This window comes from Rhinoderma darwinii, chromosome 5, assembly GCF_050947455.1.
Source record: "Rhinoderma darwinii isolate aRhiDar2 chromosome 5, aRhiDar2.hap1, whole genome shotgun sequence".
In the NCBI taxonomy this organism is placed as follows: domain Eukaryota; kingdom Metazoa; phylum Chordata; class Amphibia; order Anura; family Rhinodermatidae; genus Rhinoderma; species Rhinoderma darwinii.
In genome coordinates, this window is record NC_134691.1 from 110,591,657 (window position 1) to 110,846,798 (window position 255,142).

The 255,142-nt window shown below is 41.4% G+C and overlaps 1 protein-coding gene across 5 annotated transcripts; it reads left to right on the forward strand.

The window, feature by feature from the left end:
* The first annotated feature begins 104,516 nt into the window (after positions 1–104,516).
* On the forward strand, positions 104,517–243,089 carry ARHGAP28 (Rho GTPase activating protein 28). 5 transcript variants are annotated; one of them, XM_075828362.1, is made up of 16 exons: positions 171,163–171,291; positions 174,139–174,233; positions 186,879–187,075; positions 188,456–188,673; positions 202,045–202,132; positions 202,316–202,458; positions 203,867–204,032; positions 204,118–204,209; positions 206,958–207,035; positions 211,198–211,360; positions 212,785–212,867; positions 213,574–213,771; positions 219,520–219,663; positions 229,016–229,143; positions 236,177–236,235; positions 242,136–243,089. In XM_075828362.1, exons 3-16 carry the CDS (start codon positions 186,907–186,909, stop codon positions 242,225–242,227), a joined length of 1,821 nt encoding a protein of 606 aa, XP_075684477.1. In that variant the 5' UTR covers positions 171,163–171,291; positions 174,139–174,233; positions 186,879–186,906; the 3' UTR covers positions 242,228–243,089. The 5 variants fall into 5 exon arrangements, with proteins under 5 accessions (XP_075684476.1, XP_075684477.1, XP_075684479.1 ...); XM_075828363.1 differs by lacking the exon at positions 171,163–171,291 and adding an exon at positions 171,584–171,666; XM_075828361.1 differs by lacking the exons at positions 171,163–171,291; positions 174,139–174,233 and adding an exon at positions 104,517–104,791.
* Positions 243,090–255,142: the final 12,053 nt, after the last annotated feature.

Here is a 255,142-nt window from a genome sequence, read left to right on the forward strand (position 1 = left end):
GACCCTTATGGAGACTGTCTTTAATATAATCTTTCATGGCCTGTCTTTCCGGAGCAGAAAGATTATACATCCTCCCGTTGGGTAGCTTGACACTAGGGAGAAGTATGATAGGACAGTCGTACGGCCTATGAGGAGGGAGAGATTCCCAACCGATTTCAGAAAATACATCCTCAAAATCTTGAATACACTCAGGCAACGATGGTGCGTTGCAAGATACATTAGTAGTAGACAAAGACATGCAAGAATCGTAACATTTAGAATTCCACTTAATCAAATCTGCTTTCATCCTATCGATAACAGGATTATGTGTCTGTAACCATGGGATACCCAATATTATTTCTAAAATAAAGAAAAATAATTGTTCAGTATGCAAAGCAGCCACTTTCAATGTAACAGGTGGAATAGAGAACTTGACTGACCCCTGAGCGAGAGGGTTAATATCAATAGCAGAGATTTTGACTGGGGTACTCAACTGAACAAGAAGGATAGCCAATTTTTTAGCAACCTGAAAATCTAAAAAATTTGCTGCAGAACCACAATCTACAAAAGCTTGTCCACAAACACAAACATTATCAAAACACTTATCAATTGGCAAAAGGATTTTTTTTAGAAAATGTGGGAAAAACCTGACTGTCCAGATGGCATTCCCGGGGACCATCTGGGCTCTGTAGTTTTTCCAGAGCTGGACGTTCTGGGCATTTGTAACAGTTCTTGAGTCTATGACCAGCCTCCTCACAATAAAAACACAGCCCTTTGCATCTTAGAAAAAGTCTCTGTACCTGAGAAGACATAGTGGCGCCCAACCGCATAGGCTCTTGTGCATCAGAAGAAGGACTCTATGTGCAGGGAAGGGGAGCAGCCATAACAGTTTTTTAATTTGTGCACTCACGTAGTCGTCGATCCAGACGTACTACAAGGGTCATAGTATCCTCTAGAGTAAAAGGTGGAGGATAATTATTTAAGAGATATTTTAAGTTTTCTGAAAGGCCTCGGCGGAATTGACTACGGAGTGCAGCATCATTCCACTGAGAAGAAATAGACCATCGTCTGAACTCCGAACAATATTCCTCGACAGGACGTAGTCCTTACTGGAGAGATAAAATCTTGGCCACCGCTACTGCAGTGAAATCTGGTTTTCCATAAATTAAACCCAGAGCCGCAAAAAAGGTTTCCACAGAAAAAGTTCAGGGGCATCAGGTCCCAATGAAAAGGCCCAGGTTTGAGGATCACCTGCAAGAGTGAAATGACAACACCCACTTGCTGTTGCTCAGCCCCTGAGGAGAAAGGTCTCAGATGAAAATATAATTCACAACTGTCCTGAAAATTAACAAACGACTTTTGATCACCAGAGAAACGATCAGGTAAGTTCACTTTAGGTTCCACAAGAGATGCCGCTGCAGCGACTGCCTGGGCCTGCGCAGTTTCATGCTGTTGAACCTTTACTGCCAAACCTTGTACTATCTGAGTCAGATCTTGCATTTGTCCAACCAGGGCTTTCATAGATTCCATCGTGGAAACAATAATATAGATGGGCTAGTGAATATGTTGTGGAATTGCAATTTGAGCGGTTCTCCAAAGGCTGCTAGAGAGTGCCGGGAGAGAGTGTGCACATAAAACTGCAACCTCAAATCCATCACAACTCTGATCGACAGTATCTAAGGCGACCCTAAGGTGTCTGCCAGAGCCGACCGCAAGGTGGGATGGTCTTTGCTGCTTAGGACCCAAGTTATCTTCAGCATTGGATAAGAGGCGCAATGCAGATTAACCTGAGCAGGAAACCAGACAGACAGAAGTTAACAGAAAGTTCAAATTAGAAGGCAAGTTGATATCAGGAAAAGCAAAATGTCAAAACTGTCCAGGAACGGCTAATTCAAATCAGCAAACAAGGGGTTAACGAGAGACAAGCTGCGGTCAGTTTCCAAAAGGTCCAGAAGTCAGAAGTACAGAGTGTCAGAAGCTTGATCAAGATACTAGAAGACAGGAGCATTCACAAGCAAAGACAGGTGGGAAAAGACAGGTATAAATACAACCTCACAGCTGATTGGCAGAAGGACAGAGAAGAGAGACAGGTTCAAGGAAAAAGAGGAACCGCCCAGAAGCTAGACAAGTTGACATAGCAACCTTAAGGGAACAGGTGTTTTCCTAACACTATCTTGAAGCTTATTGGGACCAAACATTACTTGTCAATCTTTTGTTATGTCAAATAAAGGTTCCAGTTGTGTGCACTTACATAGGATTTCCTTATATAGGCTGCAACCACATGACAGCGTCTATGTTAGGCAAAACCTTATTAGTAGGCCGCAGTGCGTGTATGAGGTGATTTCACGTTTACACATCAAGTCCTACAGTCCAGACCATAACTATTGTCATTGTGCCAGCATTGTTGATGCAGTTTCCATGACTCATGCACAAAGATGTAGCCGTTTTTATCTTGACTTTTAACACATTAAATACACTGTGGCAAGATCCTTTATCTTGACTTTTTCAATGACTTTTCAATGGCTGTTGTTGTGATATCACGGTGCAGCAAGTTATCAGAGTCAAGATAAAGATGACTATATCGGTACATCATGATTAATTCACTTCCGTTAATGACCAGGAAAAAAATTGTTTACCAATTACTGTTGGTTATAACCAGTCATAAAAAAAAAAAATGACTTTTATTAACTAGTGTCATTATCATTATCAGTGTCAAAATCACCACATCTATAACCCCCTAAATACAGTGAGTGGATATAGAAATAAAGCCGGAAAGAAGCTTTTAAAACACCTCAAGTGTTGTCGCTAGTCTTTCAGTCACCTAGGGCAAATAATAAGTTTGCTCCCCTAGCCCTGTATCTAAATACTCTGTCAAAGTCAAAATGGCTTGTATCAGCCCTGGTACCTAGAACCAACAGTACATGCCCCCCTGATCTACACAGTGCTACCCTTGCGCCAGTTCTAACTGCTACCTCTGCACTTGTCACAAGCAAGTGACAACAGTGGCAGCAGAGATGGTCCTCCCACGTGCCTTTACTACTGTATAATCGCTGTACAAACCTTGATTTCTCTCTACAACAAATACCTTTCATGCAATATATTTTTATTGAATTTTAACAAGTAAGTCAGGTAACAAAAGAAAGAATTTTTAGAAGTCATAGTAAATAATATACTCTCCATAAACGGCATAGAATAAAAGGAAAACTCAGTCTGCATGGCAACGCTTAAAATGTTATGTTAAAAAAAAAGGAAAATAACATGAAACAGGGAGTGGAGACAAAGTTCAGGGAAATGGATGATAGAGAGGTGATAATGAAGGTTGTGGATAGTCAAGCAGGAAGCTGAGGAAACAAAGTATATAGATATTAATTATGGAGAAGACTTAGGTGGAAATCTGGGTGGACCCAATGCTTGGATATTTGGAGTGTATATTCTAAAGGACTGTGTATTTTCATGTCTCATGGTGCATATTCTTCTCTTGACTTCTTAAAAGCCTGAGGCAGCACCACAGTTCCTTCTTGCCTCTGTGTTCCCCCGCTTACTTTACCTTTTCTGTCCACCCCCTCTATGTTAGTTCTCTGCTTCCTGTCCAGTTCAACACTAAACAACATCCCTCACAAATCCAAACAGGAAACAGACAGAATGAGAAAAAAGTCGCTCAAGACTTCAAACACAAGAACAGCAAACATACTGTATGCTATAAAAATGCCACATATACGATTAAATGAACACTAAATATAGAAAATGCAAAAAGAAATGTTTAAATCTCAATAATTCCTCCCTTAATATTCTCCTTTCATTTAATCCTATTATGCCACAAATTGCAAGGAAACCTGTAAATGATTCTATGCGGGTTTCAGGCTATCATCTAACCATACCTCTTTCTGCTAAACCTGTGCCTGGCTGTAAGGACTCCTTGACACACATTTATTTTTCTGCTTTTTAAACCGCCTGAGGCTTTTTTTTTTTTTTATATATACTTTTTAGTGGCTTTTATAATTTTGTATCATTTTGTATATGTGATTTTCCAGGCGTTTTTTAAGTCCTATAGTGAAGCCTATGATAAAAACGCCAGAAAAAGAATGCCACTGACGCCAAAAAAAAGTTACAAAAATGCTGGACATGTACAGTAGGCGTTCTCATATTTCACTATAGACTTTAAAGTAACACCTGGCCGCAGCTTTTTTGGACAAAAAAAACACTCAAAAAACACCACTGAAAACCTGAGTAAACGCTATGTACGAATTCAACCCTTGCAATAAGAGAACAGGAACCCTAAAATCTAACCCATCGCAAAACCCCCCAGGAGGAAATCAAAACCTGTGTTTTCTGCAAGATTTCTACATTTCAAAAACATACAGAAAATCCAGGAGATTGACCTACACTGTGGTAGAAAGAGAAAGGGGAAATTTTGAATTTGATCCATCCATGGTACCTAATTATATATATATAGAATCAAAAAATCAGGCAGCACTCCAAGGTATAAGCAAAATAGAAAAAGGTGCTTTATTGGTCCATATACACACAACGTTTCAGCTCAACACAGGAGCCTTTCTCAAGTGAAAACTCTATGCCTGTCCGGCACTAACTATACAGTCAGGTATCCTAACTAACACAGTGCAGGCCTAATGCCTGGCACCATAAACCATGCAGACCATACAGAGAGAGTGTGACTGAACTGCAGCCTTTTTAAAGGGCTATCACACCTGACCCCTGATTAATAGCTAGACAGCTCAAGACCAGGACTGTGAGGATGGAGTGGGGACCCACCCATCTCTCCCCACTCCAACAACCAGGCCCTTTTCAAGGTTTTAGATAAAACCTATTGCAGAGGGAGAACCACATTCTCTGCTGAATTTACTCACTGGTTGTTTTCAGAAAGCAGAAGACATAAATCTTGGGGAAATATAGACCCCCATCCACAACCTCTCCACATGGTCTATCACAATATATATATATATACACACACGTCGCGGTTTTGACTGACTGCATGAAAATATCGGCTTACATAATTAATGATGCAAAGCACATGTATTTTTTTTTTATTAAACGCAGCAGCCACATGGGGTTGTTAGCTAAGGGCCAGTTCACTTCAGCGTTGGCTTTCCGTTCCGGGGTTCCGTCGGAGGTTTGCGTCAGGTGAACCCCGCAACGGAAAGTCAAACTGAAACCACAGCTTCCGTTTCAGTCACCATTGATATCAATGGTGACGGAAACATTGCTAATGGTTTCCGTTCGTCACCATTTTGGCACGTTTCCATTTTAACGATGGAATCAATAGCGGAGTCGACTACGCTATTGATTCCGTCGTAAAACCCAAAACCTGACGGAATAGTGACGAACGGAAACCATTAGCGATGTTTCCGTCACAATTGATATCAATGGTGACTGAAACGGAAACTGTGGTTTCACTTTCACTTTCCGTTGCGGGGTTCATCCGACGGAAACCTCAGACGGAACCCCGGAACGGAAAGCGAACGGTGATGTGAACAGGCCCTTACTAAACTCTAGAACTGACTGCACCACCGTGCAGTATAAAAACACCCCTTTCCTTTGTTTAGAGACAGTCTATTAAGAAAGCTCAGTATGAATCACTTCTCCGGTCACAAGAGGAAAAAAAAAAAGAACTGTCCTTCCTCTCGCCAAATGTAAACACTTTGGAATCACATCCAGCTTAACCTTGTGACTCTATTTTTATCATGTTCATTTTGCCGCTCTGTTTTCAGAATTCCTATCGGAGGCCTTGACACATTTAGGCTAATTACTGTATACTCCGCCTGGTAAATTGTAGCACTGTTATATTATTATTATTATTTAATATCTATTCATTTGAGGCTTTTTAAAAATGATATATTCTAGCTGGGTATCATTTATATTTGACATTTACGGTAATTATATTTAGATATTTATCAGAATATTTCTAAAATGCATGCTACAAGTATGTACACTTCTCGATCTCCCCTTAGCAAGCATCATATCACATAAAGCAGCGTCTTTGTCTCATGCGGTTTGTGTTGTCCCAAGTCTGGCGTACAGTATTTAGAGAGAATGATTCATCCATCTCACCGGCTCTATTGTTTTTACTGAAAACAGATTCTGGTTTGTAGCAACAACATTTCGAGTTTCCTCTATAACCTTCAGGGACTTGACATATCATTCTGTGTTCTTTCATCCAATAAAACAATGTGTTGAAACCAATTAGTTCAATATATATTAATGAAACTGGTGTAATCGAAACAATCTTGCAGTGTTTGTACGGTTTGCCAATGAGTTAGTGTTGAGGTCATCTTGCCAGCAAAATATGAGATGAATGTTTGACCAGAAGAACCTGTAATTTCTACAAAAACCGGTTTGAACTAATTATAGCTGACACCGATGCTGTGAAGACAGGAGATTCTTCTTCCAAGGTACAATATCATTTAAAACTTTCCTTGTGAAAAGAAACATGAAAACCCTACTGCAGACCAAAGCCAAAGGCTTTTCTACAGTACCAATAGAGTGAAGTATTGGACATTTTTAATCACATCTTATGTAATACTGCTCAATTAATCTAGAACCTTTTCCATAAATCTATTGTCTCTTTCTGCCCACTGTGCATTGCTGGCTACATCTTGGCAACAGCTTACCTTAGTGCTGGAAAATTAGATACAGGTATAATATTTTTTTTCTCACATGTTCAGCTTCTAGTTGCCAAAATGAATGACATTTGGTTTCGTGCAGCTTTATAAATTTGTTTAGCAACATCTGAGCACAAAATTCCTTAAAGTGAATACACTACCGTTCAAAAGTTTAGTGTCACTTAGAAATTTCCTTATTTTTGAAAGAAAAGCACAGTTTTTTTCAATGAAGATAACATTAAATTAATCAGAAATACACTCTATACATTGTTAATTTGCTAAATTACTATTCTAGCTGCAAACATCTGGTTTTTAATGCAATATCTATAGGGGTATAGAGGCCCATTTCCAGCAACCATCACTCCAGTGTTCTAATGGTACATTGTGTTTGCTAACTGTGTTAGAAGGCTAATGGATGAATAGAAAACACTTGAAAACCCTTGTGCAATTATGTTAGCACCGCTTTAAACAGTTTTGCTATTTAGAGGAGCTATAAAACTGACCTTCCTTTGAGCTAGTTGAGAATCTGGAGCATTACATTTGTGGGTTCGATTAAACTCTCCAAATGGCTAGAAAAAGAGAGCTTTCATGTGAAACTCGACAGTCTATTCTTGTTCTTAGAAATTAAGGCTATTCCATGCGAGAAATTGCCAAGAAACTGAAGATTTCCTACAACGGTGTGTACTACTCCCTTCAGAGGACAGCACACACAGGATCTAACCAGAGTAGAAAGAGAAGTGGGAGGCCCCGCTGCACAACTGAGCAACAAGACAAGTACATTAGAGTCTCTAGTTTGAGAAATAGACGCCTCACAGGTCCTCAACTGGCAGCTTCATTAAATAGTACCCGCAAAACGCCAGTGTCAACGTCTACAGTGAAGAGGCGACTCCGGGATGCTGGCCTTCAGGGCAGAATGGAAAAGAAAAAGCCATATCTGAGACTGGCTAATAAAAGGAAAAGATTAATATGGGCAAAAGCACACAGACATTGGACAGAGGAAGATTGGAAAAAAGTGTTATGGACAGACGAATCGAAGTTTGAGGTGTTTGGATCACACAGAAGAACATTTGTGAGATGCAGGACAACTGAAAAGATGCTGGAAGAGTGCCTGACACCATCTGTCAAGCATGGTGGAGGTAATGTGATGGTCTGGGGTTGCTTTGGTGCTGGTCAAGTGGGAGATTTGTACAAGGTAAAAGGGATTTTGAATAAGGAAGGCTATCACTCCATTTTGCAACGCCATGCCATACCCTGTGGACAGCGCTTGATTGGAGCCAATTTCATCCTACAACAGGACAATGACTTAAAGCACACCTCCAAATTATGCAAGAACTATTTAGGGAAGAAGCAGGCAGCTGGTATTCTATCTGTAATGGAGTGGCCAGCGCAGTCACCAGATCTCAACCCCATAGAGCTGTTGTGGGAGCAGCTTGACCGTAAGGTACGCAAGAAGTGCCCATCAAGCCAATCCAACTTGTGGGAGGGCCTTCTGCAAGCATGGGGTGAAATTTCTCCAGATTACCTCAGCAAATTAACAGCTAGAATGCCAAAGGTCTGCAATGCTGTAATTGCTGCAAATGGAGCATTCTTTGACGAAAGCAAAGTTTGAAGGAGAAAATTATTATTTCAAATAAAAATCATTATTTCTAACCTTGTCAATGTCTTGACTATATTTTCTAGTCATTTTGCAACTCATTTGATAAATATAAGTGTGAGTTTTCATGGAAAACACAAAATTGTCTGGGTGACCCCAAACTTTTGAACGGTAGTGTATATCTTTATAGCGGCCAGCTCCAAACACTTTCCGTAGACAGAGCTAAATGCTAAAATTCTATCGGCCTGCAGCCTCCTCTAGGGGGAGCTTCAGAACTTGCTGCATATTGTTTTTCAGTTTAAAGTATAACAGTATGCAGTAAGATCCTGGCAGCAGATACCTAGAATTTTATCGTTGAATGATTTATCTCTGTGGCTATGTGGGGGATTTAAAGCTCTTTTTCAGAAAAATGGAACATCAACCACTATAAAAACAAAAACGAATCAGTATGGAATTTTGGACCTATTTGGATCAGAACATTCACTTCAAAGTCCTTTGGAAAATCTACTTATATATATTAGAGAATTATATAAAGGAAAATTCTTTAAAATGTTAGCAGAAATGCTCCTTTTCGTAGTTAGGTCATCGGAAATATCTAGGTCCTAATACAGTCAAAGCGGCAGGGGCCCCCAATTACCGGGGAGGGGAGGTGGCAATGAAAATTGGAGTCAGTGGTCTGGGGTCAGACGCAAATTGGCAGTGGCACTGTGGAAGGGCAGGGTGGACACAGTAGGTGGGCAGGGCTCTGTCTGTGGACAAGGGGGAGAGCCTAGGTGGCAGGGGATTTGTGGGGGAGAGGTGGCTTAGAGAGCAGAAAGTGACTGGAACGGGAGTGGAGCCAGGGGGGATATGCATCCTGACAGGGGCTCTTTGGAGGAGCAAAGGGGAGACAGATGGGCAGGGGCTCTTTGGGATGCCAAGAGGGCCACAGTAGGTGTGCATGAGGGCAACATAAATAAAATGATTGCACTGAAGCTGCTGCTTTTACACAGCAGAGTCACTCACCAAGTTGCAGTGCGGGCTGATGCTTCTGGCTCCTGCAGACTCTACAATCTCCCACCACGGCACACATGTCACCTGCAAAGACACCAGACACAGAAAGAATTAATATCCCTGACCAGACCCTTGAATTAATTCAGATGCCTAGCAAGATTCCTGAACTGATTCAGACCCCTAAACTAATTTACACCCCCAATCAGACCCACATATTGATTCAGTCTCCCGACCAGACTCCTAGATTAATTCAGACCACATACCAGGCCCCTAAATTAATTCAGATCCTAGAAAAGAACCCTCAATTAATTCAGCCCTGACCAGACCCCTAAATTAATATATACCCCCAATCAGACCCCTACATTAATTGAGACCCCTAATTTAATTTACACCCCCAATTAGACCCCTAAATTTACACCCCAGACCCTCCCCAAAAATTCAGACCCCAATGTACTTACCATTCCCGTGTCCTCTTTCCTCCACTTCAATCTGGGCGCCTCCCCTTCTATTCTGGCGCCTTTACTCTTTTTTGGAATTGGGGCCCTGCTTCACAAGACAGGCTAGCCCACAGGTTAGCCGGCGGACAGGCAGCCCCGCAAGCTCCCTGACCCCTGACGGAAGTACAAGTAGTAGTGCCCTGATGGTGGCGCTGAATAAATGGGTGCTGCTTCCATCTCTTTCAATGACTGTAAATCAGTCAGTATTCCCCGACCTCAGCCCTTGGCTGTGCTGACAGGCAGTGTTTGCATGTCCTGCTGCAGAATGTGAGTGTTTTTAGCTTGCTGCTGCTTTGCCCGCTGCAATCTTACACTGGTACCAATTCCACACTTCACCTAGTCCTAATGCTGCTGACATTGCAAGGTGCCGAGCGCACCTGGTAAACGGAAATTATCTAATACAAATAGGAATGAATCAGACTGCAAAGGCACTGTGTTATTATAAAACTAAGTAGCGGTATTTGCTTATGCCAGTAAAAAAAAATAATACCGCCACCAAACTCGCAGTGTTAAAAGGGTTATATGGGTTCCTAATTTTCTTACCTAATGACTGCAATTGATGTCCTCCTGTCTGCATCTGTCAGTCATATGACATCACTCACTGTCTCAGTGACCATAAAGCCTAATTTACTAACAGATTAAAGTGTTGTGGTCACAGACAATAATACAAGTAGGAGTCTGGGAATGAACAGGGTAGGCCCATTCATTGAAGCAGAAGTAGTGTGGAGATGGCTCCCAGTCCTGGAGGACATATGCTTGAACTAGGGGATGGTATGTAGGTTAGTATATTGGTAAAGGGTAGCTTTTGTGGTTGAATTAGGCTTTAAGAACAAAGATACATCAAACATTTAAAATGTGACAGTACAGCATACATTTTGTTTTATGCAAAGTTGATTTTGGTGACATAAATATGCTATAAGTTTGACATAAGCTTCACATCATTACTCTGAGCTGTTGAAGGCCCCTCCTTCTTACACTACTTTGTTATCCTGTATTTTCCCCGTGGATCCCCACTGTGCAACTTAAATGGCGCATTACCTACATTAACACCAACATTGTACAGATCACTGCTTTCCTAAACTATCACATTCATCTTCTAAGAATTCAGTGACATAAAACCCATACCTGACAGCACATTGTAATGCTATGGCACTATATACAATTGGGAGCTGTGTGGCACTGTATGCAAGGGAGGGGGGCTATGTGGCACTATATACAAGGGGGAGCTGTGTGACACTGAATACAAGGGAGGGGGGCTGTGTGGCACTATATACAAGGGTGGGGGATGTATGACACTATATACAAGGGGGAGCTGTGTGGCACTGTATACAAGGGAGGGGGCTGTGTGGCACTATATGCAAGGGGAGGGCTGTGTGGCACTACAAGTAATGCTGTGTGGCACTATATGCAAAGGGGAAAAGATGGGGACGTATGGGCACCACTATGTAAGAAAGAAATCTATATGGGGTGCTGCAGTAACATGCATAAAATATGCATACTAGGAGGGAGGAAAAGGCACATGTACAAAATTACGCACACCCAAAATAATAAACGTATAATGAACATTCCCGTTTTTTCATATCCCTTTCCAATTATTTTGGGTGTGCGCAATTTTGTACATGTGCCTTTTCCTCTCTCCTGTGGCACTATACACACACGAGTGCCGTATGGCACTATATACAAGGGGGGGGCTGTGTGGCACTTTATATAGGGGGGCTGTGTGGCACTTTTTACAAGAGGGGGAAGGCTGTGTGTGGCACTATCTACAGGGGTTGTGTCTGTTATGCAATTTACAGGTGGGTGTGTGTGATGCTATCAGCGGGGTGTGTGTTGCTATCTACTAGTGGGCGTGACGCTATCTACAGGAGGGGCGTGATGGAATCTACAGGGGGGTCTGTGTGATGCTATCTACAGAGGCGTTGTCATGCTATCTACAGGGCAAGAGTGTGTGATGCTCAGGGGCGGATTAAGGGTACCATGGGCCCCGGGCACTTTTTCAGGTCTGGGCCCCTCCCCCCCCCCCCCGCGAACTCCGAAGACGCTGTACCGTATATATTTGCGTATTTCTGTTTAGGCGGCCACAGACCTGGCACGGTTTTAAATTAGCTGTAAAAGCAGGATGAGCCATATGGAAGAAAGAAAGCAGAATACTTTGAGACACTGAAGTGGTCAGGAGCTTTATAACTTTTTGATTTTTACGTCAATGGAGTGGTGTGTGAAGGATTATTTTTTTTGTGAGAGGAGTTATAGTTTTTATTGGCACCATGTAAAGTACCATATAATGGGTGAATTGGAAATAACTGAGATTCCTCCATGGTTTTTGGATTTAGTTTTTACTGTATATATTTACCTTCTCTTAAGGTAAAAGTAGATTTAACATATAATTTTACCTTAAGAGAAGGTAAATATATACAGACCCAGAACCAAGCTCAGCACATATATACAGCCCCAGGACCAAGCTCAGTACATATATACAACACCAGAACCAAGCTCAGTACATATACAGTGAAGGAAATAAGTATTTGATCCCTTGCTGATTTTGTAAGTTTGCCCACTGTCAAAGACATGAACAGTCTAGAATTTTTAGGCTAGGTTAATTTTACCAGTGAGAGGTAGTGTAAAGGATCTGCCAGGCACAGCTTCGGGGTTAACTCCCTTAATTAATCAGTCAGCACCTGAATCTACATCCCTGAGACTGACTCCAGCTTCCACCACTCAGGCTGGCAGGCTTAGGAGTGGGAGAGCCTATCGCAGCCTGGCCAGACTCAGCTAGCTCCCGCCCTCTGTCTATTTATACCTGCATTTCCTGTTCCTCCTTGCTTGTTATTCTTTTTCGTGTGGTTTCCTGGCCCAGCTACAGCTCCTTCTATTTTGTTCCTGCTCCATACAGACCCTGGCTTACTGACTACTCTTCTGCTCTTCGTTTGGTACCTCGCACACTCCTGGCTTGACTCGGCTCGTTCACCACTCTGGTTGCTCACGGTGTTGCCGTGGGCAACTGCCCCTTTCCCTTGCTTGTATTCCCTTGTATGTTTGTCGTGTTTGTCGTGCACTTACTGAGTGCAGGGACCGCCGCCCAGTTGTACCCCGTCGCCTAGGGCGGGTCGTTGCAAGTAGGCAGGGACAGAGTGGCGGGTAGATTAGGGCTCACTTGTCCGTTTCCCTACCCCCCGGTCATTACATAATAACAAGCCCATACCTAGTCTACCCTGGTCCCTGACACCACTATGGACCCCCGTGAGACCCTGGCTCAGCAAATGCAGGGTCTCTCCCTACAGGTCCAGGCCCTGGCTCAGAGGGTCAACCAGCCTGATGCTACCTTGGTAGTTCCCCTCACCGCACCTCTTGAACCCCACCTCAAGTTGCCCGACCGGTTCTCAGGGGACCGGAGGGCTTTTCTCTCCTTTCGGGAGAGTTGTAGGCTTTACTTTCGTTTAAAGCCTCATTCCTCAGGTTCTGAGAGCCAGCGGGTGGGTATTATCGTACGATTTGGTTCTAAGCCTTCCCTGGTTGCAGTTGCATAATCCTACGTTTGACTGGAATACTGGGGAGCTAACCAAATGGGGTAATGAATGTTGTACGTCATGCTTTTCTGTTAATTCTATTTCTCCCCCTGAGGAGGCGAATACGCTACCCGAGTTTGTTCAGGACTTCGCTGATGTTTTCTCTAGGGAGGCCTCCGAAGTGTTACCTCCTCATAGAGAATTCGATTGCGCTATCGAATTGGTACCAGGAGCAAAGCTTCCTAAGGGTAGGATATTTAATCTTTCTTGTCCCGAACGTGAAGCCATGAGAGAGTATATCCAGGAATCCCTGGCCAAGGGTTACATTCGTCCCTCTTCTTCTCCGGTAGGTGCTGGCTTCTTCTTCGTGGGGAAGAAGGATGGTGGTCTTAGGCCATGCATTGACTACCGTAGCCTGAATAAGGTCACGGTAAGGAACCAGTATCCCCTTCCTTTGATTCCTGATCTCTTTAATCAGGTTCAGGGGGCCCAATGGTTCTCTAAATTGGATCTACGGGGGGCGTATAACCTTATTCGCATCAAAGAGGGGGATGAGTGGAAGACTGCGTTTAACACGCCCGAAGGCCATTTCGAATACCTCGTCATGCCCTTTGGGTTGTGTAATGCCCCTGCGGTCTTCCAGAATTTCATAAATGAGATTTTGAGAAATTACCTGGGGATATTTCTTGTAGTGTACCTTGATGACATACTGGTGTTTTCCAAGGACTGGTCCTCCCACATTGAGCATGTCAGGAAGGTGCTCCAGGTCCTTCGGGAAAACAAACTGTTTGCCAAAACCGAAAAATGTGTGTTTGGGGTACAGGAGATACCATTTTTGGGTCAAATCCTCACTCCTCATGAATTCCGCATGGACCCCGCCAAGGTTCAGGCTGTGGCGGAATGGGTCCAACCTGCCTCCCTGAAGGCGTTACAGTGTTTTTTGGGGTTCGCTAATTATTACAGGAGATTTATTGCTAACTTCTCGGTCATCGCTAAGCCTCTTACGGACCTCACTCGCAAAGGTGCTGATCTCCTCCACTGGCCTCCTGAGGCTGTCCAGGCTTTTGAGGTCCTTAAGAAGTGCTTTATCTCGGCCCCGGTGCTGGTTCAGCCCAACCAAATGGAGCCATTTATCGTGGAAGTTGACGCATCTGAGGTGGGAGTGGGGGCTGTCTTGTCCCAGGGTACCAGGTCCCTCACCCATCTCCGCCCCTGTGCCTACTTCTCCAGGAAGTTTTCGCCAACTGAGAGTAACTATGATATTGGCAACCGCGAACTCTTAGCCATTAAATGGGCATTTGAAGAGTGGCGCCACTTCCTGGAGGGGGCTAGACACCAGGTAACGGTCCTTACCGACCACAAGAATCTGGTTTTCCTAGAATCTGCTCGGAGGCTAAACCCGAGACAAGCTCGATGGGCGTTATTTTTTACCAGATTAAATTTTTTGGTTACCTATAGGGCTGGGTCTAAAAATATTAAGGCTGATGCACTGTCGCGTAGCTTCATGGCCAGCCCTCCTTCGGAGGAAGATCCTGCTTGTATTTTGCCTCCAGGTATAATCATTTCCTCGATCGATTCTGATTTAGTCTCTGAAATTGCTGCTGATCAAGGTTCAGCTCCCGGGAAACTTCCTGAGAACAAGCTGTTTGTTCCCCTGCAATTCCGGCTAAGGGTACTTAGGGAAAATCATGACTCCGCACTATCTGGTCATCCAGGCATCCTGGGTACCAAACACCTCATTACCAGAAATTATTGGTGGCCTGGGTTGCCTAAAGACGTTAAGGCCTACGTCGCCGCTTGTGAGGTTTGTGCAAGGTCCAAGACTCCCAGGTCCCGACCAGCGGGCTTACTGCGTTCGTTGCCCATTCCCCAGAGACCTTGGACACATATCTCCGTGGATTTTATCACCGATTTGCCTCCATCCCAAGGCAAGTCGGTGGTGTGGGTGGTGGTAGACCGCTTCAGTAAGATGTGCCACTTTGTGCCCCTCAAGAAACTACCCAATGCCAAGACGTTGGCTACCTTGTTTGTCAAACACATCCTGCGTCTCCATGGGGTCCCTGTCAATATTGTTTCGGACAGAGGGGTACAATTTGTTTCATTGTTTTGGAGAGCCTTCTATATGAAGTTGGGGATTGATCTGTCCTTCTCCTCTGCCTTCCATCCTGAAACCAATGGTCAAACGGAGAGGACTAATCAATCTCTAGAACAATACTTAAGGTGTTTTGTCTCTGACTGTCAATATGATTGGGTCTCATTCATTCCCCTCGCCGAATTTTCCCTTAATAACCGGGTCAGTAACTCGTCAGGGGTCTCTCCCTTTTTCTGTAATTTTGGGTTTAATCCACGGTTCTCCTCCGTTTCACCTGGTAGTTCCAACAATCCCGAGGTAGAGGTCATTCATCGGGAACTGTGCACAGTCTGGGCCCAGGTTCAGAAGAACCTAGAGGCGTCCCAGAGCGTACAAAAAACTCAGGCTGATAGAAAACGTTCTGCTAACCCCCTGTTTATGGTCGGGGATCTGGTGTGGTTGTCATCTAGGAACTTGCGTCTCAAGGTTCCGTCCAAGAAATTTGCTCCCCGGTTTATTGGGCCGTATAAGGTCATTGAGGTCCTCAATCCTGTCTCCTTCCGGCTGGAGTTACCCCCGTCTTTTCGTATACACGACGTGTTCCATGCCTCCCTCCTTAAACGCTGCTCCCCATCCTTGGCTCCCTCGAGGAGACCTCCTGTTCCCGTCCTCACCCCTGAGGGGGTGGAATTCGAGGTGGCCAGGATTGTGGACAGCAAGATGGTCCAAGGCTCCCTCCAGTACCTGGTCCATTGGAGAGGTTACGGGCCCGAGGAGAGGACTTGGGTACCCGCCCGGGATGTTCACGCTGGGGTATTGGTCAGGAGGTTCCACCTGCGTTTCCCCAGTAAGCCAAGTACACTTAGAAAGGGTCCGGTGGCTCCTCATAAAAGGGGGGTACTGTAAAGGATCTGCCAGGCACAGCTTCGGGGTTAACTCCCTTAATTAATCAGTCAGCACCTGAATCTACATCCCTGAGACTGACTCCAGCTTCCACCACTCAGGCTGGCAGGCTTAGGAGTGGGAGAGCCTATCGCAGCCTGGCCAGACTCAGCTAGCTCCCGCCCTCTGTCTATTTATACCTGCATTTCCTGTTCCTCCTTGCTTGTTATTCTTTTTCGTGTGGTTTCCTGGCCCAGCTACAGCTCCTTCTATTTTGTTCCTGCTCCATACAGACCCTGGCTTACTGACTACTCTTCTGCTCTTCGTTTGGTACCTCGCACACTCCTGGCTTGACTCGGCTCGTTCACCACTCTGGTTGCTCACGGTGTTGCCGTGGGCAACTGCCCCTTTCCCTTGCTTGTATTCCCTTGTATGTTTGTCGTGTTTGTCGTGCACTTACTGAGTGCAGGGACCGCCGCCCAGTTGTACCCCGTCGCCTAGGGCGGGTCGTTGCAAGTAGGCAGGGACAGAGTGGCGGGTAGATTAGGGCTCACTTGTCCGTTTCCCTACCCCCCGGTCATTACAGGTAGATTATATAAAAAAACAACTGAAAATCACATTGTCAAAATTATATATATTTATTTGCATTGTGCACAGAGAAATATATATTTGATTCCTTTGGCAAACAAGACTTAATACTTGGTGGCAAAACCCTTGTTGGCAAGCACAGCAGTCAGAAGTTTTTTGTAGTTGATGATGAGGTTTGCACACATGTTAGATGGAATTTTGGCCCACTCCTCTTTGCAGATCATCTGTAAATCATTAAGATTTCGAGGCTGTCGCTTGGCAACTCGGATCTTCAGCTCCCTCCATAAGTTTTCGATGGGATTAAGGTCTGGAGACTGGCTAGGTCACTCCATGACCTTAATGTGCTTCTTTTTAAGCCACTCCTTTGTTGCCTTGGCTGTATGTTTCGGGTTATTGTCGTGCTGGAAGACCCAGCCACGAGCCATTTTTAATGTCCTGGTGGAGGGAAGGAGGTTGTCACTCAGGATTTGACGGTACATGGCTCCATCCATTCTCCCATTGATGCGGTGAAGTAGTCGTGTGCCCTTAGCAGAGAAACACCCCCAAAACATAATGTTTCCACCTCCATGCTTGACAGTGGGGACGGTGTTCTTTGGGTCATAGGCAGCATTTCTCTTCCTCCAAACACGGCGAGTTGAGTTAATGCCAAAGAGCTCAATTTTAGTCTCACCTGACCACAGCACCTTCTCCCAATCACTCTCAGAATCATCCAGATGTTCATTTGCAAACTCCAGATGGGCCTGTACATGTGCCTTCTTGAGCAGGGGGACCTTGCGGGCACTGCAGGATTTTAATCCATTACGGCGTAATGTGTTACCAATGGTTTTCTTGGTGACTGTGGTCCTAGCTGCCTTGAGATCATTTACAAGTTCCCCCCGTGTAGTTTTCGGCTGAGCTCTCACCTTCCTCAGGATCAAGGATACCCCACGAGGTGAGATTTTGCATGAAGCCCCAGATCGATGTCGATTGACAGTCATTTTGTATGTCTTCCATTTTCTTACTATTGCACCAACAGTTGTCTCCTTCTCACCCAGCGTCTTACTTATGGTTTTGTAGCCCATCCAAGCCTTGTGCAGGTCTATGATCTTGTCCCTGACATCCTTAGAAAGCTCTTTGGTCTTGCCCATGTTGTAGAGGTTAGAGTCAGACTGATTAATTGAGTCTGTGGACAGGAGTCTTTAATACAGGTGACCATTTAAGACAGCTGTCTTTAATGCAGGCACCAAGTTGATTTGGAGCGTGTAACTGGTCTGGAGGAGGCTGAACTCTTAATGGTTGGTAGGGGATCAAATACTTATTTCTCTGTGCACAATGCAAATAAATATATATAATTTTGACTATGTGATTTTCTTTTTTTTTTAAATATAATCTATCTCTCACTGTTAAAATTAACCTAGCCTAAAAATTCTAGACTGTTCATGTCTTTGACAGTGGGCAAACTTACAAAATCAGCAAGGGATCAAATACTTATTTCCTTCACTGTATACAGCACCAGAACAAATACAGTTCAGTACAGAGATCATTTCCAAATTCAGTTAAACCCCTGCCATATAAATTTGTACATCATAAAACGACAGCTCACAGTATAGCCTGAACAATGGTTAGGATATGCTGGGAGTTGCTGTTTAACAAAAAGAATGCTACCATCCGTCATCTTGCTGTAGATCATACAGTGACTACAGTACTGATCAGTCACAGGTAAAATAAACATTTATATTGAGTGACTCACCGGTGACGCCTCAGATTCTTTTTCATTCTTTTTCTCTTTTCTTCTCCATCCGGTCCAGACCTCTATGATGACTTCTCCCGGGCACGACCCATTTCTGCAATTTGCAGCTCAGATGTCTGCGGCTCCTCACTTTTCCAACATTTCCGCACCTGTAAACGAAGATAAAATTCTCATGATGCCACACTCTATGCTTCTAACTATAATAGTATCATACAATGAATATTATAGTACTATACACTGTACTCCTGAATGTAATAGTACTATACACTGCGCCCCTGAATATAATAGTACTATACACTGTGCTCCTGAATATAATACTATACACTGTACTACTGAATATAATAGTACTATACACTGTACTCCTGAATATAATATTACTATACACTACGCTCCTGAATATAATAGTACTATATACTGCGCCCCTGAATATAATAGTATTATACACTGTACTCCTGAATATAATAGCACTACACACTATGCCCCTGAATGTGTGTGAGTATGTGTGTGTGTGTGTGTGTGTGTGTGTGTAGGAGACAGCATATCTGTAGCTCTACGACCCTACAAACTATGGATAGGATTAGATACAGTGGCTCAGCACAGTATCACACATGATAGGATTAGATAGAGTAGCTCAACAGACAGTATCACACATGATGGGATTAGATATAGGGACCAGCTCGTTGACATTGCGGTTCCAGCGCTGGATGCAGAAAAGGTAAGTATAAGAATTGTTTTGCTTTTTTATGTGTTACTAATTATTTTTGTGTGTTTGTGTCATTTTACAGGTTCGGTTGTTGGACTACGTCAGATTCGAGGACTACTTTAATGACAGCATTTTTTTTATTCTCAATAAAATGGTTAATGAGGGTTGTGTTTGTTTTTTTATTTCAATAAAATATTTTTTCTATGTCCTTGTATTTTTTTAAACTTTACTTTTACCGCCTTATTAATAGCTGCTGGCTGATTGACAACATCCATTACTAAGGTGAGGCTTAATGTTAGCAGGCAGAGAGGCTAACACTAACCCCCATTACCCCGGTACCCACCGCCACCAGTGGTACTGGGAAGAGCCGGTTACGAACCAGTACCCGACCATCTGTAGTGATGGTCGGGTACCGGTTCAGCCACAGGCTGGTAATATCAGCCTGGGAAAGGCCAAAAACAGTGACCCTTCCCCCCCTGGTAATGCTAGGCTGCTGCTGTTGTATCTGGCGTGGTCCCCCCCCATTTTTCATAACCAGCCAGCAGCAGGTTAACATTACCAGGCGGGAAGGGCCACAGTTTTTGGCCTCTCCAAGCCTAATAATACCAGCTTGCGGCCGCCCCATTGCCCGACCATCACTACAGATGGTCAGGTACTGGATCGTACCCGGCTCTTTCCAGCACAGTGGCGTAACTACCACTATAGCAGCCGTAGCAGCTGCTACGGGGCCCGCGGCATGAGGGGATCTGTGTCACCCGCCGGCACGGGCCCCCACCATGGCCGGAGGCTCCGCTAGCATCCGCTATGGCTGCTACAGCGGGACGCCACTGAACACTACGGCAGAGCAGGGAGGTATCTCCCCGCTCTGCCATTAAACAAAAGACATGTATCCCCTATCCACAGGAAATCCACAGAATAAGGGATACATGTGTGATCGCTGGCATTGATAGGGAGAACAGGGGACTGAAAGTCCCCTGAAGTTCTCCATCACAAACCTCGGACTTCCGGGGTCTGTGTCGGCAGCTCCGTAGAAATGAATGGAGCGCCGGTCGCGCTTGTGCGCATGCGTGACCAGCACTCCTTTCATTTTTATTGAGCTGCGCAGACGCCGGAAGTCAGAAGTTAGTCATGGAGAACTTGGGGGACTTTCGGTCCCCCGTTCTCCCTATTGCTGCCAGCAATCACACATGTATCCCCTATCCTGTGGATAGGGGATAAATGTCTTCTGTCTTTTCACACTGTAGGTCTCATTTTTTTTGGGGGTTGGGGACGCTGTATGGCGTTCCCTACAGGGGGGGCTGTATAGCGTTCCCTACAGGGGGCTGTATGGTGTTCCCTACAGGGGGGGGCTGTATAGCGTTCCCTACAGGGGGGGCTGTATGGCATTCCCTACAGGGAGGGCTGTATGGTGTTCCCTACAGGGGGGGCTGTATGGCGTTCCCTACAGGGGGGGCTGTATGGTGTTCCCTACAGGGGGGGCTGTATGGCGTTCCCTACAGACCCCCCCCTGTAGGGAACGCCATACAGACCCCCCTGTAAGGAACGCCATACAGACCCCCCTGTAGGGAACGCCATACAGTCCCCCCAGTAGATACGCCATACAGACCCCCTGTAGATAACGCCATACAGACCCCCCTGTAGATAATGCCATACAGCCCCCTCTGTAGAGAACGCCATACAGCCCCCCTGTAGATAGCGCCATACAGCCCCCTCTAGATAGCGCCATACAGCTCCCTCTGTAGATAGCGCCATACAGCCCCCTCTGTAGATAGCGCCATACAGCCCCCCCTGTAGATAACACCATACAGCCCCCTTTGTAGATATCTACAAAGGGGGCTGTATAGCATTATCTACAGGGGGGGGCTGTATGGCGCCATCCACAGGGGGGGCTGTATGGCGTTATCTACAGATGGGGCTGTATGGCGTTATCTACAGATGGGGCTGTATGGCGTTATCTACAGAGGGGGCTGTATGGCGTTATCTACAGGGGGGGGCTGTAAAAAAGGCTCTATCTACAAGGGGGGGTTGTGTGACACCCAGGGGAGGGGGAGCCCCAGTCAAAAGTTTGCTATGGGGTCCAGTCTTTCCTAGTTACGCCCCTGTCCCAGCACCCCTGGTGGCGGTGGGTACCGGGGTAATAATGGGGGTTAGTGTTAGCCTCTGTACCGGCTAACACTAAGCCTCGCCTTAGTAATGGACGCTGTCAATCAGCCGGCGTCCATTACTAAGGCGGTAGTAATAAAGTTTAAAAAACAAACAAAGGCATAGAAAAAATATTTTATTGAAATAAAAACCACCCACCCACCTCATTAACCATTTTATTGACAATAAAAACGCCGTCATCGAAGTAGTCCTGGAATCCGACGTAGTCCAACGACCGAACCTGTAAGAAAACGCACAAAAAACGATTAGTAACACGTGTGGTAGGCTAATATACAGGGCCCATCAGACAGGATCACAAATGGGCCATGTATCTAAGCCTACCATGTGCTTATGTAAGATGCTTAGATACAGGGCCCAGCAGACAGGATCACACATGGGCCTTGTATCTAAGCCTACCATGTGATTGGCTTAGATACAGGGCCCAGCAGACAGCATCACACAATCTGTGATCCTTTCTCATGGGCCCTCTAAGCCTGCAACATCGTAGGCTTAAAGGGATTGTCCAGTCCCTAAACATTGATGGCCTATCCTCGGGATAGGCCATCAATAGCTGATGGCTTGGGGTCCGTCTCCCGGGACCCCCCAATCACCTGTTTTGAAGGGGCCGCTGCACTCGTACGAGAGCTGCTTCCCCTTCATTTCACTTACTCGCTCACACTGTGAATCGCCCACACGGATTCAGTGTGAGCAAGTGACCCGAATGAAGGGGAAGCACCAGCTCTCGTACGAGTGCTGAGTCCTCTTCAAAACAGGTGATTGGCGGGGGTCCTGGGAGTCGGACCCCAAGCCATCAGCTTCAAGCAGAAGGGGTATCTAACTTACCCTGCTCTTCAGCCGCGGCGGATGTCCTGACTCAGGATGGTGGTGACGTCATGCGCTGCGCACCGGAAACAGGAAGGTAAGTACTGTAGTTACTATAGTAACGGGCCGCGGCTCCCGTTACTATAGTAACTTTTTTATTGTGTAGTGTAGTGTATAGCCACTGGTTGGGTGAGCGGTCCCGCTTCACTCCGGTTCTCTGAACCGGCTGTAATTTTAACAGCCGGTAAGGGAGAACCGGGGCGAACTGGACCCCCTTCCAGCCTCGGGCCCCGGGCACTTGCCCATATTGCCCTCATTGTAATCCGCCCCTGGTGATGCTACATACAAGGGCGGTGTGTATAATGCTATCTACAGGGGCTGTGTATGGCACTATGTACAGGGGGCACTGTTTATGTGGTGCTTTACTTTACAGTGTTTGACCCAATTTTATTCAGGGGCACAGCTATTATATTTAGGGGCACGGTGTATGGCACCATGATAATTTTATCTTCGTTTATTGGTGTGGAAATGTTGGAAAAGTGAGGAGCTGAAGACATCTGGGTAGCAATTTCTGCAGAAATAGGTCATGGCCGTCATGAAGTCTGGACCGGATGGAGAAGAAAAGAGGAAAAAAATACTAGAATCTGAGATGTTGTCACCTGTGAAACACTGGATTTATAGAGAATCTGTCACCTCTCCTGACATGTTTATTAAAAACTTTGTGCAGTCCAGGACTGATAGACAAATGGGTGTTACCATTCTCCTTGTCAGGAGGATGTGTCCTTGCAAAGTCTGATACTGTCAGTATGTAGGGACACAGCCCTTTTACAAGGAGAATCGTAACAGCCATTCGTTAATGCTTGCACAAAAAGGTTATTGTTAACAATAGTTACAGCGGTGGAGAAGGGGGGCCCAAGTTTGGGTAACAGCCCAGGGCCTATGTTGCTACTTGATCCGCCACTGCCTCATATATATAAAGCCATGTAAATCTTCGCTACCAATTTATTTATGATATACTAGAAGTACATGCTACTAGCTTCCACACTAGTAAGTAACCTCTATTGGCACTCCTTTACTGGGGAGTATTATGCATGTGAGTTTATACACTATCAAAGCGTTGTTCATTTCATTATTCATCTCAGTGAGAAAAGCTTTCCTAAAGAGTCTCTTGGGGTGCTTCCAATTAAAGCTGTTTTCAGAACTAGACCTCTGTCTAGAAAATGTGTTCTCAATAAAAAGCAACTCTACATGATCTTCCATGATATCTAGAGAAAGAATAAAACCAAATTGCACTTTTCACCAGTTTGGTTCTTAGCACTCTTAAGCTGGCCCCAAGACTTTGGTGCTTGTTGGTTATTCAGTAGCTAATACTGGGGGAACTGAAGCAGAAAAAAGAGTGGATCAAGTACTAGCCGGTAGCAACAACTTATAATCATCAAGTGCTGAGACAAAGGATAAAAAAAATGTTTGTCTAACACTAGCCAGGTCGGTACAAGGAAGTATGGTAGCAAGACCACAATACCAGAGGACAACAACTATTTACAAAGTTAAACTAGCTGAGATAAAAAAAACTGAGATGGTCAGCAATATAAACAATGTACAAGCTGTAGTGAAAGAACAGTATATGGGTTTCTTGATTTCAAACTGTTAATTTGTTGGTATACTAGTATATGGTATATCTATCCCTGAATTTACCTGACCGAAGCTAGTTGTGATGGCACATGAGCTTATTCGATAAAAAGAAACACAGTTGTGATGCTAACAATAGATTACCTGATGAAAATATTTGATGTCACAGCAGTTACCTGAGAGAAAGGAAATTGTGAGGTCACAGCATCTATGGGCTCCTTGATTTCCAACTGTTAATTTGTTGGTATATATTGTACATCCATCCCTGATTACTTAAATAAAAATAGTTGTGATGTTACAGCAGTTTTCCTGACTGAAACTCACTTGCAGGGCCAATTCTAGCTGTTCTGCTGAAAGAGGGGAAAATTTAACTGGCGCCCCCCATATTTTGATTTACACCCCCCTGGCTGTTCTACATCAATACCAGCCTCCTCAAACTCTTGCGGATGCGCCATTGCCTTGTTCTCACCTGGCTTGCGCAGTGCAGCGATGAAGCCGGGCAGAGTACACCTCGCTGCACGGTGCGTTCCCAAGTAGTACAAGGCAATGGCACATCTGAGAAAGTTGTATCACCCAAGGGGATGTCAATCAAATATGGGAAGGTGGAGGCAGGACTATGTGACTCTTCAGGTACACCACCCCATAACCATTTCATGAGTAATTAGCATATAGTGTGCACCGTTTTAAAAGTTGATTTTATAGATTTTCCTGCATCTAAAAAAAACTTACATTTGGAAATATTGTCAAGTCATGTATTACCGCATGGTGGCGGTTTAAGGGGTTAAAATTACCTAACAAGTTCCAATTAAATATACAATGAATTAAAAACAACTCTATCTGCCCTGCAATTTTGTTATTATAAATATATCCTATATAATAAACAGCATCAGAACCAAGCTCAGTATATAAATACAGGAGCATAACCAAGTTCATACATATATACAACACCAGAACAAAGCTCAGTACATAAGTACAACACCAGAACAAAGCTCAGTACATATATACAGCACCAAAACAAAGCTCAATACATATATACAGCACCAGAACAAAGCGCAGTACATATATACAGCACCAGAACAAAGTTCAGTACATACTAGCATATACAGCACCAAAATCAAGCTTAGTACATATATAGAGCACCAGAACAAAGCTCAGTACATACATACAGGTCCAGAACAAAGCCCAGTACATAAATACAACATAAGAACCAAGCGCAGTTCATATATAGAGCACCAGAACCAAGCTCAGTATATATATATATATATATATATATATATATATATATATATATATACTGTAATGGCGGGGTAGGGAGACAGACAGGTGAGCCCTAATCTACCCGCCACTCAGTCCCTGCCTACTTGCAATGGCCCGTCCTAAGCGACGGCGTACAACTGGGCGACGGTCCCTACGCTCACTAAGTGCACGACAGACAAACAGACAAGGGTACACAGAAGCTAAGGGAAATGGGGCTGTTGCCCACGGCAACCCTGTGAGCAACAAGGATAGTGAACGAGCCGAGTCAAACCAGGAGTGGACGAGGTACAAAACGCAGAGCAGGAGAATAGTGAACGAGTCGAGTCAAACCAGGAGTGGACGAGGTACAAAACGCAGAGCAGGAGAATAGTCAGTCAAGCCAGGGTCAATATGAAGCAGAAGACAAGTAGTAAGTAGCAGCAGCAGAGCCAGGAAACAGACTGAAACAATCACAGGCAAAGGAGGAGCAGGAAGTGAAGGTATAAATAGACAGAGGGCGGGAGCTAGCTCCATCTGGCCAGGCTGTGATAGGCTCTCCCACTCCTCAGCCTCCCAGGCTGATTGGTGGAAGAAGGGGTCACTCGACCAGACTTAAGGGCAGGTGAAGAGTGAGTAACCACGGGCGTCGACACAGAAGCTGTGTCAGGCAAATCCTTTAGATATACAGAACCAGAACAAAGCTCAGTACATATATACAGCACTAGAATACAGCTCACAACATATATACAGCACCAGAACAAAACTCAGTACAGAAATACAGCACCACAACAAGCTCAGTATATAAATACAGCCCCAGAATAGAGCTCAGTATATATATATATATATATATATATATCACAAGCAGAAATACAGCTCAATTTAGTGCAGCCCCTGCCATATAGGTTTGTACGGCGTGAAACTACAGCTCTTAGAATGGCCCGAACAATCGTAAAGATATGCTGGGAGATAGTGTTTGACAAAAAAAAATCATATCATAATCAAACCACCCATCATCTCGCTGCAGATCATATAGTGACTACATTACTGATTAGAGGCAGAATAAACATTTACATTAAGTTACACACCGATGACGATCTCAGATTCTAGTTGTTCTTTTTCTTCTCATTCCGGGCCAGACCTCTATGATGACCTCTCTCGGACACAGCCCATTTCTGCTGCTCTCTTCTGAGCAGGTCTGCTGGGGCTGAACGACGTAAGCGGCGAACTGCCCTGCCAATCAGCGCCTATCAACAATGGAAGTGTCATTGCGCCGCTAGAGTCATAGTAAGGCGCTGAATGGTCGGGCACATTACATGGCCGACCATTTAGCGCTTATGCATGTAATTGTATCTGCGTCCTATAGACGCAGGTACAATTAGTGCAGGAGGGGTCGAGAGCGCCTGACGAGAGATTCTGCCTTGCCAATCAGCGCCTTTCAACAACGCTAGCGGCGCGATGAAGTCATTGCTTGCGTGTTTGAAAGGCACTGATTGGCAGGGCAGAAAGGACTTGCCCCGTCAATCAGCGCCTTTCAACAATCGAAGCGGCGCGATGACTTAATCATGCCGCTAACGTCGTTGAAAGAAGCTGATTGGCAGGGCAGAATGACTTGCCCCACCAATCAGAGCCTTTCAACAACAGAAGCATCATCGCGCCGCTAGTCTCATTGAAAGGGGCTGATTGGCGAGGCAAGTCATTTTGCCCTGCCAATCAGCGTAATTCTAACGCGCTGAATGGTCGGGCACGTTACCATTTAGCGCTTATGCATGTAATTGTATTTTCCTCCTATAGATGATATAGTGCAATTAATGCAAAAGGGGGTGGCTCATCTCGCCTCATGGAGTAGCCGTCCACAATTTTGTGCGCGCCCATAGACTTCTGTGGGCGAGTCTGTGCTGCAATTGCGGACAAGAATAGGACATGTTCTATATTTTGCGGATCATTTCTATTTCTATGGCCCGGAAAATATCCATAAATATATGGAAAGGTTTCCATGGCCTATAGAAATGAATGGGTGCGCATATTATCCATAATTACGGATCCGTAATTATGGATAAAAACTACAGTCATGTGCATGGGGCGTAAAACCCACTTTTGATGTCACAATAGCTTAACTGACTTAAACAGTTGTGATATCACAGCATCTTACATGATGTAAACAAAGTTGTGATGTCACAGCAACTCACCTTTCGTAAATCCACTTGTGATCTCACAACAGCGTATCTGAGTGAATTTCACGTGTAATGTCATAGCATTTTATCTGGCAGAAACACATTTTGTCATGTCACAGCAGCTCACCTGACTGAAACTCATTTGTCATGACACATCAACGTATCTGATTGAAACCCACTTGCGATGTTATACACCGCATTCCAAATTATTATGCAAATGTTATTTTTCGGTGATTTTCCTATATTGTCGATGCAAATGACAGTCAGTATAATCTTCAAGCCATCAACCGTTGGAGTATAATGCAAATTTTATTGAACAAATCTCCTAATGATAACAGATTTTTTTTTAGAAGTAAAAAAACTCAAAATGCACTGTTTCAAATTATTATGCACAACAGAGATCAAAACATTTTAAAGGTTGTAAAGAGAACTAAAATGGTAATTTGTTGAATTTGCAGCATCAGGAGGTCATATTTACAGAAATCAAAAGCTCTTTCAATCAAAAAAAACTTAACAGGCCAAGTTACATGTTAACATAGGACCCCTTCTTTGATATCACCTTCACAATTCTTGCATCCATTGAATTTGTGAGTATTTGGACAGTTTCTGCTTGAATATCTTTGCAGGATGTCAGAATAGCCTCCCAGAGCTTCTGTTTTGATGTGAACTGCCTCCCACCCTCATAGATATTTTGCTTGAGGATGCTCCAAAGGTTCTCAATAGGGTTGAGGTAAGGGCGTACTTTGCAGAGGTCATTTTCACACCGTCAGGGACACAAAAGGGGCCTACCAGCTCTCTCCCCATGATTCCAGCCCAAAACATGATTCCGCCACCTCCTTGCTGACGTCGCAGCATTGTTGGGACATGGTGGCCATTCACCAACCATCCACTACTCCATCCATCTGGACCATCCAGGGTTGCACGGCACTCATCAGTAAACAACACGGTTTGAAAATTAGTCTTCATGTATTTCTGAGCCCACTGCAACATTTTCTGCTTGTGAGCATTGTTTAGGGGTGTCCGAATAATAGCTTTATGCACACTTGCAAACCTTTGGAGGATCCTACACCTTGAGGATCGCGGGACTCCATAGGCACCAGAGGCTTCAAATACCTGTTTGCTGCTTTGCAATGGCATTTTATCAGCTGCTCTCCTAATCCTATTAATTTGTCTGGCAGAAACCTTCCTCATTATGCCTTTATCTGAACGAACCCGTCTGTGCTCTGAATCAGCTACAAATCTTTTCACAGTACGATGATCACGCTTAAGTTTTCTTGAAATATCCAATGTTTTCATACCTTGTCCAAGGTATTGAACTATTTCACGCTTTTCGGCATCAGAGAGATCCTTTTTCTTTGCCATATTGCTTGAAACTTGTGGCCTGCTTAATAAAGTGGAACGTCCTTCTTAAGTAGTTTTCCTTTGATTGGGCACACCTGGCAAACTAATTATCACAGGTGTCTGAGATTGATTACAATGATCCAAAGAGCCCTAAGACACAATGGGTTTAATTGAAAAACTAATAATTAAATTCTTTTTTTTTCTTTATCCAGATTTTTATTTTGAAAAAAGCATTTTAACATCATATAAAACATTGTACAATTTCGTCAAGAAATTTTCACGCAGTACAAAATATAAATTTTTCACAGTATGAACAGTATATGAGATGCATGAACATCAATGGGAGATAACCTCCCAGCCCTCTAAAGCAATTATGAATCGAAATACAGTGGTACTAACTGTACCATGTTCACATAAAGATAGTGCAATAAACATGGGGACCAAGCCCCAATGAAGTAAAATTTGGTACGTATAAGTGCCACACATATAATATAACACCAACACAAGACACCAGACAACAAAGGGAAATACAAACAGACATAGCGCATGGAATAAGAACATATATGCTGCTCAGAACCTTCCATCCAGCCAGAGAGGCAGATCAGTACCACCCCGGAATCCAGACCACACTGCCCAAGTTTGGACGAAGAGCACAGACTTGCCCCTGTCCGAAGACAGCAATTCCTCCATCCTCATAATCCCGTTCACCTCAGTTACCCATTCCGTCAAAGAAGGGACAGTGTGAGACTTCTAATGCCTAGGTATCACCGTTCTCGCCGCAGTCAGGAAATGCCTAAAGACACCCCTTTTGAGGTGTGGGAGTGATCCAGGAACCATGGAGAGTAATCCAATAGAAGCCGAGGTCGGAACCTCAGTGTGACAGAGCTTATTATCCAAGTCAAAAATCTTTCCCCAAAAGGGACGTATCCTCGGACAATCCCACCAAATATGCAACATGGTTCCAGGAGCCTCCCCACACCTCCAACAATCAGCAGACACCTCAGGAAATATCCTATGCAACAAAGCAGGACAACAATACCAACGGGTGAGTATTTTGTAGTTTTTTTCTTGAGCAAAACAAGACATTGGCAGTTTGTGAGCTAAAAGGAATGAAGTACCCCATTCCTCTTCCGAATGTTGAACCCCCATTTCCTCGTCCCATGCAATAGTGAAAGACAGTTGAGAGAAAGAGAATTTAGGTAAAAGAATCCCATGTAAATAGGACAAGACATGAGAGGGAGCAGTAGATAAAGATAAATAATGTTCCAAAGGAGTCTTGTCCTGTAAACACACCAGACAGTCTCCCAGGGAAGAAAGATAGGAACGTAACTGTAGGTATGACCACCAGGTTGATCGTCTCCCCGGGCAGGCCTCAGAGACAGCATTCATTGATAAGATGCCACCGTCAGGAGCAAGGGTCTTAGCCAGATATCCACCCTCTCCTCTCTCCCAACAGAGGAATGTATCAACACCCACCGCCGGAGGGAAGGAGGGGTTGTCAAAGAGAGGAGTCAGAGGACCCGGGCGATGAACAAGGCCCGCAGCACCAAAGACTCGCTCCCAGACTGCAAGAAACTGACGTGTGAGAAAGGGCAAAGATAGCATGTGGCGCTGCTGGACAGTCAACCACGGCAGAGAAGTTAATGCAAGAGGAGACATATCTCTTTCAATGCACACCCATTGCTTACCTGTTTCCGAGCGGAACCAATCCACTACCCTCATGATCAATGCAGCTTGATGGTAACGTTTAAAGTCTGGAAGACCCGTGCCCCCCTCTACTTTTGGACGACTAAGGACAGCAAAACGAATACGAGGCCTAGAAGAGCCCCATACAAATTTAGTTATGGCCCTGTGTAGGGTCTTAAAAAAACCAGATGGTACTACAATAGGGACGGTCTGGAATAGGTATAAAAATTTGGGCAAAATATCCATTTTGACCGCGTTGATACGCCCAAACCATGACATACGATTCCCACCATACTCTGCCAATTCCTTCAGAGTACGTTGCAGAATAGGCGTGTAATTCAAGGCGAACAGATCTGCCTGTTGCGTGGGAACATGCACCCCTAGATATTTTATGGACGTAGTTTGCCATTTGAATGGGAAAACCTGAGCGAGATGGGCAGCCAGAGGAGCATCAAGAGATATATTCAAGGCCTCAGATTTAGAGTAATTAACTTTAAAATTACTTAGATGACCAAACCGCTCAAATTCCTCAGTCAAAGATGGCAAAGAAATCATGGGAGTTGTAATGTACACAAGGAGATCGTCTGCATAAAGCGCCAATTTATGATGTTGTGATCCAACACGCACACCTTGAACATTAGGATTGCTCCGCAGTGCCACGGCCAGGTGTTCCATGACCAGAACATAAAGCAGCGGCGAGAGTGGACACCCCTGTCTCGTGCCATTAGCAATAGGTAAGGAATCAGATAGAAGTCCATTAACACGGACCCGAGCCGTAGGTCTATGGTATAACGCCATTGTCCTATCTACCATAGTAGTGCCAAGGCCAACCTGCGCCAGGACACTGCGGAGGAACACCCAGTGCACCCTGTCAAAAGCCTTTTCGGCATCCACCGAGAGTAAGCACATCGGTATCTTGCGGGATTTGCAGTATGAAGTTAAAAGGAGAGTTTTGTTAGTGTTATCCCGCGCTTCCCAGCTGCGTACGAACCCCACCTGATCATCCAATACCAAACCCGGCAACAACGGCGACAAACGAGAGGCAAGCAGCTTCGCAAAGCGTTTTACATCTACATTAATTAGTGAAATGGGTCTGAAGTTAGCGCAAGATGTTGGATCCTTGCCTGGCTTTGGTAAGAGGGTAATGTGAGCCTCGAGGGACTGGGGCGCAAAGGGACACAAGGAAGACACAGAGTTAAAGACTTTCGTCAAGAAGGGAGCCAGTTGAGTCTTAAAAGTTTTATAGAATTTATTGTTAAATCCATCGGGCCCTGGACTCTTGCCCAAGGGTGAGTCTCCAATGGCATGCTCCACTTCTGATTCTACAAAATCTTCCTCGAGCCCCGAGGCCTCCCCAACTTCCAAAGATGGCAACGCAGTATTGTGCACATAATGATCAATTTTATCCCGCAACGCCTCAGCCTGCATATCATGAAATTGACCTTTGATATTATATAAGGCCGAGTAATAATGCCTAAAGCAATCAGTAATACCCGCCGGGTCATGAACCTCACTGCCCGAGGGAGATAGAATTTTAGGGATGTAGGACGCTTGTGTACGGGGATGTAATATACGCGCCAAAGACCTACCACACTTGTCCGCAAATTCGTAGGAGTGCTTCCTCAGCCGATCCCTGAACCGAGCGTGGGACTGATCTATGAGGGAGCGTAAGGATTCTCTCGCTGTAGTAAAATCTGCAAAAACCTGTGAAGATGGAATCCGTTTATGACATAATTCCAAGTCCCGAATCTGATTCAGGAGACGAGTAATAGTTACCCCTTTCTCTCGCTTCAAACGTGCCCCATGTTGTATCAGGACTCCTCTAATGACACATTTCAGTGCCTCCCACTGGAGTGGCAAGGGGGTAGGGTCATACTCATGGACCTCGAAAAAACCGGAAAGCGAGTCCTTAAGGGCCGACACACACACTGTATCCCGTAATAAATTATCATTAAGTTTCCAAGACTGAAAATTCGGGACCGAATCAGGAAACGTCAGCGTCAGAAACACCTGGGCATGATCTGACCAGATCATGGGACCCACATTAGTAGTAGGATGCCAAATGGTGACTAATCAAAAAAGCGTCTATCCGACTATACATGTTATGCAATGAGAAGAAGTAAGTATACTCTCTTACCTGGGGGTGCAGAATCCTCCACACGTCAATCAATTGCATGGAATGCATCACAGTCTTTAGTGCCCCCAAGTGTGATTTAGGAACAGTAGACCTGCCCGAGGAGGTATCAAGCCTGGAATCAAATGTCAGATTAAGGTCTCCTCCCACAATTAAAACACCCTCGGTGAACTCTTTTAATTTCTTCAAAAACAAACACCCCATTCTGGCCTGGTCCTGATTGTGGAGGTATAAGTTTGCCAGGGTAAAAATCTTATTACGTATGGACAATTTGAGAAACACATATAGACCCCCTGGGTCAACCAAAACATCAATGAGTTTATGAGAAAGTGATTTGTGGAGACATATACTAGCCCCTTTGGACTTGGATTCCGGGTTGGCACTGTGAAACCAAGTCGGAAAATATCGGTTTGTAAATTGTGGCGTATGGCCCACCTGGAAGTGAGTCTCCTGTAGGAGCAAAATATGTACTCGCTCTTTGTGCATGTTATATAGAATTTGCGAGCGTTTTTCTGGGACATTAAGCCCCCTAGCATTAAAGGTACAGATTTTCAATTGCGCCATCACTACCTCCCACCAGAGGAGCACACAAATAAAATGCGCTAAAGTAGCAGTGGATAGAACAAGACAGACAAGAAGGGGAGACACGACAACACAGACAAACGACCTGGTGAAATAATCACCAACTCCTTGAGCTACTCAAGGAGAAACAATTAAATAGACACCGGAGTCAACCAGTGAGTCCCTAAAAGGAGAAGTGTCAGGACATGGACTAGCCAGTGCCCCACACCCCCCACCCGGCAATATTGCAATACATCAAATAATAATATAACATAAAAGAAAAGAAAGGAAAACCAAGGCACTTAGTATGCTATCCCATAGTAGTGAGACAAAGGTCTGCAGCAGTAGTAATGACCTAAGGAAACCTCAATAGAGAACACTCCTGGATACATTTACCGTCATCATAAGTGCATACACAGGTTAGCAACACATGAAATATATAGAAATTATTAAACATTCACATTTGTAGAGCAGAAATCAACCTACACCAATGAACTATCAGATCTCCAGCAGCAATCACTTATAATGAGAAGCAGACCCCGACAGCAAAGACTATAAGAGACACAGAATGCAATTGCTTCAAATGAGGAACACAAGAGACGTTGCATCAGACTCCGGCAACAGCCCGCAAGGAGACATTAGAAGGATATCATATCGGTACGGCGGGGCGACCCTCGTTACGCCGCCTAGGAGAAGCAGGAGAACGACCTCGCCTACGCGACCACGGCGTTGGAACGGGAACATACGGCCAATCAGGTATGGAGACTCGAGGCAAACGAAGAGCAGCGCAGAAGTCCGGAACATCCCCTGGGTCCCGAACAATCAGAAGTGTCCCGTCCCTCCGAAATTGCAGCTGGAAGGGGTGATCCCAGGAATAGGAGATCTCGTGTTCTCTCAAGACGTCCAGCAAAGGACGAGAGATACAGGAGGAAAAAACGGGATACACGGCGCTGCCTAATGTAATTGATTTAATAATGATAAATGCTACGCGTTTCGATACCGGACCAGCATCTTCATCAGGCATATCAAGGGGATAGTACAGAAGAACACATATATATACACAAATGTACAAGATTGAAAGCAAGTTCATTGGGCCAGTTCAGACCAGCCTCCTGGCCAGAAAAACCGCCAAAACCAGCAGGTCAAAGTTCAGCAAATGTCAGAACATAAAAAACATAATAAAAAGTGAAAAAATGGGGTGAATAGAATAACAAATGGGTTGCTAACAGATAATAATTGATATTAGATGTCACATTTTAGTACAGTTAGCAAAGGACGAAGCACTCTGCGCTTATCCAGAGTCATCCTGGATAAATCAGACAGCAGCTGGATCTTGACCCCCTGTAATAAAACCTCGCCTTTATCTCGGGCCTTCCTCATTATCTGCTCCTTGAGAGAAAAGAAATGGACCCGGCATAGCACATCTCTGGGCCTATCAGGATCGGGGTTCCTAGGGCCCAGAGTCCTGTGGGCTCTATCCAGCTCCAGAGGGTCATCAGCAGGGCGCCCCAATAAGGTGTTGAAAAGAGACTGTAATGCAGGGATGAGCTGACCCGGGGAGATATCCTCAGGAATGCCCCGAAGCTGAATATTATTGCGGCGATTCCGATTCTCGTGATCCTCTGCAAGGTTAAATAACGCATGAATCTGATGAGAGTGTTGATCCAATCAGTCGGCATGAGAAACTTGCTGTTGTGAGATAACGGAAACATCGCTTTCCATACGCTGTACTTGATCGGACAGTTGGGATACATTGGTGGTTAGAGACTGTATTTCCGACTTGTACGTTGTCTCAAGACGGTTAACATAATGCTCCATGTCCTGCTTAGTAGATAATGCTGATAACTGTCATCTCAGACTCAATAAATCATCCCCTAGGACAGTAGGAGAGGTAGAAGGCAGCAATGCAGGCCCCAGCACATGAGGGGAGGAAGATGGAGAGGCCATGACAGGCGCCACGTGGCGAGCCGTCCCGCGCAGGCAGCGCCATCACAGACCCAGAAGAGCTATGTTTCCCCATCAATCCGGGAGGGAATCTGCCCATTTGAACCAGATCGCGAGGAGAAGGTACTAACGGTACCTGATGCAGCAGCAGCAGCGCCAGATGCAGATGATATCCCCTCTGGAAGCAAGGTCCAGGTGCCATCTCGTCTCTCCTCCATCGGCGCCATCTTAGAAGATGTTCCCGCAGCAACGTCGGTCAAAAATCGCTGGATGGAGCCGGCTGCAGACATCTGCCGGGTGCAATAAGGAGTCTCCGTGGAGGCCTTGGATTTCCTGACCATTAGACAAGTAGATAAGTGCTTTTTAATGAGCTTATGATCGGGTTAGAGGAGTGCAGGAGCGGAGCTCTCAAGCAGCACGTCTGGTCAGCGCCATGTCCAAGCCACGCCCCCCAATAATTAAATTCTAATGACACTTACACTACCGTTCAAAAGTTTAGCGTCACCCAGACAATTTTGTGTTTTCCATGAAAACTCACACTTATATTTATCAAATGAGTTGCAAAATGACTAGAAAATATAGTCAAGACATTGACAAGGTTAGAAATAATGATTTTTATTTGAAATAATAATTTTCTCCTTCAAACTTTGCTTTAGTGAAAGAATGCTCCATTTGCAGCAATTACAGCATTGCAGACCTTTGGCATTCTAGCTGTTAATTTGCTGAGGTAATCGGGAGAAATTTCACCCCATGCTTCCAGAAGCCCCTCCCACAAGTTGGATTGGCTTGATGGGCACTTCTTGCGTACCATACGGTCAAGCTGCTCCCACAACAGCTCTATGGGGTTGAGATCTGGTGACTGCGCTGGCCACTCCATTACAGATTGAATACCAGCTGCCTGCTTCTTCCCTAAATAGTTGTTGCATCATTTGGAGGTGTGCTTTGGGTCATTGTCCTGTTGTAGGATGAAATTGGCTCCAATCAAGCGCTGTCCACAGGGTATGGCATGGTGTTGCAAAATGGAATGATAGCCTTCCTTATTCAAAATCCCTTTTACCTTGTACAAATCTCCCACTTTACCAGCACCAAAGCAACCCCAGACCATCACATTACCTCCACCATGCTTGACAGATGACGTCAGGCACTCTTCCAGCATCTTTTCAGTTATTCTGCGTCTCACAAATGTTCTTCTGTGTGATCCAAACACTTCAAACTTCGATTCGTCTGTCCATAACACTTTTTTCCAATCTTCCTCTGTCCAATGTCTGTGTGCTTTTGCCCATATTAATCTTTTCCTTTTATTAGCCAGTCTCAGATATGGCTTTTTCTTTGCCACTCTGCCCTGAAGGCCAGCATCCCGGAGTCGCCTCTTCACTGTAGACATTGACACTGGCGTTTTGCGGGTACTATTTAATGAAGCTGCCAGTTGAGGACCTGTGAGGCGTCTATTTCTCAAACTAGAGACTCTAATGTACTTGTCTTGTTGCTCAGTTGTGCAGCGGGGCCTCCCACTTCTCTTTCTACTCTGGTTAGAGCCTGTTTGTGCTGTCCTCTGAAGGGAGTAGTACACACCGTTGTAGGAAATCTGCAGTTTCTTGGCAATTTCTCGCATGGAATAGCCTTCATTTCTAAGAACAAGAATAGACTGTCGAGTTTCACATGAAAGCTCTATTTTTCTAGCCATTTGGAGAGTTTAATCGAACCCACAAATGTAATGCTCCAGATTCTCAACTAGCTCAAAGGAAGGTCAGTTTTATGACTCCTCTAAACAGCAAAACTGTTTACAGCGGTGCTAACATAATTGCACAAGGGTTTTCAAGTGTTTTCTAATCATCCATTAGCCTTCTAACACAGTTAGCAAACACAATGTACTATTAGAACACTGGAGTGATGGTTGCTGGAAATGGGCCTCTATACACCTATGTAGATATTGCATTAAAAACCAGACGTTTACAGCTAGAATAGTCATTTACCACATTAACAATGGATAGAGTGCATTTCTGATTAATTTAATGTTATCTTCATTGAAAAAAACTGTACTTTTCTTTCAAAAATAAGGAAATTTCTAAGTGACCCTAAACTTTTGAACGGTAGTGTAAATCCAATGTGCATTATAATTTGGAACACGGTGTAGCAGCTTACCTGAGAAAACCCCCCTTGGGATGTCACAGCAGGATACCTAAGTGAAACCCACTTGTGATGTCATAGCAGCTTACCTGATCAAAACACGCTTTTTATGTCATAGCAGCTTAAAGAGGCTCTGTCACCAGATTTTGCAACCCCTATCTGCCATTGCAGCAGATAGGCGCTGCAATGTAGATTACAGTAAAGTTTTTAGTTTTAAAAAACGAGCATTTTTGGCCAAGTTATGACCATTTTTGTATTTATGCAAATGAGGCTTGCAAAAGTACAACTGGGCGTGTTGAAAAGTAAAAGTACAACTGGGCGTGTATTATGTGCGTACATCGGGGCGTTTTTACTTCTTTTACTAGCTGGGCGTTCTGACGAGAAGTATCATCCACTTCTCTTCAGAACGCCCAGCTTCTGGCAGTGCAGACAGCGTGTTCTCGAGAGATCACGCTGTGACGTCACTCACAGGTCCTGCATCATGTCGGACGAGCGAGGACACATCGACACCAGAGGCTACAGATGATTCTGTAGCAGCATCGGCGTTTGCAGGTAAGTCGATGTAGCTACTTACCTGCAAACGCCGATGCTGCTGCAGAATCAACTGTAGCCTCTGGTGCCGATGTGTCCTCGCTCATCTGACACGATGCAGGACCTGGGGAAGTGACGTCACAGCGTGATCTGCCAGAAGCTGGGCGTTCTGAAGAGAAGTGGATGATACTTCTCGTCAGAACGCCCAGCTAGTAAAAGAAGTAAAAACGCCCCGATGTACGCACATAATACACGCCCAGTTGTACTTTTACTTTTCAACACGCCCAGTTTTACTTTTGCAAGCCTCATTTGCATAAATACAAAAATGGTCATAACTTGGCCAAAAATGCTCGTTTTTTAAAAATAAAAATGTTACTGTTATCTACATTGCAGTGCCTATCTGCTGCAATAGCAGATAGGGGTTGCAAAATCTGGTGACAGAGCCTCTTTAATTGACTGAAACCCATTTGTGATGTCACAGCCGCGTACCCGACTGAAATGCATATGATCAATTGACCGTAGGAATAAATATTTTTTCTAATGGCAGCTGTGGCCCCCTATGCGTGCAGGTCCCCTGTGCAGCTGCTACATAACAACAGACAAAATCAATGTCTACTTCTATTCGCTCAGTCACCATGGGTATAAGGCATCCATCTCTCTAGGGTCTTACTTTCAATAGCTTATACTATGCTATCCCTGTCACTGAGTATGCCACCCAGTCCAATCTTAGCCAGGACTGCACTTACTAGGTCACATTTCGCTGCGACTGGATCCCTGCACATGCCAGTTTGATGATGTCACTGGATCGCGCCAGCCTACGCAAGGCTCCTGTACCGGCGTCCCATAAGCTGCAGGACTGAGGAGACTGTGGAGCTCCGTTCTTCACGGGAAGGAACTAGGTGAGTATAAGGGCTTTTTCTTTGTTTGGGGGGCACCTGGATGCTATCTATAGAGGGGCTTTATGGCACTTTCTACAAAGAGTGGAGTGTGTCACTCTCTATAATGGGGGGGAGTGTGTGGTATTATCTAAAAAGAGGGAGTGTGTGGCACTATGTATAAAGGGGGAGTGTGTGGCACTATCTGCCATGGGGGGAGTGTGTGGCACTATCTATAAAGGAGGGAGTGCGTGGCACTATCTATAAAGGAGGGAGTGTATGGCACTATCTAAAAAGGACGGAGTGTATGGCACTATCTATAAAGGGAGAGTGTGTGGCACTATCTATAAAGGGGGAGTGTGTGGCACTATCTGCCATGGGGGGAGTGTGTGGCACTATCTATAAAGGAGGGAGTGTGTGGCACTATCTATAAAGGAGGGAGTGTATGGCACTATCTATAAAGGGAGAGTGTGTGGCACTATCTATAAAGAGAGAGTGTGTGGTACTATTTATAAAGGGGGGCTGTGGCACTATCTACAAGGGGGTGTGTGGCACTACCAACATGGGTGTGTGTGGCACTATCTACAGCAGGGCCATATTTTCCACTAGGCACTGGGAGTGCAGTGCTTAGTGCGTACAGCAGGAGGGGGGGCGGCTGAAGGATGCTCTTTTTTTAAATTTTTTTTAATTAAAAACTTATCTTGTTACCTGACCGGCCAGTGGTCAGGTCACTAGCAGGGCAGGGGGGGGGTGCATGTGTGCGTTTCTTAGGCTTAAGACACGCTCTTTGTAAATGGATTGGCCAGAACTGCTGACATGAGCAGCTGTGGCCAATCCGCGAAAAGTGGGCATGTCTTAGAGTCGGACAGCAGAGCAGGACAGGACGGCACTGCCGCAGGTCAGGTAAGTAATTGTTTAACAATGTAGGGTTGAATACCGTTACTTCATGGTTTTCAATACTAAGCTGTGCAGTCGCACAGCTTAGTATTGAAAGACATTAATGTAGTGAGTGGGGCTGCAGCTGTGTAATACAGCCATTGCCCGCTCCTGACAAGTGGGCACGCGCGGTCAGCATGTGGTGATGCGGCCGGCGCTGCAGTAATGAGCGGCGGACTGAGGACTGAGAACATGGTGGACGCACTGCAAAACACCACCATGTTCTGTCTTCAGTGCCATTGCCGCCGCTCATTAGTGCAGCGCCAGCTGCATCACCTCATGCTGACTGCGCTTGCACACACACTTGTTGGTCAGGAGCGGGACAATGTCTGTATTACGCAGCTCTGCTCTAACGGCGGAGATCAAAGAAACCTCTAATCTCTGCCATTATTCCCCTGAATGCTGCGATTAAAACTGACCACAGCATTCAAAGGGAAAATGCAAAGGGAGATGCCCCTTGGATAGCATCACAGGGATTTCCTGTGACACGATTGAGGGACATACCATATATGGGCAGACAGCCCAGGGTCCATTGAAGGACCCCATGGCTGTCTGGCCATATTTCCTGTTGTTACCACAACATTTTAACCATATTTGCTGTTAAAGCAAACAAAAGCCCTACGGCTAGCTGCATTAGTGTAGGCTAAAATATAACTTTTATTAATTATTCCTAAAAGGACAATGCAAAGAAAAACACACACACTTTAAAGTTTCGCCAATGTTCACTGACAGTGAGAGGACTGATTGACACATTGCTATAAAGCACTCGCTCAGTGCGGTCTAAGTGTCAGAGTGAGGACAGCGCCTGCAGGAATGCTGTACTGTTATAGTTAAACTAAAGGTATAACTGACTGCCGGTTGAAGATTGAATTAAAAATTGATGAGAAGCCCCCCCGACATGTTTCGCTACGAACGTAGCGTCCTCAGGGGTTCAAATGTGGTCAAATGTGGTTTTATTTAACAAAGTGCAGAGAAGTGGTCAGGATTCTGAATACACATCCCGTCCTGGCAGGAGGTAATGTATATTCATTGTCAGGACATTGCAGTAACGTTATAGTGTGTTTATGTGGCAGCACATAGCGATATAGCTATATCGCTATGTGCTGTATAAATGAATGAAGAGAAGTGTATGATGCTGATTGGTCAATGTCATACACTTCTCTCCACAACGCCCACTTGGCCATATAGTAAAACACGCACAGTTGTCCATTGCGTAACTCATTAGCATAAAGCTAATATAGGTCATAACTCCGTCAAAAATGATCGTTTTTCTAAATAAAAAACACTGCTATAATCTACATTACACCGCCGATCACATCATGTACAATATAGGCCACTTATAATATGGTGACAGAGCCTCTTTAAGCAGTCTCTCAGTAAAACTTTGCAGTCCTCTTAATGTGACTATTCACAAAATAATAAATGAGCAGTCCATAGGCTGTGGGTACTCAAAACACCCTCCTTACATCAGCACTAAACACCCTACATTGCTTCGGCTGTGCTGTTCTGAGGAGCGGAGAAGGAATAGACTGTCCATGTAGTAAGCAAACCAGTGAGGAAGCTAGAAATGCTGATGTTGCAGGTGTGCCTAGTACAACTTTAATAAGAGCAGTATGGATAAAACTGCCCTGATCCCAAGTAGCTGAGGTATTGTCTTTGCCACACAGTCATGGGATGTGCATATACAGTATGTATATAATTACAAATGCTATAGTAATGTTAGTTTTTTTTTTAATTTATTTCTAAATGCCAATTTCTGAGGCTGCAGATTCAGTAAGTAGGGGGGTAAAGAAATCGTAGCTCATACCTAGGCCAATGTTGTGAAAGTAAAAGAAAACAAAAACTTTTTCTTTTTTTTAGCCAGAAAAAATTTGCCTCAGAGTTCCTTCAGGAATTTTGCGGCAGAATTTGTTCTGCCTGCACACAATTTTTCGCGTTTCTTCGCTGCGTTTTTCTCCCGCGACCATTGAAGCTAATACAAGGTCCATGGGCACAAAACACTGCAAAAAAACGCTCAGAAACGAGCCCCGCAGTTTTTTTCTACCTCCCATTGATATCAATGGGAGGTCAGAGGCGGAAACCGCGACAGGAAAGGACATGCTGCTTTTTTTTTCCATAAGCAGCCAAAAGCCCCTTCCAAAAAAAACGCCTCTGCCTCCCATGGAAATCAGTGGGGGCTATTTCAGACATTTTTTGGCACTGATTCCGACACAGTTTCTGCGTCAAAATCAGCGCCAAATACTCAGTGCGAACTGACTATATAATTATTAAAAACACAAATCATAATATAAGAAAAATAAATCATTTGAAAAATGAAACAAGTGCTTTTCATTAGTTTAATTCATTTTAATTGTTTGGGTTTGCAACGAATGTACATTCCCACACAAAAATTAAAGGGCAGAGAAATTATTCCAGTTTTTTTGTTTTATTATGTCAAAACACAATTTAAAAAGTAACTGGCATACTTAAGTAAAATCTGCCAAAAGCAACAGAAAATATAAACCTAAGAGCTGATTTAAAGCAGTAAGTTCTATAGAAACACATTCCAAACAGTACAATGTCTGTATTCTCCCTGATAATAAGAATGTGTGTATCACGTTGTCAATATACAGTCATTGTTCTACAGAATATGATATGGTATTTACGTTTTTAATAACAATATTTCTTATTTAATATTATATTGCTACATACATAATTTACCAGACTGATATCTATAGTCTGTTTCTCCGAATTGAATAAGGTTTTCTCATAGTACACTTTAATTACTACTCAGTCTGACATGTCTGTAGAGTCATATCTGTGGCCTCCTGCAGCTGTGGCCCCCACCGATGTCTAAACAAGCAAGTTCCAATGTTGTGGCATTTGTGTCCATTTCTCTGATGAAAATAATGGAAGGTACTGCATCGTGTGAATACACGCTCAGGCCGAGTTCCCATGTAGTGTAAACACTGCGGAATTTCTGCGTCAAAATTATGTGCGGAAATTCGTAAACGTTAATAAATTTACCTGCGGTGCGGAATTTAATTCTTCAGCATGTCAATTTATGCTACGTTTTTGTTGATTTTCTGTTGCGGGTGAATTCAATGGGGATGCAAAACCTGCAACAGAAAGCCAAGTGTTGCGACTTTTGCAGCGTAATCGTAACGATTACGACGTCAAAATTGCAACTCCGGAAAAAAATATATCATAAACAGAATGCTCTCCTTCTTCCTGCAGTCCGGCCTCCTGGGATGACATTTCATCCCATGTGACCGCTGCAGCCAATCGGAGGCTGCAGCGTCACATGGCCTGCAACATCATCATAGGAGGCCGGACTACGTGCAGAGAAGTGGTAGGGGATAAGTATCGAGGTCGGATACGCTGCGCAGTTTTTACACAGCATATCCGCCCCGTGGAAACCCGACCTTACAGATACCTGCCAGTAAAGCCAGGGCTACACTGAAACATATTGCAGTACTTCTGATTAGTTTTAACTTTGAGCTACAGCTGAAGTCCAAATGAAAACATTGAATTGCATGCAATCTTGTGAATAGCAGCTGTCACTCAAAAGTTAAAATCAATCAATAGTACTACAAAAAGTCTAGGTGTAGCCTGTCACGTAGCGGGTTTTTGGACCCACTAGGCCGTACCGCCGTAGCGGGGAGGCAGCTGGCCAAACAACAGGGAACCCCAGCAATACAATGTCCCGCACAAGTGTACCTGGATAGTCCAGACAGTGGCCGCAGCTCTGGTACAGATGGAGATGGGTGCAGCAGGTAACGCCAAACGTGGCGGATGACACAGGTGGCGCAGGTTGCGCCAGACGTGGTGAATTCCAGCGGACGTGGCGGGTGACACAGGTCGTGGCAGATGACACAGAACGTGGCGGATGGCACAGAAGCCACATGTTGCACCAGACGTGGTGAATTCCTCCAGACATGGCGGATGACACAGGACGTGACACGACTCTGACACTAATAGGCACAGGAACAAGAACAGCACGGGATACAGGAACAGGTAACAAGGCACGGGTAACAACCGGAATGGGAAACACTAAAGGACCATTTGAAAGACAGACTGGGAAAAATAACAACGCTCAGGCAAGGATCAGAAGGGCTGGGACCTTCTTATAGACCAGGAAATCATGGGCAGTTGATGATGATGATTCTCACCTGTGCGCGTGCTGGCCGGACACGAGCGTGCGCGCGCACCCTATGGTACACAGCAGGCTGGAGCGGGCGCTGGCATCTCCTAGGAAGGAGATGGGAACCAGCGCTCACGGATCCATGGCTGCGGGTGTCGGGAGGTGAGTAAACCCGATGGCGAGTGGCCATGGACGCTACATAGCCCTAGTTTTACTGCCAGGTATCTGTAAGGCTAGCTTCATGTGATTGGCTGCAGCAGTCAAATTGGATGAAACATCATCCCAGGAGGCCGGTGTCACGCTCTCGGGGTATGTGGACCCACTAGGCCGCTCTGCCGTAGCGGAGAGGCAGTCTATACAAGTTCATAGCACAAGGGTCTCTGAAATAGTCCAGATGGTGGCAGGGGCTCTGGCACGGATGTTAGTAGGTGCAGCAGGTTTCGCCAGACGTGGCGGATGACAGCAGGTGCAGTAGGTTGCGCCAGATGTGGCGGATGACAATGGGTGCAGTATATTGCGCCAGACGTGGCAGATGACAATGGGTGCAGTAGGTTGCGCCAGATGTGGCGGAGGGCAATGGGTGTAGTAGGACACGACTCCAGTCACTATACAGGCTCAGGAATAATAACACAGCACGAGATACAGGATACAGGGCACGGGAACACTGGAAACGGGACAACACTAAGGAACCATTTGAAAGACTAACATGGGGATTACAAACAACGCTCAGGCAAGGATCAGAAAAGCAGGGCCCTTTTTATAGTTCAGGGTGATCTGGGAGTAATGAATGAATTAATTACATATGCGCGCTGACCCTTTAAGGCCGGAAACCAGCACGCGCGCGCCCTCTAGTGAGCACTATGGGACAGAACGGACGCATGTGCTGGCGTCTCCAGGGAGGGAGACACCGGCCGGAAGAGGAAGATCTGCGGGAGGCAGGTAAGTGGAGGTCGCGGTCCGTGACCGCGGCCATAACAGCTGGTCAGGATGAAGAAACACAAAATTCTGTTCTTTTTTCCTGAGTTGCGTTTTTTTTGCGGCAGAATCGCTGCTTTTCCGCTGCAAAAAAACTCAACATCTGTTATTTGTTGCGAGTTTTACCTCCCATTGAATTCAATTGGGAAAACCTGCAACAAACAAGCAGCGTTTACATTAATACAATTGACATGCGGACTAAAAAAACGCACCGCAGGTCAATTTTGGAGCATTTTTTATGCTCAGCATTTATGCAGCATGTGGATGAGATTTGTTCATATCTCATCCACTTTGCCACTACTGTATTATGCTGCAGATTTTCTGCAACAAAATCCGTTGCAGAAAATTTGCAGTATTTACACTACGTGTTAACCCTTACATCTAGGTTCTAAATGATTTAGAAAAAGCCATTTTAGGGAACTGTGTGAGAAATAATCGGATTACAAAATATAGAAACACATTGGTCCTGTGAGAAGGGATTACACGTGCTTACATGACAGAAGGTCTCTTGCTACTTGTCTGTTCAATCTGGCAGTTAACTGGGAATTGTGCATTGTTTTTTCCATTAACTATATTTACCCCTTCCCGCTGCAGCCACTTTTGACCTTCCTGACAGAGCTTCATTTTTCAAATCTGATGTGTCACTGTATATGACTTTGGAATGCTTTTACCTATCCAAGCGATTCTAAGATTGTTTTCTCGTGACACATTGGACTTTATTTTACTAGTAAAATTTGGTAGATACATTCGTATTTAATTGTAAAAAACACCAAATTTTGGCGAAAAATTTCCAAAATTTGTATTTTTAAAAATTTAAATATATCTGCTTGAAAGACAGGTAGTTATACCATACAAAATCTTTGCTAATTAACATTTCCCATATGTCTACTGGCATTGTTTTTTTAATAACCTTTTATTTTTCAAGGACATTACAAAGCTTACCCTTTTGAAATTTTCTTGAAAAGGCGAGAAATTTCTGCACAAGTTCTATTTTTACAGGGACCAGTTCAGTTGTGACGTGACTTTGAAGGGCCCATACAATACAAACTGCCATAAATCACCAGATTTTCAAAACTGCACCTCTAAAAGTATTCAAAACAGCATTTAGAAAGTTTCTTAACCCTTTAGGCATTTTACAAGAATTAAAGAAATGTAGGGGGGAAATTTTAAAAATGCCAATTTTTTTTGCACAAATTCATTTTTAATCCTTTTTTTTCCTGTAACACAGAAGGTTTTACCAGACAAACATAACTCAATATTTATTGCGCCTAGATTCTGCAGTTTTTAGAAATATCCCACATGTTGCACAGGCTGCAAAAGCAAAGGAGTACCTAGAGGATTTTGGGGCCTTCTTTTTATTAGATTATATTTTAGGCACCATGTCAGGTTTGAAGAGGTCTTGTGATGCCAAAACAAAGGAAACACCCCAAAAAAACACAATTTTGGAAACTAAACCCCACAAGGAATTCATCTAGGGGTGTAGTGAGCATTTTGATAACAGATGTTTTATAGATTTTATTAAAATTTGGACGTAAAAATGAAAAATGAAGTTTTTTTTCTAATAAGATGTCGTTTTAGCTTAAAAAAAAAGATTTCCACAAGGAATAAAGAAGAAAAAGCCACCCAACATTTGTAAAACAACTTCTCCGGAGTACAGAAATACCCAATATGTGGTCATAAACTGCTATCTTGGTACACGTCAGGGCTAAGAAAGGAAGGAGCTCCATTTGGCTGTTGGAGCGCAGATTTTGCTAGATTGGTTTTTCAGCACCACGTCGCATTTGCAGAGCCCCTAAGGTACCAGTACAGTGGAAACTCCCAAAAAGTGACTCCATTTAGGAAACTACTCCCCTTGAGGAATTCATCTAGGGTGTAGTGAGTATTTTGACCCCACAGGTGTTTCATAGTTTTTATTAAAATTGGGCAGTAAAGTAAGAAAAATCTTTTTTTCCAATATGACGTAGCTTTAGATCAAAATGTTTCATTTTCGCAACAAATAAAAGGAGAAAAAGAACCCAAATATTTGTAACGCAACATCTCCAGAATACGGAAATACCCCATATGTGGTCAGAAACTGCTGTTTGGGCACACGGCAGGGTGAAGAAGGGAAGGTGTGCCATTTGGCTGTTGAAGCACGGATTTTGATGGATTGGTTTCTTGGCACCATGTCACATTTCCAAAGCCCCTTTGGGACCAAAACAGTGGAAAATCCCCAAAAGTGACTCCATTTGGGAAACTATACCCCTTGAGGAATTCATCTAGGGGTGTAGTGAGCATTTTGACCCCACAAATGTTTCATAGATTTTATTCGAATTGGGCAGTGAAAATAAAAATACATTTTCTTTTTAATAAGTCGTAGATTTAGCGCAAATTTTTTTGTTGGGCAATTTCTCCCAAGTACAGCAATACCCCATATGTGATCATAAACTGCTGTTTGGGCACACGCTAGGGCTCAGAAGGGAAGAAGCGCCATTTGGCGTCCAGATTTTGCTGGATTGGTTTCTGGGCGTAATGTCACATTTGCAAAGCCCCTGTGGGACCAAAACAGTGAAAACCCCCCAGAAGTGACCTCATTTTGGAAACTACACCCTGAAGGTATTCACATAGGAGTTTAATGAGTATGTTAAGCCCGCAGGTGTTTTCCAGAAATTAATATAAACTCGATGTTGCAGAGTGAAAATGGCAATTTTTCCATAGGTATGCCAATATGTGGTGCCCAGCTTGTGTCACTATGAAAAGACAGCTCTCTAATTATTATGCTGTGTTTCCCGGTTTTAGAAACACCCTACATGTGGCCCTAATCCTTTGCCTGGACATTCGATAGGGCTCAAGAGTGAAAGCGTACCATGCCAAATTGAGGTCTAATTTGGTGACTTACAAAGTATTGGTTCACAATTAATTGTGAAATAATAAAAAGAAACCCCTGAGAAGTGACCCTAATTTGGTTATTAAGGAGTGTAGTGAGAATTGTCACCCCACAGGTCTTTTCCATAAAAGATTGCACTGCGGATCTAGCTGTATTTTTAATTGCCACCATTTTAGGGTACAAGTGACTTTTTGATCACTTTTTATCCTATTTTTTGGGAGGCAAGGTGACCAAAAAACAGCAATTCTGGCATTGTTTTTTAGTTTTTTTTTATACAGCTGTCACCTCGCGTTATAAATTACATGTTAACTTTATTCTGCGGATCAGTACGATTCTTGATTCTCGGTTATGGATGCGGCAATACCAAATATGTATGGTTTATTTATTTTTTTCAATAAGAAAGGACTTAATAAGGGAAAAAGGGTGATTGTGTTTTATTTTATTACTTGAAAATTTGATTTTATACAACTTTTTTTTACACATTTTTTTTACACCTTCTTTTTTTAGTCCCACTAGGGGACTTTAAGTCCAACTGTCTGATTTATGTTCTAATACATTGCACTACCTATGTAGTGCAATGTATTAGAACTTTCAGTCATTCACTGACAACAAACCAATTAGGATCCGCTTCTGGACGGGGCCTAATCGGCTTCCGTAATCTGCAGAGCAGGAGGCCATTGTTAGGCCTCCTGTTGCCATAGTAGCCTTCAGCAGCCCTGCAATCGTATCGCAGGGGTGATGAATTGGCTACAAACCACTAAGATGCAGCGACCGCTTTCGATCGATGCATCTAAGGGGTTAATGACAGGGATCGGAGCTAGCTCTAGTCCCTGCTGTTACAGCAGGGTGTCGGCTATAACATACAGCTGACACCCGCCGCTGATGACTCGGGCTCAGCTTTAGTTGCTAAGTTTCAGATTGGCTGCAAACACCTTCAATGCAGTGGTCGCTTTTGACCCCTGCATTTAAGGCGTTAATGGCGGGGATCAGAGTTAATTTAGATCCCCGTCATTACAGCAGGGTTTCAGCTGTAACATACATCTGACACCCAGGGATGATGGCATGGACTCAGCTTCTGAGCCCGTGCCATCCATTTGTCGTATGGATACGGCAAATTGCGGGAAGCACTAGCTTTACATGACATATCCATACGACAAATGTCCGGAAGGGGTTAACTGAGTAGCAGAATACCTGCCTCCATTTACAGAGTGTTCTTGTCAATTGATCTGTTAAACCTATAAATAACTTGCGTAAAGCAGACATTGTTAGGATATATGGATAGGCAATTTAATCAGAATTAGTACAGCCACACAATGGTTGATTATTATGTGCTAATGTCGCTACTAATCATTGTAGTAGCGATTTGTACAATACATCTTTAAGAAATCCTAAAATAAAATGCTAAATAAAAAAAATAACACAGCATTCACAGGATATGTCATAAATGTCAGATAGATGCGGGTCCCACCTCTGGAACCCGCACCTATCTCTAGAAAGGGGCAGACTGAACCCCATTCTATCTCTTTGTGTTGCGGCTGAATCGTGTGATATCCGACCATGAAAAAGAAAACAGCGTAGCTCACTGAGTTACGCTGTTTCCATAAGTCCCTAAGAACTGAATGTTAGTTACGGAAACAGCGTAGCTCGCATGCTATGCTGCTTCCGTAACTGCCATTCACTACTATGGGAGTTACGGAAACAGCGTAGTTCAGCGAGCTATGCCGTTTTCGTAACTCCCGACCATATAGTCAGGAAGTGGCTGGGAGGCAGAGGGAGCAGAAAAAGGTAGTACGGGGTTTAGGAGGCCCCGTTCTAAAGATAGATGTGGGTCCCAGAGGTGGGACCCGCATCTATCTGACATTTATGACACATCCTGTGGATGTCGCCTCAGGCGGTGGCCTGCTGCCTCTCGGAGGGGTCGGCGGCACCACTGAAACCAGCTGCCAATGTGTGAGGGGCTATATGTGGAGCACTATCTACGGGAGGGGCAATATGTGGAGCACTATCTACAGGGGGGCTATATGTGGAGCACTATCTACAGGAGACTATATGTGGGCACTATTTACAGAGGGACCTCTGGGGCCACTATCTAAAGGGGGCTCTATGGAGGATACTATGTATGTTGGGCACTGTCTACAGGGGCTCTTTTAGGGGCACGATCTACATGGGGCACAGTGTGTGTGTGGGGGGGACGACAGTATATGGTGCTGAAACAAAGGGAGATATTCTCCAGCTCACCTGACACAGGGATTGGGTGTCGCTGTCAGCGCCAGGATCAATTTCGTGTCGGCACACGATGCAGGAAGAGAAGTAGCAGAGAGAGTATGGTCCAGCGCTTGGGTTAGAGGTAAAATGGAAAAATATTTTCCAAGTTTAATTAGGTAGCGTTTAAAAAGTCCATTGTAGTATGGTCTCGGTGTGTTGGTAGAAGGAAAGGGTGATCCTATTAGCCTACGCGTTTCGGACGAGGCACCGTCCTTAGTCTTGGCTGTAGTGTAGTTTGAATTTGGCGCCCTGGCGAATTTATGCTATGTCCGGGATTGCAGGTGGGTTCTAATTGCGTTTCACGTCTCTTCGTCATTTGGACCGCAACCCGGAAGTGGAGTAATGCCGGTGTTTGGTATGTCCCTGCTAATGTTACAAGCCTGATGAATTTATATGCACATCTAATCCCTTAGATGGTATGTATTTCTTAGTTAGGCTATGTTATGGGTTGTGCACAATATGTAGCGTTGAAGTATTAAAATATTTAGAATTTTTGTGGTATGGGTCTTGTAACATGGTCATGTGTGCGTTCCAGATCACGTGACTGAATGGAACGCAAACATGCAGAATGGATCGATGGCATGAAATTTAGGAAGAGCGTGTGTCATCCCAAATCAACTAAATAAGGTGTGTAAATATTAAGTATTGAATATTTAATTATTTGTACGGTTAACAGAAATTATGTTGAGAAAGTATCGTTGAGAAATGTCACTGTTGATGTCTGTACATATGCTCGTGGCTGATTGCCATTCAGATCAGAGTATCTTATGTGTTAGAATGACAGGGACCGACCAGGTTGGAACATTTTGCGCTTCTAAAGTTCGATTTTTTCAAGTTAGGGATAATTGGATCATAAGTGTGCTGGTGAAGAAATTAAAATGAAAGAAACATAAACTAGTGAAAAAGTAATGCATGACAAACAGCATATATTATGCATGCACCACGGGGAGTGATTGGTTAAAATTGGGATTATATGGAGAGAGTCCTGTGGAGACAAGATGTCAATGTATATTGAGTTACATCATGTATTCATAGGACTTTGTATGGAGAGGGTGTACAATATTGAATCCCTCTATTTGACATTTTAATATTTTAATATTGAAACATGAGTTCTTTTTTCAAATTTAAGCCGTCAGGAAATCTAGTTTTCAATCTGTAGATCCAAAAGGCTTCTCTTAGGTGAGTTTTGTTTTTTATGTCACCTCCTCTTTTTGGCATGTGAATTTTTTCGATAGCGTAGCAGCGGAAAGTTTTGATTGTCCTATTGTGTTTATGTATGAAGTGTTTTGATGCGTTGGAGATGTTCACTATGTTTGGATTTCTGACATAACTTAGATGTTCCAATATTCTGGTTTTTAATTTTCGGTTGGTGCAACCCACATATTTCAGAAGGCATTCTGTGCATTCAATAATGTAGACAACAGATTCCGTGTTGCAATTTATATAATTTTGAATGGTAAATGTGTCTGATTGGGAGGAATCACAAAAATTTTTTGTGGGATATGCATAGGAGCAAACTTTACAGGGGTGTTGACCACACCTGTAAAAGCCTTTAGTTTCTAACCATGTGGTATTCGTTTTTTCATGTGAACTGAAATAGGACGGGGATAGGACGCTACCTAAGGAAGGTGCTTTGCGAGCTACTATCCTGATACCTCCTGCCAAAATGGTGCGCAAGCTGTCGTCCTCCATAAGAATTGGTAAGTATCGATTAACTAGATTTTTAATTTGAGAGAATTGATTACTCTGTTGTAGAATTAATGTGGGCTGACTGTTAGTATTTGGCTTGATAATGGTCTTGTTGTGATATTCAAGTAATTGTGTTCTGGGTTTTTTGGACATGATATCACTTGCTCTATTCAGTGTCCATTGTGGATATCCTCTTTTGGAGAGTCTTGATTTTATTTGCTCTTCTTCTAGTAAAAACCGATTATGTGAGCTGCAATTCCGTTTTGCTCGGTGCATCTCCCCTACTGGAATGGCCCGCATGGTTTGTTTGGAGTGATTACTTCTGGCATGAAGTATGTTGTTAGATGCTGTTGGTTTGCGGTGTGTTTCGGTACATATTGTTTGATCCACTTTACCGCTTAATTTTAGGTCCAAGAAGATAATCTCGGTGGTGTTATAGTTGTAGGTGAATTTAAGGTTACAGTGATTACGGTTTAGACTCTCAACAAAAACTGGGATGATGTTAATGTCTCCCTTCCAGATAAGTAGAATGTCATCAATGTAGCGACCGTACCATTCAATACAATTGCCATGTATGTTATTACTGGAAAAAATGTGGGATTGCTCCCACCACGACATGACCAGATTTGCCACTGAGGGGGAAAATTTAGCCCCCATGGATACACCACTTAATTGAAGATAATATTTTCCATCGAATAGGAAATAATTGTTTGTCATTAGAAACACCAAAACTTCCAGTATGTAGACTTGGAATTTTTTGTCGTAACTGCTGTGTGTAGATATGTGTTCTTCTAAAGCAGTGTAGGCTATTTGGTGGGGAATTGAGGTGTATAGTGAGACCACGTCACAAGTGAGCCATGTATAATTTTCTTTCCACTCTACATTGCTTAATGAGTTTAGGACATGTTTAGTGTCACTGAGAAAACCAGGAGTTTTTTGTACTAAAGGTTGCAGCAAAGTGTCAAGCCATTCCGATAGTCTCTCGAGTATTGAACCTATACCTGAGACTATAGGTCTCATCGGTGGAGGGAAAATTTCTTTGTGTATTTTGGGAAGTGCATGAATTATTGGAGTGATGGGTTGATCAATGTATATAAACTCCAACTGTTTTTGAGTGATGAAACCTTGTTGTAGGCCATCAGTGAGTAATTTTTTCATGTTGGTTTTGATATTATCCAAAGGGTTTTTGTCTAGAATTTTATAGGTTGTTTCGTCTGACAGCATAGTTAGAATAGATGATTTATAGTCTTGTTTATTCAGAACTGTGACGTTGCCACCTTTATCCGACATTTTAATAATGAGATTTTTGTTGTCTTGTAACGATTTTGCAGCTTTTTTCTGGCCAGCTGTCATATTGTTGTGTGGTTGCTGAGATTTTGTTGTATCAGCCAGATGTTGTAATTCCTTTTCTAGCACCATCTGGAATTGGTCCATGGAGTCTGTGCGTGAGCCTATAGGATAAAACTTGGGGTTTGATGTTTCGAAATTTCTGGCCGTCATAACTGTTTGGTTTGGTTTTTCAGTGCACAGATGGTCCAGGCACACAATAGTCGTTAATTCTTGAAACGAGAAATTGGTTGGAATATGAGATATGTCTCCTGATAAATCTTCGGTATCGTTGGTTATATTTGATGGAGGTATCATTATATCCGTGGCAATTTCTGGTGCTGAGAAATGTTTTTTGACCGTCAAGTTGCGGATGAATTTGTTGATATCGAGTATGGTGTTAAACAAGTTGAAATTGTTGTTCGGGGCAAAATTCAGGCCCAATGAAAGAACTTGGTTTTGTTCCTTGGTTAACATGGTGGAAGATAAGTTGGTGACATTGGTTTCTAGTAATGCTGGAATTTTCGGGGACGGAGGCGGCGATTTGGATCTTGGTTTGCTCTGTTCGTGCTTCCTACCGCCCCTCCTTCCTCGTTTTTTGACTGATGGCTTGGGGTATCGTGTCTGAGGTTGGAGTATGACCGTGTTCTCATATTCTCATCTTCTGAAAAACCCTCTGCGGAGTCTGGCTCAGTGGAGCTGAAGCTTACTCTGTTAGGTAGATCTTTGTACTGTTTATGTTGGTAATTCCGTTTTTTGAGAGTGGGTCTCGGTCTGTTGTAATTTCTTTCTCTTTTGTTCCAGGTATAAATTTCATTAAGTGCATAATCCTTGGTATCTCGCTTGAATTTACTTTTTTTCGTTTCTGCAATAGATCGATCAAGTTTGTCGATCGCTGATGATGTGCGCAGATGGAGAGAAGAAAAGGAAGGTGAGCTGGAGAATGATTCTATCTGTTTCCTACTGTCCAAAATTTGTGAGTCCAGTTCCAATAATTTCAATTCTTCCTGTTTTGTGATCAATTTCATCAGTTTGATAGAGCAATCAGATAGTGTTTCGTTCCATTCTTTGAGAAAATCTTCGGTGTAGATAAAAGTTGGTATTTTTTTCAGTCTCAGGCCTCTTGGTATCATGTCCTTTGAGATGTAATTTTTGAGTGTGGTGAGGTCCCACCATATTTTTGCTTGTTGTGCTAGTTGTTTTTCTAAACCATGGAAAAGCTCCTCCATGTTAGATTCATTTTCAGTAAGATTGTTGTAGTCACCAAAAACTTTCTCAGCTAATTGTGTTCTTGTTAGCTGGTTTTCATTCGCCATATGGAAGTAGAAATAGATTGTATGAATAGTCCTGTGTGTCCAACAAGGGTCTCCAAATGTTGGCAATGTAGCCGCAGTGAGTTAAAATCAAAAGTAGCAGATATAGCCAATATATACAAATGTTATGCTGCAGATGTTATAAGCTGAAATCCAACGTGAACGTAGTGTCACGTATGCATTTAGGGTATGCTTGTTCCTTAGTTCGAGCAGACTTCTATCTGGACCTCTACCACACACTGTTAGGTATAGTGAGAAATGACAACAGTATGCACATGTATTGGAGCTTACTGTTGTTCAATGGTGGACATAATTTGACAGATGGGAGCACATGAGAAATGCCGATATCACAATAGTAGGAAACAAAGGGAGATATTCTCCAGCTCACCTGACACAGGGATTGGGTGTCGCTGTCAGCGCCAGGATCAATTTCGTGTCGGCACACGATGCAGGAAGAGAAGTAGCAGAGAGAGTATGGTCCAGCGCTTGGGTTAGAGGTAAAATGGAAAAATATTTTCCAAGTTTAATTAGGTAGCGTTTAAAAAGTCCATTGTAGTATGGTCTCGGTGTGTTGGTAGAAGGAAAGGGTGATCCTATTAGCCTACGCGTTTCGGACGAGGCACCGTCCTTAGTCTTGGCTGTAGTGTAGTTTGAATTTGGCGCCCTGGCGAATTTATGCTATGTCCGGGATTGCAGGTGGGTTCTAATTGCGTTTCACGTCTCTTCGTCATTTGGACCGCAACCCGGAAGTGGAGTAATGCCGGTGTTTGGTATGTCCCTGCTAATGTTACAAGCCTGATGAATTTATATGCACATCTAATCCCTTAGATGGTATGTATTTCTTAGTTAGGCTATGTTATGGGTTGTGCACAATATGTAGCGTTGAAGTATTAAAATATTTAGAATTTTTGTGGTATGGGTCTTGTAACATGGTCATGTGTGCGTTCCAGATCACGTGACTGAATGGAACGCAAACATGCAGAATGGATCGATGGCATGAAATTTAGGAAGAGCGTGTGTCATCCCAAATCAACTAAATAAGGTGTGTAAATATTAAGTATTGAATATTTAATTATTTGTACGGTTAACAGAAATTATGTTGAGAAAGTATCGTTGAGAAATGTCACTGTTGATGTCTGTACATATGCTCGTGGCTGATTGCCATTCAGATCAGAGTATCTTATGTGTTAGAATGACAGGGACCGACCAGGTTGGAACATTTTGCGCTTCTAAAGTTCGATTTTTTCAAGTTAGGGATAATTGGATCATAAGTGTGCTGGTGAAGAAATTAAAATGAAAGAAACATAAACTAGTGAAAAAGTAATGCATGACAAACAGCATATATTATGCATGCACCACGGGGAGTGATTGGTTAAAATTGGGATTATATGGAGAGAGTCCTGTGGAGACAAGATGTCAATGTATATTGAGTTACATCATGTATTCATAGGACTTTGTATGGAGAGGGTGTACAATATTGAATCCCTCTATTTGACATTTTAATATTTTAATATTGAAACATGAGTTCTTTTTTCAAATTTAAGCCGTCAGGAAATCTAGTTTTCAATCTGTAGATCCAAAAGGCTTCTCTTAGGTGAGTTTTGTTTTTTATGTCACCTCCTCTTTTTGGCATGTGAATTTTTTCGATAGCGTAGCAGCGGAAAGTTTTGATTGTCCTATTGTGTTTATGTATGAAGTGTTTTGATGCGTTGGAGATGTTCACTATGTTTGGATTTCTGACATAACTTAGATGTTCCAATATTCTGGTTTTTAATTTTCGGTTGGTGCAACCCACATATTTCAGAAGGCATTCTGTGCATTCAATAATGTAGACAACAGATTCCGTGTTGCAATTTATATAATTTTGAATGGTAAATGTGTCTGATTGGGAGGAATCACAAAAATTTTTTGTGGGATATGCATAGGAGCAAACTTTACAGGGGTGTTGACCACACCTGTAAAAGCCTTTAGTTTCTAACCATGTGGTATTCGTTTTTTCATGTGAACTGAAATAGGACGGGGATAGGACGCTACCTAAGGAAGGTGCTTTGCGAGCTACTATCCTGATACCTCCTGCCAAAATGGTGCGCAAGCTGTCGTCCTCCATAAGAATTGGTAAGTATCGATTAACTAGATTTTTAATTTGAGAGAATTGATTACTCTGTTGTAGAATTAATGTGGGCTGACTGTTAGTATTTGGCTTGATAATGGTCTTGTTGTGATATTCAAGTAATTGTGTTCTGGGTTTTTTGGACATGATATCACTTGCTCTATTCAGTGTCCATTGTGGATATCCTCTTTTGGAGAGTCTTGATTTTATTTGCTCTTCTTCTAGTAAAAACCGATTATGTGAGCTGCAATTCCGTTTTGCTCGGTGCATCTCCCCTACTGGAATGGCCCGCATGGTTTGTTTGGAGTGATTACTTCTGGCATGAAGTATGTTGTTAGATGCTGTTGGTTTGCGGTGTGTTTCGGTACATATTGTTTGATCCACTTTACCGCTTAATTTTAGGTCCAAGAAGATAATCTCGGTGGTGTTATAGTTGTAGGTGAATTTAAGGTTACAGTGATTACGGTTTAGACTCTCAACAAAAACTGGGATGATGTTAATGTCTCCCTTCCAGATAAGTAGAATGTCATCAATGTAGCGACCGTACCATTCAATACAATTGCCATGTATGTTATTACTGGAAAAAATGTGGGATTGCTCCCACCACGACATGACCAGATTTGCCACTGAGGGGGAAAATTTAGCCCCCATGGATACACCACTTAATTGAAGATAATATTTTCCATCGAATAGGAAATAATTGTTTGTCATTAGAAACACCAAAACTTCCAGTATGTAGACTTGGAATTTTTTGTCGTAACTGCTGTGTGTAGATATGTGTTCTTCTAAAGCAGTGTAGGCTATTTGGTGGGGAATTGAGGTGTATAGTGAGACCACGTCACAAGTGAGCCATGTATAATTTTCTTTCCACTCTACATTGCTTAATGAGTTTAGGACATGTTTAGTGTCACTGAGAAAACCAGGAGTTTTTTGTACTAAAGGTTGCAGCAAAGTGTCAAGCCATTCCGATAGTCTCTCGAGTATTGAACCTATACCTGAGACTATAGGTCTCATCGGTGGAGGGAAAATTTCTTTGTGTATTTTGGGAAGTGCATGAATTATTGGAGTGATGGGTTGATCAATGTATATAAACTCCAACTGTTTTTGAGTGATGAAACCTTGTTGTAGGCCATCAGTGAGTAATTTTTTCATGTTGGTTTTGATATTATCCAAAGGGTTTTTGTCTAGAATTTTATAGGTTGTTTCGTCTGACAGCATAGTTAGAATAGATGATTTATAGTCTTGTTTATTCAGAACTGTGACGTTGCCACCTTTATCCGACATTTTAATAATGAGATTTTTGTTGTCTTGTAACGATTTTGCAGCTTTTTTCTGGCCAGCTGTCATATTGTTGTGTGGTTGCTGAGATTTTGTTGTATCAGCCAGATGTTGTAATTCCTTTTCTAGCACCATCTGGAATTGGTCCATGGAGTCTGTGCGTGAGCCTATAGGATAAAACTTGGGGTTTGATGTTTCGAAATTTCTGGCCGTCATAACTGTTTGGTTTGGTTTTTCAGTGCACAGATGGTCCAGGCACACAATAGTCGTTAATTCTTGAAACGAGAAATTGGTTGGAATATGAGATATGTCTCCTGATAAATCTTCGGTATCGTTGGTTATATTTGATGGAGGTATCATTATATCCGTGGCAATTTCTGGTGCTGAGAAATGTTTTTTGACCGTCAAGTTGCGGATGAATTTGTTGATATCGAGTATGGTGTTAAACAAGTTGAAATTGTTGTTCGGGGCAAAATTCAGGCCCAATGAAAGAACTTGGTTTTGTTCCTTGGTTAACATGGTGGAAGATAAGTTGGTGACATTGGTTTCTAGTAATGCTGGAATTTTCGGGGACGGAGGCGGCGATTTGGATCTTGGTTTGCTCTGTTTGTGCTTCCTACCGCCCCTCCTTCCTCGTTTTTTGACTGATGGCTTGGGGTATCGTGTCTGAGGTTGGAGTATGACCGTGTTCTCATATTCTCATCTTCTGAAAAACCCTCTGCGGAGTCTGGCTCAGTGGAGCTGAAGCTTACTCTGTTAGGTAGATCTTTGTACTGTTTATGTTGGTAATTCCGTTTTTTGAGAGTGGGTCTCGGTCTGTTGTAATTTCTTTCTCTTTTGTTCCAGGTATAAATTTCATTAAGTGCATAATCCTTGGTATCTCGCTTGAATTTACTTTTTTTCGTTTCTGCAATAGATCGATCAAGTTTGTCGATCGCTGATGATGTGCGCAGATGGAGAGAAGAAAAGGAAGGTGAGCTGGAGAATGATTCTATCTGTTTCCTACTGTCCAAAATTTGTGAGTCCAGTTCCAATAATTTCAATTCTTCCTGTTTTGTGATCAATTTCATCAGTTTGATAGAGCAATCAGATAGTGTTTCGTTCCATTCTTTGAGAAAATCTTCGGTGTAGATAAAAGTTGGTATTTTTTTCAGTCTCAGGCCTCTTGGTATCATGTCCTTTGAGATGTAATTTTTGAGTGTGGTGAGGTCCCACCATATTTTTGCTTGTTGTGCTAGTTGTTTTTCTAAACCATGGAAAAGCTCCTCCATGTTAGATTCATTTTCAGTAAGATTGTTGTAGTCACCAAAAACTTTCTCAGCTAATTGTGTTCTTGTTAGCTGGTTTTCATTCGCCATATGGAAGTAGAAATAGATTGTATGAATAGTCCTGTGTGTCCAACAAGGGTCTCCAAATGTTGGCAATGTAGCCGCAGTGAGTTAAAATCAAAAGTAGCAGATATAGCCAATATATACAAATGTTATGCTGCAGATGTTATAAGCTGAAATCCAACGTGAACGTAGTGTCACGTATGCATTTAGGGTATGCTTGTTCCTTAGTTCGAGCAGACTTCTATCTGGACCTCTACCACACACTGTTAGGTATAGTGAGAAATGACAACAGTATGCACATGTATTGGAGCTTACTGTTGTTCAATGGTGGACATAATTTGACAGATGGGAGCACATGAGAAATGCCGATATCACAATAGTAGGAAACAAAGGGAGATATTCTCCAGCTCACCTGACACAGGGATTGGGTGTCGCTGTCAGCGCCAGGATCAATTTCGTGTCGGCACACGATGCAGGAAGAGAAGTAGCAGAGAGAGTATGGTCCAGCGCTTGGGTTAGAGGTAAAATGGAAAAATATTTTCCAAGTTTAATTAGGTAGCGTTTAAAAAGTCCATTGTAGTATGGTCTCGGTGTGTTGGTAGAAGGAAAGGGTGATCCTATTAGCCTACGCGTTTCGGACGAGGCACCGTCCTTAGTCTTGGCTGTAGTGTAGTTTGAATTTGGCGCCCTGGCGAATTTATGCTATGTCCGGGATTGCAGGTGGGTTCTAATTGCGTTTCACGTCTCTTCGTCATTTGGACCGCAACCCGGAAGTGGAGTAATGCCGGTGTTTGGTATGTCCCTGCTAATGTTACAAGCCTGATGAATTTATATGCACATCTAATCCCTTAGATGGTATGTATTTCTTAGTTAGGCTATGTTATGGGTTGTGCACAATATGTAGCGTTGAAGTATTAAAATATTTAGAATTTTTGTGGTATGGGTCTTGTAACATGGTCATGTGTGCGTTCCAGATCACGTGACTGAATGGAACGCAAACATGCAGAATGGATCGATGGCATGAAATTTAGGAAGAGCGTGTGTCATCCCAAATCAACTAAATAAGGTGTGTAAATATTAAGTATTGAATATTTAATTATTTGTACGGTTAACAGAAATTATGTTGAGAAAGTATCGTTGAGAAATGTCACTGTTGATGTCTGTACATATGCTCGTGGCTGATTGCCATTCAGATCAGAGTATCTTATGTGTTAGAATGACAGGGACCGACCAGGTTGGAACATTTTGCGCTTCTAAAGTTCGATTTTTTCAAGTTAGGGATAATTGGATCATAAGTGTGCTGGTGAAGAAATTAAAATGAAAGAAACATAAACTAGTGAAAAAGTAATGCATGACAAACAGCATATATTATGCATGCACCACGGGGAGTGATTGGTTAAAATTGGGATTATATGGAGAGAGTCCTGTGGAGACAAGATGTCAATGTATATTGAGTTACATCATGTATTCATAGGACTTTGTATGGAGAGGGTGTACAATATTGAATCCCTCTATTTGACATTTTAATATTTTAATATTGAAACATGAGTTCTTTTTTCAAATTTAAGCCGTCAGGAAATCTAGTTTTCAATCTGTAGATCCAAAAGGCTTCTCTTAGGTGAGTTTTGTTTTTTATGTCACCTCCTCTTTTTGGCATGTGAATTTTTTCGATAGCGTAGCAGCGGAAAGTTTTGATTGTCCTATTGTGTTTATGTATGAAGTGTTTTGATGCGTTGGAGATGTTCACTATGTTTGGATTTCTGACATAACTTAGATGTTCCAATATTCTGGTTTTTAATTTTCGGTTGGTGCAACCCACATATTTCAGAAGGCATTCTGTGCATTCAATAATGTAGACAACAGATTCCGTGTTGCAATTTATATAATTTTGAATGGTAAATGTGTCTGATTGGGAGGAATCACAAAAATTTTTTGTGGGATATGCATAGGAGCAAACTTTACAGGGGTGTTGACCACACCTGTAAAAGCCTTTAGTTTCTAACCATGTGGTATTCGTTTTTTCATGTGAACTGAAATAGGACGGGGATAGGACGCTACCTAAGGAAGGTGCTTTGCGAGCTACTATCCTGATACCTCCTGCCAAAATGGTGCGCAAGCTGTCGTCCTCCATAAGAATTGGTAAGTATCGATTAACTAGATTTTTAATTTGAGAGAATTGATTACTCTGTTGTAGAATTAATGTGGGCTGACTGTTAGTATTTGGCTTGATAATGGTCTTGTTGTGATATTCAAGTAATTGTGTTCTGGGTTTTTTGGACATGATATCACTTGCTCTATTCAGTGTCCATTGTGGATATCCTCTTTTGGAGAGTCTTGATTTTATTTGCTCTTCTTCTAGTAAAAACCGATTATGTGAGCTGCAATTCCGTTTTGCTCGGTGCATCTCCCCTACTGGAATGGCCCGCATGGTTTGTTTGGAGTGATTACTTCTGGCATGAAGTATGTTGTTAGATGCTGTTGGTTTGCGGTGTGTTTCGGTACATATTGTTTGATCCACTTTACCGCTTAATTTTAGGTCCAAGAAGATAATCTCGGTGGTGTTATAGTTGTAGGTGAATTTAAGGTTACAGTGATTACGGTTTAGACTCTCAACAAAAACTGGGATGATGTTAATGTCTCCCTTCCAGATAAGTAGAATGTCATCAATGTAGCGACCGTACCATTCAATACAATTGCCATGTATGTTATTACTGGAAAAAATGTGGGATTGCTCCCACCACGACATGACCAGATTTGCCACTGAGGGGGAAAATTTAGCCCCCATGGATACACCACTTAATTGAAGATAATATTTTCCATCGAATAGGAAATAATTGTTTGTCATTAGAAACACCAAAACTTCCAGTATGTAGACTTGGAATTTTTTGTCGTAACTGCTGTGTGTAGATATGTGTTCTTCTAAAGCAGTGTAGGCTATTTGGTGGGGAATTGAGGTGTATAGTGAGACCACGTCACAAGTGAGCCATGTATAATTTTCTTTCCACTCTACATTGCTTAATGAGTTTAGGACATGTTTAGTGTCACTGAGAAAACCAGGAGTTTTTTGTACTAAAGGTTGCAGCAAAGTGTCAAGCCATTCCGATAGTCTCTCGAGTATTGAACCTATACCTGAGACTATAGGTCTCATCGGTGGAGGGAAAATTTCTTTGTGTATTTTGGGAAGTGCATGAATTATTGGAGTGATGGGTTGATCAATGTATATAAACTCCAACTGTTTTTGAGTGATGAAACCTTGTTGTAGGCCATCAGTGAGTAATTTTTTCATGTTGGTTTTGATATTATCCAAAGGGTTTTTGTCTAGAATTTTATAGGTTGTTTCGTCTGACAGCATAGTTAGAATAGATGATTTATAGTCTTGTTTATTCAGAACTGTGACGTTGCCACCTTTATCCGACATTTTAATAATGAGATTTTTGTTGTCTTGTAACGATTTTGCAGCTTTTTTCTGGCCAGCTGTCATATTGTTGTGTGGTTGCTGAGATTTTGTTGTATCAGCCAGATGTTGTAATTCCTTTTCTAGCACCATCTGGAATTGGTCCATGGAGTCTGTGCGTGAGCCTATAGGATAAAACTTGGGGTTTGATGTTTCGAAATTTCTGGCCGTCATAACTGTTTGGTTTGGTTTTTCAGTGCACAGATGGTCCAGGCACACAATAGTCGTTAATTCTTGAAACGAGAAATTGGTTGGAATATGAGATATGTCTCCTGATAAATCTTCGGTATCGTTGGTTATATTTGATGGAGGTATCATTATATCCGTGGCAATTTCTGGTGCTGAGAAATGTTTTTTGACCGTCAAGTTGCGGATGAATTTGTTGATATCGAGTATGGTGTTAAACAAGTTGAAATTGTTGTTCGGGGCAAAATTCAGGCCCAATGAAAGAACTTGGTTTTGTTCCTTGGTTAACATGGTGGAAGATAAGTTGGTGACATTGGTTTCTAGTAATGCTGGAATTTTCGGGGACGGAGGCGGCGATTTGGATCTTGGTTTGCTCTGTTTGTGCTTCCTACCGCCCCTCCTTCCTCGTTTTTTGACTGATGGCTTGGGGTATCGTGTCTGAGGTTGGAGTATGACCGTGTTCTCATATTCTCATCTTCTGAAAAACCCTCTGCGGAGTCTGGCTCAGTGGAGCTGAAGCTTACTCTGTTAGGTAGATCTTTGTACTGTTTATGTTGGTAATTCCGTTTTTTGAGAGTGGGTCTCGGTCTGTTGTAATTTCTTTCTCTTTTGTTCCAGGTATAAATTTCATTAAGTGCATAATCCTTGGTATCTCGCTTGAATTTACTTTTTTTCGTTTCTGCAATAGATCGATCAAGTTTGTCGATCGCTGATGATGTGCGCAGATGGAGAGAAGAAAAGGAAGGTGAGCTGGAGAATGATTCTATCTGTTTCCTACTGTCCAAAATTTGTGAGTCCAGTTCCAATAATTTCAATTCTTCCTGTTTTGTGATCAATTTCATCAGTTTGATAGAGCAATCAGATAGTGTTTCGTTCCATTCTTTGAGAAAATCTTCGGTGTAGATAAAAGTTGGTATTTTTTTCAGTCTCAGGCCTCTTGGTATCATGTCCTTTGAGATGTAATTTTTGAGTGTGGTGAGGTCCCACCATATTTTTGCTTGTTGTGCTAGTTGTTTTTCTAAACCATGGAAAAGCTCCTCCATGTTAGATTCATTTTCAGTAAGATTGTTGTAGTCACCAAAAACTTTCTCAGCTAATTGTGTTCTTGTTAGCTGGTTTTCATTCGCCATATGGAAGTAGAAATAGATTGTATGAATAGTCCTGTGTGTCCAACAAGGGTCTCCAAATGTTGGCAATGTAGCCGCAGTGAGTTAAAATCAAAAGTAGCAGATATAGCCAATATATACAAATGTTATGCTGCAGATGTTATAAGCTGAAATCCAACGTGAACGTAGTGTCACGTATGCATTTAGGGTATGCTTGTTCCTTAGTTCGAGCAGACTTCTATCTGGACCTCTACCACACACTGTTAGGTATAGTGAGAAATGACAACAGTATGCACATGTATTGGAGCTTACTGTTGTTCAATGGTGGACATAATTTGACAGATGGGAGCACATGAGAAATGCCGATATCACAATAGTAGGAAACAAAGGGAGATATTCTCCAGCTCACCTGACACAGGGATTGGGTGTCGCTGTCAGCGCCAGGATCAATTTCGTGTCGGCACACGATGCAGGAAGAGAAGTAGCAGAGAGAGTATGGTCCAGCGCTTGGGTTAGAGGTAAAATGGAAAAATATTTTCCAAGTTTAATTAGGTAGCGTTTAAAAAGTCCATTGTAGTATGGTCTCGGTGTGTTGGTAGAAGGAAAGGGTGATCCTATTAGCCTACGCGTTTCGGACGAGGCACCGTCCTTAGTCTTGGCTGTAGTGTAGTTTGAATTTGGCGCCCTGGCGAATTTATGCTATGTCCGGGATTGCAGGTGGGTTCTAATTGCGTTTCACGTCTCTTCGTCATTTGGACCGCAACCCGGAAGTGGAGTAATGCCGGTGTTTGGTATGTCCCTGCTAATGTTACAAGCCTGATGAATTTATATGCACATCTAATCCCTTAGATGGTATGTATTTCTTAGTTAGGCTATGTTATGGGTTGTGCACAATATGTAGCGTTGAAGTATTAAAATATTTAGAATTTTTGTGGTATGGGTCTTGTAACATGGTCATGTGTGCGTTCCAGATCACGTGACTGAATGGAACGCAAACATGCAGAATGGATCGATGGCATGAAATTTAGGAAGAGCGTGTGTCATCCCAAATCAACTAAATAAGGTGTGTAAATATTAAGTATTGAATATTTAATTATTTGTACGGTTAACAGAAATTATGTTGAGAAAGTATCGTTGAGAAATGTCACTGTTGATGTCTGTACATATGCTCGTGGCTGATTGCCATTCAGATCAGAGTATCTTATGTGTTAGAATGACAGGGACCGACCAGGTTGGAACATTTTGCGCTTCTAAAGTTCGATTTTTTCAAGTTAGGGATAATTGGATCATAAGTGTGCTGGTGAAGAAATTAAAATGAAAGAAACATAAACTAGTGAAAAAGTAATGCATGACAAACAGCATATATTATGCATGCACCACGGGGAGTGATTGGTTAAAATTGGGATTATATGGAGAGAGTCCTGTGGAGACAAGATGTCAATGTATATTGAGTTACATCATGTATTCATAGGACTTTGTATGGAGAGGGTGTACAATATTGAATCCCTCTATTTGACATTTTAATATTTTAATATTGAAACATGAGTTCTTTTTTCAAATTTAAGCCGTCAGGAAATCTAGTTTTCAATCTGTAGATCCAAAAGGCTTCTCTTAGGTGAGTTTTGTTTTTTATGTCACCTCCTCTTTTTGGCATGTGAATTTTTTCGATAGCGTAGCAGCGGAAAGTTTTGATTGTCCTATTGTGTTTATGTATGAAGTGTTTTGATGCGTTGGAGATGTTCACTATGTTTGGATTTCTGACATAACTTAGATGTTCCAATATTCTGGTTTTTAATTTTCGGTTGGTGCAACCCACATATTTCAGAAGGCATTCTGTGCATTCAATAATGTAGACAACAGATTCCGTGTTGCAATTTATATAATTTTGAATGGTAAATGTGTCTGATTGGGAGGAATCACAAAAATTTTTTGTGGGATATGCATAGGAGCAAACTTTACAGGGGTGTTGACCACACCTGTAAAAGCCTTTAGTTTCTAACCATGTGGTATTCGTTTTTTCATGTGAACTGAAATAGGACGGGGATAGGACGCTACCTAAGGAAGGTGCTTTGCGAGCTACTATCCTGATACCTCCTGCCAAAATGGTGCGCAAGCTGTCGTCCTCCATAAGAATTGGTAAGTATCGATTAACTAGATTTTTAATTTGAGAGAATTGATTACTCTGTTGTAGAATTAATGTGGGCTGACTGTTAGTATTTGGCTTGATAATGGTCTTGTTGTGATATTCAAGTAATTGTGTTCTGGGTTTTTTGGACATGATATCACTTGCTCTATTCAGTGTCCATTGTGGATATCCTCTTTTGGAGAGTCTTGATTTTATTTGCTCTTCTTCTAGTAAAAACCGATTATGTGAGCTGCAATTCCGTTTTGCTCGGTGCATCTCCCCTACTGGAATGGCCCGCATGGTTTGTTTGGAGTGATTACTTCTGGCATGAAGTATGTTGTTAGATGCTGTTGGTTTGCGGTGTGTTTCGGTACATATTGTTTGATCCACTTTACCGCTTAATTTTAGGTCCAAGAAGATAATCTCGGTGGTGTTATAGTTGTAGGTGAATTTAAGGTTACAGTGATTACGGTTTAGACTCTCAACAAAAACTGGGATGATGTTAATGTCTCCCTTCCAGATAAGTAGAATGTCATCAATGTAGCGACCGTACCATTCAATACAATTGCCATGTATGTTATTACTGGAAAAAATGTGGGATTGCTCCCACCACGACATGACCAGATTTGCCACTGAGGGGGAAAATTTAGCCCCCATGGATACACCACTTAATTGAAGATAATATTTTCCATCGAATAGGAAATAATTGTTTGTCATTAGAAACACCAAAACTTCCAGTATGTAGACTTGGAATTTTTTGTCGTAACTGCTGTGTGTAGATATGTGTTCTTCTAAAGCAGTGTAGGCTATTTGGTGGGGAATTGAGGTGTATAGTGAGACCACGTCACAAGTGAGCCATGTATAATTTTCTTTCCACTCTACATTGCTTAATGAGTTTAGGACATGTTTAGTGTCACTGAGAAAACCAGGAGTTTTTTGTACTAAAGGTTGCAGCAAAGTGTCAAGCCATTCCGATAGTCTCTCGAGTATTGAACCTATACCTGAGACTATAGGTCTCATCGGTGGAGGGAAAATTTCTTTGTGTATTTTGGGAAGTGCATGAATTATTGGAGTGATGGGTTGATCAATGTATATAAACTCCAACTGTTTTTGAGTGATGAAACCTTGTTGTAGGCCATCAGTGAGTAATTTTTTCATGTTGGTTTTGATATTATCCAAAGGGTTTTTGTCTAGAATTTTATAGGTTGTTTCGTCTGACAGCATAGTTAGAATAGATGATTTATAGTCTTGTTTATTCAGAACTGTGACGTTGCCACCTAATATATGCTGTTTGTCATGCATTACTTTTTCACTAGTTTATGTTTCTTTCATTTTAATTTCTTCACCAGCACACTTATGATCCAATTATCCCTAACTTGAAAAAATCGAACTTTAGAAGCGCAAAATGTTCCAACCTGGTCGGTCCCTGTCATTCTAACACATAAGATACTCTGATCTGAATGGCAATCAGCCACGAGCATATGTACAGACATCAACAGTGACATTTCTCAACGATACTTTCTCAACATAATTTCTGTTAACCGTACAAATAATTAAATATTCAATACTTAATATTTACACACCTTATTTAGTTGATTTGGGATGACACACGCTCTTCCTAAATTTCATGCCATCGATCCATTCTGCATGTTTGCGTTCCATTCAGTCACGTGATCTGGAACGCACACATGACCATGTTACAAGACCCATACCACAAAAATTCTAAATATTTTAATACTTCAACGCTACATATTGTGCACAACCCATAACATAGCCTAACTAAGAAATACATACCATCTAAGGGATTAGATGTGCATATAAATTCATCAGGCTTGTAACATTAGCAGGGACATACCAAACACCGGCATTACTCCACTTCCGGGTTGCGGTCCAAATGACGAAGAGACGTGAAACGCAATTAGAACCCACCTGCAATCCCGGACATAGCATAAATTCGCCAGGGCGCCAAATTCAAACTACACTACAGCCAAGACTAAGGACGGTGCCTCGTCCGAAACGCGTAGGCTAATAGGATCACCCTTTCCTTCTACCAACACACCGAGACCATACTACAATGGACTTTTTAAACGCTACCTAATTAAACTTGGAAAATATTTTTCCATTTTACCTCTAACCCAAGCGCTGGACCATACTCTCTCTGCTACTTCCCTAAGTATATGGTGCTATTATATTTAGGGCACCATACAAATTTTATCTTCATTTATAGGTGCAGAAATGTTTGAAAAGTGAGGAGCTGAAGACATCTGAGCGGAAAACTGCAGAAGTGGGCTGTGGCCGGGATAAGTCATCATAGATGGTCTGGACCGGATGGAGAAGAAAAGAGAAAAAGAACAACTAGAATCTGACGTCAACTGTGAGTCACTTAATGTAAATGTTAATTCTCCCTCTAATCAGTCCTGTAGTCACTATATGACCTGCAGCGAGATGATGTGTGGAATAATTTCTTTTTGTGGAGCAGCAACTCTCAGCATATCCTTACCATTGTTCAGGCCATGCTGGGAGCTGTAGTCTTATGCCGTACAAACATATACGGCAGGTGTATTACTAATTTGAGCTGTATTTGTGCTGGTGCTGTATATATGTATTGAGCTTTGTTCTGGTGCTGTATATATGTACTGAGCTTTGTTATGCTGCTGTATATATGTATGAGCTTGGCTCTAGTGCTGTATATATGTACTGAGCTTTGTTCTGGTGCTGTATAGATGTATTGAGCTTTGTTCTTGTGATGTATTTATGTACTGAGCTTTGTTCTGGTGCTGTATATATATACTGAGCTTGGTTCTGGTGCTGTATATATATACTGAGCTTGGTTCTGGAGCTGTATATATGTATTGAGATTGGTTTTGGTGTTGTATTTATGTACTTAACTTGGTTCTGGTGTTGTATTTATGTAATGAGCTTGGTTTTGGTGCTGTATATATGTCAGTGCTTGGTTCTGGAGCTGTAATTATGTAGGATATACTCATAATAACAAAATTGCAGGGCAGATAAAGTTGTTTTTAATTCATTGTATATTTAATGGGAACCTGTCAGGTAGTTTTAACCCCTTGAACCGCCACCAGGTGGTAATACATGACCTGACAATATTTCCAAATATTCCCCTGTGGTATGTTTTTTTCAAATCTATCAAATCAACTTTTAAACAGCGCACACTACATGCTAATTACTCTATAAACAGTCATTGGGTGGTGCCGCTATCATGAAGAGTCTCATAGTCCTGCCTCCAAACATCTGCCTTGACATCCCCCTGGCTGTTATATATCACTACCAGTCTCCTCCAACTTTCTCAGATGCGCCATTGCCTTGTACTCCATGGGCATGCACCGTGCAACAAAGTGTACTCTGCCCGGCTTCATCACTGCACCGCGCATGCCAGGGTTGTACAAGGCAATGGCACATCTACAAGAGTTGGAGGAGGCTGGTAGTGGTGTAAAATAAATAGGGGAAATAATAGGGGATGTCAAATAAAATCTGGGGGCCGCCATTTCAATTTTTGCCTCAGGCAGCAGAAATGCTTGAATTGGCCCTGCCTGTGGATATGTCATAAATGTCCCTGATGAGAAAACCCCATTAAGTAGGAACTGTTAGCTTTATTGAATAACACCCTCCCTTAACTGAATAGCACTTGCGCATAAAGTGTAAACCTTTGCAGTAATGCCACCATTTGCAGATAGCCTGTGAAAGGTTCACAGCCTGTCTGGTATACATGTATACCTCAGGCATAAAATCTCCTAGATTACAATGAACTTATGAACCTTTAGGCCAGGATCACACACAGTTTTGATGCAGTTTTTTTGGCAGTATTTGGTGCAGTTTTTTGAGCCAAGCGCTGAAGTGGACACAAAAGAAAGGAGATGCAAAAGTGCTTACTTTATACCTTTCCTTCCTTTTGGATCCACTTCTGTTTTTTTGTTTTTTTTAGTTTTACAATAAAAATATATAAACATATAAATTGTATTAATAAAAACTATCACAGAAGTATCACAGAAGTCCAAACAAGAGAGGGCCAGGATTTAGTTGGAATAAAAAAAACATATGATGGTGGGGAAGGGGGTGGAAGGGGGGGGGTTGGAGTACGCACATACATTATGCACCTGGATGAGAACAATCTTTGAATAACAATTCCCAAAAATCCAACATTGGGGATTCAAAAAATACAACTATGAAACTGTTACAGAGTATTCTATCCAAGGCTGCCAAACTTTCTGGAATTGGGCCTCTTTGTCGGTTATCATACTATGTGATCGATCATTGATCATTATGCAATTCAGTTTCCGTTTTGCTAAATCTAATGGGATGGTGGTTTTCTTCCAAGCAGTAGCTATTGCTATTTTGGCAGCTAAAAAAAGGAAGGAAACAAATCTATGATCCGATTTAGAGATTCCTGGAACAGTTTAATTTAGTTTAGTAACGCTTGTGTGGAGGATAAACGCAGGTTAAGTAAACTGATGGAATATAACATGCTATAAATATGTATCCATAAGCGTTTCACCTTCGGGCAATCCCACTATATATGTAAGGGTGTACCTATACGTCCACAATTACGAAAGCATAGTGGAGATGAGGATGGGATGATTGCTGCAAGTCTTGTTGGGACTAAGTACCAACGTAAGAGTACTTTATCGTTTGCCTCAATCAAAGATGTATTGATAGAGATTTTTGCTGTTGTTTCTCCCATGTCTTTCCATTCTCTCAAAGAGAAGGTTTTTGATAAGTCCCGTTCCCAACAATCCATATATGTAAGTTTATGTGTTGGTGTAGCTAGTTGTGCATATATCAGAGATAACATACGATGAATGTTAGGCATATTTAAAAATAAATCTTCAAAGGGTGAGTACACCATGATATCTTGAGAGAGGTTTTAGAGAGTCTAAATAATGTCTAATCTGCGTGTATTGAAAACATTCAGTATCAGGCATAGCATGGATAGTTTGATAAAATTCACGGAACTAATTCCTAATCTATCAATAAAGTTCCCAAATTGATAGAGGTTTTTGTCCAACCACCATTCAAATCTCTGCGATTGGAGACCCAGGAAGAAAGCAGGGTTGCCAAATGGTCGAGCTGCTGGTAAATGAGAAGTAAAATTGTATAGTGTGCTTATCCTATCCCATAATGCAAAAGAAGAAACGAGGACCGGGCACAAAATCAGTGGACGACACTTCGGCGTCATCCAAAACAATAAATTGCTAGGAATAGATGGAGTTGCGTTTTGTTCAATAGAAACCCATTGCGGATGAGAATGTAACTTATGAAGGGTGATCATAGGAGTCAGTCTAGCTGCATAGTAATATGTGGCAAAATTAGGTAGCCAAAGACCACCTCTTACTTTCGGGGCGTATATAACAGATTGGGAGACTCTAGGCTGTTTGGATCCCCAAATAAAACAATTAATGTCTTAGGTCGCATGTACACGACCGTGCCCGTAATCACAGTCCGTGATTACGGGCACCGACAGTCGCTGGCAGCCACCCTCATTTGCGGGCCGTGCTCCCATATAAAGTATGGGAGCACGGTCCGTAAAAAGCAAAAATTAGGACATGTTCTATCTTTTGCGGAGCCTTTCTACGGCACGGACACTTTCCCGTAAATATACGGGAAGGTGTCAGTCGGCCATAAAAATGAATGGGTCCGTAATTATGGACTGTAATTACGGTCCGTAATTATGGACGATATCTACGGTCGTGTGCATGGAGCCTTTCGGTAGATTTTTAATAAACAAGCGGGGGATGTCTTTCGAAATCATACTAAAAAGATATGAAATTCTAAGTTCGAGGGTCATTTTAATGGCAGCGATTCGACCTTACCGGGATAAAGTGATTCGTGACCAGTGAGACAAGTCCTCTAAAAGTTTACGTCTGGTAGGGATAAAGTTGGCCATAAAAAGTGTCGACATTGAGGGGGTCACTGCCATTTCTATGTACTTAAAGGGAACCTGTCACCAGCATTTTAGCTATAAAGCCAGCAATACCTGGTGAAAGTGGGTGAAAAATCATTGTCATCTAAGCTATAAATATGTTCTAAGTAAGCTCTGTAGCTTTAGTATTCAGTTTCAGTGGTTCCATGCCGTATGCAAATGAGCAGAAAAGAGTCAAATCTTCATCAGAAAAGAGTCAGATTTTCATTCCTCCAGCATCTCAGAGTGGACTCCACCTCCTTTTTGATTGACAGCTGCTTAGCCAGTCAGGGCCGGACAGGTGGCAACGGTGGGCGGGGTTAAGAAGCTGGGTCCCAGAGGGAAAAATAATTACCATAAAAGGCGGGAAGAGTTTAAACGACGATATTTACAGACAGAGGAGGACTTCAGGAAAGAAGAGAACAGGAACGAACTCTGGACAGCTGTGGCCATTGAGGGGTCAGGCGAGTTTAACAGGTAAGATGTTGATGACAGGATCCCTTTAATGTGGTCTTCCCGCTAACGCAGTTCGACGTTTATTTGTATCAATTTGGCCATGGTTTATTTTAAGTCCAGATATCTTAGAAAACTTATCTGGTACATTATACACATGGGGGAGTGTGGAGAGGGGGATGTTAGAAGCAATAGATTATCATTGGCAAAAAGTGCACATTTATGAGATTGTCCGCCTTTAGAAATTCCTTTAATATCTGTATCCATCCTGATGGGCTAATGGTTCTATCGCTAGAACAAATAGAATGGGTAATAGTGGACACCCCTATCTAGTTCCTCGAGTGATATTAATCGTTTGAGATAGAAAACCCATTAAAATTAATTTGTGCAGTAGGGTCTGAATAGAAACCCTTCAACTTTGTCAAAAATTTTGGGCCAAAACCCCAACGATTCAGGATATAAAACCATGATATGTAATACCAATGAAGAGTGTCGAAGGCCTTATGTAAATCTAGAGAGAGAAAAAGAGCCTTAGATTGAATGAAGCCATACCACTGGGACTGTACCAAAAATATTAAAGGGGTTTTCCAGTCCTTTTTTTTTTTTTATAATCAATGCAACGCTTTCTTACTATATTTTTCTCAATTGAAATTCTTTTTTGTAACATTACGCAGTATTGTTTGCCTTTTGAGGTTTGTTTACCTCAGTATGTTCATTCCCCTTCTCTTCCTGTCTTTATTCTCCCATCATGCACCGCGTGTGTCCCAGCATGCAATGCGTTGGCAGTAGGGACTTACTCCGCCCACTCCAAGCAGCTCTAATAAAGTTGTAAACTCCGTCGCCATTTTAGTGCTCTCCTGGTATTTTCTATTGGTAGGGAATGGCGCATGCGCAATGTGAAATACACGACGGCTTAGCTGACAGTAGAAGCCACAGGCATATCAGACATCAGAGCATGCGTGTTGGAGACTGAGTGTGTGTCAACCACACATGCTCTGAATAGGATGATTAGTACATTGTACAAACCCTAAACACATGGTTCAGTTACGTCATTCGTGCCGTGACCGTACACTCACAGAACAGGAAACTGGAACTAAGAGCTCATGGATGGGGCTAGAGAGGAAGTTGGAATTTCGGGTTAGCGAGCTGTCACGTGACAGAAGATGCGATATGCCGCTAGGAACATAATATTTGTTTTGCATTGTTTCGTTTTAACTGAATTGTGTTGATTGGTTCCGGAAAACCCCTTTAAATCTATTATTTTATGGGTTTGATCAGCCGCTTGTCTATTCGGGACAAAGCCCACCTGATCAGGATGGATGCAGCTCTCCAGGAAAGTATTAATTCTACATGTCATTACCTTTGAAAGAATCTTTAGATCTACATTGATTAACAAAATGGGTCTATAATTCTGACATAGGGTATGATCTTTGCTGGGTTTCGGAATGACTGAAATATAGGCTCTTAAGGCTTCAGGACAAAGGGAACGACCAGTTTTAATGGAATTAAAAAGAGAAACAAGATGTGGAGTTAGGATGTCAGCAAATATTTTATAGTATAAATTGGAAAAATCATCAGGTCCTGTAGTCTTTCCCGGTTTAAGAAATGCAATGGCAGTTCATATTTCTTCAGCAGTGATATCAGCTTCCAATAAGTCTCTATTAGCTACAGAAATAGTCGGAAGCGGCCACTTCTGGCTTTGGCTCAAAATTTTTTGCCAAAAACTGCCACAAAAACTGAACCAAAACTGTGTGTGTCATCCTGGCCTTAACGGTATGTTCACATGTGGCAGAAACTTCTGCGAATGTCTCATACATCTGATTGAGGTTTGTAAAAATCCATGCACATGCTGCCGAAACAGAACCGATTTGCAGAAATTTCTACAACAAAACTTTTATGTTTTAATTTAACCTAAAAGTTGTACTAAAAGATATTGATTGAAATAGAAATATCAGGAAGGGAAAGGTTAATGTTACAATATCGAGCATTTCCTCTTTAACACTGAAATGCTTACTTACACCATAAAATGGGCTTATGTTTAACTTTGCAACCAGCCGGAAAAAAATGTGACAAAACCTCTATGTAATGACACAGCATTTATATATATATTCTAATTTCTCTTCTTTTTCAGTGAGTAGCAAAAGTATTCAAGGTGGCATAAAAGTCAATACTGCTTATTACTAGAAAAAGGTTGTTTATGTGATAGAGATTAATCAAAGTAGGCTGCGGGCGGTTAAAATTCATACTTTTATAAAATCTCATTTAATCATTGTAACAAAAAATCACTTAAATTAGAGATCAGAACTAATATTGTAGATTACCGCAAGCATATTTTGTATATGTTAAAAAGAGGGTGTCCGTGATTTGTTAAATGGGGGTTTCCATGATTACGTTTTTTTCTATTGCATTGGCAACAAGTGACCCTGTTACTAGAAATAAACTACCTTTCTAATTGATTTTTATTAAAAATTCTCCCTTTATTATTCCTCGGCTCCCGCTTGTTTGCCATGGCTGCAGCCACCGTTCTCTTCATGAATTGTATAGAGCACAGCTACATACAGCGGCAACATGACTTTGTCACATGGCCACTTCATCCAATAAATATGGTGCTCTATTTTACAGCGCTACATCTATTATTATTTGCAGCCATGTGACAAGGTCATGTTGCCGCTAAAGGCCTCAAAACTGCTGACAGAGTGATAAAGTGGAGGGGAGCACTTGGTCATGCAAGTTGTGGGCCCAGATTAGGGGTCTCAAACTCAGGCGGGTTAATGGGCCGCACATAGAAAAAATGTGAAGTTGACGGGCCACATTGCTTTCAAATTTGATAAAATACAAAATTATTGTTAATCAATTAGGTACTTGAATTCCTCTGCTGGAGGAACCCTGTCATCATATATGGACAGTGACGCCAAGGGCTACCTCTAGGAGCGGAATCTCTGGCCAGAATATCTGGCATTGCTCTGGCCGGGGATTGTGGTCGAGGAGGGAGCCCCAATGGAGCTACCTACATGGAGAGGGTGTGTAGCATGGTTCTCTACATAACTAGCCCTCTAATGCAAGGTTGGATCCTTGACGTGAACATCTAAACTCTCATCATTTATGACTAACTACACACAAATTTTACTTGTAAGATGTACCTGGATCTACAGTATGATGAACCAGTATGCTCTGCCTTCCCATCTGTCAACATTTCACTGGATATTGATGTGTGTTGTGTTGTGTTGTGTTGTGTCTCAACATTTATAGAAACCTGAATAAAGATCATTGCATTCAAAGTGTAGAGAAGATTGTATCATAAATGGGTTACTGTGCCAAGGAATCGGGTGAAGACGTTTATTATATTTGCGTAGCATGACAAGTTGCATATAAAGATACTGTATGTTGCTAAACCAGATTTTTCTTTCAAATTCGTTGCTAAACTGGTGGATTTATTTTCTGCATTACATAACGTACATTGCGTTTCACAGGCACAATAAATCCTCCCTATCATTCCCATCTGTGTGTTTTTCTAGCTGTTAAAGAAAGCACATATTAACCAGAGCTAGATTTCTTGATAATGAATAACCCATGGTGTAAAAACATTGATTATATCTAGGCCACTCAGTAGTCAGTCAGGCCTAGACATCGACTGAAATGAGAGTGGTGGCCGAGCCAAAGAAAGGAAAATTGTCAGCACACGCATTAAGATTGTGTCGAAAATATGAGGGAAACATGAACTGATATACTAAGGAATATTATCACATTGCTGGAAGCATGCCATGAATTTAATGGCTGAAATAGCTATATCCACAAGGATTAAAATTACGCCAGTCAGGAAAATAGTTTCCAGGCATTACTGTCCATCGTGATATAACTCCTTGCTTTTTGCTTAAATCTGGATAAACCCCTGTTGGCAGTCCAAGTACAATTTAATAGGAAACTAGCAATTCAGTTGATGTCAGCATGGATTTTGGAAATGTGGTTATGACATCTTTCTCCAGTTGTTTTCTTCATTGGTGAGTCTACATTTACTTTCTTGTTTGAGAATAATACAACTCGATATTATATATGAAAATTCCATGTTGTATGAATCTGTAATACAGCGCTTGTACACTGCTATATACTGTACTGTTCCTCCATGTACCTCCAATGTCATATGGATGCAGATGGTGGTATGAATCCGTGAGGAAACAATCATGGGATGTTCTAAAGCATGATCTATTACTGGCGTATTCTCCCCTAGAAGCGCTTATTTTAGTGTAGACTATAGCACCTCACGGAGGCATGTTACGGCAGCTCATGGAGTGACTATGGCTCCGTAATACAATCCCGTAGAGAATTTATGTGCAGGGTCCTTACACTTTGCTGTGTGCATGGATTCTGCCTGAAAATGTTCATCTTTAAGTTTGTGATTGTATAAGTTACAAATTAATAATGTTTCAGTTTGTATATTATATATAAATATATATATATATATATTTATTTATGTGTGTGTGTGTGTGTGTGTGTGTGTGTGTGTGTGTGTTATTAAGCAAGTCAAGACAAAATCAAGACCCTCCTTATTATTGCCAAGGCGTTGTCCGAACAACAAAGAGGCTCATAAGGGACAGAGAACGAGACAGACCATATCAGTTTTTATTATGTGAATAATTTAATTTATACACAGTTTTTATGTTCATTACAATCCAAATACATAATACTTATATTTGGCATGAATTAAATATTATCCTTGGCTTTGGTTAATATTTTATTTGATTATATGCATTAAGTCCACATCAAGTCCACATATTATCTATCACATTTTGTTTGCTTGATGTAATACAGTTAGATTTATTTCAGTGAGAGTGCAGTAGAATTCTAATAGAGGCTTTCAGTAAAGGTATATATTGAAAGTTGAGTTAATGTTAGGGCATTTTAGGACAAAAGCTGTTTTTTTTTTAACTGCGCCAAACTGATAGAACAATGAATTTCAGTCAGTTCTTTGTTTCCTGTTTCAAAGAACCAAAAGACATGGCAGAACTGTAGTTTTTTCTTTTGTTTCCATTTTGGAAGGATCCCTTAAAGAGGCATGGTGGCTTCACAAACAGGGTTTTTGGAAAAAACCTCACTATAGTTTTTGATGCAGTTTTTTGGGCCAAATCCAAAAATAAATCCAGCAAGAAGTAAAATCTATGGCCGCTAACTTTGTATTTCCCATTCCTTTTAAATACTCTCATAGCTTTAGCAAAAAAAACAAAAAAAAAACAACTGCATTATGTTTTTCTAAGGGCCTGTTCACAAGGAGTATTTTGACAAGCTTTTTGGAGCAGAAACTGCTCCGCAAAACTCGACAAAAACTGGCCGAAAATGCCTCCCATTGATTTCATTGATTACCGCTCGCGGGAGAAAGAAGGGACATGCCCTATCTTCACGCACTTATAACTCTGACCTCCCATTGACATCAATGGGAGGCAGAGAAAGTGTATTTTGCAGAGTTTTTTGCCCGTAGCACTCAATGGGCGCGAGCGAAAAACACAGTGAAAAACGCGGCGAAAATCGTGGCAAACGACGTGCAGGAAGAACAAAATCTGCCTCAAAATCCCAAACGGAATATTGAGGCAGAATTTTCCTCCTGCAAAAAACTCAGTGTGAACGAGGCCTTAAGGTAAGAGGTGTTTGGGTAAACTCATGTCCCCCACTCTATTTAAATAACATGAGGTTGGGAAGAAATTTTGGATCAACACTTTAGGTTGAACTAGATCGACTTTTTTTTCAATATTACTATATAATTTGTTTGGCTGAGCAGAACATTCATGTAAATGGGGAAATTTGGGGTTAATGGAAAAGCCTTTGCTCATCTAGGATAAAGGCCCTTTTACATGGGCAGATAGTCGGCTGAAAAACAGGGCAGCGATCAGTTGACAAACAAGCAAACACTCGTTGATCGGCTGATCGCATCATTTGTGTGGCCAGAAAAATGTTTGTTTGTCGGCAGCACATCTGCCAACATGATAATGCGATCATTCGGCCCCACACCCTCAATTAATGGAGCAAACGAGCCCCAATCAACATGCTGTTATCGTCGATTGGCGCGCGTTACCAATAAGAGAATCTGCTCGTGTAAAACCACCCTAAATTTACCGTTATCATTAGTTTTCTAGTACTTTCCTATTACTACAACTATAACATGGGGCTCATGGAAATCACAATAAAGGTTATCACAGAGCTTCTCTCCCTTTAACTTTGAAGGAGGGTTTTATACCCTCTAGCATTTGAAAATAGAAAAAAGACACGCTTCCCTCTGTCCAAGGCTTAAACAATGGGAGACGCGATGTGCCACAGCACATTTTAAGCTTTTTATGCAGGGTGATCATTGTGATTCGCAATTTCTTCACAATTGCATTTCTTATTTGATAAAAAGTACACCACAAAGGAACCCACAAGAGTATGTGCCAGATTCAGATGACCTCTTAAAGCATATTTGACACCTCAATATGCTGCCTTAGGTTAAAGCTGAATAGTATGGAGAGAGGTCCGTTCTCCTATTAGCCAAGTGTCATGAAAAAAAATTGTGATATTTGGCTTATAGGAGCAAACAAAAATACACAAAGTTATGAGTCTGGTGTATCCATGAGGGGAGCAGTCCCCCTGCCTCCTTGCACCCTACAGTGATTAATGACTGGTTGCTGTGTATCCAGGGCCGCCATCAGGAATTTCAGGGCCCCCTACAGCTACATTTTCTGGGCCCCCCTACCGTGGCACCGCCTGTTAACGGTACTCCGTCCAGTACTATATCATGGTACCCAGGGCCGCCATCAGGGGGGGTATTAGGGGTACTGATGTGAGAGGCCCGGCCAAACCTAATTGAAAGGGGGGCCCGGCAAACTGCCGCGACTTGCCTTTGGTAGAAAAAAACCAGGCCCCTGCAATGGGGCCCGTTTTTTTCACCAAAAGAATGTCATGAGCTGCGGGCCCCCCTTTCAATTAGGTTTGGCCGGGCCTCTCACATCAGTACCCCTAATACCCCCCCTGATGGCGGCCCTGGGTAGCATGGGGGCCGTCAAACACCGCCGCCCGTGCGACCGATCACGCGCACCCGCAAGCTCCCGCGCATGCGCACCGGCGACCGCCTGGAACCGCGCACCGAATTTTGAGGCAGATTTTGACCTGCCCACACTATCTTGCCGCGTTTTTTGCCCGCGGCGATTGAGGACAGCAGACAGAAAACGCAGCGAAAAATGCATTTTCTGCCTCCCATTGATTTCAATGGCAGGTCAGAGGCGGAACCGCGGCAAGAAAGGACGTGCTGCTTTTTCTTTTTTCCGCGACTGGCTCCCATTGATTTCAGATTAAATCAATGGGAGGCGGTTTTGGAAGTTGTTTGGTGCTGATTCTGACGCAGTGTCCGAGTCAATATCAAGGCCCAAAAACTCTGTGAACTGGGCCTTATTGTTAGGGCTTATTCAGACGAACGTGTAATACATCCGTGCAACGTGCGTGATTTTCACGTGGCTCGCACGGACCTATGTTACTCTATGGGGCCGTGCAGACTGTCAGTGATTTTCACGCAGCGCGAGTCCGCTGCGTAAAACTCACGACATGTCCGATATTTGTGCATTGTTCGCGCATCACGCACCCATTGAAGTCAATGGGTGCGTGAAAATCACGCCCAGCACTTCCGCAGCCGTATAAACTATGAATGAAAACAGAAAAGCACCACGTGCTACAAACATACAAACAGAGTGTCATAATGATGGCGGCTGCGGGAAAATCACGCAGCCGCGCATCATACGCTGCTGACACACGGAGCTGTTATGGACCTTTTGCAAGCGCAAAACGCCACGTTTTTGCGCGCGCAAAAAGCACACGCTTGTGTAAATCCGGCCTTAGGGTAGGAACACACTAGGCATGAACACTGCAGATTTTATGCAACACATTTTATTGTGGATAATCCGCAGCGTATTACAGTCGCAGCAGAGTGGATGAGATTTGAACAAATCTCATTCACACGCTGCAAAAATAATGGACCTGCAGTGTGACTTTTTGGCTTTTTAAGTCGCATGTTAATGTATATTCTGTGGAATCGCTGCTCCTGTTGCAGAAATGCTGCGGTTCTGCCGCAAAAATCACAAATGAGAAAAAAAAAAAAAGGCACTTTTTTAAATTTATAAAAAAGTTTAGACTTGCCCCGGCCGTAGTCCTGGTGACGCGATCCTCTATTCTTAGCGCAGCCCGGCCTCCTGTCATAACGTTTCATCCCATGTGACTGCTGCAGCGGTCACATGGTCTACAGCGTCATCCCAGGAGGCGGGGCTACGTTCAGAAGAGAGAGATGCGTCACTTAAACTACGGCCGGGGTAAGTCTAAACTTTTTTTTCCCTGCAGGATTCCCGCAGCGGACATGCCTCACCAAACCTGCGCCACTATTTGGTGCGGTTTTGCTGCCGGAATTCCCTGCGGCTACCGGGGCGGATAAGCTGTGTAGTTTTACTCAGCATATCCGCCTAGTGTGTCCCTTATGATGTCGCTCCTGGAGCTGCTGCCGCTCTCTAAATAGGCAGTTGGTGCAGTAGAATTTGGAATTATTTTTTTTTGTGAACCAGCTTAAAAAAATACAAAACTTTTGTGTTAGGGCCTGTTCACATCACCGTTCGCTTCCGTTCCGGGGTTCCTTCTGAGGTTTCTGTCGGGTGAACCCCGCAACGGAAAGTGAAAGTGATAGCACAGCTTCCGTTTCCATCACCATTAGCGCAGTCGACTGCGCTATTGATTCCGTCCGAAAACCAGCCGGAATGGTGACGAACGGAAACCATTAGCGATGTTTGCGTCACCATTGAGATCAATGGTGACTGAAACGGAAGCTGTGCTGTCACTTTCACTTTCCGTTGCGGGGTTCACCCGACAGAAACCTCAGACGGAACCCCGGAGCGGTGGTTCGTCACCATTCCGGCTGGTTTTCGGACGGAATCAATAGCGCAGTCGACTGCGCTAATGGTGATGGAAACGGAAGCTGTGCTATCACTTTCACTTTCCGTTGCGGGGTTCACCCGACAGAAACCTCAGACGGAACCCCGGAGCGGAAGCGAACGGTGATGTGAACAGGCCCTAACACAAAAGTTTTGTATTTTTTTAAGCTGGTTCACAAAAAAAAATAATTCCAAATTCTACTGAACCAACTGCCTATTTAGAGACCGGCAGCAGCTCCAGGAGCGACATCATAAGGGACACACTAGGCGGATACGCTGAGTAAAACTACACAGCTTATCCGCCCCGGTAGCCGCAGGGAATTCTGCCAGCAAAACCGCACCAAATAGTGGCGCAGGTTTGGTGAGACATGTCCGCTGCGGGAATCCTGCAGGGAAAAAAAAGTTTAGACTTGCCCCGGCCGTAGTCCTGGTGACGCATCTCTCTCTTCTGAACGTAGCCCCGCCTCCTGGGATGACGCTGTAGACCATGTGACCGCTGCAGCAGTCACATGGGATGAAACGTCATGACAGGAGGCCGAGCTGCACTAAGAATAGAGGATCGCGTCACCAGGACTACGGCCGGGGTAAGTCTAAACTTTATCAATTTAAAAAAGTACCTTTTTTTTCTTCTCTTTTGTGATTTTTGCGGCAGAACCGCAGCATTTCCGCAACAGAGGAGCAGCGATTCCACAGAATACATTGACACGCTGCGGCTTAAAAAGCCACACGGCAGGTCCATTATTTTTGCAGCGTGTGAATGAGATTTGTTCAAACCTCACCCACTCTGCTGCGACTGTAATACGCTGCGGATTGTCCACAATAAAATGTGTTGCATAAAATCCGCAGTGTTCATGCCTAGTGTGTTCCTACCCTAAGGCCGGATTTACACAAGCGTGTGCTTTTTGCACGCGCAAAAAACGTGGCGTTTTGCGCATGCAAAAGGTCCATAACAGCTCCGTGTGTCAGCAGCGTATGATGCGTGGCTGCGTGATTTTCGCGCAGCCGCCATCATTATGACACTCTGTTTGTATGTTTGTAGCACGTGGTGCTTTTCTGCTTTCATTCATAGTTTATACGGCTGCGGGAGTGCTGGGCGTGATTTTCACGCACCCATTGACTTCAATGGGTGCGTGATGCGCGAACAATGCACAAATATCGGACATGTCGTGAGTTTTACACAGCGGACACACGGACACACGCTGCGTGAAAATCACTGACAGTCTGCACGACCCCATAGAGTAACATAGGTCCGTGCGAGGCGCGTGAAAATCACGCACGTTGCACGGATGTATTACACGTTCGTCTGAATAAGCCCTAACAATAAGGCCCAGTTCACAGAGTTTTTGGGCTTTGATATTGACTCGGACACTGCGTCAGAATCAGCACCAAAGAACTTCCAAAACCGCCTCCCATTGATTTAATCTGAAATCAATAGGAGCCAGTCGCGGAAAAAAGAAAAAGCAGCACGTCCTTTCTTGCCGCGGTTCCGCCTCTGACCTCCCATCGAAATCAATGGGAGGCAGAAAATGCTGCGTTTTTTGTCTGCTGTCCTCAATCGCCGCGAGCAAAAAACGCAGCAAAAAAACGCGGCAAGATAGTGTGGGCAGGTCAAAATCTGTCTCAAAATTCTTTAAGGAATTTTGAGGCAGATTTTTTTTTGCCTGCAAAATACTGTGTGAACAGGGCCATACATAAACAACACTTTGAGATAATTTACTCACTGTGTCAGAAGAGCTGCTCCCACTCCAGTCCTCTTCCGGCGATGTCTTCCAGGGGAGGTCTTCGGTCCAGACGTCCAGTCCTTCACCTCCAGCCAGGCTCCAGGTAAGTTTTGTCCATGTGTGTCCGCGGGTGCGCGCGCTTCGTTCGCGGGTGCGCGCGCTTCGTTCGCGGGTGCGCGCGCTTCGTTCGCGGGTGCGCGCGGCCGATCGCGGGTGCGCGCGCGGGCGGTCTCCAATGCGGGCGTTCGTGGATGCGCGCTCGCGAGTGCGCACGCGCGGGAGTTTCCTTGTGCGCGCGATCGGGTGCGCGCGCGCGGGCGGACGGTTTGACGGCCCCCCATGACGAGGGGAGGGGGCCCGCAGCAGCAGCTCACGACATTCTTTTGGTGAAAAAAACGGGCCCCATTGCAGGGGCCCGTTTTTTCCTACCAAAAGAATGTCGAGGCAGTTGCCGGGCCCCCCTTTCAATTAGGTTTGGCCGGGCCCCTCACACCACTACCCCTAATAGCCCCCTGATGGCGGCCCTGTGTGTATCCACCACAGAGACGGGCTGTGAGGTGACAGACACGCTTTAAATGTCTGCCAAAAATATCCCCCCTCTATTGCCTGTTACATGTGTGACCCATAAGTGTCTCAGCCAAGGATGTGCCCCTATAAGTGCCTTATCCAGGTGTGCAATGAGAGCTGCCTCAGCAACAGATCTGCACTCTGAAAACGACCCTCCAGTCCCTGGACAACATTTTAAATATGATGGTGAAATAATACCTAGTGCCCTCCAGTTGTGCCTGCAGCACTTCTTGGACTACGAGTTTGAGACACCCCCACTGTTCTTGGTTTGGCCAGAGATGCCCAGGTGAGCAGTTCTGTTCAATCTGTGAACATGGGGAGTGTCTTAGACTTAGTCTGAGAAGCGCTGTGGACATTTTGAGACTACACAGAGGGGACCCTAAAACGGCGGATCCACGGCAGAGGGGCACAACTGGAGGGCACCAGGTATTATTACTCCCTCCATATGCGTCATCACATTTATAATTTTGTCCTGAGACCAGAGGTTCCTTTTAGGTACCTGAGATACAGATACTCCTTCAGTGCATAGCTACATAGTTACATACTACGGTTGAAAAAAGACACTATAATAAGTTGAATAATAGTGGTCCCAGCACGGGACCTTGGGGTACACCACTTATAACGGGGACCTTTCAGAGTAGGAATTATTGACCACAACTCTCTGGATACGGTCCTTGAGCCAATTTTCAATCCAATTACAAACTATACTATCTAAACCTATAGTCCTTAATTTACCTATTAGACGTCTATGAGGGACAGTGTCAAATGCCTTTGCAAAGTCCAAAAACACTATATCCACAGCGGCCCCTCTGTCTAGGCTTCTGCTTACCTCTTCATAAAAACAAATCAGGTTGGTCTGACAACTTCTGTCCTTAGTAAATCCGTGCTGGCTGTCACTTGTAATACTATTTTTTTGTCACATAATCCTGTATATAGTCCCTCAATAGCCACTCAAACATTTTTCCCACAATGGATGTTAAGCTTACTGGTCTATAATTACCCGGGGAAGACCTAGAGCCGTTTTTGAAAATAGGCACCACATTTGCCCTGCGCCAGTCCCTTGGCACTATACCAGTCACTAGAGTATCTCTGAATATTATGAAATAGCATGACACAGATGTGTCCACTTTAGTGCTTGCCATAGATGATCCTCCTTCAAACTGCTGTGCCTCTATCTACCATAGATATTCAGTCTTAAAGTGGACCTACCAAATCAATTTGCTGCCCTGTTTAAGGGCAGAATATTACAACTACAGGTGTGCATGGCCGACCTTAGGAACGTGCGACCACTGCGGTCGCACAGGGTGCCGCCCGCCGCACTGTAAGGGGGGCGCCACCGGGAGTACATGCCCCGCGCCATGGCCACTACTCGGGACGCCAGCAGGTTAGGTGCCACTCACTTAGTGCCACTCACTTAATGCACCGACCTCATACTGACTGCCCCGCGCCCTTGCCACCGCTCGTCCGCTCAACCTGTCCTGCGTCCTGAATCACGAGACAGACCTGATGACATCATTCAGGACGCAAGACAGGGTGGAGACACCGCGCTTCCTGTGCGTTTCCAGGGCTGGTGGGGACAACGAGGGAACGTTTTCTCCAGGGCGGCTCCAGCTCCAGCAGACAGTGTTTTCCAGAAGCCCAGCAGGTAAGTCACTGACTGGACTTTGTTTGAATGTGGGAACTGATGGGGCTCTAAAAAGGGCAATAATGGCAAATGGACAGAGGATTCAGTGCCACCTTGGTGCCCATTTGCCACTTATTGCCCCTTTAGTGTCCTTCTATTCAGTGCCCCCTTGATGCCCATTTGCCATTTTGTTGCCCCGTTATTGGTCTTCTGTGAAAAAAGATGCTAAAGGCTACAGGGGTAGTAAATGGCAAATCGGCATCAAGAGGCCACCAAACAGAAGGACGCTAAAGGGGCAATAAGTGGCAAATGGGCACCATGGTGGCACTGAAAGGCACTAAAGTGTTAATAAATGTCAAATGGGCACAGAATTCAGTGCCTTTATAGTGCACATTTACCATATTTTGCCCTTTTAAACCCTGTTCAGATTACGTGAAAAGCTATGTACATCTTTGAATGTTTTAGTTTTTTTTTTCTATAAAAATCAGTGTGTTTGGTGCAACTTTGTAATTACATTTAAGGCTTCGTTCACATCTGCGTCAGGGCTCTGTTCAGGCGGGCCATCTGAGCTTTCCATCAGAATAGAGCCCTGACTGAAACAAACGGAAACCATAGGTTTCCGTTTGCATCACCATTGATTTCAATGGTGACGGATCCGGTGAATATTGTTTGCGTTTGTCTCCGTTGTGCAAGGGTTCCGTCGTTTTGATGGAATCAAAAGTGGAGTCGACTACAATATTGATTCAATCAGAGTTACGTTCTGACGGAAAGCTCAGATGGATTGCCTGAGCGGAGCCCTGACGCACATGTGAACGGAGCCGTATTAAACTATTTTTACTTTTTGAGATACAGCTGTTTTTTATTCTGTATACAGAGCAACCGTCAGGTCAGTGGGACTGACGGGTTCAGTGTCAGGTGGATCGTGCGTGTCAGAGACATAGGACCTGCTGACACGGAACCCGTCAGTCCCACTGGCCTGACGGATTCAGGTCTCAGCGCTATATACGGCTGCTCTGTATACAGAATACAAAGCAGCTACATCTCAAAAAGTAAAAATTGTTTTTAATAAAAAGTATTTATTTAGAAAGTTGCACAAAACACACTGATAATTAAAAAACAAAAACAAAAAAAAACAAAAAACGATTTCAAAGGTGTGCATAGCCTTTAAAGTGGTTGCTAGGAATACAAATTAAACATTTTGTTAAAGCAGCAGGAGTAGTTAAAATAAAAAAAATAACTTATACTTACCTCTCTCCTCCCAGACGTTCCTGCGCTGGGGGCTCCCGTCAGATCTGTTCTCTGTTTGTAAATAGCGGTGACATCATGTTGACCGTACACCACCACTGCAGCCTATTAATCAGGGGCGTAGCTAGGGGGGGCAGGCGGGGCATGTGCCCCAGGCGCAACTTAGAGGGGGCGCCAGCGCCACCCCCTCCTGCACTATAATTGTACCTGTGTCTATAGGACACAGGTACAATTAGAAGCAATGAATAGCTGGGTACGGTCCGTTCCCGGCTATTCAGCTCTTTTGTACCAGAGAAGCGCTATCGCGCTTCCGTCGATGAAAGGCGCTGAGTGACAGGGAAAGTCATCCTGCCCAGCCAATCAGCGCCTTTCATAGACGCTTCGTTCAACCCCCAGGAGACCTGTGCAGAAGAGAGCAGGTCTCCATGGCTGCCGGACGGCGTGGGAGCGGGATTAAGGTGAGTTTAAATTGTTTATTTTATTGTAATAAAAAGTGTGTGGCATTATCTACAAGGGGGGCTTTATCTACAGGGGGGGGGGGCTTTATCTACGGGGGGCTTTATCTACGGGGGGCTTTATCTACAGGGGGCTTTATCTACGGGGGGGCTTTATCTACAAGGGGGGCTTTATCTACAAGGGGGGCTTTATCTACAGGGGGGGGCTTTATCTACGGGGGGCTTTATCTACGGGGGGCTTTATCTACAGGGGGCTTTATCTACGGGGGGGCTTTATCTACAAGGGGGGCTTTATCTACAAGGGGGGCTTTATCTGCAAGGGGGGCTTTATCTATGGGGGCTTTATCTACAGGGGGGCTTTATCTACGGGGGGCTTTATCTGCGGGGGGGGGGCTATATCTACAGGGTGGGATATATCTACAGGGGTGGGCTACATCTACAGGGGGCTATATACAGGGGTGGGCTATCTATGGAGCACTATATACAGGGATGGGCTATATCTACAGGGGGGCTACATACAGGGGTGGGCTATCTATGGAGCACCATATACAGGGGTGTGCTATATCTACAGGGGGCTATATACAGAGGTGGGCTATCTATGGAGCACTCTATACAGGGGTGGGCTATATCTACAGGGGGGCTATATACAGGGGTAGGCCATCTATGGAGCACTATATACAGGGGTGGGCTATATCTACAGGGGGCTATATACAGGGGTGGGCTATCTATAGAGCACTATATACAGGGGTGGACTATATCTACAGGGGAGCTATATACAGGGGTGGGCTATATCTACAGTGGGGCTATATACAGTGGTAAGATATCTATGGAGCACTATATACAGGGGTGGGCTATATCTACAGGGGGCTATATACAGGGGTGGGCTATATCTACAGGGGGCTATATACAGGGATGGGCTATCTATGGAGCACTATATTCAGGGGTGGGCTATATCTACAGGGGAGCTATATACAGGGGTGGGCTATATCTACAGGGGGGCTCTATACAGGGGTGGGTTATCTATGGAGCACTATATTCAGGGGTGGGCTATATCTACAGGGGAGCTATATACAGGGGTGGGCTATATCTACAGGGGGGCTCTATACAGGGGTGGGTTATCTATGGAGCACTATATTCAGGGGTGGGCTATATCTACAGTGGGCTATATACAGGGGTGGGCTATCTATGAAGCACTATATACAGGGGTGGGCTATATCTACAGGGGGCTATATACAGGGGTGGGCTATCTGTGGAGCACTATATACAGGGGTGGACTATATGTGGAGCACTATATACAGGGGTGGACTATATGTGGAGCACTATATACAGGGGTGGGCTATATCTACAGGGGTGGGCTATATCTACAGGGGGCTATATACAGGGGTGAGCTATCTGTGGAGCACTATAGGGGGAGCTATTTGTAGGACACTATATACAGGGGTGGGCTATATGGGGGCACTATCTACAGGGGGCTCTATGGGGGCACTATCTACAGGGGGCTCTATGGCAGGCACCATCTACAGGGGGCACAGTGTGTGTGTGTGTGTGTGTGTGTGTGTGGGACACGGTGTATGGTGCTATTATAATTAGAGGTGCAGTGTATGGCGCTATTATATTTAGGGGCGTAGTGTGTGGTATAATGAGAACTTTATCTTTGTTTATAGGTGTAGAAATGTTTGAAAAGTGAGTAGTTGAAGACATCTGAGCGGCAAAATGCAGAAATGGGCTGTGACCAGGAGAAGTCATCATAGAGGTCTGGACCGGATGGAGAAAAATAACTAGAATCTGAGACATCACCGGTGAGTCACTTAATGTAAATGTTTATTCTGCCTCTAATCAACACTGTAGTCACTGTATGATCTGCAGCGAGATGATGGGTGGTATGATTATGATATGATTTATTTTTTGTGAAACAGCAACTCCCAGCATATCCTTATCATTGTTCGGGCCATGCTGGGAGCTGTAGTTTTACGCCGTACACACCTATACAGTAGGGGTTGCACTAAATTTAGCTGTATTTGTGCTGGTGCTGTATATATGTACCGATCTTTGTTCTGGGGCTGTATTTATGTACTGAGCTTAGTTCTGGTGCTGTAAATATGTAATGAGCTTGGTTCTTGTGCTGTATATATGTAATGAGATTGGTTCTGGTGCTGTGTATAGAACTATATTGCTTGTAAAATGTACAAATGTTTTTATGCTCGAGTTACATAAAAAGAAATGTGGAAAAGAAATGACACGTCATTGATTGGTAGAAAAAACAAACACGGCGAGGGGGAAGGAGATGTCGGGAAAGAGGTTGTGGGGGGCGCCAAACTGAATCTTTGCCCCAGGTACTGGAGAACCTAGCTACGCCTCTGTATTAATAGCCTCAGCGGCGTTCAGCTGAGACCAGTAATTAGCTTACACACAGAACATAGATGACAGAAGCCCCCAGCGCAGGAACGTCTGGGAGGAGAGCGGTAAGTATCAGGGCCGGCTCCAGGTTTATGTGAGCCTTTGGGCGACACAAGACTTAGTAGGCCCCTTTGTGGGGGAACTCACGGCGGCAGTAAAATGGCAGAAAATGTCACTTTGTGCCCCCATATAGATGTTAGGCCCTGTTTATGCCCCCATATAGAAGTTAGGCCCCCAGTTTGTACGCCCATAAGTTTAGCACCCTCCGTGGATAGTGCCACACAGCCCCCTCCTAGGTAGTGCCACACAGCCCTCCTCCCAGGTAGTGCCATACAGCCCCCTCCCAGGTTGTGCCACACAGCCCCCTCTCCCAGGTAGTGCCACACAGTCCCCTCTCCCAGGTAGTGCCACACAGCCCCCTTCCTGGTAGTGCCACACAGCACCCCCTCCAAGGTAGTGCCACACAGCCCCCACCTCCCAGGTAGTGCCACACAGCCCCCTTCTCCCTGGTAGTGTCACACAGCCCCCTCTCCCTGGTAGTGTCACACAGCCCCCCTCCCTGGTAGTTCCACATAGCCCCCCTCCCTGGTAGTTCCACACTGCCACCCTCCCTGTAGGTTGTGCCTTTGGGGTTCCCTCTAGGAGTGGAATCCCCAGCCATAGCATTGCCGACACTCTGGGTGGGAATTCCGCTTCAGGAGCAGTCCGTTTTTCAAGGCAGCCCCAGAGTCAAAGTCCCGAGCAGAGAACTACTAGCACTCTGCCCCGGTTCTCCTGCTCTGCTCCTGACATCACTGTCCATATATGGGCAGTGATGCCGTGACGACGGCAGAGTCAGCACCCGGCGGCCGAGTGGGCCCCCCAAGGGTAGTGGGCCCCGGCTTTCGACCTGGGTTCGCCAGGTGCTGACGCCAGCCCTGGTAAGTATGGGCTGCTTTTTTATTTAAAACCCTCCTCTCCTGCTGCCACATAAAAAGTTTAAACCCGGACAATCCCTTTAACCTCTTAACACTATCCGTGTATGTATGGCGGATGTGCATTCCAACAATATTGCATGTGCCACTGTGTGTTATCTGTGGTGTTACATAGGACTGCAGGTAACTCTGTGTATATATGTGCCTGGGTGGGCATATTTGGGCCTGCATGTCCATATATTTACCTATATAAATTTGTATAAGACCCATTAACCCTTTCAAGACCGAGCTCATTTTGACCTTCATGACCAGCCCCATTTTCTCAAATCTGACATGTGTCAATTTATGTGTTAATAACTCTGGAATGCTTTTGCCTATCCAAGCGATTCTGAGATTGTTTTCTCGTGACATATTGTACTTTATGTTAGTGGAAAAATTTGATCAATAAATTCATTGCTTATTTGTGAAAAACACCAAAATTTAGAGAAAATTTGCAAAAATTATGATTTTTCTTATTTTAAATGTATCTGCTTGTAAAACAGATCGTAATACCACACAAAATAGTTACTATTTTACATATTCCATATGTCTACTTTATATTTGCATTGTTTTTTGAACATTATTTTATTTTTCTAGGACGTTACACGGCTTAGTACTTTAGCAGCAATTTCTCACATTTTCAAGAAAATTTCAAAAGGCTATTTTTACAGGGGCCAGTTCAGTTCTGAAGTGGCTTTGAGGGCCTTATGTACTAGATAGACCCCATAAATCACATATTAAAAACTGCACCCCTCAAAGTATTCAAAACAGAATTCAGAAAGTTTCTTAACCCTTTAGACGCTTCACAGGAATTAAAGCAAAAGTACAGGTGAAATTTACAAATTTTCTTTTTTTTGCTGAAATTCATTTGTAATACATTTTTTTCTGTAACACAGAAGGTTTTACCCGAGAAATGCAACTCAATATTTATTGCCCAGATTCTGCAGTTTTTAGAAATATCCCACATGTGGCCCTAGTGCGCTAATTTACTGAAATACCGGCCTCGGAAGCAAAGGAGCACCTAGTGGATTTTGGGGCGTCCTTTTTTTAGAATATATTTTAGGCACCATGTCAGGTTTGAAGAGGTCTTGTGGTGCCAAAACAGTGGAAATCCCCCAAAAGTGAGACAGTTTTGGAAACTACACACCTCAAGGAATTTATCTAGGGGTATAGTTAGCATCTTGACCCCACAGGTCTTTTGCTATATTTATTGGAGTAAGTCTGTGAAAGTGAAAATATACTTTTTTTCTGAAAAAATATAAAAAAAAATAATATTTGCAAGGAATAAAGATTAAAAATCACCCCAAAACTTGTAAAGCTACTTCTCCCGATTACGCCAATACCCCATATGTGGTACTAAACTGCTGTTTGGACCCACAGCAGAGCTCAGAAGGGAAGGAGCGCCATTTGGATTTTGAAGTGCAGATTTTGCTGGATTGGTTTTCAGTGCCATGTCGCGTTTGCAACGCCCTGGAGGGAGCAAAACAGTGGAATCCCCCCAAAACTGACCCCATTTTGAAGACTACACCCCTCAAGGAATTTTTCTAGGGGTATAGTTAGCATTTTGACCCCACAGGTTTTTTGCTGAATTTAGTGGAATTAGGCCATGAAAATGAAAATCTATAGAAATGTTTAATTTTTACAATGAATAAAGTAGAAAAATCACCCCAAAATTTGTAAAGCAATTTGTCCTGATTACAGCAATACACCATATGTGGTAATAAACTGCTGTTTGGACACACGGCAGGACTCAGAAGGGAAGGAACAATATTTGGCTTTTGGAGCTCAAATTTAGCTGGAATGGTTTTCGGGTGTCATGTCGCATTTGCAAAGCCCCTGAGGTACCAAAACAGTGGAAACCTCCCAAAAGTCCCTTTAGGGGACTGGAACGAGCGATCATTAGGTCGCTGGTACAATACACTGCAGTACTAATGTATTGCAGTATAATGTCATTTTACAGGCTCCTGTAACAGCGCGATCGCTGTTCCTGTCCGTTAGTCCCGGGTGTCAGCTGTAATACACAGCTGACACCTGCAGAATATGGAGCGGGCGCAGCGCGTGAGTCCGCTCCATATATAACCCCTCGCACCACGACATGCTATTAAGTCGTGGTGCGCCAAGGCGTTAATGCGCAGCGGATGGTGCAAATTGAAAATTTAAATTTTCCACTGATATGCCATTTTAATGCACAATACGTTGTGCCCAGTTTGTGCCACTGAAGACAAATACCTCATACAATGTTGTGCAGGTTCTCCCGGATATAAAATATCATATATGTGGACGTAAGCTGGTGTTTGGGCACGCTGTGGGGCTCAGAAGGGAGGGAACGCCATTTGGCTTTTGGAGCGCAGATTTTGCTTGGTAACTGTTCTGTTTGGGGTTTTGCTGGTATTTCAGTTATGATGTGGGGGCATATGTAACCTGTGCGGAGAACATCAGGACATAATAAGAGGGTATAATAATGGGGTACATAAATAATAATCCGCAGATATGTGGCCGTTGTCTGCTTTTGGAACACTGCAAATTCTGCATCGCCATATTCTCAGAGCCAGAACTTTTTTATTTTTTCTCCAACGGAGCCGCGTGAGGGCTTATTTGTTGCGGGACAATCTGTACTTTTCATTGGTACCATTTTAGGGTACATATGATTTTTTTTATCACTTATTAGATTTTTTTGGAAGCAAAGTGACAAAGAAACATAAATTCTGACAATGTTTTTTGTATTTTTTTTTTTACACTTTTCACCGTGTGGCATAAATGACATTTTACTTTATTCTGCGGGTCGGTACGATTACGGCGAAACCATATGTATATAGGTTTTTTATGTAATGTGGCGATTGCGCAATAAAATCACTTTGATAAAATTATTTCTTTTCTGTGTCACCATATTCTGAGAGTCATAATTTTATATTTTTCCGTCAAAAAAGCAGTGTAAGGGCTTGTTTTTTTGCGGGACGGGTTGTAGTTTTTATTGGTACTATTTTAGGGTACATGCGACTTTTTGATCACTTTTTATTCTATATTTTGGGAGGGTTGATGACCAAAAAAAAGTGATTCTGACATTGTTTTTTAATTATTTTTTTGCAGTGTTCACGGTGCGGGAAAAATAATATTATAGTTTTATAGTTTGGGTCGTTACGAACGCGGTGATACCAAATATGTGTACTTTTTTTAACATTTTCATTTTTTTCCTATAATAAAAGACTTATTATAGGAAAAAAAGCATTATTTTTTTTTAACTTTTATAACTTGTTTTTACACTTTTATAAAACTTTTTTATTACTTTATTTTTTACTTTTTACTTGTTTTACTTGAAGCCTGATCGCTGCTATAATACATTACACTACCTACTAGGTAGTGTAACGTATTATAAACTGTCAGTGTGACGCTGAGAGTCACACTGACAGGAAGCTTATGAGAACCAGCATCCGGCTGGTTCTCATAGGCTGCTGTGCATGGCAGACCCGGGGGCCGTTGTATGGCCCCCGGTTCTGCCTTATAACCGACTGCAGCACCAGCAATCGGTCCCCGGGAAAGTTTGTTGTAGCAACAAACTTTCCAGTTTGTTATAGCAACAAACTTTCCAGTTCGTTGCTACAACACACTTTCCCTGCGATCACATGACCGGGACCTGAACTAATCAGGTCCCGATCATATCTCCGGGACCAGAGGCAGGTGATAACAGCGCGATCCGGGTGTCAGCGCTACTCTGAGACACCCGGATCGTGCTTTTAACACCCACCGTGAATTCACGTCGGCACTGCACAGAGCCCAGCAAGTGCCGTCGTGAATATACAGTGGGCGGTCGGGAAGCGGTTAAGCGTGTATACATGCCTCGTGTGTGTGTTTGTGTGTATATATATATATATATATATATATATGTATATTTGCATGTATGTCTAAATATGTGCCTCTGTGTATGTATAGTATATATGTACTAGTATGTGCGTGTATATATATATATATATATATATATATATATATATACTGTATATATATATATGTGGTTACTTTTTTTGTTTTGTGGGGGGCAGCAATAGAGAATCCAGCACAGGGCACCATCCAACCTAAGGCCGGCCCTGCAGGTGTGTACTTCTAGTAACCTTCCAGAGAGGGTCGGGAGACCACATGAATACACAGGAATCATAACTATAATTCCACTGTTTCTGTGCCATTTTGCCAACTCGAACATTTAGCTGTAATATGTTGCTCTTACATAGGGTACCATATTAAGCTGATAGATCAGCTTTACCCACTAGTTCCATTAGCATACATGCCCCTTAAGTGTCAGCTACAGATGTGCCTACTTAAGCGCCTAGTACAGGTGTGCCCCCCAAATAGCTCCAGCCAAGAACTTACCTTAGAGAATGATTGGGACTACTGCAATGGAAGATTTTTTAAAATATTTTCTTACATCCTGCTGTCCCCAGGCTGCGTAACGAAGCTTTCAGCTTTTTTCTTTCCATAAATTGTAAATATTGTACCAGAAAATTCTGGTGCTAAACATCGAAAGGAAGTTGGTACTTTATCATCAGAATTTGCTAGGAGGGTCAATATTTTCAGCTAGATTTTGTGAGCTAGACTTTGTGGGTAACCTTTGCTTTCCTAATATAATCTGCTTATTACACCAATTACATTATTTATTACTGAGCATCCTTACATGTATAAATAAAATTGGATAGACATAAAAAAATATTAAAAATATTAATGGACAACACTCGCTTTCCAGATTTCCTGTATCAACTTGCATTTTGTTAGTGGATGTGTATGATGTTTTTAGAAATACTGTATAAAGTGTAATGTGTAAAAGCACTTATTTATTTATGTATTTTAGAATAGATTGAATAAGTGTCAGAAGGCTCTGAATTTTTAAAATGGTCTTAGATATGACAGATGGGGCAACAAGCTGGGAATTTACATTAAGTATGAGAACATGTATGGCAGAAATCCTGAAAAGAAAAAAAAAATTCCTGCTGGGGCCCCATTCACTTGCCTGAGAATAACTGAGTGAGGGGAATAAAATATACATAAGATTTTTTGATTCACAGTGTATAGAATAAAAATCACAATGGCACAATATCCATAGATATTTAATCGTTCTTTTAATTTAAAATCATATGACTGTGACCTCTGGCAAAACAAATGAGTATTCAACTTTATTGGTCTTTTCATTGCATTATCTACCCCGAGAGCAATCAAAAATGAATAATAACTGAGCTGACAAGCTCAGTGGAAAATTATTTTGAAATAGAGATAGAAACAAAAGGGAAAACAATTGTTTTAGTAAGCAACGTGTCCCAGCTAATTCAGAGCAGATTACATTTAAAGAGGTTGTCTGATATTTGAACATTATCCCCAAAGTCAAAAACCGGTATAAATGAAAAACAACATACTTACCATGAAAACTCTACTTCACTCTAAGGGTATGTGCACACACAAAATAAAAAAAACGTCTCAAAATACGGAGCTGTTTTCAAGGGAAAACAGCTCCTGATTTTCAGACATTTTTTAATCAAACTCGCGTTGTTCGCAGAGTTTTTGACGGCCGTTTTTGGAGCTGTTTTTCTATAGAGTCACTGAAAAACGGCTCAAGAATTGACATGCACTTCTTTTTCGCTGCCGTTTATTTACGCGGCCATTTTGAAAATAAACTGCAGTCGGAACAGAACGCCGTTTTCCCTTTGAAATCAATGGGCAGATGTTTGGAGGTGTTCTGCTTCCGATTTTTTGGCCGTTTACGGAGAGAAAATAAGCTGTGTGAACATACCCTGTGTAAAAGCACACCCCCGCGGCCTCAGTAAATTCAGTCCGAAAAACCGCACCAAATTGGCAGTTTTTCGGTCGGAATATCTGCTGCGGAAAACAGAAACGAAAGGAAAAAGACACCCATACTTACCCTCTGACGATGATTGGAAGCATCGGTCACATGGGATAACGTCATCCCGGGAGGTTGGCCTTGACGAAGAAGCACAGAGTTCTGGGTAAGGTGTTTTTTTTCTGAGTTGCGATTTTTGCAGCGGAATCGCAACTTTTCTGCCACAAAAATCACAACATTTGCTATTTGTTGCGGGTTTTATCTCCCCATTGAATTCAATGGGGGAAAACTGGAAGAAAGAAACAGCGATTAAGCAAATACAATTGACATGCAGGGGATTAGAAAACCGCACCGCAGGTCATTTTATGAGCGGTTCTTCCACTTACCATTAACGCAGCATGTGGATGAGATCCATGAGATATCATGCTGCGGTTTTTCCGCAACTGAATACATTGTGGAAAATCCACAGTTTTACGCTACATGTGAACTTACTCTAATGCTGCCACACCCCGTTGCAACATCTTGGCCACAGTATAATTACATTTATGGAAATTACGGGCAAGATACAATACAGCAGATCTGCTAATGTGTCTGCGCCTAGAATTTCTCAAAAAATTCGGCACAATTTGGCGCATATTGACACATTTATTTAAGAACAGATGTTGCACCTCTCTAGACATTTTTAAAAAAATCATAAAAATGGTGTGGCTTAACAGAAAGGTGGCATGGCTTAAAATGTGCCAAATTATGCTAAAGATCTGTCTTAAAATTCTGTCGCAAATTAAGCCAAATTAAAACGGCTACAAGGAGGAGAAAAGTGGCTAGAAAGTCAAATTGTTAATACAGCATTCACCACTGTGATACATTTAGCGAATCTTCTGACTGCCTATTCTAAGTTTACACTGTCTAAAACTTAGAAAATCTGCCCCAACATGTCACTATGGATGAAACACCACAGCTTGCAGCGATTAGATGGCGTGGTCGTGGCCATGTGACTTTTTGACACTTTGGAAAAAACATCCCTGTGCCCTAATAATCATAATTTAGAGAGGCATAAGTAGATGTTTCACCCTTTCCTGCCCTCACCATCCATGTACAGTGCAGTTTGTTCTCGAGAGCTTCCATAAGAGTATGGCACTGTGATCATTTGCAATGGTTGATTTACAACCACTGTCTCGCAGCCGATATTGTAGAATGCTCTAATCCAGATGCTACATCTATGGGCACCCTTTATCATTCATTCTCAGTGACCTGGTCGTGTGGGCTGACGGTTTTATATTGAAAGTTTTGGGCTTAGCATAGACCCACAGTGCTGTTTTTTTTCTTACTTCCTTTTTTTGTAATTCATTGGAATACATTACAGTGCATTATAAATAAAGAGTAAAAATCAAAAGTGAGAACCCTTTGAAAAAAAATTTTTTTAGATGGATAAAAATGGCCTCTCTACCCACTTTAGTTTCAATTTCTATGCCTAGAACTGCTTTGGGTTATACAGTATTCAACTGCATTCCATCTACTGGTCTGCTATGTATGTAGTTCCAGTGTAAAATCAGTAGCTCAAGACCATTTAAGCCTTTGAAAACCTAAATCCAATCACTAAAAATTTCCATTCTGCCCAGTTTTGTCATTTTTCACACCTAGTACCGCATTGGTTCAGAGAAAATTCAACTGTACTCTATGCAGCTGCCTTGATTATGTGGAATTTAAGGGTAAAACCAATGGCACAAGGTCTGTTAACCCTTTGAAAACTTTAGTTACTTATTCAAATGACTAGGAAATGCCTCTGCCCACTTTGATGCCAGTTTTTATACTTGAAACCACTTTGGGCTAGGCTTAATTCAACTGTATTCTCTGTTGTAGCCTTTCTTCAGTGTAGATCAAGTGTAAAATCAGTGGCACGATGTCTTTAAATCCTCTGAAAACTTCAGTTTCTCTGCCCACTTTGATACAAAATGTTACACCCAGAACCACTTTAAACCAGACAGGATTTAAGTGTATTTTGTATGTGGACATTTTCTTTTTGTAGTTCAAGTGTTAAATCAGTAGTCCAAGGCAATTTAACCCTTAACAATGCCAATTGCCCTACACTTACATTTTTGTGTGAACAAAAAAACAACTTCAAATGTGGATTACATTTTTTTGTCTGTTCTGTTCTAGTCTATGACTTTTATACTGTAGTGCATTATCATGACCAGTGGGTGACAGCACAATAATAGTGAGGGCCACACGACAGTATAATGGAGAACACAAAGAGCTGAGCTCCAGGCTGTTTCCTAGAGACACACAGCACTTCCTAGGAGTGGGGGCGGTGTTTTTGAACAGCAGCAAGTCCTAGTCTGGCACTAGGGAGAGTTCTCCTGTCCTGCTCTCACCCCAGTCTCCGGCTCTCTCATGACAAAGGCAAGAAGTGGGCACACAGGACTGAAAGGGAGGGCTGCCATGTGTCTGTGACAGGGACTAGTCACTGGTGTGCAGAGAAGACATGTATCTGTTCTTATAATGGAGATAAAGGACTCTGGCAGTGTGGTCCTGACAGGATACCATTCTTACACTACATCCAGAACACCAAGAGCCGAGGAAAGCACAGTGCCAGGGGCAATGCCAGCCAACCGATCACCTCTCACCATCAGGTAATCATCACAGATGCATGGGTCTGTTATTATAAAGTATGTGAAACATTTCTCTCCAGCTTAGAACTTGGGCACAGTGTAGTGAATTACTGATCCCTGAACCACAGGAAAGTTATTTGCTGTCTGTCCTGAAGTGAGTGATCACTGTGTTTCCCTTTAAATGGGGAGGATGATACAATGATTGTCTTACATGCAAATTATACTCATGATAATAAAAGGTTTTATTTAAAAAAAACAAAAAAAAAAAAGGATTGTACACAGGATATGCGCTGGTCACAATGATCATTGTGTTTAGGGTACCAAATCACAGTAAAATTATTAGAAATCCTTAAAATTGTTGTAAAATTTCAACCGATCATTGGTCGTAATTGTAATGTGTACGTTGATGATGCTAGCTGTGGTTTTTCATTAAACAAGCGGATATGTAAATGCTTGTATTGTTATGATTGTTTCATATAGGGTACATGTGGAAACGGTTTATCATTTAGCATTATGTCCAAGACCTGCTTAAATGTTTATTATTATCATTCATTAAGAAGCATACAAAAAAAATCTATCCATGTACATTGTAACTGCTGAACAAATGTGTGTATCTATCTATCTATCTATCTATCTATCTATCTATCTATCTATCTATCTATCTATCTATCTATCTATCTATCTATCTATATTTGTAGCACATAATACAGTACATAGATCTACTGATATATAACCTGCCAAAACATGATCCGGGCAGACCATTACCATAGTTAAGAACAGGAAACATAAGTGAGTGACTGTCTGTGGAATACAAAGCCCCCTCTTCTGCCTTCTGTTTACATGATAGAAGTCATGAGTTTGTCTCACTAAATGACTTCTTTATGTTTGCTAGGAGGGACGAGTGTATACATATATATGTACAGTATATATATAATCTTATATTTGGTGCTAGAATATTAAAATTCACACTCATTGAGGCAATGAAAACTGGCATTAATGAATATCATATTTTGGAAACATTTGATATAGAAAAAAAAGATGACTATTAAGTGACCACAAAACTGTCTCCAATTTCTAGGGGTATAGTTAGCATTTTGACCCCACAGGTTTTTTGCTGAATTTAGTGGAATTAGGCCATGAAAATGAAAATCTACTTTTTTCTGAAAAAACATAGAAATGTTTAATTTTTACAATGAATAAAGTAGAAAAATCACCCCAAAATTTGTAAAGCAATTTGTCCTGATTACAGCAATACACCATATGTGGTAATAAACTGCTGTTTGGACACACGGCAGGACTCAGAAGGGAAGGAACAATATTTGGCTTTTGGAGCTCTAATTTAGCTGGAATGGTTTTCGGGTGTCATGTCGCATTTGCAAAGCCCCTGAGGTACCAAAACAGTGGAAACCTCCCAAAAGTCCCTTTAGGGGACTGGAACGAGCGATCATTAGGTCGCTGGTACAATACACTGCAGTACTAATGTATTGCAGTATAATGTCATTTTACAGGCTCCTGTAACAGTCCGCTCCATATATAACCCCTCGCACCACGACATGCTATTAAGTCGTGGTGCGCCAAGGCGTTAATGCGCAGCGGATGGTGCAAATTGAAAATTACAATTTTCCACTGATATGCCATTTTAATGCACAATACGTTGTGCCCAGTTTGTGCCACTGAAGACAAATACCTCATACAATGTTGAGCGGGTTCTCCCGGATATAAAATATCATATATGTGGACGTAAGCTGGTGTTTGGGCACGCTGTGGGGCTCAGAAGGGAGGGAACGCCATTTGGCTTTTGGAGCGCAGATTTTGCTTGGTAACTGTTCTGTTTGGGGTTTTGCTGGTATTTCAGTTATGATGTGGGGGCATATGTAACCTGTGCGGAGAACATCAGGACATAATAAGAGGGTATAATAATGGGGTACATAAATAATAATCCGCAGATATGTGGCCGTTGTCGCACTGATAAATGGTCGCCCGATCTCACCTGCTTTTGGAACACTCTGCAAATTCTGCATCGCCAGAAGCGTGTATACATGCCTCGTGTGTGTGTGTGTGTGTGTGTGTGTGTGTTTGTGTATATATATATATATATATATATATATGTATATTTGCATGTATGTCTAAATATGTGCCTCTGTGTATGTATAGTATATATGTACCAGTATGTGCGTGTCTATATATATATATATATATATATATATATATATATATATATATATATATATGTGGTTACTTTTTTTGTTTTGTGGGGGGCAGCAATAGAGAATCCAGCACAGGGCACCATCCAACCTAAGGCCGGCCCTGCAGGTGTGTACTTATAGTAACCTTCCAGAGAGGGTCGGGAGACCACATGAATACACAGGACTCATAACTATAATTCCACTGTTTTTGTGCCATTTTGCCAACTCGAACATTTAGCTGTAATATGTTGCTCTTACATAGGGTACCATATTAAGCTGATAGATCAGCTTTACCCACTAGTTCCATTAGCATACATGCCCCTTAAGTGTCAGCTACAGATGTGCCTACTTAAGCGCCTAGTACAGGTGTGCCCCCCAAATAGCTCCAGCCAAGAACTTACCTTAGAGAATGATTGGGACTACTGAAATGGAAGATTTTTTTAAATATTTTCTTACATCCTGCTGTCCCCAGGCTGCGTAACGAAGCTTTCAGCTTTTTTCTTTCCATAAATTGTAAATATTGTACCAGAAAATTCTGGTGCTAAACATCGAAAGGAAGTTGGTACTTTATCATCAGAATTTGCTAGGAGGGTCAATATTTTCAGCTAGATTTTGTGAGCTAGACTTTGTGGGTAACCTTTGCTTTCCTAATATAATCTGCTTATTACACCAATTACATTATTTATTACTGAGCATCCTTACATGTATAAATAAAATTGGATAGACATAAAAAAATATTAAAAATATTAATAGACGACACTCGTTTTCCAGATTTCCTGTATCAACTTGCATTTTGTTAGTGGATGTGTATGATGTTTTTAGAAATACTGTATAAAGTGTAATGTGTAAAAGCACTTATTTATTTATGTATTTTAGAATAGATTGAATAAGTGTCAGAAGGCTCTGAATTTTTAAAATGGTGTTAGATATGACAGATGGGGCAACAAGCTGGGAATTTACATTAAGTATGAGAACATGTATGGCAGCAATCCTGAAAAGAAAAAAAAAATTCCAGCTGGGGCCCCATTCACTTGCCTGAGAATAACTGAGTAAGGGGAATAAATATACATAAGATTTTTTGATTCACAGTGTATAGAATAAAAATCACAATGGCACAATATCCATAGATATTTCATCGTTCTTTTAATTTAAAATCATATGACTGTGACCTCTGGCAAAACAAATGAGTATTCAACTTTATTGGTCTTTTCATTGCATTATCTACCCCGAGAGCAATCAAAAATGAATAATAACTGAGCTGACAAGCTCAGTGGAAAATTATTTTGAAATAGATAGAAACAAAAGGGAAAACAATTGTTTTAGTAAGCAACGTGTCCCAGCTAATTCAGAGCAGATTACATTTAAAGAGGTTGTCTGATATTTGAACATTATCCCCAAAGTCAAAAACCGGTATAAATGAAAAACAACATACTTACCATGAAAACTCTACTTCACTCTAAGGGTATGTGCACACACAAAATAAAAAAAACTTCTCAAAATACGGAGCTGTTTTCAAGGGAAAACAGCTCCTGATTTTCAGACATTTTTTAATCAAACTCGCGTTGTTCGCAGAGTTTTTGACGGCCGTTTTTGGAGCTGTTTTTCTATAGAGTCACTGAAAAACGGCTCAAGAATTGACATGCACTTCTTTTTCGCTGCCGTTTATTTACGCGGCCATTTTGAAAATAAACTGCAGTCGGAACAGAACGCCGTTTTCCCTTTGAAATCAATGGGCAGATGTTTGGAGGTGTTCTGCTTCCGATTTTTTGGCCGTTTACGGAGAGAAAATAAGCTGTGTGAACATACCCTGTGTAAAAGCACACCCCCGCGGCCTCAGTAAATTCAGTCCGAAAAACCGCACCAAATTGGCAGTTTTTCGGTCGGAATATCTGCTGCGGAAAACAGAAACGAAAGGAAAAAGACACCCATACTTACCCTCTGACGATGATTGGAAGCATCGGTCACATGGGATAACGTCATCCCGGGAGGTTGGCCTTGACGAAGAAGCACAGAGTTCTGGGTAAGATGTTTTTTTTCTGAGTTGCGATTTTTGCAGCGGAATCGCAACTTTTCTGCCACAAAAATCACAACATTTGCTATTTGTTGCGGGTTTTATCTCCCCATTGAATTCAATGGGGGAAAACTGGAAGAAAGAAACAGCGATTAAGCAAATACAATTGACATGCAGGGGATTAGAAAACCGCACCGCAGGTCATTTTCTGAGCGGTTCTTCCACTTACCATTAACGCAGCATGTGGATGAGATCCATGAGATATCATGCTGCGGTTTTTCCGCAACTGAATACATTGTGGAAAATCCACAGTTTTACGCTACATGTGAACTTACTCTAATGCTGCCACACCCCGTTGCAACATCTTGGCCACAGTATAATTACATTTATGGAAATTATGGGCAAGATACAATACAGCAGATCTGCTAATGTGTCTGCGCCTAGAATTTCTCAAAAAATTCGGCACAATTTGGCGCATATTGACACATTTATTTTAGAACAGATGTTGCACCTCTCTAGACATTTTTAAAAAAATCATAAAAATGGTGTGGCTTAACAGAAAGGTGGCATGGCTTAAAATGTGCCAAATTATGCTAAAGATCTGGCTTAAAATTCTGTCGCAAATTAAGCCAAATTAAAACGGCTACAAGGAGGAGAAAAGTGGCTAGAAAGTCAAATTGTTAATACAGCATTCACCACTGTGATACATTTAGCGAATCTTCTGACTGCCTAGTCTAAGTTTACACTGTCTAAAACTTAGAAAATCTGCCCCAACATGTCACTATGGATGAAACACCACAGCTTGCAGCGATTAGATGGCGTGGTCGTGGCCATGTGACTTTTTGACACTTTGGAAACAACATCCCTGCGCCCTAATAATCATAATTTAGAGAGGCATAAGTAGATGTTTCACCCTTTCCTGCCCTCACCATCCATGTACAGTGCAGTTTGTTCTCGAGAGCTTCCATAAGAGTATGGCACTGTGATCATTTGCAATGGTTGATTTACAACCACTGTCTCGCAGCCGATATTGTAGAATGCTCTAATCCAGATGCTACATCTATGGGCTCCCTTTATCATTCATTCTCAGTGACCTGGTCGTGTGGGCTGACGGTTTTATATTGAAAGTTTTGGGCTTAGCATAGACCCACAGTGCTGTTTTTTTTCTTACTTCCTTTTTTTGTAATTCATTGGAATACATTACAGTGCATTATAAATAAAGAGTAAAAATCAAAAGTGAGAACCCTTTGAAAAAAATTTTTTTTAGATGGATAAAAATGGCCTCTCTACCCACTTTAGTTTCAATTTCTATGCCTAGAACTGCTTTGGGTTATACAGTATTCAACTGCATTCCATCTACTGGTCTGCTATGTATGTAGTTCCAGTGTAAAATCAGTAGCTCAAGACCATTTAAGCCTTTGAAAACCTAAATCCAATCACTAAAAATTTCCATTCTGCCCAGTTTTGTCATTTTTCACACCTAGTACCGCATTGGTTCAGAGAAAATTCAACTGTACTCTATGCAGCTGCCTTCATTATGTGGAATTTAAGGGTAAAACCAATGGCACAAGGTCTGTTAACCCTTTGAAAACTTTAGTTACTTATTCAAATGACTAGGAAATGCCTCTGCCCACTTTGATGCCAGTTTTTATACTTGAAACCACTTTGGGCTAGGCTTAATTCAACTGTATTCTCTGTTGTAGCCTTTCTTCAGTGTAGATCAAGTGTAAAATCAGTGGCACGATGTCTTTAAATCCTCTGAAAACTTCAGTTTCTCTGCCCACTTTGATACAAAATGTTACACCCAGAACCACTTTAAACCAGACAGGATTTAAGTGTATTTTGTATGTGGACATTTTCTTTTTGTAGTTCAAGTGTTAAATCAGTAGTCCAAGGCAATTTAACCCTTAACAATGCCAATTGCCCTACACTTACATTTTTGTGTGAACAAAAAAACAACTTCAAATGTGGATTACATTTTTTTGTCTGTTCTGTTCTAGTCTATGACTTTTATACTGTAGTGCATTATCATGACCAGTGGGTGACAGCACAATAATAGTGAGGGCCACACGACAGTATAATGGAGAACACAAAGAGCTGAGCTCCAGGCTGTTTCCTAGAGACACACAGCACTTCCTAGGAGTGGGGGCGGTGTTTTTGAACAGCAGCAAGTCCTAGTCTGGCACTAGGGAGAGTTCTCCTGTCCTGCTCTCACCCCAGTCTCCGGCTCTCTCATGACAAAGGCAAGAAGTGGGCACACAGGACTGAAAGGGAGGGCTGCCATGTGTCTGTGACAGGGACTAGTCACTGGTGTGCAGAGAAGACATGTATCTGTTCTTATAATGGAGATAAAGGACTCTGGCAGTGTGGTCCTGACAGGATACCATTCTTACACTACATCCAGAACACCAAGAGCCGAGGAAAGCACAGTGCCAGGGGCAATGCCAGCCAACCGATCACCTCTCACCATCAGGTAATCATCACAGATGCATGGGTCTGTTATTATAAAGTATGTGAAACATTTCTCTCCAGCTTAGAACTTGGGCACAGTGTAGTGAATTACTGATCCCTGAACCACAGGAAAGTTATTTGCTGTCTGTCCTGAAGTGAGTGATCACTGTGTTTCCCTTTAAATGGGGAGGATGATACAATGATTGTCTTACATGCAAATTATACTCATGATAATAAAAGGTTTTATTTAAAAAAAACAAAAAAAAAAAAGGATTGTACACAGGATATGCGCTGGTCACAATGATCATTGTGTTTAGGGTACCAAATCACAGTAAAATTATTAGAAATCCTTAAAATTGTTGTAAAATTTCAACCGATCATTGGTCGTAATTGTAATGTGTACGTTGATGATGCTAGCTGTGGTTTTTCATTAAACAAGCGGATATGTAAATGCTTGTATTGTTATGATTGTTTCATATAGGGTACATGTGGAAACGGTTTATCATTTAGCATTATGTCCAAGACCTGCTTAAATGTTTATTATTATCATTCATTAAGAAGCATACAAAAAAAATCTATCCATGTACATTGTAACTGCTGAACAAATGTGTGTATCTATCTATCTATCTATCTATCTATCTATCTATCTATCTATCTATCTATCTATCTATCTATCTATATATATTTGTAGCACATAATACAGTACATAGATCTACTGATATATAACCTGCCAAAACATGATCCGGGCAGACCATTACCATAGTTAAGAACAGGAAACATAAGTGAGTGACTGTCTGTGGAATACAAAGCCCCCTCTTCTGCCTTCTGTTTACATGATAGAAGTCATGAGTTTGTCTCACTAAATGACTTCTTTATGTTTGCTAGGAGGGACGAGTGTATACATATATATGTACAGTATATATATAATCTTATATTTGGTGCTAGAATATTAAAATTCACACTCATTGAGGCAATGAAAACTGGCATTAATGAATATCATATTTTGGAAACATTTGATATAGAAAAAAAAGATGACTATTAAGTGACCACAAAACTGTCTCCAATTTCTAATCTTAACACACAACAGCTGTCCTGAAGTCATGGCTGGAACTTGCCATATGTGCTGTTAGGGATCAGCATCTATGCTCCATAGAGGGTTTATTAGCTCAGCATGTGGCCTTCTGGAATGTGAAACATACAAAGGGAATTACACTATATTTCATCAAATGTTCTTAGAATTATACTAAAGGAAACCTAAGACTTTGATCCGCTGGCTCCAGATGAAGTTTTATATTCTGGACCTTGAAATCAAATACGAATGGGGTAAAACCAAATAATAATGACTGGATAAGATTAGAGCCATATAATCCTAATCTAATAAATCAATAAACAAATACACACCAGTAAAACCTTAGGTTTCCTTTAGTATAATTCTAAGAACATTTGATGAAATATAGTGAAAACATCTGTATGAAACTTCAGTTCTTGGGGAGATCGAATTTGCTGCCCCAAACCAAGTTATTTACTTGGGGTCCTGCTTTGTGATCCTCTGTATAAAGGAAAACCTCTTATGCTAGCTGTTGCGGAAGTTGTTCTCTATACAGATGATCAGGTAATTCATGACACTACTGCAGGTAGGCACTGACAGTGTCATGTCAAGGCGGAAGCGAGCAGGAAAAGCCCTAAAGATCTTCTCATTGTAGGACCTAGGTAAAATACGTTTTTGGGGCCTGAGATCGAATTGACCTTTCGCCTAGGAAATGCACTTTTCAGTGGTAAAGAGGTATATCGGATAAATAAATTCATGACCTATCCATAGGTGGTGGTTTCAGAGGCGGAACACCATATTCCATAAAATTTCTATTGGCTGTCACTGAAAGATACAGGAATAATTCTTTTTTTTTTTTTTTTGCTCAGATCGGTTTGTCACTTGTATCCTTGTCACTGGACAGCTGTAAGAACATAAGAAAACAAACTAATACACAGCAATTTACTAAGTCAAACATATATCCTAAAGGCCCAAATGTTCTATTCATTTTTATATTATTTTATAAGATTAGGTTTAAGATATAGTATTTACAAACACAATGATGACACTATTTTTGTGTAGCTTAGAAAAAACTTCAGCATCCAATTGTTACCTAAATATAAATTAGATTTGAAAACCAAACAGCATTATTCCATCATTGAAAACCAGATATAAAACATGTAATCAAGTTTTTTCCATGCAGCATCGTGATTAAAGTTTTCCACGGAAGCAGGTCCAGGAATATTTCCTAGAACTGTTACAAACAAAAACACACAGACAGCCCAGCCAAAACCATCACAAAACTATTTGTGCTAACATGTAGCTTTACCTCTGTTTCTTGCTGCCACAACACGAAATCTAAAGTTCTGCTCACATGGATCTATTCTTGGGGTCACCTGGATCTATTCTTGGGGTCAGTATTTTAACAGTAATTATACTGCAAGTTGAGAGCACTGGCAGCTCAGTGTCCAAGTATGTATATTATCAATTAAAAAGGAAGATACCAGAACTAAAGGCAAAGAGCACGCTAAAGGCCCTTTTACACTGGGCGATTACCAGGCAGACAAGCGTTCATAGAATGCTGGTTGCCGATAATTGCCCTGTGTAAGCTCGATCATCTGCAGATCATATAGTTTTAAAAAAGTTAAATATTATCGTTGTCGGCAACACATCTCCCTATGTAAACAGGGAGACGCGCTGCCAACATGATAATAATGTATGGGGACTAGCGATCGGAGTAACAACCGCTCGTCCCCATCCATAGCTCCGTGCAACAGGAGCAAACGAGTGCTGATCAATGATGTCTCGTTGATTGTCGCTCACTGCACCGGCCGAATATCGGCAGGTGTAAAAGGCCCTTAACTCTCACTGTAATCCTAAACCAAAAGAGTTGGCGCCAAGTCGCCTCAAATGGCAGACACAATTTGAAACAAAAACACTATAATTCATATGTCACATGCAGTTTTTGACAAGAAAAATGGGGTTTGCCGAAGCCTGAGGGTGGCAGTGGGAGTAGTTACCAGTTCCTGTTAAATACTTTCTGTTTAATATTAAATATACTAGAAAATTGATCATTTTGTAGAAGTGGGGCTGAGGGAGCTTTGGAGAAGTAAATGAGAAGCTAGTTTTGCACATGGTCAGGGAGTGGGAAAGCATAGGGCACATAATGGAGGGTGGGCAATCCCTCGACTCAATCCACTAGATGGTGTCTGAAGGCTTTAGGAACAAGGTGTATTGTTTAACTTAAACCCACTAGCTTATAAAAGTTCCAAATGTACTTTCTCAAAGGGTAACTGGTAGAAACCCAGAGATTCCCATTTTAATTATTCATTAAGGAGTTGTTCAGAATCCCTGCCTGTTAGGCAGTGCCCTGAAAGATTTTAGGTGACTGCCTAGAAACAGACCCCCACAGCCAAAGATGACCAAGCTGCTGGATATTTATACTCTTGATGAGATGAATGTGGTCACCTACTTCTACGAAAGCGATTTTATATACTGTGTAATATATATATATATATGTATATATATTTATTGTTCAGCCGTAACATTAAAACCACCTACCAAATATCGTGTAGGTCCCCCTCGTGTTGCCAAGACATCAAGGCATGGTCTCCACAAGACCTCTAAAGATATCTTGTGGTATCTGGCACCTAGAAATTAGCAGCGGAACCTTTCAGTCCTGTAAATTGTTAGGTGGGGCCTCCATGGATCACACTTGTTTTTCCAGCACATCCCACAAATGCTCTATGGATTGAGAACTGGGGAAATTTGAATGCCAAGTCAACACCTTGAACTCTTTGTTGTGTTCTTCAAATTATTCCCAAACATTTTTTGACATAAAGGGGTGTACTTGGTCGGCAACAATGTTTAAGTAGGTGCTATGTGTCAAAGTAACATCCAGATGAATGCCAGGACCCAAAGTTTCCCAGCAAAACATTACCCGGAGCACCACACTGCCTGCGATTGCTTGCCTTCTTCCCATAGTGCATCCTGGTGCCATCTCTTCTCTAGGTAGGCAACGTACACACACACACACACACACACACACCTTGTCATCTAAATAATGTAAAAGAAAACGTGATTATTAGACCATGCCAGGGCTTGATTTTTGCGGGACGAGTTATAGTTTTTCGTAGCACCATTTATTGTGCCATATAACGTACTAGGAAACTGGAAAAAAAAAATTTGTGGGGTAGAAAATGAAAAAAAACAGCGATTCCTCCATTGTGTAAAAAATTAAATTTATTTTATGTCGCCAAATTCTGAGAGGCGTAACTTTTTTATTTTTCCGTCGATTAAGGGCTTATTTTTTGCGGGATAAGCTGTAGTTTTTAATGATACCATTTTGGGGTACATGCAACATTTTGATCACTTTTTATTTCATTTTTTGTGGGAGATGAGGTGACCAAAAAATAGATATTCTTGCGTTTACAATATTTTTTTTTGTTACGGCGTTCACTGCGTGGGTTAAATAATGATATATTGTAATAGTTCAGACTTTTACGGATGCGGTGATACCAATTATGTTTATTTATTTGTTTGTTTTTACTATGCTCTAGGGGGAAAATGGGAAAAGGGGGGTTTTTTGAACATTTTTATTTTTTTTTACATAAAAAAAACCTTTATTTAACTAATTTTTACTTTTTTTATTAGTCCCCCTAGAGGACTTCAACCAGCGATCGTTACATCGCTCGCACAATATACTGCAATACTAATGTATTGCAGTATATCGTGATTCTGACAGGCTTCTTAGGAGCACAAAGATGGCGGACCTGGGGACCTTCATTAGGCCCCAGGCAGCCATAGCAACCATCGCCCCCACCGCGATTGCATTGCCGGGGGTGCGATGAGCTTTTAGAGGGGGTCGCCCCCTCTTTCTAACGATTTAAATGCTGCGGTCACTATTGACCGCGTCATTTAACATATGAAATGAGCAGGATCGCGCTCAAGCGCGATGCCGCTTGTTACTCTGAAGTGTCGGCTGTAACATACAGCCGACACCGGCATCGTATGCAGCAGGGTCACTCCATGACCCTGTTCCATACTTGCCCTACCCGACTTTGGCGTATGGATACGTCAAATGTTGGGAAGGGGTTCATGGATCTATTGGGTTTCAGGTTTGTTGAATAGCGCTACAGACTATTTATGTATGATAAAGAAAGAAGAAAGGCTTGAGAAAGGCTCCGAGGAGCTGAAACGTCGCAAGGGTGAATAAAGTACCTATTTTTTGGATGTGCTGCCTGTATCTTCCTTCTTTGCCATTGCGTGGGACGGTTGGATCCAGTCCTGTTCGGCTTGCACTCATACTTTTTCTACTTATCCTGGTGCTGGCTATCTCTATGGTTGTATTGTATTTCTGTATGATATCACTTCTCAGTTCATAACTACTTAAAGGCAAAAGGTCATTGGCAGCTGTGTTTTAAGAAATTGAGGGGAATAAATAAACTGTGCAAGGCATTTTGGCTTAAATTCAGTGTCAAATATAGACAGTGGCATTTGGACAGAGAGGCAGCAATGGTAAATCAGGAGGTAATAACTGATGGTTGTTCAAAATAACTTTTGTTTCAGAATCATCTTGACAATCTCGTATTTTAAATATTTTCCAAAGTCATTTATAGCAGACATGTGAATAGTAGTTGAATCTGGGGCTGACGGGCTGATAGATTTATTTTCAGTATAATAATCAGCTGTTTGTGTAATATGGGAAGTCTAAACACTCACCATCTGAAGACCCAGTGACATCCTACAGAGTAGAGTACGTCATTTCAAGAGGATGTTTATGACATTGCCTCTCTCCAGTTTACATACTCTATGCATTCAGTGTATAAGTTCGTTTACATGGTTACATGCCTAGCATAATAGGTGTTGGAACACTATAATTATAATATATATATATAAATATACACATGTCAATCCTGCCTCAATTAAATGGACGGACACATTATTGTCATCAGGCTTACCTATGCAGATACAGGCAGAGATATTTTGGTATGATGGGAATAGAGAATTTTTTTTTTTATCCTAGCACAACAAAGTATGGCAATTCTTAAAAATGGGTTCCCTACGAAGTGATTATTATATATGAATCAGGAAACTAATTATACAGGTTGATGATACGATCTGATGAATCTCATTATAACACCTATTTGCACCTAGTGATTATTTCTACGTTACATGTTTAGATCATTATTAAAATCCATGCATGTGAGCTCAATGTTAGCGCTCATTCAGACGAGCGTAATACTCGTCCGTGAGCTGTGCGTTTAAATCACTCACAGTACACGGACCCATGCAATTCGATGGGGCCATTCACACATGCGTTGTTTTTCACCCAGCATGTGTCTGTTGCGTGAAACTCACTGCATGTCTTATATTGATGCGTTTTCACGACATCTGTGTGCTGTCCATGTTTCACACATTAAATACATTGAAAAGCAAAGAAATAAAAAACAATTAAAAAAATTAAGTGCTTCCACGGACGTGAAAAACGCCTGCCACACGCAAAGTACACTGACGCACACGGACAAGAAATGTGGGAAAAACACTGCCTTTTTTACGCGCACAAATCGGACACGCTCGTCTAAATGTGGCTTTAGAAATCTCAGTATAGATAGTCCTCTTGAAAATAACAAAGAAACTTCTATATTGTATTGTCTGCTCAGTTCCTATCCTGGAAGCAGCCTATATGCTGAACACAAATGTGCGGCTTTGATCAGCCAGTATTTTTAATAGCAATGGAGCAATTTGTATTGTTATTCAAATTTATGAATATTTCGGCCACTTGGAACTCCTGACCTGTAAATCCACACCTGCATGTAAACACTGCGGCAGTCACTCGGGGACATACACACTATTCTCCCAATACTTAAATAAAAGACTCTGTATAGTACTTTATAACATTGATGGCTTATTACTTGAATATACTATCAAGGTGTGAACACTGGAAACCCAACTAATCACAAAAACAAAGAAGCTGCGGCACCTTTGGAGTTTCACCGCAGAACTGCTCTCATTTATGCGCGGTGTCTGGTATTGCAGCTCAGTCGTATTCTACTGTTCATTATTGCAATTCTTTTATTGAAAGACTCAATACTTTCACAAATAGTAATGATCTAATGATTGTGAATACTGGGAAATAAAATGTCCTGCCATTCCCCTGCACGGGCACAGTAGACACAGTATGCCATAAAATATGACTTCCCCGCAGCTGCCCTGCTCTATTAATGGAAGACTCTTTCTTGTGATACTGCCCTAAGTGGAAAACACAATTTTATGCACACATGAAGCACATATGCTGCAGGAAAATTCTATAGTAATCTAGTTGTCAAGCAGAGACCTTGATGAATCACAAAGCTGATGACTAAAAATAGTCAGCATTTACCACAGAAGCTTTTAGGTGTCCAAGATCAATGCCTTCAATCACAGAATGAATCACAGGGTTTGTATAGATGATCCTTTTATGTGATGTCATCAGTAATTGTCTACACTATAATGGCTGAAAGTTTTCCTTTGTTAGGGCTCATTTACACGAGCGTAATACTCGTCCGTGTGCTGTGCGTTGAAATAACTGATACCACACGGAGCCATTCATTTCAATGGGGCTATTCAGACATGCATGAGTTTTCACGCAGCGAGTGTACGTTGCGTGAGACTCACTGCATGTCCTATATTGGTGCATTTTTGCGCACCTAGTGGCCCATTGAAATTTATGGGTGTGTGAAAACCACGGACAGCACACGGACGAAATACATGTGTTGTCCGTGTTTCACGCATTAGTTACATAAAAAAGCAGAAAAATAAATTAAAAAAAAATGAAGTGCTTGCACGTATGTGAAAAACACATGCCACACACAAAGCACACACATTATTTTTTATTTATAGTAATATATATTATTTTACTTTTTGCACAATTACTGTGTAGGTTTATTTTTAGTGAAGCTATATTAGAGAAGTGCATAACTAACAAATATCTAATGTGTAACTCTGATTGCAATCACGACCTTCACAAGTCAAAGGAAACTGATAAGAGCAGGGCAGGGAAATGGAAATCAACACCAACCTGTAGCTGTGTGATACCATCAGTAGAATGCTATTTGTTAACCATAATGTGCCTATAGCCAAGCAGTTGTAAACCATCTTAAAATGGTCACTATCTGCTGACCAGACGGCAGGGAATCCGCCAGAAACTTAAATTGGATTATTATTGAATTACTTCAGATTGTAACTAGACGGGATTTTACACTAGGCGATTATCGGGCAGACGAGCGTTCGTTGCCGATAATTGCCCTGTGTATACAGGGGAATGATCAGCAGATGAACGGGCAAACGCTTGATTGTCTGCTAGTGGTATCGTTTTAAAAAAGTAAAATATTATCGTTGTCGGCAGCACATGACGTGCTGCCGAGATAAAAATAATGTATGGGGACGAGCGATCAGAGTAACGATCGCTCGTCCCCATCCATAGCTCCGTGTGACAAGCAAACAAGCGCCGATCAACAGTGTCTCGTTGATCGGCGCTTGCTGCACAGACCATATGTCTAAACATAGATGTGTCCACCCTTACATTTTCTTGACTTTGGTTAAGGACTTCAATTTATCCTAAGACAAAGTCAATACAATATAGCGACATGCTAGTAAAACCCTTGAAAGGCTGCAATTCACATAACAACCACAAAATAAAGTGGTGCAGCAGATAGCCTTGGTACACAGATTCAGAGTCTTTACTGCATTATTGAAGCTAAAGTGTGATACATGTGTGAATATAAAGTGCGTATGATCTCTTTGTTATATAAAGTTTCCTCTGAATTCTTCATTTTTTCTGGTGATCCAAGTGCATCATGGTAGCAGGTGTCATAGTAATAAGAACTGCTAGAAAATCAATATAATTTGATTATGGTTTATTGGACCATAATAGAATTATTTCAATACTGGAAAATAGGTCAAGTAATGGTCAACACATGAGATGAAGGGTCCACATTTGTTAATAGGCCATATATCTCTATATTCCTAGAACACAGGTCTAAAACTCATATACTTGGAATCATCATCATCCTAGTGATGTCACCCAGTTCAAATCAAATAGCATAATGTTTTTACTGCCTATACAGACCCAACACCACAAAACCATAATTGGTGGTCATAATTTTTTTCTGTTAATTAAACTAAAGAAAATAACTACAATTGACAGCGTTTCATACTTTCCATATAAAATTGTGATGTTTTCTGTATGTTTATAATAATGTATTTAATATTATTAATACTATTACATATGACTTACAGTAAAGGTTAATTAAAATGGTTTTCCAAATAAATTAATTTTATGGCATGTCATCATTAAGATTACCAATTTGACTTTTAGTTAATTAGATGAGTCACACCCAAATATTGAGTAGGAAGGGTCCCATTTGCCCTTCTAATTGACATGCCCTCAAATATTTAGGTTTCTCTTAAATGGTTACTAATTTTTCAATAAGCCTTGCATTAATCAATAGTACAAATAAATATAGACAACGTTGTTATATAACATATTAGAGGAAAATCCCTCTTTGTCTACTTATCAGGCTCCCCCACTTCCTCCCTCCTAATTGTTAACTCACTCTGAATTTACTTCTTTCTCCATCTCCTCAAGACAAGACAGACTCTCAGCTCACTGAAGGATCAGTTTACAACTGCCATATACATCTTTGGAGAGGGGAGGGGGAGCAGAGTGAGAGAGGCAGAGAAATACACACATGCTGATGCAGCTTCTAGTAAGTGTCATATCTCACCCCAGTGCTGGATTCACAGCTACACTGCTCATTAATACTGTACAATGTCCTCCATGCTGCTGTTGCTTCTATATATGTGAAAGAAAAAAATAAAAAAAACAAGATTATCCTCTTCTCTGTGTTCAGTATATAGAGGACATGATAGTTAGCAGTTAGGCTACTCTAAAGCTCATATTACACGGCCCGACGTGGGCTGTGTAAATGAGCGCTGATCAACGAGACAGTTCGTTGATCGGCGCTCGTTTGCTCCTTTCACAAGGAGCTTGTATAGGGACGAGCACTCATTACTCCGATCGCTCGTCTCCCTACATTTCTAACATGTTAACAGCACATCTCCCTGTTTACACAGGGAGATGTGCTGCCAACAACTATAATATTTTGGCCATTTAAAACGATAAAATCAGCCGATGAATGATACAATCAGCTCGTTTTTCGTCTCGTTGCTCTATATACACATGGCAATTATCGGGAAAGTGGGTTCTGTGAACAATCGTTTGCCCGTTAATTGGCCAGTGTAAAGGGGCCTTTACTAGCTCTAGGAAAACGCAGAATTAGAGAAAGGGCCTGCATAGGAAACTGCTAAAAAGTCAGAATACTAGTCCTATAATTTCCAGAAATGGTGTTATTCCTCATGTATACACATATGACAGCTTATTCTGAAAAGTCATCACAAAGATTAGGTACACTTTAAGGATAATAGTTAGTTTAAAAATTCATCCTTACGACCTCGTAAAAAATGGCAGTAACTATTATGTCCCATTAGCTATACATTTATTGAACGCTGTTATCAGTAATTGAGATTGCCAGATGGTGAAGACTAGTCAATTAACATGCTGTTACCCTGTACTCATAGGTTAATCTGGCTATTATACAGTCCAATGTCCAGGATAGCTCTTAGTCAAACGCTTGAGTACATAGATTATTTATTATGTCCTATGCTTTATCAGTTAGGTATTATGATAAATCTGAAGAAATGCCCTTGTCCTAACTCAAACTTAACTAAGGAATGCATCTCGGAGAAAACAAGTCAATAAAGTTTTTGAGAAGTCATTTTAGGAGGGTAACAACATTATGAGCTGTACTGATGCTCTCTGTATGCATTTATGTGTTTTAATGCATTAACTGGTTGCCGACACAGAACGAGAATGCTCGTCCTGAGCGGCGGGGTACTTTGCGCATTAGGATGAGCATTCTCGTCCTGTGTGACAGCCGTCTCTGCGCGTGATCGAGAGAGGGGCAACGGCTGTAATACACAGCCATGGCCCCGCTCTAACAGCGGAGACAAGAGAAACATCCTCTCTCTGCCGTTAACCCCTTGAATGCCGTGATAAAAGCTGATCGCAGCGTTCAAGGAGGGGGGACTGCACTTTGATCGCGTCACAGAAAAGAACTGTGACGCGATCACAGCCCATAACTTGTACGGCCAGACAGCCCAGGGTCCCAGGGCTGTCTAAACATATTTCCTGTTGTTAGGGCATACTGAGGTATGCCCTAACAACTGCCTGTGTACTATCAGTACACAGGCTAATGTACTAGCATATAGATCTATGCCAGTACATTACAGTTAAAAAATCAAAATCAAAATGAAAAATCCCTTTATGGGATTAAAAAAAAAAAGGTTAAATGAATATAAAAAAAATTAATGATAAATAAATAAATAGTAAAAAAAATACACAGAAATACAATTTTTTTTATAATAAACTTTTTAAAATATCAGTCCCAAAACATGAATTAATATAGACATATTTGGTATCGCCACGACCGTAACAACCTGTACAACAAATGTATGACATTATTTATGATGATCGGTGTAAAAAACAAAAATATTAAAACTGCTTTTTTTCTGCAGTTTCGCCAAAATAAAAATGTATATAAATTAAACGATAATGTATTTGTACCAAAAAATGGTACCTACATAAAGTACAACTCGTCCCGCAAAAAACAAAGTCTCATACAACTACGTCATACAAAAAATAAAAAAGTTATGAGCATCGGGATGCAAAGAGGGAAATATAAAAAAATTGTTCTGTCCTCAAGGCCAAAATTGGCCGTGTCCTTAAGGAGTTAAAGCATCTCTACATCTAAATAACAAAACTTACATATGCTTATCAATGTTCCTGTTCTTTTCATCTGTCCAGTGTTTGACTTATTACAGCAGAATTTTGTGATCCATTGCTGCCTCTCCCACTGTAAGACTGGGCCTAGAAACTAATCAACTTTAAGGTTCTTTTCACACTGAGTTTGATGGTCTCCATATGACATATAGATTGGAAAAAGATCCCGAAGTATGCATTAAACGGAGGCTGTGATGAATGCCTAATAGGGGCATCCGTTTAATGGATACGTCCTGAATTCTCATGACACTTTTCATGATGTATCTCTTAAACGGATACCACTATTATGCATTGGGATCCATTTAATGGAAAACTCATGAAAAGCTATTAAAAAAAAACATTACATATACGTTAAAAGGAAACCTGTGATGGATGCCATACAGTGGCCTCTGCCACTCATAGGCTACATGTTAAAAAAAAACAGAATAGGTTTAATGTATAACTTTTTTTACTGGATGCCTATTCCATCCAGAAAAAAAATGGTATACCCGATGTATACTGCCTGACAACGTCCAAAAGAACACCTTTTTGGTCTTCGTTGGTATATTGGAGTTTTCCCGACGTGTACAACAAACGTACAGGGAAAATGCAGTGTGAAAGGGACCTTACACCTTTAACCAACTACATTAGTACCTGTCCTGTGACATCCATGCAACTTTTATGCATCATTTTTGTTACCTTATGTCTTTCTTTATAGTTTGTTGCACAAAAGTTGCATGTACATGCGGCTTAATGTACTCCTATGGACTGCAATTGTTGTTCAACGAGTGTTTTTCTAGCTGTCACACTACAAGACGTCTGTGTGTATCCCTGGCCTAAGTGGGCACAAAAAGTTGCAAATATAACCATTTTGGAACCTGTGAAGACTTTCTTTTGGTCAACTTGCTGCCCATCTGTAAACAAGTGTATACATACATATTCCAGCATTCTATTTCTTTATTCACCTTCCATGTGAATTAATGTTGTGTATCATACTTCCATAGTCATATCCTGTGCCTTGTCTGCCTGCCCTAGAACACAAGGAATAAGTACTTCTACAATGAGGGCACGGTCCCACATAGCAGCGGTCATGCGACCGAAACCACACACTCGTGCGGTGGCAATTGGCCGCAAGATTTTGCAGAGAATTAAAGCTTGTTTTCCAAATGCCAAATTTGAATAATGTTTTTATCCAAAATGCCATCCAAGAAGTAAGTTATAATGTTCAGATGCCATAATCTGAACTTTGATATCTGTGACCCCCTCACTTTCTATCTTTTAAATCTAACCTGGGGTTGTATGTGGTAGATGAGGAGTGGATAAGAATATAGATGTGTAGTTTATTTGAAACCAATCACTAGAATATTATGTAAATCCTGGCTTGCCGACTTGCTTCTCAGATGAGCACCGCAGGGGAAATATCTGGCCATCTACACTTATAAAAAAGACCATACATGGTTTCGTATACATATATACAAGTTTTAAAGATGGGAAAGATACAACAGTGTCCCCATAACAGAAGAGAAGACCGCGTAGCTCTTCTTTACAGTTGATCAGGGTACTCAGCATACAGGAACACTCATGCCTGATCCTTTGGGAAGACAGCTGTGTGATATGAATTTGCCTTCTCTTGGGAACTGTATATCAGGCCCAGCATTAGGGCATCATTAGTCTATGACCTGTCTTCCTTATGGATATGGATGTAATAGAGTGAGTCTCCCAATCATCTTCCCCCTATTAGTGAGTGGAGTGCTGCCACATAGACATTTTTGCCTGTAGACGACCCAGCTTGTCTGTGCTTTACACAGACAGCCCATTAAAGGGGTTTTCTGGTTTGGAAAAAAACATTTTAAAATACCTTATTAGGGCATGTTCAGACGTGGCGGAATTACTGCAGACACTGTCCGCATCAATGCCGCACATAATCCGCGTTGCGGATTCCGTTGCGGATTTGGCTAGAATGTTAGGTAAAATGCTGCGGATTTGTCGTTGCGGATTCAGGTTCGGATCACACCCTGCTCTCTTTCAAACATTCCATCCCAATCTGGGTATAGACCTCGACACACATAGGTCCAGCCTTCAACCTGTGTGTTGCACTCACTATACCCTGCACTGCAGGTGTCCCACAATTCGGGACGGTTATGTATCTGAAAAACAAATAGACAGTGCATATTGAAGTTTGATTTGTACTTATGAATAATGTATGTATGTTATATGTTTATCCTTGTTACAATGTTTACATACTGCAGATGCTGATATTCAGACATCATACATACAAGTAAACTAGTGAAAACATGACATAAACATGTAAAGTCACTTACAAGGTTAACAAGCGTGGACACTTCCATATCCATTCACCTATATCTGGCCATAGTAATAGCTCTGTGTTCATGTAATAAGCGTGGAAGGCGAAAATTGAGGTTTTCTCTTCCTCATCAGAATGATGAAATATCCTGTTCCTGAAAGAAATCCGCAACGCAACATACAGCAAATCTGCAACACACATTAAATCTGCGGATTTAATTACGTAAATTTGAAACTCCATTGAAGTCAATGGTGAAATTCCGCAACAAGTCCGCAACAGACAGTGCATGCTGCGGTCTGAAAATTCCGCACCACAGCGGAATTCCACAGCAATTCCGCCACGTCTGAACGTGCCCTAAGGGAATCCTGATTCTATATAGCAGAGTCCCTCCTTCAGGACACTTTTCTATTAGCCAGCACTCTGGAGGATGCGGATTGTCCCTCAATTACACAGATAGTCCATTGATTTAAACAAAAACTGTGTAATACTCAATTTCGCTTGTGGTGGTGCTGCAGGGAAAATAAACACTTGCTTCTAGTTACTCCCACAGATTGTAGATGATAGCTGCGGATCCGTAAGTACTTTTCTTGTTGCTATCCTGCACGGTCTCCCACTGCTGAGTTGGCAGGGATGTCGGGCGGCACATGCACAGAACACATGGCAGTCCCACCAGTCAGAATGCTTGGCACCTTATTTAAAGCGCTAGCATGCTGGCCTCAGTGCCAGTTATTGTTGTTAGTTTCCCTAACAGGCTTAGCTACTATTTTAGCTGGTATCTACCTGTACCTTACTGTTGTGACCAGATTTATTGTCCCTGACTCCTCTTTCAGATTATCCTCTGTACCATATTCCTGACTCTACTGGTTTAAAGAGGCTCTGTCACCACATTATAAGTGCCCTATCTCCTACATAAGGAGATCGGCGCTGTAATGTAGGTGACAGTAACGCTTTTTATTTCGAAAAACGATCTATTTTAAACCACTTTATGAGTGATTTTTAGCTTTATGCTAATGAGTTTCTTAATGCCCAAGTGGGCGTGTCTAACTTTAAACCAAGTGGGCATTGTACAGAGGAGTGTATGACGCTGACCAATCAGCGTCATACATTTCTCCATTCAATTACACTGCACTAGCGATATAGTTATATCGCTATGTGCAGCTACATACACAAACAGTAACATTACTGTAGTGTCCTGATAATGAATATACATCACTACCAGCCTGGACGTGATGTTTATTCAGAATCCTGACATATCTGTAGTGTCTCTGTGAGATTCCAGCAGGGCAAGCGTAATCTCGCGAGATTACGATGTAACCTGTCATTTCAAACGAGATTACGCTTGCCTTGCTGGAATCTCACAGAAAAGATTCAGGATTCTGAATAAACATCACGTCCAGGCTGGTAGTGATGTATATTCATTATCAGGACCCTGCAGTAACGTTAGTGTGTGTGTATGTAGCTGCACATAATGATATAACTATATCGCTAGTGCAGTGTAAATGAATGGAGAGAAGTGTATGACGCTGATTGGTCACTGATTGGTCAGCGTCATACACTCCTCTGTACAACGCCCACTTGGTCTAAAGTAAAACACGCCCACTTGGGCATTAAGAAACTCATTAGCATAAAGCTAAAAATCGCTCATAAAGTGGTTTAAAATAGATCATTTTTCTAAATAAAAAGCACTGCTGTCACCTACATTACAGCGCCGACCACATTATGTAGGAGATAGGGCACTTATAATGTGGTGACAGAGCCTCTTTAACATTTTTTTGCAACTGAAAATCAGTTCCTTTCATCTGAATGTGATTGTTTTTGCAGCAAGTGCATGGATTTCAGTAAGTTCCGTTAAGATGAACGGAATTGATTTTTGAAAATTTTTGCAAAGAAACCTACCGAGTGTGACTGCACCCTATAATTCTAGGAAAACACAAGCTTGTTGCTTAGTCCTTATCTACTTTACACAGGAATCAAAATGATGCAGAACATTTTGATTCACTGATATTGAGGAAGTTTTATATTGGGTGACTGTTAACATTGCGTAATCTGTACCTGAAATGTTTTGTGGAGCCCATAATGGTTATCACTTTTCTTCCTCCAAGCAAAAGTGAATTGAGAAGGGCGATCTTCTAGCTGAGTACAAATCCATCCAGATTATTAGCGGTTTGACTTTGGCACTTTGAATTTAAAAATGCATTAAAAAAAAAACTAATAATAAAAACTGCATGCCTGAACCCAGCCTTCCTTGTAATGGGATGCTCATTGAACTATACAAATGCAAATGAGTATAGCTATAAATGTTTCGCAGACGTTTCACTAACAACAGTTATATAGTATGATTTTTCCACAGTACTGGTATATATGGCATCTCAGTTGGGAATTTTGTAGTATTTGGGCATGTAGTCATCTGTGTTTTTATAGAAATCGGAGGTAGTGTCTCCTATTTCACTCCTGATCTCAGTGATATATACAGTGCACATGCAGGGATGATGGAAAATGTCAGTATATTCTTTAATCCCTTTACTCATTGAATATTTGGCCAGCTGCCCGGTCTATCATAACAGACTCAGCTATCATTGATTGAATGAAGGTTGGAGTTACCCACAAAAATGCACAAATCTAGAAAAGAGGCCTCTGCCCTTCTCGAAAGAATCCTAGCAATTTACAGGGTAAATTAAAGATAGGGGACTAAATAATGAAATTAAATTTAATATGTTTCTTTGAACAGTTGGGGTCTGAGAGACTGTCCTATGTTTCCCTCAAATTTTCAGTATCTTCGAGTTAGCTAGTTTTGGATACAAATAATCTTTGATAAAGGAATATTGGATTAAAGAATGGGACCCTTATTATGTCATCTTTTGAGAATGATCTAGAAAATTGGTTGTGAAACCTTTGGATTTAATGTACATACTCTCGGGTTTTTATTTTTGGAAACCTGATAGTAAAATTCTAATATTCCTTTATCTGGATACCATATTTTCCATATAATTATAATCTTTTTAGTGGTATGATTAGGAGCAAATTTATTCCCAATATGGAATGATCAATCAATTGGATAAATGATACCAAATGAATTAACATAATTTTCAATTTTTGTAATCTTCTATATTGATGGGATTTGAATTTAGCTCTTAATGGGTGGTGGGAATTGGGGATCTTTGGCTCTATTGATGCTGGATCCCCATTCCTGCCCCCCTCTGGAATCTCACGATGGCTCCCATTATTTACCATAGTCTTATATACGCATATGCCTAGTATGATGCAATCTAGTAGTAAAATTATCAAACTAACTTTGATTTTATTGGGATCGATTCTGCTTTGGGGGTGGTGGGGACCCGGGTCCTGATGCCTTAGTAGGTAGTGGTTCTCCTTCCCTGCCTCCCCTGAAGTATTATCTGTATCCCAGTTGCTTATGTGTATGGTTGGATATATCCCATATAATATATATTTAAAGAATTGAACAGATTTCATCTTGTGTTATAATGATTTAAGGGGGGATCCCTTATTGAAGAAAAACTCGTTCCTCTATAAATCCACTACAAAATCTGGATGGTAGTAGCTATCCGTATTTACGGAAGAATTAATATTAATAACAGAATTTAGGCAGTAATTATATTATTATGTAAAATTCAACTATTGGTCTTATTGTGACCAAGTAGAGACACACCACTGATTGCCCTCCTCCGGATAAATACTGAATATATCTATGAATTTGATTTTTTTTTGGATACTTTAATTGTTTGTTTGAATATAAAAATATTTTTGCCTGTTATTTAAATTGAGAGATATGTATCATTGCAGCATCTCATGTAAGATTTAAATATATGATATCCATAATATCTTTGTGTGAAACATTATGTTTTCTATTATGGAACCAATGAATGAATTTGGGTCACTATAAATATAGTGGGTTTGGCAGCACTTGTCAAACTGCTCTGAAGAAATCCCGTCCAGGGATGAAACGCGTCAGCTGTTCTAATCAATGGGGCAGGTAGTGACGTCCTAACCCTGCCCAGAGAATACCTGTCCAGTGTTGAAGATCACACGTGGAAAGGAACATACGTTGGAATAATTATCTACCTGGCTGCTGGCGTGCGATCTTGTCCAGTTGGGTCTGTTCCTCTTGGAGTGCCTTTAATTTACCTGAAATATCAGTGTGCGATCCTGCATTGTTGGGCCCTTACCTCCGTGAGTACAGCGGTTATTGACTGCATGGATCAATAGAGGAAAGTGCCAAGGGAAGCAATGGTGGAGATGTGGATGCTTTGAAATCAAATGTGTGGCCACACAGGCGAACTTCCCTCTTGAGGAGATCTGCCATTCCTTACACCGGAGTCAATTACCTCCCTGCATGGTCTTCCCGGCACTTACTGGATGTCGGAGGTGAAGGTAAAAACCCATATAAGCTTGTATCTTTGTAATGGCCGGAAGGAGGTGAAGGGAAAGTGAGCCCTAATCTACCCACCGCCCTGTCCCTGCCTACTTGCAACGACCCGCCCTAGGCGACGAGGTACAACTGGGCGGCGGTCCCTACGCTGTCTAAGTGCACAGGAAAACAAACAGGGAACATGCAAGGGAAGGGGCGGTAGCCACGGAACGCCACGAGGAAACGGAGCGGCGAACGGACAGTCAGGACCAGGACGAAGTGAGTACACCCAAGCGGGCAAGGAGACAGAAGCAAGCCAGGGGCAAAGCAAGGCAGGTCAAGCAGAACTGCAGCAAGGCAGAAGCACGGCAGAAGCAGGCTGGAGCAAGCAGCAGTGGGGCCAGGAATCCAAAAGAATTACAAGCACTGAGGGAGAGAACAGGGCAGGTAATAAAGGACAGGGGGCGGAGCTAACTCCGACAGACCAGGCCGCGATAGGCTCTCTCACTCCTGAGCCTGCCACCCTGGTTGGTGGGAGATGGTGTCAGTCGAACAGGTCTGGCCTCAGGTGTGGATTGATTAATCCCAGGAGTATACCTAGATGAAGTACCTGGCAGATCCCTAACAGTACTCCCCCTTTTATGAGGGGCCACCGGACCCTTACTAAGGGGACCCGGTTTAGTGGGGAAGAGAAGGTGGAACCTCCTGATCAATACCCCAGCGTGAACATCACGGGCAGGTACCCAAGTCCTCTCCTCCGGCCCGTATCCTCTCCAATGGACCAGGTACTGGAGGGAGCCCTGGACCATCCTACTGTCCATAATCTTGGCCACCTCGAATTCCACCCCCTCAGGGGTGAGAACGGGAACAGGAGGTATCCTCGAGGGGGACCAGGACGGGGAGCAGCGTTTAAGGAGGGAGGCATGGAAGACGTCATGTATGCGAAAGGATGGGGGCAGCTCCAGACGGAAGGATACAGGGTTGAGGACTTCAATGATCTTATAAGGTCCAATAAATCGGGGAGCAAACTTCCTGGACGGGACCTTAAGGCGCAAGTTCCTGGACGACAACCAGACCAAATCCCCGACGACAAACCGGGGGTTAGCAGAACGTCTACTATCCGCCTGAATCTTTTGTGCGCTCTGGGACGCCTCTAGGTTCTTCTGAACCTGGGCCCAGACAGTGCACAGTTCCCGATGAACATCCTCTACCTCAGGATTATTGGAACAACCAGGGGAGACGGAGGAGAATCTTGGGTTAAACCCGAAATTACAGAAAAACGGGGAGACCCCTGACGAGTTACTGACCCGGTTATTCAAGGAAAATTCAGCAAGGGGAAGGAATGAGACCCAATCGAATTGACAGTCAGAGATGAAACACCTTAAATATTGTTCCAGGGATTGGTTGGTCCTTTCCGTTTGGCCATTAGTTTCGGGATGGAAGGCGGAGGAGAAGGACAGATCAATCTCCAACTTTTTACAAAAAGCTCTCCAAAAAAAGGAAACAAATTGTACCCCTCTGTCAGAAACGATATTGACTGGGGCCCCATGGAGACGCAGGATGTGTTTCACAAACAAAGAAGCTAACGTCTTGGCGTTAGGTAGCTTCTTAAGGGGCACAAAGTGGCACATCTTGCTGAAGCGGTCGACTACCACCCACACCACCGACTTGCCCTGAGATGGAGGCAAATCGGTGATAAAATCCATGGAGATATGGGTCCAAGGTCTCTGGGGAATGGGCAAGGAACGTAGTAGGCCCGCAGGTCGGGACCTAGGGGTTTTGGACCTAGCGCAAACCTCACAAGCGGCGACGTAAGCCCTAACGTCTTTAGGCAACCCAGGCCACCAATAGTTTCTGGTAATGAGGTGTTTGGTGCCCAAGATGCCAGGATGACCAGATAGAGCGGAGTCATGGTTTTCCCTGAGTACCCTCAGCCGGTATTGCAGGGGAACAAACAGTTTGTCCCCAGGGACGTTCCCGGGAGCTGCACCCTGATCAGCCGCGATATCAGAAGCTAAATCAGAATCCGTGGCAGAGACGATTATACCAGGGGGTAAAATACAAGCAGGATCCTTCTCAGAAGGAGGATTGGCCATGAAACTACGTGACAGAGCATCAGCCTTAATATTCTTGGACCCAGCCCTATAGGTAACTAAGAAATTAAATCTGGTAAAGAATAGTGCCCACCGAGCTTGTCTAGGATTAAGCCTCCGGGCCGATTCTAGGAAAACCAGATTCTTGTGATCCGTAAGGACCGTTACCTGGTGTCTGGCCCCCTCCAGGAAGTGCCGCCACTCCTCAAAAGCCCATTTAATGGCTAGAAGTTCGCGGTTGCCAATATCATAGTTACTCTCCGTGGGCGAAAACTTCCTAGAGAAGTAAGCACAGGGGCGGAGATGGGTGAGGGAGCTGGTACCTTGGGACAAGACGGCCCCCACTCCCACCTCGGAAGCGTCAACCTCCACAATAAATGGCTCCTCTTGGTTGGGCTGAATCAGCACGGGGGCCGAGATAAAGCACTTCTTGAGGGTCTCAAAGGCCTGGACGGCCTCAGGGGGCCAATGGAGGACATCAGCACCCTTGCGGGTAAGGTCCGTAAGAGGCTTAGCGACGACCGAGAAGTTGGCAATAAATCTCCTGTAATAGTTGGCGAACCCTAAAAAACACTGTAACGCCTTAAGGGAGGCAGGTTGGACCCATTCCGCCACAGCCTGAACCTTGGCAGGGTCCATGCGGAATTCATGAGGAGTGAGGATTTGCCCTAAAAATGGTATCTCCTGTACCCCAAAGACACATTTTTCAGTCTTAGCAAACAGATTATTCTCCCGAAGGACCTGGAGCACCTTCCTGACATGCTCCACGTGGGAGGACCAGTCCTTGGAAAACACCAGTATGTCATCAAGGTACACAACAAGAAAATTACCCAGGTACTCTCTCAGGATTTCATTAATAAAATTCTGGAAGACAGCAGGGGCATTACACAACCCAAAGGGCATGACCAGGTATTCGAAATGACCCTCGGGTGTGTTGAACGCAGTTTTCCACTCATCCCCCTCTTTGATGCGGATAAGGTTATATGCCCCCCGTAGATCGAACTTAGAAAACCATTGGGCTCCCTGAACCTGATTAAAAAGATCCGGAATCAAAGGAAGTGGGTACTGGTTCCTTACGGTGACCTTATTCAGGTTACGATAATCAATGCACGGCCTAAGACCACCATCCTTCTTCCCCACGAAGAAGAAGCCAGCACCTACCGGAGAAGTCGAGGGGCGAATGAAACCCTTGGCCAGGCATTCTTGGATATACACCCTCATGGCTTCACGTTCAGGACATGAAAGATTAAATATCCTACCCTTAGGAAGCTTGGCACCAGGCACCAAATCGATAGCGCAATCGTAATCTCTATGGGGGGGCAACACCTCGGAGGCCTCCTTAGAAAACACATCGGCGAAGTCCTGAACAAACTCAGGAAGCGTGTTTACCTCCTCCCGGGGAGAAATAGAGTTAACAGAAAGACATGACATAAGACATTCACTACCCCATTTGGTGAGATCCCCAGTATTCCAATCAAACGTGGGATTATGCAACTGCAACCAGGGAAGACCTAATACCAGATCAGACGATAATCCCTGCATCACCAGTACAGAGCACTGCTCCAAATGCATGGAGCCAACCAGGAGTTCAAAAACAGGAGTATGCTGAGTAAAATAACCATTAGCAAGGGGAGTTGAGTCGATTCCTACTACAGGGATAGGATAAGGTAAATCAATACAAGGCATCTTTAGAGACATAGCAAATTCCGCAGACATGATATTAGCAGATGACCCTGAATCCACGAAAGCACTGCCCGTGGCAGCCCGGCCAGCAAACGAGACCTGAAAGGGAAGCAAAATCTTATTGCGTTTCACATTAACGGGAAATACCTGTGCGCCCAAGTGACCTCCCCGATGATCACTTAGGCGCGGAAGTTTTCCGGCTTCTTATTCTTGCGCCTGGGACAGGTGTTCAGTAGATGCTTGTCGTCCCCACAGTAGAAGCAGAGACCATTCATTCTGCGAAACTCCCTACGTTGTCGAGGGGACATGGAGGCCCCGAGTTGCATAGGTACCTCCGAGTCCTCCGTGGAGGGGCGAGGAGACGGGACCTTGGGGGGGATCGCAGAAAAGTCAGAGGGGAGCACACTGAAGCGTTCTAGCTGACGTTCCCTGAGACGTCGGTCAAGTCGTACTGCTAGGGCCATAACCTGGTCAAGGGAGTCAGACGAGGGGTAGCTAACCAGCAGATCCTTCAGGGCGTCAGATAATCCTAACCTAAACTGGCACCTTAGGGCCGGATCGTTCCACTGAGAAGCTACGCACCACTTCCTAAAATCAGAACAGTATTCCTCAACCGGTCTCCTACCCTGACGTAAGGTCACCAGCTGACTCTCGGCTAAGGCAGTCCTGTCAGTCTCGTCGTAAATGAGTCCGAGGGCAGAGAAAAAACGATCAACAGAGGAAAGTTCAGGGGCGTCAGGAGCCAAGGAGAAGGCCCACTCTTGGGGCCCTTCCTGGAGTCGGGATATGATGATACCCACCCGCTGGTTCTCGGAACCTGAGGAGTGGGGCTTTAGGCGGAAATACAGTCTGCAACTCTCCCGGAAGGAGAGAAACGTCTTACGGTCCCCTGAGAACCGGTCAGGTAACTTGAGGTCGGGTTCTAGAGGTGAGGTGAGGGGTACTACTAAAGCAGCGTCACCCTGATTGACCCTTTGGGCCAGGGCCTGGACCTGTAGGGAGAGGCCCTGCATCTGCTGGGCCAGGGTCTCAAGGGGGTCCATGATAGCGTCAGCGTAGGAGAAATGGTAGACTAGGTAAAGGCTTGTAATTATGTATTGGCCGGAAGGAGGTGAAGGGAAAGTGAGCCCTAATCTACCCACCGCCCTGTCCCTGCCTACTTGCAACGACCCGCCCTAGGCGACGAGGTACAACTGGGCGGCGGTCCCTACGCTGTCTAAGTGCACAGGAAAACAAACAGGGAACATGCAAGGGAAGGGGCGGTAGCCACGGAACGCCACGAGGAAACGGAGCGGCGAACGGACAGTCAGGACCAGGACGAAGTGAGTACACCCAAGCGGGCAAGGAGACAGAAGCAAGCCAGGGGCAAAGCAAGGCAGGTCAAGCAGAACTGCAGCAAGGCAGAAGCACGGCAGAAGCAGGCTGGAGCAAGCAGCAGTGGGGCCAGGAATCCAAAAGAATTACAAGCACTGAGGGAGAGAACAGGGCAGGTAATAAAGGACAGGGGGCGGAGCTAACTCCGACAGACCAGGCCGCGATAGGCTCTCTCACTCCTGAGCCTGCCACCCTGGTTGGTGGGAGATGGTGTCAGTCGAACAGGTCTGGCCTCAGGTGTGGATTGATTAATCCCAGGAGTATACCTAGATGAAGTACCTGGCAGATCCCTAACAATCTTATTTCAAAGTCCAACTGCTTGAGGGCTATGCATTGACCCAAGGGTCTGTGAAAAGACTTCCTATCACCATTAGATTTGAATTGGAATTATCGATCCACTTGATGTAAGAAAGAAGCACGCTTATAACCACATATCGTGAGGCTACTCTTTTATATTGAGAGTCAAGTCATTTTACATGCATATGAAGTAAATCTTGTTAATAATATCTTTACCAGTTGCTTCAAATAGGTACTTTGGCAATATTGTGATACAAATTACATATATGTTTGGAAACCGCAAGTGTGAACACAGTTCAGCGGTTTTAATTTGGAAATCTTTTTGTAAAAACGTGTAAAACATATACATCATGCTATATATCCATCAGGCAATATCACTTATGATTTGAAGGTTTATTGTATGTTCTTTTCCTGGCCAGGAGAATTCTCTTTTTAAATTGGTCTTTTTTGTATATTTATGTATAAATTTAACTTTACCAGTATTATCTGGATTCAAAAAATAAAATAATTATTTATTTTTACTGAACCCAAGAGTGCCTAGTTGTATTCCTGGATCTTTTTCTTTTCTTTTTCTTTTTCATTATCTTATATCAGGAATGGCACCGTGCCATATTATATTGCAACTTTGGGTTCTTTAGGTATGGTTTGCAATAACCACAATTTCTTTTTTTCGTTATATCAAATTTTGGAGGGTGTTTTTCCTTCTTGTTTTTTCTTATATACCTTTTAAGGGAAAGTATTTTCTTTCTTGAACTGTGAGGGTATCAGTGGTGTGTCTCGAATATGGCCTATTGTCTAGACTTCGAGGTTGATGCACAGATTGCTGCACTTCTGAATTGTGAAAGGAATAGAAGTGCAGAGGATTTTGGAGGAGATATATATGGTTTATTTAAAAATCATCGGAGACTTATTTTGAGCCATCTGAGACGCAAGTGGGATATTCAGAGCTTAGAGGCATATAGGCTGTCCAAAATTGTCCCAAGAGGTCTACGTAGACGCACAACACCAGCATCACACTTTAAAAGCGAAGTATTTTTGGAAAAATGGGATGAGGAGTGCTTGAGACATTCAAGGAATTTGATGGACTTGTTGATAGAAGAGGAGAAAAATATGCTTAGTTCGCTCAATGTGGAAATTGAGGAGAGTGTTAAAAAATTAGATATATTCTGTAAGGATCAGGAATTTGAAAAATTAAATAATAGTCTCAAAAAAGAGGTGGAAATGGAACTTCGTGAAATATCAGTACGAAAAAGGAGAAAATTCCAAAGGGATACTTTTGACTTTGAACAGAAACAAATTTTTTCCTTTACAAAAAATAGAGAAAGACAGAATAGGAATAGAGTACGGGTGAGAAGAAACACTCTTATGTCAACAGATGGGGAAACTACAAGTGACCCATCTAGTGACAATGAGATGGGGAAACACATTGGAATTGAGGAATCACAATCCAAGGTTTCTTTTTTAGGGGACCGAAACAGAGGGAAATTCGGAGAGGAAAGAATAGTAGGGAAAAAAGGAGGACCCAATACAAGACAACGCAGGGGAAGATAGACAATAATCTGAATAATATAATTAATCTAACCGATTTTCCCCTATCAATACATCATATATCTCTATTAAACCGTGGATTGGGTTTCTCACCAGTTATCCCTGGAAAGGAATTTGATATATGTAAAGATCTTCACCTCTTTCTTAGAAAGATTCTCTTGAGACTTTGGCATGGGGAAAAAAATGAGAGGGATATTCAAAATGAGAATGTAATGTCAGAGTCACAGAGGGAAATAATGGAATTTGAAATGATCCCTAATTTGGAAATGTCTGATCTAAATACTCTAGCGGATCTAAATGAACTATGGAGGGAAGGTAACATATTGGAGAATATAGATAATCCTGGAGAGGACTTTACGGATATCATCCCAGAGTATACGGGCTTGCGGAAAAAAAGTAGTACCATGCCAAGTATACATTCTAACAGATACACACATGCATTTTTGGAGGCCATGCTTAGAGACATAAGTGTCATCGACTGGTCCTCCTTTCTGTGTGAGGACAACCTAACTGAAAGGGAACGAAAAGCCCTAAAAGAATTGCAAAATATTGAGAATATTGTAATTAAGCCCAGTGATAAGGGTGGAAATGTTGTCCTCCTCAGAGAGGAGGACTATGTCGGTGAGATCAAAAGACAATTGGAAACGGATACATATTCCCTTTTGAATGATAACCCACTTGATAATATAATGGGAACCCTAAATAGAAAATTGACTTTTGCATTGGATGAGGGCTTAATTAACAAAAATGAGTTTCAATTTTTAGAGGTGAGAGAACCCCGTATGCCCACGATATATGTGCTTCCTAAGGTGCACAAAAATAGGAACACTCCCCCGGGTAGACCCATCATTTCGGGGTGTGATGGCCCAACAGATCATCTTGGTAAATACATAGACGAAAAATTAAAACCTTTTGTCCGCACACTTCCATCCTTTGTATTGGATACGGGGGATTTGTTAAATAAAATTGACAATTTAAATCTTGAGGAAGACTTCATCCTGGTGGGATTGGATGTGGAGTCATTGTATACCTCCATCCCTCATGATGTTGGCCTTAAAGCGGCTGCGCATTTCCTGGAGAGGAGAGGAGGAGACTGGGCCCATCAGAATGAATTTATTATTGAAATGTTGGAATTCGTTTTGAATTATAACTGCTTCTCCTTTGATGGCAAATTTTATCGTCAGATTCGTGGAACGGCCATGGGATCCTCTTGTGCACCATCGTATGCCTGTTTGCATCTGGGCTGGTGGGAAGAGTTTATAGTATACCCCCATCCTCTCTTCAGAAAATGCGCATCCGCTTGGCTTAGATACATGGACGATGTCCTTTTGTGTTGGAAGGGACCTTTGGACTTACTTGAAAGTTTTATTGGGGATTTAAACTCCAATGAACTAAATATCCTTTTAACCTTCTCTTATAGTGAAGATCACATTAGTTTTTTAGATCTTAATATTCATAGGGAAGGAAATAAATTAAAAACGACTACATATCGGAAACCAACATCAGGTAATACCCTTTTGGCAGCAAGTAGCCATCATTTTCCCTCTCAAATTAAGGGGATCCCGATAAGCGAATTTCTTCGAATTCGCCGTAATTGTACCGATTTCAGGGACTTCAAAAGCGAAGCACACGATCTATCTTCTCGCTTTGAAGATAGGGGTTACCCCAAGAAAATGATTAAGAAAGGATACAATAGGGCATCTAGGCAGAATAGAGAGGAAATTCTCAAGAGAGGTAAAAAAGATAATAGTGACAATAGAGTCAGATTCATTTCAAGGTATGGGTCCCATTGGAACATACTTCGGAATCTGATGATTAAAAACTGGCCACATTTAATTTTGGATAAAAGAATTAACTCAATAGTTGGGAATGTACCGAGTATGGTCCCAAGAAAGGCCCCCACTCTGAGGAATCTGTTGGTGAGTTCTGAGTTTAAGAGAAGGACCCCAAGTAATGAGAAATGGTTACAGAAACGTCCAAAAGGAATGTTTATGTGTGGTTCTTGTAAATGTTGTAAGTACGTCTTAAAATCAGACACTTTTCTGGATAGTGAACACAAGAGGGAATTTAAAGTCTATAATTTTATCAATTGTCGCTCAACCATGGTTGTTTACTCCATTATTTGCCCATGTGGGAAACAATACATAGGGAAAACGAAACGAGAATTACATGTTCGCATCAGCGAACATATTAGAGATATTACCAAGGGTGAAATGGCTAATCCTCTAGCTGCACATTTTAAAACATACCATGCCCAATCACCAACTGGCCTAAAATTCATGGGGATTTATCAATTATTCCAAGATAGAAGGGGAGGTGATCTCAATCGAATACTCCTCCAGAAGGAAACTATGTGGATTTATACACTAAGAACTTTGAATCCCAGGGGACTAAATAATGAAATTAAATTTAATATGTTTCTTTGAACAGTTGGGGTCTGAGAGACTGTCCTATGTTTCCCTCAAATTTTCAGTATCTTCGAGTTAGCTAGTTTTGGATACAAATAATCTTTGATAAAGGAATATTGGATTAAAGAATGGGACCCTTATTATGTCATCTTTTGAGAATGATCTAGAAAATTGGTTGTGAAACCTTTGGATTTAATGTACATACTCTCGGGTTTTTATTTTTGGAAACCTGATAGTAAAATTCTAATATTCCTTTATCTGGATACCATATTTTCCATATAATTATAATCTTTTTAGTGGTATGATTAGGAGCAAATTTATTCCCAATTTGGAATGATCAATCAATTGGATAAATGATACCAAATGAATTAACATAATTTTCAATTTTTGTAATCTTCTATATTGATGGGATTTGAATTTAGCTCTTAATGGGTGGTGGGAATTGGGGATCTTTGGCTCTATTGATGCTGGATCCCCATTCCTGCCCCCCTCTGGAATCTCACGATGGCTCCCATTATTTACCATAGTCTTATATACGCATATGCCTAGTATGATGCAATCTAGTAGTAAAATTATCAAACTAACTTTGATTTTATTGGGATCGATTCTGCTTTGGGGGTGGTGGGGACCCGGGTCCTGATGCCTTAGTAGGTAGTGGTTCTCCTTCCCTGCCTCCCCTGAAGTATTATCTGTATCCCAGTTGCTTATGTGTATGGTTGGATATATCCCATATAATATATATTTAAAGAATTGAACAGATTTCATCTTGTGTTATAATGATTTAAGGGGGGATCCCTTATTGAAGAAAAACTCGTTCCTCTATAAATCCACTACAAAATCTGGATGGTAGTAGCTATCCGTATTTACGGAAGAATTAATATTAATAACAGAATTTAGGCAGTAATTATATTATTATGTAAAATTCAACTATTGGTCTTATTGTGACCAAGTAGAGACACACCACTGATTGCCCTCCTCCGGATAAATACTGAATATATCTATGAATTTGATTTTTTTTTGGATACTTTAATTGTTTGTTTGAATATAAAAATATTTTTGCCTGTTATTTAAATTGAGAGATATGTATCATTGCAGCATCTCATGTAAGATTTAAATATATGATATCCATAATATCTTTGTGTGAAACATTATGTTTTCTATTATGGAACCAATGAATGAATTTGGGTCACTATAAATATAGTGGGTTTGGCAGCACTTGTCAAACTGCTCTGAAGAAATCCCGTCCAGGGATGAAACGCGTCAGCTGTTCTAATCAATGGGGCAGGTAGTGACGTCCTAACCCTGCCCAGAGAATACCTGTCCAGTGTTGAAGATCACACGTGGAAAGGAACATACGTTGGAATAATTATCTACCTGGCTGCTGGCGTGCGATCTTGTCCAGTTGGGTCTGTTCCTCTTGGAGTGCCTTTAATTTACCTGAAATATCAGTGTGCGATCCTGCATTGTTGGGCCCTTACCTCCGTGAGTACAGCGGTTATTGACTGCATGGATCAATAGAGGAAAGTGCCAAGGGAAGCAATGGTGGAGATGTGGATGCTTTGAAATCAAATGTGTGGCCACACAGGCGAACTTCCCTCTTGAGGAGATCTGCCATTCCTTACACCGGAGTCAATTACCTCCCTGCATGGTCTTCCCGGCACTTACTGGATGTCGGAGGTGAAGGTAAAAACCCATATAAGCTTGTATCTTATTTCAAAGTCCAACTGCTTGAGGGCTATGCATTGACCCAAGGGTCTGTGAAAAGACTTCCTATCACCATTAGATTTGAATTGGAATTATCGATCCACTTGATGTAAGAAAGAAGCACGCTTATAACCACATATCGTGAGGCTACTCTTTTATATTGAGAGTCAAGTCATTTTACATGCATATGAAGTAAATCTTGTTAATAATATCTTTACCAGTTGCTTCAAATAGGTACTTTGGCAATATTGTGATACAAATTACATATATGTTTGGAAACCGCAAGTGTGAACACAGTTCAGCGGTTTTAATTTGGAAATCTTTTTGTAAAAACGTGTAAAACATATACATCATGCTATATATCCATCAGGCAATATCACTTATGATTTGAAGGTTTATTGTATGTTCTTTTCCTGGCCAGGAGAATTCTCTTTTTAAATTGGTCTTTTTTGTATATTTATGTATAAATTTAACTTTACCAGTATTATCTGGATTCAAAAAATAAAATAATTATTTATTTTTACTGAACCCAAGAGTGCCTAGTTGTATTCCTGGATCTTTTTCTTTTCTTTTTCTTTTTCATTATCTTATATCAGGAATGGCACCGTGCCATATTATATTGCAACTTTGGGTTCTTTAGGTATGGTTTGCAATAACCACAATTTCTTTTTTTCGTTATATTAAATTAAAGATATGCTGGAACCTAATAAAGTACTAGTTTTATTACCTGCAAAACATATTGTAAATGGGGTTGTATGCCGTTACCATCATTTTACAATTAGATTATGGAAGTAAGTCGCATGATATATGCAAATTAACATAACTAGGAGACTAGAAGAAATTGTTAACTAAAAAAAATAACAATATTTGATTTCATTAAAATCCCCCCCCCCCCCCAAAAAACGTATTCAAGAAATTGTCTATTCTTACTTTACAATGGAAATATAACCACTGTGCGTATAATGAAAAGTTGATTGGTTGCTATAAACAACAATGATATCTTTTCTTAAAACAGTTTTTATGCATTTTTAGTATATTTGTGTTTCAATCCCATCTTTAGTAAGATCTCTGCTTACTGTCTTTAAATATATAAATTCCACTTTACATCAAAGGTTAAAAACCCCCACAGTCCCAAAATCCAAGTTGCTAAATCTTATGTACACTGATGCATTGTAATAAACTATCAGGACAGCAGTGGCCTAGCTATAGGGGTCTGTACAAAGGCTGTATCTAATCCTATCATGTTTGATATCGTCTGCGGGGCCCTGTTTCTAATCCCGTCATGTGCGATACTAAGCTTATCATGGGTGATATGGACCTTGTGTCTCAGGGTATGTTCACACGGCCTATTTTCAGCCGTTTTTCGGGCCGTAAACATGGCTAAAAATATGGAGGCTGAACGCCTCCAAACATCTGCTCATTGATTTCAATAGGAAAAACGGTGTTTTGTGCTTGACTCCTGTATCTAATCCTATCATATCTTAAAGAGGCTCTGTCACCAGATTCTCAAATCCCTATCGCCTATTGCATGTCATCGGCGCTGCAATGTAGATAACAGTAAAGTTTTTGTTTTTTTTAAAACGTTCATTTTTGGCCAAGTTATGAGCTATTTTATATATATATGCAAATGAGGTTAGAAATGGACAACTGGGCGTGTTTTTTTTCGTATGTCCAACTGGGCGTGGTTTTTTTCGTATGTCCAACTGGCCGTGTATTGTGTTTTTAACTGGGCATGTTTACGTGTATGACGCTGACCAATCAGTGACCAGTCAGCGTCATACACTCCTCTCCATTCATTTACACAGCACATAGTGTTCTTACTAGAACGATGTGCAGCCACATACACAAGTGTCCTGATAATGAATACACATGAAATCCAGCCTGGACGTCATGTGTACTCAGAATCCTGACACTTCTGACTCTTTTCTGTGAGATTACAGCAAGCCATGCGTAATCTCGCGAGATTACGAGGTAAACGAGATTTCGTTTCCCTTGCTGGAAATCTCACAGAAAAGATTCAGAAGTGTCAGGATTCTGAATACACATGACGTCCAGGCTAGATTTCATGTGTATTCATTATCAGGACACTTGTGTATGTGGCTGCACATCGTTCTAGTAAGAACACTATGTGCTGTGTATGGAGAGGAGTGTATGACGCTGACTGGTCACTGATTGGTCAGCGTCATACACATAAACACGTCCAGTTAAAAACACAATACACGCCTAGTTGCAGATACGAAAAAAAAAAACACGCCCAGTTGTCCATTTCAAAGCTCATTTGCATATATATAAAATAGCTCATAACTTGGCAAAAAATGAACATTTAAAAAAAACCAAAAAACGTTACTGTTATCTACATTGCAGCGCCGATCACATGCAATAGGAGATAGGGATTTGAGAATCTGGTGACAGAGCCTTTTTAAGCTGTCTGCTGGACTGCTGTATCTAATCTTATCATATGTGTGACACTGTCTGCTGGGCTACTGTATCTAATCTCATCATGTGTGATACTGCCAGCTGAGCCGCTGTATCTAATAATATCATGTGTGATACTGTCTGCTGAACAGCTGTATCTAATCCTACCATGTGTGATACTGTCTGCTGAGCAGCTGTATCTATTCCTATTATGTGTGTGATACTATCTGCTGAGCCGCTATAGCTAATCCTATCCAGTGGCGGAGCTATGGGAGTCGTAGTCTTAGGCTGGGTTCACACACCCTATTTACGGACGTAATTCAGGCGTTTTAGCCCCGAATTACGTCCGAAAATACGGCTCCAATGTGCCGGCAAACATCTGCCCATTCATTTGAATGGGCTTTACGATGTTCTGTGCCGACGGTCATTTTTTTTACACGCCGCTGTCAAAAGACGGCGCGTAAAAAAGACGCCCGCGTCAAAGAAGTGCATGTCACTTCTTGAGACGTAATTGGAGCCGTTTTCCATGGACTCCATGGAAAAACAGCTCCAATTACGTCCGTAATGGACGCAGCGAAAGACGCCTGCACATGCCATTACGTCTGAAATTACGGAGCTGTTTTCTCCTGAAAACAGCTCCGTAATTTCAGACGTAACGGAGGCTGCCGTGTGAACATACCCTATATGCGCTCTCATGTATATATAAAAAAAATATGGGTGGGGCAAAACATATGTATTGGGGCTATTGCTCGTGATGTCTCAAGTCCTTAGCAACGCCCCTGGCTGTTAGTACCGAATCGATGGGTTACTTAGGAGACCCAGCGATGTAGCTGAAAGCTGCGGGCTGTCGGCCATGGAGAAGTTGGGGGGGGCCTCAAGAAGGACTTTTGCAACGGGGCACATAAAAACCACCTGTAGAACAGGATAGAGACTTGAGCTGCTGTTATATTTAGCTCAAAGGATTGTGACAATATACATCTCTATGGACTCTATGGACATGACGAGGTCTGGACACATTGTAGCAAACCCATAGGACCACAGAGAAAATATTGTTGCAAACATGTTTCTCTATTTCACATAAGACTGCTTAAATTGGATGCATTGTTGCAAAGCCTCAGCTGTGAGAAGTATTAGGTCTGTATAGATTTAAGATCCCCTGCAAGTGAAAAATAATGTTCTGTTCATTGACACCTGGCAGATATGAGGAAAATGGTGAGGAACAGAAATACAAAGTATATAAGAAATATATTGTTAGGTGTAGTTTTCAACTGTGTCTAAAAACATGTTTATGCTTTTTTTACATATACGCGCCTGTTGTAATATGCTTACATTGCAGGTAAAATGACTTGTTTTTATGCTATAAATACTTGTATGGAATGTTTTCAGCTGTGTATTCTAACTAGAGTTTACCCATTGACCCTTATTGTGGCTGCAGCTACAGTGAAGTTTTTCCCAGCCATACAGACAACACAATGAGCCTAATGTAAGACCTTGAATATCCCTTGTGTTGTAGCATTTAGTTACTGTAACATTTCTGTACTGATCCAATAAATAACAGATGCACATTATTTACTCTTTGTTCGAGATTTTCCAAAAACTATTATATAAAGTGTTCTTAGTGTAAAATATTGGCTCATTTTCTGGCATCTTCTTTAGTAACCATTATGTCAGACAATTTTATAAAATGAATTTATGAATAAAATTATATGTGAGTTAGGCACCTAATAGTGCACTGTGTTGTTAAGAAAAAGGAGCAGGAACTGAATGTTTGACCCGGCACAAAATAGTAGCTAAGCATTGCCAAAAGGGGGTATATATGAGACACTATGTGATTTTTCTTACTCTGGCTTAGAAAATGCAGATATATATATAAATATATATAAACACCAGCAGAAAAAATGGGACATAGGTAAACTTCAAAACCACAGAAAAGGCCATACTTACTAAGTGGGTGGGTGAAAACCAGTCCCAGCAGGACGCAGACAGGTCAAAAATGCTTCAGAAGGAGAGTGCACTAAATAGTAATAGCCACTCCCACTAGTCTTGAGGGGAGTGGCGAACTAAGTGCTCACAAGTGTGCGATAAATGGGTGTCAATATTAGTGTAGTGCAAGGGTGTGAATGTGTGGCATAAAAGAACTGTGTGTGGTATAGAAGTGTCAGAACCGTGTGTGATAATGCAATAACAAATAAATAATAAATAATTGTGATGAATAGGGGTCAGTGCTGTGAATAGTACATCGGGTATCAGTACTATGTGTAATACATGGAGGGATAATGTGCCAGTTGTCAGGCATAGCATATCTTGCCATATCACAGCCTATTTCTAACGCCCATACTGTCAGCTAAGGCGGGCGGCTCTGCATGCCAAACCAAACACTAGCACATCATGCCCTCCCAGCATATAAGACCTGGCCGCTTCCTGAAAAAAGTATATATAGTAAAAATATCCATGAAACATGGGGTATTAGTTGTTATTTTGGCCAAAATACGCAAAGCTCGCAACCCAACGACAAGGGTCCCCAGTGTTTTGCGAGTCCCTATAAATAAATGCTTGAAAATGCCTTCAATGGGAAGGTGAAACATTGCCTCTATGTTGGGTGAATAAAAATTTTGGATCTGTATAATATTGGAGTGTTGCCTCTTTTCCTCTGGATTGTGATTGTGTATATATATATATATATATATATATATATATATATATATACAAAGTCCAGCAGCACCAGCAGCGTGTGGGTGCAAGCTCAGAGGGACAGACCAAGTCCCGGATACACAGAAATCCCAAAAATGAGCAGCAACTCCAATATAAAGGGTGAAAAAAGTGGGTACTTTATTGCCCGTGCAACGTTTCAGCTCCGTTCACTGGAGCCTTTCTCAGCAGCAGGAGAGGTAGTGGAGGAAGTGTATATGTCATTTAGTTTGTAGAGATAGGTCAGATGCAGGAATCCAGGAAAGCTAATTTGGTGAAGCTTTGTTAAATTTATGTTCTGGGACGGGATTTCTACAGAGTGGCAAGTAGGATTAGTAGCAGGACCAGTCATTCCCTTCCCCGCTCCAATACGGGCGTTACCTCTAGCCCAGATAGTTTAGGTGAAGCTCATGGCTGAGCCATAAATGTAGTTAGAGCAGAGAGGGTCATAACCTGGAAATCCACACAAGGATAGTGTGGAAAGCCTGATGCAAGGAACACTGTACTCATGGTTTATAATAGGGGAGTAAGCTTGATGTTTATATGCTGCAAGTCTTGTATGCTGGATAAGCACTTGTTTATTTTTGTACTGCAATAAAGCCAAGGGTTGATTTTAAACTTGAACGATTTATACATTCTCCTTGGCAACCACAACCCCCCATATGCAGAGATCCAGACTATATATATATATATATATATATATATATATATATACATACACTAAATGGCCACCTTATTAGAGACACCCATCTAGTAGTGGTTTGGACCTCCTTTGGCTTTTGGAGCTGCAGCAATTAATTGTGGCATAGATTACATTAGGTGTTAAAATCGTTGTGCAGGAATATTGGACAATGCAGACAGAATATCTTCTCGCAGTTGCCGCTATAATGTCCTTCTGTCATAAGGTAAACAGCTGCAATGAACGGATGAACCTGGTCGGCCACAATTCTTAGGTAATCCCTACTGTTCAAATGTCCATCCACAGGTATCAGAGGACCCAGGGTGTGCCAAGAATACATTCCCCACACCATTTTCCCCCCTTCCCCAGACTGAATAGTTGACACCTGACAGGAGTGGTTCTCAAACTGGTCGTCTGCTGTTATAGCCTATGCATGATAGAGAACAACGGGTTGTGTGTTCGGACATGTTAGTTGTAGCACCAGTGTTGTGTTCGGCTGCAATTTGTTTAATTGTGCAATGATTCTTGACATCCTCCACTGACCACTTTCGTCAATGAGTTGTTTACGTCCACAAAGGATCCCCTTTCGCTATGTTTTTCCTCAATCACACCATTCTCAATTTACTCTCAAAACTGTTGCACGAGAAAACCCCACAAGGTCGCCATTTCTGGCCCCAGGTAGTCTAGAATTGATGATCATGGACTGTTAAAGTCGCTCAGATTGTTCGATTTTCCCATTCTTTTGGGATCACAGTGGACCAACACTGTTGTTCAGTGGTCCAAAGTCCTGTTTTCAGATGAAAGTAAATTTTGCATTTCATTTGGAAATCAAGGTCCCAGAGTCTGGAAGAAGAGTGGAGTGGCATCAATCCAAGTGGCTTGTGGTCCACTGTGAAGTTTCCACAGTCAGTGATGGTTTGGGGAGCCATGTCATCTGCTGGTGTTGGTCCACTGTGTTATATCAAGTACAGCGTCAACGCAGCCGTCTACCAGGAAATTTTCGAGCACTTCATGCTTCCCTCTGCTGACAAGCTTTATGGAGATGCTGATTTCATTTTACAGCAGGACTTGGCACCTGCCCACACAGGCAAAAGTTCCAATACCTGGTTTAATAACCACAGTATCACTGCGCTTGATTGGGCAGCAAACTCGCCACTATTGTCAAGAGGAAGATGAGACACCAGACCCAACAATAAAGACGAGCTGAAGGCCGATATCAAAGCAACCTGGGCTTCCATAACACCTCAGCAGTGCCACAGGCTGATCGCCTCCATGCCACGCCACATTGATAACACCTCAGCAGTGCCACAGGCTGATCACCTCCATGCCACACCACATTGATAACACCTCAGCAGTGCCACAGGCTGATCGCCTCCATGCCACGCCGTATTGATGCAGTAATTCATGCAAATGGAGCCCCGACCAAGTATTGAGTGCATATACTGTACATACTTTTAAGTAAAATTCATTTTTGATATTGGGCTTATATAATATTCAAATTTTTTGAGACACTAAATTTTGGGTTTTCATTAACTGTTAGACATACTCATCAACATTAAAAGAAAAATGCTGGAAATAGATCACTATGTGTGTAATGAATCTATATAATATATGAGTTTCACTTTTTGAATTGAATTACTGAAATAAATAAATATAAATATATGCATACCAGTAGTGAACTACAGCAATGCTGAATTTAAATTAAGATCAGGCTGTCTGGATCTTTTTTTTATTTTTGGAAGGGAGGGGAAGATGTCAGAACAGCTGCAATGGAGCGCTGTAGAAGAGTTGCATGGAGCCATATAAATAGCCCAGTAACTGACACTGTAGGTGCTTGTTATAGTATATTCCTGTTAAACTTCACAAAAGTGCTGCTTAACTTTCTATATGTGTATAAATATCACTTATATTACTTAAGCAATGTATATATTGTTATGAAGAACAAAAGCAGGTTTATAGATTTGCTATGTGGACTTACATGTATATCTGTAGAAACGCCTCCATAAAGCACATACTCCTATATCCCACATGCAATGGGAATCAACAGCCCATATTACATATTGACAATTTATATTATGTAGTGATCTCAAATAAATGCTTTTTACCTTTCCAGTTATTTATGGACCAATATATTTTTTGTACAATTTGTTTTATCCTGCAGAACTAGTAATAATAGCTTTATAGATGAGCTGGAAGGCGACAAAAGGGAACAAGACCTTTTCAATGGGTACCTCTCAGAAATGTATTCAGACTATTTATATAAAGTAGAAGAACCACATTGTGTTTTATTCATATTCACCATAAACTGTATGAAATTTACACAGACCACACATAGTCTGATTTAACCTGCATTTTTTTGCCACAATTATTTGTATGATCAGCTGAAGAATGTGTGAGTCAGTATAAAGCAATATGTACAGTATGTCATCTATGCAACTATTAGATATCTTCATTTCTTGTTTGCATGGCATTTTCAGATAAAATACTCAACTGGAACAAAAGCAAGAGCCCTGACATAGGTTTAACCATAACAACCAAGTTGGCAGTCTCCCAGCTTTGTACGCCTTTTCTGTTACACTTCAGAGACAGTGAGAAAGAGCTGGTCCCATGCTTTCAATATGGATCAGATTAAAGTCTTGTGCTGCCAGCAAGAAAAATGATTACAAGACAAGCAATTTGATCACGAATCTGCCTCGTGCGATAGAGTTTATCACGGAATGTTCTTATGTAATTAGTATTTCATAGAGATGAAGTCAAAGGGAAACATTTAAGTGTAACCATATGTTGTGCTGTAGAAACACATTCTGCAGTTTGTAAGCTGTCCCAAATTACTATGTAGTGATTTATTAGGATGTGTCAAATTGTGACATTCGCAGTTGGGTTGTTCTACAGGGATGTGGCTCATGTGGTAATATCATAAAAAATATGTTTTACATTTTAGATCTCTTCTTTGTAGCTGTTAAACTATCTAGTGTTCTGTATTTACCTTAAGGCTGGATTCACACGAGCATGTTCAGTCTGTAAAGGACGGAACGTATTTCGGCCGCAAGTCCCGGACCGTACACACTGCAGGGAGCCGCGCTCCTAGCATCGTAGTTATGTACGACGCTAGGAGTCCCTGCCTCGCTGCGGGACAACTGTTCCGTACTGTAATCATGTTTTCAGTATGGGATAGTAGTTCCACGGAGAGGTAGGAACTCCTAGCGTCGTACATGACTATGATGCTAGGAGCCCGGCTCCCTGCAGTGTGTTCGGTCCGGGACTTTGCGACCAAAATACGTTCCGTCGTTTACGGACCGAACATGCTCGTGTGAATCCAGGCTTACACTGGTTGGGTAGCAAATCAAAAGACCAAATTCAATTTGTATTTAGCTTAGAATGTATATGTCTATGGCCCCAATTTTATTTTCTGTTACAGTTGATACAAATGTAAAGTAAAAAAATTTACAAAAATAAAGTTAGATTGGCTGTGATCTGTGTTTCTATTGACTGAAATTTAAAAGTAAATGGGAAAAAAAACATAACCTATAGTCCTATCAGAGCAAAAAAATATAATTGCAATGGTGAAGACTTTTCCCTGTCTTGTAAAGTATTAAATGTATTAAAACGTGCCTCCACTCTCCTTTTGTCTTCAGTTTAGGGGTAAGGAAATTTATTAGTCTATTAAAGCGACCCTCCGGTCCAGGGACAACATTTTAAATATGATGGTGTATATGGAGTAATATATCTGATGCCCTCCAGTTGTGCCCCTCTGCCAAGGATCCACCGCTTTATGGTCCCCTCTGTTGTCCGAAAATGGCCGCATCGCTTTTTAGACCACGAGTCTGAGACACTTCTACTGTTCTCGCATTGGCCAGAGCTACTCACGTGAGCAGTTCTGTCTAATTCGTGAACAGAGGGAATGTCTTAGACTCAGTCTGAGAAGCGCCGTGACAACACAAAGGGGACCCTAAAACTATGGATCCACGGCAGAGGAGGGAAACTAGAAGGCACCAGGTAATATTACTCCATTTACGCCATAACATTTATAATTTTGTCCTGAAACCGGAGAGTCGCTTTAAAGAGGCTCTGTCACCAGATTATAAGTGCCTATCTCCTACATAATCTGATCGGCGCTGTAATGTAGATAACAACAGTGTTTTTTATTTTGAAAAATTATCATTTTTGAGCAAGTTTATGAACAATTTTAGTTTTATGCTAATTAGTTTCTTAATGCCCAACTGGGCGTTTTTAACTTTTGACCAAGTGGGCATGGTAAAGAGAAGTGTATGATGCTGACCAATCAGCGTCATACACTTCTCTCCATTCATGTCCATCTGTATTCACAGCACAGCATGATCTCACGAGATCACGCTGTGATGTCACATACACCCACATTAACTTTACTGAAGTGTCTTGAGAGTGAATAGACATTGCCTCCAGCCAGGATGCGATGTCTATTTACACTCCCGACACTTCGGTAAAGTTTCTGCGGGACTTACTCACACAGCACAGCGTAATCTCGCGAGATCACGCTGTGCTGTCATTCATTCCTCTTTTAGCTCTCCCAGTCAATCACTCCCCTCTCATCCCTCTCACTTTTCAAAGACAATCTGGATTAAAGGGTGAATACACTTTCATCAAACTTTTATTATGACATAGAGACATATCAAAAGTTTGGATCAGTGGGGTCCGGGTGCTGAGATCCCCATCATCACTGAAACAAAGCTGCAGAGGCGCTCAACTGAGCACTCTGCACCTTCGGCTGTATTCAGCGTTCCCTGTCAGGCTGAAGTATAGGCTCTGTTTACACCACATTTTGGTTTATTTTCACAGGTAAAACCTTTTTTTTTTTTTAAATGTATATAGTAAAATAGCTATCTAATGGATGTTTTGAAGTAATCCTTTTCCGATTTGTTAACACCTTATTGATTCAGCAAAAAAACACATCTTTAGGATCTGTTTAGATTCACTTGATTTGATTTATTTTTTCCTTTTTCCTTATCTATGTACAGACAGATCCTAAGCAGAATTGTCCAAATAGATTCAAATGTATGCAATGGATACTATAGGCTTGGATCTATTTGCTCAATTAAATAAAAATGGATTTTCCAGTCTCTTAAAATGAAGTATAGCACTGCTACTTATGTTATTTTACACCTTAGAAAAAAACTCATGTAACAAGAATTATTTTGAAATACCCTATACAGTGTTTCTAAAAACAAGATTCTCCCTGGTGCTAGATAAAGTAAAATGTGTCCTATCGAGTATTTTTATCACTGGCTACAATAATAGAGTTTATGGCTTTGCTTTTACTTGCAGTCATATTTCATGTTCGAAAATGTCTTGGGAGCAGTGACAGTGGTGACCTGATTGAGATGCTTCTCTCGAATTCTCGGGTCACATTTTAATAGAAGTGAAGTGTTTATATGACATGAGAAGTGCTGTTAACATTGTATGCCCTTTGTAAGTCACTTTTCACCCTTCACTGTACTTTAGTTGAAAGCAGCGCCATTCCTAAGAGTAACATGATATCTCTCTCTCTATTGATAACAACTGTGCATGTACCGCATCTAAGAATATATTTTGCACACACACACACACACACACACACACACACACACACATACACCCCTGAGTTATTTGTACAATAAAGTAAGCTGTTTAACCCCTTAGTACCGAAGGTATTTTAAACCTTAATGACCGAGCAATTTTTTATGTTTTTCCATCGTCGCATTCAAAGAGCTATAACTTTTTTATTTTTCCATCGACATAGCTGTATAAGGACTTTTTTTGCGGGACAAGTTGTATTTTACAATAGCACCATTTTGGGGTACAAATAATTTATTCATTAACTTTTAATTAACTTTTTTTAGTGGGGTACTGGAAAAAACCCTGAAATTTCATCATTTTTTTGCGCCTTAATTTTAGGACATTTACCGTGTGGTATAAATAACATAATAACTTTATTCAGCGGGTCGTTACGATTGCGACAATACCAAATGTATATAGGTTTTTTTATGTTTTCCTACTTTTACACTGTAAAAACACTTTTTTTTCAAAATTATTTGTTTCTGTGTCGCCATATTTTAAGAGCTACAACTTTTTTATTTTTTATGTATGAGGCCTTTTTTTTTAGCGGGACGATTTGTCATTTTTATTGGTACCATCTTGGAGTAGATGCGACTTTTTGATCACTTTCTATCACATTTTTTTGAAGGTAGAACGAACCGAAAACCGCGTTGTTTTCTATTTAGTTTTTTACGGCGTTCACCGTGCAGGTTAGATAATGTAACCGTTTTATAGTTGGGTTCGTTACAGACGTCGTGATACCACATATGAGTAACTTTTTACTTTTTTTCATAATAAAGTATATTGTAAGGAGAAAAATTGGGTTCTTAATTTGTTTTTACTTGGGATATTTATTTATTTCATACTTTAATTGACTTTTTTTTTACTTTTTTTTAGTCCCACTAGGGGACTTTACGGTGTGATATTCTGATCACTATTATAATACACTGCAATACTTTTGTAAGACTGACAGTCACCTGTTAGGTCATGCCTCTGGCACGGCCTAACAGGCTATCACTAAAGGCAGAGCTGGGGGCCTTTTTCAGGCCCCCAGGCTGCCATAGAAACCATTGGCACCCCGCGATGCATGCGGGATGCCAGTGGGGTGAGAGTGGGAGCTCCCTCCCTCTAAAATCACCCAGATGCGGCGCTCGCTATTGAGCGCCGTATCTGAGGGGTTAAATATGCTCTCCAATCATTGCCCTGAAGCTCAAGGCTGTTGCTAACAGCCCGGGCTTCAGCAGCACCCCGCACAATGTGGGAAAAGTTAATCTGAAGTGCCGACGTGAAAAAGCGGCGCTTCAGAAGAATTAGCCCAAACGGCTGACCTAGAAAAACTATACGCCGGTCATTAAGGGGTTAATATTCATATACACATTTTTGTCCTGTGGATTTATTGGTTGTATTAATTGTGTCGCACGGGACACGAACACTATTAGAACCAGTACGCCTGTTCTATATATAGGTCATCAATACCCCATAATGACAAACAGAATGTTACTAATCTTTGCTAATTTATTGAAAAGGAAAAACTAAAATATATCATTGAACATAAGTATTCAGACCCTTTGCTCAGTAGTTAGTTGAAGCACTTTTGGCAGCGATAACAGCCTCCAGTCTTTTGGGTATGATGCCACAAGGTCTGCACACCTGGATTTGGTTATTTTCTGCTATTCTTCTCTGCAGATCCTCTCGGCCCCTGTCAGGTTGGATGGGGAACGTTGGTGGACAGTCATTTTCACGTCTCTCCAGAAATGTTCGATTGGGTTCAAGTCAGGGCTCTGGCTTGGCCACGGACATGCACAGAGTTGTCCCTAAGCCACTCCTGTGTTGTCTTGGCTGTGTGCTTAGGGTCATTGTCTTGTTGGAAGGTCAACCTTTGGTCCAGAACACTCTGGATCAGATTTTCATTAAGAATATCTCTGTACATTGCTCCATTCATCTTTCCCTCAACCCTGACTAGTCTCCCTGTCCCAGCCACTGAACTACACACAGTGATGGTTGACCTTATGGAAGTTTCTTCCTTCTGCACACGGGATCTTTGAGCTCAGTCAGAGTTACCATTGGATAAACCTCTCTTACAAGGCACTTCCCCCCGATTACTTAGTTTGGTGGGACGACCAGCTCTAGAAAGAGTCCTGGTTGTTCCAAACTTCTTCCATTAAAGAATTATGGAGGCCACTGTGCTCTTGTGAACTTTCGGTGCAGCAGAAACTTTTTTGTACCCTTCTCCAGATCTGTGCCTCCACACAGTCCTGTCTCTGAGCTTTACAGGCAGTTCTTTTCTCCTCTTGGTTTGGTTTTTGCTAGGATGTGCAGCTGTGAAACCTTATATAGACAGGGGTGTGTCTTTCCAAATCATGTCCAATCAAATGAATTTAACACAGATGGACTCCAAGCAAGGTGTAGAAACATTTCAAAGATGATCTAGAGAAATGGGAGGCCACAGAGCTAAATTTCAAGTGTCATAGCAAAGGATCTGAATACTTATGTCCATGCAAAATTTGAGTTTTTCATTTTTAATAAATTTGCAAAAATTTCTAAAATTCTGTTTTCACTTTGTCATTATGGGGTATTGAGTGCAGAATGATGGGGGAAAACTTGAATTTGTTTTTTTATTTTAGCACAAGGCCTCAACATAAATGTGAAATAAGTGAAAGGGTCTGAAGACTTTCCGAATGCATTGTATATATTTCTATAATATATAAATAAATTAATATATATGTATATATTTTTTATTTTTTTTTGTGAATACATGTGACATACTGTTATACATTTTGGATAAAGTAAATTCCTGAGGATATCTGACAGAATTGATCATGTTTGTATTTTTTTTAAAACATTAACGGCCCTTTTACATGGACCTATGATTGGGCGAACGTTCCCGATCCATGCTCTGTGTAAACAGGGTAGTGATCAGCTGATAAACGCTCGTTTGTTGGCTGATCAGAACTTTTATGTGGCCCATCTGTCGGCAGCACATCTCCCCATATAAACAGGGTATGTGCTGCCAACAAGATGCAAATGTATAGGGATGCACACTCATACTAAAGATCACTCTTCCCCATACATTCTGATCATTGCTGTGTTTAAATAAAGCAATCGAGCGCCGATTAACATCATATAGTTTGCCTGTGTAAAAGGTTTTTGTTAGTGGGTCCCACTAATTTAGACCAGATCAGACATTTTAAATGTTTATCCAATTCTTTATCTCGCAACCACTTATCTCAATCTCTCCATTGAAATAACATACTTATTTGGCTGAACTAAATAGGGATGTTAATATGTTAGGTTGTCTTAGCTCTTTGTCAGTTTTTAAGGGTCATTTAGACGGGCAGATTTTTGCCCATAATGAGCGTAGATCGACTATATTACATGTCCATCGGCGCTGGTTAACAGGACCCCTCATTAATACGATTGTTCGGTCCCCATTAGTTTGCATCATTGTCGACAGCACATACCCTATTTACAGAGTAATATGTGCTGCCGACCACAATGTGATCAGCCGTAGACTGATCGTGGCCCTGTTTTACAAGAGTCCATAATCGGGAACGAGTATCCGTTAGAGCGCTCGTTAAGCCAATTATTGGCCCATGTAAATGGGCCTTTAGGCTTCATATAAGCTGTCCAATGATACACCCCCAATGTCCTCTTCATAACTGCCCTTAGTGCCTTTCCAGTGCCTCACTATTGTGACTTTATTGTTTGCTTATAGTTGGAGTGCAAATAAGTACCAATCAAACAACTTGGCTACTATTTTGCCTATAGCTTGATAAGTCCAAACATGGGGTAAAATGTTTCAAAGTACCTATATATATATATATATATATATATATATATATATATATATATATACTAGACCTTCTCAAGGAATTAGAATATCATCAGAAAGTTAATTTATTTCAGTAATTCAATTCAAAAAGTGAAGCTCATATATTATATAGGTTCATAACACACAGAGTGATCTATTTCCAGCATTTTTTTTATTTTTAATGTTGATGATTATGGCTAACAGTTAATTAAAACCCCAAATTTAGTATGTATATATATATATATATATATATATATATATATATATATATATATATATATATTTAATGTTGTTGTTTGGTGTTATGTATTGTCTACATAATATATGTTACTAAATTCCCCTTGTTGTCTGCAAGCAGACTTGCTTGCTATCTCATAGTGCTGCTTACATCTTTATACTATACTTTTGGATCATTACATGGGTTTATGAAGAGGTGAAAATATTTAAACTTGAAAGGCTACAGTACTTCTTACTAAAATATGTAAAACTTGGAAAAAGTTCAATTTGACCATAATGTATCTCCATAAACCATTTCCACATTCCCATGGAAATTGGTACAATGGGGGGATGTGGAACCATGTGATGCAGTAATGACAGGACATCACTGTCTGGAGTATATGGATGGCTAGTTTTGAAAATTTACAATGGCAACAACTGGTATGGCAGTATGGAAAAAGCATAAAATAAAATCCATATGGAAGTTTTCCCCTAGTGGCATGGATCGTTTGCTATCATATATATTTTGGGCTAAGATCTGGACTGTCTTCCCCCACAGGCTCATATATATAAGCCACATACAGACACAATGTAGACAGAGATTTTATGGACTGAATTAGATTTTGTGAATGAAGGTTCATCAAATTCTTGCTTTTTTTCCAATTGTGAGTAAATCAATAGTACTAATACTGATCAGATGTGAAATGCTAAATCAGCAGAATTTCTAGATCACAGTCTGTTCTGCAAATTCAGATTTAGCCCAGTGGTTCAATTTAATAACATTTATTTCAGTAAATATACAAATAGCTGTGCCAGCCGTGTTAATGTTTGTCTAAGTCACAAAAGACTAATTCAAAGTATGGAGAGAAAAACAAGGAAGTGAGTGATAAGGAAGCATCTGTATTCTGCTTTATAAATAGTTTCAGGAGGAGCCTTGGGCACTAATTTCCCCGTTCCTCTTCCTTTTCTAACCTGCTGCAGTGCTGTTTACTTTACAAAATACTAAATTATGTGCATCAAATTACAGTTTATTGATTGAGGAAGCATTTAGTATCCCTGGGGTAACGTATGCATTATACTGTGTTTGTTCTGTCTACATGAACTAAAATGTAGCTTGCTGTCTGCTGCTCCATGGGGGAATATACTTAACAGCATTAATGGGATTGTCAATATTTTGTAGGCCTTGGCCACAATTCAATAACCTGCCCAAGTTAATCCTAAAAAAAGCTAGAAGTGGGTAACAGGATTGTACAACATGATCGAATGACAGGGATGTGGTTCACTTGCATCCATTAAATTAAAACCTGAAGGACTATGGTGCTCAGATGTGATGAATGACCAAGATAGATGGATGGATGGATGGATGGATGGATGGATGGATAGATAGATAGATAGATAGATAGATAGATAGATAGATAGATAGATAGATAGATAGATAGATAGATAGATAGATAGATAGATAGATAGATAGAATCAATGAAAAGTAGTATGAAAACATGTATATTAAAGAAAGATTCCTAAATCATAATCATAAGGTCAATTCACATCAGGTTGGAAAAAACTTTATCCTGACCCTTCGGCTTCTTTCAGCCATTGTCCTGTTGATATTAATTCTCCACATATATTACCTCTAATACAAGTACCTGATGAATCTCACTTCTAATTCCAAAGGATAAATAGGCTATAGAAAATAGAACAATAATCTTTATTTTTAATAAATATTTATTTTTATAAATGTATATGGTGCAAACATATTTTGCAGAACAGAGATCACCATCAAATTCTACTGTATAGAAAGTCTATTGCCACTTTTTACTGTTTATGCTCTTTATGTGTACAGATCTTTTACTATTTGACATTATTGATCAATGTTTTGTGCTCTAAATTTCTTCTTCTCTGAGATTACAATTAGAGATGAGTGAACTTATGAAAAGTTCGGTTCGGGCTAGTTCGCCGAATTTCACGAAAAAGTTCGATTCGGACCGAACTAGTTCTTTCCGAACCTGTAATTTCCGTGCGCCGAGCATGGTACTGTCCAGGGTGCTGAAAGAGTTAATGGGCTGCACTAACTCTTTCCACAACCTTGACAGTACCATGCTCTGCGCGCGGAAAATAAAATTTTAATGTAATAAAAAAAAAATAATATGTTCATACTTACATTCCTCCTGTCCGGCCTCCAGCGATGACGTTTCATCCATGTCGCCGCTGCAGCCAATCACAGGCTGTAGTGGCGGTCACACACGTCACGTGACCGCCTCTGCAGCCAATCACAGGCTGCCGCGGCCTCTGCAGCCAATCACAGGCTGCCGCGGCCTCTGCAGCCAATCACAGGCTGCCGCGGCCTCTGCAGCCAATCACAGGCTGCCGCGGCCTCTCAGCGTCATACACTCCTCAACATCTGCATGCTCCTCTCCTGAAATATTCTGTGCTGGTGTGAACTCTGCTCTTACCATTACGTAGCTCTCAGTCTGTTACCTCTCCTCCACTCCTGTCCTCAATAACACCTTCACATGATTGGCAAGTCACCACGTAATGGTAAGAGCAGAGTTCACAGCAGCACAGAGTATTTCAGGAGATGAGCGTGCGGATCTTGTGCGGGGTGGTGACTTGCCAATCATGTGAAGGTGTTATTGAGGACAGGAGTGGAGGAGAGGTAACAGACTGAGAGCTACGTAATGGTAAGAGCAGAGTTCACAGCAGCACAGAATCTGCACGCTCCTCTCCTGAAATACTCTGTGCTGCTGTGAACTCTGCTCTTACCATTACGTGGTGACTTGCCAATCATGTGAAGTTGTTATTGAGGACAGGAGTGGAGGAGAGGTAACAGACTGAGAGCTACGTAATGGTAAGAGCAGAGTTCACACCAGCACAGAATCTGCACGCTCCCTCCTGAAAGACTCTGTGCTGCTGTGAACTCTGCTCTTACCATTACGTAGCTTTCAGTCTGTTACCTCTCCTCCACTCCTGTCCTCAATAACACCTTCACATGATTGGCAAGTCTCCACGTAACGGTAAGAGCAGAGTTCACAGCAGCACAGAGTATTTCAGGAGATGAGCGTGCGGATCTTGTGCGGGGTGGTGACTTGCCAATCATGTGAAGGTGTTATTGAGGACAGGAGTGGAGGAGAGGTAACAGACTGAGAGCTACGTAATGGTAAGAGCAGAGTTCACACCAGCACAGAATCTGCACGCTCCCTCCTGAACGACTCTGTGCTGCTGTGAACTCTGCTCTTACCATTACGTAGCTTTCAGTCTGTTACCTCTCCTCCACTCCTGTCCTCAATAACACCTTCACATGATTGGCAAGTCTCCACGTAACGGTAAGAGCAGAGTTCACAGCAGCACAGAGTATTTCAGGAGATGAGCGTGCGGATCTTGTGCGGGGTGGTGACTTGCCAATCATGTGAAGGTGTTATTGAGGACAGGAGTGGAGGAGCGGTAACAGACTGAGAGCTACGTAATGGTAAGAGCAGAGTTCACAGCAGCACAGAATCTGCACGCTCCTCTCCTGAAATACTCTGTGCTGCTGTGAACTCTGCTCTTACCATTAAGTAGCTCTCAGTCTGTTATCTCTCCTCCACTCCTGTCCTCAATAACACCTTCACATGATTGGCAAGTCACCACCCCGCACAAGAGCTTCACGCTCATCTCCTGAAATACTCTGTGCTGCCTTAAACTCTGTGGACAGGTCAGGATCCTGTTTCTTTTAAATGCTGCTGGGGAACCCGCTCGATCCACTATATAAGGCTGCGCCTCCATCCTCTTCTGCCCAAGTCACTTATTCCCAAGCACTGTAGCGCAGCCTTATATAGTGGATCGAGCGGGTTCCCCAGCAGCATTTAAAAGAAACAGGATCCTGACCTGTCCACAGAGTTTAAGGCAGCACAGAGTATTTCAGGAGATGAGCACGGCCGGCCACGGGCAGCCGGTCGTTTTTCCGAGCCGTGCTCCCATTATAAAGTATAGGAGCACGGCCCGTAAAATAAAAAAAATAGAACATGTTCTATCTTTTTAACGGCACTGGCACCTTCCCGTGAGAAAACGGGAAAGTACCCGTGGCTAACAGAAGTCTATGGGCCCGCTATTTCGGGTCGTAATTACGACCCGTAATAACGGGTGTTTTTACGGTTGTGTGCATGAGGCCCCGTAATGACGGGTGACTACGTGTGTGCACCTGTCATTACGGCAGCGTTGCTAGGAGACGTCAGTAAATAGTCACTGTCCAGGGTGCTGAAAGAGTTAACTGATCGGCAGTAACTGACTGTTTCAGCACCCTGGACAGTGAATTCCGATCAGAATATAGAGTAACCTGTAAAAAAAAAAGACGTTAATACTGACCGAGAACTTTCTGCTTCTTCCAGTCCGGTCTCCCGGCCGTTGCCTTGGTGACGCGTCCCTCTCGACATCCGGCCCGACATTCCTGGATGACGTTACAGCCCATGTGACCGCTGCAGCCAATAACAGGCTGCCGCGGCCTCTGCAGCCAATCACAGGCTGCCTTGGCCTCTGCAGCCAATCACAGGCTGCCGCGTCACAAAAGAAGCTCGGACTGGAGGAAGAAGAGGGACTCGTCACCAAGACAACGACCGGGTACGTATGAAATGCTTTTTATTTTATTTTTAATCAGCAGCCTCTTTTCTCTATCAGTGATTGATAGAGACAAGTGGCTGCCGATTTGTATAATATTTTTGACCGGGTACGGTCAAAACGTGTTCGGGTTCGCTGCGAACCAAACTTTTCCCGATGTTCGGACCGAAACCGGGTTCGGTTGTCCCGGTTCGCTCATCTCTAATTACAATGTGTGACCTTTTTTTCTGGTAGAATCCTTAATGACCCTGACCCTTGGAATATCTCCTATCATTGTCCTCTCTGTAGATACTCTAGGAGACTCTAATCTTTAATCCTTTTTCACCATCTGCATACCACCTCAATTATTTATTCTTGACCTTTTTTCAATATAACTGTATTGATTTTCATTTTACAACACAAATGCTCTTAAAGACAATTTAGATCATGAGCACTTCCATTATGATTTACATCACCTTCAGTGACAATAACAATGTATATTCCCTTACATCTGGTCTCTTACTGCTATTTTATATTAATAGCTCTTTAGTAATCTTCTTATTCATTTTAAAAATTTGACATTTTTGGCTTTTCAACTGATCTATTATAAAACTGATGACAATTATTAAAAATAAAACATATGATAACGGATCCTGTTAAAAATTGACAGAACTGATTAAGACTGATGTAAACTGATATACTTTCATAGTTCTAAATGAATAGAATCCCTTTACTAATCCATCTGGATCAGTGTTATTTATTTTAAAAGATTTTACACACAGTGGACATTTATCACCTATCCACAGAATAGGTGGTAAATGTATGATCGTTGGAGGCCCCACCACTGGATAGACCACTGATTTTAAATGGAGCAGTAACACACATGGTCAACCATCGCATCATTCAAACTCCTCCTCACTGCAATTGGGCGATGAGGAGCATTGGATGACTCGGGACCACCATTCTATTGACCATTTGGGTCTCAGCGGTGCGGCCTCCATCAATGATACATTTATTGCCTATTTTGTGGATTGGTGATATATGTCCTTTGTGGGAAAACCCCTTTAAGAATTGAACTGAGCATTATCATACTAATGTGGTGTTGTCTGTGTGGGTGACAAGCAATTAAAAAAAAAAAAAAAAAGAAACTACCCTAAAGGCTGTATGTGTGAATCCGGAATGGAGGGATTCAGATGACAGTGTGTGTGTGTGTGTGTTATGTGTGTGTTACATGATACATCCGCAGAGGATAATAATGTACTCTCAGCATTTTTCAGCATTTATTCATGGTCTGGTGTTGTGCAGCAAAAAAATATGTCATCTCAAGACTGGTGGATTTTAGTCATATGAATTTTTGTCTCTCACATTGCTTTAGTTCCTTTTTCCCATGTGCAGTATTACACTGCGTCCTATGCAAGCTACGTATCTGGACTTCCTTTAAATCTCCAAGATCAAAGACTTTTGAAAGCCATATTTATTCCATTTTAGAAATCCTTAGATAAATCATACATATGTATCAGAGAAGTTCTTTTAGTAGAGCACCCTTTTTAGCAGGGGGAGCAGCTAATTATTTTGTCTACAATATAAAATAGACTCAGATAAGGCTAGATTCACACCATGTTTCTGTTGAAATGTATACGCTTGAAAAATCTCCCAATGTACAACTCCTCTAACATGCAGATAGACCTTTATTTGCCAGATAAATGCTAAAAGAGTGCATTAGGCTTTTGTTTGGCTGATACACATTAGGATACAGTTGTCTCAACTGTCTTGAAAGTGCAGTCAATTTTGCTTTACAATACAGCTGTATGCAAAAAAACATACATCACATGCCGTGCGGTATATGTTTTTTTTAATGGGGGTCAACAGCAGACATAAACAACTGCATAGGCATACAGTTGCATGCGTCTATGGCAAACATTTGGCCGACTGTTTCAAATAATCTCACTGAATGGTGTGAAGCTGCAAACTCTATTTCAGAATTGTCTAACTGTACGTTAGAATGCAGAAGTCAATTCCACTTTCCGCAAAGTTCTCCAATTTTGGTGTACAACTTCTCGAAGCTAGAATATTTAGTAAATTTTTTGCAATGTAAAATAGCAACAAACAGCAGAATAGAATTAATGTAATCAAAAATATCTCTAAGAAAGGAACTTGGATGTGTTACAAATTTAAATGAATTTTGTGTCCAGCATCACATGCCAGTAACAGTGTGCTATACTTCCTTTTTTATGCCAATGTGGTACAACATTTATTAATCTGTTCTTCATTTACGTTTTAAAGTAAATCAGAAAATATTGGTCAAAACGACACTGGAACCTTCCATAGTACTTAAAATGATACCAGCACAATAGGTAAAACTGAAGTATTGAATACAGACGGATGACAAACCATAGCATATAGCAGAGCACAACTGATGTGTAGCTATTATACATAGTCTGCCTATGGTGAGTTTTTGTGAGATTTTGTGAGAACAAACGCTATCCTGTCCTTCTTAAATATCTCCCAATTTGATCAGGAGGGAAGATCTAGCCTGCTGTGCTCCATTTGTGGGTACAATGGTATACCCGTGTAGTTATATTGCAACTACTTGGACAGTCCATCTTTTAAGAAAAGATAATTGTTGAATCTTTCTGGACTTTTAATATGTAATTTTTTTGCGCCTGATGATTAGTTCAATAACTCAGAGGTATAATTTGAAGATTCCGGGCCTTTTACAAAATATATAGCATGGCCCTCTACCAAATGTACCATGTGCTATTTATAATACCGGTGTCCTCTAATGTTGAAGTTTAATGCCTCCTTTACACACACAAGCTTTTCAATGTTTTTTAAATTGGAAACATTTTTCATGGCTTTTTTTGCAAGTGTTTTTGGTGGAATTTTTCATTTTGTAACATTTAGAATATGCATATTTTTGGCATTCTAAAGTATTATAGAGACGTATATAAGAAAAAAAAACCAGAAAAAACGCCATACCCAGAGCATGCTGCGTTTTGAAAAAAATGGCACAGACCCAAATATTGCCGCAAACCAAAATGATTTGAATGTAGCCTTTTACCAGTGTTCCCAAACAGTGGCTTGGGAGCCACATACAGCTCTTGACCCCCCTTTATATGGCTCCCCAACTGTTTGCAGCTGCATATACTATTGTACACTAGTGGTACCAGGGATGCCATAACAATACTAGGACTTGGAGTATAATATAGATGAAAGAAATTAAAATGCGGCACTCACCCGTTTGCAAATCTTTTTAACTTTATTGTGTCACCTTGGCGAGGGTAAAAGCATTACAGGGAGGACAGCTAGTTGTAGGTTACAGCCTGTTTCGCGCTGGAGATTGCGCTTCTTCTGACCTACTAGGACTTGGTACCGGGGTCAAAGCTATTAACACCAGGTTAAAAGTCATATCAAATCATCATATCTTTAATATCCGTTTTTTCCCTTGTAATACTCAGTGGCTCAGCACCATGTGTGGTATTTGAAAGTGGCTCACAAGTCATGACCTGCAAAAATGTTGGGGGATCTCTGCAGAGGTGGAGAGTAAAAACATATTTAGGAGTATAAACATATATAAACATGTATTGAGGTGAAGTGAACATAGAAGTGACTATACACTACTGCTATTATGTTAATGAAGTCTGCATTTTTTTTTCTAGGACTTTGCATTCATCCACTCAGACATTTCTAAACATCCTTCAGGAATTTTGAGGCAGATTTTTGACTTGCCAGTATCGTTTGACACTTTTTTCCCCGACGTTTTTTTGCCTGTGACCATTGAATCCAATGCAAAAAACACAGGCAAAAAGCGCTGCAGAAAAAAATAAAAAATGTTCCAGGTTTTTTCTGCCTCCCATTAATTTCAATAGGAGTTCAGAGGTGGAAATCATTAGTATGTCGCTTTTTTTTTTCTGTGAGTGACCAAAAGCCACCTGCGGAATAAAAAATATATTTTTGCCTACCATTGAAATCAATGGGGAGGGGGATGATTTGCCATTTTTGTTTTGCACTGATTCCAACGCGGTTTCCGCAAACAAACTCAGTGTGAACTGACCCCAACAGCTCTCCACTCTAGCCAAGAGGTGGGGATCCTGAACAGGGGACCTCCCTTTAATAATTAAAAATTCCCGAATAGAGTACATAAAAATGGGTTTTCTAATCTGGACAACCCCTTTGAGAAAAGTTTTGCTGTATTAGCTTACAAATGATTTTTGCTATTCATACCAAGACAGTTTATTTTTGCCAAAATACCCTTGATATTCCTTGATGAATGCTAAAATATGTTTCTTTTGCGGTCATTTTTTTTTAATACAATGAGGCGGATTTATAAAAGTATCTCTCTCTCTCTCTCTCTCTCTCTCTCTCTCACACACACATTGGACTTTATGTTACTGGCAAAATTTAGCATTTTTCTAAATTGTAATGTATCTGCTTGTAAGACAGGCGGTTATACCACACAAAATAGTTGCTAATTAACATCCCCCATTTGTCTACGTTAGATTGAACTTCCTTTAATTTTTTTAGGACATTACAAGGCTTAAAACTTTAGCAGCAATTTCTCACCTTTTCAAGAAAATTTCAAAAGGCTCAATAAACCCCCAATAATTCACCCCATTTTAAAAACTTCACCCCTCAAAGTATTCAAAACAGCATTTAGAAAGTTTCTTAACCCTTTAGACGTTTCACAGGAATTAAAGCAATGTAGAGGTGAAATTTACAAATGTCATTTTTTTTTTGCAGAAATTCATTTTGAATCCATTTTTTTTTTTTTTTTTGTAACACACAAAGTTTTACCAGAGAAATGCAACTCAATATTTATTGCCCAGGTTCTACAGTTTTAGGAAATATCCCACATGTGGCCCTAGAGTGCTAATGGACTAAAGCACTGGCCTTAGAAGGAAAGGAGCACCTGGTGGATTTTGGGGCCTTTTTTTTATTAGAATATATTTTAGGCACCATGTCGGCACCATGTCAGGTTTGAAGGGCTCATGCGGTGCCAAAACAGTGGAAATACCCCAAAAGTGACCCATTTGGGAAACTACACCCCTCAAGGAAATTATAAAGGGGTATAGTGAGCATTTTGACCCCACAGGTTTATTGCCGAAATTATTGGAATTAGGCCATTAAAATTCAAATCTAATTTTTTTCAAAGAAAATGTAGGTTTAGCTAATTATTTCTAATTTCCACAAGTGCTAAAGGGAAAAAAAGCACCACCACATATGTAAATCAATTTCTCCCGAGTAAAACAATACCCCACATATGGTCATAAACGGCTGTTTAGACACGCAGCAGGGCTTAGAAGGGAAAGAGCGCCATTTGGCTTTTGGTGCTCAAATTTAGTAGGAATGGTTTGCGGAGGCCATGTCGCATTTGCAAAGCCCCTGAGGGGGCAAAACAGTGGAAACACCCCACAAGTGACCCCATTTTGGAAACTACACCCATTGAGGAAATTATCTAGAGGTATAGTGAGCATTTTTACGACGCAGGTTTTTTTCCGAAATTATTGGAAGTAGAGTGTGAAAATGAAACTCTAGATTTTTTCTAAGAAAATGTAGGTTTAGCAAATTTTTTCTCATTTCCACAAGGACTAAAGGAAAAAAAGCTACATTTTTAAAGCAATTACTCTTGAGTAAAACAATACCCCACGTGTGGTCATAAATAGCTGTTTGAAAACACGGTAGGGCTCAGAAGGGAAAGAGCGCCATTTGGCTTTTGGAGCACAAATTTAGCAGGAATGGTTTGCGGAGGGCCATGTCACATTTGCAAAACCCTTGAGGGAGCAAAACAGTGAAAACGCCCAAAATGTGACTCCATTTAGGAAACTAGACCCCTTGAGGAATTAATCTAGTGGTGTACTGAGCATTTTGACCACAAAGGTGTTTCATAGAATTTTATAGAATTGGGCAGTGAAAAAAAACAACAATCCCTTTTCTTCAATAAGACCTAGGTTTAGCTCAAAATTTTTCATCCTCTCAACAAATAAAGGAAAAAAAGAACCCCAACATTTGTAAATTTCTCCGAGTATGGCAATACCCCATTTGTGGTCATAAATTGCTATTTGGGCACACAGTAGGGCTCAGAAGGGAAGGAGCGCCATTTGGCTTTCAGAATACAGATTTTGCTGGATTGGTTTCTGGTCGCTATATCTCATTTGCAAAGCCCCTGTGGGACCAAAACAGTGGAAACCTCCCAGAAGTGACCCAATTTTAGAAACTCCACCCCTCAAGGTATTCATCTAGAGGTGTAGTGAGCATGTTAACCCTGCAGGTGTTTTGCAGAAATTAGTGTGCACTCGATGTTGCAGAGTGAAAATGGGATTTTTTTCCATAGATATGCCAATATGTGGTGCCCAGCTTATGCCACCATAACAAGACAGCTCTCTAATTATTATGCTGTGTTTCCCAGTTTTAGAAATACCCTACATGTGGCCCTAATATTTTGTCTGGACATTTGACAGGGCTTTTGATTGAAAGAGTACCATGCAAACTTGAGGCCTAACTTGGCGATTTACAAAGTATTGGTTCACAATTGCAGAGGCTCTGATGTGAAGTAATAAAAGAAACCCCTGAGAAGTGACCACATTTTGGAAACTGCACCCCTCAGGCATTTATTAACTGGTGTAGTAAGCATTTTCACGCCACAGGTATTTTCCATAAATGATTGCACTGCAGATGGTGCAAAGTAAAAATGTCAAGTTTTCCCCAGAATTGCCATTTCAGTGGCAAATATGTCATGCCCAGCTTGTGCCACTTGAGGCACACACCGCAAAAATTATTAAAAGTGTTCCCCCCGGGTATGGCGATGCCATATATAGAAGAAGTAAACTGCTGTTTGGGCACGCTGTAGGGTTCAGAAGGGAGGGATCGCCATTTGGCTTTTGGAGCGTGGATTTTGATTGGTAGTAGTTTTGTTTGTGGTATTACTGGTTTTTCAGTTTATAATGTGGGGTTAAATTTAAGCTGGGCAAACTATGTCAGGGGCATAGTCAGGTGGTATAATAATGGGGTAAAAATAATCCATAGATGTATGTTACGCTGTGAAGCAATCCTTTCTGCCCAGGCTAGTGTCGCACTGATAAATGTCCTTCCTTATCCCCCTTTTGGTCCACACTCCGCACCTTTGTAGTTTGGGGAATTTTGCTGGGAAGTGTTGTCCTGGTATAATACGGGCACCCTCACTTCCAGCAGATATGTTTGGGGCCTCCCCTTCCTGGTTCCCTAATTTTACGGCCTTCATACTTCGCCCCTTGAAACGGAGGAAATGTTCCCCATCGGGCTGCACAACTGCATATTTTTTATTTCCTGACTTATTGGAGCCTTAATTCATTTTATTTTTTCATAGACGTAGTGGCATGAGGGCTATTTTTTTGCGCAGGACAAGCTGTAGTTTTTATTGGTACCATTTTGGGATACATGCAACTTTTTCATCACTTTTTATCCTATTTTTTTGGGAGGCAAGGTGACCAAAGAACTGCAATTCTGGCATAGTTTTTTAGTTTTTTTTTCTATGCAGCGTTCACCATGCGTTATAAATTACATGTTAATTTTATTCTGCGAGTCAGTCTGATTCCGGCGATACCTAATTTATAGCACTGTTTCATGTTTTACAACTTGTCGCCAAGTTGTTAGAACCATAACGTTTTCATTTTTTAGTCGACGGAGCTGTATGAGGGCTTGTTTTTTGGGAGGCGTGCTATAGTTTATATAGGTTCCATTTTTGGATACATGCAACTTTTTGATCACTTTTTATTCCAATATTTGTAGTGCAAAGTGACCCAAAAACAGAAATTCTGGTATCGTTTTTTACATGTTTTTTACGCCGTTCACCATGTGGAATAAATAACATTATATTTTTATAGTTCAGGCCGTTATGGTCGCGGCGATACTAAATATATTTGGTTTATTAAATTTTTTTCAATAATAAAGGACTTGATAAGGGAAAAGGTCGATTGTATTTTATTTTATTACTTTAAACTTTTATTATATGTTTTAAAACTTATTTTTTACACTTTTTTTGAAGTCCCACTATGGGACTTGAAGGTCCAACTGTCTGGTTTTTTTTTTCTAATACATTGCACTGCCAATGTAGTGCAATGTATTAGATCTGTCAGTCATTCACTGACAGAGAGCCAATTAGGCTTCGCCTCCCGGCGAAGCAGGATGCAGAGCAGGAGACCATTGTTAGGCCTCCTGTTGCCATAGCAGCAGTCGGCAGCCCTGCTATCGCATGGCAAGTCTGCCGATCTGCTAGCAAACGCTAAGATGCAGCGATCACTTTCGTACATACAGCTGACATCCACCGCTGATGACGCCGGCTCAGCTCCTGAGCCGGCACCATCATGCCGTCGGCTACGGAAGCCTTTCAGAACCCGCTTCCAGGTGTGGCCTGAACTGCTTCCGTGCTAGGCAGCCTCAGAGGCCAGTATTAGGCCTCCTGTTGCCATTGCGGTCTCCGGAACCCCTTCAATTTAAATGCTGGGGTGCCGATGAGCAGCAAATTCCTTAATTGCAGCAAACGCTTTTGACCGCTGCACTTAAAGGGGTTAATGGTGGGGATCGAAGCTAATTTTGACCCCCGCCATTACAGCCGGATGTCAGCTGTAATACACCACTAACATCCGGCGATGATGGCACCGACTCAGCTTCTGAGCCGGTGCCATCCATTTGTTGTATGGATATGAAAGAATGCGGGAAGCAGTAGCTTTCCGTGACGTATCCATATGGCAAATGTCGGGAGCGAGTTAAAGTCTCTGTAATTGTGTCTATTATCCCTAAAGAGGGCCTGTGGACTGCTGAATGGCATGGCTCAGGAGGCTCTTTACAAACGATTATTAAATAAACTTCGTATTAAGTAATTGGCCAGTTTAGTGTTGTCAGTGGTGTGGTTTCGGAATATTGAGTTCACATGACGGTATGGACCGGCTATTCGGAGTTGTTTCACTTGGATCTCAGGGATTGAATGTCAATAAATCCCTATGGGGATAATGTTTGTACTATATAACACTTTGTTGGAATATAATGTTAATTTTTATACTACTTTTTTTTCTGTTATGTAGTACGGAATACTTTGGTATAATTCAACAATAAGAAAAAATATATTGGAAAGAATAATAATGAAGCTGTCAGAGGCAAAAAAATAGCATAATATAATATGCTACAGTTTTGATGTATGCATCAGTTTCATCTAAGGGAGAATAAGAAAGTATTATTGACTTGTGTGAGAATCCGGCATATCCACTATTACACCACATCAAAGGCCTGAGGAGGTGTAAGCTAGAATCATTATGTATATTTCATGATTGCTGTAAAAGTATTGGAGAAAAGATTTACTGCTGTGACAAACAGTCAGTGACCTTGGATTTGCCAATCCTAAATTGAGCTCAGCAGTGGAAATTTCAGATTAATAATAGTATAATAAAATGAATCCATACTGTTTATGGGAGGTTTTTTTTAATGGCATTTTCCATCCTGACTACTGTAGTTTCCTTTGCATGCACTGGAGGTCCATATCTGTCCATTGACAGAATATAAATCAAATTACAAACTCATTCATACAGTACTGATAATTTGCAGTTCACAGGTTTTAGTGAGGCCACGCAAAATCTAGTAATTTAGTGAGTACACCAATTGGCTGGTTATTATTGCCAATACTGTCTCAACAGAAATTTTAGCGCCTGAATTTGATCATATAAGCCCATTTCATCCATTTATTAAGTTTGTCTATTCTATAGGCTTCTTGTCTACAAAATTATTATTATTATTATTATTATTATTATTATTATTATTATTATTATTATCATTATTGTTATTGTTATTGTTATTATTATTATTATTATTATTATTATTATTATTATTATTATTATTAGTGTTGATACTAAAACAGAAATGCTGCTCCTTTAGTAGTCTCTCTGGATAATGTTATATCAGGAAAATAGTTAAAATGCTAAACGTATTAATTTTTTGCTTTTGTGTCAAATAAACGGAATTTCATTGATAGGCAGATTTTACGAATATAATAGGTTAACAAATGACAATTCTATTCTTATCGCACTGTATCAAGTTTTGCACTATAAATAGACGCTGTAAGTTAATATTTTAACAAGACATTTTGGAATCCAAGGTGACATAAATCTTTGAATGTGACAACATTACAAATGTCATTTAATGCGTGAGCATGCAATTTTGCAGTTACAATTGAAATGTTTAGAATATTACCATGAACCCGACGTGCAGAGCAAACATTTTTATTTACTATTTGGGATTCCTAGTCTTTAATCTCTTCAGGGTGAAGCTATATTGGACCTTGAGGATGCAGCTATTTTATTCATTGCTGTGCTGCGAGGGCTATAACTTTCTCTTAAGTTACGACAGTTACAGAAAAGAAGAAGTGTAACATAATAATAATGTATTGGCTTACTCCATATCCCAAACCTAAAGATCCTCAATAAAAGAAATGTTTTGCTACAGTCGGTGAGTGCCTCGATTTTCTCTGTTTTTATATCAAGTTTTGATGTGCTGGCCTGGTCGAAGAGCACCCCGTGGGCATGTGTGACGCCGGAATTCCATATATTGATAGTGCAATTGGGAATCTCCACTCCGCTGTGAAATTTGTCTGAATTGACAGTGCCAGCCCCTTTCCTCCTCCCTTGAATAATAATAAGAATGTATGTTGTTACAAAAGCATATATATGCCATTGACGGATAAAACATAAAAATTAGAAATAGGCTATAACTTTAATATTTTTCCTTCGACATAGCCCTATGAGGGCTTGTTTTTCCGACAAAGATGGGGGGATGGAAAAAAACCACCAACTCCATAATTGTTTTTTGGATTTTGTTTTTAAGGCATTCAAAACTTTGTTTTTAAGGCATTCACGTTCGGTAAAAATTGTAAAAATGTTTGCTTTATTCTGCGGGGCATTACAATTACAGAGATACTAAATTTATATTGTTTTTATGTTTTACTAATTTTGCACACTAAAAATGCTTTGTTTTTAAAATCACTTGTTTGTGTGTTGCCACATTCTGAGAGCAAAAGTTTCTGCTTTTAACGTCAATGTTGCTGTATGAGGCTTTGGTAGGGTGCTGCATAAAATACATGTTACCTTTATTCTATGTGTCGGTACGATAATGGCAATACCAAATATGTATATATATTTTTTTTATGTTTTACTGCTTTTGCACAATAATATCATATTTTTATGTCTCCGCATTCCAAGAGCCATAACTTTTTTATTTATTTTTTGTCAGTGCAGCTGTATGTAGGCGTGTTTGCAGGACATGTCATTTTTTAAATACAGCTATTATGGGCTACATATAGTTTATTAATTAACTTTAATGATTTTTTGGGGTGGAATAGAAAAACAAAGACATTTTGCTGCAGTTATTTTGAGAATTTGTTTTACAGCAAAGTCTTAACTTTATTATATGGATCGTTACTATCACTAGGGGACTTAAATGTGTATAAAATGTGATCTTCTGATCGGTTATATAATGCTTTGCTTTATTCCATATACCAAAGCAACTGTAAAACTGACAATCTATTAGGCACAGCTTAATAGGCATATAGCCATGGTAGATCTGGTTGCCTTTGTAGGCCCCCGATTGCCATGGCAACCCATTGACGCGCCTCAATCATGTCACAGGTCGTTGAGGGGGAGAAAGAGGAAGCCCCATACATTTGTAGCTACTTACATGCCACTGTCAACATTGACTGCAGCATCTAAAGGGTTAATTGTCCAGGATCGGAGGTAAGTCTAAGTTTATAAGTTAGGTGGGTCCTGTGTGTCAGAAACATGCAGTACATGCTGTCAGCTGAACTTATTAAATCAGATGAGGGAGAATGATACAGCTTCTATGTATACAGGATACATAGAAGCTGTATCGGAAAACATTTGTTAAAGAAAAGTCAAACAGAAAAGTCAATAAAATCACAAAACACATTGATTTAATAAAGAAATTCCATTCAAAGGTGTACATAGCCTTTAAGCACCTATTCTTTAGACTAAATACATATAACTCTCATTAATTGTTGCCTAAAAATAAACCACTTATATAAGATGAGGATGCTGTTAGGAAGCGCCTGTGTCTTTAAGATCGCCATGACTACTGATCTAACTTCTGGGAGCTTCTGTTTACTTCCTTTGTCTATCCCACTTCTTTGTCTTCTTCCTGTTAGGTGTAGGGTGGGGTATTTATACCTGGCCTCCTCCTCCTTTCTTTGCTTGTGAATTATTCTCCTTACTTAGGTGTGGTGATCAAGCTCTCCCTTACCATGTGCCCTAGACATCTGGACTTCTTGGAAACTGACCTGGGCTTGTCCCTCGTTAACCCCTTGTTTACCGATTGTGATAATCTACTCCCGGCTGGTTCTGACCTCCGCTGTACCTGATTTCCACTTGCTTTGTTTTGGACTTTCTGTTTACCCTCTGGCTGTCTGGTTACCTGTTCAGGTATAGCCTGCATTGCACCCCTTATCCAACACTGAAATCTGTTAGAACAACCTGGGTTCTGTGCAGCAAAAACATCCCACCTTGCGGTGGGCTCTGGCGAATAACTTAGAATAGCCTTAGATTCTGTCGATCAGAGTTGTGACAGATTTGGGGTTGCGGTTTAATTTGCACGCTTACTCCCGACAGTCTCCAGCAGCCTTTTGGGAGTTGCTAAACCAGTGATTCCATAACAAATGTACTATATAAATTTGCATGAAGGCAACATTTTGCTTTCTTATCAAGAAATATCTTACTGGCTTTACAAGCAGTGGATTAGCATTGTATGTTGATGTCAAAGGGGATCTCTGCTTTGGACAATCCTTACTTGTTAGAAGAGTCCCTTGACGATAAGCTGATCACAAAGAGTTCTCCTGCTAGGACCCCCAGTGATCAGCTATCTATGGGGAAACCTGGCAGTAAGTGTTAAATTTCTCTGTAGCACCCCCACAGGGAAAATTATGCATTACATAGATTCCATTCAAATCAATGGCTTGTCTGTTTAATGCAGGACAGTACAGGTCCTCCAAATCAAAAGACACTCCTTGTAACCATTATTTTCCCTGGCCAATAGATGAGGAACAGGAGACCACCTACTATTCCCTAATAGGATATAGGAAAGTGGGTTTTCTAAACTGGCAAACCCCTTTAAGTCCGTGAAATTTAAATACACCTATGACGGATCCAACTTCATTATTCAGGACTATTTTCTTCTAAAAAGCTGAATACTTATCTTAAAGAGGCTCTGTCACCAGATTCTCAAATCCCTATCTCCTATTGCATGTGATCGGCGCTGCAATGTAGATAACAGTAACGTTTTAGTTTTTTTTTAAACGTTCATTTTTGGCCAAATTATGAGCTATTTTATATATATGCAAATGAGCTTTGAAATGGACAACTAAGCGTGTTTTTTTTTTCGTATGCCCAACTGGGCGTGTATTGTGTTTTTAACTGCGCGTGTCCATTTTGAACATACCCTGAGTCTGTCCTATTCTTTGATAGCTCATATTAGACAAACACCACAACATTTTTTGTGCAGTTTGGATTAACAGGAGAGCAGACCTGTATAACACTAAGCTGCTTGTGCGTAAGAGATGAAATGGCTGTTATTATAGTATATATTGTGTGTGGGTATCATAATTACAAGATAAAATTTCCACCAGAGATAAATAAATAGGATAACCATAGATGTAATAAGAAAAAAAAATAAAGGGGGAAATTCTACATTTGTGTGCAGCTTTACCTTTTACAGAATACATAAATATTTACTGCATTTTTCTTTTTGCTTCTAACGTCCACAGAACATTATTATCCCTTATTATTTTTTAATTTTTTGTTAAGAAGCAATAAACTATTTCCCCTTTTCTAACATTATCTGTTTTGTCTCATTGTAATTATTACAAAATTGAAAAATTACAAAACTTTAAATCTTTTTTGACTCGGCCACACAATGAAACTAACATTATACATAAAAAAGGAAATCACCGATTATTTCTTACCCTTAAGCACTTCTCATTTCACCAGTACATTACCGCACAGTGATAAAATCTTTGTTGAAAGCACCTTGGACTACTAGTAGTATTAAACTTGTTCTTTAGTACTTGCCATGGAAGTCTGCTTATTTAAAAATACTTTATCTAACGCAGAATGTGTGTGCAAAAATTTGGATTTATCTGAACAAGGATTAATATTTTTAAAAATTATCTGTTGTCTAGCCAGTGTCCATAATTGCTCAGCCAGTTCCCTACAAGTCGTGTGCGTGCGTGCGTGCGTGTTTGTAGGTAGTCCCCCCAGCAGCTATGGTTCCCAAGATACCACAAAGTTGAAGCACTGCCTGTGGTCTTTCATTCCATCACACTATATATAAACGTATGATATACCATTGCATCTCCCACTATTTTTTTAATTACATTTTTAACTTTTGCACTCTGTGACCATCAAATTACAAGGTCTTTGGTAAAATGTTTGCTTTCTCTATTACTTGTAATATCCTTAACCTTCAAGTCCCATTGTTTACCATACATGTAGAGTTCAGGGTTGTATTTGTCCAGTGTCTTGCCCATTGCCCTTTACGTAAGCTTGACTGATTTTTCCAAATTAAAATGTTATCGTCCTGTGTACTATAAACACTCATTAGCGAATAAACACCATAATAACAAGTGAATACAACCCTATTGCGACAATATACTCATTGTGATATTGTTTATCTAAAAATGTAAAAGAGATTTTAGTGTTTGATACTAGGTCTGATTGAATATTCAACTTTAGAACAATACTAACTTTGAGTTATGAATTGTGTTATGTGTGTAGTGCAGTGTTCAAATTGTACCATACAACCCATTTAGACTTGTGGTAAAATTCTTCCATATCAGTTGTGTCATAACACCAAGGTTATCTGTCACATTTTGACAAGCTTCTCCTTTGTGACCTTCCCATAAAGCCCTTGTAGTAAGACTTTCGACTCATTTTTATTATCTTTGTTAATACCAATAATTCATATAACTCACTTAATACCACAACATTGGCAACAAACCTCTTGGATAGATCCATTCTGTTTATTGAGGTCTATACCGTTACTGTAGCTACAGTCCAATGCTGGTGTAAAGGGGGTTTTACACTGGGCGATTATCGGGCAGACAAGCATTCATAGAACGCTAGTTGCCGATAATTGCCCTGTGTAAACAGGGCAGCGATCAGCAGATGAACAAGTAAAACGCTCGATCATCTTCTGATCGTATCGTTTTAAAAAAGTTAAATATTATCGTTGTCGGCAGCACATCTCCCTGTGTAAACAAGGAGGCGGCGCTGCCGACATGATAATAATTTATGGGGACGAGCGATCGGAGTAACGACCGCTCGTCCCCATCTATAGCTCAGTGTGACCAGAGTAACCGAGTGGCAGTCAACCATGTCTCGTTGATCGGTGCTCGTAGCACCGGCCGATTATCGGCCGGTGTGATAGGGCCTTAACTTCACCCTGAAGATCATTTTACACCGTACATTTATGTACAATCTAGATGTGATATTGAGTGATAGACTGTTTTACGACTCATCCAGATTTCCAGTCAGAATTTTCCTGGCTTCTTCTTAGTACTTAAAGCGGTTATCCGGAGACTATAAATTGCTACCCATTCATTATGTTATATGATAAGAAGGCACTTACTAATAGACTTGAATTTTCAATTATTGACAGAATTGCCAATTCAAAACCAGTCATGTGCTGCTGTAAGCTCTCCCGTTACCTCCTACTTGATGATGTGCCGAAACCTACCCACGTGACTGAGGGCTCTCCCCTTTGTTGTGTGTCAGCGCATCACAAATCACATGCCCGCAAGAGGTGCTGACTCTCTCGCCAAAAGAGCATCCTTTTGCGTGCGCCAGCTGAATTATCAGGAAGAAAGTAACAGAGGGAAGTGATGGGCGGGGAATTCTGGGCAGAGAGGAAAGCAGTGGATGCCCAGAGGAGTAGGCACAAGTCTCACCTTATAACCGGAAACAGAAGAGCATGTCTGCATGGGTTTCGGGGAGTAACCCTAAAAGAATGTTTTGTGAGTTGAAATAATAATGTCTTATGATGAAGGAACCTTTTTAAAAGTATTTTGGGGAATTATTTTTATTTATGGGTAGTTGGACAACCCCTTTAACTCACATGCCACAGAATCTTCCTGCTGGTTCAGTGTCTGTACAGAGCATGCTCTGATGATTAGCATTTTGGAACATTTATTCTTTATATTAGGCTTTGTACAGAAATGTTGTGTTGCTGTTGTTATTGTTACAATTATTATTATTATTATTATTATTATTATTATTATTATTATTATTACAAATAGCATTTTCTTTTGTATCCTTAGTTGGTTGTATACTTGTCATTTTACTTTGATTGACATGACTGGACTGGTGTCAAATAAATCCCGTTTAACTCCTTTAAAAAGCAAAAATGATCATTGATGTAAAATGTTTAATGGTGAATGCTTTTCATACTTTTATAGTAGTATTGTATCATATTTTTATTGTATTTTTTTCTACACATTTTCTTTCAAATTTAGCACAACAGTATCACACTGCTTTTAACAATTGTTATGCATCATTCATCCCATTTGTTTATGACAACCAATTAAACACTTTGGTATTTTGCATAGCTGTGGTGTTATATTACATTACTCAAATTTACTTTAGAGTAAAGTGATTTTGCAAATGTCTTTTTTTTTCTGTTGGCTGCCTTCCACGTAAACTCCCCTAAAGCAAAAAAAAAAAAAAAAAGTCCAGAGATGTTATTCTCCCTTACTTTGCAGCCAGATCAGGATTGTCACTGTGCAGAGTAGAAAGAAAAGATTCTCCTTCACTTACTACAAAGTGATTGTGACCTGGACAAGTGCAGGTTGGACACTTTGCTGCATATGAAGGTAGCGACATGTTCCTTTGTAATGCCCTCATGGACTGAAGGTACATTCTTCTTGTTTTTATTCTTTTGACACTGATGAAAAAGAAATGATCTTTTAGTGGCTAATTACTCTTTAATCCAGTATTTTAGGAAGTAGATTAACGGTTTAGCCTAGTCTAAAACAGGAAAATACTACAAACAGTTGTGTTGCCGTCTGGAAATCCTTAAATAGTAACGGAGCAAGTTCTGTATTGTTTCACAGGCAACGTTGTTCTCATTGTTCTGCTGGGCTGGAATAATGCTATACACAATCTCCACTCCCTGTAACAGTTCCTTTGAATTTTACCATAGATACCTTTACTGTCAGGAGTCAGGACTATCAAAATATATTATGAAATGACCGGTTTTAAGATTTCTGAACTAATGAGCATGTAAAGGTATGTGCACTAGAACATGTGCCCATAGACTTTCCTGATCTTTCATTGTCTTATAAGGACACTGTTTATGGGACACTATAGTGAATGTTTGCCTGACTTGTCTGATATGTAATATCATAGCATTTGGGAAACCTGGATTTCATGTGATTGAGGAAGGAGAGCATTTTTTAGCAGGAACCTTTTTTTTAATTGTTATTATTATTAGATAAAAGGCAAGATATTATCAACTAAATGCATCAGTGTTAGGTTGTGCATTTTTATATCACTATTTTATAGTGTATAAATTGCAGTTTTTTTTTTGTTAGTTTTCCATTTTGTCCTACACATTGTTTGCAATTCCAGAACTTCTTGGTAATGTAGATTAAAAACAAAGTCCATTCAAATGGTTACTTTGAAAGGCTTATCAACCTTTAGATGTATACCCTATACCTTTAAAGGTAAACTACATGAGTGTCTTAGGACAAGTAAATTGTACCTGCTTAGGGTATACATACTTCCATCTACTTGCACCACTAAATCCCATCTGTGTCACTAAATTATCCTATACAAATACATTTGTGCCTATGTAAAATGTATTCCAGTAAAACTAAGGTAGATAGAGAGAACTTTTTTTTAAAAAAATGCTCACTTTGTATTTTAGTAGAATGTTGTTGTTTATTGTTGTATTGCTATTGACTTTATTTGAAATTAAGTTGATTTTATGTTATTGTAGTTATGTTCAACTTAAGAACACAATACATCATCTGGCATGAGGCAATTCAATAGGAATCGTCCTACAAGTTGTTTGTGAATTTCCATTGGCCTTTCAGACATGCTAGATTTATCTAGCTTCTCATTAAGACACACACGTCACTATCACTAGTTGCACTGTTTATTGTCTTCGAAAACCAGGAAGAAAGTCCCTTGTGCTGAAAATAATTTAAGTGCAGATCCGGAAGATCCTAATTATTTGAACAAGTAAACCAAATAAGCAAACTGTATTTCTGCTTTAAAAGCTTTGTTCTCAGTGGCGATATCACATTTTCCATTTTAAAACGGGAAGGTTAAATAAATTCAGTAAAACACTGTTGTATCTAATTTTTTTATAATTATACTACATATTTGAGTATAGAATGGGCGGGAGAAACAGAGAAATTCAGATCCATTTGTTGTTCTTCAGATTCATTTGTAGTTCTGGTTTACTAGGATTTAACGTAAGGGATTTCCGTATAATATTGAGCAATCTAAAACCAGATCTAGGAGGGCAAAGAATAATTTCAAGTTCCCCCAGCTTTACTTAGCCTCTATGTAGCAGCTTTTGGGAGTTTACTAAACCCTGATCTACCCTGCTGTATTTTCAGATCACTGTTACTGCTTGTGAGTGCAACTTTGTTGCAAGTAATGGAATTTTTTTAAAATCAAAACTAGCAAAAAGTGGAGGAGTTGTCTGGAGTAACCAATCACAGTCCAGATTTCAATCCGTTAAGAAAATTAAAGCTGCTTTGGTTGCTATGTACAGCTCCTCCACTTTTACCTCCCACTAGTTTTAATCCATTTTCCCCATTATTTTACAAAATTGCTGTTTATACAGTTGCCTACTGTTTTATGTGATGTGCCTCTAAAATGGAGGTTATGTAAACCTTTGACATTGTGGGGTTTTTTTTAAACAAAATTGTCCGTCAGTGTTATTGGTGCAATTTTATCTTTATTAAAAATTATTTTTACTTTTAGAGATACAGCTGCTTTATATTCTGTATAAAAAGCAGCTGTATCTTGCACTGAATCCTATATACGCCAGGTCCGTGGGACTGACGGCTTCAGTTTAAGTGGATCCTGCGTGTCTGTGACATGCAGGATCGAGCTACTATCGATCACATCTAAGTTCATAACTTAGATTTGATCGATTATAGGTGCATCCGCCGTGTTAGAGATACGTAGGACCCGCTGAACTCATCAGTCCCGCGAACCTGACAGGTTCAGGTCTTAGTGAACGATACAGCTGCTCTGTATACATAATACAAAGCAGCTGTATTTAGGAAGTTGCATCAATCACACTGATGCACAATTTTATATATGAAAAAAACGATGTCGAAGGTGTACATAGCCTTTAAAGATAATTTTCAGTCAAAAACGGAAAATTATCTCACTGTTTCCATGACTATTACTCACAGGGATCTAGGGAGCTGAGACTTGGATAGTTTTGTGCACGGATCCTCACAGTGTCCTTGCTGTCGGTGTCTGCCTACACTGCCGCCACCGGTAACAAAGTAGAAACTCTTTAGGGTCAAAACATCTACGTAAAAACCTACAAAGCTGTTATTTCAATAGTCAAGGAAATAAAATAATATATGTATATTTGTTTAGAAAAGACAGAATATGCCTAGTGATAAGTGTAAATCCTTACACTGGTGTTATCTGATTGACATGCTTATCACTTCCTCAAGTTGTTTTACTTTATAGTATGTCGAGCTGACCTGCTTTCCTCTTTCACAGGATATCTGTAATTCCAGTGGAATCTTTGAGGGAAATTCTTACCGAGTCATACTTGAAACAGTTAGCCAAACAACTGAAACATGTTTCTCTATAATGTAAGGAAATACTGGAGATTTTGCAGTAGAATTATATTTTCAGATGATGTGTTACGTATTTTGGGTTTGTGGGGTTTATAGTACATGACATTATTCTTTACCAATGCCACAGCTGCAGAATGAATTACATACGCATGCTATTATTTATATCAATAACCAATTTGTCTATGGTAGTAAATAATCAATCAGCCTATGGCAGTAAAATGAATTAGATAATGATAAATATTATAATAATGATATAAAATATCAGAACTTTTGTCTCATTGGGTGTTCTATTATGGACCTCTATTGCCAGCCTAATAAAGCTGATGTACAATGTTAAATGCCAGCCAGTATGTCAGACAGACCAAGAATTGGAATATGTATTGGGTGCTGATGAAAATTTCTTATGATCATAACTCATAAGCATTCAATATTATACTGAGATTTCTAGAATTCCCCTTGTAACGCAATCCTACTCTTTTCTCATAGAAGTGTCAAAGATTAGACCCTTCCAATGTTGTGCGTCCTGAGGGCAATATCGGATCAGAAAACATACGTTTTCGTAAAATATCCCAGTCTCAATGTCTAATTAAAATCAAAATAGTACATGACTCCTTGATCTCTTTTGTGTATATGTTGTTATTTTGGCGTTTCTATACTTTGACATTTGGAGGTGTTATGAACCAATGTATATTCTAATTAAAATGGGTTGTCTGCCCTCTTAGGGAATATTAGGGCACATCCCGCACTTGGGATCTGCCTCTATGAGACAGAGCTGAGAGCCGCTAACAAAAAGCAGTTCTGGCAGATGGAAACTTTGAGACAACCTCTTTTAAATTAAGGTTGGGTTCCCACAGTGCAGATTTGCCGCAGAGTTTGCATGCGTTTTTTTTAACCAAAACCAGAATTGGATCCAGGAGAGGAGACCTGTAAGGCTTTTCTTTATACATTTCTTCTGTTTAGGTTCCATTCCTGGTTTTGGCAAAAAAAAAAAACGCATGCAAAATCTGCACCGTGGGCACCCAGCCTTAAACCTGTCAGCAGCTTTAAGGTCTCAAAACTGCTTACAAGGTGATAAAGGGGAGAAGAGGAAAGGTCTTTTAAACTTAGCTTTTGTCTCGGTCCTGTCAGCTGTTTAAATAATATATAATTCCCCCAGCGTGCCAATCACAAGTACTACTGAGGCGGCACTTGATGTGCAAGTACTCCTGCACTGCACGCTGCAAGCACTCACCCTCAGCTCTGAGTGACGGCTCTAGTGGTTTCCTGATTGGCCACCAGAGATGTCACTCAGAGTACTGTGACACACTTGTGACCGCAGCGCTGGGGGAGTCAAACATCGGAATTGCAGAGAAAAAAAGGTAAGTTTAAAATGACCTCCTCTATAGAACCCTGTCAGCAGTTTTGAGGCCTCAAAACTGCTGACAGGTTTCCTTTATGGGCTACTGCTGATAAGGGAATGAACATTATTTTTTTTTATTTCTTTTGCTATTTACAATATGCACCAAGTGCTGGAATATTTGTCTGGCTGGCCAATAGTTTAGTCATATACTCTGCTGAAATGGAAACAGGAAAATGTTCCCATCATAGCCAAACATATCCCTGTGACCCCCGCAGGTTTTCTGTTTCATCTTCTATTCACAATGCAGTCATAAATGTAACAGAATTGGAAACATTTTTATGCAGAGGAGATAATGATCATCCCTGATGTAATCTTAATTTCTAGTTCATAATAGATTGAATTATATAATCTGGCATTAGCAGCAGTAAATTGTGGATGGGTATCCTTATCTTGTGGAAGATCTGTGCACCCTTGTGATAGGGTCAGTGGAGCATGCAGGCTAGATGTGACAGTAAACTGGATATGGTGCTTCAACTTGGGTGATGAGGTGGAGGTGTGCGTGTGCGTGTGTGCGTGCGTGTGTGTGCGTGCGTGCGTGTGTACTGGAAATACTGGAAATAGGGCTACACAATGTTCAGAACAATGTATCCTGAATATACTTTTTATAGTGTTTGTACAGTTTCACTGGAAATACAAAACCTGAGCACCAGATGAAGTATACAAGACATAAAGGTAATGTTTAATAGATATTAGGAATGATTTATCAAAATGAGTTTGAAAGAAAAGTGGAGGTGTTGCCCATAACAATCTATCAGATTACTGCATTCATTTTCTAAATGGCCTTAGAAAAATGAGACCTAAAGTCTGATTATTTGTTAGGGGCAACTCAACCACATTTCCATGTCCCTAGTTTTGATAAATCTGCCACATAGTGTATTCTTGATAGCGAAGAAAGGAAATGTGCAAACTGTGTTAGGCCCCATGCTCATGTACCGTAAAATCGCCCGTAATTACGGGCCCATTCATTTCTATGGCCGACAGACACCTTCCCGTTTGTCTACGAGAGGGTGTCCATGCAGTATAAACCTGCCCAAAAAAAATGACATGTCCTATTTTTTTATTTTACGGACCATAAAAATGGCCTGCTGTCCGCGGCCGTCTGCTGCCGGTCGTGCCCGTAATTACGGATCGTAATTACAGGCACAGTCGTGTGCATGAAGCCTTAGGGTAAACTTTATATGACAAGACAATGAGCCATGGACTAAACAATAAATGGTCGAAGGATCAGGGACCTCAGACAAAGATAATGTGAGAGTACTTGTAGTCTCAGCATCAGGGATATCAACATAAAGCCTTGTCCATTCAGTTTTTAGCAATTTTGCCTGTTGTGCACTTACACTGTGTTCTATCACATGACTAAACCATGTGTTTGCACAAATAATGCAGAGAACTCATTATTATATACATAACTCCGTCATCTGGAATCAGATCGCATAACTAAGTACAGTAGATAATGACCATACTCCTAAATTACTTCATCTTGTGAGAATTTCTAAACACCTTTTTGCTTTTTTGGTTCAAGTTGCTAAAAATTCCCAGCAAACCTGTTGTCTCACATTTTTATTCTCAACAGATAAGATGAGTGTCACCTATATGTTTACATTCTTTATCTCTTGATTGTCTACATTTTTCAAGACTAATTCATCAATGTCTGTGAAATCTGACCACAAATTTGATACACAGCTTCTATTTCTGTATAGAATATGATGTGGTGAGTCTTGTATATTATTTTGACAATCTTAACAATAATTTAAAAGAGCATATTATATAACCTGTCAGTTTTTACTTTTATACTGTGTGTATTATATATTGTAATTTTGTAAAAGGACGAAATATCGATGCAGCAAACTAGGGAACATAAAATATGAATTCTTATCATTTTTGCTTGGTGAGAAAGCTAATACACACTAACGGCCCTTTTACATGGGACAATGATTCGGAGAATGAGCATTCATGCGAACGCTCGTTCCCGATCATTGCCCTATGTAAACAGGGCAAAGAACAGCCGATGAACGGGAAAACGCTCATTTATCGACTGATAGCATATTTTAAGCAGCACAAAATATCATCGTTGTCGGCAGCACATCTTCCTGTGTAAACAAGGAGATGTGTTGCAGACATGATGGAAATGCATTGGGAAGAGTGATCGTAGTAAAGATTGTTCGTCCATATACTAAAAGATTATTGCGTTGTTTAAAGGGAGCAACGAACGCCGATCGGCAAGCTGTATTGTCGATCGCCAAGCTGTATTGGTAAAATGGTAAACATGGGAGATATCTGCCCATGTAAAACCACCTTAAAAATATATAGTGGGTATTGTATTCAGCAGCAGAAGAGGCTTTGTTTTATAGTATTCTGTTATTGTTGTTGTTTGGAAGAGGAAGGTTATCAACCTGTAATATTTGAAAAGTTTCTTTACCCTTCCGTGACATTTAGAAAACAATACTCCCTTGTCACTGTGTTACAGGAAAATGTATATTTTTGTTTCATTATGATTCTGTAGCTCAGAGGCCAGAGTCTGTGTCACTTATCTAGATAAACAAGAGTCTGATTTATAGCAAGGGAACATAGGGGTTTTTGTTTTTTTTACATACTGAGCTGATTAGAGAAGTAAAGCAAAATTTGTGGCTTCTTGCGCTTTTTATCTACTCTTCAGTAAAGAACTGACAACTTGACCGACTGCCTTTACAGGGCTGTACTTGAGTACATTAGTACTTGGTTTTTACACAAAAGAATTACCCAATTATGTCATAGCAACTAAAATAAGTATATTGACCTAACAATTCATCTCATAGTTGAAAAAAATATTACTACAATCAGTATCTATATTTGCCATGTAAGATTATTCTGTATCGTATAAACCAAGCCTCCATGCAAGACATTCTATACAAATTAATTATTTGACATGCTATAAAAGTCTGATTTGCAGGGCACCAACATATGTATTTATTAGGAAAATCCTTTTGAAATAAAAATTAGGCTTTTAAAAAAAGAGTTATTTCCCCTCTGTAAATTTGAGGCATATCAGATTCTGAAATTGGGAATTTGGCTATTTCTAATGATTGCTGAATTGTAGGAGAAGTACAGGTTCTTGGCTTAGGGAATTTTAATATAAGTTGGTCAGTCTATTTATCTTTATTGGACATGCTTCAACACGATTCTTGTTTGTTAGCCATCATAGCTACACTCAAAAGAAAGTTCTATAGGAATTTCCCACTGCTGATTTGATAGTGTTATGGGACAAATATTGCACAAATATTGTATTTATTTTCTGACAGGCACAATTATTTCTGCCTATGCTGAAGTTTTTGTAGATTTTATAAACCCTTGTACATTTGCAGATCAAGTTTACAGAATCACTCAGCAATGAATTTCTTAATAGTGCAAATATGTCATTGTAGCTTTAGATCTTCAGTACTTGTGTTCAGCAAGGCTAAATGAAAGCTGATGAAAGCTTGTAAGTCTAACGAGTTCTGAACAAGGACAGAAATACAGACCAGCTTTTTGGACCTCTAAGCTTAGGAAAGAAAATGAATTAGAAAAGGGACATGTAACCCTTTCGCTACCTGACCTTGTGTGCTACATAGCAGGTTGTACAGATGTAACATGGGAAACTAGCAGGATGGTTCCACATTCCTCTTACACTTAAATAGTATAATTAGCATTATGGTTGTGTATATATTATATACATGACAAACATATCCAAAGGAGATGCATTAGAGATGGTGTGTTTACAGTAAACAAGCTTTGTTGGCCACTGTTAACATTGGTTTGACGGGTCGAAATAGGGCAGTAGATTTGTCTTGCCTTAACCCTTCAAGGTCGAAATACGAAATATATCTGGCAGATTCTTTTCTTTTTTCAGGAATCGGCCCTAACATTGTTTAATGATCTTTTCTAATATATATATATATATATATATATATATATATATATATATATATATATATATATATATATATATATATATATATATATTGCTTGAAAAAGACCCCATTGAGTAGGGTTGAAACGTTGCAAGAGGTGATTAAAAGTGATCCTATTTATCACTGAATTTGGAGTGCTGTCTTGTCTTTTGGAATTGTTGCTATATATATATATATATATATATATATATACATATATAAATATACATATATATATATATACGTATATATATATATATATATATATATACATATATAAATATATATATATATAAATATACATATATATATATATATATATATATATATATATATATATATATATATATATATATATATATATATACATATATATATATATATATATATACACACATATATATATATATATATATATATATATATATATATATATACACACATATATATATATATATATACCCGCACATTTGATGGTTTTGGAATAATGATGATAAATTACATCCTTGTATACAGCCTTCAACTCCCACCATTTGCATAGAGTTTGTATCCTTAAGATTACAGTACAGATACTTTTCCTAGATGACCTTTGCATAGACAGTGAAAATTGGAACACTCAATTCAAAGTCAGTTGCTAAACTGTACAGATAAATAATTTGTTTTATCTGAAAAATTTATTCTGCAGTTTTATGGGTGTAAGTAAAGACAGATCCCAGGAACCAGGTAGCACATACACCCAGAAATGTGCTGCTGGTGTCAAACTTTTTGATACTTTTCCATTGATGCCTATGAAAATTCTTATCTCCTGGAATGGTCTAACTAGCTCCTAAAAACTACAGTAGTTTGTTCACCCCTAGTGGAAATCTAGAAATCCCCTTTATTTTATGTAATTCAACAGTGCAATCCTGATGAATTCACCATTCCTGTAGTACTATATCTTGTTTAGATTGACATAATAGATTTAGCTACATAGCAATGGTGACGTGTAGAGTTGGCCAGAGGCGTAGCTAGGTTTACCTGCACCTGGAGCAAAGATTCATTTTGCCCCCCCCAACCCCCCCCCCCCGCCCAAAGATTCCGTTTTGATGCTTAATCCTGTGCAATAGGGATCTAGTGGCACATGTTGCCTCTGATGAGGAGAAGATTCTCCCTGCAGTGCTTCTGCTCTGCCTGGTCCTCTGGAGCCTCCACAGGTGCAGTATCTTCCGCTCCCTTCCCGTAGTGAGAAAATCCTGACTCCCTGCTTTTTGACATAACCACAAATACTAAAGTTTAGTGTACAGATACAGGATCAGATTAAATCTTAATGCATGAATATGGTGCCAAAACCTAGCTCATATCATAAATGCAGACCCAGAACAAAGCTCACTACATAAATACGGTGCAGGTACCAAGATCAGTCCATATATAGAGCACTAAAACCAAGCTTAATACAGAGATATGCTGCCACAACCATGCTTAGTACATATACTATATACAGCACCAGAACCAAGCTCAGTACATAAATACGGTGCTAGAACCAAATACAGTAAATCTATACAACACCAGAAGAAAGCTCAGTACATAAATACAGTACTAGAACCAAGCTTAATACATAAATACAGTACCAGAACAAAACTCAGTTCATAAATACAGAACCAGGACCAGGATCAGTACATAAACTGTATATACAATACCAGCACAAATACAGCTCAGTACCTTTGCAAATTCCGGTTGACCCTTGCCATGTAAGTTTTAACCATGTGAAACTACAGCTCCTAGTATGGCCTGAACAAAGTGTATGCTGTGAGTTGTTGTTTCACACAAAAAATGCTACCACCCATCATCTCGATTCAGATCATACAGTGACTGATCAGTCAAAGGGAGAATAAACATTTACATTCAGTGACTCACAGGTGTTGTCTTCTCTGATTAGAGTAGTTCTCCTTCCTTTTTTCCATCTCCATCCGATCCAGACCTTCATGATGATTCCTCCCGACCACGTTTCATCTCTGCATAGTTTGTTGCTTAGATGTCTTTCGCTCATCACTTTTCCAACACATCCACACCTCTATACACACACAAAATCCTCATAGTGCCACACTCCACGCCCCTGACTATAATAGCACCATACACTGTGCACCTGAATGTGCTGCCACACACAGTGCCCCTGAATACAATCGCATCACACTATATACTCCCTGAATAAAAACATGTCACTCACTTTACCCCGAATGCATCGTATCACACACAGTCTCCCCGAATACAATCATGTTACACACTGTCCCTGAAAATAAAGTGCCACACACACAGTGCCCCATTAAAATAGTTCCATACGTTGTTCCCCCTAAAAATAGTGCTGCAGGTTGTATCCTATTAAAAAAAGTGCCAAACATGGTGCCTACTAAAATGAGAGCTACGCGTTGTACTTCCTGAAAGTGCCACAAGCTGTGTCCCATGCAAATAAAGCACCTGTTGTGCATCTGTAGAATGTGCCGCACGCTGTACTACCTTTAGCGAGTGCCACAGTGCCCCTATAGATAATGCCACGCAGTGTCTACTGTAAAGAGAGCCAAACACTGTGCTGCATGTAGGGAGTGCCACATAGAGCTCACTGTGCATAATACCACACAGTGTCTCTTGTAGATATTGCCACACAGTGCCCCTTGTAGATAATGCCACACAGTACACCCTTTAGCTACTACTTCATTGTGCCCACTGCAGAAAGTGCCACATAGTCCTTCTGTACGAAGGGCCACACAGTGCCCTATGTAGACAGTGCAACACAGTGCCCCCTGTAGAAAGTGCAAAGCAGCCACAAATATGCTCACCTGTCCCTGTTCCCTTGCTCTTTCAGCGATGCCCGACCTGGCCTCTTCTGACCGATGACACCTTGTGATGCAGGCATCATCGTGACACCTGCATCACAAGAAAAGCATTGAATGGTAGGGCAGGGAACTAATGGTTCCATTGCACCCGCCAGTGCAAAGTAAGGCTTATAAATTATATTTGTGTTCTAAGGGCGCGGATACAATTGAGTGCAGGGAGTACGAGGTCGAATCCTGCTTCCCAATTCTGCCACCAGTGCCCCCCTGCCCTTCATCCTAATTGTGCCTGGGGCACATGCCTCGCCTGCCCCTGCAGTTGGCTCTGAACCAGGCATTGCCTGTTAGTACATCCCATAGTAAGACTCCACTAGGTCCTTGTGCTCCACTAATCAAAACAGCATCAGTTGGTTATACCAAGGAGCTGAAGAGAATATTTTTTAGATAAAAGGTTTAAGATACTAAGATTTTAATTAAAGTATTCCCTCTTCTCTGCTGAAATACTATGTGCTGTATGTAAACACCTGACTAATGGGGATTTGTTTAAGACACTTAAAAAAAACGAAATACTATATTATGGATATCACTATTGATATTGCAGCATTTACAGCCAGCATTGTCTATAAAGCATTATATTTTTACCAGAAACATTACAACTTATTGCTGTGGTATTGTGTACTTTATTGACATTAGTAAAGCGCTGTAGTATGTCGATCTAGGGATTGGGCTATCATGTGTCTTTTTGCAGAGGAATAACTATGTAACTACCATGTCACAGTCTATTCTTTTGTTTTTACATGTATTTTGACATACTGGTTGTGGTGCCAGTATGATGAATGACACAGTCTGCTCAGCACCTGTTAGTGAACATTGTGGGCTGCCCTCTGCATCACCTACAATATTATCAGAACTCTTTTAGTGTTATTCTACAGCAGCATAAGGTTACTTAATTTGTTGATTTATCTGTGCCAAAGTCCATCTATAGGCCGTGTGTGCCCAGGTTACAGAGACAAGCATTATTTTGTCAGATGAGACCGGTCAGGCCAATCAAACAATTATTTATTTATATTTATTATTAACATTTATACAGTATTGCATATGAAAGTAATACACATAAAACTATAATGTGATTTCTTGTTTGCGGGGGCTGGCATGCCTTTATGATTATAATAAAGCTTTTAATATTTGCTTTGCGGGTAGGGATTTTATGCAAGCATACAAATTATACTGATGATTCATTTCTTCATTAGTCCCAGAAAATGCCTTCCTGATTCCTGAGCTCATCATAAACATAGCCATGAAGTTACTGAGTATGTTTAAACTCTGTATATAGTATAGAACATTATGCTCTATACCAAATTATGGCCAGTAGTCAGTCATACGTTAAGTCAGGAATCTCACAGGTAAGTATGATTGGAACTGAACCATGTTTAACGTATTATTTTGAAAGGTTAATGTATGAGCATCTGCATATCCAATGATCTTAGATGTGTAGTAGATTTACATGATGACTCATTCAATTTCAAGATGTACATACATATGATTATTTTAGTTGCAAACACCCTATAAATTTCTGATATTTTCTCAACTGTTATTCAGTCACCCTACAGAACACAATCAAACAAGTTCATTTTGTAATTTTGAACTTCCAGTCATTTCATTTGACCTTGTGTCTGCCTATGAATACAAACATTGCCAAAAATATAGTTTTGCATCAACTAAACAGGAGAAATCAAAAAGTGTTCTTCCAAATTTGGGGATTCAGTGAGTCAGATGAAGTGTTTCAAGTTCCAGGATTTTTTTTGCTTTTGAAGCTTTAAGTACGAATTCCCATTTAAAGTTTTACACTTATATCTCCTCAAGAGGGTTATTAAATAATGAAATGCACATTGTGGGTAAACACTACTGTATGTACTTCCATTCTCTTGAACACCAGCATGGGAAACAAAATACATAAAAAGGTTCTAATGTCATTGATGGAATCAGGATCAGGATCTACAGGCAGTTAATGTTCAGGGCCACCCACTGCTAACCCCCAGGGATAATGCATACCTGAACAGTTTATTACATCTGCAGTATTCCTAAAGCTGGTCAATCTCAGTCCACCTTTTTTGAGGATTAGATCAAGATTTGCCCATAGTGTCCGACAATCATACACTATAAATGAGTAGACATAGTAACATAGTTAGTAAGGTAAAAAATGACATGTTTATCTCAGTGCCGATTCTAGCTTTTTTGATGCCAGAAACAAAATATGGAATGACACCTTCCGCAATTCTAAATCAAACTAGTCATGTGCACAAGCCCTTAAAGTGGTTTTTGAGCCCCATCAATTGCTTTAAAATCTGTTGAATATGGTATGTACTTATTAACCTTTCCAATGTCTTGCTGCTCCCATACTGACATTTCATTGGTCCCTTGTCCGTCTTTGTTTACCCGGCTTCAGCTAAGACGTTTTAATTGGACATGCTGCCAATTACTAGCCACAGCAGTGACGTCAATGAGGTTGACATGTCATCGTTAGGGCTGGTTGAACAAAGGCTGGCGGGGGACCAGTGATATTTCAATGTGCAGGGGATTATAAAAGTAAGTACACCTCCATTTATTATTTTCTACTATTTTAAGCAAACGCGAAAATATTTTAAGGGTCTGGAAACCCTATGTTAATTTATAGAAAGATATTTATATATAAATCTGATTTCCTTCATGTATGCTACATGTATAATCAGGAATTAGAAGCATTTGTCTATACTTTTCTATCAATTAATAAGGTATTTGGATATAATAGAAAATACTACTTAAAACGCACCTAACTTTAAAATAAGCTGTCATATGTGTCTACATAAAGAATAATACTATTTCTTGCCATCATCTGAGATATTCAGCATTTTTTATCAATTTTCACCTCTGCAGACTCTAATTTTTAGTTTTTCCAGAGCTAGTGGGTGGAGCATAACTGCTATCAGGTCTTCTATACACTGCACATATAGAGAAGATGAGAATTCTGTTCTCATTTCTCTATCTATTACATATATAGAAGTTGCGGCAGCATGGGGGACATTCTACAGCAGTAATGATCAGTGTAGCTGTGAATCCAGCACTGGGGTGAGAAAGAACACTTACTAGAAGTTGCTGCAGTTTCTCTATGTCTCTCTCTCATTATGCTCCCTCCACCCCCTCCCCTTTCCATAGACGTCTAAAAGCAGCTGTAACCTAATCCGTCAATTAGCTGATAGTCTATCTTTTCTTGAGGAGACAGAAAAATCATGCCCAGTAGGAGATAAGCCGCTGCCAGACAGGCTTATTCATCTCTCCCCATTGAAATAAACATCCACGCTTGGAAAAGCCAAGCGTTCATGTTTAGGGGGGCGTCAGGAGAAATAGCTGTTGGCCGAACGCCTGACAGCTATCTAAAATTTATGAGCACCTTTAGTTCTGTGGCTAATTCCAAAATACATAGCCAGGTCTATAAACAATGCCTTTCCTAAATAACCTGTAGCTGAGACATCTCTGTGCCGCTCAATTTTTTTGCAGAGCCTATTTTTTAAGTTTTCTTAATGTCGACATATAACTAATGGGAAGCAGATGTTTGAACAGCTTTACCTAGAATTTAAAAGCTCTGGAGGTCACATTCCTTCTTGATTATGCAAGGAAATAAGAAAGTGGAAAAGGAAATGAGAGGCAGAGCTATTCCTTCATGTAGATGTGGTTATCTGGCAGGAATATGCATGATACATTGGTGTAAAGGGTTTTACAATAAATCCACCAGTTTTCTAGTATCAAATTTATTTTATGGCTAAATGAATTCTAAACAATTCCATCTGTTTTAGAAATAAGTTATCTATTATTACATTTAGTTCTTCACAATCTGACATTCTTAATTATCTTCAAGTTGTATATAATGGCGATATAATAGGTATGAGATTTCAGCAGGAGGACTGCAGGGACATGCTATGTACATAATTAGGGGGCTATATATAGGGAAATGAGCATTAACATTCCACAGCAGACAGCTAAAAGGGAGACACACTGAGCAGTGGGATGCCCCAATGATTGTCTCCTGGCAGTGAGACTCTCCAGACAACTCCTTTAAATGTTTTATAATATCTTCCCAATGAGTTTTCTATGACAGCTTAGATGAAATGGGAAATCCAACACCAGTGTTCAGAGTTATTTCCCTTGTCCAAGTGTTGCATAAAGTGATTTTTCCACTCAGTAGTAAGCCTCAAGGTCTGGCTGGATTTTTTTTGCTTCGATTGCAAGAAAAGTGTCCATGTGGTGTTAGTGTTAAATGCCTGATTAGGTTAATTATATATCATAACATGTATCTGTGCATCGCATTACATTATGTAGAAAAAAGAAAAACAGCCATGTAGCAGAATAACAGACAAAAAAACATACCCAAATCACTAACAAGAAATGTATATAGATGTAATGTAACGGCAGTGTTGATGTCTTGTTCTTCGTTTCATGATTCGGAGGAAATGGTTAGATATAATTAAGTTGTTTTAGCAGAATTACTGCATTCCTCATCTGCAATTTTGTCTTTCAGAAAAAGCAATTCACGAAGAATCAACAGGATGCTTTCTGATGAATCCGCACACACCCCTGTGTTCAACCGATCCATATCTGAAAATTCCATGGACAACTCATCAATGGAAGATTTCTGGTGTGAACTCAAAAACATCAAAGAGAACAGCGAGAATGGGTCAGATGACAGTCTATTAGTGGATGTGAAGCCTGTGGATGGTATGGGTGTTAATGTTCTATCAGTAGAAAAATTCCATTATTACAAAAGGAAACTTACAGGATAATAAACTACAATAAAATAATGTATCATGATGAGTAGAATATGTGCGGTAAGAGACCTACAAAACTTATGTAAAACAATGTAACCAATCATATGGGTGTCTTACAATTTTCCGCATTTAAGGAATATCCACCATCGGAAGAACGAGTTTCTGCTAAACCCCCTCTATGCCACATGCTCCATTGCTTGCTCAGCTTTTTCCATAACTCCCATAAACTTCAATAAACTTATCTACTAAAATCAATGGCACATGTGGCATACGGCGGTGAGACATGTGGCTATGCCATAAATGCTGAAGTTGGGTGTACCCCTTTAAAGAGTATTTCCAAGCAAATAATTTGTACCATACAGCACTCTGGTACGCTTGATGAAGCTGCAATTGTAAAGTTCTGTGTAATACCATATTCTTGACTATATGTTGACTATTGTACTGTATGAGAACTGTATGAGTTCCAATATTGTTACTGCTTCAAAACAAGTCCTCCTTGCTAGGGGAAAATATCAGTATGGTGGTACCGATGTATGGTGATATTTTGCTTTAATACAGCAGATTCGTGAGGCGTACAAAAAAAGAAACATTTCTACAAATATGCTGCAGCACACATAGGTGCAGAATCCTGCTTAGATTACCTCTACAGTCATATTAGAGCTCTACAATTTGTTTGATTTCACTAAAATAAAACTTTAAACTGGTTCTGGTTGGAAAGATCTTAAAGTAAAAGCCCAATTAAATGGGCCAATAATCGGGAAAATGAGCGTTTATATGAACGCTCGTTCCCGATCATTTCCCTGTGTGATCAGAGCAACCATCAGCCGATGAACGAGCAAACACTCGTTCTTAGACTGATCTGCTCTTTTATGCAGAATTAAAAATCATCGTTGTCGGCAGCACCTCTTTCTGTGAAATCAGGGAGATACGCTGCCAACAATATATAATATTTTATTAATTTAAATGTCTGTTTCATGTATGCAATTTCTACTGATACAGTACATTTCTCAATGTCTTTACTAAATGGAACCCGGGAGGTTAGATTTCTACTTTATTAAAGGGTACATCAATCCCAATAATCGGATAGTTTTAGTCCTGTTTGCAGTAGGAGAGTATGCCGCACGCACATTGTCTCTTCTCATTGAATGGCAGATACAGAGACTACCACTCTACGAGCGTGTCATAAGAACTTATTTATAAATAGCACAGTTGACGTATTTCCTTGATATATACAACTAAAGCAAAATGCAAACATTTACATAATAATTACAGATGATTTACATGGTGATAAGTTGCAATATTCACATGCTAACTCTGTCTTGTTTTTCAGATGGTGAGCTGGAGGCAGAATGGCTACAAGAGGCAGGCCTATCCACGCTTATTTCTGGTACCCAGGAACATGACGGTCAGGCTTTGCTGTCCACATTAACACGGACACAGGCAGCTGCTGTACAAAAAAGATACAATACTTACACTCAGACTATGAGAAAAAAGAACAAACATTCAGTAAGGGATGTACGAGATATCTTTGGAATTAATGAATCTACAGTAAGTATGAAGAGATGCCACAATTATTAAAACTGAGGCCTATCATATTAAGTGAAATATAGTGTACTTTAGAATTTATTGAGTATGACTATGTGAGGTATGTTAAATTCCAATTTCTAATCAGAGAATTCCGGTATTATTATTGTCATAACTCCATAATTAGAGATGAACGAACCGGGACAACCAAACCCGGTTTCGATCCGAACCTCGGGAAAAGTTTGGTTCGCAGCGAATCCGAACTTCACCGGGTTCGGCCGAACCCGTTTTGACCGAACCCGGCTACATTTTGGCGCCTGCCACATGTTAGATGTAAAATGGAGGATTTCACAATATCACCTGACATCAGGCTACCCCATAATGCCTTGCAAACGGCTCTCCCAGCCAATTGGGAGGCAGCATTGGGGCGGGCTCAAGCCTGCAATAAAAGTCTATGCACGGAGCTCAGCACCATTTTACAGACAGGAGCTGTAGGGATAGCATCTCTGTGCAGTTAGGGAAAGCTTTAGGAATCTAAAAGCCAGGAATCCAGCAATCGAAGGGGCTCATCCACTACAGCGAGAGTCTACTCTCAACATCCAAATTGCAATACAAATTCTCCATTTGCCAAGCCAGTGTGTGAATAAGCTTTTATAAGTGGCTCATCCCCGTTGCATGGGTTAACCTAACAATCCAACTTGCAATACAGGCAGCCTTTGTAGTACTACAATGCCCAGCATTCCCTGAGTGCACAGTGGCTGATAGAAATTCTCATTCATTGCCATTTGCCAAGCCAGTGTGTGAATAAGCTTTTAGAATGGGCTCATCCCCGGCTGTTAACATAACAATCCAACTTGCAATACAGGCAGCCTTTGTAGTACTACAACGCCCAGCATTCCCTGAGTGCACCGCGGCGTGGCTGATAGAAATTCTCATTCATTGCCATTTGCCAAGCCAGTGTGTGAATAAGCTTTTAGAAGGGGCTCATCCCCGTTGCATCCAACTTGCAATACAGGCAGCTGAGGCAGCCTTTGTAGTACTACAACGCCCAGCATTCTCTGAGTCAGTGCAGTGGCTGATAGAAATTCTCATTCATTGCCATTTGCCAAGCCAGTGTGTGAATAAGCTTTTAGAAGAGGCTCATCCCCGGCCGTTAACATAACAATCCAACTTGCAATACAGGCAGCCTTTGTAGTACTACAACGCCCAGCATTCCCTGAGTCAGTGCAGTGGCTGAAAGAAATTCTCATTCATTGCCATTTGCCAAGCCAGTGTGTGAATACGCTTTTAGAAGGGGCTCATCCCCGGCCGTTAACATAACAATCCAACTTGCAATACAGGCAGCCTTTGTAGTACTACAACGCCCAGCATTCCCTGAGTCAGTGCAGTGGCTGATAGAAATTCTCATTCATTGCCATTTGCCAAGCCAGTGTGTGAATACGCTTTTAGAAGGGGCTCATCCCCGTTGCATCCAACTTGCAATACAGGCAGCTGAGGTAGCCTTTGTAGTACTACAACGCCCAGCATTCCCTGAGTCAGTGCAGTGGCTGATAGAAATTCTCATTCATTGCCTTTTGCCAAGCCAGTGTGTGAATAAGCTTTTAGAAGGGGCTCATCCCCGGCCGTTAACATAACAATCCAACTTGCAATACAGGCAGCCGTTGTAGTACTACAACGCCCAGCATTCCCTGTGTCAGTGCAGTGGCTGATAGAAATTCTCATTCATTGCCATTTACCAAGCCAGTGTGTGAATAAGCTTTTAGAAGGGGCTCATCCCCGGCCGTTAACATAACAATCCAACTTGCAATACAGGCAGCCTTTGTAGTACTACAACGCCCAGCATTCCCTGAGTCAGTGCAGTGGCTGATAGAAATTCTCATTCATTGCCATTTGCCAAGCCAGTGTGTGAATACGCTTTTAGAAGGGGCTCATCCCCGTTGCATCCAACTTGCAATACAGGCAGCTGAGGCAGCCTTTGTAGTACTACAACGCCCAGCATTCCCTGAGTCAGTGCAGTGGCTGATAGAAATTCTCATTCATTGCCATTTGCCAAGCCAGTGTGTGAATAAGCTTTTAGAAGGGGCTCATCCCCGGCCGTTAACATAACAATCCAACTTTCAATACAGGCAGCCGTTGTAGTACTACAACGCCCAGCATTCCCTGAGTCAGTGCAGTGGCTGATAGAAATTCTCATTCATTGCCATTTGCCAAGCCAGTGTGTGAATAAGCTTTTAGAAGGGGCTCATCCCCGGCCGTTAACATAACAATCCAACTTGCAATACAGGCAGCCGTTGTAGTACTACAACGCCCAGCATTCCCTGAGTCAGTGCAGTGGCTGATAGAAATTCTCATTCATTGCCATTTGCCAAGCCAGTGTGTGAATAAGCTTTTAGAAGGGGCTCATCCCCGGCCGTTAACATAACAATCCAACTTGCAATACAGGCAGCCGTTGTAGTACTACAACGCCCAGCATTCCCTGAGTCAGTGCAGTGGCTGATAGAAATTCTCATTCATTGCCATTTGCCAAGCCAGTGTGTGAATACGCTTTTAGAAGGGGCTCATCCCCGGGGTTTTGATTCAACTTGCTGCACTCCAGCAGTGAAATGTCTGGTAAAAAAAAGGTTGTGAAAGGACGGGGTAGAGGAAAAAACACCCTCTTCCAGTCCAAATGTTGGATCTGTTGGTGCCAGACCCAGTACCAGCATTTGTGGCACAAGACATGTGCCCAGTTCCACTAGTAGCAGCAGCCATGTGCCTGCTGGTAGTAGTAGCAGTATCAGCAAGCCAGACTTGTCCATCTCCTCCGGTGGGCGGGTTACTTTAGACAATACGGCCATTGTGGACTGGTTGGCTGGCTCGCGGTCATCTCAGCAGGAAGACTGTGACGATCTGGCTTCAAGCCAGGTTTCGTTGGATTCCAGATCCTCTACAGTTCCTTGGCACAGTGACAGTAGTAATATGGGTATTTCTAGCGTTTCCATTCCATCATCTATGTCTTCACTCCCCATTCCTAGCGGGAAGCCATCTTTCCTGAGAGTCCTAAGAGACATCTCCTCGGGTGCGAAGGAAGATACTGAACAACATAGTGATGATGATTTGTTTTCCGCGAGTCAGCCAACGGAGTGTGTTGCGGCGATGGTGGAGGTGGAAGCGGTGTCCGAGATGCATAGCTGTGGTAGTGGGGGTGTTGGTGGTAGCCGTGGTGGCAGACGCAGTAATGAGGGGGGGCATGGAGCCTGCCATGATGTCACATCACATTCACAACACAGTGACAGAAGTGGCGGGGATGATGAGGAGGGCTATGATGATGTTGTTTTAGACAGGACGTGGGAACCAGGTGACGAGGTGATGACGGCGTCAGAGGAGGAGGGTAGTAGTGGCGGCACTGGCAGTGATAAACAGCCAAGCCGAGGTAGGGGCAGAAGTCAATCTGCAAAACGTTGCAGCGGTAGGGTCAGCTCAGGAGCCGGTGACGGCGACACTGATGCTACTGGTGTAGGCTCCCGAAAAAAGCCTGCCAGACAAGGGGCAAGCTCGGGTGGTGGTGGTGGTGGTGGTGGTGGACGTGGTACTACCTCTTTACGGTACTCTGCCGTGGGGCAATTTTTCTGTACCTTCCCGGAGGACGAAAAAATGGCACAGTGCCTTATCTGCAAGCAGAAAGTAAGGCGTGGGCAGGGCAGCAATGTAGGAACTACTGCTCTACGTAAACACATGGAGCGGCATCACAAGGCCATGTGGGACAATCGACATGCCACACCATCATGTACATCTAATGAAGACCCCTCTGCCGCTGCTGCTGCTCCGAGTCCCTGTCATCTAAGTAGTAGCCAGGCCTTATCCACCATGTCGTTGTCATCATCATCATCACTGTCATCTAGTGCTCCTCCTACGTCCCGTCAGTTATCCATTACGGAATTGTTGTCCAATAAGCAACAATATATACCCAGTCATCCACTTGTCGTGCGGCTTAATTCACACCTGGCTAAGTTGTTGGTGGTGCAGTCGCTGCCGTACCACCTGGTCGACTCCGCCGGCTTCAAGCAATTGATGGCGTGCGCTCAGCCTAGGTGGCGAATACCTAGCCGACATTACTTCTCCAAAACAGCTGTCCCTGCCTTGCACAAGCACGTGGAGGAAAAGGTGGGCCAGTCCTTGCAATTATCCGTGTGCAGCAGGGTACATGACACCGTCGACACGTGGAGCAGCAACTATGGGCAGGGACAGTACATGTCTTTCACGGCCCACTGGGTCAATATTTTGCAGTCCGATGCACCACCGCAGCAATGCCAGGCATTACCACCTCCACGCTTGTATCTTTCTGGTTCAACTCTGGACACCAGGCGCCTACCATCCTCCTCCTCCTACTCCTCCTCCTTCTTGCCCTCCTTAATGGAGGTCTTCCCGTCCCCGACAGGACAGAGCGTATCTTCCACTCCTCCTCCCTCCTCTTTTCATAGGTGCAAGGTGAAGCGCCACAACGCTGTCTTACACCTGCTGAGCCTGGGCGAGAAAAGCCACACAGGGCAGGAGCTGCTGCTGTGCATCAAGGAGGAAATTGCACGCTGGCTGTCCCCTCTGAAACTCACACTGGGCAATGTTGTCTCTGATAACGGGAAGAACATTGTGGCTGCACTGCGTCTAGGTCACCTGACACACGCTCCTTGCATGGCACATGTGATCAATCTGGTCATAACACGCTTCTTAAAGTCATATGTTGGTTTGAAGGGTGTGCTGGCCATGTCCAGGAGGGTTTGCGTTCGCTTTAGACGTTCGTATGCATTTAAGCACGCCCTCCTGGACTTGCAGCGTCAAAACAATCTCCCAGAACACAGCCTGATTTGCGATGTTCCAACACGCTGGAATTCCACCCTGCACATGTTGGACCGTCTGTACGAACAGCGGAAAGCCGTGAATGATTTCCTGATGCAGCAGACGGGCAGCGTTTGGAGCCAGTGTAATTTCGAGCTCAGGCACTGGCAGCTGGTTAGAGACGCATGTCGCATTTTGAAGCCCTTTGAAGAGGCCACACGATTTGTGAGCCGTGACGCTAGCGGAATGAACAATGTTATGCCGCTGATATTCATTATGGAGCAAACGCTCACAGCGATGATTCAGCAAAGGATGGAGGAAGGATCACATCAGGATATGGATGTTGAGGAGGAGGAGGAGGAGGATGAGGATGAGGAAACAGGACCTGAAGAGGAGCTGGATTTGGAGATGGAATCACAGGAAGGGTTAGGGGACGAGGCAGCCGCACAACATGACAGTGATGGTGATGACGAGTCTGACGACGACGACCTTGGTGATGGACAACCATGGCAGTATGGGGCGGAGATGGAACCAACCGGGCCATCTGAAACGCTGGCCAGGATGGAGAGCTGTATGCTTCGTTATTTGCGCGCTGACTGTCGTATTGTTAGCATGAAGCAAAGAGATGAGTACTGGATAGCCACACTTTTAGAACCTCGGTATAGAGCCAGAATGGGGGAGTTTTTTGCGCCTTCCGAGAGGGAGGCAAAATTGGCTTATTATTGAGAGAAGCTATGCAGCCAGCTTGTCACGGCTTTCAAACGGCAAACACCTGCTGCAAGCATGTCTGACCGGGGGACCACTCTCCGCTCCCCACTGTCTCATCGTTCCACCGCCTCTGGCAGAGCTACCTCTGTAATAGGCGGCAGCAGCGGCAGTAGCAGCAGCCAATTCAGTTTGGAAAATATGATGACAAAATTTTTACATCCAATACCCCGACCTGACACACATCGTAGTCACCAAAGGGATGTTCACCATCACCAGGTCCAGCACCTAAACAACCAGGTTCACTCGTATCTGGACTGTGCCCTTTCACCGTCAGAAATCCTGATCCCAGACCCCATGGACTTCTGGGTCAGCAGATTGGATCATTGGCAAGAACTGGCCCAGTTTGCCATGGGTGTACTGTCTTGTCCACCCTCCAGTGTAGCGTCAGAGAGGGTATTCAGCACGGCAGGGGGCTTCGTCACCCCCTAAGCAAACAAGATTGTCCGCCAACAGCTTGGAAAATCTCACGTTTCTGAAAATGAATCAAGCGTGTATCGGTGAGGATTTTAAAACCCCTGTGCCTGATGCCACTGATTAGATCTGACATTGCTGCTGCCGCCTGCTACTGCCGCCTGCTACTACGGGATTCTGTCCTGTCCACTCTTTTTTTAATGTGCCGCTGTTGGTGCTGCTACTACTACTACTACCACCAATACACCTCCACTGCCGTCTGCTACAAGCAGGCTTGAGGCCTGCCCCACCACAGGGCTTTGTCCTGTGACTGTCTAGTCTCTTTTAATGTGCTGCTACTACTACTACTACTACCACCACCCTTGCTGTCCGTTGGCTACCTCTACTACCACCAATACACCTCCACTGCCGTCTGCTACAAGCAGGCCTGAGGCCAGCCCCACCACAGGGCCTTGTCCTGTGACTGTCCAGTCTCTTTTAATGTGCTGCTACTACTACTACCACCCATGCTGTCTGTTGGCTACCTCTACTACCACCAATACACCTCCACTGCCGTCTGCTACAAGCAGGCCTGAGGCCTGCCCCACCACAGGGCTTTGTCCTGTGACTGTCCAGTCTCTTTTAATGTGCTGCTGCTACTACTACTACCACCCTTGCTGTCTGTTGGCTACCTCTACTACCACCAATACACCTCCACTGCCGTCTGCTACAAGCAGGCCTGAGGCCTGCCCCACCACAGGGCTTTGTCCTGTGACTGTCCAGTCTCTTTTAATGTGCTGCTACTACTACTACCACCCTTGCTGTCTGTTGGCTACCTCTACTACCACCAATACACCTCCACTGCCGTCTGCTACAAGCAAGCCTGAGGCCTGCCCCACCACAGGGCTTTGTCCTGTGACTGTCCAGTCTCTTTTAATGTGCTGCTACTACTACTACCACCCTTGCTGTCTGTTGGCTACCTCTACTACCACCAATACACCTCCACTGCCATCTGCTACAAGCAGGCCTGAGGCCTGCCCCACCACAGGGCTTTGTCCTGTGACTGTCCAGTCTCTTTTAATGTGCTGCTGCTACTACTACTACTACCACCACCCTTGCTGTCCGTTGGCTACCTCTACTACCACCAATACACCTCCACTGCCGTCTGCTACAAGCAGGCCTGGAGGGCTTGTGAAAAGCCATTGCTTGTTGCTTTTACATCCATGTATGGATGAACCCCTGCAGGCATCTGCCACCATAAAGGGTAAATTTTTTGAGGGCTTGTCAAAAGCCATTGCTTCTTCTTTTACCACCTTATATGTATGAACCCTGGCAGGCATCTGCCGCCAAAAATGGTTAATTTTTATACCTTTTTTAACAATGCATTAAGCATACAACATGCACAAGTGCAGTGGTTTCTGTTAGTAATCACCGTGTCCCATCCGTTTTCCTATAGCCATACATATTGGCGTAACTTTGACACCAACTTTGCCTTAAAGACAGCTCAAAAGTACTTGGATACACTCATGGGTGACCTAAGAGTGTTATACAGGGCTTCTAGGGCTTTTAAACAGTGTTATACACTATTTTTAGGGGCTTTCTTGTATTACAGGTTCGGTCAGAACTAGTTCGGTCCGAATCGAACTTTTTCATGAAATTCGGCGAACCAGCCGAACCGAACTTTTCATAAGTTCGCTCATGTCTATCCATAATGTGCCAGTCAGTGTCAGCCGTCTAGTAGAAAGGAGCTGCTCCCACATGTCTTAGAAATTAGACTCTTCACGTCTGCATGTCACATTATCTTGTTCCTAGTCTAATCCAATTTTTTCAGTACAACGGTCATAACAATGATATTTTAAGACCACCAAACCATTCTTATCATTTACAATAATCATTATATCTATATCCAACTCTATTAACACAGTTGAAAGATCCCATAATATAAGGGAAACTCGTCTTTAAAGAGGCTCTGTCACCAGTTTAATACTTCCCTATCTCCTACCTAATCTAATAAACGCTTTGCTGTAGATAACTACTGGGTTGTTTTGTTTTTTTTAAAACGTTGATTAGTGAGAAAGTTCAGATCATTTTTACATTTATGCAAATTTTTACCAAGTTTCACCAAGTGGGCGTTGTAAAGAAAAGTGTATTATGCTGACTAATTATCGTGCCATACAGCCCCCTCCTGCAGACAGTGCTATACAGCCCCCCTGTAGACAGTGCTATACAGCCCCCCTATAGAAAGTACTATATAGCCCCCCCTGTAGACAGTGCAATGCAGCCCACCTGTAGATAGTAGTATACAACCCCCCCTGTAGACAGGGCTAAACAGCCTCCCTATACAGTGCTATACACATACACACCCGGTTCAGCCCAAACAGTATCATGCTCCCATATTGCTCCCCCCACAGTATAATGCCCCCATAGCTGCCACCATACAGTATAATACCCCCATACATATAATGCCCACACAGATCCCCCATACACTATAATGCCCACACAGATGCCCCATACAGTATAATGCCCACACAGATGCCCCCATACAGTATGTGAGGGTTTAGCATCAGGAGAGGTTGGTACAGCGGTTTCTTTGTAGCCAGAGACAGGGACACCGTGCATTAAAAGTCATAACAGGGCTTTGCCTGTGTTTTTATTCTTGTCAAAGAAACAGCCTCTTGTACAACAAGGCAAAATACAAAATAAATCCTGCTCGTCTGAGCACTAACTAAACAAGATATTATCTAACTATACCAAGTGCCTTCCTACCAGGCACTGGACACAAAGTAACACAGGTCTTTACTCACATAGAATACAGGCTACTCCAGCCTTAGTAGTCTCCAGTCTGAGTCAGGGGTGAGACTCACACACACTGTGTCTGTACCTTTTTATACACAGGCTACAGGTGCAGCTAATTGAGCAGCAGCCTTGTCCTACAAACAGAGATGGACTAGGGATTGGGGAACCCGCCCTGCTCTTCTCCAATCCAACTCTAGGCCCTTTTTCCGGCTTTTCCTTAAGCCGAGATTGGAAAGCTAGAGCTTTCTATTGCAAGAACTACTCATTCCCTGGAGCCTAGGATACATATGACAGGATTCTAGGGGAAATGTACCTTCCCTCAATGACTTTACCTGTCACTGTCTCACAAGTATAATGCCCACATAGATGCCCCATACAGTATAATGCCCACAAAGATGTCCCCATACAGTATAATTCCCACACAGATGCCCCATACAGTATAATGCCCACACAGATGGCCCCCATGCAGTACAATGCCCCAAAAAATTCCCCCATACAGCATAATGCTCCATAGCTGCCTCCATGCAGCATAATACCCCCATAGCTGCCCCCACAGTATAATGCCCACCATAGCTGCCCCCCTCACACAGTATAATGCTCTCCATAGCTGCCCCCAACACAGTATAATGCTCCCATAGCTATCCACACACAGTATAATGCCCCCCATAGCTGCTCCACACAGTATAATGCCCCCAATAGCTGCCCCCACAGTATAATGCCCCACAGAGGTGCCCCCACAGTATAATGCCCCACACAGTATGATGCCCCCTCGTAGCTGCCCCCACAATATATTTCCCCTATAGATGTCCCCACAGTATAATGCCACCCATAGCTGTCCCCACTTTATAATGCCCCACACATTATAATGCCCCCTCATAGCTGCCCCCACAATATAATTCCCCCCATAGCTGCCCTCACAGTATAATTTCACCCCAAGCTGCCCCCGCAGTATAATGCACCCACAGTATAACGCCCCTCATATAGTAAAATGCTCCTATAGCTGCCACCATATCAGGCCCCCTTCCCTATCCTTTAAAATGCAGCCATAGTGCCTAATAGAAAAATAATAACATAATTACATACCTATCCCCATTCCCACGATGGGTGGAGGATCCTTCTCCTCCATTCTGTGCTGTAAGTGACTCGGCGCAGACAGGCGCGATGATGTCCCAACATTGCGCCTGCCTGCGCTGAGCTGCTCACGGCAGAGTAAATGCTGGAGCAAGGAGCCGTCAGCTCCTTGCTCCAGCATTCAGGAAGCGGGACCAGCACGGTCAGTGCTTTGTGGCTACGGGGGACCTGTGGGCCCCCTGGGCTTAGGGGCCCGGTCGCAACTGCAACCGTCGCGACCCCTAGAGCTACGCCACTGGTTATACATTTCTATTCATTCATGCCCAGCTGTATTCACAGCACGGCGTGATCTCGCAAGATCACGCTGTTACGTAATTTACTCCCGCAGTTCCTTCACCGGAGCAACGGAAGTATGACCAGACATTGGCTTCAGCCGTGCTGGAGGTGATGTCTGGTCATTCTCCATTCGTGAAGGAACTGCAGGAGTAAGTGACGTCACAGCGTGATCTCGCGATTCTAGCGGAGATCACGCTGGGCTGTGAATAAAGCTGGGCATGAATGAAGAGAAGTGTATGAATGGTCAGTGTCATATACTTTTCTTTACAACACCCACTTAGTGAAACTAAATAAAACGCCCAGTTGGGCTTTTACAAAAAATTTGCATAAATGTAAAAATTATCAGAACTTTGTCCCTAATAAACGTTTTTTTTTTATTTTTTAAAAACAGTAGTTATCTACATCAAAGAGATTATTAGATTAGGTAGGAGATAGGGAAGTATAAAAATGGTGACAGAGCCTCTTTAAGAAGTTCCCTTTCAATTGCATGAAGTTACATTGTGTCTTTTTGTGTATTCACAAAAGATGATACTTTTTACTGTTCCATTTGGAAATATACAAATAAGTTAATACAATTACAATACATTATATGTCCTTTGTGATACACACCTGACTAATGTGTAGTTGAGAATTGGTCAATTCACATGCTGCCTAATGTAGCAAAAGCCATTGACACACCCATGATTACAGGGTCAAATATCTGAGATTTTTCTCTTTACTCTGATTGACCTGTATTCTGTTAAAAATCATTTCAGTTTCTCTGCATCATGGTGGTGGGCATTGTGTATTATTGGCACAATGTTTTCTTGTTTGGTACAAACATAAATGCCTAAATAGATTTCAATGATGAAAACCGCAAGCGTGTTTCTATCTTTTTATTGGGATAAAATAGGTCGTAACCTGCGTCAGTTTTTCACATATTTGTACCTCAACAGTATGGGCATAAGCTATTCAATATTACTTTGCAGTAGACCAGGGATAACTAGATCTTCTAAATGTAATTTTATGACCTTGATGTATTAGCAAGCATTTCTAATTTCTTAGTGTAAGCCATCTGCTTTAAAATAGAAAATGTTAAACTTATTACTGCTATTGAATTATTCTGAGTTAGAAATGAAGCATTAATTATTTACTTAATATTGACAGTTTTAAAATCTGAATAAACGAAAAAAATAAAACATACAGGTTTTATTTAGTAATTGTCACAATCCGTAGGTATGTGGACACACTAGGTCGCACAGCCGTAACGTAGTAGCAGCTGGCCAAACAACAGTCTATAGAGTCTATGCAAAGTCCTAGCACAAGACTACCTGTAATAGTCCAGACAATAGCAGAGGCTTAGCCACAGATGGAACTTGGAGGTAGATGACGCCACATGTGGCGGATGATGTCAAGCTTGGAAGATGACACCAGACGTGCTGTATAACAGCAGACATGGCAGATGACACCAGATGTGATGTATGACAGCAAACGAGACAGATGTCACAACACGACTTCCACTAGAAGAGGCTCAGGTACAAACACAGCACAGGATACAGGATACAGGTAGCATGGCACAGGAATACTGGGAACACGATACGACTAAGGGACCATTTGCTAAGACTAATATGGGAATACACAGCAACGCTCAGGCAAGGAGTGAAAGGGCAGGACCCTTTTCATACTCCAGGTGATCTGGGGATAATGAATGAATTATTTAAATGTGTGCGCGCTGACCCTCTAAGGCCAGGAATGTGCGTGTGCGCGCACCCTAGTGGTCACTGCAGGGCAAAGTGGATGCATGTGCTGGCGTCTGCAGGAGGGAGATGTCGGCAGGAGGAGAGAGGTCTACGGTCACGACCGTCAGTAGGTAAAGGGAGGCGGCGGTCCACGACCACGGCCGTTACAGTATTTATGATTAAATATATCTTGTCTTCATTTTATGCATGGTTCTTAACTTGGTCACTAAAACTCAGGAATTCTGTAAAAAAAATATTTGTGAATGCAACAGGAAGCCCTGATAAAGCAAAGGAAGTTCAAAGGATGACACTTGAGAGTGAAATGTGTCTCTCTAGTGGGGCAACAGGCAGAAAAGAAAATACTAAAATTATGACCAGGACTTCTGTAATATTCTTCATGCACAGCTTAAAGAATGTGATCAACATCCTACAAGTACAAACTCTGACGTAGCTCATTCACAAGCCTCATGCACATAGGAAAGTCATGCGCAAGAGGGTTTAGAGAGGCACATGAAGCCCCCTGCTACTTTGTACTGTGTGATATGTGAACTGCATTGTTAGCAAACAACGGAATAGGCCGAAGGGTCATGGAAAGAGCTTGGAGAGGGGACCCAGCAGGATAATAGGGGGACTTTGTTTAATCCTTGCTATTGTGCTCCCTCTCTTCTATGTATGCCGCAGCTTGTCTCGATATACATATATATATATATATATATATATATATATATATATATATATATATATAAATATATATATATATATATATATATATATATATATATATATATATATATATACATATGACACAGTTTCATGCAAGACCATACCCATTTTTACCAACGGAAGCCCCTTTTTGTACATAGAAAGGCAATAAGGTCCATCTTATTTAAAGAGGCTCTGTCACCAGATTATCAAATCCCTATCTCCTATTGCATGTGATCGGCGCTGCAATGTAGATAACAGTAACGTTTTTTGTGTTTTTTGAAAAATGATCATTTTTGGCTAAGTTATGAGCAATCTTATATTTATGCAAATGAGCCTTTCTAATGGCCAACTGGGCGTTTTTTCTCTTATTTCCAACTGGGCGTGTATTGTGTTTTAAGCAACTGGGCGTGTTTACTTCTTTCACTGCACAATCACACTGTGCTGTGGATCATGCTGGGCTGGAACAATGAGAAGTGTAGGACACTGATTAGTCACTGATTGGTCACTGATTGGTCAGCCTCATACACTTTTCTGTACAACACCCAGTTGGTAAAAAGTAAAAACACGCCCAGTTGTCCACTGAGAAACTCATTAGCATAAATCTTAACTAGCTCATAACTTGCTCAAAAATGATCGTTTTTCAAAATAAAAACCACTGCTGTTATCTACATTACAGCGCCGATCACATTATGTAGGAGATAGGGCACTTATAATCTGGTGACAGAGCCTCTTTAAGTCAAGAAGTGTTTTGATATGCTTTACTCATATTAATAATATTTCTTTTTTTGTGTTTTTGCAGGCCACGTTTGAAACCATACCAGTATCTCCTCTTGCAACAAATGGGGTTCAGATCCCCATGAAAAAACCTATATGGAAACCTGTCACTTGTAAGTTTGCTCAGCCTTGTATGTCAACCTTGTGTTAAATGCATTACTTTGAAGCTCCTTAGTATCCACTAGTTGGCTGGTGTATAGACAGTAACTCATAGCCATCAGTTTTGTCATCAAAGAAGGTAAATATAATTGAAAGATAATGCTTTATAATTTCCAAACTGTTCCTTTATGTTTCAGCTAACAGCTGCACTTTAGAAAAAATTAACCCTGCGGTAGCAGAAGAACTGTCTTTTGAAGTGTCCTTCTCAGAGACAATTGTTATAGATGTTAAAGAAAAGCAGACAAACCAAAGAATTAAAAAAGATGACTGTATCTTACCTGTAAGTGCCCATAAAATCATGTTAGAATAATGTCTGTCTGTATAAGGTGTCATTGGAAAGCACATTCTATGCAATTCTTGGATTTTTTTTAACACACTGATAGTACATTTTATATGTACAGGGTTGTGATGTCACTGCTTGTATTTGTGGAGATTTAAATAAATATGTATTCTTGGCAGTGCCCCAGAATGCCACACATCTGTGATCTACCTTCCTGTTCAACTTGTCTTAATTGACTGTATACATTGGCACAGATATAGTTAAATTCATATGGCTGCTTTTTTATTGCTCACATGTTAATGTGATGAAGATGAGTGATGCAGGACAATGTAAGAAATATGGTAGCCGTTTTATTGGGATACTGTAGCTGGCGAATTTGAATGGGCAATTTCCTGGATGGCATATTTGTATGAGCACTATTGTAGCAGAAATGTCTCTGTGGGTAATTCTATGTGATTTAAACAAGTATAGGGCTTGCATTTCAAAAATCTGCTAAGATATGTGTTTAATAGCCATAATAAAATGATTAATACTGTTGTATCCTGTGGCTATACTTATTCTTACCTATTCTATACTGAGCATTTCTCTATATCTTACTCAGTTTATATGAGCTTTGGGATTAGCATTTTATGTTCCGGGAAATACAACGTTAATTTGTAGTCGAGAAAAAAAAGTTAGAATTAGACTAATATTGTGAGATTTTTGATTACACTACAAACCCATAGTTTTACATTATCTTTCATAGATGTGCTTTTTCTGCGTTTCAGAATCTATTAAATGTAAAATATTAAATCTTGCGCCAGATCCGCATTCCCAGTTCTGCTGGTTGTTAGGGTAGCTTCACTCTGCATTTTTGTCCTCTGTATAATGTATACACCAGAGATGGCATCTGTTTAACGGATATATCATGTAATTTAAAGGTGGTAGATACCATCTGTCACAGCGTCCATTTAACGTATACATACATTCAAAAAAGCGGCTGTGATGGATGTGTTGGTGGGAAATCGCAGTTTGAACTGAGCCTTACTGGAAATACAAGCTTCTCAACAGACAGATCCAGAACAGTTTAGCTAAACTCCGATGGGACAATCAACTTTTCTTGCATCGCATTACGGTGCAGGGCCTGGTTTAAAGATGCAAATCTCCAGATAAAGCTCTGTGCAGGCATTAAGGAGTCCAAAACTGCTGGGAGATTTCAGCCCTGAGCACTACTTTCCTTTCTGACATACCTATATGGAATGCCGCTATAGGATACATTATTATTTCAGGCCCCATTCAGTTGAGGTTGAAGGTTCAACTATAATAGTTTATACCTATCACGTTTCCATGCATGAAATCATATAACTGCTTCCATTTACAGAGTTTAATTTGACATTGGAAAACAACCATTCCTGTCATTATCTTTCAGAAATTCATTGTTTGGAAAAGCAGATTTGGGCTTACTGAAGTTGAAGATTTATCTCTTGAAGACATGAAGAAAATACGATACCTCTCCCTAATAGAATTAACTGCTTTTTATGATGCTTTGGGAATTGAATTAAAGAGGAATAGAGTTCTACGCATTAAAGGAAGAGGTAAAATATGATATCATTAGTTTGTTGTATTAATATAATTGACATTTCAGGTTGGTTATGATTATTCTTTGTGCCTTTTATGTAGAAAATGGCCTTTTTGGAGTTCCTTTGACAACATTATTGGAGAACGATCAAAAGAAAGTGCCTGGCACAAAAGTCCCCTTGATCTTTCAAAGAGTAAGTGTTAAAATACAGTAGTGTAGAATGAAATTTACCATCAATAAGAAAGCAAATCTTTTTTTTTTATCTGGAAAAATTGCACTGTGCATTGCTTAGTATAACTAAATTAACTTTCTCTAATGAGTATGTTTTTCTGCATGCTATACCATACAGAATGTGTGAGTTTCAATATGGGACAGTTTTTCCAAAATTTTCTTGGATCGCTCTTTAAAATACACATATGTATATATATATATGTATATATATATATATATATATATATATATATATATATATATATATATATATATATATATATATAGCAGAAAAAGAATGGCGACAGCACACTGCGACACTAATGCCACCTAAACCACTAAATATAAATAAATATGCACTAAAGCTAAATCTACTTATAATAGGGAGGTTCTTAGTGCACATTTTGATCAAAAAGTGTTTGCCCACCTGCCACGACAAGGCGACCTCTGTAAGGTGGGAACCTACGCTGCACATACACCCAGAACTGGGACTAAGCCTACATATATACCTGGGGATGGTAGGATCCAGCATTGAACTAATTAAAATCACGCAGGGCAGAATGGGAGGAGTTCAAGAACAAAAATGGAGGCAGTCACTAACCCCACATATATGGATCACATAAAGAACAAAAATTTGAACAGCACTGTAATGACAGGGATAGGGAAACAGACAAGTGAGCCCTAATCTACCCGCCACTCAGTCCCTGCCTACTTGCAATGACCCGCCCTAGGCGACGAGGTACAACTGGGCGACGGTCCCTACACTCAGTAAGTGCACGACAGACAACCAGACAAGGAAACACAGAACAAAGGGAAACGGGGCAGTTGCCCACGGCAACACCGTGAGCAACAAGAGTAGTAAACGAGCCGAGTCAAACAAGGAGAGTACGAGGTGCCAAACGCAGAGCAGGAGAGTAGTGAACAAGTCGAGTCAAACCAGGATTGTACGAGGTACCAAACGCAGAGCAGAAGAGTAGTCAGTAAGCCAGGGTCAATACGAAGCAAGGACAAGTAGTTCAAGAAGCTGCAGCAGGGCCAGGATACCAACAGAGAAGAATCACAAGCAAGGAGGAACAGGAAAGGCAGGTATAAATAGACAGAGGGCGGGAGCTAGCTCCGTCTGGCCAGGCTGTGATAGGCTCTCCCACTCCTAAGCCTGCCATCCTGAGTGGTGGAAGATGGAGTCAGTCTCACAGACATAGAAGCAGGTGCAGACTGATTACCTATGGGCGTGGATACAGAAGCTGTGCCTGGCAGATCCTTAACAAGCACATTCGAACTAAATGATATAAAATGTGTATGCAGGTGCAGGACACCTGTGACTGCAAATATGCAGCAGAAAAAGAATGGCGACAGCACACTGCGACACTAATGCCACCTAAACCACTAAATATAAATAAATATGCACTAAAGCTAAATCTACTTATAAAAGGGAGGTTCTTAGTGCACATTTTGATCAAAAAGTGTTTGCCCACCTACACACTATATGGACAAAAGTATTGGGATACTTCTCCTGAATATTGAATTCAAGTGTTTAATTCAGTCCCAATACCACAGGTGTATAAAATCACACCCCTAGCCATGCAGTCTGCATTTACAAACATTTGTGACATTATGGGTCATTCTAAAGAGATGAATTTGAGCTTTGTACTGTAATCGGATGCCACAATTGCAATAAGTCAGTTCATTAAATTTCTAGCATTTAGGAGCCGTAGTAACTCAGCCACAGTGGTAGACCACGTAAAGTTTCAGAGCGAGGTCGCTGGGTACTGAGAAGCAGAAGTGAATAAAAGTCACCAACGCTCATCTGACTTAATAACTGTAGAGTTCCAAACCTCCTCTGGCATTAACATCAGCACAAAACCTACACCAGTAGCTTCATGGCATGGGTTACCATTGCTGAGTGGTCTGATGGACGAGTCTGGGTTTGGCAAATGCCAGGAGAACATTACCTGCCTGACTGCATTGTGTCTTCTGTAAAGTTTCGTGGAGGAGGGATCATTCTATGGGGTTGTTTTTCAGGGGTTGGCCTGGGCTCCTTAGTTCCAGTGAAGGTAAGTCTTAATGCTTCAGCATACCAAGACATTTTGGACAATCTTATGCTTCCAACTTTGTGGTAATAGTTTTGGGAGGGCCCTTCTTATTCCAGCACTTTTGTTCCCAAATGCACAAAGAAAGGTCCATAAAGGCATGGTTGGGTGAGTTCGGTGTGTTTAAGAACTTAACTGGCCCGCACAGAGCGCTGACCTCAACCCCATTGAACACCTTTGGGATAAACTAGCATGGAGATTGCGAGCCAGGCCCTGTCGTCCAACATCAGTGTCTAAGCCAACAAATGCTCTTCTTGATGAGTGGCCAAAACTTCCTGCAGACACACTCCAAAATCTTGGAGAAAGCCTTCCCAGAATATTTGAGGCTATTTTAGCTGCACAGGGATGACAGACCTCATATTAATGCCTATAGATTTAGAATGGGATGTCATTAAAGCTCCTGTAGGTGTAATGTGTAGGTGTCCCAATACTTTTACCATATAATGTATATCTATTTATCTATATATACACACATCTACTATATATGAAGTAGAATAGAAGTTGTAGTTAGAAATGCTACTTTTCAATACTCAAGTTCCACAAGTTCCATGATGTGATAATTAAGGGAACAGCTTTTTATAATTAACCCTATGTTTAATGCTACTTATTATTGTGTCTAATAAATACATGTTATTAATTAGTTATTGCAGCGACTTGAGGAAACAGGTCTGGAGACAGAAGGAATATTGCGAGTTCCAGGCTCTGCTTCTCGGGTTAAGGTAGTTTTTCAAGTCTATACCTCTAGAATGTGACACATTTACTGTGCTTAGTGTATATCAAACAAGTCATGTTGTCTTTCTTAAGGCAATTTTACACTGAGCAATTATCGGGCAGACAAGCGTTCATAGAACGCTCATTGCCGATAATTGCCCTGTGTAAACAGGGCAGTGATCAGCAGATAAACGAGCAAACGCTTGTTCATCTGCAGATCATACCGTTTCAAAAATCTGAAATATAATCATTGTTGGGAGCACTTCTCCCCGTGTAAACAGGGAGACGCACTGCCGACATGATAATAATGTATGGGGATGAACGCTCGAAATAACGACCGTTCATCTCCTTACATACTGTATCTCCTTGTGACAGGAGCAAACGAGCTGTCTCGTTGATCGGCGCTCGTTGCACCGGCCAAGATTGGCCAGTGTAATAGGGCCTTTAGTGGATATATAAAAGGTAAAGTTCCTTCTTTTTGACAAAGCATAAAACATTTGAAGGTAACGCTATAATTTCTTTAACTGATAAATTAAGCTATCATGTTTATGCCACAGAATTGGATTCTGGATTTCAACACATGATACATACAATGCATTCTGAAAGTCTTTAGACCCCTTCAATTGTTTCACATTTTGTTATGTTGAGGCCTTGTGCTGAAATAAAAAAAAGTAACATTATTCCCCATCATTCTGCACCGAGTACCCTATAAGGACAAAGTGAAAACAACATTTTAGAATTTTTTTTCAAATTTATTAAAAATGAAAAACTTTGCATAGACATAAGTATTCAGACCCTTTGCTATGACACTTGAAATTTAGCTCTGGTGCCTCCCATTTCTCTAGATCATCTTTGAAATGTTTCTACATCTTGATTGGAGTCCATCTTGGGTAAATTAATTTGATTGGACATGATTCGGAAAGACACACCCCTGTCTATGTGAGGTCTCACAGCTGACAATGCATATCAGAGCAAAAACTAAGCCCTGAGGGGGAAAGAACTGCGGAGGAAAGAATAAAAAAAGTATTTTCCCATCATTTTGCACTCAATACCCCATAATGATAAAGAGAAAATAGAATGTCAGTAATGTTTGCTAAATTATTGAAAAAGAAAAACTGAAATATTGCATTGACATAAGTATTCAGACCCTTTACTTAGTACTTAGTTGAAGCACCTTTGACAGCGATAACAGCCTCCAGTCTTCTTGGGTATGATGCCACAAGGTTTGTACACTTGGATTTGGGTATTTTCTGCCATTCTTCTCTGCAGATCCTCTTAAGCTCTGTCAGGTTGGATAGGGACCGTCGGTGGACAGCCATTTCCAGAGATGTTCGATTGGGTTCAAATCAGGACTCTGGCTGGGCCACTCAAGGACATTCAGAGAGTCGTCCCTAAGCCACTCTTGTGTTGCCTTGGCTGTGTGCTTAGGGTCATTGTCTTGTTGAAAGGTGAACCTTCGGCCCAGTCTGAGGTCCAGAGCACTCTGGATCAGGTTTTCAGTAAGAATATCTCTGTACTTTTCTCCATTCATCTTTCCCTCAATTCTGACTAGTCTCCCTGTCCCAGCCACTGTAAAACACCCCCACTGCATGATGCTGCCACCTCCATGCTTCACTGTGGGGATGGTATTGAGCAGGTAATGAGCAGTGCCTGGTTTTCTCCAGACATGACGCTTAGACTTGAGGCCATAAGGTTTGCACACCTGGATTTGGGGATTTTCTGCCATTCTTCTCTGCAGATCCACTCAAGCTCTATCAGGTTGGATGGGGACTGTTGGCGGACAGCCAGTTTCAGGTCTATGCAGAGATGTTTGATTGGGTTCAAGTCAGGGCTCTGGCCACTCAAGGACATTCCAAGAGTTGTCCCTAAGCCACTCCTGTGTTTTCTTTGCTGTATGCTTAGGGTCATTGACTTGTTGAAAGGTGACCCTTCGGCCTAGTCTGAGGTCCAGAGCACTCTGGATCAGGTTTTCATTAAGAATATCTCTGCACTTTGCTCTATTAATCTTTTGCTCAACCCTGACCAGTCTTCCTGTCCCAGACGCTGAAAAACACCCCCACAGCTTGATGCTGCCACTACCATGCTTCACTGTAGTGATGGTATTGGGAAGGTGATGAGCAGTGCCTGGTTTCCTCCAGCCATAACGCTTAGAACTCATGCCAAAAATTTAACCTTGGTTTCATCAGACCACACAATCTTGTTTTTCACAGTCTGATAGTCCTTTAGGTGCTTGTTTGCAAACTTTTACTGTGAAGAGGCTTCTTTCTGGCTACTCTGCCATAAAGCCCAGATTGGTGGAGTGCTGCAGTGATGGTTGACTATCTGGAAGTTTCTCACCTCTCTTACCAAGGCCTTTCTTCCCTGATTACTTCGTTTTGTGTGGCAGCCAGCTCTAGTTCAAAAATTCTTCCAATTAAGAATTATGGAGGCCATTGTACTGTTGGGGACTTTCAGTGCAGCAAAAAATGTCTGTACCCTTCTCCAGGTCCTCCACACAATCCGGTCTCTTCGATCTACAGGCAGTTCTTTAATCCTCAGGGCTTGGTTTTTGCTCTGATATGCATTGTCAGCTGTGAAACCTCAAATAGACAGGGGTGTGTCCTTCCAAATCATGTCCAATCAACTGAATTTACCACAGATGGACTCCAATCAAGGTGTAGAAATATTTCAAAGATGATCTAGAAAAATGGGAGGCCCCCAGAGCTAAATTTCAAGTGTCATAGCAAAGGGTTTGAATACTTATGTCCATGCGAAATTTGAGTTTTTCATTTTTAATAAATTTGAAGAATTTCTAAAATTCTGTTTTCACTTTGGGTGCAGAATAAAGGGGAAAAACATGATTTTTTAATTTTTATTTTAACACAAGGTCTCACCATAAAAAATGTGAAAGGGTCTGAAGACTTTCTGAATGCACTGTATAAATTGTAGTTAAATGTCCCTTAACCTTATGACATTGAATTATTGAATCAACATTGATTTATTTCGTTTTTTTTTACTTTGACCAACAGAAAACATTCTTTAATATCAAATTACAGTAAATACAAATCAATGCAAAATGGTCCACAAAATAATGAAATGCATAATTATTCACCCCCATTAGTGTGAGTATTTTAGAAATGACATCATTAGTCAGACAGAGAGTGTGTGCATTCATTGTGCTTTAAAGTGATTGTAATACATCTTAAAATGAATGTCCACTTTTTAACACCATGTAATTTTTAGGTCCAAAATTCTGTGCTATTTAATTTCTTAATATATTTTTAATGCAGTGGGAGCTTTGGTTTTCTGATACAGAGCTCCAAATCCACTGCATAGGCAAAGATTTAAAATATTAAATTGTGGCTACCTGTAGCCAACACCTAGACAGAGCTAAGGAGCTTACTGCATACTGTGTTATTAATATTGAGTTTAAATGCTATGTAAACCTTTGAAAGTGATTTTTGTTATAAAAAATGTCAGTTCGTGTGTTTGGTGCAACTTTCAAATTAGTTTTTATTAAAAATAATTTTTACTTTTTGAGATACAGCCGCTCTGTATCCTGTATACAGAGCAGCTATATCATTCCCTGAATCCTGTACCCATCAGGTCCACGGGACATAACTTAGATGTGATAGATTACAGGTGGATGCTGCGTGTCAGAGACACACAGGACCCACTGACACTGAACACTGAGCCCGTCAGTCCCGAGTACCTGATGGATTTAGGTCTTAACAAATGATACAGCTGCTCTGTATATAGGATACAAAGCAGCTGTATCTCAAAAAGTAAAAATTGTTTTTAACAAAAACTACCGTAAGTTAAAAGTTGCACCAAAAACACAGACTGACATTTTTATTAAAAAATCAATAAATAATCACTTTCGAAGGTGTACATATCCTTTAATTTATAATAGTATGCAGTAAGCACCCAAACTACTGTTTTAAACCTATATCTATACTGGGGTATTTTGAGTTGTGTATCAGCAAAACTGAGTTCTGACCACCATAACGATATAATAAGAAATTAATCAGCACAGAATTTTAGACCTATTTGGACTTCACTTTGAGGGAGAGATTAAAGGTAGGAAGGAGAGTGTCATGGAAAGTAACAAAAACATTTCAGTGTATTGATGAATCAATAGATGCAAATTAAAATTATGTTGTCTAAAAATATTATTTTCCATTCTTACAGAGTCTCCGTGAGGAATTGGAATTAAAATTTTATGATGACACCTTTGACTGGAAGAAAGTTCGAAATAACGATGCTGCCGGTCTTCTAAAGATGTTCATAAGGGAATTGCCCACACCTTTGTTCACCATGGAGTATCTCCCTGCCTTCATTTCTTTAGTAGAAAGTTAGTATCTGTGATGCTGTAAGGTTTAAAGGTGTATTCGGGTTTCAGCAAATAAATGTTATTCTTTGTATAAATTGAAAGTTAAACCATTTTCCAATATACGTTCTATATTATTTCCTGAAGATCTCTGCTTGATGTCATTAATTAGGAACTTTCATTGATAAATTCCAGCGGATAAAATTCTGTCTATGGTCATGTGATGGACACACAATTGCACGGCTCGTTACAGTATGTGTATCAGAGCTGTGTCTTCTAATGAGTCTTGTATCTGTATGACCATCATATGACCATAAATAACAATTCAAGTCATAGGGAACATTTCCAGGTAGTTTTAATTTGCCAACCAGCACAACACAAATTAGAATAAATCCCTCATTGGTTACTCATGGGTTCCTCTGAGTAACGTATTAGGGGAGATTTATCAAAAGTAGTGTAAAGCAAAAGTGGCATAGTTTCCCATAGCAACCAATCAGATTTCAGCTCTTATATTTCAAATCAGAGATTAGAATTTGGTTCTAAGTACTCCCCTTTTTCTTTGCACTACTGTTAATAAATATCCCCCATTAATAATTATTATTTTTTTCCATACATAATCTGTTTATTGAGCAGCAAAAGATTTTCCTTTATCATTTTCAATCAAACAACTGCACGTTAAAATCCCAATAAAAAACTATGGCATATAGAGTCAATAATGTAATATGGAGCTGTGGGCAATCTTGTCAACACTTATTGTCTCTGTACAACAATGTATTGCCAAGAATTCCTCCAAGGGAACACGCCATTCTTTTTTTTGGCACACCAAAAATACAGCACGGGTCCATAAACTTCTGGGTCTACCATAACATAGCCACATGCCTGAGCAATAAAAATAAGTGTATTGGTAATAAAAACATAAATTTTTTCTTTTTTTAAAGTATGGTTTCCTGAAGTAATATTATTATGCAAACATAAAGGTATTAGACAGTGTGTAAATTTCGGGCAATTGGAGGCAACATATAAGGCCACCAAATTCTTTCAGCTTCACCACTATTGGACTAGATCCTAGCGAGTTGAGAAAGTCCTTAAAAAAAGGAACAGAGTATGGACAATAGGTTATCTTTAACTTTAAAGAATACAAACGAGAACTTGTTTCAGTACTACGAGTATGTTTGCAGATATTGCTGCAGCTGTGACACTGTAGATACCTTTGTAGGTCAATCATATAATAAATAAGTCCATTGTGCCGATACTTTTTTTTGTAGATAATGAGTAATTTATGTCATCGAGTGATGTCAAAGACAGAATTATGACAGGGTAATCTTTCAACTCTGAGATGTTTTATAAAATAAATCCTCATGAGAACACAGTAAGCCTTTTCTGAGTAACTAATCAAATTGCAGACTTTCATATAAGAATTCTTATTTCAGTTATTTTCATTTCTTTAGAAATCTCCAAGATCAAATTGCAGCTGCAAGCGCTGCATCTATTAATCATGCTTCTGCCAGATGCCAACAGAGATACTGCCAAGGTAAATGAAATTGGAAACAATATTACAAAATATTTCTGTGCATTTCCATCCAGGAGTGAGAAGTAAGGCCCCTGCAATCCTTTGCCTTGCTAATGTTGATTATATATGCATTGCTTATCCAGAAAGAAAAGCCAGATATTGCACTTGGCAGCTTATGACAATACATTTTTGGTACAAGGACGCTACAGCAGTCTAAGCAGATCTCATAATGGTATCTTAACATAAAAAAAAACTGAGAAATATGGATCCTTCCAACAATTATTAGTGTACTTATAATGATAATAGCTCCGTGATAGGAGAGGATTGCAGAATACTTCCAATTATTTATGCAGCCAAAATAATTTTGGTTCCATGAAATATATTGTTGTCTAGGGTTCACTTTAGCATACCATCCATCATTCCACATAGCCGGAGGCTCTATAAAGATGGGGTAAATGAACAAAAAAATAATATTTTGCATGTTTTCTTCAGCTAGGGTTTTTCACAAATTAAACTAGCGCTGCATTCTGTACGTCAATGAGGTCCATAGGGTTTTGGTATTGTCCATCCCACAATGGATCCGGCACTGCATCGTGGTTCTGTTTTGTTTTAAAATGGAATCCATGATGCAGATGTATTACGAGTCTTAGATTCTATATTCTACTGTTGTGGAAAATGATAACTCAAATATTTATTTTATTGTTTGTTTTTGGGTTTTTTAATTTAGGCTTTACTGCACTTTCTTAAAAAAGTTGTGTCGAATGAAGAAAAAAACAAAATGAGTTTGTGGAATGTTTCTATGATCCTTGCACCAAACCTGTTTGTTTACAAAGGCAAAAGTCCCAACCAGGAAGAGATGAAGGCTGCAGCATCTACGGCACACATTGTGCGAATTTTAATTAGGTACCAGGACATTTTATGGACGGTGAGAAAAATATTTTAATGTTAAGAATATAAATCAAAGAGGTTCTTATGTAATTAAAGAGGCGCTGCAATGTAGATTACAGTAACGTTTTTATTTTTTAAAAACGAGCATTTTTGGCCAAGTTATGACCATTTTTGTATCTATGCAAATGAGGTTTGCAAAAGTCCAAGTGGGCGTGTTTAAAGTAAAAGTCCAAGTGAGCGTGTATTATGTGCGTACATCGGGGCGTTTTTAATACTTTTACTAGCTGGGCGTTGTGAATAGAAGTATCATCCACTTCTCTTCAGAACGCCCAGCTTCTGGCAGTGCAGACACAGCCGTGTTCTCGAGAGATCACACTGTGTCGTCACTCACAGGTCCTGCATCGTGTCGGACGAGCGAGGACACATCGGCACCAGAGGCTACAGTTGATTCTGCAGCAGCATCGGCGTTTGCAGGTAAGTCGATGTAGCTACTTACCTGCAAACGCTGATGCTGCTGCAGAATCAACTGTAGCCTCTGGTGCCGATGTGGCCGACACGATGCAGGGCCTGTGAGTGACGACACAGCGTGATCTCTCGAGAACACGGCTGTGTCTGCACTGCCAGAAGCTGGGCGTTCTGAAGAGAAGTGGATGATACTTCTCGTCAGAACGCCCAGCTAGTAAAAGTAGCAAAAACGCCCCGCTGTACGCACATAATACACGCCCACTTGGACTTTTACTTTAAACACGCCCACTTGGACTTTTGCAAGCCTCATTTGCATAAATACAAAAATGGTCATAACTTGGCCAAAAATGCTCGTTTTTTAAAAATAAAAATGTTACTGTAATCTACATTGCAGCGCCGATCTGCTGCAATAGCAGATAGGGGTTGCAAAATCTGGTGACAGAGCCTCTTTAAAAGGAGGATGCAAATAGTAAAGCCAATTGCTGTAATTTCATTTAATTTGACCAATGCATTATTTAATATCGAACTAAATATATTGTGGCTCTTTAAAATGTGAGTATAATATTGACCTTGTATAAGTTACTTGTTACATAGTTACATAGTGCGGTTGAAAAAAGACACATGTCCATCAAGTTCAACCAGGTGGTGATGGTGCATTTTGTGTGGTTTATTGTGAGTCCTCAGCAGAGATTAATTATTCTGTAATCAGGTACCACAGGTCGTGTCTCCAGCCTATGGACAATCAGATGAGTCAGAGGTGCAGTCCACAAGACATAAAGTGTCTTCGTTGTCCAGTCTCCACAGGGGGTCATCAGGAGGCGCCACCATTACTCAGCTAGAGAGCAGACCAGCAAACCAAGCAGATTCAATTATCTCCCTCCACTGTGTTCTCATCCCGGCTGTGGCAGACAATAGACGGGCAATACACATAATAGTACAAAGGACCACAACTCACTTACAGACAGTAGAGACACAAACTAAAGTCATTATAATGATGGTGACTAGAAACTGCAAAGATGTTCCTCCCCCTGTGGGGTATTTAAGTGCTTGTCCTGTGGAGGATGGGAGTTCTGGATTTAGACCTTCAGGAGAGCTGAAGCTGAGGCCAGCGCTCTGAGGATGTTCCTGTGATTACCTTATTTTGTGGACTGTGTGTTGTTCCTGCAGTGAAGGTGACTTGTTCTGTCAGCATTGGATGTAATAAATCGTGTTGGAGATACTCTGTCGTCACTGGCTCTGTTGATCGTGTATTAACTTAACGAACCCCATGACAACTGGGATCAACAGAGTGCAGGAGAGATGGACAGAGGTCTGCACACCAGGATTTCTGTCGTGAGGAGAGAAATTGTGGTTTACCAGGAGGCAATGGACTGTCTCGGACCAAAGGCTACAGAAGACATTGAACGCTGGGCTTGGGATAAGGCTCTGACTACGGCAAGGAAGAAACAAGTTCTTGTGCAAGCTAGGGAGTTGCACCAGGAGACCATGGATGTTCTGGGATGTTTGGCCTCCAAGGATGATAAGTTCTGGGACTGGAACTGGAATTGGTGTCTGGCAACAGCGGAGCGAGAGGTGCCGCAAACATGCTGTGTACAGCCAGCAGTGTGTTATAAGGATTGTGCTGCTGCTCCAGGCTCTGATCGCTACAGATCTCAAGAGAAAGCTCCAGAGTGTCCTGAAGTGAGTGATGTGGAGTGTGGGGGCAGCATATCCCATAAGACGTGGGATCACCAGGAAGAGGGAAAAGATTCTGAACTTAATTCAGGACCGGAAGGAATGCATAAAGAGGATGTCTATATATCTACTGAAACAAATCCTGTGGATGATGAAGATACAGGAGCAATAACTAGCACTGGTGTGGATGACGAAGACACAGGAGATATAACTAGCACTGGACCTCCTGAAGCCTTTAGCACTGAGATCACCAGTGCCAGTTATAAAAGCCCAACTGAGGTTAAGTCACACGAAACAGACCCACTAGTGAGAATGACATTTGTGCTTATGGTGATGAGTTTCCTGCATTCCCTTCATCCCAGGATTTCCAAGAGGTTGAGGAACCCAGCTGTATTGTTACCTTGAGGTCTCATTTGTCTTTGTCCAATGATGTTGTGGATGTTACGGTCAGTATGGACTCTCCAGGCACACAGTCTTCCAACATGGATGAGGATGACACTGGAGTGCTTGCTCAGTGAGCAGTATGCTCCACTAAAGATTGTCTATCACCCTCATTGTTGCATTTTTCTCCTCCAGATCTCTAATGCGAGCTTCCAGGTGAACAACATGCTCACATCTGCCACAGAGGTATTCACCCTGGAACTCCAGCTCCAGTCATGCATACATATGGCAAACTGTGCACTGAAGAAAACCTCCAATCTTGCTGTCCATTATCCCAGTTACAAAAAAAACAGTGAATAATTGAAAAAGTAAAAGAAAAGAAGAGTACTTACAGGGACTTTAACTCCTCTTTTTAACTCCGGTTTAATAACTCCACTTATATCACAAGCCACTTAATTCAGCTAGCCCAAAAACAGAGCGTGAGGCCACATGTTTAATTTGGAGTAGTTTTTTCTTTGCACTACACTGTTTGAAGGACGCAAGGAAACACATGAAAGAAGGAGATGGCATGTCTATCTTGCAGAGGTTTAGAAAAATGCAAAAAAGGCTACTTCTGAACCAAATTCCTAGATCTGAGATAGGTTGAACTTTTTTCAAACTATATTGCTGAAAAAAACCCATTATGGTCTAATAATGATCTTATTGTATTATATTTCTATAGACCATTCTTATGTTGTGACTGCTTTTCGATTGGAATAAAAGAAAAAGGACAGATTACCTAAATATATTTATTCACCAGGTTCATCCCTTTATGACTTCTCTTTATTAAAGTGGTTGTTTCAATTAGACTGATTCTGTCCATATGCCCTATTAAGACATATTGACAACATAGGCTGAGAGGAGAGCTTCTGCTCTGCTGGACCCAGCCCAGCCATGTTTACACAGTCGTCCATTCATTTGAATTGGCACCATGTTACACTACATTTCCAGTGCAGTGGCTGCTCCAGGGTAAAGGTTGGGTTGGCTGCAACTTCCCCCGGCAATATTAGCTGATCACCAGAAGCTTCAGGAGACTAACCCGATAGCTGATCATCGGTCAGCTTCCATATAAAAAGTGGTTGTCTTGTTAAGAAAACCCTCTTGAAGCTCCAAAAGATAACTTTACCAAGACAATGCACCATGTCAAGTTGGGATATATAAAATTTATGTGTTATATTGACTTTAGAATATGCAATGCATTTGGAAAGTCTTCAAACCCTTTACATTTTTTCACATTTTGGTATGTTGAGGCCTTGTGCTAAAATGAAAAAAAAAAATTAGTTTTTTCCCATCATTCTGCACTCAATACCCCATAATGACAAAGTTAAAACAGAATGTTAGAAATCTTTGCTAATTTATTGAAAAGGAAAAACTAAAATTTTGCATTGACATAAGTATTTAGACCCCTTACTCAGAACTTAGTTGAAGCATGTTTGGCAGCGATAACAGCCCCCAGTCTTCTTGGGTATTATGCCATAAGGTTTGCATACCTGGATTTGGGCATTTTCTGCCATTCTTCTCTGCAGATTCACTCAAGCTCTATCTGGTTGGATGGGGACTGTCGGTGGACAGCCACTTTCAGGTCTATGCAGAGATGTTTAATTGGGTTCAAGTCAGAGCTCTGGCTGGGCCACTCAAGGACATTCCAAGAGTTGTCCCTAAGCCACTCCTGTGTTTTCTTGGCTGTATGCTTAGGGTCATTGTCTTGTTCGGCCTAGTCTGAGGTCCAGAGCACTCTGGATCAGGTTTTCATTAAGAATATCTCTGCACATTGCTCCATTAATCTTTTCCTCAACCCTGACCAGTCTCCCTGTCCCAGCCACTGAAAAACACACCCACAGCATGATGCTGCTACTACTATGCTTCACTGTAGGGATGTATTGAGCAGGTGATGAGCAGTGTCTGGTTTCAACCAGACATAACGCTTAGAACTCATGCCAAAAATTCAACCTTGGTTTCATCATACCACAGAAACTTGTTTCTCACAATACGAGAGTCCTTTAGGTGTTTTTTTTTTTTTTTTTTGCAAACTCCACACAGGATTTCATGTGTCTTTTACTGAGGAGAGGCATCTTTCTGGCCACTGCCATAATGCCCAGATTGGTGGAGTGCTGCTGTGATGGTTGACCTTCTGGATGTTTCTCTCATCAGCACATAGAATCTTTGGATCTCAGCCAGAGTGACCATAGGGTTCTTGGTCACCTCTCTTACCAAGAACCATCTCCCCCAATTACTTAGTTTGGTGGGGCAGCCAGCTCTAGGGTTAGTTCTGGTTGTTCCAAACTTCTTCCATTTAACAATTATGGAGACCACTGTGCTCTTGGGAACTTTCCGTGCAGCAGAAATTTTTTGTACCCTTCTCCAGATCTGTGCCTCCACACAATCCTGTCTCTAAACTCTACAGGCAGTTCATTTCTCCTCATTGTTTGGTTTTTGCTCTGATATGCATTGTCAGCTGTGAGACCTTATATATATACAGGGGGTGTGTCTTTCCAAATCATGTCCAATCAAATTTACCACAAATGGACTCTAAACGAGGTGTATAAACATTTCAAAGATGATCTAGAAAAATGGGAGGCACTCAGAACTAAAATTCTAGTGTCAAAGCAAAGGGTCTGAATACTTATGTCCATGCGAAATTTGAGTTTTTCATCTTGAATAAATTTGCAAAAATTTCTAAAATTCTGTTTTTACTTTGTCATTATGGGGTATTGAGTGTAGAATAATGTGATAACATAAAAAAAATTCTAGTTTTTCCGCAAGGCCTCAACATAACAAAACGTGAAAAAGGAGAAATGGTCTGAAAACTTTTCGAATGCACTGTATACCGTTCAATAATGTAGGGGAACATGTCTGTGTTGAACAGTCGAACACATTTATTTTCTGCAGACAGACTCCCTTCACCATAGTGTATAAACTTCCAGCAGTACTTAAGATTCATCACATCTTTATATGCCTTTTGGCAACAACTTAATATAAAGAGAAGCACGAAACTTGCAGGAACTTACATTTGTAATGCAAACCAAGCTTGCCCTTAAGTTTCTGCAATAAAAATATAAAAATCCAACCTCTGGTTGCAAGACACGTTTTCACCAAATGACACAAACAAGTCTGCATCTTATTATTTTTATAGGTCATATAAAGTCTGCAGAGTGATATTTTGAGAACTGACATAGTAAAATTTATTTTATAGATGTCTTAATGTTTAGTTCCTGTGTCAATATAGGTTCCAGCCTTTCTGATTTCACAAGTGCGGAAAATGAACGAGGCAGCACTGAATAATAACAAGAAGCAGCTTATTTTCGATAAGAGTGTAAGGAAATTATTGAGAAGAAAGACTATGGAGCGTGAAAGGCCTGAAAGGAGAGAGGTGCGTGTTAGTAGATTTATCCTTTGAATACTGTTTTTCAAACAACCATGAATCCATGTGTACAATTACATAGATGATGAATATGTGTAAAATCATATTTTTTCTGCATTTAAGAAATGTTATCCCAAAGAAAGTCTTCTCATTCCTAACTAGAGATATAGCTGGTATGGATGAACACGCCTAGCTTATTGTAGGGTTAGGGTATTAACATGTATGGAAGTCACATACTACCCTATGCTTTTTGTTATATTGTCAACATCGATAAGAAATCGAATATAGATATTCCTGATAATAAGTTCTACCAAAGAAAATAAAGAAGCCATTTATTTTAACACTGTAAATGCCACATCCAATGCCCGCTACAACTTGCGGTTTTAATAATCCTGGATAAGGGGATATGTTTTGAAGGGTCCCCACAAATAACTGATGGTCACTATTGATTCAATTTCATTGAATAACAAAATTGCAGCTCTGCAGGGTAAAAAAAATCCTTTTTGATTCCTCAATCTTGCAGAGCCACTATTTTGGTAGACAAGGAAAGAAAATCAGTAGTGACCATGAGCTCTTTTTTGTGTGAATATTTTTTCAAACAGATTCCTAACTGCGGCCACACTGGAATTTTCAGGTTTTGAGTAAAGTTACGACGGCCATTTACTTACACCACCTTTATGCACACAATTTTTCTGGCAATTTAAGCTGCAACAAAAAATGCTTTTAAAAATACTAGCGTTATTAACCCCTTAGGGTATGTTCACACGGCCTATTTATGGACGTAAATCGGGCGTTTTTGCCCCGAATTACGCCCGAAAATAGCGCCTCAATAGCGCTGACAAACATCTGCCCATTGAAAGCAATGTGCAGACGTTTGTCTGTTCACACGAGGCGTATATTTACGCGCCGCTGTCAAATGACGGCGCGTAAATAGACGCCCGCGTAGAAGAAGTGACCTGTCACTTCTTTGGCCGTAATTGGAGCCGCTATTCATTGACTCCAATGAATAGCAGCGCTAATTACGGCCGTAATTGACGCGGCGTTCAAGCGCCTGCACATGCCGGTACGGCTGAAATTACGGGGATGTTTTCAGGCTGAAACATCCCCGTAATTTCAGCCGTTACGGACCCCCGCCGTGTGAACATACCCTTAACCTCCGCCGTATAGTGTTTTATGGTGGCCGTTCAGGGTAGTTCATCTGAAGTGCCGCCTTCTCACGTCGGCACTTCAGAAGAACTTTTCTCGCATTCGGCGGGGTGCTCCTGAAGCCCAAGCTGTTGCTAACAGCCTCGGAATTCAGGGCAACAATCGGAGACCACTAGCAGGGGTCTCCGATTATATTTAACCCCTCAGGTGTGGCGCTCAATAGCATCCGTCGCATTTGAGTGGTTTTAGGGTGAAAGTGCTCCCTCTCCCACCCCACTGACACTCCACATGCATCGCAGGTTGGCAATGTTTTTTATGGCAGCCTGGGGGCCTAACAAAGGCCCCCACGTCTGCCTTTAGTGATTTCCTATTAGGCCATGCCAGAGGCATGACCTAATAGATGCCTGTCAGTTTTACACTGACAGGCAATAATAAAAGCGATCAAAAGCGATCAAAATATCACACATTGAAGTCCCCTAGTAGGACTAAAAAAAAGTTTAAAAAAGTAAAATAACGTTTGAAATAAATAAATAAAAGTCCCAAGTAAAAAGTAAGCAAAACCCACTTTTTCCCCTCACAAAATAATTTATTATGAAAAAAAGTAAAAAGTTACTTATATTTGGTATCGCCGCATCCGTAACAACCCCAACTATAAAACAATTACTCTATTTAACCTCCACTCCGTATAAAATAAAATAAAAAATAGTGCCAGAATTTCTGTTTTCTGTTCATCCTACTATCCCAAAAATTGATAATAAGTGATCAAAAAGTCGCATGTACTCCAAAATGATTCCAATAAAAACGACAAGTCGTCCCGCAAAAAAAAGCCCTTATGCAGCTACATCAATGGAAAAATAAAAAAGTTATGGCTCTTAATAGATGGCGACACAACAACAAATTATTTTGAAGTGTTTTTACTGTGTAAAAGTAGTAAAACATAAAAAATCGATATAAATATGGTATCACCACAATCGTAACGACCCACTGAATAAAGTTATGTTATTTATACCACACGGTAAACGGTGTAAAATTAAGATGCATAAAAGAATGGCGAAATTTCAGTTATTTTTCCAGTACCCCACTAAAAAAGTTAATAAAAAGTTAATCAATAAATTATATGTACCCCAAATGCTTTTAATGCTATTAAAAAATACAACTTGTCCCGCAAAAAAAAGTCCTTATACAGCTATGTCGACGGAAAAAAAAAAAAGTTATAGCTCTGAATACAACGGTGGAAAAACGGAAAAAATTGCTTGTTAATTAAGGTTTAAAATACCTTCGGTATTAAGGGGTTAAAATGTAACGTATCTTTTATGGAATTTTTGTGAGCTTTTCAGTGGCTTTTTTGTCTCAGTGACTTTTTGAAGATGCTTTATTTCTGGCGTTTTTGAAATCCTTTGGAGAAGCTTATAGAAAAAACACCTGGAAAACGCCATACCCAGAAGCATGCTGCGTTTGGAAAAAAACATCACTGACCACAAAATTGTCTCGAAAACTCCACAAACCAAAATGCAGTTGTGTGTAGTGCATTTCATGTTTTACTATATACTTTATTGTAACATCGCTGTAAAATGCTGCAAAAAACGTAATTAAAAACGCTGCAAAAAACGTGCAAAGACACAGCAAAATGCTGTGCTCAGGGAGGTCAGAAACCGCATCAAAACTAAAACTGCATCAAAAATGCTTCTATAAGGGCAAAGCCTCACGTGGCGGAATTGCTCTGGAATTCCTCTGCGGACACTCCGCAGCGTTAATCCGCAGCGGACCCGTTTCTCCATTGCCTTACACTGCTTTTTAGTAGGGTTCGTTTAGACGATGCGGAAAATTCGGGGAATTTGGTGTCCGCAGCATACAATGGATGTTGCGGACGTGTGGCGGACTGGTTGCGGACTCATTGCGGAAGTTCTCCATTGACTTCAATGGAGATTCTAAATTCCGCAATGACGTCCGCAGATGTCATGTACATGTTATGTGTGCTGCGGAGCGTATTTGTTTTACTAACATGACATTTCTTCATTCTGGTTGGACCTATGTATTTCTAGGTCTACAGCCAGACTGAGGAAGTCAATGGGGCTCCCGTAATTACGGGTGACTACGTGTGTGCACCCATAATTACGGGTGACTACGTGTGTGCACCCATAATTACGGGTGACTACGTGTGTGCACCCATAATTACGGGTGACTACGTGTGTGCAACCGTAATTACGGGAGCGTTACTATGCGACGTCAGTAAATAGTCACTGCCCAGGGTGCTGAAAGAGTTAAGCGATCGGCAGTAACTGTTTCAGCACCCTGGACAGTGACTACCGATCACAATATACAGCAACCTGTAAAAAAAATAGAAGTTCACACTTACTGAGAACTCCCTGCTTCTTTCTCCAGTCCGGCTTCCCAGGATGACGTTTCAGTCTAAGTGACGGCTGCAGCCAATCACAGGCTGCAGCGGTCACATGGACTGCCGCGTCATCCAGGGAGGTCGGGCTGGATGCCGAAAGAGGGACGCATCACCAAGACAACTGCCGGTAAGTATAAAATTATTTTACTTTCACTAGGGAAAGTGTTGTCCCTTCTCTCTATCCTGCACTGATAGAGAGAAGGGAAGCACTTTCACCTCAATACGCAGCGGCCAGTCCGCATCAATTTACTGCACATTTTGGGCAGATCCGCCACAGAATCTGCAACGCAGATTATGTGCAGCATTGATGCAGACAGTAGCGGAAGAAATACGCCACGTCGGGCCATGCCCTAAACGCTAGCGATATTAAATATGTAACATGCGTTTTTAGTTGCATTTTCAGTAACATTTTTATTTATTGTCATTTTGTACATTCTTTTTTCTGGCGTTTTTGCAGTCATAAAGAGTAACCTATGGGAAAAATTACTGAAAAACACACCATGCCAATAGCATGCAGCGCTTGTAAAAAAAAACGCCACTGACTACAAAATGACCTTAAGAACGCCACAAACCAAAACGCAGTTGTGTGTAGTGCATTTTATATTTCACTATAGACTTTAATGTAACATCTGGCTGAACTAAAAAACGCATTAAAAAATGGGGCAAAAACCACCATTAAAAATGCAAAGAAAAACACACAAATATGCAGCAAAATGCTCTGTGTGAATCCCAGGCCAAGATAGCTAAAGTTGGTAAGAAACACTTGTTTGCCCAACAGCTATGTCCCCCGACCTCTCCATAAATATGTATTCTGCCTGCTAAACTCAGCCAAGCATGTATGTTAACTTCAATCGGAAAACGGAGACAAGCCTCTGCCAGACACGTCTCACAGAGGCTTATCTACTGGCAAAACAAGGGATCAGACCTGTTGAAATGCAAGATGCCCAATGCTTGTTTCCATTAAACCTCTGCCAATGGGTAAGAGTCGAGAGGCCTCATACATATGACACTTAGATAATCCCACCAACATTAATCTAATGGGTATGGGCAGCTTCAGGCATTAATTGACAGATGAGACGGACTGTTAAAATGCTTCCTGTAGTTGCAAGTAAGTGTTTTGTTATCTGTTGTCGTTTTATTGTAGAAAGAGACAAAACTATTAGTAGGACCTCCGTTATATTCTATTTAGATTTTTCCAGCTGGACTAGAACAAAGGGTTGGTTTAAATGGAGCATATTCACTATCCAAGCGTTTACATTCCCGACTTTGATCATATGCCATCTATACGAGAATATGCACCAGACTAGACAAAATAATCTGTGTAATGTAAATAAGATGGAAAACACAGAAGGAAGTTTGATAAAGTCAGCAAGTAACTGTATGAAACTGCAATTAACTAATGCGGTCACAAGACATCTAGATTGGATGGTATTTCCTTGAAGCACTTTTCTCATTTAACCCCTTCAGGACGAAGCCATTTTTTGATTTTCGTTTTTCACTCCCCGCATTCCAAGAGGCATAACTCTTTTATTTTTCCGTCAATGGAATGGTGTGAGGGCTTATTTTTTGCGGGAGGAGTTGTAGTTTCTTTTGGTATCATTTATAGTTCCATATAATGTACTGAGAAACTGAAAAAAAAATTATTTGCGGGCTAAAGTTGGAAAAAACTGTGATTACTCAATTGTTTTTTGGGGTTTTGTTTTTATGGCCTTCATCGTGCGGTAAAAATGACAACTCATCTTTATTCTGTGGCTCAATACGATTACGGTGATTCCAAATTTATATAGTTTTTTTTTATATTTTGCTACTTTTATTGATAATAAACTTTTTGTTAAAAAAAAAAATTTGTGTTGCCACATTCTGAGAGCCATACCTTTTTTATTTTTTCACCGATTGAGCAGTGTGAGGGCTTATTTTTTTTGCGGGATGAGCTGTAGTTTCTATTGGTAAAATTTTTTGGTACATAAAACTTTTGATCACTTTTTTTATTACATTTTTTTTTAGCTAAGTTGACCCAAAAAACGCGATTTTGGCGTTATACATTTTTTATTTTTAACGACGTTCACCGTGCACCTTAAATAATACTATATTGTGATAGTTCAGACTTTTATGGACGCAGCGATACCAATTTTGTTGACTTTTTATTTTTTACATTACTTTAGAGGGGAAATGGGAAAAGTTTTCTTTTAAGTTTTAATATTTTTTTATTTTTTTTCAATACTAAAAACTTTTTTTTCACACACTTTATTAGCCCCCCTAGGGGACTTGAACCAGCGATCGTTAGATCACTGGTACAATATACTGCAATACTAACGTATTGCAGTATATCGTCATTTTTACAGGTATCTGTTAAAGAGGCTCTGTCACCAGATTTTGCAACCCCTATCTGCTATTGCAGCAGATCGGCGCTGCAATGTAGATAAGAGTAACGTTTTTATTTTTAAAAAACGAGCATTTTTGGCCAAGTTATGACCATTTTCGTATTTATGCAAATGAGGCTTGCAAAAGTCCAACTGGGCGTGTTTAAAGTAAAAGTCCAACTGGGCGTGTATTATGTGTGTTACATCTGGGCGTTTTTACTTCTTTTACTAGCTGGGTGTTGTGTATAGAAGTATCATCCACTTCTATTCAGAACACCCAGCTTCTGGCAGTGCAGACCACAGCGTGTTCTCGAGAGATCACGCTGTGACGTCACTCACTTCCTACCCCAGGTCCTGCATCGTGTCGGAGGAGCGAGGACACATCGGCACCAGAGGCTACAGTTGATTCTGCAGCAGCATCAGCGTTTGCAGGTAAGTAGCTACATCGACTTACCTGCAAACGCCGATGCTGCTGCAGAATCAACTGTAGCCTCTGGTGCCGATGTGTCCTCGCTCGTCCGACACGATGCAGGACCTGGGGCAGGAAGTGAGTGACGACACAGCGTGATCTCTCGAGAACACGCTGTGTGTCTGCACTGCCAGAAGCTGGGCGTTCTGAAGAGAAGTGGATGATACTTCTCGTCAGAACGCCCAGCTAGTAAAAGTAGTAAACACGCCCAGATGTAACACACACAATACACGCCCAGTTGGACTTTTACTGTAAACACGCCCAGTTGGACTTTTGCAAGCCTCATTTGCATAAACACGAAAATGGTCATAACTTGGCCAAAAATGCTTGTTTTTAAAAAATAAAAACGTTACTCTTATCTACATTGCAGCGCCGATCTGCTGCAATAGCAGATAGGGGTTGCAAAATCTGGTGACAGAGCCTCTTTAAGCCCTGCCACAGGCAGGGCTTAACAGAGGCCAGAGTGAAGGCAGTTCTGGGGACCTTCATTAGATGCCTGGGCTGACATAACAACCATCATCAACCCCCGATCTCGCTGCGGGGGGCGATGAGTTATCGGATGGGGCCACCCCCTCTTTTCAACGCCTCAGATTCTGCGGTCGCGATTGACCGCAGCATTTGAGGGTTTAAACAGCCAGGAACAGCGCAATCACTGCTCCCGGCTGTTAGTCCAGGGTGTTCGCTGTAAAATACAACTGACACCCGCGGCATATGGAGCGTGCTCCAGACATCACCCCCCCCGCGCTCCCGGATGTAATATCATGTCCGGGTGCACGAACGGGTTATTAATCTATCTGGTATCTGATATGTGGTATGTGAATATTTTCCCATCACACACTAATAAGCCTTGTAGGTGTAATTGTCAATTCTAATCAAAACTCGTGAACAGTCATGTCAGATACTCAGAGAAAAGCAAAATCCCATGACATCAGTGGAGAGGTAAAGGATTGATCCTCCATGTTTGCTTCTATTTTGATTCATAAAATCACTGAAACAGGCCATACTTACTCATACAAGGGCAGGTACAAACACCAATTCCCAACAGGATGCAGACAAACCACAATAGAGGGAGATTGCTCAGGTGCAAAATACTGATGAACAGACACTCTCACGCCTACTATTCATGAGAGGGGTGTCTGTTTAGTATTATCATTGCACACAGATATACAGATGTAGCCATCTTTATCTTGACTTTTTGATGCATTAAATACACAGTGTCAAGCCACTTTAACTTGACTTTTTCAATGGCTTTTGTTGTGTGATGTCACCCTGCAGCAAGTTATTAAAGTCAAGATAAAGATGGTTACAACCATAGCATCTATAAGTGTGCCAATCACACGGTTACATGTAGTGCACCATGCTGGCATACAGCGTATTATTTACGCCCATACTATTAGATCAGGCGGACTGCCCAGCACCTTCTAAGGCTGGGTTCACACGTGGCGGAATTTCACTTGAATTCTGCTGCGGACACTCCGCAGCGTTAATCCGCAGCGGAGCCATTTCTCCATTGACTTCCACTTAAATTTAGAAGTGTTAGTTTAGACGATGCGTAAAATTCCGCTGCGGAGCATAGGCTGCGGAGCGGAATTTGGTGTCCGCAGCATGCTCTGTCTGTTGCGGAGCAGTGGCGGACTGGTTGCGGACTCATGGCGGAATTTCTCCATTGACTTCAATGGAGATTCTAAATTCCGCAATGAAGTCCGCAGCTGTCATGCACATGTTATGTGTGCTGCGGATGCGTCTTGCTTTTTTAACATGACATTTCTTCATTCTGGCTGGACCTATGTATTTCTAGGTCTACAGCCAGACTGAGGAAGTCAATGGGGCTCCCGGAATTACGGGAGCATTGCTAGGAGACGTCAGTAAATAGTCACTGTCCAGGGTGCTGAAAGAGTTAAGCGATTGGCAGTAACTGTTTCTGCACCCTGGACATTGACTACCGATCCCAATATACAGCAACCTGTAAAAAAATAGAAGTTCATACTTACCGAGAACTCCCTGCTTCTGTCTCCAGTCCAGCTTCCCAGGATGACGTTTCAGTCTAAGTGACGGCTGCAGCCAATCACAGGCTGCAGCGGTCACATGGACTGCCGCGTCATCCAGGGAGGTAGAGCTGGATGCCGAAAGAGGGACGCGTCACCAAGACAACGGCCGGTAAGTATGAAATTCGTTTACTTTCACTAGGGAAAGTGCTGTCCCTTCTCTCTATCCTGCACTGATAGAGAGAAGGGAAGCACTTTTTCCGCAGTCCGCAGCAGCTAGTCCGCATCAATTTACTGCACATTTTGGGCAGATCCGCAGCCGTAATCCGCAACCCGGATTAGGTGCGGCATTGATGCGGACAGTTGCGGAGGAAATCCGCCACGTGGGGGCATGCCCTAAGTGTACCACACAAAGTACTGATACACTATTCTCCCTCAACATTACAAGGCCTGGCAGCATGCTGAATAGATATCCATAATAAACTATAAATATCCATGATAAACATGAGATAGTAGTTGATATTTTGGCCAAAATACGCAATCTCTCAACCCGTGTCAAGGGTCCTCATCGTATTGCAAGTCTATTTTGATGTACATATACATCTAAAATTGCACTAGTGCTCATTGCGCCTGGTGTTTACTGGGATTGATTACCTCATAGTGTTTTTTCTGTGACCAATAAATAGAGCCTACTAAGTTGTCTATATGGTTAAGGTAGTTTTCTCACAAAGATAACCCCTTTTCAAAAAGTAGGCAATCAGATGATAACGGGTCTGGCTTCTCTAACCTCTGGAAGTCAGTGGTTATCGCCGTGGGAAGTCATATTTAAGCATACATGAAACGAGGAACTACATGCCAGCCTATCAGATGAATGGCAGTGTTTAAATGTTACAAGATTTTTTTGTTTGGTTTAATTTATACTTCATCCATCATCATTTCTAAGGCGAAAAAAAGAAAAGCCGCTGTGTTCTGGTTATAACAGCGTTGTCCTGCTTTTATATTTCAGCACTGTGATGTACCTGAAGGAGTGATAAGAGTCTATGCTCCATTGCACTCAAAGGTTTCCATGGCAATCCAGCTGAACAGTCGGACAAAAGCCAAAGACATCCTGGCCCGATTTCAGTGTGAAAACAGGTGCTGTGGTGATCTGTTCTTGTGCTTCCTTCCCTTAATATTCATTTTATGTAACATAATAGTTTCACAATGTTTTTGTCATATGACGTAAAGATCTGTTGTTTTGTCTATCTGCTTTATTTTAGATTAGAAAAAAATGTGATTAAATAAAATCGACAAATATATATATATATATTAAAGAATCAAGATTATAGCACGTGAGCTTTATGACATACCACTTTAAACACAAAATGCCTTAAAGGGGTATTCCGGTCACATTTTTTTTTGTGTAACTCGAGCATAAAACCATTTGTACATTTTACAAGCAATATAGTTCTATATACAACATCAGAATCAAGATCAGTACATATATACAGCACCAGAACAAAGCTCAGTACATAAATACAGCACCAGAACAAAGCTCAATATATATACAGCACCAGAACAAAGCTCAATATATATACAGCACCAGAACAAGGTTCATACATATATACAGCACCAGAACCAAGCTCAATATATATATATATATATATATATATATATATATATATATATATATATATATATACATATATATATACACATACACAGTACCAGAACCAAGCTCAGTACATATATGCAACACCAGAAATAAGCTCAGTACATATATACAACACCAGAGCAAAGCTCAGTACATAAATACAACACCAGCATAAATAAAGCTCAATTTAGTGCAACCCTGCGTATAGGTTTGCACTAAATTGTATACAGCTCCTAGCATGGCCCGAACAATGGTAAGGATATGCTGGGAGATGCTGTTTCACCCCAAAAAATTATACCACCCATCATCTCGCGGCAGATCATACAGTGACTACAGTACAGATTAGAGGCAGTATGAACATTTAGATTAAGTGACTCACAGGTGACGTCAGATTCTAGTTGTTCTTTTTCTCTTTTCTTCTCCATCCGGTCTAGACCTGTATGACGACTTCTCCCGGCCACAGCCCATTTCTGCAGTTTGATGCTCAGATGTCTTCAGCTTCCCACTTTTCAAATATTTCTTCTCCTATAAACAAAGATAAAGTTCTCATGGTGCCAGACACAGTGCCCCTAAATATAATAGTGCCATACACTATGTCCCACACACACACACACCGTGGCCCCTGTAGATAGTGCCCTACATAGGACCCCCAGTAGATCGTGACCCCCCATAGAGCCCCGGTAGATAGTGCCCCACATATAGCCCCCTGTAGATAGTGCCCCACATATAGCCACCCCTGTAGATAGTGCCTACATATAGCCCCCTCTGTAGATAGTGCCCACATATAGCCCCCCTGTAGATAGTGCCTACATATAACCCCCTCTGAAAATAGTGCCCCACATATAGCCCCCTGTAGATAGTGCCCCACATATAGCCCACCCCTGTATATAGTTCCCCACATATAACTCCCCTTGTATATAGTGCCCCACATATAGCTCCCCCTGTAGATAGTGCTACACATATAGCCCAACCCTGTAGAGAGCGCTACATATAGCCCACCCCTGTATATAGTGTCCAACATATAGCCCACCCCTGAAGATAGTGCCTCACATACAGCTCCCCCTATAAATAGTGCTCCACATATAGCCCACCCCATATGTAGTGCCTCACATATAGCTCCCCCTATAGTGCTCCACATATAGGCCACACCTGTATATAGCCACCTATAGATATAGCCCCCTGTATATAGTGTCCAACATATAGCCCACCCCTGTAGATCGTGCCCTACAAATATTTCCCCCTATAAATAGTGCTCCACATATAGCCCACCCCTGTATATAGTGCCTCACATATAGCTCCCCCTATAGTGCTCCACATATAGCCCACCCATGCATATAGCCCCCCTGTAGATAGAGCCGGCTCCTTTAGATAGAGCCCCCCTGTAGATAATGCCACTCACATTTTTATTAGGATAAAAAAAATAAAAATTCACATACCCACCTAATTCCCTTTCCCGCACCATCCGGTGGCAATGCAGACCTGCTCTCTTCAGAGAAAATCTGCTGGGGTTGAACGACACAAGTGGCGCGATCACGTCGTCGCGCCACTTGCATTGTTGAAAGGCGCTGATTGACAGGGCAGAATGACTTGCACTGTCAATCAGCGCTTTTCAACAACACAAGTGGCGCAAAGAAGTAATCGCGCCACTTGCATCGTTGAAAGACGCAGGTACAATTAAAATGCAGGAGGGGGTGGCGGCTGGCTTCAGTGGCGCTGCCGCACCCTCAGAGAGGAAGCCGGCCGCCATCATGGAAGGTGCGGCCCTGGCGCCCCCCCACCTTCCCTCTTAGTTGCGCCCAGGGCACATGCCCCATCTGCCCGCCCACTAGTTAAGCCCCTGCCCCCACCAATCTAACAGTTATCACCTATCCGGTGAATAGGTTTTCACTTCTCGGAATACCCTGTACATTTTTAAATAAATATAAAAATCCCAAGAATGCGTCTTTTTTTGAATGGGTCTTTTTTTTTAAATAGATATTGAGAGAGCGCACATGGGGCGCATTTATGAACTTTTGAAAAACTGGGTGTGGCTTAGTAGAAGGGGAGGGCTGTGTATGGTATTACTGTTCAGCCCTATGCACTTAAATGGGGGTGAGTTGCAATACCAAATACAGCCCATTGACAAGAGTGCCACTGTTTCTGAAAAAAAGAGTAGACCCTTCATTCCAATCCTTGACAATCCCTTTAAAGAGGCTCTGTCACCAGATTTTGCAACCCCTATCTGCTATTGCAGCAGATAGGCGCTGCAATGTAGATTACAGTAACGTTTTTATTTTTAAAAAACGAGCATTTTTGTATTTATGCAAATGAGGCTTGCAAAAGTACAACTGGGCGTGTTGAAAAGTAAAAGTACAACTGGGCGTGTATTATGTGCGTACATCGGGGCGTTTTTACTTCTTTTACTAGCTGGGCGTTCTAACGAGAAGTATCATCCACTTCTCTTCAGAACGCCCAGCTTCTGGCAGTGCAGACACAGCCGTGTTCTCAAGAGATCACGCTGTGACGTCACTCACAGGTCCTGCATCGTGTCAGACGAGCGAGGACACATCGGCACCAGAGGCTACAGTTGATTCTGCAGCAGCATCAGCGTTTGCAGGTAAGTAGCTACATCGACTTACCTGCATACGCCGATGCTGCTGCAGAATCAACTGTAGCCTCTGGTGCCGATGTGGCCGACACGATGCAGTACCTGGGGCAGGAAGTGAGTGACGTCACAGCGTGATCTCTCGAGAACACGGCTGTGTCTGCACTGCCAGAAGCTGGGCGTTCTGAAGAGAAGTGGATGATACTTCTCGTCAGAACGCCCAGCTAGTAAAAGTAGTAAAAACGCCCCGATGTACGCACATAATACACGCCCAGTTGTACTTTTACTTTTCAACACGCCCAGTTGTACTTTTGCAAGCCTCATTTGCATAAATACAAAAATTGTCATAACTTGGCCAAAAATGCTCGTTTTTAAAAAATAAAAACGTTACTGTAATCTACATTGCAGCGCCTATCTGCTGCAATAGCAGATAGGGGTTGCAAAATCTGGTGACAGAGCCTCTTTAAAGAAGAAATCTGCCAGGGGGCAATAAAGGACAAATGTAAGTGATGCTCTAATTTAACACTGAACTAGATTTCAGGGGTGTTTTCTGTATAGTAGTAGAAAACGGGCGGTTCATAAAAGTCAGTAGTTCTCCTTCTATCAGTGTTGGGCCTCATTTACACGAGCGTGCGCGTTTTGCGCACGCAAAAAATCTTACCGAGAACTTCCCGGCCGTTGCCTTGGTGACGCGTCCTTGGTGACGCGCCTCTCTTGACATCTGGCCCCACCTCCCTGGATGACGCGGCAGTCCATGTGACCGCTGCAGCCTGTGCTTGGCTTGTGATTGGCTGCAGCGGTCACTTGGACTGAATTGTCATCCCGGGAGGTCAGACTGGAGGAAGAAGCCGGGAGTTATCGGTAAGTCAGAACTTTTTTTTTTTTTACACGTTCACGTATATTGGGATCGGAAGTCACTGTCCAGGGTGCTTAACCAGTTTAACTCTTTCAGCACCCTGGACAGTGACTGTCTCCTGCCGGGTTCGGTCAAAACGAGTTCGGCCGAACCCGGTGAAGTTCGGTTCGCTCATCTCTAAGACACTCCGTTCGGATGTTTGTAAACAGAAAAGCACGTGGTGCTTTTCTGTTTACATTCAGTTTTCGCAGCTCTTGCGCGAATCACGCAGTTCGCACGGAAGTGCTTCCGTGCGACCTTCGTGGTTTTCACGCACCCATTGACTTCAATGGGTGCGTGATGCGCGAAAAACGCAGAATTTTAGAACATGTCGTGAGTTTTTTTCACTCACGCTGAGCAAAACTCACGGACTGTCTGCATGCCCCCATAGACTTGTATAGGTCCGTGCGACCCGCGTGAAAAGCACGCGAGTCGCACGGACGTATATCACGTTCGTGTAAATGAGGCCTTAGGTCACCAAGGCAACGGCCGGGAAGTTCTCGGTAAGTACGAACCTCTTTTTTTTTAAACAGGTTACTCGATATGGTGATCGGAATTCACTGTCGAGGGTGCTGAAAGAGTTACTGCCGATCAGTTAACTCTTTCAGCACCCTGGACAGTGACTGACGTCGACTATCCTCACCTCTATGAAGGCGGCTGCGCGAAAATCACGCAGCCGTGCATCATACACTGATGACACACGGAGCTGTCAAGTGCCTTTTGCGCACGCCAAACGCTGTGTTTTTTGGCGTGCGCAAAACGCACACGCTCGTGTAAATGAGGCCTTACAAAACAGAAAACCGCACACCCCTAACTCTATTGTGGCAGGCATTACTGTAAGGGGGGATTCACACGAACGTGTATTGGGTCCGTGCGGGCCGCGTGGTTTTCACGCGCCACGCACAGACCAATACAAGTCTATGGGGCAGTACAGACAGTCCGTGCTTTTTGCGCAGCGTTTGTCAGCTGCGCAAAAAGCGCGACATGCTCAATATCTCCGCGTATTTCGCGCATCATGCACCCATTGAAGTCAATGGGTGCGTGAAAACCACGCAGGTCGCACGGAAGCACTTCCGTGCGAACCGACTGAAACAGCGCACCAGCTGTCAAAAGGATGAATGTAAACAGAAAAGCACCACGTGCTTTTCTGTTTCCAAACATCCAAACAGAGTGTCTTTGAGATGAGCGAACCCGGACAACCGAACCGAACTTCACCGGGTTCGGCCGAACTCGTTTTGGCCGAACCCGGCAAAAAAATTTCCGGTACGCGACGTCAGGAGATAGTCACTGTCCAGGGTGCTGAAAGAGTTAAACTGTTTCAGCACCATGGACAGTGACTTCCGATCCCAATATACATGAACCTGTAAAAAAAAAAAACGAAGTTCTGACTTACCGATAACTCCCGGCTTCTTCCTCCAGTCTGACCTCCCGGGATGACAATTCAGTCCAAGTGACAGCTCCAGCCAATCACAGGCCAAGCACAGGCTGCAGCGGTCACATGGACTGCCGCGTCATCCAGGGAGGTGGGGCCCGATGTCAAGAGAGGCGCGTCAGCAAGGACGCGTCACCAAGGCAACGGCCGGGAGGGAAGTTCTCGGTATGTACGAACTTTTTCTTTTTTTTTAACAGGTTTCTTGATATTGTGTTCGGCATTCACTGTCGAGGGTGCTGAAAGAGTTACTGCCGATCAGTTAGCTCTTTCAGCACCTTGGACAGTGACGGGCGTCGACTAGCCTCATCTCTATGATGGCGGCTGCGCGAAAATCACGCAGCCGCGCATCATACACGGATGACACACGCAGCTGTCAAGTGGTTTTTGCGCGCGCAAAACGCTGCGTTGTTTGCGCGCGCAAAAACGCAACGTTCGTCTAAATCTGCCCTAACTGTTTTGATGCCTTTATTTAAAGCACCACTGTCTCAGGATGCTCTGGCTGTGCATTACCTGCAATCTGTCCTGCTAAGCGTGTCTGGCTGCTTAGAAAATTGGAAACTTAAATTTTTGCTAAAAAAAACTATTGATTTATGCAGACAACCATTTGAGGTTTGCAAGAGTTTTCATGCATTGTCATTCAATGGAGTTACTGCAATAGAAGTCATGATTAAAAATCTCCTACAGCTCCTATGCAGACCTATGTATCTCCATGGTTACATACTCCAAACAAATCCTGTCTGTACTATGATCCTGCCATTATGTGTTACTCTTTTACATCTGTCCCCTCTTGTTTTTAACCTACATACAGTAGGAGAGGAGGCAGATGGAAAGGAGTAACGCATGATTGCAGAATGGGACTACAGGCTGTATTTTTTTTAATCTGGAACCATGGAGATACATAGGTCTACATTAGAGCTGTATACACTAAACAGGTCGAGATTGTATTAAAACTTTATTGGATGCATTAGAGTAAAAAAAATGGTTGCAAAAGTATATCCATTAAATATTTGACAAAGGAACAGAAAGCACAGCCATTCGATATATTTTTTTTTTTATATTTTTTAACTGTTTGTGATCTTCAAATGTTATTGTTGCAATTTTATTAATTGCTTTGAATATCGATTGTCCATGTATAAGTGTTGTACCTTACCTTTCATGTGGAAGGTCAATATATTTACTAGCAGCCCCTATGAAATCTTATTATTCAAGAATGCCATACTAAGTGATCAAATTAAATTTACATTGCAGCTGGTGCTGTTACATTGGGTAACTTTCTATTAGAGACCATGTTTTTATTTTATGCATTTGCCCATAAACATGGTACAAATATTGTTGGTGACATCTGTCCTTTTCTGTTTATTTAATTAGCTGAAAGTCTTTGTTGAAGGTCATATTCATTATAGTAATAATAAAGGAACCAAGCATTTTTGTACCAGAATGTCTGGTTAAAATTCTGGAACTAATTAGTAGTAGACTCCAGAGAATACATCTTACAGATGCCAGCAACCACAGCTGGGACCAAGACATGTTAAACAATAGGCTGGTTTTACATATTTAGAATGAAAGAAAGCTACATAGTGATGTTCCAATCAAAGGCCTAAAATGTTTTGTTTTGCTTTTCAGCCGTGGCACTTCTGATAAAACACTCAACCAAAGTTTATATGAAATTGGAGGAAACATAGGTAAGAATAATTGTTAGCTAAATACTACATATGATGCCATAGCTTATTTTAAATTGGGTCTACAATAAGAGTAAATGTTCAGTTATATCAATCTGGTAGGCAAGGTTAAAGGGGTCGAACAGGAGCAGAAAAAAGGGCTGCTTTCTTTTAGAAACAGTGCCACAATTGTCCACTGGTTGTGTGTGGTATTGCAGCTCGGCCCCATTCACTTCAATAGTGCTGAACTGCAATACCTGACACAACCCATGGATAAGTGCGGTGCTATATCTGATGAATGTTGTAGTAAAAATATCTCAAGAAATACTAAAATGTTTAAAAAATATCTGTAATGCTGCAATACGTGTTGTCACATAAAATACCTAAGAACATCAGCTCACATTAGCAGTTTCATGTGACAGTTATAAGGAAGGTCTCAACACCCATTGTGAGACATTTTCATTTGCATGACTTCTTGCATTTTGGTGTCTAAACCTTCAATTTTTGCAAAACCTATTTTTGTTCTGAACATTGCATTACACCTAAAGAGCCTTAAGTTACACCTCTGTTCACAAGATTATCTAGATATTGAGAGTCTATCCCACCAACATATAATATCGACTATGGAAAATGTATTCCTACTATTGGTACCAATATTTTAAAATCTTTAGTCACCTAAAAATAATTCTCTGTTTAAATCGATGCATTTATTTGGTATTAGGCTGGGTTCACACGACCTATTTTAGACGTAAACGAGGCGTATTATGCCTCGTTTTACGTCTGAAAATAGGGCTACAATACGTCGGCAAACATCTGCCCATTCATTTGAATGGGTTTGCCGACGTACTGTGCAGACGACCTGTCAAACGACGACGCGTAAAAATACAGCCTCGTCAAAAGAAGTGCAGGACACTTCTTTGGACGTTTTTAGAGCTGTTTTCTCATAGACTCCAATGAAAACAGCTCCAAAAACGGACGTAAAAAACGCAGCGAAAACGCCGTGAAAAACGCAGCGAAAAAAGCGAGTTGCTCAAAAAACGTCTGAAAATCAGGGGTTGTTTTCCCTTGAAAACAGCTCTGTATTTTCAGACGTTTTTGGTCACTACGTGTGCACATACCCTTAGCTTGTCAATTTTTTTTAATTTAAAGCATACCTAGCTTTCAGGTAACTTTTCAGAATAAGCTGTCCTATGTGTGTACATGAGGAATAACACTATTTCTGGCCGATAGATAGATAGATAGATAGATAGATAGATAGATAGATAGATAGATAGATAGATAGATAGATGGCCGCGGCTGAAAAACGCAGCGAAAAACGTGGCAAACTGCGTGCAGGCAGGTCAAAATCTGCCTCAAAATTGCAGACTGAATTTTTCCCTGTTTTGAGGTTTAACCCCTTCCCGACATCCGCCGTATACATACGGCAGGGGCCGGGAGGGAACGTACGGAGTGGGCTCATAGGCTGAGCTCGCTCCATAACTTGTGTGTGTCATCTGTATTTTACAGCTGACACTTCACTGCAACAATAGCGACCGCGGAATCTAAGCCACTAGAAAGAGGGAACGGGCCCCTCCAGCTTTCTATCGCCCTCCCGCAACGCGATTGCGGGGTGCCAATGGTTGTCATGGCAGCCTTGGAGCCTGATGAAGGCCCCCAGGTCTGCCATTGTGTGATCCTATTAAGCCCTGGCAGAGGCAGGGTTTAGTATGAGCCTGTAAAAATAATGATATACTACAGTACATTAGTATTGAAGCATATGGTGCAAGCGATCGCCGGTTCAAGTCTCCTAGGGGGACCAATAACAAAAAAGTCAAAAAGAGTTAAATAAAGTTTTCTTGTATATATAAAAATATTGAAAGTTAAAAAAAAAAACTTTTCCCATTTTACACTAAAAGCTATGTAAAATATTTTTTTTTAACATAACTGGCATCGCCGCATCTGTAAAAGTCTGAACTATTACAATATCACATTATTTAACTCGCACAGTGCATGCAGTGGGAAAATAAAAATGTAAACTCCAGAATCGCAGATTTTTGGACGCCTCATCTCCCACAAAAAAAATTGAATAAAAAGTGATTAAAAAGTCTTAGGCCTCATTCACACGACAGTGAAAAACGGCCGTGTGATGGCCGTCCTTTTAACGGCTTTCACATGGCCGTTTTCAGAACAATGATATTCTATGGGTGCATTCACACGGCCGTTTTTTTAACGGCCCGTGAATAATGGGCGTCAAAAAATAGGACATGTCCTATTTTTGGCCGTTTTAACGGCCTGACGGCCCCCATAGAAGTCAATGGATACGTTTTTAACGGCTGTCAATACATGTAACAACCGTTAAAAACGGATCTGTTACATGGGGATTGGCAAGGGAACTACTAGTTCCCTTGCTGGCTATCGTTGGCATACTCACGTTTGCGGCGCTTCTTCAGGTGTGGTCACTCGTCTTCACGGGTTTGAAGGCGCCTCGATGACGTCATCGCCCCGTCGCGCTGCCTTGCCAGATCCCGTGCAGACGAATGACCTCACCTGAAGAAGACAAGAGACGGCGCTGCAACAGTGAGTATGTGGCACGATCTACAGGCAGGCTGGTGTGGCATCTACAGGGAGGCTGGTGTGGCATCTACAGGGAGGCTGGTGTGGCATCTACAGGGAGGCTGGTGTGGCATCTACAGGGAGGCTGGTGTGGCATCTACAGGGAGGCTGGTGTGGCATCATCTACAGGGAGGCGTGTGGCATCATATACAGGGAGGCGTGTGGCATCATATACAGGGAGGCGTGTGGCATCATATACAGGGAGGCTGTAAATAGTGTCTAGGTGAACATGTGACCTTCCTTTGGTTGTTTTCAGGGGGTTGGAACAAAAAAAGCCTGACCAATGAAATTCATCAGTTTTTTTAACGGCCATGAAAAACTGATGCAAAATGGATGTCAAACGGCCATTAAAAACGGACAGATGGACTTGAAATGGATGAAAATTTAGAGACACACTGATGCAAAATGGCCATGAAAAACTGACAGTTGATCAGTTTTAAATGGACATTTTTTTTCACTGTCGTATGAATAAGGCCTAATGTTTCCCAAAATGGTTTCAATAAAAACGACAGCTCGTCCTGCAAAAAATAAGCCCTTACACGCTCAATCGACAGAAAAATAAAAAAGTCATGACTCTCAGAATATGGTGACACAATATATATATATATATATATTTTTTCAACAATTAGTTTTTTCCTTGTAAGGCTACATTCACACAACAGTGACAAAAAAATGTCCATTAAAAACTGATCAACTGTCAGTTTTTCATGGCCATTTTGCATAAGTGTGTCTCCAAATTTTCATCCATTTCCAGTCTGTCTGTCCGTTTTTAATGGCTGTTTGACAACCGTTTTGCATCAGTTTTTCATGGCTGTTAAAAAAAACGGATGCGTTTCATTGGTCAGGCTTTTTTTGTACCAACCCCCTGAAAACACCCAAAGGAAGGTCACATGTTCACCTAGACACTATTTACAGCCTCACTGTATATGATGCCACACACCACCTGTATATGATGCCACACCAGCCTCCCTGTATATGATGCCACACACCTCCCTGTATATGATGCCACACACCACCCTGTATATGATGCCACACACCTCCCTGTATATGATGCCACACACCTCCTTGTATATGATGCCCCACTCCTCCCTGTATGATGATGCCAAACACCTCCCTGTATATGATGCCTCCCTGTATATGATGCCACACACCTCCCTGTATATGATGCCACACACCTCCCTGTATATGATGCCACACACCTCCCTGTCTATGATGCCACACACCTCCTTGCATATGCCACACAGCCTCCCTGAATATGATGCCACACACCTCCCTGTATATGCCACACAGCCCTCCTGTATATGATGCCACACAGCCCCGATGTAGATGATGCCACACAGCCCCCCTGTATATGATGCCACACAGCCCCGATGTAGAGGATGCCACGCAGCCCCGATGTAGATGTTGCCACACAGCCCAACATTAATGCCCTACATACTCACCGATGCAGCGCTGTCTTCTTCAGGTAAGGTCTCTCGTCTTCACGGGATCTGCGAAGGCAACGCGATGACACTCACCGATGCAGCGTTTCTTCACGTGTGGTCTCTCGTCTTCACGGGATCTGCATAGGTGCGAGCGCGATGACATGATCGTCATCATTGTTCTGAAAACGGACGTGTGACGGCCGTTAAAAGAACGGCCGTCGCATGGCCGATTGTCACTGTCGTGTGAATAAAGTGGTAAAACATTAAAAAAACAATATAAATAATAATCGTATTGACCCACAAAATAAAATAAACATGTAATGTAACACCATAAAAACGCACCCCAAAAAACAATGGAGGAATCATATTTTTTTCCATCACACCAATAATTTTTTTAGAGTTTCCCAGTACATTATATGGTACATTAAATGGTATCCTGTAAAAAAGTACAACTTGTCCCGCAAAAAACAAGCTCAAAAATAAAAAGTTATAGCTTTTGGAAGATGGGGAGGAAAAGACAAAAATTAAAACAAGAAAAATGTCTTTGAAAGGAAGGGGAAGGGGTTAATAATAGCCATGTAGACACTTGGATCTTAACCAAAGTGCAGTGAGCAACAATTTTCCAGCGCTCAGTCCATAAATGATAGTGTAATTGCTTCGTTCATTTTATGACCTTTTGTTTAAGTTTACTGCATGATCAGCACTACTTACAGGGTCTGTTAATTTACTTTTTTTCTTTTCATCAGACTAAACGATTGCCAGTGTAAGGCCTCCTACGCACAGCGTTTTTGCCTGGCGTTTTAAAATGCATGTAAAAACGCACGTGTTTTTTAAATGTAACATTTGTTTTTATGACATATGTACATGCATTTTTGTGGCATTTTCTATTTTAAACATGCGTTTATCAAGTCCTATAAAGAATCCTATGGGAAAACGCCAGTAGAAATGCCATACCCAGAGAATGCCGCTTTTTCAAAAAAACTCCACCAAACCCAAAAACACTACCAGAACACCACAAACTAAAACGCTGTGTATGTAGACATTTCAATATTTCACTATAGACTTTTAAGTAACATCTTGCCGCAGTGTTTTTAACCTAAAAATAAAGGCCAAGAAAAATGCAGCAAAACACTGTTAGATTAGCAAGTTATTATATATGTATGTTGTGTGTGTGTGTGTGTGTGTGTGCGCGCGTGTGTGCGTGCGTGTGTGCGTGCGTGCGTGCGTGCGCGTGTGTGTGTGTGTGTGTGTGTGTGATTTATCCAAAACAAAAGATAAATAAATTCCTGAGAATCACCCTAAGGCTATGTTAAACACTGCAGAGTTTGCGGGGCAAGTTCCGCAACTAAAATTCTGCCATGTCAACAGGGCCTAAAAGTTTTGAGGAAACCCTCCTATAGGAAACCTGTGTCACCCCCCCCCCCCCCCCCCCCACTTCCCTTTTACCAAAAATTTTGATTCCTGGATCAGCCAGATGGTGCACAGCTCCAAAAGGCCAGCCACGCTAACAAATTAAATAATAAGCGTACTTAAAGAGGATCTTCACTCAAAATGTAACATTGCCAGAGTAATAGCCAAAGTTTAATCTTTATGTTCCACTTTAAATCAAATATTTTAAAGGGAAATCATTTTTTAAATATTTTTTGTAGTAATTGCTATACAATTGTTGCCGAGAAAAAAAAACGTAGCACTCTAATGTATAGTTGAATTGTGAGTCTTTATTCACCTTACAGCATGTCAAAGTATAACCTGGACCTTTTAGCTGCTGTGCACCCCTTATCATTTTTTTTAAAGGATTTTAGATGTGCTGCTATTTCTACATATTGCTATAGAATGGTGGTCATTCCTGCTGGTTATTGTCATAATTATCATTCTATCTGTCACTAATTTCACTATTCTTTTCTCTAGGAGAACACTGCTTAGACACTGATACCTATATGCTGGATGTATATCATGTTAACCCCCATGCAGAATGGATATTAAAACCCAAAAACAGTTGAAAATAATGGATTGTGTAGCAACTCCCTCATCATCAAACCGCACTGATGGAATGTATTGGACTGACTGCTATGGACTGACGTAGCTGCTATGGACTGACATTGCCTTGAGATGATGAACTCTGACATGGGTACTATGGAAATTGAACACTAAACCTGTGGAGAAAACCTGTGGACCTTGAATGAGCATGTTATTTTTGCTCTTGGTGGAATATAATTTATGCATTTTTTTTAAAAAATTTTTTAAAGTGAAACACTACCAGAAAGCTGGGAATTTGTCAATTCCTCAGTCCTTACTGATTATTCCTTCTACAAGTATTATTGCCGACATAGATGTAGTGTTGGCATTCTTACTGCTGGACAGACATTGAACCCTTTAAGGGGTAACACTAATGCCTTTAAAAGCTCTTTATAGCGTGACGCGAGTGCATTACTCAGCATCTCAGAAGAAATCTTGACTGTAACCGTTATACGTCCTTTGTACAGGAACCACTAAATTTGTACAGTTACATTTTTATATCTATTTGTAGATATTCTATAATGGTTTTTGTATTTTTGTTTAAACGTTTCCTCTGTGCGAATATTTAACGTTTGTAAACCATCTGTCATTACTTCAGTATTCACATTTAATAATATGTTTTTAACATTTACAATAGTGGTTGCCTTTTCCATAGGCCATGAGTGTTTCTGCCAGGGAATATGTTGTAAATGGAAATATCCAGGCAATTTGCCAACTGGCATGTATGTTTTAGACTTTACTGTTGGAACGATTCTTGCGTGACTTGTTTATTATGATTGTGGAACGCACTATTATTGCAGGTTTCTATGAAAATGAATTTACTTGTATAAGCATAACTTATATATAAATCCAGTATTCAATAGAAAGGTTCTGCATTTTGTCATAATATACAGAGAGACACTTATTTCTCAAGGGAAAAAAGACTTAACCATTTTGAAAATGGACATTGGTTATTTGTTTTTTTTTTCCTTTTCTCCAAACTCAATCCATATGCAATGTTAAGAAGCTTAAAGCACCAGTCCCCTCCAAAAAATAAATATACATTGGAAATATATAGTCAAATTACCAGCTGCCCTTCCCCAGAATGAACCGGCCTCCATTCCAGTCCCCCGTTTTCCGCTTTCCAAGATGGTCACCACAGTCTCAGAATTCCCCAAAGCCCCACCCCCTCCATTGCCTTCTCCAGAGCGCTGATGACACAGCGCCAATTCTGGCATGTCCATCAGAGGGCAGTGTAGGGGGTGGGGATATGTCTCTTACTTCCGAAAAAGCGCTCCATAGCAGAGTCTGAGACTGTGGCGGACATTTTGGAGAGCGGAAAATGTTGGACCTTAATGCAGGATCAGAGGCCGTATCATTCAGGAGTGGGGCAGCAGGAAAACTGACTATACATTTCCAAATTATAGTAAATTTTTTATTTTTGACTTGAGGGTCGCTTTAAAGGGGCAAAATAATAATTTGTTCCAAGTGTTTTTTATACCAAGTAATAGTTGTAGGTTATAAAGATAAGCAACTGGAAATAAGGGAGGGAATATAAATAATGTAAGTAGAACTAACTGTCATTATTTATTTCAGTTACTTATATAGCGCCAACATATTCCACAGTGCTGTACAGAGGTCCTCTTTTACTATCCCCATTGGGGCTCACAATCTAAATTCTCTATTGGTATGTTTTTGGGAGGAAACCAGAGTACCACCACGCAAACACAGGGAGAACATACAAACTCCATGCAGATGTTGTCCTTGGTTGGAATTTGAACACAGGACCCCAGCGCTGCAAGCTAACCACTTAGCCACCATGCTGCCTTAAGTGACTGATAGGCCTCAGCACAAACGTATTGAAGAGTTACATAGTTACATAGTTCGTACGGTTGAAAAAAGACATGTCCATCAGGTTCAACAAAGGGATGGGAAAAGAGAAGGCAAACATTTTCTACACATTGGAGCTAATATTTTTTTGTTCTAGGAAATGATCTAAGCCTTTTTTAAAGCCATCTACTGTCCCTGCTGTGACCAGCTCCTGCGGTGACTATTCCATAGATTCACAGTTCTCACAGTAAAGAAGGCTTGTCGCCTCTGCAGGTTGAACCTTTTTTTCTCCAGACGGAGGGAGTGCCCCCTTGTTTTTTGAGGGGGTTTTACATGGAACAGGATTTCACCATATTTTTTTGTATGGGCCATTCATATATTTATATAAGATAATCATTTCCCCCCTTAGTCATCTTTTTTCAAGGCTAAATAGGTTTAATTCTTTTAATCTTTCCTCATAATTTCTCCATGCCCCGTATTAGCTTCTTTGAATTTTTTGTCCAACTCCAGGGCAACCTTTCTATGAACTGGAGCCCAGAACTGAACTGCATATTCTAGATGAGGCCTCATTAATGCTTTGTAAAGTGGTAATATTATGTCCCTGACCCACAAGTCCTTGCCTCTTTTAATACACGACAATATCTTGCTGCCCTTTGAAGCAGCTGATTGACATTACATATTTAGTTTATGATCTACAAGTACACCCAACTCAACAAGTGATTCTTCTCAACAAGTGAATCCCCCAGTGTAGCTCCCCCTAGGACATATGATGCATGCAGATTGTTGGTACCCAGATGCATAACTTTACATTTAACTACATTAAACATCATTTGCCAAGTGGACGCCCCCAAACACTTAGTTTGTTTAACTCCGCTTGCAATTCACGAACATCTTCCATAGACTGAACTATATTACATAGCTTGGTGTCATCTGAAAAAATAGAAATAGTGCTATTGATCCCATTCTCTATATCATTAATAAATAAGTTGAATAGTAGTGGTCCCTGCACAGAACCCTGGGGTACACCACTTATAACCGGGGACCATTCAGAGTAGGAATCATTGACCACAACTCTCTGGATATGGTCCTTAAGCCAAATCTCAATCCAATTACAAACGATACTTTCTAAACCTATAGTCCTTAATTTACCCATGAGACTTCTACGATGGACAGTGTCAAATGCCTTTGCAAAGTCCAAAAACACTATATCCACAGCGGCCCCTCTGTCTAGGCTTCTGCTCACCTCTTCATAAAAACAAATCAGGTTGGTTTGACAACTTCTGTCCTTAGTAAAACCGTGCTGGCTGTCACTTATAATACTATTTTTTATCACATAATCCTGTATATAGTCCCTCAATAGCCGCTCAGACATTTTCCCCACAATGGATGTTAAGCTTACTGGTCTATAATTACCCGGGGAAGACCTAGAGACCTTTTTGAAAATAGGCACCACATTTGCGCTGCGCCAGTCCCTTGGCACAATACCAGTCACTAGAGAATCTCTAAATATTATGAAGAGGGGGACAGAAATAACTGAACTAACCTCTTTAAGAACTCTAGGGTGTAACCCATCTGGTCCCGGGGCCTTGTGTACATTTATTTTATTTCATTTAGCTTGCACCATATCTACGTTCATCCAATTCATTATATCAACTGATATATTAACAGCACTGGCACATGCTACAACAGCTGCTCTTTCTTCTGTTGTATATACAGAGCTAAAGAACCCATTTAGTAACTCTGCCTTCTCTTGATCCCCTGACCAACTCCCCATTACCACTATCTAGGGGTCCTACATGTTCAGACCTTAGCTTTTTTGCATTTATATACTTGAAGAATTTTTGGGGATTTGTTTTACTATCCTTGGCCACCTGCCTTTTATTTTGTATTTTTGCAGATTTTATTACCTTTTTACAGATTTTATTAAGCTCTTTATAATTTATAAAGGCTACACCTGTACCCTCAGATTTGTATTTTTCAAATTTTTTAGTTCTTCCCAGTCTACACCGTGTTCCAAATTATTATGCACATTGGATTTAAGTGTCATAAACATTTAATTATTCGTTTTTCAATTAAACTCATGGATGGTATTGTGTCTTAGGGCTCTTTGGATCAGTGTAATCAATCTCAGACACCTGTGATAATTAGTTTGCCAAGTGTGCCCAATCAAAGGAAAACTACTTAAGAAGGACGTTCCACATTATTAAACAGGCCACAGGTTTCAAGCAATATGGGAAAGAAAAAGGATCTCTGTGCTGTCGATAAGCGTGAAATAGTGCAATACCTTGGACAAGGTATGAAAACATTGCATAGTTAAAGAAAACTTAAGCGTGATCATCGTACTGTGAAAAGATTTGTGGCTGATTCAGAGCACAGACGGGTTCGTTCAGATAAGGGCATAATGAGGAAGGTTTCTGCCAGACAAATTAATAGGATTAGGAGAGCAGCTGCTAAAATGCCATTACAAAGCAGCAAACAGGTATTTGAAGCCGCTGGTGCCTCTGGTGCCTCTGGAGTCCCGCGAACCTCAAGGTGTAGGATCCTCCAGAGGTTTGCAAGTGTGCATAAAGCTATTATTCGGCCACCCCTAAACAATGCTCACAAGCAGAAACGGTTGCAGTGGGCTCAGAAATACATGAAGACTAATTTTCAAACCGTGTTGTTTACTGATGAGTGCCGTGCAACCCTGGATGGTCCAGATGGATGGAATAGTGAATGGTTGGTGAATGGCCACCATGTCCCAACAAGGTTGCGACGTCAGCAAGGAGGTGGCGGAGTCATGTTTTGGGCTGGAATCATGATGAGAGAGCTGGTAGGCCCCTTTAGGGTCCCTGACGGTGTGAATATGACCTCTGCAAAGTACGTAGAGTTTATGACTGACCACTTTCTTCCGTGGTACAAAGAGAAGAACCGTGCCTTCCGTAGCAAAATTATCTTCATGCATGACAATGCACCATCACATGCTGCAAAGAATACCTCTGTGTAATTGGCTGCTATGGGCATAAAAGGAGAGAAACTCATGGTGTGGCCCCCATGTTCCCCTGACCTCAACCCTATTGAGAACCTTTGGAGCATCCTCAAGTAAATTATCTATGAGGGTGGGAGGCAGTTCACATCAAAACAGAAGCTCTGGGCGGCTATTCTGACATCCTGCAAAGATATTCAAGCAGAAACTGTCCAAATACTCACAAATTCAATGGATGCAAGAATTGCGAAGGTGATATCAAAGAAGGGGTCCTATGTTAACATGTAACTTGGCCTGTTAAGATTTTTTGATTGAAAGAGCTTTTGATGTCTGTAAATATGACCTCCTGATGCTCCAAATTCAACAGATTACCATTTTAGTTCTCTTTACAACCTTTAAAATGTTTTGATCTCTGTTGTGCATAATAATTTGAAACAGTGCATTTTGAGTTTTTTACTTCTAAAAAAAAAATCTGTTATCATTAGGAGATTTGTTCAATAAAATTTGCATTATACTCCAACGGTTGATGGCTTGAAGATTATACTGACTGTCATTTGCATCGACTAATTAGGAAAATCAGCGAAAAATAACATTTGCATAATAATTTGGAACGTGGTGTATGTCCTGAATTGCAGCCCTCATCCTGGGGAAATTGGCCTTCTTAAAATTAAGTGTTTTTGCCCTCCCAGCCTGTTTGTTTTTTACAGTATAGGTAAAATATAAGTATATTGTGATCACTGTTACCAAGGTTTTCACGAACATTGACAAACTGTACCAAACTTTTGTACCAAACTGTAATATGGTGCCCATGGCCTTCTGCATGCCCATATTGTACCTGACGTGCCACTTATTTAAACCGAGGCACATGAAGATTTGCTGCCCGGGGGAATACGATGCACGATATAGCACCACATGGAGTGCCTACTAGACTATATGTTTTGCTGTAGAAAGTCCATGCATGCATTTTTGATGTGCTGAAATAACCACGAAGATTCAACGTGCTCCAACACAGTTTTTAATGTAGGTGGTTATGTACCGCAACATAGTGCCAAAAGCGGTTTTAACATTTGAAACTGTACTAAAGCAAATAGCCGTCATACTGTAAGTTGTTCCCTTGATCAGCATAATCCTTATATACCATGAGATATGTTTGCGCATAATTATGTAGCTCAGACAAATGTGAATCCTTTTCTGTTTTCAAATTTAACATGGAAGTGACTCTTTTATATACAAGTACCACATTTGTTTTTTAGGGAATGTCTATGTTAAGTTGTCATATTACAATTTTACAGAAATATCCTCCTCTTTTCTGTTAGGTCATCAATTTCTTTATTTTCACAGGCGTTAATATTTTGCAGAATATCTTTCTCCCAGACAGTATTGTGTATAATAGGGATACATAAGTACATTAGCAGCAGTGTCCCTGGATATTATCTTAACCCCTTCCTGCTCCTTGACATACTATTACGTCATGGCAGCTGTATCGTTCGCGCTCCATGACGTAATAGTACGTATCGGGAGTAACGGCCGTTTCGGCCGTCCTCCCGACACATACAGGAGCTGTGACGCTGCTGTCTTGTTCAGCAGCTGTCACAGCTCCTACAGCGGGGACCGATCGCTGTGTCCCCGCTGATTAACCCCTTAAAAGCCGCGTTCTAAAGAGATCGCGGCTTTTTAGGGGTTAAGCTGCCATCGCCGGCCTGCTACGCGATAGCGGCCGGCGATGGTGACTATGGCAACCGGACACCAAACAATGGCATCCGGCTATGCCATAGACGGAAGCCTAGTGGGTCCTGACAACGTCAGGACCCACTATGCTTGCTGTCAGTGAGTAGCTGACAGTTCTAATACACTGCACTACGCATGTAGTGCAGTATATTAGAATAGCGATCAGGGCCTCCTGCCCTCAAGTCCCCTAGTGGGACAAAGTAATAAAGTTAAAAAAAAGTTAAAAAAAGATGTGTAAAAATAAGAAAATAAAAGATTTAAAAGTAATAAAAGTAAAAATCCCCCCTTTTCCCTTATCAGTCCTTTATTATTAATAAAAATATATAAACAAACAAATAAACTATACATAATTGGTATCGCCGCGTCCGTAACGGCCTGAACTACAAAATTATTTCATTATTTATCCCGCACGGTGAACGCCGTAAAATAAAATAATAATAAACCGTACCACAATCACAATTCTTTGGTCACTTCACCTCCCAAAAATGGAATAAAAAGAGATCAAAAAGTCGCATGTACCTAAAAATGGTCCTGATCGAAACTACAGTTCGTTACGCAAAAAATAAGTCCTCGCACGGCTTTATTGATTGAAAAATAAAAAAGTTCTGGCGCTTAGAATAAGGTAACACAAAAAGTAAATGATTGTTTACAAAACGTATTTTATTGTGCAAACGCCATAAGACATAAAAAAAACCTATAAACATCTGGTATCGCCGTAATCGTATCGCCCCACAGAATAAAGTGAATATGTCATTTATAGCGCACGGTGAACGCTGTAAAAAAAAACGAAAAAAAAACCAATAGTAGAATTGCTGTTTTTTAGTCACCACGCCACCTAAAAATAGAATAAAAACTGATCAAAAAGCCGCATGCACCCCAAGAAAACTACAATGGATTCCTCAAGGGGTCTAGTTTCCAAATTGGGGTCACTTTTGGGGGGTTCCCAATGTTTTGGCACCACAAGACCTCTTCAAACCGGACATGGTGCCTAATAAAAAAGAGGCCTCAAAATCCACTAGGTGCGCCTTTGCTTCTGAGGCCGGTTCTTCAGTCCATTACCGCACTAGGGCCACATGTGGGATATTTCTAAAAACTGCAGAATCTGGGCAATATGTATTAATTTGCGTTTCACTGATAAATCCTTTTGTGTTATAAAAAAAATGGTATAAAGAGGATTTTCTGACAAAAAAAAAATATGTAAATTTCACCTCTACTTTGCTCTAAATTTTTGTGAAACACCTAAAGGGTTCATAAACTTTCTAAATGCTGTTGTGAATACTTTGAGGGGTCTAGTTTCTAAAATGCGGTATTTCATAGGGGTTTCTAATATATGGGCCCCTCAAAGCAACTTCAGAACTGAACTGGAACCTAAAAAAATAAATAAATGAGGCAATACTTCGCTTCTTACATTATACTGATAATGAGCCGTGCCCACCCCGAGATGACCCCAGTTTTGACCGTTTGTATAAACGGAGACCCCTATTAGACCGTTCCAGTGCCCGGTTTTCCCAAGCATACACCCCCGAGAAGTGTATTTCTATTGATGAGTCCCTGGTAAATTTTAAAGGGAGGGTTCAATTCCGCGAGTACCTGCCGGGTAAGAGGGCAAGGTATGGCGTGAAGATGTATAAGCTGTGAGAGTGCATCAGGGTATACCTACAGGTTTAGGATATATGAAGGAAAGGCCACCCCCAAACCAGACTGCATCCTGGACTACAATAGGTACATGGGAGGGATGGACTTGTAAGATCAAGCCCTGAAGCCCTACAGCGCCATGCGGTGTGGTATAAGAAGCTGGTCGTGCACATCATACAGATGGCTTTGTACAATGCGTACGTGCTACGTCGATGTGCAGGCCAGACGGGAACTTTCCTGGAATTTCAAGAGGTGATTATCAAGAACCTAATCTTTAGGGACCAAGAAGGGGGGGGGGCACCCAGTACTTCTGGAAGCGAGGCCACACGCATCGTACCAGGGCAAGACTTTCCAGGAGAAGTTCCCCAAACTGGCAAGAAGGGAAAAAGTCAAAAGAGGTGCAAAGTCTGCTATAAGAGGGTGATAATGGATGACACAATATATCAATGTGACACGTGTCCCGAATAACCAGAGCTCTGTATGAAAGAGTGTTTTAAAATTTATCATACATCCCTTGGTTTATAATTTACCCCAATTTTACTTACCCTGATGCACTCCGCACAGCTTATACCCCTTCGTCTTTCACCTCTGAGCCCTGCTGTGTGTCCAGGCAGCTGATAACAGCCACATGTAGGGTATTGCCATACCCGGGAGAACCCACATTACAGTTTATGGGGTGTAGGTCTCCGGTCAAAATGCTCACTACACCTCTAGATGAATGCCTTAAGGGTGTAGTTTTTAAAACGGGGTAGCTTCTTGCGGGTTTCAACTGTACTGGTACCTCAGGGGCTTCTGCATGCATGACTTCGCACTAGAAAATCCCCAGTAGGCCAAATGGTGGTCCTTTCCTTCTGAGCCCTCCCATGGGCCCAAACGGCAGTTTATCACAACAAATGGGGTATTGCGGCACTCAGAACAAATTGCGCAACAGAATGGGGTATTTTGTTTCTTGTGAAAATAAGAAATTTTCAGCCAAAACTACATATTATTTGAAAAAAATAATTTTGTTTTCATTCCCAGCCCAATTAAAATAAGTTCTGTGAAAAAACTATGGGGTCAAAATGGTCACAACACCCATAAATGAATTCCTTGAGGGGTGTAGTTTCCAAAATGGGGTCATTTGTGGTTGGTTTCTATTGCTTTGATACCTCTGGGGCTCTGCAAATGCGACATGGCACCCGAAAACCAATCCAGCTAAATCTGGACTCCAAAGAACACACAGCGCTCCTTTCCTTCTGAGCCCTCCCATGGGCCCAAACGGCAGTTTATCACCACAAATGGGGTATTGCCGCACTCAGGACAAATTGGGAAACAAAATGGAGTATTTTATTTCTTGTGAAAATAAGAATTTTTGAGCTAAAATGACATATTATTGGAAAAAATATATATTTTTTTAATTCCCAGCCCAATTCAAATAAGTTCTGTGAAGAAACTATGGAGTCTAAATGGTCACATTACCCATAAATGAATTCCTTGAGGGGTGTAGTTTCCAAAATGGGGTCAGTTCTGGTGGGTTTCCATTGCTTTGATACCTCTGGGGCTCTGCAAATGCGACATGGCACCCGAAAACCAAACCAGCAAAATCTGTACTCCAAAGAACACACAGCGCTCCTTCCCTTCTGAGGCCTCCCATGGGCCCAAACGGAAGTTTATTGCCACAAATGGGGTATTGCTGCACTCAGGAGAAATTGGGCAGCAAAATAGAGTATTTTGTTCCCTGCGAAAATAAGAAATTTTGGTAAAAAATTACATCTTATTGGAAAAAATTTAATTTTTTTAATGTCACAGCCCAATTGAAATAGGTGCTGTGAAAAAACTGTGTGGTCAAAATGCTAACAACAACCATAAATGAATTCCTTGAGGGGTGTAGTTTCCAAAATGGGGTCACTTTTGGTGGGTTTCCATTGCTTTGATACCTCTGAGGCTCTGCAAATGCGACATCGCACCCGAAAAACAATCCAGCAAAATCTGGACTCCAAAGAACACACAGCGCTCCTTTCCTTCTGAGCCCTCCCATGGGCCCAAACGGCAGTTTATCACCACAAATGGGGTATTGCCGCACTCAGGAAAAATTGGGAAACAAAATGGAGTATTTTATTTCTTGTGAAAATAAGAATTTTTGAGCTAAAATGACATATTATTGGAAAAAATATATATTTTTTTAATTCCCAGCCCAATTCAAATAAGTTCTGTGAAGAAACTATGGAGTCTAAATGGTCACATTACCCATAAATGAATTCCTTGAGGGGTGTAGTTTCCAAAATGGGGTCAGTTCTGGTGGGTTTCCATTGCTTTGATACCTCTGGGGCTCTGCAAATGCGACATGGCACCCGAAAACCAAACCAGCAAAATCTGTACTCCAAAGAACACACAGCGCTCCTTCCCTTCTGAGGCCTCCCATGGGCCCAAACGGCAGTTTATTGCCACAAATGGGGTATTGATGCACTCAGGAGAAATTGGGCAGCAAAATTGAGTATTTTGTTCCCTGCGAAAATAAGAAATTTTGGTAAAAAATTACATCTTATTGGAAAAAATGTAATTTTTTTAATGTCACAGCCCAATTGAAATAGGTGCTGTGAAAAAACTGTGTGTTCAAAATGCTAACAACAACCATAAATGAATTCCTTGAGGGGTGTAGTTTCCAAAATGGGGTCACTTTTGGTGGGTTTCCATTGCTTTGATACCTCTGAGGCTCTGCAAATGCGACATGGCACCCGAAAATCAATCTAACAAAATCTGGACTCCAACAAACATATAGCGCTCCTTTCCTTCTGAGCCCTCCCATGGGCCCAAACGGCAGTTTATCACCACAAATGGGGTATTGCCACACTAAGGACAAATTGGGCAACAAAATGGGGTATTTTGTTCCCTGTGAAAATAAGAAATTTTGATCACAAATGACATTTTATTGGAAAAAATGACATTTTTTTCATTTCACAGCCCAATTCAAATACGTGCTGTGAAAAACTGTGCGGTCAAAATGGTAACAACAACCCTAAATGAATTCCTTGAGGGGTGTAGTTTCCAAAATGGGGTCACTATTGGGGGATTCCTACTGTTTTGGCACCTCAACACCTCTTCAAACCTGGCATGCTGCCTAAAATATATTCTAATAAAAAAGAGGACTTAAAATGCACTAGGTGCTTCTTTGCTTCTAGGGCTTGTGTTTTAGTCCACGAGCGCAGTAGAGCCACATGTGGGACATTTCTAAAAACTGCAGAATCTGGACAATACATATTTAGTAGTGTTTCTCTGGTAAAACCTTCTGTGTTACAGAAAAAAAAAATGAATACAATTGAAATTCTGCAAGAAAAATGAAATTTGCAAATTTCACCTCCACTTTGCTTTAATTCCTGTGAAATGCCTGAAGGGTTAAAAAACTTTCTAAATGCTGTTTTGAATACTTTGAGGGGTCTAGTTTTTAAAATGGGGTGTTTTATCAGGGTTTCTAATACATAGGCCCCACAAAGCCACTTCAGAACTCAAGAGGTACCTTAAAAAAAAGGCTTTTGAAATTTTCTTAAAAATATGAGAAATTGCTGTTTATGTTCTAAGCCTTGTAACGTCCAAGAAAAATAAAAGAATGTTCAAAAAACGATGCCAATCTAAAGTAGACATATGGGAAATGTGAACTAGTAACTATTTTGGGTGGTATAACCGTCTGTTTTACAAGCAGATGCCTTTAAATTCTGAAAAATGCAATTTTTTCAAAATTGTCTCTACATTTTGCAATTTTTCACCAATAAACACTGAATATATCGACCAAATTTTACCACGAACATGAAGCCCAATGTGTCACGAGAAAACAATCTCAGAATCGCTTGGATAGGTTTAAGCATTCCGACGTTATTATCACATAAAGTGAAATATGTCAGATTTGAAAAATGGGCTCTGAGCCTTAAGGCCAAAACTAGGCTGCGTCCTTAAGGGGTTAAAATTCTGCCAAATATGAATTGCGGGTTGTCTTACCATGTCTCCGAGTTGTCAACACTGCTGTAAATGTCCTGGGAAAACCTATAAAGGAGGAACTCTTAAAATGAAAAATAATAAAACTATTTATTTTAAAACTTTATTTTACCAAGTTCATCAACAATTAAGCATTTAAAGTGACCCAAGCAACTGCTAATAGAAATCAATTTTAATAGTTAAGTTCCCCTTTAAAAATTAAAAATGACCCTCGTTATATTGAAAACACAAGACACTACTGTCAAGCATGTAAATCATGGCCAGAAAGCATCATTACATGCTAATTCTTAAAACAGTAATGGAGGAAGTAAATTAAGGTTGACCACATTCACTAAAGGGGTCTCCCAGTTTTATGTAAATAACCCATAATCATTTTTTAATATAAAGTTATGTAACTTTATAATATACTGTTTTAGTCACTTGCCATTGTAAATATTTCTGCTTGCTGTCAGTGAATGGGAAACATTGCCCTTTATATTCAGATTCAATTACTGGACATAGCTGAGGGTTTGTTTCATTAGGGAGTTGTAGTTGTGCCGCCATATTGGGGCCTCTGTGCACTCGCACCCTATTCTCTTCTAGAGGCCCTCGGCCGCACCATTACTAGCTGCATGTGATTGTGCCCTTAGGTCAGATCAGATTTATACCCTTTGAATGTGCACAATAATGTTCCATTCATTGACAGCAGGCAACTGCTCCAAAACAGTTCTGTCTATAGATGGTTTTCTGGTTTGGCTGATAAGTTGAGTTGCATTTCAAAACTCTATAGGGAGTCGGACAGTGAATTACATGGTAG

What these genes read in the sequence shown, in the direction of transcription:
- ARHGAP28 (XM_075828361.1), top strand. Translation starts at nt 104,661, where the DNA reads ATGGAGATAAAGGACTCTGGCAGTGTGGTCCTGACAGGATACCATTCT. An exon ending in TATATGGAAACCTGTCACTT is followed by an intron (nt 202,133 to 202,315) that starts GTAAGTTTGCTC and finishes TTTATGTTTCAG; the next exon opens with CTAACAGCTGCACTTTAGAA. An exon ending in AAGATGACTGTATCTTACCT is followed by an intron (nt 202,459 to 203,866) that starts GTAAGTGCCCAT and finishes ATTATCTTTCAG; the next exon opens with AAATTCATTGTTTGGAAAAG.